At 43.3% G+C, this 281361-nt stretch overlaps 3 protein-coding genes across 4 annotated transcripts; 2 read left to right on the top strand and 1 right to left on the bottom strand.

Annotated features, from left to right (window-relative positions):
* Positions 1 to 1794: 1794 nt before the first annotated feature.
* Positions 1795 to 116530, bottom strand: LOC137098022 (E3 ubiquitin-protein ligase SMURF1). Of its 2 annotated transcripts, none has more exons than XM_067473719.1 (18): positions 116291 to 116530; positions 59906 to 59944; positions 56319 to 56427; positions 54924 to 55057; positions 54733 to 54798; positions 50158 to 50233; positions 47291 to 47535; positions 43882 to 43966; positions 40281 to 40427; positions 34452 to 34653; positions 32588 to 32691; positions 24122 to 24236; positions 14034 to 14212; positions 11329 to 11466; positions 11095 to 11215; positions 10214 to 10415; positions 9825 to 9909; positions 1795 to 6817 (listed from the first exon to the last, which is right to left on the bottom strand). In XM_067473719.1, exons 1-18 carry the CDS (start codon positions 116343 to 116345, stop codon positions 6718 to 6720), a joined length of 2202 nt encoding a protein of 733 aa, XP_067329820.1. In that variant the 5' UTR covers positions 116346 to 116530; the 3' UTR covers positions 1795 to 6717. The 2 variants fall into 2 exon arrangements, with proteins under 2 accessions (XP_067329820.1, XP_067329821.1); XM_067473720.1 differs by having other exon boundaries at positions 9825 to 9900.
* A 23142-nt stretch (positions 116531 to 139672) lies between these two features.
* LOC137097983 (myosin-16-like) lies at positions 139673 to 225554 on the top strand. The gene is made up of 44 exons (XM_067473517.1): positions 139673 to 139779; positions 146961 to 147243; positions 149453 to 149596; positions 153581 to 153737; positions 157123 to 157150; positions 157256 to 157352; positions 159608 to 159700; positions 161116 to 161179; positions 161962 to 162060; positions 163761 to 163864; positions 164320 to 164458; positions 165741 to 166009; positions 168764 to 168934; positions 172151 to 172330; positions 175587 to 175710; positions 177851 to 177912; positions 178427 to 178514; positions 180733 to 180850; positions 181132 to 181252; positions 183998 to 184134; positions 184250 to 184331; positions 184494 to 184667; positions 188516 to 188743; positions 190414 to 190518; positions 192574 to 192660; positions 194754 to 194899; positions 195183 to 195273; positions 197030 to 197086; positions 199122 to 199208; positions 201405 to 201650; positions 202901 to 203018; positions 204842 to 204969; positions 207990 to 208186; positions 210204 to 210336; positions 212172 to 212388; positions 214093 to 214229; positions 214448 to 214551; positions 215692 to 215884; positions 219055 to 219258; positions 219842 to 219967; positions 220051 to 220221; positions 221200 to 221400; positions 223745 to 223974; positions 225199 to 225554. Exons 2-43 carry the CDS (start codon positions 147034 to 147036, stop codon positions 223946 to 223948), a joined length of 5841 nt encoding a protein of 1946 aa, XP_067329618.1. The 5' UTR covers positions 139673 to 139779; positions 146961 to 147033; the 3' UTR covers positions 223949 to 223974; positions 225199 to 225554.
* A 5399-nt stretch (positions 225555 to 230953) lies between these two features.
* LOC137098005 (actin-related protein 2/3 complex subunit 1A) lies at positions 230954 to 268779 on the top strand. Its single transcript, XM_067473648.1, has 10 exons — positions 230954 to 231062; positions 234501 to 234605; positions 236137 to 236241; positions 240920 to 241142; positions 243356 to 243463; positions 255544 to 255756; positions 257112 to 257187; positions 260206 to 260399; positions 265423 to 265513; positions 268388 to 268779. The coding sequence occupies exons 2-10, from the start codon at positions 234542 to 234544 to the stop codon at positions 268424 to 268426; spliced, it is 1113 nt and encodes a 370-aa protein (XP_067329749.1). The 5' UTR covers positions 230954 to 231062; positions 234501 to 234541; the 3' UTR covers positions 268427 to 268779.
* Positions 268780 to 281361: the final 12582 nt, after the last annotated feature.

The raw sequence follows: 281361 nt of genomic DNA, 5'->3' as shown, positions 1-281361 counted from the left end.
GCAACACCAGTTGATGAGCTACTGACGACTGACACTGCTCATTTGCTTCTACTGGCTTCCCGCTACAAGGCAGTGAGAGACCAACTTCCTTTGAGAAACTTCCCCACAAGAGCTTGTTACCTTACTTTCTGGATATCCCTCATACAGCCCGAACTTTGCACTTGGAGGGAAACGGAATGAGGATGCTCATCTCTAACCTTCACCACAACTCCAGTTGATGAGCTACTGACGACTGGCACTGCTCATTCAGTTCCACTAGCTTCCCACTACAAGGCAGTAAGAAACCAACTTCCCCTGAGAAAATTCCCCATAAGAGCTTGTTACCCTACTTTCTGGGTATCCCTCATACAGCGCGAACTTTGCACTTGGAGAGAAACAGAATGAGGATGCTCATCTCTAACCTTCACCACAATGCCAGTTGATGAGCTACTGACGACTGACACTGCTCATTTGCTTCTACTGGCTTCCCGCTACAAGGCGGTAAGAAACCAACTTCCCCTAAGAAAATTCCCCATAAGAGCTTGTTACCTTAGTTTCTGGATATCCCTCATACAGCCTGAACTTTGCACTTGGAGAGAAACGGAATGAGGATGCTCATCTACAACCTTCACCACAACGCCAGTTGATGAGCTACTGACGACTGGCACTGCTCATTTGTTTCTACTGGCTTCCCGCTACAAGGCGGTAAGAAACCAACTTCCCCTAAGAAAATTCCCCATAAGAGCTTGTTACCTTAGTTTCTGCATATCCCTCATACAGCCTGAACTTTGCACTTGGAGGGAAACGGAATGAGGATGCTCATCTCTAACCTTCACCACAACGCCAGTCGATGAACTACCGACGACTGGCACTGCTCATTCGTTTCTGTTGGCTTCCTGCTACATAGCAGTGAAACCAATTTCCCCTGAGATAATTCCCCACGAGAGCAACGGGCTTTGTAACCTTACTTTCCATATTACCCTTGTATGTTAATGAAAATCAAGGTCTTCAGCTTCTGGTGTCTCCATTAAAAGGTTCAGGCCAACAGTGATAGGAAAGTGATGGAGATCCTGGATGGCTATTGCTATTCTGATGGATAGACTTTAAGATCTGGTATGAAGACTTTCCCTTCGCATAACAGTTACCAAAAACACCTCAGTGAGATGTGAATGCATTTTTTTCTGTTTCTTGGCACAGGGTTGGATTGGGTGGCCCACAATAATAATACAACACTTTATTTGTGCCCCGCTACCATCTCCCCAAAGGACTCGGTGCGGCTTACATGAGGCCAAGCCCAAACAATACAGGCAATAATCACAACAATACAAGCAATTAAAATAAAGACATAAACAAATAACATTATCAATAAGACAACATACAATTAAAAACTGTGGGAAGGCTAAATATAAAATTAAAATTGGAAATAGTGCTGAGGCATGGACGAAAAGGTGATAGTGGCGTTTGTGGAAAGACATACAAGCAGATCTAAAAATGTAAAGTGCTTTGGAGGGACAAAGTGCTATGGGATCATTATTCCGGGAAGGCACACTGGAACAACCACGTCTTCAAGTTCCTCCTGAAGACTGCCAGGGTTGGGGCCTGCCTGATGTCCTTAGGGAGTGAGTTTCAGAGTCGAGGGGCCACCACCGAAAAGGCCCTCTCTCTCGTCCCCACCAATCGCGCCTGCGATGCTGGCGGGATCGAGAGCAGGGCCTCTCCAGATGAACGAAGAGTTCGTGTGGGTTCGTATACAGAGATGTGGTCTCTTCCAACTCTATGATTCTATGAACCCAACCCATGAAAGAGGAGGCAAACTTTAAAGTTGTGAGAGTTTATTGCATATGTAACAAAAATGAACATGACCTCCTGGGCCCAGCCTACTATACAATCACTGTTTTTATTCCAGCTGGCTCCATAACCACGTTAAATAGAACTAGTATTTTCTTTAAATACTTTGATTTAGACATAAAATGGAAAACATTAGTGTACAACTGTTTCCCCTCCCCACGAAACAAAATCCGCCATAAAAATGGAGAGAAGAGTAACAAGGGTAGCAGCAATACTTAAAAACAAGACATTACAAAATAATAAGTTAAAAAATACATTATAAAGTGGTTGAGGAACAAAAAAAAATCTTTTTTTTTAAAACAAAGTAAAAACAAATTACATACTGCATTTTTTTTTTCTGGAAAACTGTCTGTGCTCTACAGTGTAGAATACTGGGTACCGGAGCCACGGAGAGGATGGGAAGGGAAAGCCGGCTCTGGAGGATCGCGGCGGTTTTACAGACCGGACTCAATGCTGAGCAAGCGCTGTCCTTCACTGAAAACAAGAAGTTGGTCCACAATGTTCCCGTCTGACGTAGAACGACGCGTCCTTTCCCAATTTTAAACACAAGAGGAGTGGTGATTTCCTACATCCCTGAGTGCATGGATGCTGGATGATGCATTTCAGGGCAAGTAAACAAAGACTCGGGAAGATCTGCATCACTGGACCAGTTGATAAGCTCTGCTCTTACCAGAGGGACCAAAAGCCGCTGGAGGTGGCCTTCAAAACCACCAACGGGCTGAAGCAACAGAACGCACACATACCTTTCCAATTCCTCTGTGTCCCCATTGCAACTAGTTTCCCAAGTAAACAAAGACTTGGGAAGATCTGCATCGCTGGACCAGTTGATAAGCTCTGCTCTTACCAGAGGGACCAAAAGCCATTGGAGGTGGCCTTCAAAACCACCAACAGGCTGAAGCAACAGAACACACACATACCCTTCCAATTCCTCTGTGTCCCCATTGCAACTAGTTTCCCGAGTAAACAAAGACTTGGGAAGATCTGCATCACTGGACCAGTTGATAAGCTCTGCTCTTACCAGAGGGACCAAAAGCCATTGGAGGTGGCCTTCAAAACCACCAACGGGCTGAAGCAACAGAACGCACACATACCCTTCCAATTCCTCTGTGTCCCCATTGCAACTAGTTTCCCGAGTAAACAAAGACTTGGGAAGATCTGCATCGCTGGACCAGTTGATAAGCTCTGCTCTTACCAGAGGGACCAAAAGCCATTGGAGGTGGCCTTCAAAACCACCAACAGGCTGAAGCAACAGAACGCACACATACCCTTCCAATTCCTCTGTGTCCCCATTGCAACTAGTTTCCCATCTAGATGCAAGATACAGCCACAAAGGGCAGGGTGCTTCCGATACCCTTCAGTACATCAATCTGCCTTAACGGGAGGTTTCCACTCGCCTGCTACCAACCTGCTCCAGTTGGTTTTCATCAACCAAGAGGTGAAAGGCAAGACTATATATCAAGCCTTTGAAAGTTTAGCTGCTAAAAAGCCCTCAGCATATGTGCAAGTTAAAGCTTCGCAGACCACAGCCTGCAAGAAAGATCTCATTTTCCCACTCAGTTCTCTAGCTTCCTTGTTGGGGGAAAGGAGAGGTGGAATGCTCTGCCTGAGAGGGAGCAAGACGTCTACGGCACGCTCGTCCTCAAAGATACAAAACAACAGAAAACCAACCCTGTTGTGCCTTGCTTGGTTCCTCTGCCAATCCCAGCCTGAGCCTCCCTCAAAATGCAGTGTCCAGAGTCACCGCGCACTTGGCTCTTGGTCAGTGGGACCAGTGGGACAAAAGATTCAGGACACACAAATGGGAAACCCAAAGCAGATTTTGGAGACACGCTCCTCACATCTTCCTCGTTATGGCCACAGAGGAAGCTATCGACACTATGTGAATATCAACACAGCCAGGATTCTCCTGCTACCTTTGGAGTGGGACTGCCTTTCCTGAAGTGTGTTGCTTTCCTCATTTCGCTTGTCCTCTGCTTCTATTGTTTCCTGGTGCAACGTGCACTTTAGGTGCAGAAATGGGTAAGGCCACAAATAACCTCCCGGCATGTGGCCAACTGCACCCTCTTCGTGGGTAAAGACACAAACAACCTCCCGGCATATGGCCAACTGCATCCTCTCCATATTTGAGGAACATCTTTCTCATGAGCCTGTAAGGAACAGACTCTGCAAATCTTTCTTCCGCTTTAATCTTCGAAATCACTTTGCACATTTAAATTCAAGCGACGGAGTAAACCACAAAGTTCACCACCTCCTATGTATGGACAACCCCTCATCTCCAGAGGATGGCAAAGATGCCTGGCTTAGCCTATTAATTCTAAATCCTCCAAACTCCCTTGACACTTTGCAACCTTCCCAAAGAACTCACAGTGCAGTTAACTGGTCCCTTAAGCGCGACTGCGTTCCCAAGTCAATTCCACGTTATGCCTCGGCTCACCATTTAAATAATCCCCCAACCAGCCCTTTAGCCACATGGTGTAAATATCACAACATCGTAAGATTTCCTTTTTTCCAACGCCGCCCTCCCATTTCCATCGCCAAAACCACAAATGTTACGGTCAGTGGAACAAACAGAAAAGAGAGAGACTTTAGGGTTTCTCACAAGTCACTAACTTGAATTTGTCCTACCACAGTTTGAAGTTATTATCAATTGAAAAATTGACAAGAGAAGCATCTTTGTAGATGAATAGCTTTTCTCGCCCAAAGCATCATCTCTCCAACTGCATCTCTGCATTTAGATCAGGAGGGAGAAGGCTTTTTGGCCCAAGTTTGCCAAGTCAGATTTGATGCTTAGCCAGACTTTCTGCCAAGCAATGATGTATTGTTAAAAATACTACCTTGCTGCTTCTAGTGTAAAGTAAAGGAAAACAAATGTGTTTGATGAAATGTAACCTGAGCGCTCTTACAGGAAGTCATGGGAAGCCGCTCACTTAATAACAACCTTGCACAATAGCTTCAGATATACGCTGGAGGGAAGGAAAAAGAGCAAGAGAGGCTGAATGCAGGACTTTGGATTGCTCACGAGCCAAAAGTTAAAATCACTATGTTAGACTTTTATGCACTATATATCCCAGACATAATAGCATAACCCTCTTTGAACAGAGCCGTTCTCCAGTCCTGATGGAACTGGGATTTCAAATCAAAGTATGCATCTGAGAAAACAGGAAAAAATCTTAGACTGCTCAGACCTTGGGTCACAAATGTCCCCTTGCTGCATTCTCTGACATATCCCAGTCATAATAGCACAGCCAAACATTATACAAAGCATTTGAACAGAGCTGTTCTCCAGTCCTGATGGAAGTAGGACTTCCATATTCCAAGTCAACGAATGCATGTGAGAAAACAAAGTCGGAGGAAAGGACTCTTTCAGACTGCTCAGGGCACGAATGCCCCCTTGCTGCATTCTCTGACGTATCCCAGTCGTAACAGCACAACCAAACATTATACAAAGCATTTGAATAGAGCTGTTCTCCAGTCCTGATGGAAGTAGCACTTCCACTATTCCAAGTCAACGAATGCATCTGAGAAAACCAAGTCAGAGGAAAGGACTCTTTCAGACTGCTCAGGCTACGAATGCTCGCTTGCTTCATTCTCTGACGTATCCCAGTCATAATAACATGACCAAACATTATGAAAAGCCTTTAAACAGAGCCGTTCTCCACTCCTGATGGAAGTAGGACTTCCATATTCCAAGTCAATGAATGCATCTGAGAAAACAAAGTCAGAGGAAAGGACTCTTTCAGACTGCTCAGGCTACGAATGCTCCATTGCTTCATTCTCTGACGTATCCCAGTCATAATAACATAACCAAACGTTATGAAAGACCTTTGAACAGAGCCATTTTCCACTCCAGGACTTCCACTCTTCCAAGTCAATGAATGCATCTGAGAAAACAGCGTTGGGGAAAAGGAATCTTTCAGATTGCTCAGACCCTGGGCCACAAATGCCTCTCTTGCTGCATTCTCCGACGTATCCCAGTCATAATAGCATAACCAAACATTATAAAAAGCCTTTCTCCAGCCCTGATGGAAGTAGGACTTCCACTCTTCCAAGTCAACGAACGCATCTGAGTAAACAGTGTCGAGGGAAAGGAATCCTTCAGACTGCTCAGACCTTGGGCCACGAATGCCCCTCTTGCTGCGTTCTCCGACATATCCCAGTCATAACAGCGTAACCAAACAAGTCTGCCTCATTTTTAAAAAGCCTCCACATCTAAAATGGCTTGGATTTCATCCTTTTCTCCTCTTCTAAAGAGCCAAGCCGCTGCGTTCACACAAGGAAGAATCCTTCGTCGTGCGCGCCTACGGATCCGTTCTCTGCTATCCATTTTCTAAAGTGAATTCTGAAATGTGCAACTGGGAAGATCCCTGGGCCAGTCTTCCTTTTCCCGTCGCGTCTGGAGTCTACAAGGGCTCAGGACCGCCTTAAGACAAAAACACCCATATACACCTACCAGTCAACAGATCCTCAGCAAACCAATCTCAAGATACTCAACTACAATTTTGATACTCCTATAAAAAAAGACCACAGGTCATTGACCTTATCACAATATGTGTTACGAGTCTAGCAGAATATCTTGGGTAACCAAAACCAAATGCTGAACCTGACTGCCTTTACTGTCGTGGGAAATGGAAGGGGAAGGGAAGGGATGGGGGGAAAGGCAGGAATCGCCGTAACAAAAGGGAGAAAAATATATGGTCGGGAACCACCAACAAAAGCCCCCCCTCCCCACAACTCCGCCACAGGAGGGGGAAACGGCCACGGGGCCCCCTCCCCAAGTTGTTGAGCGTGTCTCAATGCTTTGGACAAAAAAGAAGTTCACAGCAAGCTTCTTCTTACAGCTTTTGATTTGGTGGTCCATGAGCTAGAATCTTGTTTCCTTTGGTTGCCCATTCACTCCACTGCAAACCCACAGGTCTCTTCCACAGCCGTCAGGAGCTTCTCGTAAAGCTTCTCATAGGTTTCGTAAGGCGGAATGTCAATTCGGTTAAAGCTGCGGAAAGGAGGAAAGAAACCAGGTGAGTTTGCCACCACCTCGGGTCACAACGCTTAAAACACTTTACCTCCTACAAAATTATATAAGGGAATTTATTTATTTAAAACATTGATTTCCGCCCTTCTCACCTTGAAGGGGATTCAGGGCGGAGCACAGCATATACACGGCAAACACTCAATGCCAGGACACAAATTCTTACAGACAGACATAAACATGAAAAACATTTATCAAAATAGTAAAATACAGCATTTAAAACCGTCCTAGTCATCCTCGTCAAATCTAATTGGCTTGGTAATTTTCCTATTGATGCTTTATTGCCCTGTCCCAAAAGCTTGGTCCCACAGCCACATTTTGACCATCCTTCTAAGACACAGGAGGGAGGGGGCTGGCCTGATCTCACCAGGAAGGGAGTTCCATAGCCGGGGAGCAATCACCGAGAAGGCCCTGTCTCTTCCCCACCAATCGTGCCTGTGACAATGGTGGGACGGAAAGCAGGGCCTCCCCGGAGGATCTTAATCTCCACGATGGTTCATAGGTGGAGATGCGTTCGGACAGGTAATTTGGGCCGGGGCCATTTAGGGCTTTATAGGCCAAAGCCTGCACTTTGAATTGTGCCCGGTAGCAAACTGGCAGCCAGTGGAGCTGGCTTGACATTTGAGAGTTGTATGCTCCCTGTATACCGTCCCAGTTATTAACCTGGCTGCCTCTCGTTGGACTATTTGAAGCTTCCGAGCAGTCTTCAAAGGCAACCCCACGAAGAGTGCATTGCAGTAGTCTATCCTAGATGTAATGAGAGTGTGGACCACCGTGGCCAAGTCTGACTTCCCAAGGTATGGGCGCAGCTAGCGCACAAGTTTTAATTGTGCGAACGCTCCCCTGGCCACCGCTGCAACCTGGGATTCCAGGCTCAGTGATGAGTCCAGGAGAATTCCCAAGCTGCGAACCTGGGCCTTCAAGGGGAGTGTAACCCCATCCAGCACAGGTTGTGACGCTATGCCCTGTTCGGCCTTGCGACTGACCAGGAGGCCCTCTGTCTTGTCTGGATTCAACTTCAATTTGCTCGCCCTCATCCAGACCATCACAGTGGCCAGGAACCGGCCCAGGACTTGGACAGCCTCCAATTTATTCAAAAAGGAAATATCATTATCTAGTCAAAAGCTTTAGAGCAGGCATGGTCAAACTGTGGCCCTCCAGGTGTATTGGACTTCAACTCCCACAATTCCTAACAGCCGATAGGCTGTTAGGAATTGTGGGAGTTGAAGTCCAATACACCTGGAGGGCCACAGTTTGACCATGCCTGCTTTAGGTTTGGGCAGGCCTACTCATACTGAGGCCTACTAACACACTGAGGTCCTTCTCCCACAGAGACCTCTCACAGACTGAGGCTAGTAAGCTACAGGCACACCTGCTTCTATTGAGGAGCATTGTTGAGTGAGTGTGGGCTTATTAATAAAAGACCCTCCTCATAAATGTACAGCAGAGTAACTTATTAGCAGAGGTGTGACCCATCACCAGTAGCCAAAAGTGATACGAGAAAAGAACAAAAAGACACAGATCGATGTAATCTTTTCCATGGAAGGCTTTTCTTTATAGTCAAATAATATGGTTGCACTATTTACAAGAACAGGGTTCCCATAACACAAATAAAGTTTTTTATGCTTCCTTCTTTGCTTCCATGCCGGGCTTCTTTCTCATGAGGGTAAACTACTTCACTGTCACAGAGCCTCCTCTCACAATGACGTTACACAGGAACTTCACACTAGCTTTTTATACACAGCAGCCTTCACACACAATGGCCTTCAATCTGGGACTTCTCTCCGCCCGTCCGTTGGACCATTTGAAGCTTCCAGACAGTCTTCAAAGGCAACCCCATGTAGAGCGCACTGCAGTAGCTTTTGCTGAGTCATTGCATTCATATAACCCTTTCAGTGCTTGACTCACATTTTTGTAGTTAAAAACACCTAGTTATTTTTTTATATATATATTTCTGACAGGTATAACTAGAAACAACATCATACGAAAGCTGACTGGCACAACCTGGGGATCACAACCAGACACAGTGAAGACATCTGCCCTTGCGCTATGCTACTCTGCTGCTGAGTATGCATGCCCAGTGTGGAACACATCTCATCACACTAAAACAGTGGATGTGGCTCTTAATGAAACATGCCGCATTATCACGGGGTGTCTGCGACCCACACCACTGGAGAAATTACACTGCTTAGCTGGGATTCCACCACCTGACATCCGCCGGGAAGTAGCAGCCAATAGTGAAAGGACCAAGGCAGAGACATCTCCAGCTCATCCCCTGTTTGGGTATCAGCCAGCACGTCAACGACTTAAATCAAGACATAGTTTTCTTAGAACTACAGAGACACTCGCTGGAACACCCCAGCAAGCGAGAGTCCAAAAGTGGCAGGCCCAAACCCAGCACCTCAATTCATGGGTGATACCAGATGAGAGACTCCCCCCTGGGCACACAAAAGACTGGGCGACTTGGAAGGCGCTGAACAGATTGCGCTCTGGCACCACGAGATGCAGAGCCAATCTTAAGAAATGGGGCTACAGGGTGGAATCCTCAGCATGCGAGTGCGGAGAAGAACAAACCACTGCCCACCTGCTGCAATGCACCCTGAGCTCTGCCACATGCACGATGGAGGACCTTCTTGCGGCAACCCCAGAGGCACTCCAAGTGGCCAGATACTGGTCAAAGGACATTTAACCAAATACCAAATTTACAAAATCTGTGTGGTTTTTCTTTTTCTTTTTAATCTCTGTGTTTGTTTTGCTCTGTTGGAATTGTAATACAATGGTTGCTGATGACACGATAAATAAATAAATAACAGGTATAACATAAAATATTTAATTCAGAGGTATTATAGGTAACAGATTGGAAATGCAAAGCAGGTGTTTTGCTTAAGCACTTCTTGTTCACCTGGCAGATGCATTCTCCAAGTCACAGGCCCAAACTACCACAAGGCAATATAAAAAAAAGCAGGCTTACCAAGTATGAGCTTTCGGAAGGTTATCCGTGTTTGCATCTATCAAATGGATAGTGAAGAGCCTGGGTCCTGCAGCGCCTGTAGAGCCTTGCAAACAGACATTCTAGTTAAGGCCCTTCGAGAACACAGCCACCCCCACCCCCAGACACTTCTCTGTTGGAGCCAACGTTGTAGATCACCATGGAAAGAGTAAAAGGGGGAAAACAGCAAACGTAATATGCCATCACATCTAAGGCACACCTTGTTTTTGGAGCCTCAAAAGTGGGGGAAAGCGAGCCTTAGATTCTGTGGAATGCAGTAGTCACCAAAGCGAGCTGTTGGGGTGAACCCTGCCCCCCTCTGCCACCCACTTGTAGTACCCAGGCTCTAACTCAGCCTCCCTAGCAGTCACCTTGCAAAGCCTTGAAGCCCTGGAGCGGCACCCGCGTCGAGCCCGTCACAAACTGCAGCAGCCGTGCTCTCCGCTCCTCATCGAAGGCTTCCACCGCTTGCCAGAACCATTTGACGATGTTGCTGTCGGCCATGCAGTGCTTGAGGCGCGTGTTGGACTTCCAGTCGTTCAAGTCAATCTTATCCAGGCCACCGATGATGAGCTGGTGCAGCAAAACACACCCGTTTTTAAGGAGCAAGCACTATGGAACAGGCATGGGCAGACTTCGGCCTTCCCTCCAGGTGTTTGGACTTCAACTCCCACTATTTATTTATTTATTAGCGACATTTATAGGCCACCCTTCTCACCCCAAAGGGGACTCAGAGTGGCTTACTATATATATATATATATATATATATATATATATATATATACACACACACACACACAAATATACACATACACACACAATACATTATATCATAAGCACAGTACAATATCAGCACTATAGATCATTATATTGTACTACACAATTATATTGTAATATTATTAGTAATATTACATGTAATATAAAATATATAATTATAATATAATATTATATTTATTTATATTACTTGTAATATTACTAATAATAGGAGTCCTCGGTGGCTCAGTGGGTTAAACCCCTGTGCTGGTAGGACTGACAGGTTGCAGGTTCGCACCTGAGGAGAGGTGGATGAGCTCCCTCTGTCAGCTCCAGCTCCCCAAGCAGGGACATGAGAGAAGCCTCCCACTGTGTAGCTGAATGCTATGGAGTCATGGGAGTTCTGTGTAGGGAACTGGAGAAGGGGAGTGTGTCCCTCTTGGTTTCACTTTCACTGGTCCCATGAATAAAAAACGAATACAAATGCTGTGCCCAGTACCTCGAGCTCCTTCTGGTCAAAAGGCTTCAATAGATGTTGTGGAATAAGTTCATTAAAGCCTTTCTGAAGAGCCAAGAACTGGGCCTCAATCCCTCTCATGAACCTCCAGTTAACGTACAACCTGAAAAACACATGAAAAGAAATATATATATTTTTTAAAAATACAGAAGATGCAATGTGTTTTCGACCGGACATTACTGTTGAAGGGGAAAATGTCTTCTTTGCCACAGATACCTGACGTATTCTTTCTTGTTCTCCTCCGTGACAGAGACGTTCCTCCCATTTGGTTTGAGCTCATGCTGTAGAATCCTGCCAAACGCATTGTGCTCCACACAGAACGTATGGTCCAAAACTGGAGTAATATCATTCTCTCTGTCAAAAACAAACCCAAAGTATGCAAGTCATTCCTGCTCCTACCAGGACACACCCAGCAATGTTCCTAACTAAATATTTGGACAGCATGAGGCTGAGAAGCTGCCTGAAAGAACTGGGCACCAGGGAGAGAGAGATTTTGAATCACATTTTACATAATGCATGGGTTGTGTATCTGGGCCCTCAGTGACTCAACTGTGTTTTATTAGACGTGTTTGTTGCCAAATGGATTACGCTATTTGTTTTTTTGTTAACACTAGCCATCCCCTGCCACACGTTGCTGTGGCCCAGCCTGTGTATATGTGTATATATGTGGTTTTGCACATGCGTTGTAATGTAATTTTTGTGTTTTGGCTTTTAAATCTCTTTCACTGTGTTTTTCAGTGTTTTATGAGTGATGGTCACTCGTTGGCCTGATAGGTGTATTGTGTCCAAATTTAGTGTCCATTCGTCCAGTTGTATATGAGTTATGTTCATCCCACAAACAAACATTACATTTTTATTGTAACTTTACAATAAAACATTACATTTTTATTGTAACATCACACTTCCTGACTGTGAGAGCCATTCAGCAGTGGAACTCTCTGCCCCGGAGTGTGGTGGAGGCTCGTTCTTTGGAAGCTTTTAAGCAGAGGCTGGATGGCCATCTGTCAGGGGTGCTTTGAATGCAATATTCCTGCTTCTTGGCAGAAAGGGGTTGGACTGGATGGCCCATGAGGTCTCTTCCAACTCTTTGATTCTATGATTCTATTTATATAGATACTAGCCATCCCCTGCCACGCGTTGCTGTGGCCCATATGGGGGTTCTGTGTGGGAGGTTTGGCCCAATTCTATCGTTGCTGGGGTTCAGAATGCTCTGTGATTGTAAGTGAACTATAAATCCCAGCAACTACAACTCCCAAATGTCAAGATTCTATTTTCCCCAAACTCCACCAGTGTTCACATTTGGGCATATTGAGTACTCGTGTAGAGTTTGGTCCAGATCCATCATTGTTTGAGTCCACAGTGCTCTCTATATGTAGGTGAACTACAACTCCAAAACCAAAGGACACTGCCCACCAAACCCTTACAGTATTTTCTGTTGGTCATGGGAGATCTGTTTGCCAAGTCTGGTTTGATTCCATCATTGGTAGTGTTCAGAATGCTCTTTGATTGTAGGTGAACTATAAATCCCAGCAACTACAACTCCCAAATGACAAAAGCAATTTTTTTTTGAGTGAAGGACATACATTGGGTTGTTAGGTGTCTTGTGTCCAAATTTGGTGTCAATTCGTCCAGCGGTTTTTGAGTTCTGTTAATCCCACAAACAAACATTACATTTTAAGGTAAAGGTTGTCCCCTGACATTAAGTCCAGTCATGTCTGACTCTGGGGTGTGGTGGTCATCTCCATTTCTAAGCCGAAGAGCCAGCGTTGTCCATAGACACCTCCAAGGTCATGTGGCCGGCATGACTGCATGGAGCGCCGTTACTTTCCCGCCTCATTACAGGGTGTCTGCGCCCCACACCACTGGAGAAATTACACTGCTTAGCCGGTATTGCACCACCTGACATCCGCCGGGAAGTAGCAGCCAATAGTGAAAGGACCAAGGCAGAGATATCTCCAGCTCATCCCCTGTTTGGGTATCAGCCAGCACGTCAATGACTTAAATCAAGACATAGTTTTCTTAGATCTACAGAGACACTCGCAAGCAAGAACCCCTCAGCAAGCAAGAGTCCAAAAGTGGCAGGCCCAAACCCAGCACCTCAATTCATGGGTGATACCAGATGAGAGACTCCCACTGGACACACAGAAGACTGGGCGACTTGGAAGGCGCTGAACAGACTGCGCTCTGGCACCACGAGATGCAGAGCCAATCTTAAGAAATGGGGCCACAAAGTGGAATCCTCGGCATGCGAGTGGGGAGAGGAGCAAACCACTGACCACCTGCTGCAATGCACCCTGAGCCCTGCCACATGCACAATGGAGGACATTCTTGCGGCAACCCCAGAGGCACTCCAAGTGGCCAGATACTGGTCAAAGGACATTTAACCAAATACCAAATTTGCAAAATCTGTGTGGTTATTTTTCCTTTTCCTTTTTAATTTGTGTGTTTGTTTTGCTCTGTTAGAATTGTAACACAATGGTTGCTGATGACACGATAAATAAAAATACCTTCCCGCCAGAGCGGTCCCTATTGATCTACTCACATTTGCATGTTTTTGAACTGCTAGGTTGGCAGAAGCTAGGGCTGACAGCGGAAGCTCACGCCGCTCCCTGGAATCGAACCTGCGACCTTTTGGTCAACAAGCTCAGCAGCTCAGTGCTTTAACCCACTGCGCCACCGGGGGTTTATAAATAAAACATTACATTTTATTTATATAGATATATAGTAATCACACAGGACAGAGGCCAAAACACAGGACATGAGTTTAAAATCCATGCTTTCAACTGGTTGGGTATTAAAGATTATGTTAATTCTGTAGCATGCTTAAAAAAAAATGGGTTGACAGGATTATTGGATGCATCGGCAACTCAGAATAGGATACCTGACACAGGTTTTGATTTTTTTTCAAGTCAAATACTCACAAAATCCAAACTAAACTCTTGTGCAGTTCTGGGTCGACTGATTCCAGATCAGATAATTGGATGGGTTTTCCCAGAAGCTGCTTGTAGAAAGGAACGGTGAAGCCTCCGTTGATGTAGTGCCCGTGGAACACAGCCAGACCCATTATCCGACCAACGAAGTGGAAGTAAGACAGATGATCCTGCAAGAAATGCCAAAAAGACCAAGAACTCACTATCTAGAAGAGAAGCCCAATGATGACACATCTGGTGGTTAGAGGTATGCCTTTAGATCAGGCATGGGCGAACTTCGGCCCTCCCTCCAGATGTTTTGGACTTCAACTCCCGCAATTCCTAACAGCCGGTAGGTAGGGCCGAAGTTCAACATGCCTGGACTAAATCAGCACTTTGAACAGATGTTGCTTGGAAAAGATTTTTTGAGATGCTCCTCAGGATCATGACTCATTCTCCCAGGACCCTCTTCAAAATATTTTGCACTTCTCCAGAGTTTGGGGTGTTTCTGGAGTCTGCAGTTACCTCCCACTTTATGTATGAAGGGCTCAATTTAGTCAGACATATTAAAAACTAACTAGGTATTTTTAATTACAAAAATGTGAGTCGAGCACTGAAAGGGTTAAATGGGTGCAATGACTAAGCAAAAGCTGTAGTACTACATAAGCAGGTGTGCCTCTAGCTTAGAAGCCCTCTGTCTGTGAGAGGTCTCTGTGGAAGAAAGGCCTCAGTGTGTTACTAGGCCTCAGTATGAGAAGGCCTCAGTGTTAGTTCACCGCAGTGGAAGAGAGGTGTCAGTCTGAGACAGCCCTCAGTATGAGAAGGCCTCAGTGGGAGAAAGGCTTCAGTGTTACTTCGCCTCAGTGGAAGAAAGGTGTCAGTGTTAGTTCACTGTGTGTTAGTTCACTGCAGTGGGAGAGAGGCATCAGTCTGTGACAGCCCTCAGTATGAGAAAGCCTCAGTGAGAGAAAGGCCTCAGTGTTAGTTCGCCTCAGTGGAAGAAAGGTGTCAGTCCAAGATAGCCTTCAGTATGACAAGGTCTCAGTGTTAGTTCAATGCAGTGGGAGAGAGGCATCAATCTGAGACAGACCTCAGTATGAGAAGGCCTCAGTGTTAGTTCACCGCAGTGGAAGAGAGGTATCAGTCTGAGACAGCCCTCAGTATGAGAAGGCCTCAGTGGGAGAAAGGCCTCAGTGTTACTTCGCCTCAGTGGAAGAAAGGTGTCAGTCCAAGAGACCTCGGTGTTAGTTCACCGCAGTGGGAGAGAGGCATCAGTCTGAGACAGCCCTCAGTATGAGAAAGCCTCACTGGGAGAAAGGCCTCAGTGTTAGTTCGCCTCAGTGGAAGAAAGGTGTCAGTCTGAGATAGCCTTCAGTATGAGAAGGCCTCAATGTTAGTTCAACGCAGTGGGAGAGAGGCATCAATCTGAGACAGACCTCAGTATGAGAAGGCCTCAGTGTTAGTTCACCGCAGTGGGAGAGAGGCGTCAGTCTGTGACAGCCCACAGTATGAGAAGGCCTCAGTGGGAGAAAGGTGTCAGTCCAAGAGCCCTCAGTATGAGAGGCCTCAGTGTTAGTTCACTGCAGTTGGAGAGAGTCTGAGACAGCCCTCAGTATGAGAAGGCCTCAGTGGGAGAAAGGCCTTAGTGTTAGTTCGCCTCAGTGGAAGAAAGGTGTCAGTCCGATATAGCCCTCAGTATGAGAGGCCTCAGTGTTAGTTCACTGCAGTTGGAGAGAGAGTCTGAGGCAGCCCTCAGTATGAGAAGGCCTCAGTATGAGAAGGCCTCAGTGGGAGAAAGGCCTCAGTGTTAGTTCGCCTCAATGGAAGAAAGGTGTCAGTCCGAGACAGCCCTCAGTATGAGAAGGCCTCAGTATTAGTTCACCACAGTGGGAGAGAGATGTCAGTCTGAGATAGCCCTCAGTATGAGAAGGCCTCAGTGGGAGGAAGGCCTTAGTGTTAGTTCGCCTCAATGGAAGAAAGGTGTCAGTCCAAGAGCCCTCAGTATGAGAAGGCCTCAGTGGGAGAAAGGCCTTAGTGTTAGTTCATCTTAGTAGAAGACAGGTGTCAGTCCAAGACAGCCCTCAGTATGAGAATGCCTCAGTGTTAGTTTACTGCAATGGGAGAGAGATGTCAGTCTGAGACAGTGTTAGTGGAAGAAAAGTGTCTGTCCGATATAGCCCTCAGTATGAGAAGGCCTCAGTGTTAGTTCACCACAATGGGAAGAGAGACATCAGTCTGAGACAGCCCTCAGTATGAAAAGGTCTCAGTGGGAGAAAGGCCTTAGTGTTACTTTGCCTCAGTGGAAGAAAGGTGTCAGTCCAAGATCCCTCAGTATGAGAGGCCTCAGTGTTAGTTCACTGCAGTTGGAGAGAGAGTCTGAGACAGCCCTCATTATGAGAAGGCCTCAGTGTGAGAAGGGCCTCAGTGTTAGTTCGCCTTAGTAGGTGTCAGTCCAGACAACACTCAGTCTGAGAATGCCTCAGTGTTAGTTCACTGCAGTGGGAGAGAGATGTCAGTCTGAGACAGCCCTCAGTATGAGAAGGCCTCAGTGGGAGAAAGGCCTTAGTGTTAGTTCATCTTAGTAGAAGACAGGTGTCAGTCCAAGACAGCCCTCAGTATGAGAATGCCTTAGTGTTAGTTCACTGCAGTGGGAGAGAGATGTCATTCTGAGACAGCCCTCAGTATGAGAAGGCCTCAGTGGGAGAAAGGCCTTAGTGTTAGTTCATCTTAGTAGAAGACAGGTGTCAGTCCAAGACAGCCCTCAGTATGAGAAGGCCTCAGTGTGTTAGTAGGCCTGATGTGAGAAGCTTCAGTGAGAGAAGCCCCAGGTTGAAGGGCATCATGTATGAATGCTCCAGTGTGACGGCTGCAGTGTGTAAAGCTACTGTGTGAAGCTCCTGTGTAACTATGGTATGAGAAGAGGCTCTGTGAGAGCAAAGCCAGCGTTGAAGCAAAGAAAGAAGTGTAAAGAAATTTGTGTTATGGAAACCTTGTTTTTGTAAACAGTGCAAACGTGTTATTTTGCTATAAAGAAAAGCCTCCTATGGAAGAGATAACATGGGTCTGTGTTTTTTTGTTCTTTTTATCACTGTTGGCTACTGGTGCTGGGTTATGCTACTGATAAGTTACTCTACTGTACATTTATGAGGAGAGTCTTTTGTTAAAAAGCCCACTCGCTCAACAAAGTTTTGTTATATAAGGATCAGCACTCTGAAAATGAAGTTGCTTTTAGTCTATACGATGTCAGAACAGCCCTCTTCCTTAACGTAAACAACAGCCAAACACCCTTAGTTTTGTAAGAAAAATGTGAGCCAATCGGCTGGATGCGTTGCCAGCCATTTCCCAAGGAAACAATGGCTTCCTAGGGCAACCAACCCACACCAAGCACCACCCTGAAGGTTGTTAGTTTGAAAAATAATGTCGCTTTCAAACAAGTCAACGTGTTTTGAGGAAATGCTGCTACAGGAAGTCAGTTCTGTAAAGAATTTTCTTTTGGTTAAGATGAAGTGGCTGGTTCTAAGGTGAGCAATGCAATGAGCGTTTAGTGTGGAACCAAAAAAGGAAATGAACAGGAAGAGTCACAATTACTCCATGACTGAAAAAGCCGAGGCTCTACAAATTAATCCATTACAAGCAGCCGATGCTTTAAGGTCCTCAGACATGTTAGGCCTACTTACCTTCACCACAGTTTTGTTTGGGGTCAACTGGAAAATAGAAATGGACAGATTCGCATAATATATATATATAAAGGCTACTGAGCTAGGGAAAGCTCAGACCTCACACCTGGGCCCCTTCTACACCGTCATATAATCCAGATTATCATTATTTGCTTTGAACTGGATTATTTGAGTCTACACTGCCATATAATACAGTTCAAATTAGATAAATGTGTATTTTGTATGGCAGTGTAGAAGAAGATCTTAGTTAAAGATCTGACCTTGAACAATGGCTTATGCCAGTGGTTCTCAACCTGGGGTCCCCAGATGTTTTTGGCCTTCAACTCCCAGAAATCCTAACAGCTGGTAAACTGGCTTGGGTTTCTGGGACTTGTAGGCCAAAAACATCTGGGGACCCCAGGTTGAGAACCACTGGCTTATGCAATTTGCATGTCTGGGAAAAACTGGAATTATGTCATCCCATTCCGTTGTAATGGACTCAGACCATAGGCACTGTGAAACCCAATGTGCAAATGGCAGATTAGCTGATTGACAGGAAGGTCTTGCTGTATATAGTGTATATATATATCACATATACTCGAGTATAAGCCGAGGCACCCAATTTTGCCACAAATAACTGGGAAAACGTATTGACCCGAGTATAAGCCGAGTGTGGGAAAAGCAGCATCTACTGGTAAATTTCAAAATAAAAATACCAATAAAATTACATTAATTAAATCATCAGTAGGTGAAATGTTTATGAATATTTACATAAATAAAACTGTAATTTAAGAGAAGACGGTCCATCTCTGATTAAACCGTTATTCTAAACTTCTTTAATGTAAATGTGCTTACGTATTCTTCCAGTAAAATAATAAAGGTAATAATAATAATATAGTAAAATAATAGAATAAAATAATAAATGTAGTAACAATAGAGTAAAATTTATTTATTATTTTATTTATTTCTTGCACTTATTGACCGCCACTCTCAGCCCTAGGGCGACTCGTGGCGGTGAACAACAACACAGAAAAGACAGCTTACAGTGAATCAAAAACAATACATGACGATCTACTACTACATAACATATACTTATGCTAAAAATCCGCTTCGTCAAATCCTGGGTCATAATCCATTTCATAGTCATTGTCCATTCCTGTCATCATTTCAATGATCTAACACTCAATTAAAGGCCAGCTCGAAGAGCCATGTTTTCAGGCTCCTACGAAAGGCCATAAGGGAGGGCGCCTGCCTAACTTCAGCAGGGAGGGTGTTCCACAGCCGGGGGGCCACCACCGAGAAGGCCCGCTCTCTCGTCCCCGCCAGGCGTGCCTGTGAGGCGGGCAGGACCGAGAGAAGGGCCTCCCCGGATGATCTCAAGGTCCTCGTGGGCTCGTAGGCCGAGATGCGGTCTGCAAGGTATTTTGGGCCGGAACCGTTTAGGGCTTTGTAGGATAACACCAGCACCTTGAATTGGACCCGGTAGCAAATCGGCAGCCAGTGGAGCTGGGACAGCAGGGGCGTTGTATGCTCCCTGCGCCCTGCTCCTGTTAACAACATGGCTGCCGCGCGCTGGACTAGCTGGAGCTTCCGGGCCGTCTTCAAGGGCAGCCCCACGTAGAGAGCGTTGCAGTAGTCGAGGCGGGATGTGACCAAAGCGTGTACCACCGTGGCCAAGTCAGACTTCCCAAGATACGGGCGCAGCTGGCGCACGAGCCTAAGCTGTGCAAATGCTCCCCTGGTCACCGCTGAAACCTGGGGGTCCAGGCTCAGCGACGAATCCAGGGTCACACCCAAGCTGCGAACCTGCGCCTTCAAGGGGAGTGCGACCCCGTCCAGCACAGGCTGTAACCCTATACCCTGTTCGGCCTTGCGACTGACCAGGAGTACCTCTGTCTTGTCTGGATTTAGTTTCAGTTTGTTCGCCCTCATCCAGACCATTACAGCGGCCAGGCACCGGTTCAGGACTTCGACGGCCTCCTTAGTAGCAGGTGGGAAGGAGTGACAGAGCTGGACGTCATCTGCGTACAGGTGACACCGCACCCCGAAACTCCGGATGATCTCACCCAGCGGCTTCATGTAGATGTTAAACAGCATGGGGGACAGGATGGAGCCCTGAGGAACGCCACAGGTCAATGGCTGTGGTGTTGAACAGGAGTCCCCCAATAACACCTTCTGGGTACGACCCTCCAGAAATGACCGGAGCCACTGCAAAGCAGTGCCCCCAAGACCCATCTCTGCAAGGCGCCCCAGAAGAATACCGTGGTCGACGGTATCGAAGGCCGCTGAGAGGTCCAGGAGCACCAACAGGGACACACTCCCCCTGTCTAGCTCCCGGCGCAGATCATCCACTAAGGCGACCAAGACCGTCTCGGTACCATGTCCCGGTCTGAAACCAGACTGTGCCGGATCCAGATAATCCGTGTCTCTCAAGAATACCTGGAGTTGTGAGGCCACCACGCTTTCCATGACTTTGCCCAAGAAGGGAAGATTGGAAACAGGCCGAAAGTTTTCGAATTTAGTGGGGTCAAGTGATGGTTTCTTCAACAGCGGCTTTATAATAGCCTGTTTTAGGCTCGCTGGAATCTTGCCTTCCCGGAGGGAGGCATTAACCACCACCGTTACCCACTCGGCCAATCCCCCTCTGGCCTCCTTCAGAAGCCAGGATGGGCAGGGGTCTAGGATGGACGTGGTAGGCCTCATTCCTCCAAGTATCTTGTCCACATCCTCGGGTTTCACAAACTGAAAAGAATCCAACAAAATCGGACAAGCAGGTGCTTGTGTCACATCCACGGAGACTGCATTTAATGTGGCGTCCAGCCCAGAGCGGATCAAAGCGACTTTGTCTGCAAAGAACCGAGCAAATGCTTCACAGCGCGTGGCCGAATTGTCAGGGCTCCCACCTGAGATAGGGGGAGTTAAAAGACCTCTGACAATCCGAAACAACTCCGCCGGACGGTTTTTTGCAGACGCAATAGTGGCCGCAAAGAAAGTTTTCTTTGCGGCTTTTATTGCCGCGGCATATGCCCTTAGAAAGGACACAAACCGTGTTCGATTTGGCTCGCTTGGGTCCGAGCGCCACACGCTCTCTAGAACCCTCTTCCTTCGCTTCATCGCTGCCAGCTCCTCAGTGAACCAAGGGGCTGGTTTAGCTCGGTTACTTGAGAGGGGACGTTCCGGAGCGATCCTGTCAATTGCCCTGGTCATCTCCCCATTCCAGAGAGCGACCAAGGCCTCGACATTATCACCTACCGCGGTGGCGGGAAACTCCCCAAGAGCCGTCAGGAATCCATTCGGATCCATAAGCCTCCTGGGGCGGACCATCTTAATGGGTCCTCCACCCTTGCGGAGGTTAGGGGGCGCAGTGAGCCTAAACCTGATCAGGAAGTGGTCGGTCCATGGCAACGGAGCGGTAGATAACTCCTCCACACCGCCACCCTGCTCCCATCCCTGACAGAAGACCAAGTCCAATGTGTGTCCAGCACAGTGGGTGGGGCCAGTTATTCGTTGGGACAGCCCCATGGTTGCCATGGCGGACATGAAGTCCTGAGCCGCTCCTGTGAGGGTTGCCTCGGCATGGATGTTGAAGTCCCCCAGCACAAGAAGCCGTTGGGACTCCACCGCCAGGCTCGAGACCACCCCCGCTAGCTCAGGTAGGGAGACTGTAGTGCAGCGAGGTGGACGGTACACTAACAGAATCCCTATTCTGTCCCGGTCACCCACCCTCAGGTGGACGCATTCAAAATTTGTGGTCTGCGGGATGGGGCTCCTGGTCAGATGGATGGAATCTCTATAGACCACTGCGACCCCGCCTCCCCGTCCTCCGGCTCTTGGTTGGTGTTGCACGGAGAAACCTGGAGTAAAGTAATAATAATGTAATAATAATAGAGTAAAATAATAAATGTAATACTAATAATAGAGTAAAATAATAAATGTAATAACTGAGTAAAATAATAATAATATTCTTCCAAGAATAATAAAGAGTAAAATAGTAAGTGTAATAATAATAATAGAGTAAAATAATAATAACTATAGAGTAAAATAAAAATATAATAATAAATAGAATAAAATAATAATGTAATAATAATAGAGTAAAATAATAAATGTAATAACACAGTAAAATAATAATAAAATTACATTAATTAAAGCATCAGTAGGTGAAATATTTATGAATATTTACATAAATAAAACTGTAATTTAAGAGAAGACAGTCCATCTCTGATGAAACCATTATTCTAAACTTCTTTAATGTAAATGTGCTTACGTATTCTTCCAGTAAAATAATAAAGGTAATAATAATAATAATAATAATAATAATAATAATAATAATAATAGAGTAAAATAATAAATGTAGTAACAATAGAGTCAAATAACTATAGAGTAATAACAATGTAATAATAATAGAGTAAAATAATAAATGTAATAACAGAGTAAAATAATAATATTCTTCCAAGAATAATAGAGTAAAATAATAAATGTAACAATAATAATAATAATATAGTAAAATAATAATAACTATAGAGTAAAATAAAAATATAATAATAAATAGAATAAAATAATAATGTAATAATAATAGAGTAAAATAATAAATGTAATAACATAGAGTAAAATAATAAATGTAATACTAATAATAGAGTAAAATACTAAATGTAATAGAGTAAAATAATAATAAAATTACATTAATTAAAGCATCAGTAGGTGAAATATTTATGAATATTTACATAAATAAAACTGAAATTTAAGAGAAGACGGTCCATCTCTGATTAAACCGTTATTCTAAACTTCTTTAATGTAAATGTGCTTACGTATTCTTCCAAGAATAATAAAGAGTAAAATAATAAATGTAATAATAATATAGTAAAATAATAAACGTGGTAATAATAATAATAAAATAAAATAATAAATGTAGTAACAATGGAGTAAAATAACTACAGAGTAATGACAACAAATAGAGTAAAATAAAATATAATAATAAATGGAGTAAAACAATAATGTAATAATAATAAATAGAGTAAAATAATAAATGTAATAACATAGAGTAAAATAATAAATGTAATAAGAGTAAAATAATAATAAAATTACATTAATTAAAGCATCAGTAGGTGAAATATTTATGAATATTTACATAAATAAAACTATAATTTAAGAGAAGACGGTCCATCTCTGATTAAACCGTTATTCTAAACTTCTTTAATGTAAATGTGCTTACGTATTCTTCCAAGAATAATAAAGAGTAAAATAATAAATGTAAAAATAATATAGTAAAATAATAAACGTGGTAATAATAATAATAAAATAAAATAATAAATGTAGTAACAATGGAGTAAAAAAACTACAGAGTAATAATAACAATAGAGTAAAATAATAAATGTAATAATAATAATAGAGTAAAATAATAATGTAATAATATTAAAGAGTAAAGTAATAATGTAATAATAATAAAGAGTAAAATAATAAATGTAAAAATAATAATAGAGTAAAATAATAAATATAATAATAATAGAGTAAAATAATAATGTAATAATAATAAAGAGTAAAGTAATAATGTAATAATAATAAAGAGTAAAATAATAAATGTAATAATAATAATAGAGTAAAATAATAATGTAATAATAATAAAGAGTAAATAATGTAATAATAATAGAGTAAAATAATAAATGTAATAATAATAATAGAGTAAAATAATAATGTAATAATAATAGAGTAAAATAATAATGTAATAATAATAAAGAGTAAAGTAATAATGTAATAATAATAAAGAGTAAAATAATAGTAATAATAATAGAGTAAAATAATAAATGTAATAATAATAGAGTAAAATAATAAATGTAATAAAATAATAATAGAGTAAAATAAATGTAATAAAATAGAATAAAATAATAAATGTAATACTAATAATAGAGTAAAATAATAAATGTAATAAAATAATAATAGAGTAAAATAAATGTAATAAAATAGAATAAAATAATAAATGTAATACTAATAATAGAGTAAAATAAGAAATGTAATAAAATAATAATAGAGTAAAATAATGTAAATGTAATAGTAATAATAAGAAATACAGTAAAATAATAAATGACTGACTTGATTATAAGCCCAGGGGAACTTTTTCAGCCTTAAAAAAGGGCTGGAAAACTCGGTTTATACTCAAGTAAATACTTAATATTAAGTCTGAATACTTAATATGAGCCTGGGAATTTAAGATGTATCCACTATATTGTACAAATTCATTGAATATTTGGCCCCCGATCTCCTTCCAAATTGGGAGCACTGCTTTTGAGACTTTTCCACTTCAAAGGGGTTGATTTTGTCTGAACAATCCATTTCCGAAGCCACAAAGAAGCATTTGAGCTCCTTTTTGTATCCTGCCAAAATTTCCATATTTTTTTTCCTAATACACATCACAAGCACACTGTACAAATATTTGTGTTTTATGATACTTACGGGATTGATAGAAGAGTCTGGATTTATCTGCAGCATGTAAATGTTATCTGTTGAGTACTGGAAGAGTCCATAATATGGGTTCAACATTTCATGGCACAATAGGTATAACCACTCCCTGTAAAAAAAAAAAAAAACAGAAAGCAACAGGGCTGTTATACATTCTGCAGAGATTTTGTACAAAAGCAAAAGCTTGCCTGCCCATTAAAGCAGGAATCTCTTATTCACGGAGTACAAATATCTCCAAAGGAAAAAAGTCTCCAGAGTTAATGGGATAAATGGTGACAAATTAAGACATTATTATTCCTTTGATTAGCCTCTCCTGGGAAAATAAGTACAAGCACTCGTTGGCTGGCACGGGAACTCTTTGGCTCCCAACCCAGTGCAATGATAGAACACAGAAAGTAGGTCACTTTGCATTATCAAGTGATGATCTGTTAATTAGCTATTACACACAGCAAGGCTCTGTTTAAAAAGGGAGGACTTGATCTAATGCTCTTCCTCTCTTTCTCCATATTTTTTTCTTGTTGCAAATGCTATTATAGTAAATAATACAAGAAGAAATCTACAAGTAGTGCTTAGATCAGGCCTGGGCAAACTTCCTAACTAGCACTCCCTGCTAGGACTAGATGCCCAGTGATGGAAGGAAGGGAAGGAGGAAGGAAAGAGAGATGGAAGGAAGGACAAAAGGAAGGAATTGAAGGATGGAAAGAGAAAAATGAAGAGAGGAAAAGAGGGAGGAAAGAGGGAAGGAAGGGAAGACAAACGAGGAGGAAGGAGGAAGGAAAAAGAGGAAGGATGGAAGGAAGGGAAGGAGGAAGGAAAAAGAGAGAGGAAGGAAGAAATGAAGGCAGGAAGGGAAGGATAAAGGAAAGAGAGAGAAAAGGGAAGGGAGGAGAAAGAGGAAGAGAGGGAAGGAGGGAGGGAAGAGGGAAGAAAAAGACAAAGGGGAAGGATGAAAGGGTAGAAGGGAATGATGGAAGGAAGGGAAGGAAGAAGGAAAAAGAGGAACAATGGAAGGAAAGGAAGGATAAAGGAAAGACAGAAGGAGGGAAAGACAAAAGGGAAGGAAGGAAGGATGAAAGGGTGGAAGGGAATGATGGAAGGGAATGAGGAAGGAAAAAAGAGGATGGAAGGAAGAGAAGGATAAAGGAAAGAGGGAAGGAAGGAAAGACACAATGGAAGGAAGGAGAAAGAGGGAGAGAGGGAGGAAAGAGGGGAGGAAGAAAGGACGAAAGATGGAAGGAGAAAGAGTGAGGTAAGAAGGAAGGAAAGAGAGAAGGAAGGAAAGACAAAAGGGTGGAAGGGAAGGATGGAAAGAAGGGAGAGAGGGAGGAAGAGAGGAAGGAAAGAGAGAAGGAAGACAAAAGGGAAGGAAGGAAGGAGCAAGAGGGGTAGAAGGGTGAAAGGGAAGGAAGGAGGGAGGAAAAGAGGGAAGGAGAAAGGAAAAGAGGGAGGAAAGAGGGAAGAAAAAGACAAGATGGAAGGATGAAAGGGTAGAAGGAAAGGATGGATGGAAGGAAGGAAAACAAGAAGGAAAAAGAGGAAGGATGAAAGGAAGGAAATGAAGGATAAAGGAAAATCAGAAGGAAGAATAGTCAAAAGGGAAGGAAGGATGAAAGGGTACAATGGAAGAAAGGGAAGGAGGAAGGAAAAAGTGGATGGAAGGAAAGAGAGAAGGAAGGAAAGACACAATGGATGGAAGGAAGGAAGGAAGGAAGGAAGGAAGGAAGGAGAGAGGGAGGGAAGAGGGAAGGAAGGATGAAAGGGTGGAAGGGAAGGATGGAAGGAGAAAGAGGGAAGTAAGGAGGAAGGAAAGAGAGAAGGAAGGAAAGACAAAAGGAAGGGAAAGACAAAAGGGTGGAAGGGAAGATGAAAAGAGGGAAGGGAGGGAAAAAGGAAGGAAAGAGAGAAGGAAGGAAGGAGGAAAGAGTGGAAGGGAATGGAGGAAGGGAGAAAGACGAAGGAGGAGGAAAGAGAGAAGGCAGACAAATGGAAAGGAAGGAAAAAGAGGGAGAGAAGGATGAACAGGTAAAAGGGAAGGAAGGAGGATGAGAGGGAGGGAAGGAGAGAAGGAGGAAGGAAAGAGAGAAGAAGAAAAAGAAGTAGTAGTTTATTTTTCTACCCTGCCTCCATCTCCCTGAAGGGACTCGGGACGGCTTACATGGGGCCAAGTCCAAGTCAACGTACAATTAAAAATAGAAGAATAACATATTAAAATAGCATAAAAACAGCATCATCACAAACAATAATAAACAAGCATCATAAGCCACAACAGAAATACCTCAAGTCTCATTTTTTGGGGAGAGGGGGCCAATGTGTGAACGAGTTAAAGAATAGTCTAGTCAATAAGGTGGATAGAGCGTATAGTAGCATAGGAATAGAGCAATTAAACAGGATGACTTCAGCTTAACTTAAAAGTGTAGTAATCAAATATAGGAACTTGAACTCAGGTCATGGTTAGAGACCATCTGTCAAAGGAGTCGTCAGTCGAATGCACAACAAAAGTTCCTTACGGAATGTGGATAGGGAGGGTGCCAGCCTAATCTCCCTGGGGAGGGAGTTCCAGAAACAAGGGGCCACCACCGAGAATGCCCTTTCTGTCGTCCTCACCAACAGCGCCTGAGACGGGGGTGGGAGCGAGTGAAGAGCATCCCCGGAAGATCTTAAGGACTGTGTGGGCTCATAGGGGAGGATGCAGTCATGAAGACAGGCAGGTCCTGAACTGTTTAGATTTATTCGATTAAACTGGATTAATTCTACAGTGTAGATGTGCCGGTGATAGCATGGTAGCTGGGTCCGGAAGCTCTGAGTGTTACAGAGAAGGAAGGAAGGAGAGGGTGGTGAGAGAGAGGAGGGCCTAAGAAGTGAACCCAAGGGTTTCCCCATACCTGGCTTAGATGCAACTGATAAAAAAGGCAAGAGCTAAACGCAAAGGAATGAACACTTTTTATGGGAAGTTAAGTTTCTAAGGGGAAAAAAGGTGACTGACACACTTCCGTGCGACAGTAGTCGTGGTATGTCGAGAGTTATTACCCTGAGATAATAAGGGAGCTTAATTGCCCAATGAGGATCCCCCTGAAGCTCAAGAGGAGACATTTGGCTAAGCCAGCCCCAGCGGATTCAGCAACTGTCTAGACAGCTCTAAAGCGCAGACAAGATAAAGAAACTCTTGCAACATGCCAGTGATGACAAGGGAGAGGTCAAAAAGGAAGCGCTCTCAGACGGGAAGAATTTTGTCTAGAGTGTTTAAGATTAGGGGATATATCAGCGGAGCGAGACAAAAAACAGCCTTACTCAGGGTGATTTTAGCTGCTGACGCCCTGAGCCCTTGAAAGAGCTGCCAAGCCCAGGAAACAATAGCTCAGAGGCAAGGAAGCGAGCAATGTTACAAGAGGATCCCGGGACAAAACACTGGCACATCGCTGGGAGGAATGCAGCAAGTTCTACAACAGGCATGGGCAAACTTGGGCCCTCCCTCCAGGAGTTGTGGACTTCAACTCCCACAATTCCTAACAGCCGGTAGGCTGTTAGGAATTGTGGGAGTTGAAGTCCACAACTCCTGGAGGGAGGGCCCAAGTTCACCCATGCCTGTTCTACATTAATTGAAAGGACAGGGATGTGTTAAACAGGTATGTGTCAAACAGGGATGTGTTATTGCCCCAACTCTATTCTCCATCTTCATCGCTATGATACTTCACCTTGTTGATGGGAAGCTTCCCACCGGAGTGGAAATCATCTATCGGACAGATGGCAAGCTGTTTAACCTCAGCAGACTGAAAGCCAAAACCAAGGTTACAACATCTGTTACAGAACTCCAGTATGCTGATGACAATGTCGTCCGTGCGCATTCAGAAGATCTACAAGCCACTCTAAACACCTTCGCAAAAGCATAAACGAAGCTTGGCCTGTCACTGAACATCGAGAAAACCAAAGTGCTGTTCCAGCAGTCACCAGCCATCCCCTCCCCAATGCTAGAGATACAACTTAATGGTGTAGCATTACAAAATGTTGACCATTTCCGCTACCTTGGCAGCCACCTCTCCACCAAAGTCAACATCGGCGCCCAAATACAACACCGCCTAAGCTCTGCGAGTGCAGCATTTTCCCGAATGAAGCAGAGAGTGTTTGAGGACCGGGACATCCGTAGGGATACCAAGGAGCTTGTCTATAAAGCTATTCCCCTCCCAAACCTGCTATATGCCTGTGAGACGTGGACTGTCTACATACGTCAAATACAACTCCTGGAACGATTCCATCAGCGCTGCCTCCGGAAAATCCTGCAAATATCTTGGGAAGACAAGCGGACAAATGACAGTGTGCTGGAAGAAGCAAAGACCACCAGCACTGAAGCGATGGTCCTCTGCCATCAAGTCCGCTGGACCGGCTACGTCGTCCGGATGCCCGACCACCGTCTCCCAAAGCAGTGGATCTACTCTGAACTTAAGAACGGAAAACGAAATGTTGGTGGACAGGAAAAGAGATTTAAAGATGGCCTCAAAGCCAACCTTAAAAACTCTGGCATAGACACTGAGAACTGGGAAGCCCTGGCCCTTGACCGCTCCAGCTGGAGGTCAGCTGTGACCAGCAGTGCTGCAGAATTCGAGGAGGCACGAGTGGAGGGTGAAAGAGAGAAACGTGCCAGGAGGAAGGCGCGTCAAGCCAACCCCGACCGGGACCACCTTCCACCTGGAAACCAATGCCTTCACTGTGGGAGAAGATGCGGGTCAAGAATAGGGCTCCACAGCCACATACGAATCCACAAAAATAGTCATCAAGGAAGACCATCTTACTCGTCCAACGAGGGATCGCCTAAGTAAGTAAGTAAGCTTTTCAGTTATTTCTAAGGCTGAAAAATAAGTCTGATTATCCGCACAGGGACAAAGAAAATGACTGCATGCGTGCCTGTCTGTTTTAGGCAGATCCTCCCAAAGGATTTAATTTTACGCTGGGATGAAGATGAATGCCAGCTTAAGCATGACTCTGCAATGTTTGGAGGGGGAGAGCCAACTGGCATGGACAGGATGAGCACCAGAGTTTGGAGCGGCCGCGTAGCCCTCCGGATGCTGCTGAACGGCAACTCCCAGCATTTCGAGTCACCAAATATGCTGACTAGGACCGCTGAAGGAGGCACAATTCCCACCACGGATGTATAAGCTTTCAAGGCTACACATCTCCAAAGGGAACACACATATTGGCCCGTTACAAGTGTTGACTGAGTCAATTGAAATGCAAACGTTTTGACTATTTTGATCATTTTTTCTGCTTTTGTTTCAGTAAGAAGTTGTGATTTCTATGTTGGCTGGCAATCCAACACACCAGAAGTTGGGAAGAAGAACAACAACACAATAACAACAATAATTACCCACCTCTCCTTATGGCTATTATTGTTGTTGTTGTTATTTTATACACAACAATATTAGTACACAGCAAACAAGATCACAAGCTTGCTGTTGTATTGGATCACATGTCAAATATTTCCCAAGTGTCTAGGACTATGTGATGTATCGGCAAATAATTAATGCAAATCCAAGTAGGGTGGCCTTTTGCAGCTGACAGATGGTAATTTTGTCAGCGTTGATTGTTTTTAAGTGCAGGCCAAGGTCTTTAGGCACTGCACCCAGTGTGCCGATCACCACTCTGACCACCTTTACTATTATTATTTCATACATAACAAGATTAGTACACAGCAAACAAATATCACTATACTGGCAGTTGTATTGGATCACACGTCAGACACTTTCCAAGTGTCTAGGACTGTGTGATGTATCGGCAAATAATTAATGCAAATCCAAGTAGGGTGGCCTTTTGCAGCTGACAGATGGTAATTTTGTCAGCGTTGATTGTTTTAAGTGCAGGCCAAGGTCTTTAGGCACTGCACCCAGTGTGCCGATCACCACTGGGGCCACCCTTACTATTATTATTTAATACATAACAAGATTAGGACACAGCAAACAAGATTAGTATGCTGGCTGCTGCATTGGATCACACGTTGGACACTTCCCAAGTGTCTAGGACTATGTGATGTATCGGCAAATGATGTGTGCAGATCAAAGTAGTGTGGCCTTTTGCAGCTGACAGGTGGTAATTTTGTCAGCGCCGATTGTGTTCAAGTGCAGGCCAAGGTCTTTAGGCACTGCACCCAGTGTGCCGATCACCACTGGGGCCACCCTTACTATTATTATTTCATACATAACAAGATTAGTACACAGCAAACAAATATCACTATACTGGCAGTTGTATTGGATCACACGTCAGACACTTCCCAAGTGTCTAGGACTGTGTGATGTATCGGCAAATAATTAATGCAAATCCAAGTAGGGTGGCCTTTTGCAGCTGACAGATGGTAATTTTGTCAGCGTTCATTGTTTTTAAGTGCAGGCCAAGGTCTTTAGGCACTACACCCAGTGTGCCGATCAACACTGAGATCACCTTTACTATTATTATTTAATACATAACAAGATTAGTACACAGCAAACAAGATTACTATGCTGGCTGCTGCATTGGATCACACGTTCGACACTTCCCAAGTGTCTAGGACTGTGTGATGTATCGGTGAATAATGCGTGCAGATCCCAGTAAGGAGGCCTTTTGCAGCTGGCAGATGGTAATTTTGTCAGCGTTGATTGTTTTTAAGTGCAGGCCAAGGCCTTTAGGCACTGTACCCAGTGTGCCGATCACCACTGGGACCACCTTTACTATTATTATTTAATACATAACAAGATTAGTACACAACAAACAAGATTACTATGCTGACTGCTGTATTGGATCACATGTAGGACACTTCCCAAGTGTCTAGGACTATGTGATGTATTGGCAAATCATGTGTGCTGATCCAAGTAGGGTGGCCTTTTGCAGCCAACAGATGGTAATTTTTAAGTGCAGGCCAAGGTCTTTAGGCACTGCACCCAGTGTGCTGATCACCACTGGGACCACCTTTACTATTATTATTTAATACAGAATACATGTATTGGCGAATAATGTGTGCAGATCAAAGTAGGGTGGCCTTTGCAGGTGACAGGTGGTAATTCTGTCAGCACCGATTGTGTTTAAGTGCAGGTCAAGGTCTTTAGGCACTACACTCAGTGTGCCGATCACCACTGGGACCACCTTTACTACTATTATTTAATACATAATACATGTATTGGCAAATAATGTGTGCAGATCAAAGTAGGGTGGCCTCTGCAGGTGACAGGTGGTAATTCTGTCAGCACCGATTGTTTTTAAGTGCAGGCCAAGGTCTTTAGGCACTACACTCAGTGTGCCGATCACCTTTACTATTATTATTTAATACATAACAAGATTAGTACACAGCAAACAAGATTACTATGCTGGCTGCTGCATTGGATCACACGCTGGACACTTCCCAAGTCTAGGACTATGTGATGTATCGGCAAATGATGTGTGCTGATCCAAGTAGGGTGGCCTTTTGCAGTCGACAGATGGTAATTTTTAAGTGCAGGCCAAGGTCTTTAGGCACTGCACCCAGTGTGCTGATCACCACTGGGACCACCTTTACTATTATTAATACATAATACATATATGTACATAATACATGTATACATATGTGCAGATCAAAGTAGGGTGGCCTTTGCAGCTGACAGGTGGTAATTTTGTCAGCACCGATTGTGTTTAAGTGCAGGTCAAGGACTTTAGGCACTGTACCCAGTGTGCCTATCACCACTGGGACCACCTTTACTAGCTTGTGCCTGAGTCTTTGCAGTTCGATCTTTAAATCCTCATATCGTGTCAGCTTTTCCAAGTTGCTTCTTGTCAATTCTGCTGTATTCTTATTCTTAGGTTGCTAAGGCTAATTCTATGCCATTTTAATAATATGACAGAAGGTCTCCAAGAAGCTTTAGGTCTGTGAGACCTTTGGTTTCTCTTGCTCCTCAATCCAGTACACCTGAGAAAAAATGGAAGCTTTGGCCATGTATTTTATATTAATAGCAACATGCAGCATTGTTTGAAAGTGAACAAATTGTGGTTAGTCTTACATTAGCTTGTTTCCCAGAAAAGAAGCGAACTTGGAAGTTCTGTTTTCTTTTAATAAGCCACATGACTAATGGGCAGAAATACCTGAAAGGCTCCAGATCCAGTTTGATCTTGGGAATTAAGCAGAGTCAGCCCTGGTTAGTCTTTAAATGGGAGACCGCCAACAAATACCAGGGGGTCATGTTTCAGGAGAAGAACTGGCAAAACTGCCTCTGAATGTTGCTTGCCTAAGAAAATGACTCGAAAGCACATACACACAAATGACGACCAGACACACTTCGGGGTTTGGCTGAGAGGCAAAACCTCAATTCTGGCAGTGGAGTTCCTACCTTTCTACTGGTGCACAAGTCTGGGGCTTTGCAAAGCTAATCTTTGCAGCAATAAATCATTGCCTACCATTAGCTCCTCATGCATTCATTATAAGATGGCAAAGGAAACAATTTCCTGATTTTGTTTCTGCAATATTTGCAATACCTTGCCACTCCGCCGTAATCCAAGCCTTCTTCTCCTCGAAACTTCACCATCAATCTCTTCTTCAAATCTTTGGGCCTCATCTTCATGATCTGGCGGTATGATTCCTAGAGAAATACAAGGAATGTTTAGGACACTAACAACTTTTCACCTTATCTAGAAAAGCTCATTCTTGCACATAGCTCAGCGTTTAAAGATATTAAGTGTTCCAGGAATGAATTAAAGTCTTCCTTAGAGGATAATATTTCTTTCAAATGAGCCTCAAATGTATTGTTGAAAGCTTTCATTGCCAGAATCGCTGGGTTGTTGTGAGTTTTCCAGGCTGTATGACCATATTCCTGAAGCATTCTCTCCTAACGTTTTCCCTGCATCTATGGCAGGCATTCTCAGAGGTTGTGAGGTCTGTTGGAAACTAGGAAAATGGGACTTATATATCTATGGAATGTCCAGGGTGGGAGAAAGAACTCTTGTCTGTTGGAGGTAGGGGTGAATGCACTTGATGAACCCAACCCGGACACAGCATATGATTTGAGAACACAGAAATGCTGGACCACTCCCACAACCACCATGTGAGACTACACGAAGAAGCCACTGAAATCCACAAGCATGTGGACAATTTCAACAGAAAGGAAGAAACCATGAAAATGAACAAAATCTGGCTACCAGTACCAAAAAAACTCTAAAATCATAACAGTAAGTGAAGAACACTCAAAAACAAGGTAATTCCAGACTAGAAAAAATCAGGGACAGCTAATCACCTCCCAATAAAGGATTCCCCCAGACAGTAAGAAACCAACCTTGAAACAGCTAGGGCATAAAATGCTAATCAAGTTGGCCAACTGAAACATTCACACTTGCCTCCAACAGACAAGAGTTCTTTCTCCCACCCTGGACATTCCACAGATATATTAAACCATATTTTCCTAATTTCTAACAGACCTCACAACCATGAAAATGAATAAAATCTGGCTACCAGTATTTAAAAACTCTAAAATTAAAACAGCAAAACAGCAGAGGGAAAACAATCAGGGACATCTAATCACTTCTCAACAAAAGATTCCCCCAGGCACTGCCAGGCTATCAAATGTTAATCAAGGTGGTCAGTTGAAACATTCACACCTAGCTCCAGCAGACAAGAGTCCTTTGTCCCACCCTGGTCTTTCGACAGATATACAAATCAATTTTCCTAGTTCCAACAGACTTCACAACCTCTGAGGATGCCTGCCTTAGATGCAGGCGAAATGTCAGGAGAGAATGCCTCTAGAATATGGCCATATAGCCCGAAAAAACATACAACAACCCAGACCTCACAACCTCTGAGGGTGCCTACCTTAGATGCAGGAGAAATGTCAGGAGAGAATGCTTCGGGAATATGACCATACAGCCCAGAAAATTCACAACAACCTAGAGCCTGAAATGATTTTACATTCAATTCAGGATTCACCCAACTGACTTCAAGCAAGTTTTATACCATACATTTAGGGTTAAGTAGCCTCTACAACCATGAGTTGTAGCAATGCGATCCTCCAGATACCATGCTAATTATGACTACTAGAAATTCAGTTCAAAGACCATGAGGCAATATTTGGATTGGGAAAGGCTGCCAATGTATTATTCCCCGGTACTGTGTGTCTTGAAGAGAAAAAAAAGTAAATAAACAAAACAACAACAAAGTTAAACACACGGAAGCAAGCAGTGCTTTATTTCTATCTTGGGTCTAAACTCCATGTAAATATTATGAAATGTTAGGCCTTATGGAGGGCAGTGTTTGTTTTAAGGCAAGCACCAGCTACAGAAATGTAGAGCAATTCCACATAAGTACTTGAAAGCCTTGACTCTACGTAATCGTCATCGCAAACATATGTACCTCGAATATTTCTTCCCTTGATACTTCAATGCGGCAGTGACCAGCTTGAGGTTGCTGGAGAGAGAGTTCGTGCCTGAGTATCTTCAGCTTCTGAACCAAATCTCGCTCGTATCTCTGGGCTGGCAATTCTTCGCTGTCTTCTAACGACCCCTCATTCGGCACGGGCAAAGGCTGGTTGGGTTCTTTCAGTTGGCATTGGTGACTTACGGGTGGGGAAAAGGAGGGAAATGTTAACTCTCAAAGAGAAGAGCAAGATGGCAAAAGCGATAATAATAATAGTAATAATCGTAGAATCATAGAATCAAAGAGTTGGAAGAGACCTCCTGGGCCATCCATTCCAACCCCATTCTGCCAAGAAGCAGGAATATTGCATTCAAATCATCCCTGACAGATGGCCATCCAGCCCCTGTTTAAAAGCTTCCAAAGAAGGAGCCTCCACCACACTCCGGGGCAGAGAGTTCCACTGCTGAACGGCTCTCACAATCAGGAAGTTCTTCCTCATGTTCAGATGGAATCTCCTCTCTTGTAGTTTGAAGCCATTGTTCCGCGTCCTATAAATAATCTTTATTTATACCCTGCCACCATCTCCCCCAACAGGGACTCAGAGCGGCTTACATGGGGCCAAGCCCAAACAACAAATTACAGTACAAAAATACAAATTGCAGTAAAATAAACAACATAACAATAAACATCAAAACATATAAACAATATAAACAAAACATAGAAACCAAACATAATGACAGAGAGCGGGTCGCATGTACATAAAACTGTGATTATGTGTATTTTTATTCCTATAGTCATGTATTGTTTGGACAGTGGTTGGTCGTAAGTATGTAGAATTGTATTTTATTAGGGATGGTAACTGGCTTGGCTTGCCTTGAGCTGAGTTATAGCAACGGGGGCGGAGCCAACTGCCAACTGCCACTTGGCAGCGCAGCTTTTTGAAAGTTATCAGTCTGTAGTCGGAGAGTTACAGAAGAGGCCTGATCTGTGAATCAGCAGTCTGTAACCAGAGAGTTACAGGGGAGGATTCTCCAGTGAGAGGATCAAGGAACTGATCTGTAGTTGTGAACTACAGAGGTAGTTGATCCTGTGTGGAAGTAGAAATCCAACAGGAATCCTGTAGTGATAGAACCACAGGGAGGACTGATTCTTTGATTAAGAATCAAGATTTGGCTTGGAGCCAATACAGTTGAATAAGCCAAGTGGCTTATTTGTATTACCAGAACGGTTGTTAAAGAAAGAAACATTTGCCTAAAGAAACCTTTTGAAATCTGTTTAGTGCCTAGAGTCATTCAAGAACCTCTATAAATGTAACCAGCTAAGTTTGTGCCTCTAGAGCAGGGGTCCTCAAACTTTTTAAACAGAGGGCCAGATCACAGTCCCTCAAACTGTTGGAGGGCCAGATTATAATTTGAAAAAAATATGAATGAATTCCTATGCTCACTGCACATATCTCATTTGTAGTGCAAAAAACACATAAAAGCAATACAATAATTAAAATGAAGAACAATTTTAATAAATATAAACTTATTAGTATTTCAATGGGAAATGTGGGCCTGCTTTTGGCTGATGAGATAGGGTTGTTGTTGTTGTTGTGTACTTTCAAGTCGTTTCAGACTTAGGTTGACCCTGAGCGAGGGCCAGGTAAATGACGTTGGAGGGCCGTATCCGGCCCCTGGGCCTTAGTTTGAGGACCCCTGCTCTAGAGTGAAGTAACTGTTTTTCTCAAGCCTTGCCTCTGATACAATTTCTTCTAAGTCAAACAGCCCTGCACAAGAAGAAAGAGGGCCAAATTAGGGTTATTAAACGTAAGCTACGGTATCAAATAAGTAACCCCCCCCCTTAAATAGTGGTCCCTTGGCATTCAGCTCCTAAGTTGATATTGATACACTGTTCTACAAATTTTCAGTTTTTCTCAGTTACGAAAACGAAATGTGCCGTTTCTTCATAAATTTAACACGCTGAATTCAAATATAATAATTAAATGTGTTAATTGGCTTTGGTTTTTATGAAACAGCTATTTCAATTTTCTCCACAATAGGTAATTCGTTAATATTATGATAATGCGCCTAACCTTACTGCATGTATATAAACCGTGAATATTTACTAAATTTTAGTCAAATTATATTGCCAATAGTTTATACATGAGAAATATTTATTTAATTAGTTTATTGTTTATGTTTGTGCGGCAAGAAACTCTATGAGTAGGCCGAATGCAGTTGAAAAGTCTGAAAGTTTAAATGTCGCTTTAATCGTGACTTGAGTTTCTATCCTGTTTGCTTCTCTGGACTTTTCTTTTGTATTCAAGGAAAGGATTCCCTCTTCCAATGCTCCACCAGGAGTCTGACAGCATGGACGGAGTCCATTGGCCTTGAGATCTTTTTTCCATAGTGCTTTTTTTACACACGTGCGAGGCATCACTACAGTAAAAAGAACAATGTCAAACGATGTTTAACGAGACTGCCTCAGTCTTCAACTGACTGACCCTCACCATTCAAAAGTCTGGCCTTATAGAGGGCTTTCTGGCTTTTGCACACGGCACTAATACTGCGTCATCAAACTTTCTAGAGTATTCTAGAATCTTCCATAGTGTAAGTCGCAACATGCACTTTTTTTCAACCATACGTGATCACGTGATTGCTTATATCATAAAAACTAGAGCCAATATACATTTTTAAATGTCATTTTCGTTTTCAGCACCCCCAAATCATAAAAGAACAACTATTTTCAGGCCCGCAACTTTTTCTCCGTGGAACAGTGTTACACGGCTTCCTCACAAAAACGATTTAAAAACTCAGGGGAGATAAAGGGGCAGAACTGTTTGTAAGGGAGAACTCATAGAGAGACAGAGAAATAAACAAATCTTCATACAAGGGAGGGGAGGGGAGAGAAATCCTGGGACAAGAACATTGAGGGAGAAGTTTAAGATCATCTGGGAAGGCCCTGCTCTCAGTCTCACCAGCTTCGCAGATGTGTTTAGCGGGGACGAGGGACAGGGCCTTCTCGGTGGTGCCCCCTCACACACCTGTGGAACTCACTCCCCAGTGAAATTAGTTCAGCTCCATCCCTCCTTTCTTTTAGGAACAAGCTTAAATCATGGTTTTGGGACCAGGCTTTTGGACAGCAGGCATGACAGCTCTTGTAATGTGTGAGAATTGACCATGGACATGGTCTGAATTGGGTCTTTGATACTGAATTTGACTGGAAATGGCTATACGGTTGATAATAATAATGATGTGCTTATTACACATCAGGAACAAACCCTGGTCTCTTGACAATCGCATTTAAGGAACAAGTTTAAACAGAGTCTGGCGCATTGCACATTAAAACTGATTATCATCGTCTAGGGTATGGAAATACAGCCACTTAGAGGGTAAGCCATGTCGGCTGCTAGACCAAACACCTACAGAACACCTTGATCAAAGGTGAATTAATTTGTCTCGTCAAAAACGTGACTCATAGTCATAATGACAGGCAAAACTAGGTTTCAAAATGATTTGCACACTCCTTGTCTTTCGATACTGCCGGGTGGCTAATGCTCTTTATCCCTTGACCAGGCAAATACGAGAACTCATCCCACTCAAAAAGCAAGACCCTTTCGAGGTTTGCAAATCTAGCAAAGGCTCATGTAATACTCATGCAACACTCTGAAACCGATTGCCTGAAATCTTACTCCAAGACTCATGTTTTATTGCATTGAGCTTTTGTCTGGATTGTTATATTTAACTATGTTTTTATTTTATTTGTGTTTTTGCTTTGAAGGATTGTTTTGTATTTGTGTCTATGGGCATTTTGTCCCATATGTAAGCCGCTCCGAGTCCCTTCGGGGAGATGGTGGCGAGGTACAAGAATCAACTTATCATTACTACTATATTAAGAAGCCGATTTGGGGTGAAATCACTGGATGAGTAAATGGTCAAAGTCCACCTGAGTGTACACAACTACCTGTCCAGTTTTCTTCCAATCCCATTATAAACTACTATTTCAACAGTAAACTTTTTTGACTTGGGGGGGGGGGATTATATAGAGAACATTTGTTCCATTTCTATTTTACAGAGTCCTGTTAATAATATATATGAAGGTCTATATTTATGACCCCCTTTCTTTATTAGTTTCTCCCCCACAAACAATCTGCTCCATCCCTATCTCATCCTGATTTTAGTATTTTAGTATCTTAATTTTTATCTGATCTACAGAGATACTAGCTGGAACACCTCAGCAAGCAAGAGTCCAAAAGTGGCAGGCTCAAACCCAGAACCTCAACCAATGGCTGATACCAAATGAGAGACTCCTCCCCTGGGCACACAGAAGACTGGGCGACTTGGAAGGCACTGAACAGACTGCGCTCTGGCACCACAAGATGCAGAGCCAACCTCAAGAAATGGGGCTACAAAGTGGAATCCTCGACATGCGAGTGTGGAGAAGAGCAAACCACTGACCACCTGCTGCAATGCAACCTGGGCCCTGCCACATGCACAATGGAGGACCTTCTTGCAGCAACACCGGAAGCACTCCAAGTGGCCAGATGCTGGTCAAAGGACATTTAATCAACTACCAAACTCACACATTTTGTATTTTCTCTGTTTGTTTGCTTTGTTCTGTTAGAAATGTAATACAATTGACTGGTTGCCCTGACACGATAAATAAAAATAAAATAAGTTTTTATCTTGCACATGCGGCCCCCGCTTATGATTTTACTTTATTTTACTGTATATAATTTTGCTTTATCGTTTTTTGTACTCATATGTTGTATGTATTTTACTGTGTTGTTATTGTGTTTTGGTTTTACTTTATTGTAATATGCTGTTGGGCTTGGCCTCATGTAAGCCGCCATCTACCCATTGGGGAGATGGTGGCGGGGTATTAAATAAAGTTTATTATTTTATTTTTTTTATCATATCAGGAGCGACCTGAGAAACTGCAAGTCGCTTCTGGTGTGAGAGAATTGGCTGTCTGCAAGGACGTTGCCCAGGGGACGCCCAGATGATTTGATGTGTTACCATCCTTGTGGGAGGCTTCTCTCATGTCCCCGCATGAGGAGCCGGAGCTGATAGAGGGAGCTCATCTGCCTCTCCCTGGATTCGAACCTGTGACCTGTCGGTCTTCAGTCCTGCTGGCACAGGGGTTTAACCCACTGCGCCACCGGGGGCTCAATAAAGTTTATTATTATTATTATTATTATTATTATTATTATTATTATTACTATTACTATTATTATTATTATATACACACACACATTTTATTTGTACCCCACCACCATAGCCCCATCTCGGGGCAGCTCAAAAGAGCACATCTGAAGTGCCAGACATAGAATAAACAATACATAAGCCTCTAAAACAACTACGTAACTCCATAAACAATAAATACACATAAACTTCAGGTAAAAATGTAAAATTCATAAAACAACAACAACAACAACAACAACTTTGTTTTTATATCTCACCATCATCTCCCCAAAGGGACTCAGGGCGGCTTACAAGCAAGACCAAGCCCAACACAACATAGTTTACCAAATAAAATCACATTTATAAACATAATAAACATATAAAAATCTAATTCAACAAATAAAAACAACAGAGTATAAAAACAACATTAAAATGGATCAGAACAAACCATAATAAACCAGAACCAGGGATAAGATCAGAAATTCAAGGGGGCTGGGATTGGGCAAAAAGCAGATTATATGCCTAGGGTAAAGTGCAGAGTTCACTCTAACAGTCAATTTGGGCTGGGCATTCATGGACAGGGGCTAGAAGAACCTGTGGATAAGAATAGGTGTTATGCCTGTGAACTTCAGACTCTAGTAATAATTCGTTGTTTTCTTACTTCATGATGTGATGAAGTCTTGGGTCTGTGAACTGTGTGGTTCTGTTATTATGATCTACAAAATATATTCTTCCTGACACTGTACTTCTAACTTCCCAACCTGGTGGTAGAGGTCCCAATTCATCACAATTCACACTGTTAAGGTCTCTATGAAAAGCAGAAGAGAAACAATCATGACATGTTTTGACCGTGGAAGCAACACATTTGATTTTAGCAAGCTGACAGAAAAGAGTGAAGGTTATCATTCCGTGATTCCAAAGTCAATAATAGAAGGTGTCCTTCCTTTCCCAAGTGTACAAAAATGTACAAACAAACATAAACAAAGTTAAAAATACTATCTCTAGAATAAAAGAAAACATTACTACTACATTCTATACATCAGAAAACATTAACTACATATTGTCGAAGGCTTTCATGGTCGGAATCACTGGGTTGTTGTAGGTTTTTTCGTGCTATATGGCCATGTTCTAGAGGCATTCTCTCCTGACGTTTCGCCTGCATCTATGGCAAGCATCCTCACCTCACTACCTCTGAGGATGCTTGCCACAGATGCAGGCGAAACGTCAGGAGAGAATGCCTCTAGAACATGACCAGATAGCCCGAAAAAACCTACAACAACCCATTAGCTACATACAATCTACGTGAGCTAATCTAAGAGTTTACATTCTCTGTCTGATAGTTATGTTCTTTCAGTTTTCTACACGTATTAAATGAAAAAGAACCACTGACACATCATTTACCCACATAATAATACTCTTATAGTCCAAAAAAATAGTGATGGAGGTGTGACACCATCTTTGCTGGAGGAACACAATGAATGGACTCCAGTCCTTCTTAAAGCGCGTTAGAAATTTCTCCATAACTAGCTATACCCGCCACACGTTGCTATGGCCAACCTTCCTTCCCTCTTTCTCTTCTTTCTTTCTTTCTCTCCTTCCTTTCCTCCCTCTTTCCTTCCTTCCTTCCCTTTTTTCTCTTTCTCTCCTTCCTTTCCTCCCTCCTTCCTTCATTCACTTTTTCTCTTCTATCTCTCCTTCCTTTCCTCCCTCCCTTCTTCCCTTTTCCTCTTTCTTCCTCTCCTCCTTCGTTCCTTCCTTCCCTTTTTCTTTCTTTCTCTCCTTCCTCTCCTCCTTCATTCCTTCCATTTTTCTCTTTCTTTCTCTCCTTCCTTTCCTCCTTCCTTCCTTCCCTTTTTGTCTTTCCTTCTCTCCTTCCTTCCTTCTCTTCTTCTTCCTTCCTTCTCCCTCAACTTTTCTTTCCTTTCCTCTTTCTCCCCTTTCTTCCTTCTCTACCTATTCTTGGACTGCAACTCCGAGCAGTCCTCCTGACCTATCTATCTATCTATCTATCTATCTATCTCTATATAATCTATTTATCTTATCTATTTGGAGGATTGCTAGGAGTTGCAGTCCAGGAATAGAAAATTGGGAATATGCAGGGATTGCGATGCTCTCAAAGGAATGCAAGGAGAAGAAAGCTTGTATCTTGGAAGAAGTGCATTTGGATCCTCCTCTCCTAAAGGGTCTGGTCTTGGGAATGCTAGGAGCTGTAGACCAGAAGAGAGTGTGGATATGCTATTGTGTGTTTTGTTTGCCGGAGGAGTTGTTTTGCGTATGCACTGTAGCATCTTTTTGCGTTTTTGGCTTCTTACGTCCCTTCTACTGTATTTTCAGTGTTTTTATGAGTGATGGTCACTCGTTGGCCTGAGAGGTGTCTTGTGTTCAAATTTGGTGTCAATTCATCCAGTGGTTTTTGAGTTCTGTTAATCCCACAAACATTACATTTTTATTTATATAGATTAACACAGGGCCCTTCCAGACAAGCCCTATATCCCAGGATCTGACCCCAGGTTTTCTGCCTATCACAGATTATCTGGCAGTAGAGACTCATATAATCCAGTTTAATGCAGAAAACCTGGGATCAAATCGTGGGATATAGGGCCTGTCTGGAAGGGCCCATGGTAAGCTTCTCCATTTCTGCAAGTTCACTTATTTTCACAAGCAAATCAACATGTGTCGGGATCGTTGAGCCTTTCCACTTTTAAACAGAGATAATTCCTGCTGCCATTGTCATGTATTAAAATAACCTTCCACATTTCCTATTGAGTTGATCATCTAACATCCCAAGCAGACAAAGTTCAGGTTTCTTTTCAAATTTAAATTGAACAGTTCTTGTGGGTTTTTTCAGGCTATATGGCCATGTTCTAGAAGCATTTCTCCTGACGTTTCGCCTGCATCTATGGCAAGCTTCCTCAGAGGTGAGGTCTGCTGGAGCTGGGAAAAAAGGGGGTTTATATATCTGTGGAATGACCAGGGTGAGACAAAAGGCTACAGGCCAATGGATATTCCACCTGAGACATCAAAAGAGCTGCAAGACCAAGAACAAGCCACGAGAGTCAAGATGAAGATCCACCCAGAGGAAAAGTGTTCCTGCCATACATCAAGGGAACCACTGACCGCATAGGGAAGCTGATGAGGAAACACAACATACAAACAATCTACAAACCCACCAAGAAAATCCAACAAATGCTACGTTCAGCAAAGGACAAGAGGGATCCTCTCACCTCTGCAGGAGTCTACCGTGTCCCATGCAGCTGTGGACAAGTCTACAGAGGGACCACCAAACGCAGCATTGCCCAAACAAGAATCCAGGAACATGAAAGGCACTGCAGACTACTCCAACCAGAGAAGTCAGCCAGAGCAGAGCACCTGATGAACCAACCTGGACACAGCATTTTATTTGAGAACACAGAAATGCTGGACCACACCAACAACCACCATGTCAGACTACACAGAGAAGCCATTGAAATCCACAAACATGTGGACAATTTCAACAGAAAGGAAGAAACCATGAAAATGAACAAAATCTGGCTACCAGTATTAAAAAAATTCTAAAACTGCAACAGTAAAAACAGCAGAGAGAAAAACAGGCAGGGACATCTAATCACCTTTCAAGAAGAGTTTGCTCCAGGCACAGTCAGCCCATTGTATGCTAATCAAGGTGGTCAGTTGAAAGATCCACACCCAGCCCAACTTACAAAAGCCTTTTGTCTCACCCTGGTCATTCCACAGATATATAAACCCCCTTTTTTCCCAGCTCCAGCAGACCTCACCTCTGAGGAAGCTTGCCATAGATGCAGGCGAAACGTCAGGAGAAATGCCTCCAGAACATGGCCATATAGCCCGAAAAAACCCACAAGAACTGAGTGATTCCAGCCATGAAAGCCTTCGACAATACATTAAATTGAACAATTTCTTCTAAAATCATATGTATTTGTTCTCAGTATTTCTGGGCTTTTTCACACAACCACCACATATGATAAAATGTGCGCACCTTTTCCCCACATTTCCAACAGTCACTAGAACTATTTTTATACATTTCAGCAATCCTTTCTGGTGTCAGGTACCATCTATACATCATCATATAGAAATTTTCTTTCAAGTCATTAGTAAGTGTAAATTTCAAACTCTTTGTCCCAACCCTTTCCTAAGCATGATGGTTAGACAAAGGTTAATTGGAGTGAAAAGCATCTGAAAACAGAAGCACTACAACGCATCTGCCAAAGCCGGGATGACCTCAGACAGACATAACACTTACATACCTTGGTATCCTAGGGTCGTGCCATGTGCTAACACCGGTTTGTGTGTGTAAAAAGTAAACTTGCCCCTGTACTGTTGTCCTTTGTTCTACAAGACAAGAGAAGTTTTTGTGAAAATCCAAAAAGAAGACTTCCGCCACAAACAAAAGGCTCAATTAATGCAATTAAATCTTTATCATCTCCTCCATCACATGTATTTGGGCGTGCATTTTATTCGAGTTACAGAGAGAATAGTAATACCAACATCGAGTTCACCAGATATCCTTCCATGAAAATGGGATTTGTCACAACCTCAAATTACAAGAGTCAGAATCATCACAAATACACTGACTATAACTACTCATTATTCCCAGCTCATTTCACCTATACCAACCCAGACACTTTGTGTTCTGGATGAATTACTTCCAAAGGTATTGGATGTTTAATTAACATCTGATAGGCCAATTTCTTGTATATCATGCACTTTGCAGGGGATGCTCAGATACCGTATCTTCCGGCATATAAGACAACTGGGCATATAAGATGACCTGTCATATGTTCTGGAAGGGTTAATGTGAGTATTAGTTCTAAAGGGTTTAGTAATCTGTAAGTAAGAGTTCATGGGTGAAAACAATTAAGGGTGGAGGTATGCAAGAGATAGGTGGCACCTGGGTGTTTGTGGATATAAGGAGCGAGCCTTGGAAGTAATCTTCGGGAGAAAAGTATTGTCATATTTTGGTGGTGGGTGCTGCTGGTTTTTCCCCCAGGTCTGTTGGATTTTCGGTATTCTGACCTGTGTGATCTTGGAATCCTGGAACCTTGAACCTTTGGACTGGCTTTTGACTACAGTATAGACTCTTGATCCCTGGACTTTATTTATTGAACTCTCGGCATTTGACCACTGGACTGGACCCCTTTGACTACGGAGTTGTTTTTGCTATCAGTTTTTGTTTATTCTGTGGCTGGGTGCTATCTTTATGTTTTATGTTTTGGTCTATTAAAACAGCCAGCTAGTAAGTGCTGTTTTAATTAAACTGTTTGATAAAACTGGGAGTTTGGTTCATCTCTACCTAAATAAGGTAGAGCCCTGGCAACGTGACACGCCCCAACTTTTCCTTTTAAAATATAGAGTTTGGGATATACTCGCCGTATAATTCTACCCCTCTTCCAACACACACCAAATAAAAATTTAAAAAGCATCGGATTTCAATACGGTAGTTTTCCTTTTACTGTACCTCCTTCTCTGCCTCTCAGATCTTGCACATGCGTACCTGCACCACTTTACTGCAGTCTTCAGGAGCTAGATCTGAGAGGCAGAGGAGGAGGCACTGTAATAGGATACAAGGGTGGGCTAGACAGATAAAAGAGGTGTGTTTGTCTGGACCAAGAGCCACTTTATGTCTTTTTTCCATACCCTTAGCACCCCTGATGCCTGCAGCTTCCTCCGCCATTCACTTACACCTTCCTGGGGAGGCGCCCCTTCACCTCAACATCGGGACTGCATTAAGTCCACAAATCCTGATGAATGGATTTTCTTCTACACTGCTTGTACAGCGTGACCCTTAATGCTTTCATACAGTTGCTGCATACCGTAGGGATGAGGCCACTGCCATTTTTGAGCTCCCCCCATCATATGCGGCAACCACAGATTCTCCAATCAAGATTGGAAGTTTCAGCACCCACTCCATAAGATGACTCCCGGCATATAAACTGAAAACTTGGATGTTCGAGCAAGTTTTCAACTAATTCCGATGTGATGATGTTTTGATCATGGACTAGCAATCAAGGATAACGAATTGGATTACGACTTTAACTATGAGATGTTCCGGTCTGTATTGGTGGCCCAATACTATGTATGCATATGTATGTATTTTTATATTTTATTTTATATTTTTAAAGTGAATATTGTATTTTTAAATATGTTGTAAACCGCAATGAGTCGCCGCACAGGCTGAGATATTAGCGGTATACAAGTGTACTAAATAAATAAATAATAAATAAATATAAGACAACCTCAGACTTTTGAGAATATTTTCTTGGGTTAAAAAGTAGTCTTACACACCAGAAAACACGGTAATCACCGTGTCTATTCTGTCATTTAGTTTCACACTGACTTGTTTACAAAAATCCAAGAGTTGGGCAGAAGAAATATGTACACTGTTTAAGCAACCAACAATACTCCAAGGCGCTCTTTTTGGGCTAGTAACAGTATAGAAATGTTTTCATTTTTTTTAGAACATACAAGACACTCCCTTGCTCTGCGTCCATTCCCAGTTAATGAATACCCTGGCACTCCAATACAGAAAACGCTTATCTGCTTACAGGCGGTGACAAAAGATAGCTTAGAGAATATTTATTTAATATCCTGCTTTCCTTACAACATGGGGCCCAAGGCAGTACTGATACCACCCATTATGAACTACAGACTAGGATGCCACTCAGGAAACCCATTCAAATGAAAAAGAAAACAAAGAAATGTAAATATATACAAACAATAAGTCCTTTAAAAAGATTGTAACTAGTAAGAAAAGCTAGTAATTCTTCAACAAGAGAATAAACAAAAAATGCAAGAGAATGGAAACTTTTTAATGGGCGTAGCATATGATTTGAGAACACAGAAATGCTGGACCACTCTCACAACCACCATGTCAGACTACACAGAGAAGACATTGAAATCCACAAGAAGACAATTTCAACAGAAAGGAGGAAACCATGAAAATGAACAAAATCTGGCTACCAGTATTGGAAAAAAACAACTCTAGAATCAGGACAGTAAATAAAGAACAATACTCAAAAAATAGGGGAACTTCAAAAACAACAACAACAACAATCTTTATTTAATACCCTGCCACCATCTCCCCAATGGGGACTCGGGGCGGCTTACATGAGACCAAGCCCAACAGCATATTACAATAAAGTAAAACCAAAACACAATAACAACACAGTAAAATACATACAACATATGAGTACAAAGACGATAAAGCAAAACCATACACAGTAAAATAAAATAACATAATATAACATAATCAATCAGGCCCAGTTAACAAAGTGTTAGGCAGCAATCAGCCAAACTTTGAAGCTGCAAGGCCATTCAAAGCTACTCCAGAAAGAAAGAAAAGGAAAACTAGAAGTGCTTCCAGTGAAAAACTGAAAATAGGGAGAGAATGGTTTGAAATACTAGGCAACAACCATGTGAAGAGGGAAATGCAAAATGAAATACTCCGTAATTTCAATATGTACTACAACAATTGTTCTTTTAGGCCGAGAAACCGTTACTATCAGTCATGCTGGCCAGAATTCCAGGAAGTTACTCCTAACATTTGAAAGGACCCAAAAGTGAGAACCACACTGCGACAGTACACCTGTCGTCCTGATCTGGTTTAGTCTCAGATTTAATACGATCTGAGAACGCATCAGGATAGCAGAGTCTTACCATAGCCTTCAGGCAGGTCAGGGGACGGCGACTGGTGACCATGCGGCCTGTTCTGGGGCGTCTGTACATGGCTTCTCACATCAGGAGTCCGCAATCGCTGCACTTGCAAGGCCTGGTCCTGGCTTGGGGATTCCACAAAGCGACAGTTTCCTCCTCCAGCGGCCCCAGTGCTGTCTGTGTATGGGGCTGGCTCCTCCATGTAACAGCTCAGCGGCCTTCCTGGCCCCGAGTCTTCATAAACCGTTCTGAAAACATAAAGACTCACACAGTTAAAAGAATTATTATGCAAATCTTGCATAATGTTTAGAGTGGGAGTGAGGAAACATAGATCTCCAAGGATTTTGGGCCTACAGCTCCAACTGATCCTAGCCAACAGTGAGGGATTATGGGAACTGCCATGAAAAACACACATGGAGGGTTGCAATTATACACTACTGGTTTTGTAAATTTCCTAGATAGGGAAAATTTGACAAAGTGGACAGAATAAACGTGATAATCTCTTGAAACGTAACATTCAAGGTGTTGTCAAAGGCTTTTATGGCCAGAATCACTGAGTTGCTATAAGTTTTCCAGGTTGTATGGCTATTTCCAGAAGCATTCTCTCCTGACGTTTCACCCACATCTATGGCAGGCATCCTCAGAGGTTGTGAAGTCTGTTGGAAACTAGGAAAATTAGGTTTATATATCTGTGGAATGTCCAGAGTGGGAGAAAGAACTCTTGTCTGTTTGAGGCAAGTATGAATTTTGCAATTGACCAGCTTGATTAGCACTGAATAGCCTGGCAGCTTCAAAGCCTGGTTGCTTCCTGCCTGGGGGAATCCTTTGTTGGGAGGTGTTAGCTGGCCCTGATTGTTTCTTGTCTGGAATTCCCCTGACAAAAGTATTCCTCTTTATTTAATGTCCTGATTTTAAGGTTTTTAAAATACTGGTAGAATCATAGATAATTGAATTGGAAGAGAACAACGTCACCCAGTCCAACCCACTGCTAAGAAGCAGGAAAATCGATTTGTTAGCTAGATATTGTTCATTTTCATTGTTTATTTATTATTTATTTATTTACGGCATTTATATGCCACCCTTCTCATCCCGAAAGGGACTCAGAGCAGTTTACAAGATATATTTTCATACAATATATTATATTATTAGCATAGTACAATATCAGTATTATATATTACTATATTGCACTATACTATTATATTGTTGAAACTGCCCACATGCTTGTGGATTTCAGTGTCTTCTCTGTGTCATCTGACATGGTGGTTGTTAGAGTGCTCCAGCATATCTGTCTTCTTCAATAATATGCTATGACCAGGTTGGTTCATCAAGTGCAAAGTCAGCCATAGTAGAGCACCCGATAAACCAACATGGACGCAGCATATTACTGGAGAAAACAGAAATGCTGGACCACTCTAACAACCTCCATTTCAGACTACACAGAGAAGCCATTGAAATCCATAAGAATATGGACAATTTCAACAAAAAGGAGAAACCATGAAAATGAACAAAGTCTGGCTACCAGAATTTTAAAAAACTCTAAAATCAGGACGGAAAATAAAGAGGAAAATTCAAACAGGGGAATTCCTGACATGAAACAATCAGGGCCTGCTAACACCCCCAACAAAGGATTCCCTCAGGCAGGAAGAGGCCAGGCTTTGAAGTTGCAAGGCCATTCAATGCTAATCAAGGTGGCCAATTGCAACATTCACACTTGCCTCAAGCAGACAAGAGTTCTTTCTCCCACCCTGGATAACATACCACAGATATATACACCTCACTTGCCTAGTTTCCAACAGACCTAATAACCTCGGAGGATGTCTGCCATAGATATGGGTGAATCGTCAGAAGAGAATGCTTCAGGATCATGGCCAGGCAGTCTGGAAAACTCACAGCAACCCAATCACCATCACGTCCCTTTCTCGGGTGCAATTTATTTCACATCAATTGGATGGGGACAGAAGGTATTGGCCATGAAAACTCACTGGGTGATCTTGGGCAAGTCACACACTTTCAGCGTCAGAGGAATCCAAGACATATCCCTTTCTGAACAAATATTCCCCCCCCCCACCCCCACCCCCATTATAGTTTTGCCAGAAACAACTTGAAGGCAAACCCTCTGTGATAGTTTTGCCAGAAACAACTTCAAGGCAAACAACCACAATTTTGCTTAATCATGCCTCACTGTCAAACCTTAAAAACATTTAATTTATAGCATTTAATAGTAATAATAATAAACTTTATTTGTACCCCGCCACCATCTCCCCAAAGGGGACTTGGGGCAACTAACATGAGGCTAAAAAATTTATTGCGGAATATTTTTGTTTATAGTGTATGCCTCAAGGATTGCTCTGGTTCAGAAGAAAAGAAACAGTGATTATTAATTTATTTGTTGTTGTTGTTCATTTGTTCAGTCGTCTCCGACTCTTTGTGACCTCATGGACCAGCCCACGCCAGAGCTCCCTGTCGGCCGTCACCACCCCCAGCTCCTTCAAGGTCAGTCCAGTCACTTCAAGGATGCCATCCATCCATCTTGCCCTTGGTTGGCCCCTCTTCCTTTTGCCTTCCACTTTCCCCAGCATAATTGTCTTCTCTAGGCTTTGCTGTCTCCTCATGATGTGGCCAAAGTACTTCAACTTTGTCTCTAGTCTCCTTCCCTCCAGTGAGCAGTCGGGCTTTCTTTCCTGGAGGATGGACTGGTTGGATCTTCTCGCAGTCCAAGGCACTCTCAGGACTTTCCTCCAACACCACAGTTCAAAAGCATCTCTCTTCCTTCGCTCAGCCTTCCCTAAGGTCCAGCCCTCACATCCATAAATTAATTTATTTACGTAAGGTTAAAGTGAAGAGGTGATACGAGAAGATGGAACACCTACCCTTCATTCTCTAACAGGCCCCTGCAGTCTACCACAGATCCTCCTGTGCCTATCCTGTCCCGTGTCTGTAAGCTGACTGGAATGAGAAAAAAAAAAAAGAAAATCAAAGTTAAAGCTCAAGACATGGTAATCTGCAAGTGTCTTCTACCAAAGCCCACCTGGAACACAAAAGAACCTGATTTGCAATGCTGTGTAACTTGACAAAGGACTGGTACAGCTTTAAAATAAGCAGCAATTAAGAACTGCTAGCAATCATCCACATGTACTGTTGAGATTTTTTTCCTTCTTACAAAAGCAAAGGGTTTCAATGTTTTGACAGGGTTTGCAGTTGCTATTTGCATTTTGTCTTTACGTTCGGGTCAAAGGTTTATTGATAATGACAGGAGACAAAAAGGAACCCAACAGAAAAGGGCATGTCTACAAAACCCTATACGGTTCCGGCCCAGTTTACCTGTCCGAACATATTCTCCCCTATGAACTATCAAGAGTGTTAAGATAGTCTGGAGAGACCCTGCTCTCGGTCCCGCCACCTTCACAGGCGAGTCTGGTAGAAACGAGAGACAGGGCCTTTTCTGTGGTGGCTCCTCAGCTATGGAATTCCCTCGCAAATGAAATTAGATTTGCCCCCTCCCTCCTGACCTTTAGGAAGCTAGTGAAAACTTGGCTGTGGAACGAAGCTTTTGCGGAATGATGTCTGAGACCGGCAACTGACCAAAGTTACCGACCACAATATATGGACTGAATATACGGACTGAGTTGGACATGTTTTTATCTTGGCGAACGGCTGTTATGTCATTTATCCTATATGTATTGGTTAATTTTAATGTTGATGCGTGATATTTTAGATTTTAGCGTTAGCATTGAATTTTTGCTGTCGGCCGGAGGTAGAGGAGACCGGGATATAAAAGTTTTAAATAAATAATGTCAGAATGTGAGGAAACACACCAAACCCGCTATTCAAAATCTGCATTCAATATGTAACGTAAGGTTGCACACACCAAGAATTCTGTGTGGGAAATGCATTTCCAAAGATCTCTCATGCTCCCATTCCTGGAATATTTGCCACTAGATGGCAATACATAACTTTATGCTTTTTTTTCTTTTTTCTTTTTGGCTGCACAGTGTGTGTTTAATTTCAGAGAAACGGAGTTCTCACATGCAATACTTTCCAAACACATTCTCCAGACAGTATGATGGACCAACATGTCACTGAAGGTTGAATATGTTGATCTAAATGCAGCTCAGCAGCTTAATGTTCAATAGAGCGGTATGAAGGCCATATAGCAGTATTTCTCAACCTTCCTAATGCCATGACCCCTTAATACAGTTCCTCGTGTTGTGGTGACCCCCAACCATAAAATTATTTTCATTACTACTTCACAACTGTAATTTTGCTACTGTTATGAATCTGATATCCAAGATGTATTTTCAATCACTGGACCAAGTTTTGCACAAATACCCGATACACCCAAATTTGAATACTGATGGGTTGGGGTTGGTAGTGTTGATTTTGTCATTTGGGAGTTGTAGTTGCTGGGATTCATAGTTCACCCACAATCAAAGAGCATTCTGAACTCCACCAACAATGGAATTGAACCAAACTTGGCACACAGAAATCCCATGAGCAACAGAAAATACTGGAAGGGTTTGGTGAGCAGTGTCTTTTGGTTTTGGAGTTGTAGTTCACCTACATGCAGAGATCACTATGGACTCAAACAATGATGAATCTGGACCAAACTTGGAATGAATACTCAATATGCTCAAATGTGAACACTGGTGGAGTTCGGCGAAAATAGAATCTTGACATTTGGGAGTTGTAGTTGCTGGGATGTATAGTTCACCTACAATCAAAGAGCATTCTGAACCACACCAACAAATTGGGCCAAACTTCCTACACAGAACCCTTATGTCCAACAGAAAATACTGTGATTTCTGATGGACTTTGGTGACCCCTCCAGGGGTCCCGACCCACAGGTTGAGAAACACTGCCATATAGCCACAAAATCAAAACAACTCCATCGAGAGTCCTGAGCAAAGCTGGGTGTCAATCCTCTTTTCACCAAAATGTGTCACAAACTGAAAGGTAGCTGCTAGTCACAAAGTAACTTCAATAACAAACCAGAGAGGCAAGTCACGCTGGAGAAAAAGCAATATTCCTCCCACCCTTTTGTAACTATAGCTGAGACCTAAAACATTCACATTTTAGAGGCCCAAAATTATTGTGAGACAGCTAAAAGCTTCTTAATGTGCTTTCTAATTCTGATGCTATAAATGAGACACTCTTGCTCATTGCCTGGAGACATGAACTAAAGGGTAAAGTCTCTCAGCTCCTATTAGATTATGCTGGATATATGCATCACCAAACAATAATAATAATAATTAACTTTATTTATACCCCGCCACCATCTCCCCGATGGGCACTTGGAGCGGCTTACATGGGGCCAAGCCCGAACAACATATTACATCAAAATAAAACCAAAACATAAACAACAAGCAAACAAGAGAACTCAACAAAGGCAGAGGAAGATACTTCGAGATCCTCTTTAAAGCATCCTGAAGCCTGGTAATGGGAAACTCATGACATATGCTTAGCAGTTTTCCCTATTCACAATTCCAGGGATGAGAATGCAGTTATCCTTTGCTTTATGCATGCCTCTAGGACTGGTTCAACACTGACCATATAATACAATTTGAACTGCACTGAACTGCATTATATGGTCAGTGTAGAACCAGCCCAAATTTGATAGTTTCCCACTCCACCAAATGGATGAAATCCATAGTCTCGGTTGGTAAAATGTGTAGCAATGTTTACATTTTTAAGAAAAACTAGATTTTGAAAAATTGATAAACGGAATGGAAGTGACTTATCAATGAATGCATGCAAGATTCAGAAGAAGATCTACAAGCCACTCTAAACACCTTCGCAGAAGCATACGAGAAGCTCGGCCTGTCACTGAACATCGAGAAAACCAAAGTGCTCACCAGTCAATCCCTCTCCAAGGCCAGAAATACAGCTTAACAGTGTAACATTAGAAAATGTTGACCATTTCCGCTTCCTTGGCAGCCACCTCTCCACAAAAGCCAACATTTGAGACTGAAAAACAACACCGCCTGAGCTCTGCAAGTGCAGCATTCTTCCGAATGAAGCGGAGAGTGTTTGAGGACCGGGACATCCGTAGGGATAATAATAATAATAATAATAATAATAGTAATAATAATAATCTTTATTTATTCCTCGCCACCATCTACCTGATGGGGACTCGGAGCGGCTTACATGAGGCCAAGCCCAAACAACAATTACAATAAAGAAACAACCAAAACACAAACCGAAAACGCAAACAATAAACAATAACAACATATGCATACATAACAATGTAAAAATTACAATAAGCACAGACACAATAATAATGGGCGGGCTACATGTAATGATTAAAAGACAAACTGATTAAAACTAATTAAAAACTCAGGCAAGATAAAGAAGAGAAACAGGTAATTTGCAGAGGAGAGCTCAATTATAAGGGGGGTTGTGGAAGCAGGATTTCCTACGAGGGGGGGGGGGTGCAAATACTCTGATACCCAGGTGTTTGTTTATAAAGCTATGGTCCTCCCAACCCTGCTATATGCCTGCGAGATGTGGACTATCTACAGACGTCACATGCAATTCCTTGAACAATTCCATCAGCGCTGCCTCCGAAAAATTCTGCAAATCTCCTGGAAGACAGGCAGGGAAATGTCAGCATGCTGGAAGAAGCAAAGACCACCAGCATTGAAGTGATGGTCCTCCGCCATCAATTCCGCTGGACCAGCCACGTTGTCTGGATGCCAGACCATCGTCTCCCAAAGCAGTTGCTCTACTCCGAACTCAAGAATGGAAAATGGAAAGTTGGAGGACAGGAAAAAGAGATTTAAAGATGGCCTCAAAGCCAACCTTTAAAATGCTGTCATAGACACAGAGCACTGGGAAGCCCTGTCCCTTGAGCACTCTAGCTAGTGGTCAGCTAGTGGTCAGCTGTGACCAGTGCTGCAGAATTTGAAGAGGCATGAAAGGAGGGCGAAAGAGAAACGTGCCAAGGCAGGCACATCAAGCCAACCCCGACCGGGATCGCCTTCCACCTGGAAACCGATGCCCTCACTGTGGGAGAACATGCATTACTTACTTAGGCGATCCCTCGTAGTCCGAGGATGATCGACCTCCAAGGTCGGTGTTCTGGCGGTGGGTCCGTAGGCGACTGTGGAGCCCTATTCTTGATCTACATCTTCTCATGCAGGTCAAGAATAGCGCTCCACAGTCACCTACAGATCCACCACCAGGACACCATTCTTGGAAGGCAATCCTACTCGGACAACGAGGGATCACCTAAGTAAGTAAGTAAGTAAGTAAGCAAAACAGACTGTTCTATACACTTCCAATGTGCATTGAATGGTCTTAGTCCTGTCAAACAACCTTCAGAGCATCTGACATAAAATCCCTTTAAAATATTTTGGAACTTTGGTGCCCCTCTGAAGCTAAAGGACTGAAGGAAACAACGATTGCTTATGTAGCTATCTATGCAGACAGAAATGGTTTCTTCTTACCCACTATTTGGCCTCGCACTGCATCAGTATCTGTGGGGTTAAGTTTGCATAGATCCAAACGCTGGTCTGCAAATGAAAAAAATAAATTGGGAAAAAAGAAACTTGACTCAAGAATTTTCTCAACTAGCAGTCGACATTCAGTATTTAGATACAAAGCATAGCAAACCTCTAGTAAGTAATGACATGCTTACATCCAGTATCTTTTAGCCTGCTGATGGCATTGGAAAGGAGTCGGACACACCCCAGGAAGCCAGCTCCCTGTTTTTTGTGAATTTTCTTATGGTTCCAGACACTGATGGTGATAGAATCGGACTTCCCAACATATCTGGAACGGGAATATGAGAAAAGATACTTCCATTTCCTATGGCAAAGCATTCTACATTCACAAAGAGAAAGCTCATTTCAATAATACTTTGGTCACGCTGAGGTTTTATCCAATACAACAATGTGTAATTAATCATTAGATCACGGTAATTTTACACAGTGCATTAAACTGATAATGTGCCAGCTCTTGTTAATTACAGGCAACCTTATTATGGAGCACTGTGCTCATTAGGGTATGGAGAGACGGCCTTCCTTCAGGAATTCTGAGTTAGTCTTCCAACGCACAGTGCTTTAGCCTGAGTAGAATCATAGAATAATAGAATCATAGAATCAAAGAGTTGGAAGAGACCTCATGGACCATCCAGTCCAACCCCATTCTGCCAAGAAGCAGGAATATTGCATTCAAATCACCCCTGACAGATGGCCATCCAGCCTCTGCTTAAAAGCTTCCAAAGAAGGAGCCTCCACCACACTCCGGGGCAGAGAGTTCCACTGCTGAACGGCTCTCACAGTCAGGAAGTTCTTCCTAATGTTCAGATGGAATCTCCTCTCTTGTAGTTTGAAGCCATTGTTCCGCGTCCTAGTCTCCAAGGAAGCAGCTAAGTAGCTAAGATACATCATGTTTACAGTCTATAAACAGGTACCAAAACCACACACAAGCAATTACATACCCTTAAAGAGTACTTAAAATGTGTTTAAAGGTCCCAGGATAATAATCATGTCTATGAAGCGGACCGTTAACATTACATGTTAATACTAGCTACGGCTTCAAATCACAACCATGTTTCCCAAGTGGAAGTCTTAATCAGTCAAGAGTCCTTCCCTGTTTACAAATAATCTCCAATTTCATTTTTCCTTTTGTTGTAAACCACCTTGAAGTTGTCAGTCAAACATGCCAGGATACAAAGATTTAAAGCAAACAGATTTTTTGAAAAAAACCCATTGTGGTTGAATTTATTTATTTATTATTTACAGTATTTGTATACTGCTTTTCTCACCCCGAGGGGGACTCCAAGCGGTTTCCGCATAGGTAATGGCAAATTTCAATGCCAGTACAAACAATGACAATTATACATTACAATTAGACGTAAATCAAATTAAAAATACATCCATAAGCAGTAAAACAATCATTAAAACAATAAAACAGTCTCGTCAGTCGAATCACCGTTCCAGTCATTGTCTGAATGCAAGCAAGTCATAGCTTTCTACTATTCTCCCACCTCTTTCCAGATCATGCTTTGCAAAAAAAAAAGGTGACTTACAGATCATAATGCTGGTTCCATTTGGGATCTAACGTGTTCTTCACTGTGTCAGTTGAGTGGCACTGACCCGACCCATCCACCACCACCTTTGCAAACGGGTCAGGGAGCCCTGCGGAGAATAAACCCAGGTAAGATCACTATGAGCACACGCAGGCAACCATTGCTTAAGGAATCATCTACAATTATGAAAGCAAATGTAACCTCTAATAACACTATGTAACGTGCTTTTTGTCCTTGCGTTATAAATGTATTTATTTACAACATTTCTATCCTGCGGTTGTTGTAGGTTTTTTCAGGCCATATGGCCATGGTCTAGAGGCATTCTCTCCTGACGTTTCACCTGCATCTATGGCAAGCATCCTCAGAGGCAGAGAGGTCTGTTGGAACTAGGAAAAAGGGTTAATATATCTGTGGAATGACCAGGGTGGGACAAAGAACTCTTGTCTGTTGGAGCTAGGTGGGAATGTTTCAACTGACCACCTTGATTAGCATTTGATGGCCTGGCAGTGCCTAGGGCAATCTTTTGTTGAGAGGTGATTAGATGTCCCTGATTGTTTCCTCTCTGCTGTTTTGCTGTTGTAATTTTAGAGTTTTTTAATACTGGGAGACAGATTTGGTACATTTTCATGGTTTCCTCCTTTCTGTTGAAATTGCCCGCATGCTTATGGATTTCAATGGCTTCTCTGTGTAGTCTGACATGGTGGTTGTGAGAGTGGTCCAGCATTTCTGTGTTCTCAAATAATATACTGTGTCCAGGTTGGTTCATCAGGTGCTCTGCTATGACTGACTTCTCTAATTGACTTAGTTTGCAGTGCCTTTCATGTTCCTTGATTCGTGTTTGGGCAATGCTGCTGCGTTTGGTAGTCCCTCTGTAGATTTGTCCACAGCTGCATGGTATACAATGGTAGACTCCTGCAAAGGTGAGGGGATCCCTCTTGTCTTTTGCTGAACGTAGCATTTGTTGGCTTTTCCTGGTGGGTCTGTATATAGTTTGTATTTCTATCCTGCCTTTCTCAACCCCAGAGGGGACTCAAGGCAGCTTTACGCGTAGGCAACTTTTTGATGCCTTAAAACAATGTACAATTAAAAAAGACATTTTAAGCCACCTAATTCATGTAGATTTCAATGTCTTTTCAGTGTAGTCTGATGTGGAAGTTGTCAGAGTGGTCCAGCATTTCTATGTTCTGAAATAATCTGCTGTGTCCAAGTTGGTTCATCAAGTGCTCTGCAATGGCTGACTTCTCTGACTGAATCGGTCTGCAGTGCCTTTTGTGTTCCTTGATTCGTGTTTGGCCAATGCTGCATTTGGAGGTCCCTATGGAGACTTTTCCACAGCTGCATGGTATATGGTAGACTCCTGCAGAGGTGAGAGGATCCCTCTTTTCCTTTGCTGAACGGAGCATTTGTTGGATTTTCTGAGTGGATTTGCAGATCATTGGTAGGCTGCATTTTTTTCATCAGCTTCTCTATGCGGAGAGTGGTTCCCTTGATTTCTGGCAAGAACACTTTTCCTTTGGGTGGATCTTTGTCTTTGCTCTCTTGGCTTGTTCTTAGCCTTGCAGCTCTTCTGATGTCTGAGGTGGAGGCTCCATTGGCCTGCAGAGCCCAGTGTAAGTGTTTCGGTTCACCTTGGAAGAGGTGGGCTATTTATTTATCGTGGCATCCACAACCAGAACACTGTATTACATTTCTAACAGAACAAAACAAACAGATTTTTTTAAAAAAAAACAAAACACAAATTTTGCAAACTTGGTAGATGATTAAATGTCCTTTGACCAGTATCTGGCCCCTTGGATTGCCTCTGGTGTTGCCGCAAGAAGGTCCTCCATTATGCATGTGGCAGGGCTCAGGTTGCATTGCAGCAGGTGGTCAGTGGTTTGCTCCTCTCCACGTTCACATATCGAGGATTCCACTTTGTAGCCCCATTTCTGAAGGTTGGCTCTGCATCTCGTGGTGCCAGAGCGCAGTCTGTTCAGTGCCTTCCAAGTCGCCCAGTCCTCTGTTTGCCCAGGGGGGAGTCTCTCATCTGGTATCAGCCATGGATTGAGGTGCTGGGTTTGAGCCTGCCACTTTTGGACTCTCGCTTGCTGAGGTGTTCCAGCGAGTGTCTCTGTAGATCTTAGAAAACTATGTCTAGATTTAAGTCGTTGACGTGCTGGCTGATACCCAAACAGGGGATGAGCTGGAAATGTCTCTGTCTTGGTCCTTTCACTATTGGCTGCTACTTGCCGGCGGATGTCAGGTGGTGCAATACCGGCTAAGCAGTGTAATTTCTCCAGTAGTGTAGGGCGCAGACACACCGTGATAATGCGGCATGTCTCATTAAGAGCCACATCCACTGTTTTAGCGTGGTGAGATGTGTTCCACACTGGGCATGCGTAATCAGCAGCAGAGTAGCATAGCGCAAGGGCAGATGTCTTCACTGTATCTGGTTGTGATCCCCAGGTTGTGCCAGTCAGCTTTCGTATGATATTGTTTCTAGCACCCACTTTTTGTTTGATGTTCAGGCAGTGCTTCTTGTAGGTCAGAGAACAGTCCAGAGTGACTCCCAGGTATGTGGGTGCGCTGCAATGCTCCAGTGGGATTCCTTCCCAGGTAATAATCCTCAGAGCTCGGGATGCTTGTCTGTTCTTAAGGTGAAAGGCACATGTCTGTGTTTTAGATGGATTAGGGATCAGTTGGTTTTCCCTGTAATAGGCAGTTAGAGCACCTAGAGCTTCGGAGAGCTTCTGTTCTACCATCTCAAAGCTCCCTGCTTGAGCGGTAATGGCACGATCATCAGCATAGATGAAACTCTCTGTCCCTTCTGGCAGTGGGCTGCACAGATTCTTTTTGCACCGTCTGCCAGGGCTTTAGTTTTGCTTATTTTTTTACTAGGATGATGGTTGGAGTTTTTATGTAGGTATCTATCCATGTGTGTAGCTTTTCTGTAAACTGTGTTTTCTGTAAACGCTAATTCCAACTACACCAAGGTTGTTAAATGTTGTTTGGAATACCAAGCATCCCACTCTAAGCCCTGCCACAAAAGGTTTTGTCCATTCTGATAAGAGTAGCCAAAAAGAATTTGCTAATAGGTATAATATGTAAGCAATTCCAGGGTATGGCACCATTCATTTTAGCTCAGGCCCGATTTCCAAGACTCTGCGAGATGAGTTTTCAGTCCGTCACTTCAAGCTTTTCCAAGAAAAGAGGCTGCTTGACCTTATGCACTTCAAAACGCAGATTCTCATGTTAATTCACCATGAGCTGATATTACCATCTTACAAGAGACAGATGATTTACTATGGGTTATAATACCGTCCCTGATTTAGCAGGATGAGAAACAAGAAGGGACAAAAATGTACTTGCCCAGGGTTGTCAGGGCTGAGATGAGATTTTAAGCGGTTCATAAGGGGAGAGGACAGCCTGCTGCTACATAATTTGCACAACAAAAATTTCAGACAGTCCTGATTTCTGAGAAAATTATCCTGAAATGCCCCTGAAGGAAACACACAAGGAAAAGGCTAACGTCAGTATAATAGCTTAAATATGCAGAGCGGGGAAAAACAAACATGAAAAAAATGTATAGGCATTTGCCAATTACTTACTGAAGAAATCCTTTTTTGCAAGGTTCTTGGCACAAAGCACTGCAAAAAAATAAAATAAACGGAGGTTAGTGAATTCCACCCATATTTCCCTCAAACTGGCGAGAAGGTTTTTTTTTACACAAGTTCACTATTTGTAGAAGCTAAGAAAAAGATACAATGGAATTAGCAACCAGGACACTAAGGGGGGGGGGGTATAAATAGTTGTGAGGAAAGGGCTGATCAATAAAATGTAAGTATCACTTAACATGATTGGGGATAAAGTGCAGTATGAGGTGGAACACTATATCTCTGGGCAGGGGACAGTAGTAACGTACAGGGACTGTGTTTTGGGTCATAGCTGGAGGCCAAGATTTTTTGGGGAACCGTCCAATCAAAAGCACAGTGGAACATCCACATTTTTAGGTCTTTGTGAAAGAAGGTGGGTACCAGCCTAATTGGAAGGCGCTGAACAGACTGCGCTCTGGCACCACGAGATGCAGAGCCAACCTCAAGAAATGGGGCCACAAAGTGGAATCCACGACATGCGAGTGTGGAAAAGAGCAAACCACTGACCACCTGCTGCGATGCAACCCGAGCCCTGCCGCATGCACAATGGAGGACCTTCTTGCAGCAACACCAGAGGCACTCCAAGTGGCCAGATAATGGTCAAAGGACATTTAATCAATTACCAAGTTTGCAAAATCTGTGTTCTGTCTGTCTGTTTGTTTTGTTCTGTTAGAAATGTAATACAATTGACTGGTTTCACTGACATGACAAATAAATAACCAGCCTAATCTCCCTGGGGAGAGAATTCCAGAGCTGGGGGCCACCACCAAGAAGGCCCTCTCCTTCGTCCCCACCAGCCGTGCTTGTGATGGAGGTGGGAGTGAGAGGAGAGCCTCCTCAGAGGATCTTAGAGATTGCAAAGGTTCGTAGGGGAAGATGCGATTACAAAGATAGACAGGTCCCGAATTGTTTAGGGCTTATAGGTGATAACATGCACCTATAGCCTACCTACATATGCCTACCCATTTCACCTGCTCATTATTAACACATTTCTTCTATAATCAGTCATGTTTAAAAATCAACTTCAACATAACCTGTAGGCATCAGGTGCTCCACAGTCTACCTTTTGCCCAAACTCTGATTTAATGTTATGTGTTACATATGGAGGACCATATGTATTTTGGGAATTGCCGATGGACAAAACGTACCTTATTCATGAGAAGGGGTCCCTTTCTAAGAATATAGGATTTTTTTTTCCTATGACTAACTGAAATTTCACCATTACTCATAAAAGTCTCAGGGCAGACAGAGAACCAATGGTAAAACTATCCTGGGATTAAATCATTTGTGAATGTAAGCTTACGCAGGGGACGACCTGTCCTGTCTACCAATAAGAACTATTATTTCCACAAAAAGGAACATGACATGCTGCCTGTTCAGAGGATACAATAGCAACAACATTTTAGAGACCAGAATGTATGTAAAGATTAGTCACACACAGAGTGGTCTTAAGACCGCATTCGTCAAAAGGCTCTCTGCATATGCAGTATGAAATTTCTCTCTCCATATGTCAAAACAGTTTAATATTCATGCTTCCAAGATTAAATTAGATGTTCAAGCCTTCAACAGTAGTCTCCATATTGCCAAACTGAAGACTTAATACTAATGTATTTTCTGTGAGATATTAAAAACAGAAGCTGCAGCAATACGCTTTGCTAAAAATACTAGCAGTCTATAACTGGGTGACTTATTCGTATCACAGCAATCGTGTAGGATAACCTGAAATTCACGGGATAAAGGGCACGAAAGTAAAACGTACATTTCAGCCACAATTCAGGAAAGTGCATTGCACAGACAGTCAAATAAACCGCACAGCTGTTGCCCTTATTGTAGGTTTCTGAGTTCCAGTTGGCTTTGATCAAAACTGCAATCCATAGTTTGTTTTTTTAAATTCCAGATAATGTTCAAATAACTTGCTAAAAAAGGGTCTGAACATCAACATTAATAACATCCATGCAGCAACTCTACCAAAAAAAAAATTACTCTCAATTCCATTTTCATTTTATGGCAGTCTGGTTTAAAAGCTTAAAGACATTGAATTTGTTTTAAGTGGTTTACAGCAATGTACTTCTGGCCACGTTTCTGTCCTGTTGTGCTTTATCCTGGTGCTAAGATTCCAACATTACCCAAACATATATTCTCCTTTCATGGGATTACATGCTCTGGCAGTTTCCCTGATAAAATAAAATCCAAGTAAATATGCACTACAGCTGGTGTTACGCACAACACCCCATTTAATGCATGTTTTATTTATACACAGAATTCCATTTAAAAGAACAAGGCCATTAGTGTAATAGAAAGGCTGGAACTAGGGTTGCCAGGTGAAAAGCAAGCTATTGTTCCTGCAGCTGTGTAGAAAAGGAAATTTCTGCAGATTTACTTATTTATTTATTTACCTTACTTATATACCGCTGTTCTCAGCCCGAAGGCGACTCACAGCGGTTCACAACAAATACGAACAGCAAAAATTCAGTGCTACAGTATAGAAACAGTTAACAACCTAACACATTACACAATTAATAAACAGTTACTACCATACCCATTCACTGTCGTCTCGTCATCAAAAACATGTTCCAGATTCGTTATTCATTGTTCCATTCCAGTGTTCATTAACCAATCATTGCACTAATTATTCGAACGTCTGCTCAAACAGCCAGGTCTTCACCTTTTTGCGGAATACCATTAGAGATGGTGCTAGTCTAATGTCCATAGGAAGGGCGTTCCACAGCCGAGGAGCCACCACCGAGAAGGCCCTATTTATTTCTTTATTTACTTTATTTATTTACTTTGCTTGTATACCGCAATTTCTCAGCCTTGTAGGCGACTCAACGCGGTTTACAACAAGAGCAAAAGTCAATCCAACAGCATACAAAATTTAAAAACCATTAACAGCATAATATACAAAATGACACATCAATAACAACACATTAACGTCTCGTAACTAGAATCGTGATCCAATTCGTCTTCCATAATTCCGTTTCCTATATTCATCGTGTACATTGCATTGTTTAACCGAACGCCTGTTCGAACAGCCAGGTTTTTAGTTTTCTTCGAAACACCATTAACGAAGGGGCTGATCTAAAGTCCATGGGAAGGGCGTTCCACAGCCGAGGGGCCACCACAGAAAAGGCCCTGTCCCTCATCCCCGCCAGCCGTGCCTGTGATACAGGCGGGATCAAGAGTAGGGCCTCCCCAGAAGATCTTAGAGTCCTGGTGGGTTCATAAGCAGAGATACGTTCGGATAGGTAGCTTGGGCCAGAACCGTTTAGGGCTTTAAAGGCCAACGCCAGCACTTTGAATTGAGCCCGGTAGAAAATCGGCAGCCAGTGGAGCTGGTGCAGCAAAGGAGTTGTATGCTCCCTGCGCTCCGCTCCTGTTAGTATCATGGCTGCCGCACGTTGGACAAGTTGGAGCTTCCGAGCCGTCTTCAAAGGCAACCCCACGTAGAGAGCGTTGCAGTAGTCTAAACGGGATGTAACCAGAGCGTGGACTACCGTGGCCTATCTCTCGTCCCCGCCAGCCGAGCTTGAGAAGCAGGTGGGATCGAGAGCAGGGCCTCCCCGGAAGATCTCAAAGTCCTGGTGGGTTCATAGGCAGAGATGCGGTCGGATAGGTAGCTTGGGCCGGAACCGTTTAGGGCTTTAAAGGCCAACGCCAGCACTTTGAATTCAGCCCGGTAGCAGATTGGTAGCCAGTGGAGTTGGCGCAACAGTGGGGTTGTATGCTCCCTGCGCTCCACTCCTGTTAAAATCATGGCTGCCGAGCATTGGACTAGATGGACAGATGCTGCTTGTGATCCAAGCACTTTGTACTGAAACTCCCTTTTCTGCACAGAGGTTCTGTCCCATTTCTCTCCTGGAGACTCTAAAGGAGAATGGACTGGTAGAACAATATTGCAAAACTGCTGTCTGGAAAATGCAAGGTGTGGAAACATATCAAACTTCTATGTAAATAACTAGCAAGCGTTGTCAGGGATTACACTACTTTCTTGGCTGTTTTGAGTAACATTTAATCAAAGGGCAGCAATTTAGTGACAGAAGTAAAGAAAGCAACAAAAATAGAAGTTATTATTGGGTTGCTGAGAGCTTTCCGGGCTATATGGCCATGTTCCAGAAGCATTCATAACCTCTGAAGATGCCTACCCTAGATGTGGGTGAAACGTCAGGAGAGAATGCTTCTAGAACAGGGATCCTCAAACTAAGGCCTGGGGGCTGGATACGGCCCTCCAAGGTCATTTACCCGGCCCTCGCTCAGGGTCAACCTAAGTCTGAAACGACTTGAAAGCACACAACAACAACAACAACAACAACCCAATCTCATCAGCCAAAAGCAGGCCCACACTTCCCATTGAAATATTAATAAGTTTATATTTGTTAAAATTATTCTTCATTTTAATTACTGTGTTGTTTTTAAGTGTTTTTGCACTACAAATAAGATATGTGCAGTGTGCATAGGAATTCATTCATTTTTTTTCAAATTATAATCCGGCCCTCCAACAGTTTGAGGGACTGTGACCTGGCCCTCTGTTTAAAAGGTTTGAGGACCCCTGTTCTAGAACATGGCCAGGCAGCCTGGAAAACTCACAGCAATCCAGTAATTCCGGCCATGTAAGCCTTCAACAACTTTCATCATTGGGTTATTGTCGGTTTTTCGGGCTATATGGCCATGTTCTAGAAGTATTCTCTCCTGACGTTTCACCTGCATCTACGGCAGGCATCCTCAGAGGTTGTGAGGTCTGTTGGAAACTAGGAAAATGGCGTTTATATATCTGTGGAATGATGTCCAGAGTGGGAGAAAGAACTCTTATCTGTTGGAGCTAGGTGTGAATGTTTCAACTGACCACCTTGATTAGCATTTGATGGTCTGGCAGTTTTTAGGTGTGGATTATGAGTGCCTTCATCATGTTTATTCCAGAGCTTGAAACTCCAGACAAAAAACTGTTGAAAACAATGTATTGTCAAGGGCTTTCATGGCCAGAATCACTGGGTTGTTGTAGGTTTTTTCGGGCTATATGGCCATGTTCTAGAGGCATTCTCTCCTGACGTTTTGTCTGCATCTATGGCAATCATCCTCAGAGGTAGTGAGGTCAGACCTTACTACCTCTGAGGATGCTTGCCATAGATGCAGGTGAAACATCAGGAGAGAATGCCTCTAGAACAGTGTTTTTCAACCTGGGGGTCGGGACCCCTGAGGGTGTCGTGAGGGGGTGTCAGAGGAGTTGCCAAAGACCACCAGAAAACAGTATTTTCTGTTGGTCATGAGGGTTCTGTGTGGGAAGTCTGGCCCAATTCTATCATTGGTGGGATTCAGAATGCTCTTTGATCTTGACCTGACTTGATTGTAGGTGAACTATAAATCCCAGCAACTACAACTCCCAAATGTCAAGGTCTATTTTCCCCAAACTCCACTAGTTTTCACATTTGGGCATATTGAGTTGTAGTTGCTGGGATTTATAGTTCACCTACAATCAAGTCAGGTCAAGATCTATCATTGTTTGAGTCCACAATGCTCTCTGGATGTAGGTGAACTACAACTCCCAAACTCAAGGTCAATGCCCACCAAACCTTTCCAGTATTTTCTGTTAGTCATGGGAGTTCTGTGTGCCAAGTTTGGTTCAATGCCATCATTGGTGGAGTTCAGAATGTTCTATGATTGTAGGTGATCTATAAATCCCAGCAACTACAACTCCCAAATGTCAAGGTTTATTTTCCCCAAACTCCACCTGTATTCAAATTTGGGCCTTTTGGGTATTTGTGCTAAATTTGGTCCAGTGAATGAAAATACATCCTGCAAATAAGATTTATAATAGTAGCAAAATTGCAGTTATGAAGTAGCAACGGAAATAATGTTATGGTTGGGGGTCACCACAACATGAGAAACTGGATTAAGGGGTCACGGCATTAGGAAGTTTGAGAACCACTGCTCTAGAACATGACCATATAGCCCGAAAAAAACGACAACCCAATGTTGAAAACGCATTGTACAGTAGCCAAAGCAGGAAACACAGCAGCCTACTGATTCTGCAACTTACATAGTATGTATTTTACATTTAACTGATTTGTTTACAAGACTAATCACAACTAAAGAGAAAGTAAGACAGTTCAATGCATTGAAGAATTCCCTCTTCACAATCCAAAGAGATGTTTGAGTTAGCAACAGTCCACTATAAAGCACGATCACATTCATTCTCTTGCCTCCCAAGTGTGTTATCACCTTGTTTATTGACATAGCTAGACTTTAGTTAATTTTTGATTTCTCTCTTGCATGCTTATTTTTGTTTCTTTCTTTCTGACCAGGAAACAAATGTGAAATTCCATTGAATTTCATTATTTCTGCCAGAATCTATGTCTATCCTTCCACCTATAGTTCCCCTGTGCACCATAAAATCTAGTTATGAATGGGAAACAGCCACAGTAAGAAGGAAAAGGTTCCCAATGGTCCCATCCCTTGGTATCAAAGTACACCACAGGTATTCAATATCTCTGTAACTACAGATTAAGTGTCCTGTAGGTTAATACTTGGGTAGGAGACTACTCAGTAAATGTCAGAGTGTGCAAAACTGTCTCTGAGGATTGCTTGCCTAAGAAAACCCCATGAAATTAATGACATTGTCGTAAGTCAACAAGCAACTTGAAGGTGCATGAAGGCACACAGAGTTGCAAAATTCCTGTATTGGGAATTAGGCCAGATTACTTCCTATGATTCTGTCACAAGCGTCTAAGATGGTATACTGTAGGGAGCTAACTTATGGTCTGGGGAAGCATTTATCATCCCCACACCAGATTAATACATGATTGGAGCTGACCTTTATATAAATAGGCCTGGTGCCATCATGTCTAGCCCGTCCTTCAACCAGCAAAAACAAAAGCTTTTGCCCTAGATACTAGACAGTATTCAAATAGTACAAAACAACATTTTTTTTCTTAAAAACATGCAATTTGGCGCATGTGTACACACATTATTTTAACAGGAATAGCATATCTTTGGCAGAAATGTCAAGACACAGGAATGTTACTTTGACTAATGAGATCTGACTGCGGTATAGGAACATCAGGAAATTCCTATTCTCAGGTTCAAAAGCAGCTCATCACAGGCAAAACAAGTTGCTTCTTCCAACATGAATAATCAATAAATATGACTTCTCTGGAGAATATGACAAAGCTCGATTCCCTTTGGTGATGGTTTAAAAATGAGGTAGGGAAGGAAAAAGTATTAATCTGTTTATAACAAGTGCCATTTAGAAAACACACAACAGCACAACAACAGAGAGGAAGCAGGCAGAGACATCTAATTACCTCTCAACAAAAGTTTGCTCCAGGCACAGTCAGCCCATTGTATGCTAATCAAGGTGGTCAATTGAAACATTCACACCTAGCTCCAGCAGACAAGAGTCCTTTGTCCCACCCTGGTCATTCCACAGATATATAAACCCTTTTTCCTAGTTCCAACAGACCTCACTACCTCTGAGGATGCTTGCCATAGATGCAGGCGAAGCGTCAGGAGAGAATGCCTCTAGAACATGGCCATATAGCCTGAAAAAACCTACAACAACCCAGTGATTCTGGCCATGAAAGCCTTCGACAATACATCAAAACACACTCTTTCTCCCCAAGATCTGGAGAATTGGATAGCATTGCTGCCAGTATATTTAATGGCCTATGTGCTCCATCTAATGCCAAGTTCTTCTGGATGTTCACATATTCTAGAAAAAGACGTATGATAACAGTTGCATATATCCCAAATCAGACTACCTTATAGCACCAATTAATTTCGTAGGAGGCGATACTGTGCCAGAATGCATGGCTGCCTCACCAGAGTATGAAACTGAATATCTAACCCAGCACTATTAAAGACAAAAGGGAAGGAAGGAAGTCAGGAATCAAGTAGCATTTCAACCCTTGGCCGGACAATTACAGCATGCCTGGAAATAGCCACTCCTACTGGGAAATGAAATGGCAAGCTGTGCTTTCTGCAGTGATGGCAAAAAAAAAAAAAAGTTAAGAGACCATTGCAAGCCTTTGCTGAAGAATTAAAAGGACAACAGAAGAACAGAAAACTACAGGACTATCTGAGATGCAAGAAAAATTAGCGCTGGGCCTTGTCCAACAGAAGGGCTGTGACGTTTCTCCTAGTATCAGTCCACTCCCTGAGAACCTGCTTGACCTAGAACAAGCAACTCAACTTTGTGTTATCAATGAGGAAACAGAGAGATTTCGAAAGGGCCTACGGGACCAGAAGCAGGACTAAGCCAGTAGCACACAGCCCCAGCATGTAATGACCACCTACATAAACTGACTAGACTAGTTCTGGCAGCCAGAGAAATTGGCAGGAAAGTCTTCGTCCTTTCAAAAGGCCACTTTTTAAAAACTGTGTGCCATGAATGGACCCAAGAATCCATTAGAATACAGAATGGTTTCATAGCAGACTCGGCAAAAATTAAGATAGAAATTATGAAAACCACGGATGCAGTTATTACGGATATTAAATTATGAATTTTAAACTATGGACTGATTGTTTTAAGAAATATTGTCTTTTATGCTCTTTTAAACAAATATTATATGTTGTATTCAAATCTGTTGTTGTCTTCCTTCTCAATCCAAATAGGAGAAGTTGTGTAGAGAGAGAAGGGAAGTTCTTCTTCTTCTTCTTCTTATTATTATTATTATTATTAAAAATACATATACAAAGGTTGGTCAAAAAGCGTTGTCTCCTGTGTCATAAAAACATTATTCAATGTCAGACTACACAGAGAAGCCAGAGGTCTTCTGAAAGACCACTTACGTGGTTTCAGATTCAATGACTTGAATGATGTTAAAACATTCAAGGAACATGAAAGGCACTGCAAACTACTCCAACCAGAGAAATCAGCCATAGCAGAGCACCTGATGAACCAACCTGGACACAGCATATTATCTGAGAACACAGAAGTGCTGGACAACTCTCACAACCACCATGTCAGACTACACAGAGAAGCCATTGAAATCCACAAGCATGTGGACAATTTCAACAGAAAGGAAGAAACCATGAAAATGAACAAAATCTGGCTACCAGTATTAAAAAACTCAAAAATTACAACAGCAAAACAACAGAGGGGAAACAAACAGGCACATAAAATTACTCTCAACAAAAGATTCCCCCCAGGCACTTCCAAGCCATTGAATGCTAATCAAGGTGATCAGCTGAAACATTCACACCTAGCCCCAGCAGACAAAAGTCCTTTGTCTCACCCAGGTCATTCCACAGATATATAAACCCATTTTTCCTATTTCCAACAGACCTCACTACCTCTGAGGATGCTTGCCATAGATGCAGGCGAAACGTCAGGAGAAAAAATTGCCTCCAGAACATGGTCGTATAGCCCGGAAACACCTACAACAACCCAGTGATTCCGGCCATGAAAGCCTTCAACAATACAGGGTTAGTCAAAATGAATAGGCCAATAAGAAAATTAATTGTACCCGAATGTATGTTTACTGTAACCAAACCACAGCTACGTAGCGACAGATAAACTATCAAAGTTTTTTTTGAGCAACACACATGTACGTTAATGCCGCTAGGCGTCGCTAGGAGTCGCTGTTTTCAAAATGGCGGAATCAGGCAAAGAGAAGGCGTTTTGTGTGATGACATTTGCTAAAACAATGTCAGTAATTACGGTCCAGCGAGAATTTCGAGCCAAGTATGGCAAGGAACCACCTCATCGACATTCCATTGCGAGGTGGGTAAAGCAATTTGAGGAGACGGGCTGCTTATGCAAGGGTAAAACCACAGGACGACCGCGTGTCTCCGAAGACACAGTGGAATCCATTCGTGCATCCTTTCAACGAAGTCCCCAGAAGTCGACAAATCGTGTTTCCATGGAATTGAACGTTCCGCAAAAAACTGTGTGGCGCGTGTTACGCAAACGTTTGCAGTTCAAGCCGTATAAATTGCAAATGGTGCAAGCTTTGAAAAAAGGTGACTATTCGAAACGACACGATTTTTGCGAATCAATGCAGCGAAGATTAGAGGAGGAAGGCTTTGCCAACAGACTGGTCTTCAGTGACGAGGCAACGTTTCACCTGTGCGGGAAGGTCAATAGGCATAATCTCCGCTTTTGGGGATCTGAAAATCCTCATGCCGTATTGGAACATGTAAGGGATTCGCCGAAGGTAAACGTTTTCTGTGCAATAACCAACCGTCACGTGTTTGGCCCATTCTTTTTCGCGGAGAAAACCGTAACAGGCATAGTGTACGCTGACATGTTGTCTGAATGGTTGATGCCACAGTTAGAAGAGAAAGTGCCCGATTTCGTATTCCAACAGGACGGTGCCCCTCCGCATTGGCACAACAGTGTACGCGAGTACCTCAACGAACACCTTCCCAGACGTTGGATTGGCCGTGCTGGAGTGACTGATCTTCCATTCCTCCTGTGGCCCCCCAGGTCCCCCGACCTCACACCATGCGACTTTTCTCTCTGGGGGTATGTGAAAGACACTGTGTTCCGACCTCCATTACCGCTGACCTTGGACGACTTAAAACAGCGCATATGTGCTGCATTCGATACCATTACGTCGGATGTGCTGCAACGGACGTGGAATGAACTGGACTATCGCTTGGACGTCTGCCGTGTCACACGGGGCGCCCATATCGAACATCTCTGAAGGTGAGACAAAACTTTGATAATTTATCTGTCGATACGTAGCTGTAGTTTGGTTACAATAAACATACATTCATCTAAAATTAATTTTCTTATTGGCCTATTCATTTTGACTAACCCTGTATGATGTTAAAACAGCTTTAAAATCATGGATCACGAAGCAAAACCCTGAATTTTTCCAAAACGGGTTTGATTCCTGGGTTAAATGATAGTGCAAATGTGTACAAATGTATGGTAACTATGTTCAATGGGAGTTTTGGTAGAGGAGAGTTCAGGCTATGATCTGTAGTAACTTCTGCATTATATGTTCATTTACAGTGGTTCTCAACCTGTGGATTCCCAGATGGTTGGCCTTCAACTTCCAGAAGTCCTAACAGCTGGTAAACTGACTGGGATTTCTTTTTTAAAATACTGTTTTTATTGAAAATTTCAAAATACACTTATTTAAACACATCACCTATAAGAAATGCAACATGAAAGTGAAGGGTATGGGAGGAGGGAAGGTGTGAGGAATGTGGGGGTGGCAGGATTCAGAAGAGAGATATACCTAGAGAAAGTGAAAAGAAAAAAAGAAAGAGAAAGGGAAAAAAAGAAAACTGGCTGTGATTTCTAAGTGTTGTAGGCCAAAACACCTGGGGACCCACAGGTTGAGAACCACTGATTTAGAATGTTTTTATGACACAAGAAGCAAAACTTTTTGACCCACCCATATACATAAGAATATAAAAATATAAATATTTGTATCTTGAGAATAAAAGTTAGAATACAATTAAAATATAACAAAATAATTAAAATTACATTCAATTTACAACTTTACTAAATCAATATAGAGGAAGGGATATTCAGAATTCATTTACATCGTGTGCCACATCTGAAACAGAAGGATATTCCAGTATTGTAAAAAAATACAAAATAAAAATGGATAATAAACAACTGATAAAAAGACATAAGCAAAAAGAGCCCTCATCAAGTTTTAACTACAACATTATTTCTTTTTGAAAATGGGTACAGGGGAAGAAATGACATGAAAAAATTAGGGATAATGTTGCAATGCCACCAAAAAAGGAGCAATTAGCATTTTTCAACAAGCATTTATTCAAAAGTTAACACTGTGTGCATGTATGAAATGAAACCACAATTCTTTCCAAGTGCAAGCATTGCTTGTTACAGACATGGTGCTGACACTTGAAGTCTGGTTCTTCTGCCCTCCTTTTTTTTGCCCAATGATGCTGATGCTTAAAAAAAGCCCTACCAGCTACACAACGGAGAAGGAAGAAAAGATGAGCTGGTTGAGAATGAAAAAGAAATTCTCTGTCAGACTTTCTTAACTATGGTATGCCTGCCACTCATTCCTCCCCACTGTAATTTTGAAAGGAAATGTTTGTTTGTTTGTTTATTTACCCTATTTATACCCTGCCTTTCTCAAGGCGGCTTACATATGGCAATTATCCAATACCTTAAACACATACAACATTAAGCTCAAAATCCACTGAATTAAAATTAATACTTATTTTAAAAATTTAGAATTACATTCAATATTAAAATCACGCCATCCAAAAATCATAGCCTGAGGCCATTCCTTAGTCATTGCACATATTCCAATTATATTATATTATTTCACGGCTTCTCCGAAGGCCTGGTCCCAGAGTCAGATTTTCACTCTCCTTCTGTTGTCTAGTAGAGAGTGGGCTGATCTAATGTAGCTAGGGAGGGAGTTTCACAGCCGAGGGGCCACCATTGAGAAGGCCCTGTCTCTTGTCTCCACCAGTCACACTTGTGAAGAATGTGGGCCCAAGAGCAGGGCCTCCCCAGAAGATCTTAATCTCTAATGCAATTCAAAGGGGGAGATACGTTCAGACAGGTGAACTGGGCCAAATCCTTTACAGCTTTATAGGTAAAGCAAACACTGAATTGTGCTCGGTAGCAGACTTGAAGCCAGTGGAGGTGACATAACCGAGGGGTTGTATGCTCCCTGTATGCCGCTCCAGCGAGCAACCTAGATGCTACCCATTGGACGTAGAGTGAGTTGCAGTAATCTATATAGAATGCAACCAGAAGATGGACCACCGTGGCCAAGTCTGACTTTCCAAGGTATAGGCGCAACTGGCACACAAGTTTTAGTGGTGCAAAAACTCTCCTGGCCACCGCCTAACCTGGGATTCCAGGATCAACGATGAATCCAGAAGAACAATTCCGGTCCTGCTACCTACCCGAATGTATCTCTCCTTATGAGATCTAGGACTTTAAGATTGCCTAGGGTGGCCCTGCTCTCGATCCCACCTTCCTCGCAGATGCGTTTGGCAGGGACGAGAGACAGGGTCTTCTTAGTGGTGGCCCCTCGGCTATGAAACACCCTCCCCAGGGATATAAGAACGGCTCCCTCCTTTCTAACATTCCGCAACATGGTTAAGACCTGGCTCTTAATGTGACACTATTTCCTGTGCTGGTCAATGACTGAAATAAATATTTTGAATTTGAATTTGGACCTGGCTCTTCGAGCAAGCTTTTTCTACTGGAGCATAATTAGACATAAACAAATACATGGAATGACTGATGATGCAACTGGACAACGATTTTAGTAAGGAGACACCGAATATCTTGTTTTTACAGATATATTTACTTTTTATATTACATTTTAAATGTTGAATTGTTTTTATAATTGTTGTAACTGAATTTTGATATTTGTTATGGCATCGAATTGCTGCTGACTGTGAACCACCTTGAGTCGCTTCTGGCTGAGAAAGGCGGTATATAAATGCAGCAAATAAATAAATAAACTCCCAAGTTGCACCTTCAAAGGTAGCATGATCCCATCTAGCACAAGCTGTAACCCCATACCCTGTTCAGCCTTGCAACTGACCAAGGGGACTTCTTGTCTGGATTCAGTTTCAATTTGTTCGCTCTCATTCAGACCGTCAAAGCTGCCAAGCACCGGCTGAGGACTGGAAAAGCCTTCTTAGTAGCAGGTGGAAAGGAGTGATAGAGTTGAACATCATCTGCATACCGATGACATTAAACTCCAAAACTCCGGATGAAATAGGAAATATAAATGATATGTCCACTTTTTCTAAGTTATTCCTGCCTTTATGTTGAAGAAGTAATGCCCAGGAACCAATCTATTTCATTAATTGAGGTATAACTGTCCCCTTAAAGTAATTTATTAACTAAGGTCTCAAAGAAACTCTCTCTTCTTACTGTCAATAAGAACAAAGTTCCACAAAAAAAAATTCACAGTACTCTTTGATCTCTTTTTTTTTTCCTCTTCCACCTTAAGATTCCTCTTACTTGCGGTATTTCTGTACTGCATTTCAAGAAATGTTTATTTTTAGTTTGCTGTATGACTCTTCCTGCTTAATCTCAGCTAAAGCTATCTCAGTGCATCAAAACTTCCTTTAATGGCTTTCAGATCTGCACAACATGCAATTCCCCAAACTCAAGGATCATCAGTGACCTATTTAGGAGGGAAAATCTTTTCTGGCACTGCTATGTGCAGCAAAAAAACTATATCCCCAATGCTACTCTGGTATGCCAGCATAAAAATACTATTTTCCAAATAGGTAGTACTGCATCTTTTAAATTACTGGTTACAAATTAGCATGGATGAAACCTTCTGGAAAGCAACTTCTCCAAAACTGTTAGATGCAGAGAAAACAGCCCGACATCTGCTGTATTAAATCCCATGGCACACTGAGATTAAGCTTCAGCAGAAATCTGATAAAGAGTTGCTTCTCATCTAAATGTACTTGTGTGGTGTGTATTCTGAAAACCCTAGAACACTCTCAACAGCAATCTTCTCTAATAGCAACAATAGTCATTTCTGTTTGGTATTCATCTTCTTTAATGGCATTCCACTAGAGGCAAAAATCTCAAGTGCTTACTAGGAAATAATGGAGAAAACTGTTTTGCTTTGTAAAAACAAACAAACAAACAAACAAACAAACAAAAGTTCCCTTCCCTCCAGTAAAATAGACAAGCAAAAGGATGACCTTTATAAAAACATGTTGTCCCAAAATTGTGCTTGTCATCATAATCATCTTACTTAGAAAGTAACAGGAGGAAACGACACAAAATCAATCCAGCAGAGCAGGCCTGTTATCCTTCTATCTCCCTCTCTATTCCATGCTCTGAAAATCCAGTTATTTGCACGCTCTTGCGACACGCAATTAACAGAAATCTTTACAATCGAGGTTCTGTATTTGTGACTAAAGTGTTGTCGTTTTCATTAAAAGATCTCCCTAGCTTTACCAGGAATGCAAGCCCAATTTTGGCTCCAAAACCAACCCCAAACCGTATTGACATCAATGCGCCTGAAATCATACTGACTAACAATCTAGCATTAGCTCTGTCCATAATCAGGAAGGGTGAGAGTTGTAGCTCAAAACATCTGAAACTGAGAAGGGTAGTGTAGAATACTATCAAAGCATGTGGCCTACAAGACTTTACATTACACTTAAATTGATATAATGCAGTCTTAGCAAAATCTAACCATTGCTCCCCAAGCTCAAACTCCTTCAGTTTAAACAATTCAAAAGCCACCATACAAAAATGCAAAAAAATGAATGGCCTCTGGGATGAGAGGGGCGGTATATAAATATGGTAAATAAATAAATATTGTATTAGCATTATTTTACAGTAGGAATGAGCAAAGAATGGTTTGCGATCTTTGTTACTTTAGGAAATTTAAATATATTATGTATACCTTGGCTTGGCAAAAGTTTCGTGTTTGAGATATTAGAACTATGGCTGTGCAGAAAAATACAAGCTGAATGTATTTTCTGTGCATGTTATAAATTGAGTTACAATTTATAGCATGCACAAATAATAAAGAATGCCCAAACTATAAGAAACCTCTTTACATTTTTCCAAATTATGTGCAGCATGGGGGAAATAGTAAAAAGCACAAAATCATACATATTGGCAAAGCAACGACATTTTGCCTCTTTTAGTCATAGGCCCCGGTGGCACAGCGGGTTAAACTGCTGAGCTGCTGAACTTGCTGAGTGAAAGGCTGGTGGTTTGAATCCGGGGAGCAGGGTGAGCTCCTGCTGTTAGCCCCAGCTTCTGCCAACCTAGCAGTTCGAAAGCATGCAAATGTGCGTAGATCAATAGGCACTACTTCTGCATGAAGGTAATGGTGCTCCATGCAGTCATGCTGGCCACGTGACCTTGGAGGTGTCTACGGACAAAACCGGCTCTTCGGCTTAGAAATTGAGATGAGCATCGAAGTCCCAGAGTCAGGCACGACTAGACTTAATGTCAGGGGAAACCTTTAACTTTACTTTAGTCATGGAATCACAGACTAGTCCTCCACTGTTACCCTTTCCCACGAGAAAAGGAAATTAAGACTACAAATTGCAATTATGTAAGATACTGCATAAATTGTCGAAGGCTTTCATGGCCAGAATCACTGGGTTGTTGTAGGTTTTTTGTCTTCTTTTTTTGTTTTGTTTTTTGCTATATGGCCATGTTCTAGAGGCATTCTTTCCTGACGTTTCACCTGCATCTATGGCAATCTACCTCTGAGGATGCTTGCCATAGATGCAGGCGAAATGTCAGGAGAGAATGTTTATAGAACATGGCCATATAACCCGAAAAAACCTACAACAACCTACTGCATAAATGTTTTTTTAAAAAAAATAATATACGGTAGATAAATATCTAAACATCATGCCTTAAAATATATTATTTAGCACTCTGGGGGATGCCTGGCTTGAGAGCAGTATGTGTGAAAAAGATTTTGGAGTCCTCGTGGACAACAAGTTAAACATGACCCAACAATGTGATGTGGCGACAAAAAAAGCCAATGGGATTTTGGCCTGCATCAATAGGAGCATAGTGTCTAGATCTAAGGAAGTAATGCTACCCCTCTATTCTGCTTTAGTTAGACCACACCTGGAATATTGTGTCCAATTCTGGGCACCACAGTTCAAGAGAGATATTGACAAGCTGGAATGTGTCCAGAGGAGGGCGACTCAAATGATCAAGGGTCTGGAGAACAAGCTCTATGAGGAGCGGCTTAAGGAGCTGGGCATGTTTAGCCTGAAGAAGAGAAGGCTGAGAGGAGATATGATAGCCATGTATAAATATGTGAGAGGAAGCCACAGGGAGGAGGGAGCAAGCTTGTTTTCTGCTTCCCTGGAGACTAGGACGCAATGGAACAATGGCTTCAAACTACAAGAGAACATGAGGAAGAACTTCCTGACTGTGAGAGCCGTTCAACAGTGGAACTCTCTGCCCCGGAGTGTGGTGGAGGCTCCTTCTTTGGAAGCTTTTAAACAGGGGCTGGATGGCCATCTGTCAGGGGTGATTTGAATGCAATATTCCTGCTTCTTGGCAGAATGGGGATGGACTGGATGGCCCATGAGGTCTCTTCCAACTCTTTGATTCTATGATTCTATGAACGAAAATTATTTTATAATCTTTTTCTTGCTTACAGAAAAAAATTACCTCCAACTGAAAGTGCACCTGGAGTGTATTTTGCTTGCACTGATCACTTGTTTGCTTTCATTTCTCATCTCTTACGTTTCCATTACCACTGTCTAAATTTAGTTGGTAGACGTCTTAAGGATAGAGGCCTGTCTTCTGCTGATACCAGACTGTGAAATACTATACACACTACCGGCATTACAAAATGTACTTTCAACTCCTTCCAAACACATGGAGAGGACACGATTTCCCATTTCAGATTAGGAACATCAGACATTGCCTTATAGTAACCTTGTGATGTCTACTATGATTCACGTAACTCTCCAGGATCTTAATCAGAAGTCTCAACATCACCTGCTACACAAGTCTTCAGGAAGAGACACCAAGATATTGAACATGAGACTTTCGGAGGTGTCATTTTCACCCTTTTGTAAAACTGTAGAAGTTGACAGGAAACTGCAGACATAATCCATCCAGCCAAGTACTAAGCTTACTGGGATGCTTAGAATTTAGCAAACAGAGTATAAGCCAAAAGCGTACACAGATGTCAATGCAAAAGCCCTTATCACATGATATGACTGACCTACATCAATGGAGAATTACTATTATGAGGTCAAACTATGTAAACTGATATGCCAGCCCAACAAGCTTCACGCAAATTCAAGTTCGGCTCCATTTTCACTACAACAATATACTACCTGCTCCATTCCATACACAGGGAAATCCTACTGAGTTCAATAGACCCTACTCCTTCTTTAACATGTACAAGACTGCAGACAAAGAGAAGTAACACTGATGAGAAAGATATAAGGGACAGGAGAGAATTGTGTATTGCTGTGAGTTTTCCAGGCTGTATGGCCATGTTCCGGAAACATTCTCTCCTGACGTTTCACTCACATCTATGGCAAACATCCTTAGAGGTTGTGAGGTCTGTTGGAAACCAGGCAAGTGGGGTTTATATGTCTATGAATGTCCAGGGTGAGAGAAAGAACTCTTGTCTGTATGAGGCAAGTGTGAATGTTGCAATTGGCCACCTTGAATAGCATTTAACATAAACCTCACTTGCCTAGTTTCCAACTGACCTCACAACCTCTGAGGATGCTTGTCATAGATGTGGGCAAAACGTCAGGAGAGAATGCTTCGGGAACATGACCAGACAGCCTGGAAAACCACAGCAACCCAGTGATTCTGGCCATGAAAGCCTTTGACAACAAAGAGAAGTGGGGGGGGGGGGGGGGGGGGTTGGGGGTGAGAAGATGTGCCCTTGTATCTTCCAAGGAGATACATCTTTGTAGAGGATACAACCCACCTTGGAAACTAACCTCACCTTCAAATGGATTCTGTCTCATAGAAAGAAACAGCATGCACAAGATTTCCTTGAGTGGGACTTGCATAATAATAATAATAGTGGTCATTGGCACACTGGCATTTGGAAACAATAAACATCGACAAAATCACGATCTGTCAATTGCAAAAGGCCAGCTTACTTGGATCTGAACGCATCATTCGAAAATGCATCACACAGTCCTAGACGCTTGAGAAGCGTTCGACTTGTGATTTTGTGTTACAAAATCCAGCATATAGATCTCGTTTGCTGTGACATACTGTGCTTTTGCATCAATATAACAATGATAATAATAGATCACATCCTCAGCTGCTGCAAGAAGATCGCGCAGAAAGACTAAACGCAGAGGCACAACACCGTTGCTCAGATGATTCATTGGAACTTGTGCCGCAAATACCATCTGCCTGCAACAAAGAACTGATGGGATCACAAGCCGGAAAAGTTACAGAGAATGAACATGCCAAACTCCTCTGGGCCTTCCAGATTCAGACAGACAAAGTTTTGGAGCATAATACTCCTGACCTCACAATCGTGTTAAAAAACAAAGTATGGATCGTCGATGTCACAATCCCATGTGACAGCAGGATTGCAGAGAAACATCTGGAAAAGCTGACACGATATGATTTAAAAATCGAACTGCAAAGACTCTGGCACAAACCAGTAAAGGTGGTCCCAGTGGTGATCAGCACACTGGGTGCAGTTCCTAAAGACCTTGGCCTGCACTTAAACACAATCGGCGCTGACAAAATTACCATCTGCCAGCTGCAAATGCTACCTTACTAGGATCTGCACACATTATTTGCCGATACACCACACAGTCCTAGACACTTGGGAAGTGTCCGACGTGTGATCCAATACAACAGCCAGCAGAGTGTCTGCTGTGGACTCATCTTGTTGTGTTTCAAATAATAATCATCATCATCATCTTTATTTGTACCTTGCCACCAACTCCCCAGTGGGGACTCAGGGCGGTTTACATGAGGCCAAACCCAACAACGCAATACAACAGATAAAATCAAAACACAAGCAACAACATGATAAATTACATAAAACATAAAATAGAAGAACACAGTAAACAAAAATAAAATTACAATAAAATCATTAATAATATAAAATAGAAAAGTGAGCGGGCTCCCTGTACAGACTAAAATATTAAGGCTAAAAACACGGGGTGAGACGACAATGGAGCAGATTATTTGTGGGGGATAAACTTTCCGGACCTGAGTCGAAAAAGAACCTTCGTACAGAAGAGGAGGGGCTATGCACTAAAGACAGATGTTGAGGAATAACAGTCATATGGGATAATATGATTAATTTCCAAAAATACTGCATGTTTCTCTTTCAAATTCCTATGATCCAGACTAAAAATAAGTAGGCAATAGGACTTGAGATAGATATAAAAATGAACAGGTAACATTCTTAGGCTCCAAGCACCAAGTTTAAATGTTTGGATGCCTGGGCACCTGAGCTTTTCCCAGCTCCATTCGTTTATGTACTTTGCACTATTCATTTTCATAGAATCATAGAGTTGGAAGAGACCTCATGGGCCATCCAGTCCAACCCCCTGCCAAGAAGCAGGAATACTGCATTCAAATCACCCCTGACAGATGGCCATCCAGCCCCTGTTTAAAAGCTTCCAAAGAAGGAGCCTCCACCACACTCTGGGGCAGAGAGTTCCACTGCTGAACGGCTCTCACAGTCAGGAAGTTCTTCCTCATGTTCAGATGGAATCTCCTTTCTTGTAGTTTGAAGCCATTGTTTTATTGTGTCCTAGTCTCCATGGAAGCAGAAAACAAGCTTGCTTCCTCCTCCTCCCTGTAGCTTCCTCTCACATATTTATAATTGGCTATCATATCTCCTCTCAGCCTTCTCTTCTTCAGGCTAAACATGCCCAGCTCGTTAAGCCGCTCCTCATAGGGCTTGTTCTCCAGACCCTTGATCATTTTAGTCGCCCTCCTCTGGACACATTGTCTGAGTACCCAGCCTATACCCTTTGTTATTTCCCAAGTACCAAAACAAGTATCTTTCGAGTGCAATACATGTAAGCAGTGAAGAAATGCAGCAGATGCCTACAATGAACCCAAATGTCTAAACCAGACAGGCGAACCATGTCCTGCCAGAAATTTCAGTCATCCATCCCATTCTAAAACAGGCTTCTTTTTAGCATTACCAAAAGAGGAAATGTAAGTGATTATTACACCTCTGTTTCAAATGAAACAAAAAAAAAATCCTTGTTAATTATTCACTTTCTTCAACTGCCTGGAAGCAACACCTTTGTTGTTCAATAAACCACGTCAGTCTGAGAAAAAAAATCTATGGAATATTTTTGTTTTCAAATCTAGTTGCTTTAAATACTGCTTGCATAATTTTTAAAAAAATCATCTCCATGTAAGAGACTCATGTTCATCGTCTCACTAGCGCACATAACTCAGATTCCAAATTCAATTTCACCTGCCAAAAATATTTTGCATGTTTAATGCCTCCAGCATAGTGAAAGCTGTAGATCGCAGCAGTGGTATACAATGAACCATATGGGACTGCTTGAATGAAGAATGAAGAATAGGCATGCCTGCTCCAGGCCACTGATGAAGCCGAGGTTAGTCAAAAGCTGACTGCTACTGAAGCCTTACTTCTGCACAATTAAAGCAGCACTAATGTTACTCAGTGCTTTATAATTAAAGCCACTTTCTTATCAACAATTAGCAATGCATTTAACTCTCCCCTTGATGCACAGACCTGGCGTGACGAAGAATCCTTAGATGTAAAGAGAGATATGAACAGCTCACGTCTGCCACCACCAACACTTTAACTTTCCTTTCTTGTATGTTCCAACTATGAATGTACTGGAATAAGATTCTAGGAAATGCAAAGTTTGGGGTTCTTTGATAGAATAATTCAACTTTTGGTGGCCCAGAAAGATCAAAGGGAGGGACGGTATTCTGTTGATCTGGTTATGGTTTTTAGAAATCTTCAACTTTGTTGATATGGCTGATATTTCCAAAACAGCTGATGTATATCTATATAAAATAACTATATATATAGAGAGAGAGAGAGAGAGAAATCTATATAAATAACTAGCTTTCCCTGCCACACTATGCTGTGGCCCACCTTACCTCCCTCTTTCTCTCCTTCTTTCCCTCATTCCCTTTTCTTCTTTCCTTCTCTCCTTCCTTCCTTCTCTTCCTCTTTCCTTCTTCCTTTTTTCTTTTCCTTCCCTTTCTCTTCCTTCCTTCTCTGCCTCTTTCCTTTCTTCCTTCCTGTGGTTTTTGTTTCCATTCTTCCTTTTGTCTGTCCTTCCTTCCCCCTCTTTCTCTTTCTTTCTCTTCTTCCTTCGCTCCTCTTTCCTTCCTTTTCTTTCCTTATCTCCTTCCTTCTTTCTCTACCTATTTCTTTCCATCCCTCTTCATTTCCTCTTTCTCTCTTTTCTTCCTTCTCTACCTTTTTCCTTCTTTCCTTCACTCTTTGCTTCCATGTCCCGCCTTGACTACTGCAACGCTCTCTACGTGGGGCTGCCCTTGAAGACGGCCCGGAAGCTCCAGCTAGTCCAGTGCGTGGCAGCCATGTTACTAACAGGAGCGGGACGCAGGGAGCACACAACGCCCTTGTTGTACCAGCTCCACTGGCTGCCGATCTGCTACCGGGCCCAATTCAAGGTGCTGGTGTTGGCCTTCAAAGCCCTAAACGGTTCCGGCCCAAAATACCTGTCTGACCGCATCTCGGCCTATGAGCCCACGAGGACTTTGAGATCGTCCGGGGAGGCCCTTCTCTCGATCCCGCCTGCCTCACAGGCATGCCTGGCGGGGACGAGGGACAGGGCCTTCTCGGTGGTGGCCCCCCGGCTGTGGAACACCCTTCCTGTGGACATCAGACTGGCGCCCTCCCTTATGACATTCCGTAAGAGACTAAAGACGTGGTTGTTTGAAAAGGTGTTTGAGTAAGTGCTGCAACAATTGGCAATGGCGATTGGAACGGAATATGGATAACGAGATTTGGTTTATGATTCAACGATGAGACATTGCGAATGACTTAGTGTAATTGTATTATTGATAGTGATGTTGTTTTGATATTGCTTATGTTGTAAATTGTACCTGATTTTATATGTTGTACACCGCCGTGAGTCGCCCCAGGGCTGAGAACGGCGGTCTACAAGTGCAGTAAATAAATAAATGAATAAATAAATAAATAAATGTTTCCTTCTCTGTTTCCTTCCTTCCTTCGATGTTTTTCCTCTTCCTTGATTGGGCCCGCCGTGGCGAAGGGAGGGGGCGTGTCTTACCGGAGGGGGGTGGGAGGAGGAAAGAATTGAGTCAGGGAGGGTAGGGCCGGGGCGGCGAAGGGAGGGGGCGTGGTTTGCGGCGAGGGAGCGTTGGCCGGCAATGTGCGCGCGACGGGGGACTCACGCCGGGGCGCTTCTGCGCATGCTCCCTTTGTTTTGGAAATTGTGGGTTTGCTAAAATGTTGTTTGCTATTTTGATGAGATTTGTGCATACCTTGTGGGTTGAGGTATGTGCATGGGAATTTTGCTAAATTTTCGTTGGGGGGGGGGGGTTGAGTTTTGCTGTCCCGTTGGACGCCCCTTACAGATTTATATATATAGAAAATGTAATGTTCGTTTGTGGGATTAACAGAACTCAAAAACCACTGGACGAATTGACGCCAAATTTGGACACAATGCACCTAACAACCCAATGTATGTCCTTCACTCAAAAAAATTATGATTTTGTCATTTGGGAGTTGTAGCTGCTGAGATTTATAGTTAACCTACAATCAAAGAGCATTCTGAACCCCACCAACGATGAAATTGAACCAAACTTGGCACACAGAACTCCCACGACCAACAGAAAATACTGGAAGGGTTTGGTGGGCAGTGTCCTTTGCTTTTGGAGTTGCAGTTTACCTACAGTTGCAGTTTACCTACAGAGATCACTGTGGACTCAAACAATGATGGATCTGGACCAAACTCTACATGAATACTCAATATGCCCAAATGTGAACACTGGTGGAGTTTAGGGAAAATAGAATCTTGACATTTGGAGTTGTAATGGCCGGGATTTATAGTTCACCTAAAATCACAGAGCATTCTGAACCCCACCAACGTTAGAATTGGGCCAAACCTCCCACACAGACCCCCCATGACCATCAGAGTGGGCCACAGCAACGTGTAGCAGGGGACGGCTAGTAATAATAATAAAAAACTTTATGTATACCCCACCACCATCTCCCCAAGTGGGCTCGGGGCGGCTTACGTGAGGCCAAGCCCAATACAATACAGCAATGCAAATACACAACATACAACGACAATAAAATATAAAATACAAGAAACAATATAAATAAACATCAAGCAATGTAAAGTCACAATAATTTAAACAAAGAAAATAAATCATAGTTTAGCCCTTGCTTGACTGTTTTCTTTATGCAACTTGGGGGCCGGTCACAAGATCACCAAATAACAAGGTCACAACCAGTACAAGTAATGCAAGGGAGGGCCCACAGCTCGGCTAAAGCAGGATGGGGCAAATGTGTGGGTCTACTAACATTGCTGGCTGGGAATGGGAGTCCAAGGACATTTGGTAAACATGTTGCCCAAACTCCAATTTAAAGTAATCAGGATGAAAATAATCAGGATCAAACGCTGCTGAACAAAGTCTTTAGGAGTTTCCATGTGCCGGGTTAAGCCAATCTTTCAAAGTGGGCTTCTTCATATACATGTGACATGTTGAAGTTGCTGTTATTCTTGTGGGATATGAGTCTGGCTTCACAACGTTCACTCGGGTCACAATACAGGATAAGAAGCACCTTCTGCCTCAAATTCACAGTGTGCAAGGATATTAGACAGGGAGTTATCAATGCCAAACACATAAGACCACTCAGCAATAATCGTCCAAATTAAATGTTCACTTTTATGTGGGTCTTAGTCACAGATAGAAAACAGAAAATATATCTATATAAGAACAAGGTATAGATGCTCGGATGATTCTATTATCTATGAGAACTTAACGACAGAAGTCAAGACTTCCTGATCACCAGGGTTTATAGTGATAGGGAGTTTCTGATGTGGGTTCACTAACGTGCCTGGAAATGTTAAGATTTGACAGTGGCTTGAAAACACTCTGCAAGAGCTGCAGTCTTTTCTCTCTCGTAAGGTCTAGCTCAGACATAACATTGCATACCATAACCATGGTTAGGAGAGTAAAATAGATGCTGGAAATACCAATTTCTTTTATTAGTCAAGATAAGGACAAATGACACTGACCAAGAAGAACAACAAATTGCAATACTTCTACTCCAAGATATCATCTGGTGAGAAGGCAGCGCATTTCAGATTTGGACACAGAAATCATTGTTCCTGCCTTGATACCCTCTGTAGAAAAAGGGCTTCGTTTTTGTTCGGGGACCATAGCTGGTACAGATTGTTATTTACTGCTTCTCATAAAAAAGCTAGAAACACAGAGTAGTGCTCTGAATTCTTCCTGGGTGATCTAGGTACAGATTAAGAAGTTGGATCTAATCTATAAAGTTCTGCATTGTGGGAGCCCGGAAACAATCTGTTAGTTCTGATAATACACACATTTGACAGTGAGAACCTAGAAAAATCTAACTCTGAGCCTGCCATGCAAAGAGAGAGGCAAAAACCAAGTTCGCAATTCAAAAATGTTTAGGAACACTAAAATTATTGAATCTAAGTTTATAAAGTCAACCCACTATAGAAGTAAACTTATTGGGTGAGATAAATCTGTCATTTGTGAACATAAGTTTAAGTTTTAAAAAAACTTTTGAAATAAAAAAGCATCAGCTGAAAAGACAATAAGTTTTTATGTACTATAAGAACTCTCATTTACATGTACCTGAATATGTGTCTAGTTATTCGGCTAATCTAATTGATTGCAGTATGTAACACGATTTTTGTTCCTGGGTTATAAATATCATTTCCTAATTGGTTCTATCATAAAACATGGAAAATGTTTATTAAATTACAAAATTGTTTTTGCAGTTTACCTCCTGCAGAACATTTTGCTATAGTTTTTCAATGAATGTCTCAGAGTTTCAACCAATTCAGCATGGTTTGTGGCAGGCACAAAAACGAAGTTTCTGGGGTATTATTTATTTACGACCTTTCTACCCCACCTTTCTCCACCCCAGAGGGGACTCAAGGCGGTTTGCTCATAGGCAACTATTTGATGCCATAAGACAATGTAAAATTCAAATAAACATTTAAATAGAATTATAGTCATATAATTATAGAATTGTACTCATAAAATACATTAAAACAATTAAAAAGACAATATCTTTACAATTAATCACATAATCCTCAAGCATAATCCAGGCTGTTCCAATAGTCATTGCACACCAATCCATATCTATCTATTGCATAAGTTCTCCAAAGGCTTGGTCACAGAGCCACATTTTCAATCTCTTATGGAAGGTCAGGAGGGAGGTACTTTCAAACTGGTGCTCTTTTCCACCAGATTCCAAGGAAGCCCCAAGGATACTGGACCAGTGCCTGGCCGCTGTGACGATCTGGATGAGGAGGAACAAGCTGAGGATCAATCCTGACAAGACAGAGGTCCTCCAGGTCAGTCGCTCGCCTGACCGGGGTATTGGGTGGCAACCTGTGCTGGATGAGGTTGACTCCCCCTGAAGTCACAGGTCCGCAGCTTGGGGGTCCCTCCTGGGCTCAGCGCTGACGCTTGATGCGCAAGTGTCAGCGGTGGCCAGGAGGGCCTTCGCACAGTTAAAACTTGTGTGCAAACCCGTCTTGAGGGCACAAGGGAGAGAGCCTTCTTCTCTGTGGCACCCCAACTCTGGAACTCATTACCTGGAGAGATCAAGAAACCCCCTACACTAGAAACCTTTAAAAAGAACCTTAAAACCTGGCTCTTCTGCTGTGCCTTTGGCGAGTAGGTGCACAATATTGCACTACTGTTCCCCTCAACAGTTTAGTTTCACAACCCTGCGTTTCTTTATGAGCTTCCTCCAAATAACTTGCTCCTATTCTTATCTCATTTAAGTTTGTTAAACATTTGTCCTGTACATGTGGCCCGCCCATTGTCTCTGCGATTGTGTTTATTGTAGTTATTTTGTTACTGTATTCATATGTTTTTATGTAATTTTGATGCTGTTGCTTGTTGCTTATGTTTTGGTTTTATTTTTGCTGTAATATGTTGTCCGGGCTTGGCCCCATGTAAGCCGCTCTGAGTCCCCATTGGGGAGATGGTGGTGGGGTATAAATAAAGATTATTATTATTATTATTATTATTATTATTATTATTATTAGGTTCTTGTGGGGTTTTTTCGGGCTATAGGGCCATGTTCTAGAGGCATTTCTCCTGACGTTTCACCTGCATCTATGGCAAGCATCCTCAGAGGTAGTAAGGTCTGTTGGAACTAGGACAATGGGTTTATATATCTGTGGAATGGCTGGGGTGGGGCAAGGAGCTCTTCCCTGCTAGAGCTAGGTGTGAATGTTTCAGCTGATCACCTTCATTAGCATTTGAAGGCCTGCCTGAGCCTGGGAAAACCTTTTGCTGAGAGGTGTTAAGATGTGCCTAGTTGTTTCCTCTCTGCTGTTTTGCTGTTGTAATTTTAGAGTTTTTTAATACTGGTAGCCAGATTTGGTATATTTTCATGGTCTCTTCCTTTCTGTTGAAATTGTCCACATGCTTGTGGATTTCAATGGCTTCTCTGTGTAGTCTGACATGGTGGTTGTTGGTGCGATCCAGCATTTCTGTGTTCTCAAATAATATGCTGTGTCCAGGCTGGTTCATCAGGTGCTCTGCTATGGCTGACTTCTCTGGTTGAAGGAGTCTGCAGTGCCTTTCATGTTCCTTGATGCGTGTCTGGGCAATGCTGCGTTTGGTGGTCCCTCTGTAGACTTGTCCACAGCTGCATGGGATACAATGGTAGACTCCTGCAGAGGTGAGAGGATCCCTCTTGTCCTTTGCTGAACGTAGCATTTGTTGGATTTTCTTGGTGGGTTTGTAGATTGTTTGTATGTTGTGTTTCCTCATCAGCTTCCCTATGTGGTCAGTGGTTCCCTTGATGTATGGCAGGAACACTTTTCCTCTGGGTGGCTCTTCATCTTTAATCCAACAAATGCTACCTCTGCAGGAGTCTACCGTGCTGCACAATTAAATAGGAAATAGAATTTACAAACCAGGAACAGATTTTTTTTCAAATTACATTATGTTATCTTTAAAAGATGTGTACCTTTGCTTTATATCGTGGCAGGTTGATGTTACCCATTCTACTGAAATACACTACTTATAATAATCAAGATGCAGAAATTTAAATATTTGTGCTGACATGGCAAACTTGGGGGAGACCAACAATGATGTGACTGAGGAACAGTCTGTTGTTTGCAGGGCACATAACAGAGCACAGAGCACTCTCTGAATTAACAGTTTGGGACATTTATAGTCTATCATGGTTCATACTTGTATATGATTCAGAAATGGAAATATGTTCGTAGGAACTTGCACAGGAAAGAAAATTTTTCCAAAGTATTTTACTAATGTTTTTAAAATTTAAAACAAAGCCTACCCTAAGAAGATGTTCCTACACAAATATAGCAAACCTCAGTGGTTTTCTGTAACCAACAGAGAATACGAAAGCTGATGTCCCCAGAGTCCTATTCCAACTTTTCAACAACACACTGGCTCTCTCAGTTTAACAGTGCAATCACACAAAAATAAAATTACCCTAACCACCCATAAATTGTTCTGGTAAACAAGAAAAATTAGGCAATTGTGAAACTGTATTTCACCAAGTCAGCATTTTCAGTATATTTTGCCCATTTTTACTGAGAATTCTGAGTCTTAGATAAAACCAAACATAAGGTAGCTGAGTTAACAATACATACAATTATGAAAGAGAGTTTTTACCCTCAGCTATAGCGGTATCAGCCTACATGGTGCACTTTTGTTCCTCAGATATGACAGAATCATTTCAACAGCCAAGATAATGAAATACTCTGTTTACACAAGCCTGCATTGACACAAAGGCTGACTAAGAAAAACTTTATTAAAAATTGCCATTTGAACTATTGTAGAAGAATCACTATATGTCAGAAACCGAATTCATTTAGAACATCCAATGCTACAAAAAATAGGGGGCCGTTATAACACATTCAATTATCTACCAGTGCGGTTTAATTGTCTGCTTTTACTCACTGAAATGGTTTGACCTGTATTCTCTGCAGATTTTTTTTATTAATTATTCCTGCAAACAATCAAATTTTGAGTTTAAGGTACTCAGGTAGACCTAAACACGGATGCGGGTCAAAGCCTTATTTTTTAATCACCCCAAAATGCTAAAATACGTCAGCAGCAGCAATTACTTGTGTCTGAGTAGGATGGCCTTCCAAGTGTGGGTCCGTAGGTGACTGTGGAGACCTATTTTTGACCCACGTGTTCTCCCACAGTGAGGACATTGGTTTCCAGATAGAAGGCAGTCCCGGTCTGGATTGGCTTGATGTGCCTGCTTCTTGACACATGTTTCCCCTTCGCCCTCCAATAATGCCTCTTTGAATTCCACAGCACTGTTGGTAACAGCTGACCTCCAGTTATATTGCTCAAGGACCAGGGCTTCCCAGTTCTCAGTGTCTATGCCACAGTTTTTAAGATTAACTTTAAGTCCATCTTTAAATCTCTTTTCCTGTCCACCAGGCCCATAGCCAGGATTTTGATTTGGGGGGAGGGGGGGCTGAGGACCTACCCTAGCAAACCTTTTGTATCGTTATCCCAGTACCCCCAGGCATATGGGATGTATTGAGTATGGTGATCAGATCATGGTATGAATAAACATAACAGATTAAATAATGTACCAGTAAGGCCTTCTCGCAGACCACCCTGAAAATTTGGGGGGTGGGGCTGAAGCCCCTCAACCCCCCTCCCCCCGCTACATGCCTGCTGTCCACCAACTTTCTGTTTTCTGTTCTTCAGCTGGGAGCAAAGTAACTGCTTTGGGAGATGGTGATCAGGCATTTGGTCCAGCAAAGTGGATGGTGGAGGATCATCGCTTCAGTGCTGGTGGTCTTTGCTGACCATGACCAGCCAGCATGCTGACTTTTGTCTGCCTATCTTCCTAAGAGATTTCATAGAATCATAGAATCAAAGAGTTAGAAGAGACCTCATGGGCCATCCAGTCCAACCCCCTGCCAAGAAGCAGGAATATTGCATTCAAATCACCCCTGACAAATGGCCATCCAGCCTCTGCTTAAAAGCTTCCAAAGAAGGAGCCTCCACCACACTCCGGGGCAGAGAGTTCCACTGCTGAACGGCTCTCACAGTCGGGAAGTTCTTCCTAATGTTCAGATGGAATCTCCTCTCTTGTAGTTTGAAGCCATTGTTCCGTGTCCTAGTCTCCAAGGAAGCAGAAAACAAGCTTGCTCCCTCCTCCCTGTGGCTTCCTCTCACATATTTATACATGGCTATCATATCTCCTCTCAGCCTTCTCTTCTTAAGAGAAGGATTTTTGCAGGATTTTTCAGAGGCAACGCTGATGGAATCGTTCCAGGAGTTGAGTGTGACATCTGCAGATGGTCCATGTTTTGCAGGCATATGAAACATGTATTGCTTACTTTTATCTCATACATGATGTGACATAACAATTCCCTCGTCTGGAACACAAACATAGGCTGCCAGTTGACATTCTACTCCGGAGATAATTTAAGACAATTAGGCTACATGCTAGAATGAGACCTGGAAAGGTTATACCAGAATCCTCTTAGGGAGGAAGACAAAGAGGGAAAGAAAGCGGTGGGAAGAAGGGAGATTGTCTAATTTTTCTTAACAGATATTATAAGTCATATATGTTGCCTACAATAAACAGAGATGTCCAAAATATAGTTCACATTTTTGAAAGCAAAACTTATGAAGGTAGGGTGTTTTCTCCACATTTTAATGATGAAAACATTAGAGGAAGCTTAAAATAATTTTGGTAAAAGCTACATGTATATATAGAAAGGGCTGAGACACTTCTGCTTACTTAGTACAAAGGCAACATTTAAAAGGTGCAAATCTGCTGTAATAACCAAAATTATGCAACTGAGTGTTTAAAACATTTGACGTTTATGACTTGAGGAGAGAAACTAGAATTCCCATCAGAAGTTTTACAGTGCCAGTGCATTAATCTAGTTTTGACATGTATACATCTCCTAACAATTTGAAGCACTGAACAGATATTAAAAGATAAGACAGCTCCTGTTTCAGGCACACAATCAAACAGTAATGACAGAAGAGGAAAATCAAGGACTGAAGCAGCTATAACAATTTGACCTATTCACTAGTCAGCAAAGGTCTCTCCTTTGCTACATAGAAATAGGTCATATAGCCTCCCAAAAGCCTTCGATTTCTCCAATGGAGACAGACACCAGAATGCTTCCAACTCACAAGCCCACCACAGTTTGCACGTGAAGCATAGGTTTATTGATGAATATAGGACTGCTTCAATATGATGCCTGAGTAAATCTGGTCTATATGGCAGAGTAAAAACATTAATGCTTTTGATTTGCTAATGCTCTGCATCTTTTCTTTTACCCATCATTCAAGCAAGAAATTATGCTACAGAAACAAATCTCCATCAATATACTGTAGCAAATGTGATTGCACAAAGGGATAACATAAACTTGTAAATTTAGTTTAGAATAAAGTGAGCTTTAAATAATAACAGCAAATATGTTGCAACACAAAGCATAACACACAACTTCACCAAAAACCAAACAGCAGTATCTAACAGTAAAGACTAAGAATTTTATGATAACACAAACGTTTTTTGACCAGATACCACTTTTGACACATTATATTTTATCCTAAGAGCTGCACACAAGCTGGTGGAGATTGTAACCTGCAAAATCAGACAAAAATGTGCAAAATGTACAATGATAATAACCTAATTGATAGTGACTATTCACAAACTGTTGGGTAGTAACACACTTTCCTCTATTGATGCACTGATTAACACACGCTTTAAAAAGTTATGTGCCTATTTATCAAGTACTTGAAATACAAGCCTATTACTCTTAATCAGAGTGGTAATAAAAAAATTGACTAAGATCCAAAGCTTCCATCACAAACAAGGAACTTGCTGACAACACACTTCTAATAACTGATCGCCACCAAAGAAGCCTATTTTTTCCTTGCTAAGCTAGATCCCGAGAGTGGCCAGGATTCATTGATGTATTTTCATACCCAGTGTCAAAACTGGGCTTTACTCCCCACCGCTGCAATTCTTCATAGCACAAAGAAATAGCTCCCAAAAATTCTTTCAGGCCTTTCAGAATAGGTTTCCAAGGTGCCTGGGGCAACAGGAACCAATGTTATCAATTCCAGTGGAAATAGTGAGATCCAACACTAGTATACCTTCGAATTTTGGGCATTACTTCCATATAACTTACTTCCATGTGAATTCAAGATGACTCATTATTTTTAATTTTTATAAGATTCAAATGGACCTTATCCATCTAATCTAGTCATAGATTCTAGAAACGACTTAAATCAAGAAATAGTTTTCTAAGATCTTCAGAGACGCTCGCTGAAACACCTCAGCAAGCGAGAGTCCAAAAGTGGCAGGTTCAAACCCAGAGCCTCAATCAATGGCTGATACCCAATGAGAGACTCCCCCTTGGGCACACAGAAAACTGGGCGACTTGGAAGGCGCTGAACAGACTACGCTCTGGCACCACGAGATGCAGAGCCAACCTTAAGAAATTGAGCTACAAACAGGCACATTCTACCATATGTGGTGGACCTGTAAGGATACAACTAAGTTTTGGGCTTCTGTCCATGAGGAAACACAAAAGATGTTGAAGAAGAGGTTCAAAAAGAAACCTGAGTATTATTTATTGGGATTTACAGATTCGGATTTTAAACTGGATGAGAATGAAGACAAATTATTTACATACTACACTACAGCGGCAAGGATTGTTTTTGCCAAATATTGGAAGAATGACCAAATACCGACCATTGAAGAATGGTTGGAGAAAGTTAAAGAAACAAGAGACATGGATGAACTAACTTTTTTGATGAGAAGAAATACTGGAAAATCGCTAAAGAGAACAGACTGGACCTTTTTCTATGACTACGAAAAGAAACTTAAAGATAAAAGTTTTAGAGGACAAGAATAGATAAATAAGTTGGAGAAGTAGAGTGAGAAGATCCTGAGGTTGGAGTGGAGGTCATTTTAGATTAGTTTAGGTGTTTTTTTTGTTGTGTTTTTGTGCTACCCTTCCTTCTTTTCTATCCTCTTGTTATTGTTCCCCCTCTTTCCCTGTGTTGATTTATAAAATGTTTAATAAAAATTATTTGGGAAAAAAAAAAAGAAATTGAGCTACAAAGTGGAATCCACAACATGCGAGTGTGGAGAAGAGCAAACTACAGACCACCTGCTGCAATGCAACCTGAGTCCTGCCACATGCACAATGGAGGACCTCCTTGTGGCAACACCAGAGGCACTCCAAGTGGCCAGATACTGGTCAAAGGACATTTAATCAGCTACCAAGCCTGCAAACTCTGTGCCTTTTGTATGTTTGTTTGTTTTGTCAAAAATGTAATACAACTGTTCTGTTGCCTGACACAATAAATAAAATATATTCTAGAGTTGGAAGATTTCCAAGGGTCATCCAATCCAACCTCCTTCTGCCATTTTAGGTTTTTTGGTCTACATTTTAATTCTTAGCACTGGAAAGATAGTAAACACTGGACTCGTAATCCATTCATTCCTTCTCCTGTCAACTACTCCAACCATCTGGGAATATTTTTCAAATCTGCTCTGGTTCAGTTAAGTGCTTCAACTTGATCAGAATTCCTCACAGGAAATGCTCTGAATTTCAGACCATTTAGCACATTTCAGTGTCCCTCGTGAGCATTTATAAATTGGGTTAAGGGGGAATTGTGCAGATTTATTTTCACTGAAGTAAAGTAATCTTGACAAGACAAACTAGAAAAGGAATATTTCAATCTGATATCAAGTATGACAACATATAGACAATGTATTGTAGTCTATCTAAATAGACTAAACTAAATAGACTAAAATCAAACAAACCTTCTAAGGTTAAGCTGTGGGAGCACAAGAATAGCTAATTGTTATAGAAAATGACACTAAATGAAGAGTAAGGTAAAAATTGTTTGTTACCATTTACATAGCTCAGGTATCACTTATATCATGGAGGTGTAAGTAAATACTACTGCTACTTCAAGAAAAATCATGAAACATCTGATTAGTCATAGTTTTCTGGATCATCTGAACCAGAAAATTATAACCAGCAGCTTTGGAACTTTACAAGATCCTAAATCAACTTCCAAGTCATCATTCTAAAGCCTTAATTATTTGAGTCAAAGACTTCCAGTTTCAACTGTGGCTCACACAAACTGAGGGGAAAAGGTGATGTATGTGTAGGCAAATTCTCCCAAATGAAGCCATTGTATTAGTTCATGGAAGAAACTGTCCCCTTGTATTGGTTTCTGATAAGACCACACAGAAGACTTCATTTTAAGTTCTACTGCCATGGATGAGCATCCAATATGTGAAAGACATTCAAGATGAATGTGTCAGAAATCAGAAGATATATCTTTCTGCTTAGACTAAATTACATCTTTATGAAGAAACATGTTAAAGATTCAATTTTAATGAAAATTCTAGATAAGCATGTATTTACCTAATATGCTACCCAAACATAATTCTGAGTCAGGAATATGATTATAGTTGACTGACTGGGTGGCAGTCAGAATTATTATTATAGTTCTCCGAATAGATGACTGTCAGGAATATTATACTGTTCTGAGTGCTGATTATCACAAAATAGCTATTTGGCACTCAAGACTATGACTTCTCTTACAGCCTGTTCCCATTCACAAAATTGCCAGAACAAGTTTAATTCTCAGTGCAAAACCTTAGTTTAATACCCAGTAACATGGAGCAGATCAGAGTTGTATTTGTATAGTTACAGCTATAAAGCCACTGATATCAAGATGTTCTGTCCTCTCCAAAGCAAAATGCAGTTAAACAAAATTATTTTAATAAAAAAGTCTTTAAAACAATTAAATAAATGATCGTGTTAAGACAGAACTGCACACATTTGTCTTTATGTGGTACCTGGAGACTATTGGCTACCATTCGTGCTTAAATACATGGCTGAATAACTCCCAGGTTTCCTATTTTTGAAGATGAAAGGGCCATTGCTTCTTTGCTGGTGCGCTTTGGGACATCCCAGAATAACTTGTCTGCAACAGGTCACTTAATCACTGCGTCTACTCTAAATACAGCTTACTGTGTGTCTTATATAACTAGTTTCTCCCTTTCCCCCTTTCTATTCTGTGAACAAGAAATGTCCCATTGCTTCAGAATTGTATATTAATTTAATAAAGCTTTTTACTGCTCCCCTGTGGACTTCAATGAACATAGGTGCCCATGATTCTCAACGTGTTCTTCACCAAACACTGGACAACTCTTGACACACACAAACCCTAAATCAAAATACAAACCCACTTATTTTAGATGCATCACTACCCCTCTATGCAGTTTTTCACAGCCTCAGAGCCATCTATACAGTCATTCAGTACCTTAAAGGCTAAAACATTTGTCATAGCCTTAGTGCTTGCAGATTACAATCAATGAAGTGTTAACTGGAATTTCAGGTGAAAACCTGTATGCACAGATTCATACAATAGATTACTTGAGGAAGTAATGGCAGAAGGAAATTAAATACAGACAGAAAGTACTAAGTGACAATTACACTGTTAACAGTGACCATTCACAAAACGGTTGTTGTTGCCAACACAAACATAATGTCACTTGGTATGCAAATTAACATATGTTGTGGGATAAAAAAAACTTAACTCAATAGGACTAGAGGCAGATTTTAGATTGCAAAGATTAAGCCATAATAAATGTGTTTGCCTTTCAGGTGACGAGGGAACATTTGTGGCAATAATATAACAAGGCAATCCATTCAGAAAAGCTTAATCTTAACTATATGGGCGCTGAACAGGATCACTAAATAATACTTCAATATAAATTACAGATTAGCAGCAAAAGGTGCCCTGAAAATCCATATATCAGTTTCGGTGATAAAGTAGTTTTAAGAAAAATGGCACCCGTCTGATTTTCTTTATCTAGCACACTTGACACCAAAAACAGTAAAACATCACATCGACTTCAAGTTTAGCACTATAAGATCCCCATGTGAAATACTAGACAGCCAAAACCAATTTTTATTTCTAGTTCATGACACAAGATGCTACAGGACTGCCTGATCCAGACACAATTCCTTTCAGTTTCAAGAGAGGTGCACACAGCTGGAAATATCCACTACTCACAGCCTTTGTGCCTCTTGAACAATAATGGATTGTTTTGCCCATAAACAGATGCACATGTGCTAAATAAATGATTAAATTGTGTCTAGCTATATTAGCAAGCTTAGTGGCCAAGGTCCAAAAGTTGTACTTTGAACACTCAATACAATCTTGCCCCTTTCTGCCTTTGAGCAGTCAACTTTTGATGCCATATCATAACCTGCTTCTGAGCAGACAAGCATCCCGAGCTCTGAGGATGACCTGGGAAGGAATCCCACTGGAGCATTGCAGCGCACCCAAATACCTGGGAGTCACTCTGGATCGTGCTCTGGCCTACAAGAAGCACTGCCTGAACATCAAGCAAAAAGTGGGTGCTAGAAACAATATCATACGAAAGCTGACTGGCACAACTTGGGGATCACAACCAGATACAGTGAAGACATCTGCCCTTGCGCTATGCTACTCTGCTGCTGAGTATGCATGCCCAGTGTGGAACACATCTCACCACGTTAAAACAGTGGATGTGGCTTTTAATGAGACATGCCGCATTATCACGGGACGTCTGCGCCCTACACCACTGGAGAAATTACACTGCTTAGCCGGTATTGCACCACCTGATATCCGCCGGGAAGTAGCAGCCAAAAGTGAAAGGACCAAGGCAGAGACATCTCCAGCTCATCCCTTGTTAGGGTATCAGCCAGTACATCAACCACTTAAATCAAGAAATAGTTTTCTAAGATCTACAGATACACTCACTGGAACACCCCAGCAAGCGAGAGTCCAAAAGTGGCAGGCTCAAACCAAGAACCTCAATCAATGGCTGATACCCAATGAGAGACTCCCCCCTGGGCACACAGAAAACTGGGCAACTTGGAAGGCGCTGAACAGACTGCGCTCTGGCACCACGAGATGCAGAGCCAACCTTAGGAAATGGGGCTACAAAGTTGAATCCACGACATGCGAGTGTGGAGAAGAGCAAACCACTGACCACCTGCTGCGATGCACCCTGAGCCCTGCCACATGCACAATGGAGGACCTCCTTGCGGCAACACCAGAGGCACTCCAAGTGGCCAGCTACTGGTCAAAGGACATTTAATCAACTACCAAGCTTGCAAATTCTGTGTTTTGTCTGTTTGTTTTTGTTAAAAATCTAATACAAATGAATGGCTGCTGATGACACGATAAATAAATAACCTGCTTCTGAACACCTCCTTGCTTTCAAAAGCAGCTTGCTATAGGAGTTGAAATAAGGGACTATCTTTTGAGAAATACATGCCACAAGTACATTAAGAGGTTCATGAGTTAGCTCTACAGTTCTTTATATTCCTATCAATATCTTTAACTCAGCCGTGAATCCAATGGCCTAAGGGATTTATGTCTGGTATATTTGCTTTGCCCTTGACACAAGCCAACTCGAGTTCTGGCCTTTAACATGATTAAGTGTTGCTTAAGAATGCTAACACATCACGCTCTTTCCCTCCAGACATTTAAGACATCCCCAGAAGAAGAAGAATCAGTCCATTTATCAGAAATCGTATCAGCCAACAATCTTCTGTATTGGCAAAGGCTTTCCTGGCCAGAATCACTGGGTTGTTGTAGGTCTTTTGGGGCTATATGGTCATGTTCCAGAAGTATTCTCTCCTGATGTTTTACCTTCTGTATTGTCAAAGGCTTTCATGGCCAGAATCACTGGGTTGTTGTAAGTTTTTTTGGGCTGTATGGCCATGTTCCAGAAGCATTCTCTCCTGATGTTTTGCCTGCATCTATGGCAGGCATCCTCAGAGGTTGAGAGGTCTTCTGTTGCTTAATGTTAGTATGAAATGTTTGTTTTCAATTGTTAAACTGCTACATTTTTGAAACAAAGCTATTTATCAATCAACTGTCTAAAGTTATGTACATCTCCAAAAAAGTAAGCACAATAAGTAGGATTTACTCCCCCAAAAGATATGCCTTTATCACAACCAATACTGAGAAATGCTGGGAGACCCAGTTCAAAATCTGAATGCCAGCATCATTCTCCCCTCTGGTATAAAGACTTTCCCCACATTTTCCTACTCCAGAAGCAAAACAAAGGGAAATTGTTTAAAACATACTTGATTCAAAACAAATAATAATAATAAGAACTTTATTTTTGCCTCCATCTCCCCAAGGGGACTCGGGACGGCTTACGTGGGGCCAAGCCCAAGCAACATACAATTAAAAGCAAAACAACAGCAAGTTACACATTAAAAAGACACAAAACAGCATAACAGTAATAAAGAAGCATCAAGCAACAGCAACCCAGTTTTGGAAAGGGGAAGAAGGCCAACATACAAATTGATTAAAAGATAAGTAGTTCAATAAGGTGGATAGGAACATAAATGGCACAGTATAGATCATGGAAACACAGCAATTACAAATATTATCTGTGAATTATGGGAATTTAAGGTGAAAAAACAGTAAGTAGCCAGGATTGCAAAATAAAAGTGGAGAAAACCCTCAACAAACCAGCTAGTGAGTTGCCTAAAGTAAATACTTCTGCAAGGTTATGCAGAAGTATTATTGCCACTGTACACAGATGGAGCACAGGCAAAGGAATAATTTTCTAAATAAGCTGAAGTACTGTTTTTCCTTCTAGACTATTTCCATTTCTAGTTCTAGTAAAACAGTATGAGCATAGACCCACCAAAATGCAGCCATTGACAAACATGCCACACAAACCACATTTCTGCCAAGATAAAAGTCTATTGTTGCTATTCAGGACTTGAAAATGGCACATAAAATTGTCTGGGTCAATCAATATCAGTGCCATTGATCAGGCAGTTAACTCTGCAGCATCAGTCAAAGCTGATCATGCATCACAAAAATGAAGCAGGAGGCAACAGGGTACTGGTCAGAACCCTTTAAATCCCTCTTTTGTTAAGTTGTCTATGAATGTCCACTTTTCAAGAACATACTGTAGTTGTTCTTTGACATAATAAGTAAGATAATTCCTGGAATGTTTAGATGTATGGCTTTAAAAAAGCATTGCTTCTTTCGATAGTAATTGTATTGATTAGCCCTTAAGCCATATCACAATAAGAAACAGAACAAGAAGGCCTCACAAGACCTGATCACACTCCACATAGTAAGTTAAAATAAGACACTTATAATAATACAGTAAATACATATGATAAGACATGATAAAACTGATAAACTGATCAAGCTGAGTATATACATCATATTTCATTATCGCCCCTACAATATACCCCAATCAGCCCTACATATGTGGTACTCAGACGTATTGTTTTGCTTAAGTACAGAGATGTTTTATATGTTATTTTTGGGTCTTGGCCACACATAAAATATGTTGTTCCGATGTGAGATTTCCAATACATTGTCCATTTGATATATGGACCAAGGTGGAAGTCTCTCACCTTTTGATACAATTTGCAATCAAATAATATGTGTGCTATATCCTCGCTTCATTCGATAGTTTAGCTTAGTTTAAAAACTAAATTATCCTAGCGAGATTTATAGTAATACCAGGTAACAATGCATCATCACACTTGTGTTTGCTAACTATGCCAAAATAAGCTCTCTTTAAGAGGTTTTAAAAAAAGACATGGCACATGTCAGTTTAACAGTCTGCTCAGGGAGAGATGTTCCAAAATGCTTCTGTTACTGTTAGGTCAACTCTCAAAATGTTTTCATCCCAAATTCCCATGCTGTAGTCCATAAATATCAGCAAATATTCTGTGATAAGGAGCTAATGGAACTATTACACTGCTTTGGAGTTGCTTTAATACCTACCCTTTTCCCATTCGGATATCTTGCCAGAACTATCAAGCAATTATCAGAACCTTTCTGAGGACTTATGTAATATCCTGCCTTTCTCCTTTTACAAGATACAAGGCAGCTTACAACCATTTTAAAAAACAAAATACCATTTTAAAAAATGATCCATACAAAATTTGAAAAGCAATTACATTAAATTTCAGTTAAAAAGGCACAAAGGTTAAATCAAGATACCATATAATTGAAACAGTAATAAAACCCCCAACACCATTAAACGTTCTTTCTGCCATAAAGATGTTAAGAGTCTGCTGTCTGCTGGAACAGAAAACTATTTCCACAGGAATTTTTTTATTTTTTTATTTTTGTCGTGTCAGGAGCGACTTGAGAAACTGCAAGTCGCTTCTGGTGTGAGAGAATTGGCTGTCTGCCATGACGTTGCCCAGGGGACGCCCAGATGAACTGATGTTTTTATCATCTTTGTGGGAGGCTTCTCTCATGTCCCTGCATGAGGAGCTGGAGCTAATAGAGGGAGCTCATCAGCCTCTCCCCGGATTCGACCTGCGACCTGTCGGTCTTCAGTCCTGCCGGCACAGGGGTTTAACCCACTGCCCCACCGGGGTTTCCACAGGAATGAAAGAAGCAAGTGGACAACCAAACATCATATGGGAGGGAGTTCCACAATCTGGAAGCTTGTGATAGTGATGGTACCAAGTAAAAACCATTACCAAAAAATCTTAATAAATTAGACAAATCCACAAAGGAAGATATCGTCTTTCAAACAGCAGTTTTTCAAAACGTAATTGCTGAAACTTGTGGAGAATCTCTTCATCCAAGGCCCTCTTTCTTTCACTGATATAAATGAAAGCACACTCACTGAATAACTGCAGCACAGCAAGGGGGTCCAAGAAGGTAGAGAATGATTAGGAAACACTACTTCCCATATTCAGTGGGGGGGGGGGGGGGGAAGCCACATGAGGCCTTAAACTGAATTATTTATATTCTCTTTTTCTAACTGCTTACTTAAGATAGGTATTCACATCTTACCCTCCATTGTGTTATTCTCTCACCAACACGGCGTACATTATTTATATGTGTATTAGGACATTTATTACACCTGAACCTTATCCACTGAACAAGAAAGTCATGCAGAAAAATTGAGATTTGAACCAACTTTTCATGGCTGCATAAGAACAAAAATCATTTGGGAGAAAGATAATTGTGAAATTTCTTTTTTTTAAAGAATTTTATTATATTTTCTATAATACAATGAAAGAGTGAGAACAATAAAGGTAAAAGAAAAGAAGAGAGAAAAGAGAAGAGACATGTGAAAACATATAAAGAAAATACCGTAGATCAAAAAAGATAAAAAAGAACAAAACAAAAATTGTGAATTTTCAAGATTCTATCTATCTACATATATATAAACTATCTATCTATATATAAATGCTCTGTGCATAATGAGTACCTTAAAAACAAAAGAACCAATGAACGAAATCACACCAAATTTGGCAACAAAACGTCTCACAACACAAGGAGTGACCATCACTCAAAAAATTATGATTTTGTCATTTGGGAGTTGTAGTTGCTGGGATTTATAGTTCACCTATAATCAAAGAGCATTCTGAACTCCACCAACGATGGAATTGAACCAAACTTGGCATACAGGACTCCCCTGACCAACAGAAAAAACTGGAAGGGTTTGGTGGGCATTGACCTTGGAGTTTTGGAGTTGCAGTGCTCTACATCTAGAGAGCACTGTGGACTCAAACAATGATGGATCTGGACCAAACTTGGCACAAGCATTCAACACACCCAAATATGAACACAGATGGAGTTTGGGGAAAATAGACCTTGACATTTGGGAGTTGTACTCACTGGGATTCACAGTTCACCTACAATCAAAGAGCATTCTGAACCCCACAAACAACAGAATTGGGGCAAACTTCCCACACAGAACCCCCATGACCAACAGAAAATACTTAAGGACACCCAATCCACCTCCCTTCATCAGGGCAAGAAAATGTAATCAAAGTCCTCCTGACAAAGAGCCATCCAGCCATAGATAGATAGAGAGAGAGAGAGAGAGAGAGATAGGATTCACGCACACATATAGTATCATAGATTTGAAAGGGAGCCTTAAAGAAGGACAATGATATGTTGCATGTTCCAGGGTGAGCAAACCAGACACTCTCCACATCAACACTGACAAAGAAACAGCAAGAAATACTGTTTACCCACAAGCATAAAGAAATTACATATATTAAAAACCAACACTTTCTCATTACTTTATTTTCCAGATCAAGAAACTGGGCCTCAGCAACGTGTGGCAGGGGACAGCTAGTCTTTAATATAAAAACAAATTTGCACACTGGTTTATAGTTTGATGCTCATCCAGATGGTTCATCACTACAGTGTTACAAATTATGAAATTAATCATGGGGTAATACTGTATGCAACAGTATGCTTTCAGAAGTAGATTTCTGAATTCTGCACAGCACTGCATTTAAAAATTCCTAAATTGAGTGTTGGAAATTTACAAAAAAAAGAAGAAGAAAAGAATTCCACAAAAAGGAAAGGCACGCTGGACCCATTCTTTAAGCACCTATGCCATGCATTAGAAAATAAATAAAGCATTAGTTGCTGAGACGCCTTTCCACGGCTGACTGACAAGACTGAAGATCTTAATAACCCGATGCCACCCTGCTTAAACAAGCCACAAAATTCCATTAACTTGCAGCCTCTTCAGTTATGTGTACATAATTATAAAGCGAGAGAAAGGAAAGATATAAATATCTGCATACGACTGGATGCATAGAATAAAATATGGAACCAACAGCTTTGTCTGAAGACATGGATTTATAAGTTAAAACTACCAGAAGGATTATACTCTATATCTCAATTACATAAAGACAGTTTGCCTACATTCCTGAGTCAGAAATGCAGTTTTGAAATATCAAGATTTGTTAGATTTCTCCAGAAGTAAAATGCTAGACTTAAACCACCAAGCCACAATTATTACATGTAGTTAGCTGGACCACCATGTAAAATGAGCTCACAGAAAGTATTTATTTGTGTGTCGAGGATCCCTGGCACCAGGAATCATGTTGGGAGCTCAGCTGTCAGCACACCTCACTACTAGTTGTTTTCCAGGACTGCTGGGAGTTGCAGTTGTATACTCCACTTTGGCAGGAAAAACAAAATGCAAAGATACAGAATGGGGGACGATGCCTGGCTCGAGAGCAGTACGTGTGAAAAAGATCTTGGAGTTCTCGTGGACAACAAGTTAAACATGAGCCAACAATGTGATGTGGCGGCAAAAAAAGCCAATGGGATTTTGGCTTGCATCAATAGGAGCAGAGTGTCTAGATCTAGAGAAGTAATGCTACCCCTCTATTCTGCTTTGGTTAGACCACACCTGGAATATTGTGTCCAATTCTGGGCACCACAATTCAAGAGAGATATTGACTCTAAGCTGGAATGTGTCCAGAGGAGAGCGACTAAAATGATAAAAGGTCTGGAGAACAAGCCCTATGAGGAGCGGCTTAAGGAGCTGGGCATGTTTAGCCTGAAGAAGAGAAGGCTGAGAGGGGATATAATAGCCATGTATAAATATGTGAGAGGAAGCCACAGGGAGGAGGGAGCAAGCTTGTTTTCTGCTTCCTTGGAGACTAGGACGCGGAACAATGGCTTCAAACTACAAGAGAGGAGATTCCATCTTAACATTAGGAAGAACTTCCTGACTGTGAGAGCCGTTCAGCAGTGGAACTCTCTGCCCCAGAGTGTGGTGGAGGCTCCTTCTTTGGAAGCTTTTAAGCAGAGGCTGGATGGCCAACTGTCAGGGGTGACTTGAATGCAATATTCCTGCTTCTTGGCAGGGGGTTGGACTGGATGGCCCATGAGGTCTCTTCCAACTCTTTGATTCTATGATTCTATGATCTGAAGTGCTGTGTGAGTCAACCTCTAAGTATTTCAGATAATAGGACTTAAGAAAAGATCCTCTGGTGAGACACCAGTTAGGTTTTTCAACTGAATAGGCCAATGATCTGAGTCACTCTAGAAACCACATTTGTTCATAAGAGTGAGTTCACCAACCAAAACAAGGCCTAAGTCCGCGCAAACACTCACAATTCTCTGTGATTCTTGAATCTCACTTCCTCCTCTCTTAAATGGTACATTCACTTTGTTTATGTGACTATATGGTGCCTGTTATCCATTTTACATAAATTACAGTTTTACATAAATTACAGTTTCTTCTTTTTAAAAAAACTCCTATTTTTGTTCATTTCATGCAAGAATCAGTTACTAGGGAGTACCACATTTAAGACTTCACAATCTCTAAGAATGCCTGCCATAGATGTGGTGGGCGAAATATCAGGAGAGAATGCTTTTGGCACATACAGCCCGGAAAACTCACAGCAACCCAACACATTTGAGATTTGCATTAGTGAAAAACAGGCATGTAGGACCATGTCAGTAAGACTATTTCTGCATTCTTTCCATTCAAATCAGTTTTGAAACCAGAAATAACAGATGCTTAAGATGACTAAATTATAACCGGGAACAAGATCAATTTCTTAAACATATCTGTACACCTGTTGCTTTTCATAAACTATTGTGAGATCTAAATCAATAATTCATACTGCTGTCAACACTAGAAAGAGAAAAGTGACAGAAAATCTTCTCAGATATGTGATATGAAAAATAATTAAGGTTATAAAAAGAACAGTACTTTAAAATAGGTTTCAAAGAAATAAATGTGATTACCTTCAAAATATGTTTGTTATTATTATAAAAGCACCAGTATGTACACTGAATGATAAAGATAATGGTAATTTCTAGACAAAAACACATTACTGCACACTAATTCAATGGTGCAGTATACTAGTTAAACTGATACGTTTTCTGCCCAAAAATAAACTCAGAAGCCCATTTTATGATAAATGGCTGCTTTTGTCATAGGCCCTCCATCTACAGCAGGATACTTGTACAGTTAACGTTAAGACTTCTAAAATAATTGTAAAACTTTAAAGTAATAATAATAATATAACTTTATTTTGGTACCCCTCCTCCATCTCCTCGAAGAGACTCGGGGTGGCTTACATGGGGACAAGCCTGAGCAAACATTGTTGTTGTTCATTCGTTCAGTCGTCTCCGACTCTTCGTGACCTCATGGACCAGCCTGCGCCAGAGCTCCCTGTCGGCCGTTACCACCCCCAGCTCCTTCAAGGTCAGTCCAGTCACTTCAAGGATGCCATCCATCCATCTTGCCCTTGGTCGGCCCCTCTTCCTTTTGCCTTCCACTTTCCCCAGCATAATTGTCTTCTCTAGGCTTTCCTGTCTCCTCATGATGTGGCCAAAGTACTTCAACTTTGTCTCTAGTATCTTTCCCTCCAGTGAGCAGTCGGGCTTTATTTCCTGGAGGATGGACTGGTTGGATCTTCTCGCAGTCCAAGGCACTCTCAGCACTTTCCTCCAGCACCACAGCTCAAAAGCATCGATCTTCCTTCGCTCAGCCTTCCCTAAGGTCCAGCTCTCACATCCGTAGGTTACTACAGGGAATACCATGGCTTTGACTAGGCGGATCTTTGTTGCCAGTCTGATGTCTCTACTCTTCACTATTTTATCGAGACTGGACATTGCTCTCCTCCCAAGAAGTAAGCGTCTTCTGATTTCCTGGCTACAGTCTGCATCTGCAGTAATCTTTGCACCTAGAAATACAAAGTCTGTCACGGCCTCCACGGTTTCTCCCTCTATTTTCCAGTTGTCAATCGTTCTTGTTGCCATAATCTTGGTTTTTTTGACGTTTAGCTGCAACCCAGCTTTTGCGCTTTCTTCTTTCACCTTGATTAGAAGGCTCCTCAGCTCCTCCTCGCTTTCGGCCATCAGAGTGGTGTCATCTGCATATCTGAGGTTGTTAATGTTTCTTCCAGCAATTTTCACCCCAGCTTTGCATTCATCCAGCCCCGCACATCGCATGATGTGTTCTGCATACAAGTTAAAAAGGTTGGGTGAGAGGATGCAGCCTTGCCGTACGCCTTTCCCAATCTTGAACCAGTCTGTTGTTCCGTGGTCAGTTCTGACTGTTGCTACTTGGTCCTTGTACAGATTCCTCAGGAGAGAGACAAGGTGGCTTGGTATGCCCATCCCACCAAGAACTTGCCACAATTTATTATGATCCACACAGTCAAAGGCTTTAGAATAGTCAATGAAGCAGAAGTAGATGTTTTTCTGAAACTCCCTGCCTTTCTCCATTATCCAGCGGATATTGGCAATCTGGTCTCTCGTTCCTCTGCCTTTTCTAAACCCAGCTTGAACATCTGGCAACTCTCGCTCCATGTATTGCTGGAGTCTTCCTTGAAGGATCTTGAGCATTACCTTACTGGCATGAGAAATAAGGGCCACTGTACGGAAGTTTGAGCAGTCTTTCGCATTTCCCTTTTTTGGTATGGGAATATAAGTTGATTTTTTCCAGTCTGATGGCCATTCTTGTGTTTTCCATATTTGCTGGCAAATGGCATGCATCACCTTGACAGCATCATCTTTTAAGATTTTAAACAGTTCAGCTGGGATCCCATCATCTCCTGCTGCCTTGTTGTTAGCAATGCTTCTTAAGGCCCATTCAACCTCACTCCTCAGGATGTCTGGTTCTAATTCATTCACCACACCATCAAAGCTATCCTCGATATTGTTATCCTTCCTATACAGATCTTCTGTATAGTCTCGCCACCTTCTCTTGATCTCTTCAGCTTCTGTTAGGTCCCTGCCATCTTTGTTTCTTATCATACCAATTTTTGTCTGAAATTTACCTCCAATGTTTCTAATTTTCTGGAAGAGGTCTCTTGTCCTTCCTATTCTGTTGTCTTCTTCCACTTCTATGCATTGCTTATTTAAAAATAGTTCCTTATCTCTTCTGGCTAACCTCTGGAATTGCGCATTTAACTGGGCATATCTCCCCGTTTCAGTGTTTCCTTTTGCTTTCCTCCTTTCTTGGGCTACTTCCAGTGTCTCAGCAGACAACCATTTTGCCTTCTTGGTTTTCTTTTTCTTTGGAACGTACTTTGTTGCCGCCTCCTGAACAATGTCGCGGACCTCTGTCCATAGTTCTTCTGGGACTCTGTTTACTAAATCTAGTCCTTCAAATCTGTTCTTCACTTCCACTGTATATTCGCTAGGAATGTTAGTGAGATCATATCTAACTGGTCTGTGTATTTTCCCTGATCTCTTTAGTTTTATTCTAAATTGGGCAATAAGAAGTTCGTGATCTGAGCTACAGTCAGCCCCAGGTCTTGTTTTCACCGACTGGATGGATGTCCGCCACCTTTGGCTGCAAAGGATGTAGTCAATCTGATTTCGGTGTTGACCATCTGGTGAGATCCATGTATAAAGCCGTCTTTTAGGTTGTTGGAAGAGAGTATTCGTTATACACAGCGAGTTTTCCTGGCAGAATTCTATCAGCCTGCGTCCTGCTTCATTTTGTTCTCCCAGACCATGCTTGCCTGTGATCCCAGTTGTCATTTGACTTCCCACCTTGGCATTCCAGTCTCCTGTAATGAAAACAATGTCTTTTTTTGGTGTATTATCCAGTAGGTCCTGCAGATCCTCATAGAACTGATCTACTTCTGCAAACATTAGAATTCATAAAACAGCAACAAAACAAAACAAAAGAAAACAAAGGCATAACACAGTATAAAAACAACCATCAGACAGAGAACCAGTACCTGAAATAGTGAAACAGTTCAGGGTTTGTGGGGGGGGGGGGGGGGAATAAGTTGAGGGCAGGGCTGATAAAGTGCATGTACCAGATGACAAAACTGGAAATAAGGGAAATATGAGGTGGAACACTATAACTCTAGGCAGGGGACTGTAGTAAGGGACTGAATTTTGGGTCATAACTGGGAGCTGGAATTTCTGGGAAATCTAGTCAAAAGCACAGTGAAACATCCATTTTTTAACTCTTTGCGAAAGATGGACAGGGTAGGTGCCAGCCTAATCTCTCTGAGGAGGGAATTCCAGATCCGGGGGGCCACCACTGAGAAGGTCCTCTCCCTCATCCCTACCAGCTGCACTTGTGATGAGGTAGGAGCAAGAGGAGAGCCTCCCCAGAATATCTTAGGGATCGTGTGGGTTTGTAGGGATCATGTGGGGACGAGGGACAGGGCCTTCTCGGTGGTGGCCCCTCGACTCTGGAACTCTCTCCCGCTGGAGATCAGAACCGCCTCTTCTATCCTGACATTTAGGAAACAGGTGAAGACTTGGTTATGGAGACAGGCATTCGACGAGTGAGCCAACACCCTGAGATATGGATGGAGGATGATAAGCAATGATTTTAATGTGACGACTATTATAGTTATTGATTTTAATTGCTGTTTTAATGTTTTACTGTAATATGTATTATGATGTTTTATTGATTGTCTGTGATATTACGGTTGGAAACCGGTCTGAGTCCCTCAAGAGAGATGAGAAAGTCGGTATACAAAACTTTTAAATAAATAATAAATAAATTGTAGAGGAAGATGCAATTGCAAAGATAGGTTGGTCGTGAACCGTTTGTGCATTAATTTTTGTAGGATTGATTTAGTAGAAACATTTTTGGGCCGATGACAGAGGGCAAGTATGTTTGCCCTGAACACACTAAGGATAACTTACAACAGAAAAATATAATCACACAACAGAAGTGCAGTGAAAGAAAGCAGAAGGTTTGTAAGAACACAAAGACTTCAAAGTGTTTGCCAGCTTTTGACATTCCTCTTTCCCTTTGGGGTTGACACTTGTGTCTGGAATATACTTCCACTTTTAAAAAACGGATGTCTTAGAAGATTATTAAATTAATAAAGGCAAAGTCAGAAGAGAGCCACCAGAAGAAAGCACATCAAATGAATATCCACAGTGAAGACTTTCATCATAAAAGGAATGCAACAGTTAACTTGCACCTCACTGAAAACAAAACATGAGGGGAAGAAAACACAATCAATCACTGCCAGTTGCTGAACAATTTTTTTCATCATGTATAGTGGTAAATGGGCACATTAATTTTCTGATAGAGGGAAATCCACAACTAAGCAAAAATGCACAGAGAGACCATAAAGGGAGAAGATGATTCCTGCATTGCATTTGGCAGGAGTCACTAGGACGTTGGGCCTAAAGGCAAGCTATTTCCTGGAGGAACGATCTATCAAGGCCTTGGCCAGGCATCTTTTATGGAATCAGTAGACACTCCCTTGGGGAATCTAGGTTTCATTTAGAAGAGGGGGGGGGGGAGTGACAGACAGGAAGTGAAGTGTTGTCTAGATTCCACTGGACAGTTCACACACTGCACTTATGAAGAGAATGCACTGCATCAATCTGCATGTTTTCTGCAAAATACATAGCCATTACACACTTTCTGTCTACACACACAGCACAATATCCTATTACAAGCATGTACATAATCCTTGCAACAATTCTCTACAAGCATATTGCAAAAAAAAAGCGGGGGGATTGAGAAACAATCCACTTAGCAAATTCGTTAATAAATACTTGAGCCACTGATTTCCTGACTTCCCGTGCTTAGTATCACACTGGCTCTTCAACTAGTCTTGCATGATAAAGCTCCAATTAGCTGGAGGCTTCTACAGTACACAAATATGTATCAGACAGATTGTTATACAGACATGAGAGCCCAAGACCTTAATGTGCCAAGGACACTTCCATTGTCATAGGTTCCTATCCCCCCCCCCCTTTTAAAAAAAAATCCAATGCTTGCCTCCCATAATATGTGAAACAGTCCGTAGGAATGTATTGTCAAAGGCTTTCATTTTCCTAGTTCCAACAGACCTCACTACCTGAGGATGCTTGCCATAGATGCAGGCGAAACGTCAGGAGAGAATGCCTCTAGAACATGGCTATATAGCCCGAAAAAAACCTACAACAATCCAGTCCTTAGGAATGCTAAGGCTATCTCCTAGGAAATAGGGTAGAATACAAATAAATTATTATTATTATTATTATCATCATCATCATCATCATCATCATCATCATCAGAGAAACCAAAGTTGCAATCCATTGAATCCCACACTAAAAAGTATCTAAAAGATTCCAAACAGGGCTTTGAAAAAACATATCCCAACGAGTTGTTAATAAAGCCCAACCTTCCCTTCGGGCCTCATAAAGTCTGGTCGGCCAAATCCAATTTTCAAGGAGACACACACTTCGCTGTCTGCCTACAATGACTGGGTGCAGATTTATTCTGTCAGTCTTTGATGGGGAAGGATTCCAAAATACAGAACTCAAATTATATTTAAGACTATTTCAATGTTCCCAAATACAAGCTGCCTCATAAATACAGGAGGGACATACAGAAAGTCACAATTCCAATTGATTCCAAGTTCAGGAGGGATTCTTAACAATCCTAATGGAATCAGGAAAAACAGGAATTAGTATACTTTCTAGTAAAGGGGAGATTCCTGCCTTCCTATTTGGATCCATACTATAATTTCCAAGGATGAGGAAAAGGAGGAAAGGAACCACAAGCATCACGACTGGGGCAGCAATCAGAACTCTGCTACTGGATGGGGGAAGAATTCATACCCCAACCACACAATTGGGCTTTCTGACAACAAGGAAAAAGGAATGAAACACTTGTTGCTACCAATTCTAAAAAAGAAAGTGGAGATGACCATGGGATGGATCAATCCAAGCCCAAATGGACAGAAAACATGCTGGACCAAGCAGTACCCTGAACCTTTTTCCTTGACACATTGAAGACTGCTGGCTCACAACTTTATGTTCTTGTTATGTCACATTTAGATTTTAATACTTCAAATCGAAAGGGTGACGTGCAGTTTGAAAAGACAGAATACATGCACCTCTTCATTCTTCTCCTAAATCCTTCAAAAAGAGGTGATAGCCTGGGGAGTATAGAACTATTTACATTGTGCAGTGGGGGAGGGGGGGGATACACCACATTTTCCCCATCAGCTTTAATAAGGAAGGTCCGATAGTGGAGAGAGAGAGAATCTTAATCTAATGGCCTATCACTTTTTCACATCCCACAGAAAGGAGGAAGCAACCTGTCCAGCTGGGGATTAAAAGCAGGAGGTTATTTACACATTGAGTCTCCCTTATACAAGAAATGCTTGAGATCAGAAGAGTTTAGGATTTTGTCATTACGGCATGTACCTGCCACATCTCCCTGATCATAAAATGCTAAGATCTGAAGTGTTTTGGATTTCCGATCTTGGAATGACAACGTATAATTTGATGTTTCCGTGTCCCCTTCCCCCCATTTTAGCATACCTGTATTTACATCTACACATATGCATATACAAAGATCTTGAAGATGTGATCAAAGTCTAAAGCATGCATCGTACTTCTCTCTCACACACACACACACACACACACACACACACACACTTCTGAGGAGGCCCAACTTGATACTATATAGCTAGATATATATAGCTAGATAGATATCATCTGGAGAGGCCCTGCTCACGCTCCCACCTCCTTCGCAGGCGCGATTAGTGGGGACAAGGGAGAGGGCCTTCTCGGTGGTGGCCCCTCAACTCTGGAATTAACTCCCTAAGGACATCGGACATGCCCCAACGCTGGCAGTCTTTAGGAGGAGCCTGAAAACGTGGTTGTTCCAGTGTGCCTTCCCAGAATAAGGAAAACTCTTAGCTATATGTGCCCAAATGCACTTTAATATTGATTTAGGATTGTCTGTGTGCCCTCATCTTTCTTTAAAAACCGTATCCTAGTTTACTCTACCTTGTTCATGCCCAGCATTTTTAATTATTACATTTGGCCCGGTCATAGGTTTTTAAATACTATATGTTATTGTTTATTGCTTATTGTGTATTTTTTTGTTTTTGAGTTTTATTTTAACTGTTTTGTATTGATTATTGTTTATTGATGTGCTGTGGGCTTGGCCTCATGTAAGCCGCATCGAGTCCCTTGGGGAGATGGTAGCGAGGTACAAATAAAGTTTTATTAATTATTATTATTATTATATATACACACACAAACACACTTCTGAGGAGGCCCAACTCGATAATATATGTAGTGGTATAATAATATAGTACAATATAATTATATATAATAATTACATATTATCTATTACATGCAATATCAATAATAATATTACAGTATAGTGGTATAGTACAATATAGTAATATATAATAATATTGTGCTATGCTTATAATAAACTATAATGTATATACATATAACATTGGTAATAATAATGTAATACAAGGTAATACAGATAATACAATATCATCATAATGTATTAAGTATAATAATAATGACGATATACTATTTTGTTGTTGTATATTTGTTGTAATGTTTTTTATTGGGAGCCGCTTTGAGTCTCCATATGGAGAGATAAAGCAGGATATAAATAAATACACATACACTTTTCTGAGGAGGTCCAACACATTAAATAGATATAGATATACACACACACTTCTCAGGAGAGCCAACTCAATATTATATAGATAATATATATAAGCACAGCTAGTGGGAACAAGAGAAAGGGCCTTCTCAGTGGTGGCCCCCCGGCTTTGGAATGCTCTCCCTAAAGAAACCAGACAGGTACCGTCTCTAACTAACTTTAAGTAAGGACCAAAAACCTGGATGAAGAAGCTGGCTTTTGTAAATGGCTGATTACTTTTTATTATGATGGTGGTCGTTTAGCCTTATTCAATACCTATTGGTTTTTAACTGGTTTTGTCTCTGCGGTGCAATATGTTTTTAAACCCAGTACAATTTTTAACCTGTGTATTTATTTACCTTGGCACTGTTTTTTAAATTTTCTGTTTATGAATTATTGGTTATATATTATGTCTTGTCTTTTTGGTTTTTGCTTATGTGTCACCTCTGGGTTGAGAGGGGCGGTATATAAATATAGTAAATGAATAAATAAATAAATAAATAAATATGCTACGTATCGTGATTTGATTCTGTTGTGAGCCACCCCAAGTCCTTGTGAAGAGAAGGTGGGATATAAATAAAAATTTTATTTATATCCCACCTTCAGCTCCATATTATATATAGATAGATATAGTCACACACACACTTCCTAGGAGGCCCAACTCCATATTAGATAGAGATATATATACACAATTCTAAGGAAGCCCAACTCAGTATTATATAGATATAAATATATATACACACACACACTTCTGAGGAGGCCCAGCTCCATATTATATAGGTATTACATAGATATATATACACACTTCTTAGGAGGCCTAACTCAATATTATATAGATATTACACACCGTATTTAGGTAGATGGATATAGACATACACACACACACACTTTTGAGCAGACCCAACTTGATATTATATAGATACTAGCTTGGGAACTCGACGGTGCCCAGGTTATTTGAGAAATATATTATATTGATAGAGAGATAGATATACTTCTGAGGAGGCCATATTATAAAGAGATATTATAAAGAGGCTCAACTTCATATTATATTGATAGAGAGATAGAGAATACTTCTGAGGAGGCCCAACACCGTATTATATAGATAAGGGAGATAGATATACTCCTGAGGAGGCCCAACTCCACATCAGATATAGAGATAATACTTCTAAGGAGGCCCAACTCCATATTAGATAGAGGTAAGAGACAGATAGAATCATACTTCTGAGGAGGCTCAACTCCATATTAGATAGATATACTTCTGAGGAGGCCATATTATAAAGAGATAATATTATTAAGAGGTCCAACTCCATATTATATAGATAAGGGAGATAGATATACTCCTGAGGAGGCCCAACTCCACATCAGATATAGATAATACTTCTGAGGAGGCCCAATTCCATATTAGATAGAATACTACTTCTAAGGAGGAGGCCCAACTCCATATTTTAGAGAGAGAGAGAAAATATTTCTGAGGCCCAACTCCATATTAGATAAGAGATAGAAAACACTTCTGAGGAGGTCTAACTCCATATTATATTGATAGAGAGATAGATATACTTCTGAGGAGGCCATATTATAAAGAGATAATATTATAAAGAGTCTCAACTCCATATTATATTGATAGATATACTTCTGAGGAGGCCCAACTCCATATTATATAGATAAGGGAGATAGATATACTCCTGAGGAGGCCCAACTCCGCATCAGATATAGAGATAATACTTCTGAGGAGGCCCAATTCCATATTAGAGATAGATATATAGATAGAATACTACTTCTGAGGAGGAGGCCCAACTCCATATTATATTGATAGAGAGATAGATATACTTCTGAGGAGGCCATATTATAAAGAGATAATATTATAAAGAGGCTCAACTCCATATTATATTGATAGATATACTTCTGAGGAGGCTCAACTCCATATTATATAGATAAGGGAGATAGATATACTCCTGAGGAGGCCCAACTCCATATTATATAGATAAGGGAGATAGATATACTCCTGAGGAGGCCCAACTCCATATTATATAGAGTGATAGATATACTTCTGAGGAGGCCCAACTCCATATTAGATAGGTAGGTAGGTAGGTAGATAGATAGACAGACAATACTTCTGAGGAGGCCCAACTCCATATTAGATAGATAGATAGATAGACAGACAATACTTCTGAGGAGGCCCAACTCCATATTAGATAGGTAGGTAGGTGGGTAGGTAGGTAGACAGATAGAGATATTATATTGACAGAGAGATAAATAGATAGATAGACAGACAATACTTCTGAGGAGGCCCAACTCCATATTATATTGATAGATAGATAGATAGACAATACTTCTGAGGAGACCTAACTCCATATTATATTAATAGATAAGATAAACAATTCTTCTGAGGAAGCCCAACTCCATATTATATATATATATATATAGAGAGAGAGAGAGAGAGAGAGAGAGAATACTTCTGAGGAAGCCTAACTCTATTATTAGAGATAAATATTGATATAGATAGATAGATAGAGAGATAGAGACAATACTTCTGAGGAGGCCCAACTCCACATTAGATAGAGATAGATAATACTTCTGAGGAGGCCCAACTCCATATTATATTGATAGAGAGAGAGAGAGAGAGAGAGAGATAGACAGACTGACTCCTGAGGACGCCCAACTCCATATTATATTGATAGATATAGATAGAATACTACTTGTGAGGAGGCCCAACTCCATATTATATAGGGACAGAGATAGATATAGATAGAATACTTGTGAGGAGGCCCAACTCCATATTATATTGATAGAGATAGATAGATAGATAGATAGACAGACTGACTCCTGAGGACGCCCAACTCCATATTATATTGATAGAGAGATAGATAGATAGATAGATAGACAGACAATACTTCTGAGGAGGCCCAACTCCATATTATATAGATATAGACAATACTTCTGAGGAGGCCCAACTCCATATTAGATAGGTAGAGAGAGAGAGAGAGATGGTTAATACTCCTGAGGAAGCCCAACTCCATATTAGATAGACAGATGGATAGATAGACAGACTGACTTCTGAGGAGGCCCAACTCCATATATGGATAGAGATAGATAGGTAGACAATACTTCTGAGGAAGCCCAACTCCATATTTGAGATAAATATTGATATAGCTAGATAGTTAGATAGAGACAATACTTCTGAGGAGGCCCGACTCCATATTATAGAGATAGATAGATAATACTTCTGAGGAGGCCTATCTCCACATTAGATAGATATACTCTTGAGGAGGTCCAGCTCCATATTAGATAGATAGATATACTCTTGAGGAGGCCCAACTCCATATTATATAGAGACAGAGATATAGATAGAATAATACTTCTGAGGAGGCCCAACTCCATAATATAAACTTCTGAGGAGGCCATATTATAAAGAGATAAAATTATAAAGAGGCCCAACTCCATATTATATTGATAGAGAGATAGAGAATACTTCTGAGGAGGCCCAACATATTATATAGATAAGGGAGATAGATATACTCCTAAGGAGATCCAACTCCACATCAGATATAGAGATAATACCTCTGAGGAGGCCGAACTCCATATTATATAGATAAGGGAGATAGATATACTCCTGAGGAGGCCCAACTCCACATTAGATAGGTAGATAGATAGATAGATAGATATAGATAGATAGACAATACTTCTGATGAGGCCCAACTCCATATTAGATAGGTAGATAGATAGAGAGATAGATAGAGAGATAGATAGATAGATAGACAATACTTCTGAGGAGGCCCAACTCCATATTAGATAGGTAGATAGATAGATAGATAGATATAGATAGACAATACTTCTGATGAGGCCCAACTCCATATTAGATAGGTAGATAGATAGAGAGATAGAGAGATAGATAGATAGACAATACTTCTGAGGAGGCCCAACTCCATATTAGATAGTTAGGTAGGTAGATAGATATATAGAGATAGAGATATTATATTGATAGAGAGATAAATAGATAGATAATACTTCTGAGGAGACCTAACTCCATATTATATTGATAGAGATAAATAATACTTCTGAGGAAGCCCAACTCCATATTAGAGATAAATATTGATATAGATAGATAGAGACAATACTCCTGAGGAGGCCCAACTCCACATTAGACAGACAGATATATATATATAGCTAGATAATACTTCTGAGGAGGCCCAACTCCATATTAGATAGATAGATATACTTCTGAGGAGGCCATATTATAAAGAGATAATATTATAAAGAGGCCCAACTCCATATTATATTGATAGATATACTCCTGAGGAGGCCCAACTCCACATTAGATAGAGATAAGAGATAGATAATACTCCTGAGGAGGCCCAACTCTATATTATATATAGATAGATAAGATAATACTTGTGAGGAGGCCCAACTCCATGTTAGATAGACCCACACACACCCACAGCCCGAGTGTTGGTGGTGGTGTTGAGGAGGCGCAGGGCCTACCTACCTGTGAGGCGGATTTTGATGCTGGACCCGCTCCGCCGGCTTCCCGCGTTCGACATGGTTGTCCCTTCAGGCGGAGGGCCGATCGGAGGAAGGGAAGGAGGCGCAGGCCGGGGCGCCCTCCATCCGGGCCCCTTCTTCTCCTCCTTTCGCTTCTTTTTCCCTCTCCTCACGAACAAGAGAAGCAGCGGCGGCGGAGGCGGCGCCGCCTCACCGAGCTCGACGCCCGCCCCGCCGGACGCCCACTGCGCCTGCGCGGGAAACGCCTCGCGCCGCCCCTCGCTTTCCCCTCCCCTCTGACGCAACCAACGCGTGGCGTCACCACCCCGTGCGTGCGTCACAGCTCGCCTCCCGCCGCCATCTTGGGGAGGTCGCCGCCATAGGACGCAGGCCTGGGCCAACTTGGGCCCTCCCTCCCTCCCTCCAGGTGTTTTGGACTACAACAGCCTACCGGCTGTTAGGAATTGTGGGAGTTGGAGTCCAAAACACCTGGAGGGAGGGAGGGAGGGCCCAAGTTGGCCCAGGCCTGCAATTTTATTTATGATTTTTATTAATTTCCATCCTTATTTCCTGATCTTTACTTACTTATTTATTTAATAATTTATTTTTATTTATACTTTTAATTAATTTCCATCCTTATTTCCTGATTTTTATTTTATTATGTATTTAATAATTTATTTTTATTTATTTCCATCCTTATTTCCTGATCTTTCTTTACTTATTTATTTAATAATTTATTTTTATTTATTTCTATCCTTATTTCCTCATCTTTATTTACTTATTTATTTACTTATTTATTTACTTATTTATTTTTATTAATTTCCATCCTTATTTCCTAATCTCTATTTACTTATGTATTTAACAATTTATTTTTATTAATTTCCATCCTTATTTCTTCATCTTTATTTACTTATTTATTTAATGATTTATTTTTATTTATAATTTGATTAATTTCCATCCTTATTTCCTGATCTTTATTTGCTTATTTATTTAATAATTTATTTCTATTTATTTCCATCCTTATTTCATGATCTTTATTTGCTTATTTATTTAATAATTTATTTCTATTTCTTTCTATCCTTATTTCCTGATCTTTATTTGCTTATTTATTTTATAATTTATTTCTATTTATTTCCATCTTTATTTCCTGATCTTTATTTGCTTATTTATTTTATAATTTATTTCTATTTATTTCCATCTTTATTTCCTGATCTTTATTTGCTTATTTATTTTATAATTTATTTCTATTTATTTCTATCCTTATTTCTTGATCTTTATTTGCTTATTTATTTTATAATTTATTTTTATTTATAATTTGATTAATTTCCATCCTTATTTCCTGATCTTTGTTTACTTATTTATTTTATAATTTATTTCTATTTATTTCCATCCTTATTTCCTGATCTTTACTTACTTATTTATTTAATAATTTATTTTTTATTTATAATTTTTATTAATTTCCATCCTTATTTCCTGATCTTTGTTTACTTATTTATTTTATAATTTATTTCTATTTATTTCTATCCTTATTTCCTGATCTTTACTTACTTATTTATTTAACAATTTATTTTTATTTGTAATTTTTATTAATTTCCATCCTTATTTCCTGATCTTTATTTGCTTATTTATTTAATAATTTATTTTTATTTATTTCTATCCTTATTTCCTGATCTTTATTTACTTATTTATTTAATAATTTATTTTATTTATGATTTTTATTAATTTCCATCCTTATTTCCTGATCTTTATTTACTTATTGATTTAATAATTAATTTTTATTTATAATTTTTATTAGTTCCCATCCTTATTTCCTGATCTTTATTTACTTATGTATTTAATAATTTATTTTTATTTATAATTTGTATTAATTTCCATCCTTATTTCCTGATCTTTATTTACTTATTTCACAGCGTTGAAATCTTGGACAGAGGAGGCGAAAGAACTTGTAAAACTACAGCTCTCCCCTGATTTCACAGCACTGAAATATTGGACAAAGATGCACAAAGACCTTGTAAAACTACAGTTCTCCTCTGATTTCAGAGCACTTAAATCTTGGACAAAGAAAACGAAAGACCTTGTAAAACTACAGCTCTGTCCTGATTTCACAGCACTGAAATCTTGGACAAAGAAGGTGAAAGAAAGACCTTGTAAAACTACAGCTCTCCCCTGATTTCACAGCACTGAAATATTGGACAAAGGAGGCGAAAGACCTTGTAAAACTACAGCTCTCTCCCGATTTCACAGCACTGAAATATTGGACAAAGGAGGCGAAAGACCTTGTAAAACTACAACTCTCTCCCGATTTCACAGCACTGAAATTTTGGACAAAGATAGAGAAAGACCTTGTAAAACTACAGCTCTCTTTTGATTTCACAGCAATGAAGCAAAAGTGGTGTCAAACAACATTGTTTCTACAATGCGGATGCACCCTAACCCTCATAATATTAAATATTGAGTAACACATGGGATCAGGCAAGAACATATATGTGATGTTTGTGTTTACACTAATTGTAGCAAGTGAGGAACTGGTTCTGCTGGACTTTCTCGAAGAGAAGACCAGTCTTTCGCTATGGAAATTGTTTTGGGTTTTCCCCCTACTGTAAGTCATCAACTCCACTGGACTGGTCACATTCTCCGAATGCTCAAGGATCACCGTTACTCTACTCTGAACTCTTTTCATGTCAGTGGACATGAAAAGAGATTTAAAGATTGGCTTAAAACCAACCTTAAAAACTCTGACAGAGACAACGAGAGAGAACTGGGAAGTCCTGGCCCTTGAGTGCTCTAACTGGAAGTCAGCTGTGACCAGCAGTGCTGCAGAATTCGAATAGGCATGAACGGAGGGCAAAAGGGAGAAACGTGACAAGGGGAAGAAGGCGTATCATGCCAACCCTGACCGGGACCGCTTTCCATCTGGAAACCGATGCCCTCATTGCGGGAGAACATGCAGATCAAGAGTAGGGCTCCACAGCCACCTACGGACCCACCACCAAAGACACCACATCTGGAAGACTATCATCCTTGAGCTACAAGGGATTGCCTAAGTAAGTAAGTAACCAGCCAATCCCTCTCCAATGCCAGAAATACAGCTTAATGGTGTAACATTAGAAAATGTTGACCATTCCCGCTCCCTTGGCCGCCACCTCTCCACCAAAGTCAACATTGACACTGAAAGACAACATCGCCTGAGCTCTGCGAGTGCAGCTTTTTTCCAAATGAAGCAGAGAGTGTTTGAGGACCGGGACATCCGTAGGGATACCAAGGTGCTTGTTTACAAAGCCACTGTCCTCCCAACCCTGCTATACACCTGCGAAACGTGGACTGTCTATAGATGTCACATGCAACTCCTGGAACTATTCCATCAGCGCTGCCTCCGGAAAATCCTAAAAATCTCTTGGGTAGACAAGCAGACAAACGTCAACGTGCTAGAAGAAGCAAAGACCACCAGCACTGAAGCGATGGTCCTCTGCCATCAACTCCGCTGGACCGGCCACGTCCGGATGCCCGACCACCGTCTCCCAAAGCAGTTGCTCTACTCCGAACTCAAGAATGGAAAATGAAATGTTGGTGGGCAGAAAAAGAGATTGAAAGATAGGCTCAGAGCCAACCTTAAAAACTCTGGCATAGGCACTGAGAACTGGGAAGCCCTGGCCCTTGAGCATTCCAGTTGGAGGTCCGCTGTGACCAACAGTGCTGTGGAATTTAAGAGGCACGAATGGAGGGTGAAAGAGAGAAATGTGCCAAAAGGAAGGCATGTCAAGCCAACCCCGACAGGGACCACCTTCCACCTGGAAACCGATGTCCTCACTGCGGGAGAACATGCAGGTCAAGAATAGGGAAGCATGGCATGCAGTCCAGTGAAGTTGATGACTGAGGATCATGGTTTCTATGCTGGTGGTCTTTGTGTCTTCCAGAATGTTGATGTTTGTTGACCTTTCTTCCCAAGAGATTTGCAGGATTTTTCGGAGGCAACGCTGATCAGGCCCGTAGCCAGGATTTCGTTTCGGGGGGGGGGGGCTGAATTTTTTTTCAGGGGAGTTTCGGGGGGGGGGGGGGCTGTGTCTGAGTGAAAGAGGGTCTAGCCTATCAAACCTTTTGTATCATTACCCCAATACCCCCATGCATGATATGAATAAACATAACAGTTTAAATAATGCCCCAATAAGGCCTTTTCGCAAACCACCATGAAAATTTCGGGGGGGGGGGGCCGAAGCCCCCCGAGCCCCCCCCCCCCCCCGCTAAATGCCTGACGCTGATGGAATCGTTCCAGGAGTTGAGTGTGACGTCTGTAGACAGTCCACGTTTCGCAGGCATATAGCAGGGTTGGGAGGACAATAGCTTTATAAACAAGCACCTTGGTCTCCTTACGGATATCTTCCAACACACTGATATTTGTCCGCCTGTCTTCCCAAGAGATTTGCAGGATTTTTGGAGGCAGCGCTGATGGAATTGTTCCAGGAGTTGCATGTGACGTCTGTAGACAGTCCATGTTTTGCAGGCATATAGCAGGGTTGGGAGGACAATAGCTTTATAAACAAGCCCCTTGGTCTCCCTACAGATGTCCCAATCCTCAAACACTCTCTGTTGGGAGTGCTTTGATGGTGTATTAATGTATGGCTTGGATGGCCCTTGGAGGGCTTCTCCAACTGTATGAGAATCTAACCCTTCCAGGAGTTGAGTGTGACATCTGTAGAGAGTCCACGTTTTGCAGACGTAGAACAGGGTTGGGAGGACAATAGCTCTATAAACAAGCCCCTTGGTCTCCCTACGGATGTCCCGGTCCTCAAACACTCTCTGTTGGGAGTGCTTTGATGGTGTATTGATGTATGGCTTGGATGGCCTTTGGAGGGCTTCTCCAACTGTATGAGAATCTAACCCTTCCAGGAGTTGAGTGTGACATCTGTAGAGAGTCCACGTTTTGCAGACGTAGAACAGGGTTGGGAGGACAATAGCTCTATAAACAAGCCCCTTGGTCTCCCTACGGATGTCCCGGTCCTCAAACACTCTCTGTTGGGAGTGCTTTGATGGTGTATTGATGTATGGCTTGGATGGCCCTTGGAGGGCTTCTCCAACTGTATGAGAATCTAACCCTTCCAGGAGTTGAGTGTGACATCTGTAGAGAGTCCACGTTTTGCAGACGTAGAACAGGGTTGGGAGGACAATAGCTTTATAAACAAGCCCCTTGGTCTCCCTACGGATGTCCCGGTCCTCAAACACTCTCTGTTGGGAGTGCTTTGATGGTGTATTGATGTATGGCTTGGATGGCCCTTGGAGGGCTTCTCCAACTGTATGAGAATCTAACCCTTCCAGGAGTTGAGTGTGACATCTGTAGAGAGTCCACGTTTTGCAGACGTAGAACAGGGTTGGGAGGACAATAGCTTTATAAACAAGCCCCTTGGTCTCCCTACGGATGTCCCGGTCCTCAAACACTCTCTGTTGGGAGTGCTTTGATGGTGTATTGATGTATGGCTTGGATGGCCCTTGGAGGGCTTCTCCAACTATATGAGAATCTAACCCTTCCAGGAGTTGAGTGTGACATCTGTAGACAGTCCACGTTTCGCAGGCATATAGCAGGGTTGGGAGGACAACAGCTTTATAAACAAGCCCCTTGGTCTCCCTACAGATGTCCCAATCCTCAAACACTCTCTGTTGGGAGTGCTTTGATGGTGTATTAATGTATGGCTTGGATGGCCCTTGGAGGGCTTCTCCAACTGTATGAGAATCTAACCCTTCCAGGAGTTGAGTGTGACATCTGTAGAGAGTCCACGTTTTGCAGACGTAGAACAGGGTTGGGAGGACAATAGCTCTATAAACAAGCCCCTTGGTCTCCCTACGGATGTCCCGGTCCTCAAACACTCTCTGTTGGGAGTGCTTTGATGGTGTATTGATGTATGGCTTGGATGGCCCTTGGAGGGCTTCTCCAACTGTATGAGAATCTAACCCTTCCAGGAGTTGAGTGTGACATCTGTAGAGAGTCCACGTTTTGCAGACGTAGAACAGGGTTGGGAGGACAATAGCTCTATAAACAAGCCCCTTGGTCTCCCTACGGATGTCCCGGTCCTCAAACACTCTCTGTTGGGAGTGCTTTGATGGTGTATTGATGTATGGCTTGGATGGCCTTTGGAGGGCTTCTCCAACTGTATGAGAATCTAACCCTTCCAGGAGTTGAGTGTGACATCTGTAGAGAGTCCACGTTTTGCAGACGTAGAACAGGGTTGGGAGGACAATAGCTTTATAAACAAGCCCCTTGGTCTCCCTACGGATGTCCCGGTCCTCAAACACTCTCTGTTGGGAGTGCTTTGATGGTGTATTGATGTATGGCTTGGATGGCCTTTGGAGGGCTTCTCCAACTGTATGAGAATCTAACCCTTCCAGGAGTTGAGTGTGACATCTGTAGAGAGTCCACGTTTTGCAGACGTAGAACAGGGTTGGGAGGACAATAGCTTTATAAACAAGCCCCTTGGTCTCCCTACAGATGTCCCAATCCTCAAACACTCTCTGTTGGGAGTGCTTTGATGGTGTATTAATGTATGGCTTGGATGGCCCTTGGAGGGCTTCTCCAACTGTATGAGAATCTAACCCTTCCAGGAGTTGAGTGTGACATCTGTAGAGAGTCCACGTTTTGCAGACGTAGAACAGGGTTGGGAGGACAATAGCTCTATAAACAAGCCCCTTGGTCTCCCTACGGATGTCCCGGTCCTCAAACACTCTCTGTTGGGAGTGCTTTGATGGTGTATTAATGTATGGCTTGGATGGCCCTTGGAGGGCTTCTCCAACTGTATGAGAATCTAACCCTTCCAGGAGTTGAGTGTGACATCTGTAGAGAGTCCACGTTTTGCAGACGTAGAACAGGGTTGGGAGGACAATAGCTTTATAAACAAGCCCCTTGGTCTCCCTACGGATGTCCCGGTCCTCAAACACTCTCTGTTGGGAGTGCTTTGATGGTGTATTGATGTATGGCTTGGATGGCCCTTGGAGGGCTTCTCCAACTGTATGAGAATCTAACCCTTCCAGGAGTTGAGTGTGACATCTGTAGAGAGTCCACGTTTTGCAGACGTAGAACAGGGTTGGGAGGACAATAGCTTTATAAACAAGCCCCTTGGTCTCCCTACGGATGTCCCGGTCCTCAAACACTCTCTGTTGGGAGTGCTTTGATGGTGTATTGATGTATGGCTTGGATGGCCCTTGGAGGGCTTCTCCAACTGTATGAGAATCTAACCCTTCCAGGAGTTGAGTGTGACATCTGTAGAGAGTCCACGTTTTGCAGACGTAGAACAGGGTTGGGAGGACAATAGCTTTATAAACAAGCCCCTTGGTCTCCCTACGGATGTCCCGGTCCTCAAACACTCTCTGTTGGGAGTGCTTTGATGGTGTATTGATGTATGGCTTGGATGGCCCTTGGAGGGCTTCTCCAACTATATGAGAATCTAACCCTTCCAGGAGTTGAGTGTGACATCTGTAGACAGTCCACGTTTCGCAGGCATATAGCAGGGTTGGGAGGACAACAGCTTTATAAACAAGCCCCTTGGTCTCCCTACGGATGTCCCGGTCCTCAAACACTCTCTGTTGGGAGTGCTTTGATGGTGTATTGATGTATGGCTTGGATGGCCCTTGGAGGGCTTCTCCAACTGTATGAGAATCTAACCCTTCCAGGAGTTGAGTGTGACATCTGTAGAGAGTCCACGTTTTGCAGACGTAGAACAGGGTTGGGAGGACAATAGCTTTATAAACAAGCCCCTTGGTCTCCCTACGGATGTCCCGGTCCTCAAACACTCTCTGTTGGGAGTGCTTTGATGGTGTATTGATGTATGGCTTGGATGGCCCTTGGAGGGCTTCTCCAACTGTATGAGAATCTAACCCTTCCAGGAGTTGAGTGTGACATCTGTAGAGAGTCCACGTTTTGCAGACGTAGAACAGGGTTGGGAGGACAATAGCTTTATAAACAAGCCCCTTGGTCTCCCTACGGATGTCCCGGTCCTCAAACACTCTCTGTTGGGAGTGCTTTGATGGTGTATTGATGTATGGCTTGGATGGCCCTTGGAGGGCTTCTCCAACTATATGAGAATCTAACCCTTCCAGGAGTTGAGTGTGACATCTGTAGACAGTCCACGTTTCGCAGGCATATAGCAGGGTTGGGAGGACAACAGCTTTATAAACAAGCACCTTGGTCTCCCTACGGATGTCCCGGTCCTCAAACACTCTCTGTTGGGAGTGCTTTGATGGTGTATTGATGTATGGCTTGGATGGCCCTTGGAGGGCTTCTTCAACTGTATGACAATCTAACCCTTCTAATCTGGGTATGATGACACTTTCTTTCTGGTGTTGAATTGCAATTCCGAGTTACTTACTTAAGGGATCCCTCGTTGGCCGAGTAGGATAGTCTTCCAGGATCAGTGTTCTGGTTGGTCCGTAGGTGACTGTGGAGCCCTATTCGTGATCTACATCTTCTCCCACCGTGAGGGCATTGGTTTCCAGGCGGAAGGCGGTCTCGGTTGGGGTTGGCTTGATGTGCTTTCCTCTTGGCACGTTTCTCTCTTTCACCCTCCATTTGTGCCTCTTCAAATTGTGCAGCACTGCTGGTCACAGCTCACCTCCAAATGGAGCGCTCAAGGGTCAAGGCTTCCCAGTAGCCCTAGGTAAAGGATGATGGGTGTCACAGCCCTGTTGCTACTAGGGGTTTACAACAGGCTTTTTCTAAGTAAGAGGAGGGATCAGAACCTTTTCTGTTACAGCTCCCACAAGTTAATTGGGCGTGTTATCGGCTCCTGCATATAACACTAGGCTTGCAAGTTTTGAGCTTTGCATTTTGGCTTAGCTTGATGGCTCGTTTTGAGCTGAAGACAACTTTTGGCTGGGCTGGGAGTGGTTATGCAGCGACCTGAAGCTGAAGCAGTTTGGAGTGCCAGAGAAACTGCTTGTTTATGGCACGATAAGGACATTCTAGTGATAACTAAGTAGAGAGACTGTATTACTTTGTTATATATTTGCATATCATCGTGTAAAGAAGATTCATTGGAGATATTATTTGTTGTATATTAGTGAGAACAATTCTTCTGTTTTGCTTTGTGTTTTTGATCTACAGTGAATGGAACTGTTGGGGTTCAGCCTGATCCTGATCTGTGTGAACCGGATTCTCTGACAGTTTTTCCAACTGAGCAAGCTCTCCCTGACCCTGACAGTGTGGAATCTGTTGTTGATGCAGAGGTCAGCAGCGATGAAAACGAAACTCAACAGCTGGAGGAAAATGTTTTGGAAGTTAGCCGTGATATCACTAGCCGTGATATCTCTCCACCTGGGGTTTTTAATGAGGACCGAAGAGAACATATAGTTAGAGACAGAAATGTTTCCCAATTTCTACGAAGGTCACATCGGTTACAGGAGAGACAGGCCCAGACGTCAAAGTCAAGGGGCGTTTCAAATAATAGCTTCTTTGGTTTAAGAAGCCTCCTGCCGGGTGCCTCTTTAGATCAAGCAACGTTTGGGACTGTGGCTGTGCCTTGGCAGAATTCCTGTGTTTCATGGCCAGTAATCCCAGAGGCTTAGCTATCAAGTTCATGGTTAGTAAAAGGCTAACAGATTCCTGGTTGGTGTATTGTGGCTTTTGAAATTTTGCTCAAGTTCAGAGATTCTACTGACTGCTGTGTTTCCATTGTGGCTTTTTGACTTTGCATTTACCTTTCTTTTCTAACCAATTTTTCATCAATAAACAAGGATTGCTTTTCCTACAGTCCAGTGTGGTGGATTTAATCTTATGGTCTCGTTTCTTGAACTTGAACTGGGATGCAACAGGAACTATATTTTTGCATCTACTTAAAGCAACAGACTCATGTGTATTTTTTAAAAGTTTTTATCACACTGAGAGTAAAAGGGGCTGAGACATTCTGCAGGCTACTAACGCTACTCTGACAAGTCCAACAACAGTTGGCAAAGCCCCATGTTCTCCATCCTACAATCACTGCTGACTCGGGAGAGAAAAGGCCAGCTGAGGTTGTGACTATCCGTAGCGAAGCGGGTACACATAGCAGTGTGTAGCACACGATGTTACGATTTCTCTAAAGGCAAAGAAGTGACCTAGTTCCCCGAACCGGCTGATTTATTGAACTGGAAGCTGGAATCAAGATGATGTGCCGCTGGATTATGCATCATCGCCCCGGAGAACGCTTCGGTTCAAATCATCGGCTGCTGAATCCAGGCGGAATTGACAGCGCTGGCTCCTCACGCTGCTTTCGAAAGAGCACTTCTACAAACCTTATAGTATGGAAAATACTATATCAAACACTATATATACTGTATATACTAGAGTATAAGCCTAGTTTTTCAGCCCCTTTTTTAGACTGAAAAAGCCCCCCTCGACTTATACTCGAGTCAAGATTATTTATTATTTTACTCTGTTATTAGTATTTTTTTATTATTTAATATTTTACTCTTTTTTATTATTATTACATTTACATTATCTTACTGTATTATTATCATTAATACATTTATTATTTTACTCCATTTATTATTATTATTACATTTATTTTCTCTATTTATTGTTTTATTCCATTTTATTGTACTCTATTATTACATGTATCATTTTATTCTATTATTTTATATTTACATTATATTACTCCATTATTATTTTATTACATTTATTATTTTACTCTATTATTATTACTATTATTGTTGTTATTACATTTGTTATTTTACTCTATTATTACTGTTATTAGAATCATAGAATCAAAGAGTTGGAAGAGACCTCCTGGGTCATCCAGTCCAACCCCATTCTGCCAAGAAGCAGGAATATTGCATTCAAATCACCCCTGACAGATGGCCATCCAGCCTCTGCTTAAAAGCTTCCAAAGAAGGAGCCTCCACCACACTCCGGGGCAGAGAGTTCCACTGCTGAACGGCTCTCACAGTCAGGAAGTTCTTCCTCATGTTCAGATGGAATCTCCTCTCTTGTAGTTTGAAGCCATTGTTCCGCATCCTAGTCTCCAAGGAAGCAGAAAACAAGCTTGCTCCCTCCTCCTCCCTGTGGCTTCCTCTCACATATTTATACATGGCTATCATATCTCCTCTCAGCCTTCTCTTCTTCAGGCTAAACATGCCCAGTTCCCTAAGCCGCTCCTCATAGGGCTTGTTCTCCAGACCCTTGATCATTTGAGTCGCCCTCCTCTGGACACATTCCAGGTGGTCAATATCTCTCTTGAATTGTGGCGCCCAGAATTGGACACAATATTCCAAGTGTGGTCTAACCAAAGCGGAATAGAGCATGGGGAGCATGACTTCTCTAGATCTAGACACTATGCTCCTCTTGATGCAGGACAAAATCCCATTGGCTTTTTTTGCCGCCACATCACATTGTTGGCTCATGTTTAACTTGTTGTCCACGAGGACTCCAAGATCTTTTTCACACGTACTGCTCTCGAGCCAGGCGTCACCCATTCTGTATCTTTGCATTTCATTTTTTCTGCCAAAGTGGAGTATCTTGCATTTGTCACTGTTGAACTTCATTTTGTTAGTTTTGGCCCATCTCTCTAATCTGTCAAGATCGTTTTGAATTCTGCTCCTGTCCTCTGGACTATTGGCTCTCCCTCCCAATTTGGTGTCGTCTGCAAACTTGATGATCCTGCCTTCTAGCCCTTCATCTAAGTCATTAATAAAGATGTTGAACAGGACAGGGCCCAGGACGGAACCCTGCGGCACTCCGCTCGTCACTTCTTTCCAAGATGAAGAGGAAGCATTAGTGAGCACCCTCTGTGTTCGTCCACTTAACCAATTACAGATCCACCTCACCGTAGTTTTGCCTCGCCCACATTGGACTAGTTTCCTTGCCAGAAGGTCATGGGGGACCTTGTCGAAGGCCTTACTGAAATCCAGACACGCTACATCCACGGCATTCCCCGCATCTACCCAGCTTGTAACTCTATCGAAGAAAGAGATCAGATTAGTCTGGCATGACTTGTTTTTGATAAATCCATGTTGACTATTAGCGATGACTATTCTTACATTTCCATTATTTTACTCTATTTTTATTTTATGACATTTATTATTTTACTCTATTATTATTACTATTAATGTAATATTACTATTAATGTAATAATGCCTCCCAACTGTTTGCCCATCACCCAATCATGGCAGGGAACAACAGGGAAGCCGGGGCAGGGAGTTTGAACTCTGCAACTTTGAATTTGCTATAAATATGCCTCTGATCAATGTACTGGTATGCTTGTGGGTGAGCTATCCCTGCATTTGCATCCGACTCAGCTGAATCGCACAATAAACCTCGATGCCACTTCTTCGCCTTGGCAAGAGTCTCATTTCAATTATTAATATTAATAAAATTGCTGGAATCAGGCTTCTCTGACGGCTCGCCAAGGTAGCGTTCCCTCTTTGGTGGGAACTAAGGGTCATCTCCCCTTGGAGTTTACCCCCGTAAAGTCTAGTCTGACTTCAGCGCCAAACTGCATTAATTCTACATTGTTGTTGTTGTTGTTGTTCATTCGTTCAGTCGTCTCCGACTCTTCGTGACCTCATGGACCAGCCCACGCCAGAGCTCCCTGTCGGCCGTTACCACCCCCAGCTCCCTCAAGGTCAGTCCAGTCACTTCAAGGATGCCATCCATCCATCTTGTCCTTGGTCGGCCCCTCTTCCTTTTGCCTTCCACTTTCCCCAGCATAATTGTCTTCTCTAGGCTTTCCTGTCTCCTCATGATGTGACCAAAGTACTTCAACTTTGTCTCTAGTATCTTTCCCTCCAGTGAGCAGTCGGGCTTTATTTCCTGGAGGATGGACTGGTTGGATCTTCTCGCAGTCCAAGGCACTCTCAGCACTTTCCTCCAACACCATCCTTTGCCTGAGAAAGTCCTTGTAAAACTGCAACTTACACAACTGAGCCATGGCACTTCAAGTTGTGCCAAACTGCATTAATTCTACAGTGTAGAAGCACAATTTGCCTGACAAAAGTCCTTGTAAAGCTACAACTCCCAGAACTGAGCCATGGCACTTCAAGTTACGCCAAACTGCATTAATTCTACAGTGCAGATGCACCCTTGCTTCGCATGCAGCCTGCCATGTTGATCTCCCTCGATGTCTCGTTTCCCTGCACCATATGATTTTCCCATCCCGCTTTGTTTTCACCTTCGATATTGTCAGCCTGAGCAGCGAGCGACTCCGACATCTGTTTCGCTGAGCGGTGGCTTTACTCAACATAGCAGAAGATCCGCTGAGACGGTGCTGGAGCCGATTGCATCCATGGGAAGATGGGGAGAAGGGTTGTAATAAGCCAGAGGGAAGCTGTGGCTTGCATACAGGGCAGGCTTCGATCAGCACACGCTTGGCTGGCAGGCGGCAAATAGAAGCCCGCAGGTGCATTCGGAGACCAAGAAGGGCTGGGCTATACATCTGAAAGGCATCCGTGCCAATAAAGCCAGTTTTAAATGATTTTGGTTCAAAATCATTTTCAAATCAATAATGTGAATGGAGAACCAAAGTGTCCATTGACAAATGGACACTGAAACACAACACCGCCTGAGCTCTGCGAGTGCAGCATTTTTCTGAATGAAGCAGAGAGTGTTTGGGAGTTGTAGTTGCTGGGATTTATAGTTCACCTGCCCACCAAGGGTTTGGTGGGCATTGACCTTGAGTTTGGGAGTTGTAGTTCACCTACATCCAGAGAGCACTGTGGACTCAAACAACGATGGAGCTGGACCAAACTTGGCACGAATAGTCAATATGCCCAAATTTGAACACTGGTGGAGTTTGGGGGGAAATAGACCGTGACATTTGGGAGTTGTAGTTGCTGGGATTTGTAGCTCACTCACAATCAAAGAGCATTCTGAACTCCACCAATGATAGAATTGGGCCAAGCATCCCACAGAGAACCCCCATGACCAACAGATAATACTCTGTTTTCTTGACCCCTCTGAAATCCCCTCGTGACCCCCCTCAGGGGTCCCGACTTCAAGGTTGAGAAACACCATTTTAGCAGTACCTAGCTCAAGCAGACAAGAGTCCTTTGTCCCACCCTGGTCATTCTACAGATATATAAACCCATTTTCCTACTTCCAACAGACCTCACTACCTCTGAGGATGCTTGCCATAGATGCAGGCGAAACATCAGGAGAAAATGCCTCTAGTCCATGGCCATATGGCCCGGAAAAACCTACAACAACCCAGTACCTAATTTCTTTATTTACAGCTCAATATGTTGTCAAACTGCTTAGGTCAACAGTAAGCTGGGCTGACAGTCAGGAGCTCAGGCAGACCTGAGGCTTCAAACTGGCAACTTTTCGGTTGGTAGATCTTATCATTGCTGGTGATTTACCAGCTGCGCTAAAGCCCGTAATCCTGGGGTTTGTGGTTTGGTGAGGCAGAGAAGACTAAATACCTTATAAAACTGCAACTCCCAGGATCCCATAGCATTGAAAGTGGTGTCAATCTGCATTCATCTTACAGTGTAGATGCACCCTAAGTTGGAAAGGACTTAAAGACAAATAGCTGAAACACAACTAATCTTATTTTCTGCATGGCAATCCCCAAACACAGTTGCCGGTACCTGTTTTCCAAGCTCAGAATCAAATGCCAAAACTTTCCAAGGGTTGAACGAAACATGTCATACCTGACAGTTCCACCTCAAATGCACAAACATCCCACGCAAAACCTGTTTCCCTTTTTCCTCGTTCGCTCCATGTGCGCCTAATCTCACTTCACGGCCAGCTCCATCCTTCGACAGAGTGGACCATCCACCTCCGGAGATGTATCCGCAGCACCATGAAAGAGCATGAAGTTCATCCCGTATTGATTGACGTGTTTCGACTGCCACGTTTTGGCTCCTGGGTTTCACGCTCCACGTCCTGAAATAACCGGGCCAGCTTTGGCTGCAATGCAACTGAACTTTACAAAGGCAAGGCTTTCATTGACTCTTTAGCCTCAGGCAGCCTGATCTGTTCGGTCAGCCAGGATCATCAGAGCACTCGTTCGACTCCTCATCATTGCTCTTATTCCCCTTGGAAGGAAACCTTGAAGGTTCAGGCCTTGTGTGATGTTCATTGAATGCTCAGGTTGCTCTATGGATAATGTTCATTCTGAGTCATTCTTGTTGACACATTGGAAGAAGAGAAATCCAAGCCTTTCCACCCAGCAGGATCTTTTCTAGCAGCAGAAGTTCTGGAATATAGCTCCCATAATACCATTCCCATTTGTTATGGACAGTGGAGACAGGGAGAAGATATACAGTTGGTCCTCCATATCTATTGATTCTGCACATGTGGGTTCCATCATACACACCTTGAAAAATCATTCAGTTATCCATCCATCCATCCATCCATCCATCCATCTATCCTTCACTATCTGCCAGTCTGTCTATCTATCTATCTATCTATCCATCCATCCATCCATCCATCCATCCATAATCAATCTTTCATCCATCCTTCATCCATCCATCTATCTATCTTCTATCTATCCATCCATCCATCATCCATAATCAATCTTTCGTCCATCCTTCATCCATCCATTCATCCCTCATCCATCCACCCATCATCCATCTATCCTTCACCATCTGTCAGTCTGTCTGTCTGTCTATCTATCTATCTATCTATCTATCCATCCATCATCCATCATCAATCTTTCATCCATCCGTCCATCCATCCCTCATCCATCCACCCATCACCCATCTATCCTTCACCATCTATCAGTCTATCTATCCATCCATCATCCATCAATCCATCCATCCATCAATCATCCATCATCAATCCTTCGTTCATCCTCCATCCATCATCCATCCATCCATCCATCCATCCATCCATCCTTCACCATCTATCAGTCCATCTATCTATTTTTCTATCTATATATCTATGTATCCATCCATCATCCATCAATCCATCCATCCATCCTCCATCATGTATCAATCTGTCTCTCTCTATCTATCTATCTATCTATCTATCTATCTATCTAACTATCTATCATCTATCTATATATCTACGTATCATCTATCTATCTATCTATCTATCTATCATCATCATCTATCTATTTTTCCATCATCCATCTGTTGTCCATCCTCTATAGAGTGGTCTATTATCTATCTGTCTGTCTGTCTATCTATCTATCTATCTATCTATCTATCTATCTATCTATCTATGTATCATCTATCTATATATCTACGTATCATCTCTCTATCTATCTATCTATCTATCTATCTAACTATCTAACTATCTATCATCTATCTATATATCTACGTATCATCTATCTATCTATCTATCTATCTATCTATCTATCATCATCTATCTATTTTTCCATCATCCATCTGTCGTCCATCCTCTATAGAGTGGTCTATTATCTATCTATCTGTCTGTCTGTCTATCTATCTATCTATCTATCTATCTATCTATCTATGTATCATCTATCTATATATCTACGTATCATCTCTCTATCTATCTATCTATCTATCTATCATCATCTATCTATTTTTCCATCATCCATCTGTCGTCCATCCTCTATAGAGTGGTCTATTATCTATCTATCTGTCTGTCTGTCTATCTATCTATCTATCTATCTATGTATCATCTATCTATATATCTACGTATCATCTATCTATCTATCTATCTATCTATCTATCTATCTAATCATCCATCTATTTATCCATCATCCATCCGTCGTCCATCACCTATATATCTGTATATAATCTATCTATCTACTCATAGAACAGCTCTATTGTCATTGCACACCACACAACAAAATTAAATGCCACCCCCAATCACATTATGTATGTACAAATTACAAACAAAGCGCCCATATTGACCAATGTTTCACACTTGTCCTCACAAACCCCAACGCAACGACTGCTCCTTTCTTTCTTGCGTTGTGGCTTCACTTCTAGCCCTCCTGAAGGCACTGGGAGAGGCTTTCCGGCAGAATTCACATCACTCTCTTTTAGCCTCGCCACCAGAACGCACTTGTTCCATGAGCTGCAAAAACAATGATATGTGGCAACCTCAGAAGGATAGGGTTGATGTGAGGACAGGTTTGGGAACTCTAGGTAAAACTGGGTCACAGCGGCTTCTGAAGTTTAGACCAGGGGTCTTCAAACTTTTTAAGCCAGCGTTTCTCAACCTGGGAGTCACGACCTCTGAGGGGGTCATGAGGGGGTGTCAGAGGGGTCGCCAAAGACCATCAGAAAACACAGTATTTTCTGTTGGTCCTGGGGGTTCTGTGTGGGAAGTTTGGCCCAATTCTATCATTGGTGGGGTTCAGAAGGCGTTTTAATTGTAGGTGAACTATACATCCCAGCAACTACAACTCCCAAACATAAAGGTCTATTTTCCCCAAACTCCACCAGTGTTCATGTTTGGTTATATTGAGCATTCGTGCCAAGTTTGGTCCAGATCCATCATTGTTTGAGTCCACCATGCTCTCTGGGTGGAGGTGAACTACAACTCCAAAACTCAAGGTCAAACCCTTCCAGTATTTTCTGTTGGCCATGAAGATCTGTAGGCCAAGTCTGGTTCAATTCTATCATTGGTGGAGTTCAGATGCTCTTTGATTGCAGGTGAACTATAAATCCCAGCAACTACAACTCCCAAATGTAAAGGTCTATTTTCCTCAAACTCCACCAGTGTTCACGTTTGGATATATTGAGCATTCGTGCCAAGTTTGGTCCAGATCCATAATTGTTTGAGTCCACCGTGCTTTCTGGATGGAGGTGAATTATAACTCCAAAACTTAAGGTCAATGTCCACCAAACCCTTCCAGTATTTTCTGTTGGTCATGAGAGTTCTGTGGCCAAGTTTGATTCAGTTCCACTGTTGGTGGAGTTCAGAATGCTATCTGACTGTAGGTGAACTATAAATCCCAGCAATTACAACTCCCAAATGTAAAGGTCTATTTTCCCCCAAACTCCACCAGTGTTCACATTTGGGCATATTGAGCATTCATGCCAAGTTTGGTCCAGATCCATCATTCTTTGAGTCCACAGTGCTCTCTGGATGGAGGTGAACTATAACTCCGAAACTCAAGGTCAATGCCCACCAGACCCTTCCAGTATTTTCTGTTGGTCATGAAACTTTTGAGTGCCAAGTTTGGTTCAGTTCCATTGTTGGTAGAGCTCAACAGAAAATACTGGAAGGGTTTAGTGGGCATTGACCTTGAGTTTCGGAGTTGTAGTTCACCTCCATCCAGAGAGCACTGTGGACTCAAACAATGATGGATCTGGACCAAACTTATAGTTCACCTACAATCAAAGAGCATTCTGAACTCCCCCAACGATGGAATTGAACCAAACTCTGCACACAGAACTCTCATGACCAACAGAAAATACTGGAAGGGTTTGGTGGGCATTGACCTTGAGTTTGTGAGTTGTAGTTCACCTCCATCCAGAGAGCACTGTGGACTCAAACAATGATGGATTAGGACCAAACTTGGCATGAATCCTCAATGTGCCCAAATGTGAACACTGGTGGAGTTTGGGGAAAATAGACCTTGACATTTGGGAGTTGTAGTTGCTGGGATTTATAGTTCACCTACAATCAAAGAGTATTCTGAACCCCACCAACGATGGAATTGAACCAAACTCTGCAGACAGAACTCCCTTGACCAACAGAAAATACTGTATTTTCTGGTGGTCTTTGGTGACTCCCCTGACACCCCCCTCGGCGCCCTCCCTCCAGGGGTTCTAACCCCAAGGTTGAGATACGCTGGCCTAGAGAATCCCAGACCTTTTATTTACTTCTAGACTTTGGGGACCTTGCATTTCTCCCTCTCTGGAAATAGACACGAATGCCATGCCCTTCTTTGGGTCAGGCAGCCCATCCTGTGCCGAGTGGGAATACAGCAATTCTGTTTTGCAACAGCTGGGAATGGAGCAGAGCCCCGAAAAGGAGGCGTCAGCGTTTTGGGGCATCGCTTTAGTGAATGACTAATAAAAAACACACGTCCAGCAAAACTCCCGGCCTTCCCCTTCTTGCAATCGGGAGATCACTTAGCATAATAACTGCAAGAGGCTCTTCTGTTCCTTGTCCTCCCCGTCAAGTCCAGAAGGCCATTTTTTTTCTGTCAATTTGGGCTGCTAATTGCGAGCCTAATTTGTCTTGACAGGAAGGAAGCTCTTCTTCCAGGCAAGGAACGCCTGTTTGCTGCCCAGCGGTGGAAAGCTCCGAGTGCAAAGAATCAAAGGCTTAAGCGTGTATCTACAATGTAGAACGAATGCAGTTTGACCCCACTTTCACTGCCATGGCTCAATGCTATGGAATCCCAGGAGCTGTACAAGGCTAAAGGCTTAATAAAACTATAACTCTCATCATTCCAATGGGGATCACAACTAGACACAGTGAAGACATCTGCCCTTGCGCTAGGCTACTCTGCTGCTGAGTATGCATGCCTGGTGTGGAACGCATCTCACCACGTTAAAACAGTAGATGTGGCTCTTAATGAGACATGCTGCATTATCACGGGGTGTCTGAGCCCTACACCACTGGAGAAATTACACTGCTTAGCCGGTATCGCACCACCTGACATCTGCCGGGAAGTAGCAGCCAATAGTGAAAGGACCAAGGCAGAGACATCTCCAGCCCATCCCCTGTTTGGGTATCAGCCAGCCTGTCAACAACTTAAATCAAGAAATAGCTTCCTAAGATCTACAGAGACACTCGCTGGAACACCCAGCAAGCGAGAGTCCAAAAGTGGCAGGCTCAAACCTAGCACCTCAATCAATGGCTGATACCAAATGAGAGACACACAGAAGACTGGGCGACTTGGAAGGCGCTGAACAGACTGCGATCTGGCACCACGAGATGCAGAGCCAATCTTAAGAAATGGGGCCACCAAGTGGAGTCCACGACATGCGAGTGTGGAGAAGAGCAAACCACTGACCACCTGCTGCAATGCAACCTGAGCCCTGCTACATGCACAATGGAGGACCTCCTTGCGGCAACACCAGAGGCACTCCAAGGGGCCAGATACTGGTCAAAGGACATTTAATCCACTACCAAGCTTGCAAATTCTGTCTGTTTGTTTGTTTTTGTTAAAAATGTAATACAAATGTCTGGTTGCTGATGACATGATAAATAAATAAATAAATAAATCATTCCAAAGCATGGATCCATGTAGTTCAAGTGGTGTCAAACTGGATTGATTCGACTGTATAGATCGGGCATGGGCAAACTGTAACCCTCCAGGTGTTTTGGAGTCCAACTCCCACCATTCTTAACAGACATATTCCAGAAGCATTCTCTCCTGACGTTTTGGGTGACGTTTTAGTTGATGATCTTCGCCGGGAGCTTGACAGGGGGAGTGTGTCCCTGTTAGTTCTGCTGGATCTTTCAGCAGCCTTCGATACCGTCGGCCACGGTATCCTTCTGGGACGCCTTGCTGGAATGGGCCTGGGTGGCACTGTTCTACGGTGGCTCCAGTCCTGTTTTTAAGTTGGTTGTTTACAAACTAATTCACAAGTAAACAAAGGAAGCAAAACATCTCTGCACTAAATCGACACTATGATACATGACTGAAGAGCCAACCAATGACAATACTAAGCTCAGCCGGCGATGCATTACAAAGCAAAAACGCAAAATAAGTCTGCTTCCATTGTAAACTGTAACGTGTGTGTGTGTGTGTGTGTGTATGACTTCACAACCTCTGAGGATGCCTGCCATAGATGCAGGCAAAACGTCAGGAGAAAATGCTTCTGGCACATAGCCAGGCACCCCGGAAAACGTAAAACAACCCAGTGATTCTGGCCATGAAAGTATTTGACAATATATACACGATTCATTTATTTATTTACAGTGTCAGACGTGAATTGAGAATACAGTTATAATGTATAGAAGAACCACAAACAAAGTTGAAAACTTGGTATAATATTCAGTGTCCTTTGACCCGAAGCTGGCCACTTGGAGTGACTCTGGTGTCGCTGTGAGAAGGTCCTTCATTGTGCATGTGCCAGGGCTCAGGCTGTATTGTAGTCATTGGTCTGTAGTTTTCTCTCCTCCGCACTCGCATGTCGAGGATTCCACTTTGTGGCCCCATTTCTGAAGGTTGGCTCTGCATCTGGTGGTGCCAGAGCGCAGTCTGTTCAGCGCCTTCCAAGTCGCCCAGTCCTCTGTGTGCCCAGGGGGGAGTCTCTCATCTGGTATCACCCACAGATTGAGGTGCTGGGTTTGAGCCTGCCACTTTTGGACTCTTGCTTGCAGGGGTGTTCCAGCGAGTGTCTATGTAGATCTTAAAAAACTATGTCTGGATTTAAGTCGTTGATGTGCTGGCTGATACCCAAACAGGGGATGAGCTGGAGATGTCTCTGCCTTGGTCCTTTCACTATTGGTAGCTACTTCCCAGCGGATGTCAGGTGGTGCAATACCGGCTAAGCAGTGTAATTTCTCCCGTGGTGTAGGGCGCAGACACCCCTTGATAATGCGGCATGTCTCATTAAGAACCACATCTTCTGTTTGAGCATGGTGAGATGTGTTCTATACTGGGCATGCATACTCAGCAGCAGAGTAGCACAGCGCAAGGGCAGATGTCTTCACTGTGTCTGGTTGTGATCCCCAGGTTGTGCCAGTCAGCTTTCGTATGATATTATTTCTAGCACTCACTTTTTTGCTTGATATTCAGGCAGTGCTTCTTGTAGGTCAGAGCACGGTCCAGAGTGACTCCCAGGTATTTGGGTGCGCTGCAATGCTCCAGTGGGATCCCTTCCCAGGTGATCCTAAGAGCTCAAGATACTTGTCTGTTCTGAAGGTGAAAAGAACACACCTGCATTTTAGATGGATTGGGAATCTACTGGTTTTCCCTGTAATAGGCAGGAAGAGCTCCTCAAGCTTCGGAGAGCTTCTGCTCAACCATTTCAAAGCTCCCTGCTTGAGCGGTGATGGCACGATCGTCAACGTAGATGAAACTCTCTGTCCCTTCTGGCAGTGGCTGGTCATTTGTGTAAATGTTAGATTAGTAAAAAGCAGGCTATTCCAACGTTACAGATTTAACTAGAAGAAAGGGGAGGAGAGGGAGGAAGGAAAAGAGGAGAGAAGGAGAAGGAGAAGGAGAAGCACAAGCACGGCTGGTGGGGACGAGGGACAGGGCCTTCTCGATGGTGGCCCCTCGACTTTGGAACTCTCTGCCATTAGAGATCAGAACTGCCCCCTCCCTCATGACGTTCAGGAAACTAACAAAGACCTGGTTGTAGAACGTGACATTTGACAACTGATTTAATTCTTTGCCCACATGAAAGGAGGATGATGAATGGGACTGTGATGGTGTTGGACGATTTGGCTCTTTTAACTGGGATGATAATGTTTTAATGTGTATGGTGCTGATATTTTAATCGTGTAATGAAGTGGCATTGTGTTGTTATTGTATATTTTTTGTATGTTAACACATGTTGTGAACCGGTCCGAATCCCTCTTTGAAGGTGAGAGGGTCGGTCGGTATATAAAACCTCGAAATAAATAATAAATAAGAAGAAAGGGAGAAGGAGAAAAGGAGGAGGAGGAGGAGAGAAGAAGATGGAGGAAAGAAGAAGAAGAAAGGGAGAAGGAGAAAAGGAGGAGGAGGAGGAGAGAAGAAGATGGAGGAGAGGGAGAAAGAAGAAGAAGAAGAAAGGGAGAAGGAGAAAAGGAAGAGGAGGAGAAGAGAAGAAAATTGAGGAGAGGGAGAAAGAAGAAGAAGAAGAAGAAGAAGAAGAAGAAGAAGAAGAAGAAGGGGAGAAGGAGAAAAGGAGGAGGAGAAGGAGAAGAGAGAGAAAGAAGAAGAAGAAGAAGAAGGAGAAGGAGAAGAAGGAGAAGAAGAAGAAGAAGAAGAAAGGGAGAAGGCGAAAAGGAGGAAGAGAAAAAGAAGAAGATGGAGGAGAGGGAGAAAGAAGAAGAAGAAAGGGAGGAGAAAAGGAGGAGGAGGAGAGAAGAAGATGGAGGAGAAGGAGAAAGAAGAAGAAGATGAAAGGGAGAAGGAGAAAAGGAGGAGGAGGAGAGAAGATGGAGGAGAGGAAGAAAGAAGAGGAAGAAAGGGAGAAGGAGAAAAGAATGAGGAGGAGGAGAGAAGAAGATGGAGGAGAGTGAGAAAAAAGAAGAAGAAGAAAGGGAGAAGGAGAAAAGGAGGAGGAGGAGAGAAGAAGATGGAGGAGAGGGAGAAAGAAGAAGAAGAAAGGGAGAAGGAGAAAAGGAGGAGAAGGAGAAGTCATCTTTCTTTTCACCTGGTGTAATTGAGCTTGGGCTGAAGCCATGCCTTGAGAAGAGAAATGTGCAAGGCGGAGGCTTCTATTTCGGCCCCTTCTTCTCCTTCTCCCTGGAGTACTAAGGCCGGGTTCTTCAGATGCCCTACAAGGAGAAGAAAAGGAGGAAGAAATCCCCAAGAAAGTGGCGCATCACTCGATCTGGCCTGAGGGACCTGACCCGGGGCCAGTTGGCTTTTCTTAGACCAACCTGTGCGCTCTTCCCAAACCAAAGTGACCGCCCCAGACGTCTATGGCACGGGTATAAAAGGCAGGGGCCAGTCTCTTGCAAACAAGGGGTGTCTCTCGGACGTTCTTGTCTCTCTGGTAGGTACTCATCTTTTGGCTTGTTCTAGGTTTTCCGGGCTGTCTGGACATGCTCCAGAAGCATTCTCTCCTGATGTTTCACCTGCATCTGTGGCAGGCATCCTCAGAGGTTGGGAAGTCTGTTGGAAACTAGGAAAATGGGGTTTATGTATCTGTAGAATAATGTCTAGGGTGGGAGAAAGAACTCTTGTCTGTTGGAAGCAAGTGTGAATGTTTCAATTGGCCACCTTGATTACCTTTTGATGGCCTAGCAGTTTTTAAGTGTGGTTTCTTCCTGCCTGAGAAATTCCCTTGTTGAGAGGTGATTAGTTGTCCCTGATTATTTCTTGTCTGGAGTTCCCCTGTGTTTGAGTTTTGTTTGTTTTTTATTTACTGTTATAATTTTAGAGTTTTTTTTTAAATACTGGTAGCCAGATTGTGTTCATTTTCATGGTTTCCTCCCTTCTGTTGAGATTGTCCACATGCTTCTTGTGGATTTGAGTAACTTCTCTGTGTAGTTTGACATGGGCACCACAATTGAAGAGAGAGATTGACAAGCTGGAATGTGTCCAGAGGAGGGCGAGTAAAATGATCAAGGGTCTGGAGAACAAGCCCTATGAGGAGCGGCTTAAAGAGCTGGGCATGTTTAGCCTGAAGAAGAGAAGGCTGAGAGGAGACATGATAGCCATGTATAAATATGTGAGAGGAAGTTACAGGGAGGAGGAGGGAGCAAGCCGTTGTGTCCCTGGATACTAGGACACAATGGCTTCAAACTACAAGAAACGAGATTCCATCTGAACATGAGGAAGAACTTCCTGACTGTGAGAGCTGTTCAACAGTGGAACTCTCTGCCCTGGAGTGTGGTGGAGGCTCCTTCTTTGGAAGCTTTTAAACAGAGGCTGGATGGCCATCTGTCAGGGGTGATTTGAATGCAATATTCCTGCTTCTTGGCAGAATGGGGTTGGACTGGATGGCCCAGGAGGTCTCTTCCAACTCTGATTCTATGATTCTATGGTGGTTGTGAGAGTGGTCCAGCATTTCTGTATTCTCCAATAATATTTTGTGTCCAGGTTGGTTCATCAGGTGCTCTGCTATGCCTGACTTCTCTGGTTGACTTAGTCGGCAGTGCCTTTCGTGTCTTGGTCGCCTTAGTGGATGATCTCCGCCGGGAGCTAGACAGGGGGAGTGTGTCCCTGTTGGTGCTCCTGGACCTCTCAGCGGCCTTCGATACCGTCGACCACGGTATCCTTCTGGGGCGTCTTGCGGAAATGGGTCTTGGGGGCACCGCTTTGCAGTGGCTCCAGTCATTTCTGGAGGGCCGTACCCAGAAGGTGTTATTGGGGGACTCCTGTTCAACACCACAGCCTTTGACCTGTGGGGTTCCTCAGGGCTCTATATTGTCCCCCATGCTGTTTAATATCTACATGAAGCCGCTGGGTGAGATCATCCGGAGTTTCGGGGTGCGGTGTTGATATCGAGCTCTTTTTGGGGGTTCTCCCAGCGAGGGGAGTCCCTAGGGACCTCTAATGGGGTCCTGACCTTGGTGAGCGGCCAGCGGATGCCAATTCAAAAAGACGCAAAAATACTGAAAATCAATCTCACCAGAGGCTGAAGAGGAGATCTGCGACCGAGGCGTTTATTTAGCGATTCAGCTGAAAAGGATGCGTTACAGGGATGAATCCTCCATAAGCATGCAGTACAGTGAATTTCAGGCATATTTATACAGGCGAAACAAAGAAAACCCAGTTTGAATCCCCCGCCCGCCTTCTGTCAGTTTCCTCTGTCCTGATTGGCCGGCTCCGGAACAGCTGGGAGGAGGCTTGGCCGCTGGTCCCGCCTTCCCTCCAATCGCCGGCCGCTGTCGCCTCCAGGGGGCCAATCAGAGCCCTTGGAGCGCCTCCGGAGATTGTCCAATCAGCGGCCAGGAGGCGGGATGTATTTTGACAACGCAGAGGGGCGGAATGCCTGGGAGGCGTCCGCCAGCTGATTGATCACCTTTTGTTCTTCTCACGGCAGGGAGGCAGACGGGGCAACAAGGGATTTCCTGGGTTCCGATAACAGATGTGTATAGGCACAAAGGGTGGGCTATGGGTGGCATTTGGATCTCAACCTTGAGGACAAAGGGGTCCTTAGTCACAAGGGAGCGTACACAAACACCATGATTGATTTAATCAGTCTGTTTTTCCGGGTTTTTTGGCTGACAAATCTCTGGCTTTGTTTGTCTGACTCTGAAAACAAAGCCACAAGATATTGCCAGTATTTATCCATGCAATGTCAATATGAATGGAGTTCCTTCCAAGGAAATTGGATTCCCTAACTGTAATCCCCAGGTCACATACTTTTATAGGGTAAAGTTCAGGAGGGGAAAAGTAAGGAAAGAGGGTGAGGGTACATCTCATTTCATTTCATATCATATCCCATATATATATATTCTTCATAGACTTTCATAACTCATAGATTTTATAAAAAGGGGGTCCCCATCCCATCCCATCCCAGTAAAGTTTATTAGAAAACCACAGCAATTGACAAAGGCAAGCAGCAGAGTTCTTGAGGTATGATCCCCTTTTTACAAGGGCACGTTCACACAGGTGGGGGCCATTCTCCCCAAGCGGCTTGGTTTTGAGTTCGTGGAGGAAGTCCATGATGATAGGGCATCAAGTCAATCAGAGAGGGCAGAAAGGTCCGCAAAGAGTCCGCAAATGGTGGAGAGTGGAGCAATGTCCTTCAGAGAACCGCATCTCCCAGCCAAGACCTGGGAGCCATCTGGCCTCCTCCTCGGGGCTGCTGCAGCCGGCTGCCGCGGGGAAGCGGGAAAGAACCCAGCCACTGACAATCAGCTGTTTCTCTGCAAGACAGAAGCTCTCAAAACAAAACTAATTTTTCTCCCGGGAGGAGTAGTCCAAAACAGAGAAACGGAGATGGTAGATAGGCTTAGAATTAGTCATAGAACAAAGCAAAATTGGAACGGCGGCGATCCGCCATGTTATGTGTTTTTAGTGGATAGCGGGGTTCGTGATGGAGGTTTCCGTATCCACGATTTGATTTAACGCAGATTCGGGGTCCGGGGGGCACCTGGAGGCGCCCCCCGCGGGCTCACGGCCCTCCGGAGCCCAGAAAGGGGTTTGTGGAAACGTTCATGGAGTGCTGAGCCAGGAAAGGATACAAAAGTAGCATGCGGAAGGATAAAAAGTTTCAAGTTTCAAGTGTTTTATTGGGGAAAGATACAAAGTAAAAGGGAGAGGGAAAGTTAGCCGAGGTTGCAGGCATTCCTGGTCTTGGAGCTGGCGGCTGAGGCACATTTCATCTGCTGGCCTCAAAGCTTGACCCAGGAACTGCGGAACTCCTTGCCGCAGTTCATACCAATGTAAAGGCTGGGCTACCGGCAGCGCCCGCTGTCAGTGTCATCTGTACGCGGATGATGTCCAACTCTGTCACTCCTTCCCACCTGCTACTAAGGAAGCTGTCGAGGTCCTGAACCGCTGTAATGGTCTGGATGAGGGCGAACAAACTGAAACTAAATCCAGACAAGACAGAGGTACTCCTGGTCAGTCGCAAGGCCAAGCAGGGTATAGGGTTACAGCCTGTGCTGGATGGGGTCGCACTCCCCTTGAAGGCGCAGGTTCGCAGCCTGGGAGTGACCCTGGACTCATCGTTGAGCCTGGATCCCCAGGTTTCAGCGGTGACCAGGGGAGCATTTGCACAGCTTAGGCTCGTGCACCAGCTGCGCCCGTACCTTGGGAAGTCTGACTTGGCCATGGTGGTACACGCTCTGGTCACATCCCGCCTTGACTACTGCAACGCTCTCTACGTGGGGCTGCCCTTGAAGACGGCCCGGAAGCTTCAGCTAGTCCAGCGCGCGGCAGCCATGTTGTTAACAGGAGCAGGACGCAGGGAGCATACAACGCCCTTGTTGTTCCAGCTCCACTGGCTGCCGATTTGCTACCGGGCCCAATTTAAGGTGCTGGTGTTATCCTACAAAGCCCTAAACGGTTCCGGCCCAAAGTACCTTTCGGACCGCATCTCGGCCTATGAGCCCACGAGGACCTTGAGATCATCTGGGGAGGCCCTTCTCTCGATCCCGCCTGCCTCACAGGCACGCCTGGCGGGGACGAGAGAGAGGGCCTTCTCGGTGGCGGCCCCCCGGCTGTGGAACTCCCTCCCTGCTGACATCAGACAGGCGCCCTCCCTTATGGCCTTCCGTAAGGGCCTGAAGACATGGCTATTCGAGAAGGCATTTAACTGAGTGCTATGTTACTGGAAATGACAACTGGAATGGATTACGACTACGAGATTGATTATGATTCCACGATAAGACGGAGCGGATTTTTTAGTATAATTAGATGTTTGTGTATTAGTGATGTTAGTTTTGTTGTCTTGACTCATTGTAAAGTGTCTTTTATGTGCTGTACACCGCCGCGAGTTGCCCTAGGGCTGAGAGCGGCGGTTAATAAATGCAAGAAATAAATAATAAATAATAATAAATAATTTCGTGTTCCTTGATTTGTGTCTGGGCAAGGCTGCTGTGTTTGGTGGTTCCTCTGTAGACTTGTCCACGGTTGCATGGTATCCGGGAGTCTTCTGCAGAGGTGAGAAGGTCCCTCTTGTCCTTTGCTGAACAGAGCATTGGTTGGATTTTCTTAGTGAGTCTGTAGATAAGGAGTCCCTGCTCTCAATCCTGCCCTCATCACAAGCATGACTGGCGGGAACCAGAGACAGGGCCTTCTCAGTGGTGGCCCCTCAGCTATGGAACGCCTTCTCATCACATCAACATTCCGGAGGAAAGTCAAGTCTTGGCTTTTTGAGCAAGCGTTTGCAAGTACAATGTAACTGATATAGGAAAATGGAACAATCAGACAATGTGATTGGCTAATGCTTTCAGCAAGGAGAAGCTAATGATATATGTTTGTTATTGATTTTGTTATGGTTTTATACTATTTTAATGTTTCTAATTTTATTTTATGGTCTTGATACCAACTGTCAACCGCCCCAAGTTGCCTGTGGGCTGAGGGGGATGGTATATAAATATAGTAAACAAACAGATAGATAAATAGATAGATAGATAGATAGATAGATAGATAGATAGATAGATAGATAGATGGGTGGATAGATAGATAGATAGATAGATAGATAGATAGATAGATAGTTTGCAGGTTGTCGAAGGGTTTCATGGCCGGAATCACTGGGTTGTTGTAGGTTTTTTCAGGCTACATGGCCATGGTCCAAAGGCATTCTCTCCTGACGTTTCGCCTGCATCTATGGCAAGCATCCTCAGAGATAGTGAGTAACCCTCACTACCTCTGAGGATGCTTGCCATAGATGCAGGCGAAACGTCAGGAGAGAATGCCTCTAGAACATGGCCATATAGCCCGAGAAAACCTACAACAACCCAGTTTTTGTAGGTTGTTTTCCTCAAGGTGGCCAATGGCAACATCCACACCTAGCTCCAATAGACAAGAGTTCTTTCTCCCACCCTGGACCTTCCACAGATATATCATCCCAATTTTCCTAGTTTCCAACAAACCTCACAACCACTGAGGATGCCTGCCATAGATGCTTCTGGAACATGGCCATATAGCTCGGAAAACCTCCAACAACCCAGTGATTCTGGCCATGAAAGCCTTTGACTATAGATTACTCCTCAGACCTCAGAACCTCTGAGGATGCCTGCCGTAGATGCAGGCGAAACATCAGGAGAGAATGCTTCTTGAACATGGCCATACAGCCCAGAAAACCTATAACAACACAGTGATTCTGGCCATGAAAGCCTTTGACTATAGATGACTCCTCAGACCTCAAAACCTCTGAGGATGCCTGCCGTAGATGCAGGCGAAATGTCAGGAGAGAATGCTTCTAGACCATGGCCATATAGCTCGGAAAACCTCCAACAACCCAGTGATTCCAGCCATGAAAGCCTTTGACAATAGATTACTCCTCAGACCTCACAACCTCTGAGGATGCCTGCCATAGATGCAGGCGAAACGTCAGGAGAGAATGCTTCTGGAACATGGCCATATAGCTCGGAAAACCTACAACATATAGCTCAGAAAATCTACAACAACCCAGTTATTCTGGCCATGAAAGCCTTTGACAATAGATTACTCCTCAGACATCAGAATCTCTGAGGATGCCTGCCATAGATGCAGGCGAAACGTCAGGAGAGAATGCTTCTAGAACATGGACACATAGCCTAAAAAACCCAACAACAATTTATTCATCTTTTGTTGGCAACTTTGGGAAGGAGATGGTACCAAAACCCTGTTGTGTGGTTCATCCAAAGAGGAGTGGGAAGGGTTGGTTGTACGGATGGCTTTGGGTATTCAAGTGGTGCAACACCACTATGACTGAGGCTCTTTGTTATGAATTTGTAGTTTGGTGAAGTACCAGCACTCTTTGGCGGAGAAGGTTAGACATCTTGCAAAATGAGCCACAGCAGTTAAAGTGTGTGTTGAAGTTCAGCCTCCGTGTGAACCTGAACCTGATTCTTTGATTGTATTTCCTGATGCAACTGAACAGGCTACTGAACATGTATTTTTCCCTGATGGTTTGGAAACTGTTGATTCTGAGGGCAGTGGCTGGGAAAGTGAAACTACACATCCTGATGAGGATGCTTCAGAGTCAAGCGGTGATAACTCACCAGGGGAATTAACACCTGCCTTTTTTTAATGAGGATAGAAGAAGGCAGATTTGGGAAAACAGGAGTGAATCACAGAGTCTCGAAGGTCAAGTAGATTAAAGCAGAAGGAGGCTTCCAAGCCTGGAGGCGTGTCCCGAAACAGTTTCTTTAGTTTAAAGTGTCTCCCCCCGGGCTGTCTTGTCAGATCAAGCATCGTTTAGACTGAGGCATTACCTTGGCTGAGTTCCCGTTTCCCATGGCCTGCATTCCCAGAGGCTTCTAGTTTCCAAGTACGGTTAGTGAGATACTAACAGGTTCCAGGTTTTTATAGTGTTGCTTTTGGAATGTTGATCTAGTTCAGAGATATTCCTGACTGCTGAGTTTTACTGTGGCTTTTTGACTTTGCATTTTCCTCTATTTTGTAACCATTTTTCATCAATAAAAAAAGGATTGTTTTTCCTACAGTCAAGTGTGGTGGATTGTTATCTAATGGTCTTATTTCCTGATCTGGGTTGCAACAGTGTGGTTCTACAGTGGGGATGCATCTCTCACCATCTTAGGACAACTCTCCACATCTCTATCCTTCCAGGAACCTTTGTGGGTTGTGTTGACCTCGCCGCCTTTGTGTGTCCCTTCTGCCGGCTGCCCGAACCCAAGCCAAGATGCCCGGGGGCTACAAAGGAGAATGCGGGGACGACGTGGATCCCATGCCGTTCCTGGCTCCCAGCGAGAAGGAAAGGATCGAGGCCATCAGCAAGCCTTACGACATCAAGAAGTCATGTTGGGTCAAAGACGACAAGGAAGGGTTCGTCGCTGGAGAGATCCAGTCGGAGACCGATACCCACAGCACTGTGTTGACCGTGACCAAGCAGGTGACTGGATGGGATGGGAGATTGCATGTCGGTGGGCGCATCTACACCATAGAATTGATGCTATTGAACTTTTTTATTTTTCATGCCAGGAGCGACTTGAGAAACTGCAAGTCACTTCTGGTGTGAGAGAATCAGCCGTCTGCAAGAGGGGCGATTCTCAATCTTCCTAATGCCTAGACCTCCTAATACCATTCCTCATGTTTTGGTGACCCCCAATCATAACATTATTTTGGTTGCTACTTCATAACTGTAACTTCGCTACTGTTACAAGTCATAATGTAGATATCTGATATGCAGGATGTATTTTCATCCACTGGACCAAATTTGGCATTTGGGAGTTGTAGTTGATTTTTGTTTGATTCTTTAAAAGATTTCCACTGCCACCATATTAATAATAAACAGGCTGAGGTATTATTGAGAGGTTGTTTAGTAACACACTCTGGGTCACTATAGTTTTCTTAGAGGCTGCTGAAAGCTGACTTGAATAATGCTTTGACCACAAAGGTATTCACACTGAGGCTGGTATAAGCTGATAAAAATAACAAGAACGTTTATTGAACAGGCTTGAAATATTCAGGTACAAATGTTTAATGGTTTCAGTAAAGTCTGGCATAAAAAACTTGTGGTTGCGTAAAGATCTTAAAAACGTCTGGGTTACAAGTCTTAAAAATTCCAACCAATACGCCCACATTTTAATACTGGTGGGGTTGGTGAGAGGGATTAATGTTGTCATTTGGGAGTTGTGGTTGCTGGGATTTATAGTTCACCTACAATCAAAGAGCATTATGAACCCCACCAACAATAGAATTGGGCCAAACTTCCCACACACAACCCCGATGACCAACAAAAAACACTAGAAGGGTTTGGTGGGCATTGAGTTTGGGAGTTGTAGTTCACCTCCATCCAGAGAGCACTGTGGACTCAATGATGGATCAAGACCAAACTTGGCACGAATACTCAATATGCCCAAATGTGAACTCTGGTGGAGTTTGGGGAAAATAGACCTTGACATTTGGGAGTTGTAGTTACTGGGATTTATAGTTCACCTACAATCAAAGAGCATTATGAACCCCACCAACAATAGAATTGGGCCAAACTTCCCACACACAACCCCCATGACCAACAAAAAACACTAGAAGGGTTTGGTGGGCATTGAGTTTGGGAGTTGTAGTTCACCTACATCCAGAGAGCACTGTGGACTCAATGATGGATCTAGACCAAACTTGGCACGAATACTCAATATGCCCAAATGTGAACTCTGGTGGATTTGGGGGAAAATAGACCTTGACATTTGGGCTTTGTAGTTGCTGGGATTTATAGTTCACCTACAATCAAAGAGCTTTCGGAAACCCACCAACTATAGAATTTGACCAAACTTCCCACACAAAACCCCCATAACCAACACTAGAAGGGTTTGGTGGGTATCGAGTTTGGGAGTTGTAGTTCACCTCCATCCAGAGAGCAGTGTGGACTCAATAATGGATCTAGACCAGGATGTATTTTCATTCACTGGATTAAATTGAGCACAAATACCCAAAATGCCCAAATGTGAATGCTAGTGAGGTTGGGGGGAGGGTTGATTTTGTAATTTGGGAGTTGTAGTTGATGGGATTTATAGTTCACTTATAATCAAAGAGCATTCTGAACTCCACCTGCGATGGAATTGAACCAGACTTGGCACACAGAACTCCCCTGACCATCAGAAAACACTGGAAGGGTTTGGTGGGCATTGACCTTGAGTTTAGGAGTTGTAGTTCACCTATATCCAGAGGAGTGCTGTGAATTCATGCAATGATGGATCTGGACCAAACTCGGCACGAATACTCAATATGCCCAAATATAAACACTGGTGGAGTTTGTGGAAAATAGACCTTGACATTTGGGAGTTGTAGTTGCTGGGATTTATAGTTCACCTACAATCAATGAGCTTTCGGAAACCCACCAACAATAGAATTTGACCAAACTTCCCACACAGAACTCCCATAACCAACAGAAAACCCTGGAAGGGTTTGGTGGGCATTGACCTTGAGTTTAGGAGTTGTAGTTCACCTATATCCAGAGGAGTGCTGTGAATTCATGCAATGATGGATCTGGACCAAACTTGGCACGAATACTCAATATGCCCAAATGTGAACTCTGGTGGAGTTTGGGGGAAAATAGACAATGTCCAGTGTTATCAAGTATTGACTGATGGTTTGTTCCTTCACAGACGGTCACGGTGAAGAAGGATGACGTCCAGCAGATGAACCCACCCAAGTTCTACCAGGTCAACGACATGGCCAACATGACCTTCCTCAACGAAGCCAGCGTCTTAGACAATCTCAGGCAGCGCTACATATTGATGAGGATCTATGTAAGTCCAACAGTGTCTTCTGGATCATAGGTGGCCTTTAGATGCTCTCATTTTGCAGTGCGGATGGGAGGAGAGCGTTGAGGGCCCTTCTATAGAACCATATAACATAGAATATCAAGGCAGATAATCTGTCAGAACATGGGTTTAAATGTAGTATTTATTTGTCGTGTCAGGGCAACCAGTCAATTGTATTACATTTCTAACATAACAAAACAAACAAACAGACAAAATTCAAAATTTGCAAGCTTGGTAGTTGATTAAATGTCCTTTGACCAGTATCTGGCCCCTTGGAGTGCCTCTGGTGTTGCTGCAAGAAGGTCCTCCATTGTGCATGTGGCAGGGCTCAGGGTGCATTGCAGCAGGTGGTCAGTGGTTTGCTCTTCTCTACACTCGCATGTCGTGGATTCCACTTTGTGGCCCCATTTTGTAAGGTTGGCTCTGCATCTCGTGTTGCCAGAGCACAGTCTGTTCAGCGCCTTCCAAGTCGCCCAGTCTTCTGTGTGCCCAGGGGGGAGTCTCTTATCTGGTATCACCCATGGATTGAGGTTTGAGCCTGCCACTTTTGGACTCTTGCTTGCTGAGGCATTCCAACGAGTGTCTCTGTAGATCTTAGAAAACTATTTCTAGATTTAAGTCATTGATGTGCTGGTTGATACCCAAACAAGGGATGAGCTGGAGATGTCTCTGCCTTGGTCCTTTCACTATTGGCTGCTACTTTCCGGCGGATGTCAGGTGGTGCAATACCGGCTAAGCAGTGTAGTTTCTCCAGTGGTGTAGGACGCAGACACCCCGTGATAATGCGGCATGTCTCATGAAGAGCCACATCCACTGTTTTAGTGTGGTGAGACGTGTTCCACACTGGGCATGCATACTCAGCAGCAGAGTAGCATAGCGCAAAGGCAGGTGCCTTCACTGTGTCTGGTTGTGATCCCCAGGTTGTGCCAGTCAGCTTTCCTATGATATTGTTTCTAGCACCCACTTTTTGCTTGATGTTCAGGCAGTGCTTCTTGTAGGTCAGAGCATGGTCCAGAGTGACTCCCAGGTATTTGGGTGCGCTGCAATGCTCCAGTAGGATTCCTTCCCAGGTGATCTTCAGAGCTCGGGATGCTTGTCTGTTCTTAAGGTGAAAAGCACGTCTGTGTTTTAGATGGATTTTAAATGTAGTGAAATATTGTTTGTAGTTTAAACTGTGTGGTGTAGCAATGCAATGTAAGAGTGAAATGCATAGAGCTGTGCTTGATTCCCAGAGCGTAACTTTGGAGTGTTCTGGTAACGTGTTTACATTCCACAGAAATCAGATTGTCATGTGGTTCCAGCTTCCAATGATGTACAGCTAAGAGAATGGACGTAATTTTTTCTGCTCCTGTAAATAGTGTAAATTGCAATAAAAGATAAGAGCCGCTCTGGGCTTTGGAGCTGACTGAGGTAGCACGCTTCATGTGCTTGATTCCTAGAGCATAACTTTGGAGTGTTCCGGTAATGTGTTTACATTCCACAGAAATCAGATTGTCATGTGGTTCCAGTTTCCAACAATGTACAGCTAAGAGAATGGATGTATTTTATTCTGCTCCTGTAAATAGTGTAAATTGCAATATTTCGCACTTTACCCAGATTGCACAAGCCTAGCCCAGACATCCCATGGTTCAATGAAATCTATGAAATCAAGTCCAGTCAAACTGCTATAATCCTAGATGGATGGATGGATAGATTTTCCAATGACACCTGAATATTACCTTTTTGGAATATATGACTCGGAGTTATTTAAAGATCTAAATGTTGATAAATTGTTCACTTTTTTTGTGTGACTATGGCGAAAATGACTTTTGCTAAGTTTTGGAAAATTGAGTTAATTGTTGCAACTCAGAGTAAGCTTTGCCTTGCTTCCAAACGACACCACACAAGAGCTTTGGTTTTATAGTTTATTGAGGAAAAAGTCCAAGTCAAAATAAAGAATAAGCATTGCAAAGTTCCAAAGATTTAGGTTAAATGCAGAATATAATTCCAAAGATCTTCAAGAGGCACAATCCTATAGGCAAAGTTCAAAACAGAGTCCATGGTACAAGCAGTGAAACAATTACCCCAAGAACCACAATGCAAGAAATCCCAAACGTGCTGCTTTCCAGCTAAGGTTATTCCATGAAGTTTTCAGGCTAACAAGCTACGTTGAACTGACACTTTCTCTTCGTTTGCAAGCAGCCTAAATGCCTTTCTGACATGAAAACATTTTTTTTGGGAGCCCCCGGTGGCGCAGTGGGTTAAAGCACTGTGCCGGCAGGACTGAAGACCGACAGGTGGCAGGTTTGAATCCGGGGAGAGGCGGATGAGCTCCCTCTATTAGCTCCAGCTCCTCATGAGGGGACATGAGAGAAGCCTCCCACAAGGATGATAAAAACATCAAAAATCATCCAGGCGTCCCCTGGGCAACGTCCTTGCAGACGGCCAATTCTCTCACAACAGGAGCGGTTGCTCCTGACACGACAAAAAAAAAATTGAAAACATTATGCTCTCACCAACATGAAAGCATTGCGATGACCTTTCCCCGAGCTGGCTTCTCATCTGCTGGCTAGGCGAGAACTCCTCCTGACCCGTGGCTGGACAAAACAATGGAAATTAAGGACATGGATAAACTGACATTTCTACTAAAATCAAGCAACAGAAAAGGAATAAAAATGATGGATTTGAAGGTTTTTGAGGACTATATTAACAAGGATGGTAAATAAGAGGATTTTTGCCAAAGACTGAGGAAAAACTATATTTTTTATTGGACTATGTAAGAAACCTTTTCTTTATTAGTGGGGTGAAAGGAGGAAGAATGAAAGTCAACCTTTTTTAGTGTATTTTTGTATTTCCCCCCACTTTTTTTCTATTTCTATCTTCCCTTTTCTTTCTTTCTGGCACTGAGTCTATTCAGTATGTGTATTGTGTTGCATTGTGGTTTTATGCTATTTTTTTTGGTAAAATGAATAAAAATTACTTTTTAAAAACTGCTATAATCCTTGTATTGTCGAAGGCTTTCATGGTCAGAATCACTGGGTTGTTGTAGGTGTTTTTGGGCTATATGGCCATGGTCTAGAAGCATTCTCTCCTGACGTTTCGCCTGCATTAGATGGAGGCAAAACATCAGGAGAGAATGCCTCTAGACCAGTGGTTCTCAAACTTGCGAATACCTTAATGCAGTTCCATATGTTGTGGTGACCCCCAACCATAATATGGTTTTCGTTGCTACTTGATACCTGTCATTTTACTAGTTATAAATCATAATGTAAATATCTGATATGCAGGATGTATTTTCATTCACTGGATTTAATTGAGCACAAATACCCAAAATGCCCAAATGTGAATGCTAGTGAGGTTGGGGGGAGGATTGATATTGTAATTTGGGAGTTGTAGTTGCTGGGATTTATAGTTCACTTATAATCAAAGAGCATTCTGAACTCCACCTGCGATGGAATTGGACCAAACTTGGCAGACAGAACTCCCATGACCATCAGAAAACACTGGAAGGGTCTGGTGGGCATTGACCTTGAGTTTGGGAGTTGTAGTTCACCTATATCCAGAGGAGTGCTGTGAATTCATGCAACGATGGATCTGGACCAAACTTGGCACGAATACTCAATATGCCCAAATGTGAACACTGGTGTAGTCTGGGGAAAAATAGACCTTGACATTTGGGAGTTGTAGTTGTTGGGATGTATAGTTCACCTACAATCAAAGAGCATTCTGAACTCGACCAGCAATAGGATTGGGTCAAATTTCCCACACAGAATCCCCATGACCAACAGAAAATACTATGTTTTCTGATGGTCTTTGGCGACCCCTTTGACACCCCCTCACGACCCCCTCAGGGGTCCCGACCCCCAGGTTGAGAAACACTGCTCTAGACCATGGCCATATAGCCCAAAAGAACCTACAACAACCCTGCTACAATCCTGCCATGGCAATGGCTTCTGACCCACCATCAATGGCTTTCTGTGTTCCTTGCAGACTTACTCCGGCTTGTTCTGTGTCACTATCAACCCTTACAAGTGGCTTCCCATCTACGGTGCCCGCGTGGCCAACATGTACAAGGGCAGGAAACGCACAGAGGTGCCCCCTCACCTGTTCTCCATCTCTGACAACGCCTACCATGACATGCTCATGGGTGAGTAGACCTACGCCTCCTCTATTGTCATTGGGAAATGCATATCTATTTGCATCCATGTTTGTTTGTGTATGTCTGGGGTATCATACTCTTTTTATTTTTCACTCTCAGGTGCACTTTATTTACTTATTTAACTAAAATAAATTAAGACCCTTAATTAAAAAAATAATGTCTAATATCACAAAGGACGACCACCTCACCCGCCTCATAGGAAACCTGCTACAAAACAGGAGCTTTTTTGTTGAGTTCCAGGGCCAGAGAAGCAGATGGCGGAAACAGAAGAACGGCCTGCCTCAGGGGAGCGTGCTTGCTCCATCCATGTTCAACATCTACACAAATGACCAGCCACTGCCAGAAGGGACAGAGAGCTTCATCTATGCAGATGATCGTGCCATCACCACTCAAGGAAACCTGCTACCAAACAGGAGCTTTTTTGTTGAGTTCCAGGGCCAGAGAAGCAGATGGCGGAAACAGAAGAACGGCCTGCCTCAGGGGAGCGTGCTTGCTCCATCCATGTTCAACATCTACACAAATGACCAGCCACTGCCAGAAGGGACAGAGAGCTTCATCTATGCAGATGATCGTGCCATCACCACTCAAGGAAACCTGCTACCAAACAGGAGCTTCTTTGTGGAGTTCCAGGGCCAGAGAAGCAGATGGCAGAAACAGAAGAACGGCCTGCCTCGGGGGAGCGTGCTTGCTCCATCCATGTTCAACATCTACACAAATGACCAGCCACTGCCAGAAGGGACAGAGAGTTTCATCTATGCAGATGATCGTGCCATCACCACTCAAGGAAACCTGCTACCAAACAGGAGCTTTTTTGTTGAGTTCCAGGGCCAGAGAAGCAGATGGCGGAAACAGAAGAACGGCCTGCCTCAGGGGAGCGTGCTTGCTCCATCCATGTTCAACATCTACACAAATGACCAGCCACTGCCAGAAGGGACAGAGAGTTTCATCTATGCTGATGATCGTGCCATCACCACTCAAGGAAACCTGCTACCAAACAGGAGCTTTTTTGTTGAGTTCCAGGGCCAGAGAAGCAGATGGCGGAAACAGAAGAACGGCCTGCCTCAGGGGAGCGTGCTTGATCCATCCATGTTCAACATCTACACAAATGACCAGCCACTGCCAGAAGGGACAGAGAGCTTCATCTATGCTGACGATCTTGCCATTACTGCTCAAGCAGGGAGCTTTGAGATGGTAGAACAGAAGCTCTCCAAAGCTTTAGGTGCTCTAACTGCCTATTACAGGGAAAACCACCTGATCCATAATCCATCTAAAACACAGACATGTCATAGAATCATAGAATCAAAGAGTTGGAAGAGACCTCCTGGGCCATCCAGTCCAACCCCATTCTGCCAAGAAGCAGGAATATTGCATTCAAATCACCCCTGACAGATGGCCATCCAGCCTCTGTTTAAAAGCTTCCAAAGAAGGAGCCTCCACCACACTCCGGGGCAGAGAGTTCCACTGCTGAACAGCTCTCACAGTCAGGAAGTTCTTCCTCATGTTCAGATGGAATCTCCTCTCTTGTAGTTTGAAGCCATTGCTCCACATCCTAGTCTCCAGGGCAGCCAAAAACAAGCTTGCTCCCTCCTCCCTGTGGCTTCCTCTCACATATTTATACATGGCTATCATATCTCCTCTCAGCCTTCTCTTCTTCAGGCTAAACATGTGCTTTTCACCTTAAGAACAGACAAGCATCCTGAGCTCTGAGGATCACCTGGGAAGGAATCCCACTGGAGCATTGCAGCGCACCCAAATACCTGGGAGTCACTCTGGACCGTGCTCTGACCTACAAGAAGCACAGTATTCCAGGTGTGGTCGAACCAAGGCAGAATAGAGCGTGGGGAGCATGACTTCCCTGGAACATTTACTGAATATCAAGCAAAAAGTGGGCGCTAGGAACAATATCATACGAAAGCTGACTGGCATAACCTGGGGATCACAACCAGACACAGTGAAGACATCTGCCCTTGCGCAATGCTACTCTGCTGCTGAGTACGCATGCCCAGTGTGGAACACATCTCACCACACTAAAACTTAATGAGACATGCCGCATTATTATGGGGTGCCTGCGCCCTACACCACTGGAGAAATTACACTTCTTAGCCGGTATTGCACCACCTGACATCCGCCGGGAAGGAGTAGCCAATAGTGAAAGGACCAAGGCAGAGACATCTCCAGTTCATACCCTTGTTTGGGTATCAGCCAGCACGTCAACGACTTAAATCAAGAAATAGTTTTCTTAGATCTACAGAGACACTCGCTGGAACACCTCAGCAAGCGAGAGTCCAAAAGTGGCAGGCTCAAACCAGCACCTCAATCAATGAGAGACTCTCTCCTGCGCACACAGAAGAGACTGGGCGACTTGGAAGGCGCTGAACAGACTGCGCTCTGGCACCACGAGATGCAGAGCCAAATTTAAGACATGTGAGTGTGGAGAAGAGCCAACCACTGACCACCTGCTGCAATGCAACCTGAGCCCTGCCACATGCACAATGGAGAACCTTCTTGCGGCAACACCAGAGACACTCCAAGTGGCCAGATACTGGTCAAAGGACATTTAGTCAACTACCAAGTTTGCAAACTTTGTGTTTTTTAAATCTGTTTGTTTGTTTTGTTCTGTTAGAAATGTAATACAATGGTCTGGTTGCCCCTGACATGATACATAGATTAAATATGGAGTTAAATTACAAGATGGAAGCAGAGGGAGTCATAGAATCATAGAATCAAAGAGTTGGAAGAGACCTCATGGGCCATACAGTCCTACCCCATTCTGCCAAGAAGCAGGAATATTGCCTTCAAATCACCCCTGACAAATGGCCATCCAGCCCCTGCTTAAAAGCTTCCAAAGAAGGAGCCTCCACCACACTCTGGGGCAGAGAGTTCCACTGCTGAACGGCTCTCACAGTCAGGAAGTTCTTCCTAATGTTCAGATGGAATCTCCTCTCTTGTAGTTTGAAGCCATTGCTCCGCGTCCTAGTCTCCAGGGAAGCAGAAAACAAACTTGCTCCCTCCTCCTCCCTGTGGCTTCCTCTCACATATATTTATCCATGGCCCTCATCATGTCTCCTCTCAGCCTTCTCTTCTTCAGGCTAAACATGCCCAGCTCCTTAAGGCGCTCCTCATAGGGCTTGTTCTCCAGACCCTTGATCATTTGAGTCGCTCTCCTCTGGACACATTCCAGCTTGTCAAGATATCTCTTGAATTGTGGTGCCCAGAATTGGACACAATATTCCAGATGTAGTCTAACCAAAGCAGAATAGAGCATGGGGAGCATTACTTCCTTAGATCTAGACACTAGGCTCCTCTTGATGCAGGCCAAGTTGAGAGATCTTGTATTGACCTCCTACCTTTTCTCTTCTTCTTCCCATCACAGAGCGTGAAAACCAGTCTATGCTGATTACGTAAGTGCTTTCGTTGGTTCTCTTACTCATTGCCCCTCCTGTGAGACGTTTCGGCCAATGTTAGGGTTGTGATGCCTCTCTCCGTCTCCCCTTCCTCTTGTCTAGCGGAGAATCCGGAGCCGGCAAGACTGAAAACACCAAAAAGGTCATCCAGTACTTTGCGAACATCGGCAGCACGGGCAAAGCCTCTACCGATGGGAAGGTAAGGCGGATCGTGGACTGGGTGGAATGGGAATCAACTCAAACTGGGATCCCCAGAAGAGATCAGACTCATGTGTCGTCAAAGGCTTTCATGGCCAGAATCACTGGGTTGAGGTGAGTTTTCTGGGATGTCTGGCCATGCTCCAGCAGCATTCTCTCCTGACGTTTCACCTGCATCTGTAGCTGGCATCTTCAGAGGTCTGTTGAAGGTGAGGCAAGTGGGGCGTGTGTATATAGATCTGTGGACATATATCTCTGGGAGGAAGAACCCTTTTCTGTTTGAAGCACGTGTGAGTGCTGCAATTAGCAAGCTTGAATAGCACTGAGTAGCCATGAAGCTGCAAAGTCAATCAGTGAGGGTATCTACATAGAGGTAGCAAGTGGAGAGCATATATACCTGTGAAGAAAGAACCCTTGTCTGATTGAAGTGAGTGTGAATGTTGCAATTTGCAATCTTGAGTAGCATTGAGTGGCCATGAAGCTTCAATGTCAATCAGTGAGGGTTTCTGCATAGAGGTAGCAAGTGGAGTGCCTATATACCTGTGGAATAAAGTCCAGAGTGGGAGAAAGAACCCTTGTCTGTTTGAAACGAGTGTGAGTGTTGCAATTAGCAAGCTTGAATAGCACTGAGTAGTCGTGAAGCTGCAAAGTCAATCAGTGAGGATATCTACACAGAGGTAGCCTGGCTTCTGTTGCCTGGAGGCATCCTCTGTGGAATGATGTCCAGGGTGGGAGAAAGAACCGTTGTCTGATTGAAGCAAGTGTGGATGTTGCAGTTAGCAAATTTGAATAGCATTTAGTAGCCGTGAAGCTGCAAAGTCAATCAGTGAGGATATCTACACAGAGGTAGCCTGGCTTCTGTTGCCTGGAGGCATCCTCTGTGGAATGATGTCCAGGGTGGGAGAAAGAACCGTTGTCTGATTGAAGCAAGTGTGAATGTTGCAATTTGCAAGCTTGAGTAGCATTAAGTGGCCATGAAGCTGCAATGTCAATCAGTGAGGGTCTCTGCATAGAGGTAGCAAGTGGAGAGCATATATACCTGTGGAATAATGTGCAGAGTGGGAGAAAGTACCCTTGTCTGTTTGAAGCAAGTGTGGATGTTGCAGTTAGCAAATTTGAATAGCATTTAGTAGCCGTGAAGCTGCAAAGTCAATCAGTGAGGGTATCTACAAAGAGGTAGCCTGGCCTCTGTTGCCTGGAGGCACCCTCTGTGGAATGATGTCCAGGGTGGGAGAAAGAACCATTGTCTGATTGAAGCTGCAAGGCTACTCAGTGCTATTCAAGCTTGCTAATTGCAACTTTCACACTTGTTTCAAACACACAAGAGTTCTTTCTCTCACTCTGGACATCATTCCACAAGGGGAGATAGTCACATACACACACAGATACACACAGATACACACATACCCTCACTGATTGGCTTTGCAGCTGCAAGGTTACTCAATACTATTCAAGCTTGCTAATTGCAACCTTCACACTTGCTTCAAACAGACAAGAATTCTTTCTCTCACTCTGGACATCATTCCACAAGGGGAGATAGTCACACACATACAGAGAGAGATACATACATACCATCACTGATTGACTTTGCAACTGCAAGGCTACTCAATGCTATTCAAGCTTGCTAATTGCAACATTCACACTTGCTTCAAATAGACAAGAGTTCTTTCTCTCACTCTGGACATCATTCCACAAGGGGAGATAGTCACACACATACAGAGAGAGATACATACATACCATCACTGATTGACTTTGCAGCTACAAGGCTACTCAATGCTATTCAAGCTTGCTAATTGCAACATTCACACTTGCTTCAAATAGACAAGGGTTCTTTCTCTCACTCTGGACATCATTCCACAAGGGGAGATAGTCACACAGAGAGAGAGAGAGAGAGACACACATACCCTCACTGATTGGCTTTGCAGCTGCAAGGCTACTCAATGCTAATTCAAGCTTGCTGATTGCAACCTTCACACTTGCTATCTCCCACCTTGGATATCATTCCACAGGTATATACACACCCCACTTGGCCTCACTAGCAACAGAACCTCTTAGGATGCCATAAGCCACAGATTCAGGTGAAACGTCAGGAGAGAATGCTACTGGAACATGGCCATCCAGCCCGGAAAACTCACAGCAACCCAGATAAGACTCTTGTTGTTGGGATGAGAGAATTTATAAATGACTGTTTGTTTACTAATGGGTCTATGGACCGTAATAAATATTGTTGTTGTTTTGTTGTTGTTTGTTGATTAGGGCTCCCTGGAGGATCAAATCATCCAGGCCAACCCTGTGCTGGAAGCATTTGGGAATGCCAAAACAACCAGGAACAACAATTCCTCTCGTTTTGTAAGTACCCGGTGCTGAAATTGTAGTCGGGGATCTGTGGTTTGCTCTTCTCCACACTCGCATGTCGTGGACTCCACTTGGTGGCCCCATTTCTTATGGTTGGTTCTGCATCTTGTGGTGCCAGAGCGCAGTCTGTTCAGCACCTTCCACGTCGCCCAGTCTTCTGTGTGCCCAAGAGGGAGTCTCTCATCCGGTATCAGTCATAGAATGAGTTTCTGGGTTTTAGCCTGCCACTTTTGGACTCTCGCTAGCTGAGGTGTGAATATCTCTGTAGGTCTTAGGAAGCTGTTTCTTCATTTAAGGCATTGGCATGCTGGCTGATATCCGAAAAGAGGATGGGACGGAGATGTCACCGCTTTGGTCCTTTCATTACTGGTTGCTACTTCCTGGAGGATGTCAGGTGGTTGCAATACCAGCTAAACAGTATAATTTCTCCAATAGCGAGGGACGTAGGCATCCTGTGATAATGCGGCTTGTCTCATTAAGAGTCACATCCACTGTTTTAGCGTGGTGAGATGTGTTCCACGCTGGGCATGCATACTCAGCAGCAGAGTAGCAAAGCACAAGGGCACATGTCTTAATTGTGCCTGGTTGTGATCCCCAGGTTGTGTCAGTCAGCTTTCGTATGATATTGTTTCTAGCACCCACGTTTTGCTTGATATTCAGTAAATATTCCAGGGAAGTAATGCTCCCCATGCTTTATTCTGCCTTGGTTCAACCACACCTGGAATACTGTGTCCAATTCTGGGCCCCACAATTGAAGGGAGATATTGACTCTAAGCTGGAATGTGTCCAGAGGAAGGCGACTCAAAGGATCAAGGGTCTGGAGAACAAGCCTTATGAGGAGCAGCTTAAACAGCTGCACATGTTTAGCCCGAAGAAGAGAAGGCTGAGAGGAGACATGATGATAGCCATGTATAAATATGTGAGGGGAAGTCATAGGGAGGAGGGAGCAAGCTTGTTTTCTGTTGCTCTCGAGCAGTGGTTCTCAACCTGGAGTCCCCAGATGTTTTTGGCCTACAACTCCCAGAAATCCCAGCCAGTTTACCAGCTGTTAGGATTTCTGGGAGTTGAAGGCCAAAAACATCTGGTGACCCCAGGTTGAGAACCACTGCTCTGGAGACTAGGATGTGGAACAATGGCTTCAAACTATTCTTCTTTGGTGATTTCTCCCTTTTTCCACTTCTTGTGCATGTCTCCTTTTTAGTCTTAGCACAGTTAGATTTCTAAGGGATCTACGTCTTCAGTAAAGTAGTATAATATCTGTGTGAATTTCCCACTGACATGCCCATCTCATCCAAAGGGATCATTCAGTTCTTATTTTGTCTGCTTTCAAAATATTGCAACCATGAGACTGGTGTGAACATCTTGCGGTCTTGATCCAAGGGGATTATTTCTCTTCCTTTTGCTTCCAGGGTAAATTCATCAGAATTCATTTCGGCAGCACAGGAAAACTGGCTGGAGCTGACATTGAGAGCTGTAAGTATCCCAGTTGAGTCAACTTCCCCATCGACCGGATGCGACCACACTGCGCAATTATAGCTGGTTGATATCGCTTTAATTGCTATACATCCATCCTGTGGCATCTTAGAACTTGTAGTTTGGGGAGGCACTAAGGACCATATACTCTGAATAATCCACATGATCTGCTTTGAACTGGATTATATGAGTCTACAGTGTAGGATTTTGTACAGCTGTGTGGAAGGGCCCTCGGACTCTTTCCATGTCAGAGTGAAAATTGGGGGGCTATGCGCAGCGGATGAGGTTACTAGATCACACAGACACAAATCAGGACACTGCAGTCTTCCAGTTTAAAAAATAACATAAAGTTTACTAAGTACATCTCAATACACGTCTACTTTTAAGCGGGGAAAATCAGGAACTAGAAAGCACAGCATCAGTACAGTTTCAGAACATCTGCTTATCTCGCTCTCTGGCTGTAAGCCGGATACTCCCTATTTCTTCCCGGCCAGAGAAACTCGTTATCTAACTTCTGTCAAGGTCTCTCCTCTCTTCCTCTCTGTCTCTTACAACAACAATTCCAATACATAATTGAACATAACAGAATCCATCTTGAATACATATGAACACCATTCTTAATCATATAGAAACACATTGCAAAAACATACATGCATACCTTCAATAATCCTGACACTCATGGGATTTGAAATTGTGTTCAGAGGAAAGCATTGCAAAGCCCAAATGCTCTCCCCGACTTTGGGGCGTTGTCTTGTGTTTTATGGAAATCTTTTGCGTTGCAGATCTCTTAGAGAAGTCTCGGGTCATTTCCCAGCAACCGGCCGAAAGAGGCTATCACATCTTCTACCAGCTCCTCTCCAACAAGAAGCCCGAACTTGTCGGTACGATCTGTTTATCTTAAGCGGCTGAGGGGGGAAAGGAAAGGGCCTGAGATTGTTAGGAATGGTGAGAGTTGAAGTCCAAAATACATGAAGGGCCCAAGTTGGCCCATGCTTGGTGTAGACGTATTATGAGTGAGGAAGGTTCAAGGCCAATTAAAGCATCCCGGACAGATGTGAGCTCTCATTTTCTAGGGCTTAAGCGGCTGAGTGGGAAAAGGAAGGGGCCTGAGGCTGTTAGGAATGGTGGGAGTTGAAGTCCAAAACACCCAGAGGGTTCAAGTTTGTCCATGCTTGGTGTGCACATACCATGAGTGAGGATTCAAGCCCAATTAAAGCATCCCGGACAGATGTTAGCTCTCACTTTCTAGGGCTTAAGTGGCTGAGAGGGGAAAGGCCCAGCCAGCATAATGTATGCTTAGGGCACTTGGGGAACAAGAAACATATGAGCAGGAAGGCAGCTCACAGAAGGCAAACAGTCTCTGTTTGATGGATTTAAGTGCCATGTTTGATAGAGTTAAGAGGCATCGCTCACCCCCAATTTAGCTTTGACATAAGAACGGCGCTTTGAGTTAAGAACTAGCGCCAGAGGAAGCGTGAGAGCCAAAATATTATGGAGCGTTACGGCTTCAAGGGAGCAGCCTCCGTGCCTCTTGCTTTTGTCCACTTTGGGAGATTGCTGTCCGCTTCGCTCTTCTCCACTTTGAGGAACTTTGGGTTAGTTGGTTTTGTGCGGGTTTTATTCCCGGTATGTTTAGCTTTTTGAAGGGAAAGAGAGAGAGAGGGAGCAAGAGAGGGAGGGAGGCTGGAATGAGGACAGGATGAGGAAGAAAAGGATGCTTCCTTGCCACAACTTTGTGCCTCTTCCATTTTAAAGTTGATCTTTCTTTCTGTATTGTCCCCTGTGAATGTTTACTTATACATTATTTCTTATATATAAAGTACATTTTCTTATTCAAAAACTCATAACAAAAAAAGGGGGGGAGTTTGGGGCCCCAAAATGGATTAATTTAATTTCTGTGGGAAAATTTGTATAAGAGTGATTTGAGTTAAGAGCTCGGTCACGAAACGAATTAAACTCTTAACTCGAGGTATTAGTGTATTTAATTTTAGCCTATAGGTGTAACAAAAGGGGTGGGAGTTTGGGGCCCCAAAATGGATTAATTTAATTTCAGTGGGAAATTTTGTTTAAGAGCAATTTGAGTTACGAGCTCGGTCACAAAACGAATTAAACTCTTAACTCGAGGTATTAGTGTATTTAATTTTAGCCTATAGGTGTAACAAAAGGGGGGGGGGAGTCTGGGCCCCCAAAATGGATTAATTTAATTTCTGTGGGAAATTTTGTATAAGAGTGATTTGAGTTAAGAGCTCAGTCACGAAACGAATTAAACTTTTAACTCGAGGTATTAGTGTATTTAATTTTAGCCTATAGGTGTAACAAAAAGGGGGGGAGCTTGGGCCCCCAAAATGGATTAATTTAATTTCTGTGGGAAATTTTGTTTAAGAGCGATTTGAATTAAGAGCTCAGTCACGAAACGAATTAAACTCTTAACTCGAGGTATTAGTGTATTTAATTTTAGCCTATAGGTGTAACCCATTCTAGTAGTGAGGTCCGTCTTCCACCCCCTTCATCTGTGGCTCAAGTGGGAACCCATTTGCTCCTGTAAACACTTCAACAACTTACACATTTGTTACTCCAACAGAGAACTTGCTTTGTGTGCCGGATCCAAAGGAATACCACTGGACAAGCCAAGGGGTGGTTGTGGTTGACAACATGGATGACGGAGAAGAATTGCTCCTCACCGATGTAAGTCTGCAAGGACAGAAGAGTGTGTGTGTCTGCGTATCCAGTGTGTTTGGTATAGACCAGTGGTTCTCAACCTGTGGGTCCCCAGGTGTTTTGGCCTACAACTCCCAGAAATCCCAGCCAGTTGACCAGCTGTTAGGATTTCTGGGAGTTGAAGGCCAAAAACACCTGGGGACCCCAGGTTGAGAACCACTGGTATAGACATATATTCACTGTTTTGACCGTGCTAGGGACCTCCACCCAAAGGCTGAATTCAGTTTGAGAGTTCTTCTTGGGAAGCAGTACTCTGAAAGCAGTACTCCAGAAAAAGTAACTTCTCCATGTTCTGATTATGCTGTGTACTGTTGGGCAACCATCATTCCATGAGGGTTCTGGTGACACCGCAGATATGGAGACCTGGGTCTGTTTGGGAAGGTCAGACCAAAAATGATTCCCTTCCATCCATCTCCTTCCAGGTTGCCTTTGACGTCCTGGGCTTCACTCAAGAAGAGAAGGTCAGCGTCTACAAGCTCACTGGTGGCATCATGCATTTCGGCAATATGAAATTCAAGCAGAAGCCAAGAGAGGAACAGGCAGAAGTCGACACCACCGAAGGTAACGACCAAGACGGAGAGGGTGGAGACCTGGGACTTTATACCATGAAGTGGAGAAAGTTGAATCATGGCAAACAACTTTGGGTCTTGGCTTGTTTGACCCATCAATGCACTCGTTGCACTCAGATTGTGCTTGGATTCTGACTTTTCATTGATGGGGAATAATACGTCAAGAATCCAATATTGTTATTTTTCTGCCCTTATTTCTTGTGTGATGGTTTTCTTATTATTTTACTCTATTTATTGTTATTATTACATTTAGTATTTTATGATATTATTACTGTTATTATTATATTTCTGTTATTGTACTGCGACATAAAAAATCTATTATTACTATTATTATTACATTTATTATTTTACTCTATTTATTATTGTTATTATTATTATTTTATCATATCATTACTATTATTACATTTCCATTATTGTACTGCGACATGAACAAAACATCTTTCTCAATGGCTGTGAATATCGGAATAATCACAACCCCAATTCCAATGGCCTATATTTTGAAGGCACAAAGCCTTCCTCTGGTGCCAAAGAACTGGTTTGAAGGCGCTTGAGACTTCTCAACGTCGTCCAGGTTGATCTGAACATGAAGCATAAGTCTCAAGGGTAAGAACCTCAGAATTGGTGCTGAGAGGTAACTTAATCAAGGGCTTCAGAGCCAAGTCTCTCTCTCACGTCCATCTGATAGAAAGTTTGATGGTGGAATGGAAAAGGAAACACTGTCCTGCTCTCTAGGAAGAGGTGGGGTCAAACAATTGAGCAGGAGGAGCAATTCAACTGGTGCAAGCAACATTGATTGACAGCTATAAATAACCAATCAATCCAACTATACATTTACAGGGTAAAAAGGCAAAATCAGGCATGATACAACAGTTCAAATTCTGCAACTTACAGTTCTACATATAGGCTATACCGCCATTCTCAGTCCGGGGGCGACTCATGGCGGTTTACAGAACGGCACAATTCGATGCCTCTAACAATATAAAAATAGCTAAAACATTTAAACATAGATAAAAATTCACTACATTATATCAATAAAAACGTTTTCCCAGGTTTTTGTGGTAAAATTAGGTACCTCAGCTTATATTTGGTTTGGCTTATACTCGAGTATATACGGTACTTCTTTCTCTGAAAATGCCTGGTGTATTCTGTCCCACTGAAAACAGATTAAGGAACACAAGATTTGCAATTTTTGTGAATTTTGTGAATGGGAAGAGCCGACTGCATTTGGGTTTTTGTCTCTTTGACCTTCTCCTTCTGGTTCTTCTGGTTGGCAGTGGCTGACAAAGTCGCCCACCTCATGAGCCTCAACTCCGGGGAACTCCAGAAGGGCATCACCAGGCCCCGGGTGAAAGTGGGCAACGAGTTCGTCCAGAAAGGGCAGAACATGGACCAGTGCCACAACTCAGTGGGCGCCCTGGGCAAAGCCATCTACGACAAAATGTTCAAGTGGCTGGTGGTCCGCATCAACAAGACCCTGGACACCAAGATGCAGAGGCAGTTCTTCATCGGGGTGCTGGATATCGCTGGCTTTGAGATCTTTGAGGTATGGATGGGCTGGTGGGCCTCCACTTGGAGCCAGTTCCCCCTTCTGGGAGCCACCACCAGGAAGGCTCTCTCTTGGTGATGGCACTACGTCCAAGAGAAAGCCTCGACTGAATTCCCTGAACTTCCTTCTACCCAATCAATAGTTTTCATTGTCGATGGACTTCATCTCACGGGATAAGAAAAACGTTTGGAACTCTTGGATTTCCCTTAATCTTCACAATGCCTTGTTTGGCTTAGGAATTGTTGAGAAAACTATTTTATTTATTTACTAGCTGTACCCGCCACACGTTGCTGTAGCCAACCTTCTCTCCTTCTTTCCCTCCTTCCTTCATTCCCTCCTTCCTTCCTTTCCTTTTTTCTTTCCTTCTCTCCTTCCTTCTCTACCTCTTTCTTTCCTTCTCCCCTTTTTTCTTTCCCTTCCTTCTTTCTTTCCATTCTTCCTTCTCTAGCTTTCTTTCCTTCCTTCGCTTTTTGCTTCCACCCTTCTGTCTTTCCTTCTTTCCTTCTCTCTCTCTCTTTCTCTCCATTCTTCCTTCTCTATCTTTCTTTCCTTCCTTCGCTTTTTGCTTCCATCCTTCCGTCTTTCCTTCCCTCTGTCTTTCTCTCCTTTCTTCCTTCTCTACCTCTTTCCTTCCTTCCTTCGCTTTTTGCTTCCATCCTTCCTTCTCTCTTTCCTTCTTTCCTTCCCTCCCTCTTTTTCTCCTTTTTTCCCTCCTTCCTTCACTCCCTCTTTTCTTTCCTTCTCTCCTTCCTTCCTTCTCTACCTCTTTCTTCCCTTTCCCCTTTTTCTTTTCCTTCCTCTTTCTCTCCTTCCTTCCTTCTCTACCTCTTTCTTTCCTTCTCCCATGTTTTCTTTTCCTTCCCTCTTTCTTTCCATTCTTCCTTCTCTAGCTTTCTTTCCTTCCTTTGCTTTTTGCTTCCATCCTTCTCTCTTTCCTTCTTTCCTTCCCTCCTCTTTTTCTCCTTCTTTCCCTCCTTCCTTCGCTCCCTCTTTCCTTCCTTCCATTTTGTTCTTTCCTTCCTTCCTTCTCTACCTCTTTCTTCCCTTCCCCCTTTTTCTTTTCCTTCCCCTTTCTCTCCTTTCTTCCTTCTTTACCTCTTTGCTTCCATGCTTCCTTCTCTCTTTCCTTCTTTCTTTCCCACCCTCTTTCTCTCCTTCCTTCCTTCCTTTTTTTATTTCTTTCTCCCCTTCCTTCCCTCTCTCTTCCATTTTTTCTGTATTGTCATTTAGCTTTTTTGAGTTTTTAAGACCTTTCTACTGTTTTGTTTTTGGGGTGGTGGTGGTTATGAGTGATGGTCACTCGTTGGTCTGTTAGGGGTGTAGTGTCCAAATCTCATGCCAATTCGTCCAGTAGTTTTTGAGTTATGTTAATCCCACAAACAAACATTACATTTTTATTTATATAGATTTACAGTATTTATATTCTGCTCTTCTCACCCCTCGGGGGACTCAGGGCAGATTACAATGTATGTACATATACATGGCAAACATTCAATGCCACAGACACACAACATATATAGACAGACAGCACAGAGGCTATTTAACATTCCAGCTTCATGGGGGTATTCTGGCCACCAGGGGAGCTGTTGCTTCACTGTAAATTTGTGATAGTCATGGAGTACTTCCTCATTATGCTGTCGCACCTGGGGGCTATAACTCTTAGTGAAAGAGACATAGATGTGATATCTTTCCCTCAGGGGATTGCTTCTTGCCTTCCTTTAAAGAACTGGAACTCCCAAGGACCAAAACACTGTAGATAACTCAAAATAGGTTTTATTGCCCACAAAGAGTTGTCCCTTTAAGGCAATAAGCTGGAAGTTTCAAAGGGGTAAAGGAAAATATAAATTACAGTCTCTGGTTGTCTTGGGTCCACGGAGATTTCACAGCTGAGAAGCTTTTCAAGGCTCCCTCTTTCTCAATGGCTGCAAATGCCTGAACATTCACAGCCCCAATCCAAATGGCCTATATTTGAAGACACGAAGCCTTCCTCTGGTGCCACAGGACCAGTTTGAAGGTGCTTGGGTCTTCTCAACGTTGTCCAGGGCGATCTGGGCATGAAGTATGAGTCCCAAGGGTAAAAACCTTAGAATTGGTGATGAGAGGTAACTTAATTAAGGGCTTTAGAGCCAAGTCTCTTTCTCATGTCTATCTGATAGAAAGTTTGCTGGTAGAGCAGAAAAGGAAAAGCTCTGCCCTCCTCCAGGAAGAGGTGGAGCCAAGCAATTGAGCTGAGGAAGCAATATAACTGGTGCAAACAACATTGATGGACAGCTATAAATAACCAATCAATCCAACTATACATTTACAAACTAGGCAAGTTTGGGCATGTTATACAGTTTAAACCTTTGCACTTTGAAGTTCTACACACAGGTGGTGCCACTCACACCGTCGCACTCATTCTTTTGCACGCTTGCTGGAGATTTTATGGCACCGTAATTAGTTAAATTAGCCTCCCTGCATAAGTGGTACCTAAATTTCCTACTTGACAGATGCAACTGTCTTTCGGGCTGCAAAGGTCGACAGCAAGCTACACAATGGTCGAAAACTCACTCTGACCTGAGCTGGCTTCAAACTCATGACCTTTAGAAATGGCAAAACACCTCAACCCCATGGTTGAAGCTTTCATTGTGTGAAGGGCACCGTGGGTCGCTGTTTCTTAAATGTGTAGAAACACTGGTTTTACTGGGTGGGATGAAGTCCTAAATGTCTTTATCACGGCTCAAAGTAGCGTCTCTTCTGTTCCTTCTGCAGTTCAACAGCTTTGAGCAGCTGTGCATCAACTTCACCAACGAGAAGCTGCAGCAGTTCTTCAACCACCACATGTTTGTGCTGGAGCAAGAGGAGTATAAGAGAGAAGGGATCGATTGGGTGTTCATTGACTTTGGCCTGGATCTGCAGGCTTGCATTGAGCTCCTGGAAAAGGTGACCACCACCATCATCCTCAATCACTACCACCACCATTTTGTTTGATTTATAGCCCGTCCCTCCAATTTGCTCCAACTCATATTGGTCCTCCTCTTTGTTTACATCCTCGCCACATCATGTCAGAGAGACACAGATTAGACCAAGTACATCTAGTGAGCTTCAAGGTTGAGTAGTGGTATGAACTCAAGACACAGGTCCATGTTGTCTCTCTACGTGACCTATAGATAGAACGATGCAGTAGTTTATTTATGTATTTATTGGTCCTCCTCTTTGTTTAAATCCTCACCACATCTCTGTCAGAGAGACACAGATTAGCCCAAGTACATCTAATTGGCTTCAAGGATGAGTAGTGGTATGAACTCAAGATACAGGTCCATGTTGTCTCTCTACGTGACCTATAGATTGAACGATGTAGTAGTTGGTTTGTTTGTTTGTTTATTTACTGTATTTGTATACCGCCTTTCTCAGCCTATCAGCGACTCAAGGTGGTTTCCATAATGGGTTGTTGTAGGTTTTTCTGGGCTATATGGCCATGGTCTAGAGGCATTCTCTCCTGACCTTTCGCCTGCATCTATGGCACTACCTCTGAGGATGCTTGCCATAGATGCAGGCGAAACGTCAGGAGAGAATGCCTCTAGACCAATGATGGGCAACCTTTTGAGCTTAGTGTGTCAATACTCGCCAAAAAAACCGATCATAACTCGAGTGGGGTGTCACTTCGAGAAAAAACCCATAATTTCATGATATTTATAGTTTAATAACAAAAATATATTATTGTATTATATAACTGTATTTAATGAACCAAAAACTAATTATTTAACTTTCCTGCCTTTTCTATAATGCCATATTACTCGGCATTATAGAAAAATGCTGGTGTAGGAGCTGAGGATGAAATGTCCTTGGGATGCGGCCCCATCTTCCTTGTATGCAGCCACATGTGGCTGTGTGTCATCGAAAATGGCTACGCGTGTCACTGCTGACACGCGTGTCATAGGTTCGCCATCATGGCTCTAGACCATGGCCATATAGCCCAAAAAAACCTACAACAACCCAGTGATTCCAGCCACGAAAGCCTTCAACAATACAGTATACATATTATCATAATACAGATTAAAACATTAAAACAGTATAAAACACAACAAAGGCAACAAAAAACAACATCATTAGCGTCTCCTTGTTATCGAGCATTGTCCAGTTCCATCGTCAAGTCGTTAGATGTCCTATATCAATTACTCTGCATTTGTAAACGCTTGCTCAAATAGCCATGTTTTAACTTGCCTCCGAAAAGTTACGAGGGAGGGAGCAGATCTAATCTCCCTAGGGAGGGCATTCCATAGCCAAGGGGCCACCACTGAGAAGGCTCTGTCTCTTGTCCCCACCAGATGTACTTGTGACGAAAGTGGGACCGAGAGCAGGACCTCCCCGGACGATCTTTGAGTTTTGGAGGCCCGCTCTAGAGATTCAGTGTCTGATTTTGAGCAAGTCACACACTCGTAGCCCCAGAAACCCTGCTGATAGCTTCACCACAAATTCACCATCAGTTGGAAATGATTCAAAGGCACACAACGACAATAAAAGGCTCAAACTCAGCCCTCCTGAATCAAACTCAGCCCCCCCGGAATCAAACTCAGCCCCCCTGAATCAAACTCAGTCCCTCCCCCAATCAAACTCAGACCCCCCCAGAATCAAACTCAACCCCCCGAGTCAAACTCAGCCCCCTCCAAAGCAAACTCAGCCTCCCCGAATTAAACTCACCCCTCCCGAATCAAACTCAGCTCCCCCGAATCAGACTCAGCCCCCCGAATCAAATTCAGCCCCCCCTGAGTCAAACTCAGCCCCCCTGAATCAAACTCAGCCCCCCGAATCAAACTCAGCCCCTCCCTGAATCAAACTCAGCCCCCCAGAATCAAACTCAGCTCCCCCTGGAATCAAACTCAGCCCCTTCCTGAATTAAACTCAGCCCCCCCCCCACCGAATCAAACTCAGCCCCCCCCCCCCCCCCCCGAATCAAAATCCTGGCTACGGGCCTGTGTGGCAGGCATAACTGCTTGGAGCTTCGTTTGGTCTTTTCACACCAAAGCGGTACCTATTGATCTACTCCCACCAAAGCAGTACCTATTGATCTACTCACATTTTTGAACTGCTAGATTGGCAGAAGCTAGGGCTAACAGCGGGAGCTCACTCTGTCCCGCAGATTCGAACTGCCAACCTTCAGGTCAGCAGTTTAGCAGCACAAGGGTTTAACCCATTGCGCCTCTACTCCCACCAAAGTGGTACCTATTGATCTACTCACATTTTTGAACTGCTAGATTGGCAGAAGCTAGGGCTAACAGCGGGAGCTCACTCTGTCCCATGGATTTGAACTGCCAACCTTCAGGTCAGCAGTTTAGCAGCACAAGGGTTTAACCCATTGCACCTCTACTCCCACCAAAGCGGTACCTATTGATCTAGTCACATTTTTGAACTGCTAGATTGGCAGAAGCTAGGGCTAACAGCGGGAGCTCACTCTGTCCCGTGGATTTGAACTGCTGACCTTCAGGACAGCAGTTTAGCAGCACAAGGGTTTAACCCATTGCACCTCTACTCCCACCAAAGCGGTACCTATTGATCTACTCACATTTTTGAACTGCTAGATTGGCAGAAGCTAGGGCTAACAGCAGGAGCTCACTCTGTCCCGCAGATTCGAACTGCCGACCTTCAGGTCAGCGGTTTAGCGGCACAAGGGTTTAACCCATTGCACCTCTACTCCCACCAAAGTGGTACCTATTGATCTAGTCACATTTTTGAACTGCTAGATTGGCAGAAGCTAGGGCTAACAGCGGGAGCTCACTCTGTCCCGCGGATTTGAACTGCCAACCTTCAGGTCAGCAGTTTAGCAGCACAAGGGTTTAACCCATTGCATCACTATAAAAATAGCCAAAAATGGGTACTGAGTACTTTCAGATTGGAAGGACAACAGAGAAGAAGCAAACTCTGGCCCTTTCTAGACTGCAATATAAAATCCAGATTATCTGCTTTGAACTGAATTATATGGCAGCGTAGAGTCATCTAATCCTGCTCCCCCAGTCACACAAACACAGATAAAGGCCAAGGCTTCCCCTTTCATTTCCGGCTCATTGGGTAGAAACCGCCTGGCGCTCCTTCCTTCAAATCGTGTGCTGTTGAGTTTGTGTCTTCCTCTCACTGGTCCTTCTCGCCCTTTCCTTTCCTCAGCCCATGGGCATCTTCTCCATCCTGGAAGAGCAGTGCGTGTTCCCCAAGGCCACCGACGCTACTTTCAAGGCTGCCCTGTACGACAACCATCTGGGCAAGTCCCCCAACTTCCTGAAGCCCAAAGGCGGCAAGGGCAAAGGGGCGGAAGCTCACTTCGAGCTGGTGCATTATGCAGGGACGGTGAGTACGAAGCATGCAGGGATGCGCTCACCAGCCATTCATCATCCATCCATCAATTTCCCATGTGACAGTAGTCTGCTGATACACACACACATGTTGCAGTCCTACCATCCTGGTTTCATCATTCCCATGCCTGGTCACTGTGATTTAGCACTCAGAAGCGTCCCTAGGTAATTTTCAACGGCAAGCAAACAGTATTTTGGCGCCCCCCCACCCCAACCAATCGTTGATATATATTTTCTGTTCGTCGTGGGAGTTCTGTGTGCCATATTTGGTTCAATTCCATCATTGGTGGAGTTCAGAATGCTCTTTGATTGTAGGTGAACTATACATCCCAGTAACTACACTTGCCGCACTTGCTCCCTTGCCTGGCCCGTTTTGGGTCCAGAGGCGTGTCTGAGGACCCCGGCGTGTGCACCAAAAGTCACCTCTTCTCCTGACTTTCTCCTCAGCCATTGGGACCAAGAGAGAGAGAGTGTGTGTGTGTGTGTGTGAGAGAGAGAGAGAGAGAGAGAGAGAGGTGGAGATGCCCACCTTTCCTGAAGGTAGGCGCAAAAAACAAAGGAGGGAGCGGAGGTGGGAGATACCTCCAGCCGGAGGGGCTCTCTCTCTCTCTCTCTCTTGGTCCCAATGGCTGAAGAGAAAGTCAGGAGAAGAGGTGACTTTTGGTTCACACGCTGGGGTCTTCAGACACGCCACCGGACCCAGGAGAGGAGAGGAGGAGGAGAGGAGGCAGGTGGAGCGCCGGGGATTGGGAAAGGGAGCGGGTCATGGGGAAGGGATCGAACGTGGAGAACAATTGAGCACCGGCTCTGCTCGCATACCCAGTGGCCAGGTGGAGCAGGAACGAGAGGGGCTAGGCGAGGGTCAAGGGCCCGGCCCCTTTGGGAAGAGGATCGCCCGGCAGCGAGGCAAGAAAGCCGAGGCTCCCCCCGGACTGCTAGGGCTGTTGTGAGCTGAGGGGCGCTCCTCAAGTGGCAGTCGAGGGGCATTTACAGAGGCGCCTCTGCACCCCTGACAAAAAAAAAGTGTTCTGCGACCGCTTACTTCGCATAATGGACGAGCCGCCCCTGTTAGCACTCTACCCAGCATTATACCTTCCAAATATCACAATGTATTTTAAATTTCCAACATTATATATGTTTGCATGCACCTGTTTGGTTTTTTTTTTTTGGTGGAATCTGTAGAACAGAGGTTATTATTATATTATTATAACTTTATTTGTACCCCGCTAGAATCTCCCGAAGGATTCGATGCGGCTTACAACAGGCCGAAGCCCACACAATACAACAATACAATACCTAGCAAATAAAAAACAATTAAGCAGAGAAACAGAATACAATAGCAATACAACAAGACATTATTAAAAACTGAGCCGGCCGGCGTAGGGGTACAGGATTAAAAGTGCTGATGTGTCGGAGGGATATGGGATTATAGTATAAGTGCGGTGTGCAGTGTGAGGTGGTCTTGGTTCTGACTAAAGTGCTTCTGGGATTTGGAACTGGGGTTTCTAGTCTGAGAAGGCACATTTGAACAGCCAGGTTTTCAAATTCTTTCTGAAGACTGCCAGTGTAGGGACTTGTCTGAGGTCTTTCGGGAGGGCGTTCCAGAGGCGGGGGGCCACCACGGAGAAGGCCCTGTCCCGTGTCCCAACCAAACGCGCTTGTGACGTGGGCGGGATCACGAGCAGGGCCTCTCCAGATGACCGGAGTGAGTGTGTGGGTTCGTAGACAGCGATGCGGTCGCGCAGGTAGGGTGGTCCCAAAACGTTCAGGGCTTTGTAGGTAAGCACCTGCACCTTAAGGTTCTCAAAGTGTGTTCCATGGAGCCCTTGCGGTTCCTTGTTTCCAGAATTTCCTGGAATGGAAACTTGGCAACTTCGTCTTCCCTATTTCCCTCTCCCTGCTCACAGGGTGCCTTGATTGTGCTTTAACTGCATGGAAGAATAAAGGGGGTTGGACTGGATGACCCCTGGTCATCGTCTTCTTCTTCTTCTTCTTCTTCTTCTTCTTATTATTATTATTATTATTATATCATTTACTACTACAACAAAGGCTGAATGGCCATCCATTGGTGTGCTTTGATTGTGCCTTTTCTGCCTGACAGAAAGGGGTTGGATTGGATGGTCTCTGGAGTTCTTTCTCCTTCTTCTCCTCCTCCTCCTTCTCCTCATTCTCCTCCTTCTCTTTCTCCTTCTCCTTTTCTTTCTCCTCCTCCTCCTCTTTCTCTTCCTCCTTCTCCTCCTCCTCCTTCTTCTCCTCCTCCTTCTTTTCTTCCTCCTCCTCCTCCTTCTCTTCCTCCTTTTCTTTCTCCTCCTCTTCCTTCTCCTCCTCCTCCTCTTTCTCCTCCTCCTCCTCCTCCTTTTCTTTCTCCTCCTCCTCCTCCACCTTCTTCTCCTCTACCACCACCTTCTCCTGCTCCTCCTCCTCCTCCTCCTCCTCCTCCTCCTCCTTTTCTTCTTCTTCCTCCTCCTCCTCCTCCTCTTTCTCCTTCTCTTTCTCCTCCTCCTCCTCCTCCTCCTCCTCCTCCTCCTCCAGGCTGAGTGGTCATCTGTTGGGTGTGCTTTGATTGTGCTTTTTTTCTGCCTGGCAAAATAAAGGGAGTTGGACTGGATGGCCCCAAGGATCTTCCACTGCAATATTGTTACATTTATGTTGGTTAATTAAGGGCTCTGTAACTGAAAAAAGTGGTTTGGCTTGGGCTCAAATTATGTTTCTTGATGTCTCTCAGAGCAGCAACGATGCCAAAAGATCCAAATCCCTGTTTCAGCTCTTGAGGTCGTGATTCAAGTTTCCTGTGTTTGACTATGTTCCTGAAAGATTTTTTGCATAGGGAAAAGTTTTCTGCTTTCATGCTTATGGATTTATGCCTGTGATCTTGACTTCCCGAATTTCATGTATTTTGTCATTCTTGGTCTACTGTTCTTTTGTATTTTATAGCTCCTTTCCTACTACTTTTTTGGAAAATACCCTTCCCCTCCCTTGTACCTGCTCTTCTTAATAAACTGTTGTAGTTAGTACTACTGGACACTGGTATGGTGCGGGGTGAAAATGTGTCCCCATCAGCAGCCTTCCGCTGATGGGGAGTTTTCCCATGATATCAGATTAGGTCTCTGCACAGAGGGAGTGAAGGATAGCTTAATTAGGCGGCTAGAGTGCAACACATACCCAGCTTCTACTCCTCATAGATGCCCACAAACCATTGAGTGGAGTGACTCTTAGTTGTAACACCATTGTCTCCCTGTCTCTCCTTCCAGGTGGGCTACAACATCACTGGGTGGCTGGAGAAGAACAAGGACCCCCTGAACGAAACGGTGGTGGGCTTGTTCCAGAAGTCAGGGATGCCCCTGCTTTGCACTCTCTTTAAAGAAGAAGAGCCCAGTATGTAGATCACGTTGGATGTTGTTGTTTTTATTATTTTTAATTACTGTTTCATCTTTGCAACATCTTATTTAATATTTCCATTGGTGCATATACCTATCAGCATCTTGTTTTCGGGGACCGCCATCGTGCAGCAAGTTAAACCGTTAAGCGATGGTGCAATGGGTTAAACCCTTGTGCTGCTGAACTGCTGACCTGAATCACCAAGAGTCCTCATGGGCCATCCAGTCCAACCCTATTCTGCCAAGATGCAGGAAGGTTGGCTGAACTGTTGACTAGAAGGTTGGTGGTTCAAATCCCCAGACAGGGTGAGCTCCCATTGCTAGACTGGGCCACAGCAACGCGTGGCAGGGGACAGCTAGTAATCTATATAAATAAAAATGTAATATCCGTTTGTGGGATTAAAATAACTCAAAAACCACTGGACAAATTGACACCAAATTTGGACGCAACATACCTACCAGGCCAACAAGTGACCATCACTCATAAAAACACTGAAAAACACAGCAGAAGGGACTTAAAAAGCAATATATATATATATATATATATATATATATATATATTACAGCACATGCACAAAACAACATATATACACAAACACACATATATACACATATACACAAATATATATACACACATATATGCATCTATACACACACAAACACATATACACAGACTGGGCCACAGCAATGCATGGCAGCCGACAGCTAGTAATAATAATAATGATAACATTTATTTATTTATTGGGATGGCTAGTAATAATAATAATAATGATAACATTTATTTATTTATTTATTTACTTACTTACAGGATTTATATTCTGCCCTTCTCAACCCGCAGGGGACTCAGGGTGGATCACAATGCACATATATGTGGCCAACATTCAATGGCATAAACATGCAACATATATAGACAGACACACAGAGGCTATTTAACTTTCCAGCTTCATGAGGGTATGTTCGAATTCCGGCCACCGGGGGAGCTGTTGGTTCACCATCCACTTGTGACACCAATGGAGTACTTCCTCATTCTTTTTCACACTGCTGGAGAGTTTTATGGCGTCGTAAATTAGTTCAATTAACCTCCCCGTATAAGCGGTATCTAAATTTCCTACTTGACAGATGCAACTGTCTTTTGGACATCAAGCTAGGCAAATGGTCGGGAGCTTACTCTGACCCAGGCTGGCTTCGAACTCATGACCTTTCGGTCAGTGGTGATTTTAATGCAGGTGACTCCCAACCAGCTGCGCCACAACCCAATTTATTTATATTCCACCCTATCTTCCCAAGGGGACTTAGGGTGGATCACAGTACACATACATGGCAAACATTCAGTGAAGTTTTGGACATACAGGATAGAAGCAGATAGAAAGGAGATATGTTGAATCGGCGTCCAGCATTTTGGCATCTTGGAGGTTGTGCTCGAATCCAGCCACAGGAGGGTGCTGTTGCGCCATCCTCTATGACGAAGAGTCATCCGGACTTCCTCATTCCGTTTGGTTGCCGGGCATTTTCGGATCTTTTTCTTTATGGTGTCGCAAAATACCTCCCCCACTTTTCAGCAGTACCTAATTTATTTATTTAGAGCTCTGTTTTTTAATGATGATGATGATGATGATGATGATGATAATGATTTATTTATATTCCGCTCTCTCTCCTCAAAGGAACTCAGGCTGGATTCCAAACATAAAAGGCAAACATTCAATGCATGAATACAACAATACATCCATACTAACAAATTTATACAACCCAACCTATAAATACCAATTATAACTTAACAAACTAAAATTAAATAAAAAGCACAGCCTGTTATAACAGATATAAGACAAAACATCAAATGGAAACAATAATGCCCCATTTCTTTGGGGAGAATCAATTAACTGCTTAGGTAAACAGTAAGCTGGGCTGACAGTCGGGAGCTCACACCAACCCGGGGCTTCAAACTGGCAACCTTTCAGTTGGTAGATCTTATCGCTGCTGGTGAGTTACCTGCTGTGCTAAAGCCCGACTGAGTCAATATCAACATACCTTTCAAATAGCCAACTATCTAAAACTTCCAGCCTTTTGAGAAGGTGTATGTTTAATTGTCTTGATGTCAACCAAAAACTTGAACCATTTGTATTTTGTTGTTTTGTCCTCAGCGGCAGGAACCAAGAAGCAGAAGAGAGGCTCCTCATTTATGACCGTCTCCAACTTCTACAGGGTAAGAGGGCTTTTGGGGGTTTTTTAATACTGGTAGCCAGATTTTATTCATTTTCATGGTTTCCTCCTTTCTGTTGAAATTGTCCACGTGCTTGTTGTGAATTTCAACGGCCTCTCTGTGTAGCCTGGCATGGTGGTTGTGAGAGTGGACCAGCATTTCTGTAGAAAGGAGGAAACCATGAAAATTCCAGAAAGGAAACAATCAGTGCCAGTGAACACCTCCCAACAAAGGATTCCCCCAGGCAGGGAGCAGCCAGGCTTTGGAGCTGCAAACCTATTCGATGCTAATCAAGATGGCCAACAGCAACATGCACACTTGCCACAAACCTTGAATTGAAGTGGACTCTATGGTAGTTGACATCAAACCAGACCATCCACACACCTTGCCATGCCCAAATCCAACCCTTGTTGTCTTCTACACTTTCCTTTCTATCACGAGTATAGTCCAAGATACCCAGAAAGTGTCCTCTTTTTTGCTCAACGTCCTTCTGATGTTTGCCTTCCTACTTTTTCAGGAGCAGCTGAACAAACTGATGGCCACATTGCACAGCACTGCCCCGCATTTCGTGCGCTGCATCGTCCCCAACGAATTCAAGCAGTCCGGTAGGTATTTTTGCTATTGCATCCCAGATCAAGAAACGAGACCATAAGATTAAATCCACCACACTGGACTGTAGGAAAAACAATCCTTGTTTATTGATGAAAAATTGGTTACAAAAGAAAGGTAAATGCAAAGTCAAAAAGCCACAATAGAAACACAGCAGTCAGTAGAATCTCTGAACTTGAGCAAAATTCCAAAAGCCACAATACAAGAACCAGGAACCTGTTAGCCTCTCGCTAACCATGAACTTGAAAACTAGAAGCCTCTGGGATTACTGGCCATGGAACACAGGAATTCTGCCAAGGCACAGCCACAGTCCCAAACGTTGCTTGATCTCAAGAGACACCCGGCAGGAGGCCCCTTAAACCAAAGAAGATATTCTTTGAAATGCCCCTTGACTTTGAAGCCTGGGCCTGTCTCTCCTGTAAACGATTTGACCTTTGTAGAAACTGTGAAACATTTCTGTCTCTAACTATCGGTTCTCTTCGGTCCTCATTAAAAAACCCAGGTGGAGAGATATCACGGCTAGCTTCGAAAACATTTTCCTCCAGCTGTTCAGTTTCACTTTCCTCGCCGCTGACCTCAGCATCAACAACAGATTCCACACTGTCAGGGTCAGAGAGAGCTTGCTCAGTTGGAAAAACTATCAGAGAATCCGGTTCACACAGATCAGGATCAGGCTGAACCCCAACACTTGCTTTGAATTGCAGAGAGCCAAATGTATTCTAGATCTGGGTTGGTGTAGGTTTTTCGGGCCATATGGCCATGTTCTAGTACAGTGCTTCTCAACCTTTCTAAAGCCGTGACAGTTCCTAAATACAGTTCCTCATGTTATGGTGACCTCCAACCATAAAATTATTTTCATTATTTTCATTGCTTCTTTAGAACTGTAATTTCACAACTGTTATGAATCATAATGTAAATATCTGATATGCAGGATGTATTTTAATTGTTACAAATTGAACCTAATTAAAGCATAGTGATTAATCACAAAAACAAAAAGTTTGGGGGAGTATGGATAATAGGTGATGGGATTTGCAGTCCCTTCAACCGATTCAGCTCTTACTTCACAATTGATTCAAACAGACTTGGGTTCTTATTCCACAGATATATATGTCCAGCTAAGGTGCAACTTGACAGAAGCAAAATGCTAGCTCCACCAGACACAGCTCTGTAAATCAAGAACTCTGGAGACTTTGGTTACAAAAGAAAACTCAGTTTACTAAGCACAGAAAAACACATCCATCTACAGCGAGCGACACACAGGAAGAGACAGGAAAACCGAAAGTCAAAACAGAACTTTGCTACTGTGAATCTTTCTTGCTCCAAGCGGCAACTCCCTAGAAGTTCTCCGTAGAAGAGAGCTTATCTTAAGGTCACTTAATCACAGCCTCAACATAAACATTTCAGTACAGCATTTCCATTCTCAGTGGCATCCATATTTGCTACACAAGAATTGCATTTAAAACTCATACACATAATACATATAATACCTCAATAAATCCTGACAATATATGCACCCCACTTGCCTCACTGCCAACACAACCTCTGAAGATGCCATTAGCCACAGATGCAGGTGAAACGTCAGAAGAGAATCATAGAATCATAGAATCAAAGAGTTGGAAGAGACCTCATGGGCCATCCAGTCCAACCCCATTCTGCCAAGAAGCAGGAATATTGCATTCAAATCACCCCTGACAGATGGCCATCCAGCCTCTATTTAAAAGATTCCAAAGAAGGAGCCTCCACCACACTGAGTTCCACTGCTGAACGGCTCTCACAGTCAGGAAGTTCTTCCTCATGTTCAGGTGGAATCTCCTCTCTTGTAGTTTGAAGCCATTGTTCCCTTGCGTCCTAGTCTCCAGGGAAGCAGAAAACAAGCTTGCTCCCTCCTCCCTGTGACTTCCTCTCACATGTTTATACATGGCTATCATATCTCTTCTCAGCCTTCTCTTCTTCAGGCTCAACATGCCCAGCTCCTTAAGCCGCTCCTCATAGGGCTTGTTCTCCAGACCCTTGATCATTTGAGTCGCCCTCCTCTGGACACATTCCAGCTTGTCAATATCTCTCTTGAATTGTGGTGCCCAGAACTGGACACAATATTCCAGGTGTGGTCTAACCAAAGCAGAATAGAGGGGTAGCATTACTTCCTTAGATCTAGACACTATGCTCCTATTGATGCAGGCCAAATGGTTGTTCTGTTTTGTTGTTGTTTTTCAGGGGTGGTGGACGCCCACTTGATCCTGCACCAGCTGGCCTGCAACGGTGTACTCGAAGGCATCCGTATTTGCAGGAAGGGCTTCCCCAACAGACTGCAATACCCAGAATTCAAACAGAGGTGCATTTCTCCCCTTATTTCTCAAAATAACATGTGTTGAAGAGTCCCGAGGAAGCCCAGTGGCTCGTTGTTGCTCTGATGAGGATGCTCACATTCCGCTTTTGTCTCCATTGAGATGCAAAGCGGCTATGGCTTGATTTGATATTAGTATTGAAAGCAAATGAAGGCAGACGTTACCCAGTGTTGCACAGTTTTACTGTATTATAAAATCAGTTTTCTGAAGGTGGTTATTGCTTGTTGAAAGCCTTCCAACGCTGTTGTTTGCCTCTCATCCGCGCCAGGTACCAGGTGCTGAACCCCAATGTCATCCCGTCGGGCTTTGTGGACAACAAGAAGGCCTCCGAACTACTGCTGGGAACCCTTGATTTGGGAGAGAATGAATACAAAATTGGACACACCAAGGTACCCTTGTGGGATTCCTATTCGATTTCCGTCAGTTGTGTATCCACACGGCAGAACTATAGCAGGTTGATACCGCTTCAACTGTCAAAGTTCCATACTATGGAATCCGTGGGTTTGTTGTTTAGAAAGATACTTCAGATTTGCTCTTAGCCTGAAGCACTAGAGTATTCTTAATTATTAATTAATAGTAATAATTAATAATAATCAATAGTTAATAACTAATGATTAATGCAGTCATGCTGGCCACATGACCTTGGAGGTGTCTATGGACAACGCTGGCTCTTCGGCTTAGAAATGGAGATGAGCACCACACCCCAGAGTCAGACATGACTGGACTTAATGTCAGGGGACTACCTTTACCTTTTAATGATTAATTATTAATCATTATAAATTATTAATTATTATCAATTATAGTTATCAATTAGTAATGATTATGTATTAATGATCAATGATCAATGCTCGATCCTTCTCCAGAATACCAGAATTACTAATTACTAATTGTTAGATATTAATTACTAATTCTCAAGTATTATCAGTTATCAATGATTAATGATAAATGATCAATTCTTCTCCAGAATCCCATAATTACTAATTACTAATTTTTAGATATTAATTACTAATTCTCAATTATTCTCAATTCTCAATTATTCTTAATTATCAATGATTAATGATCAATGGTCAATCCTTCTCCAGAATCTGAGAATTACTAATTACTAAGTTTAGTTATTAATTACTACTTATCAATTATCAATTATTATCAATTATTAATTATTATCTATTGTCCGTGATTAATCATCAATTAACAATCCTTCTCCAGAATCCAAGAATTTCTATTTACTAATTTTACTTATTAATTACTAATTATCAATAGTTATACATTATCAATTATTGATTATTAATGATCAATTATTAATCCTTTTCTAGAATCCCAGAATTACTAATTACTAATTTTTAGATATTAATTATTAATTCTCAATTATTTTCAATTATCAATTATTATCCATTTTTAATTATTAATGATCAATGATCAATCCTTCTCCAGAATCCGAGAATTACTCATTACTAAGTTTAGTTATTAATTACTAATTATCAATTATTATCAATTATTAATTATTATCAATTATCAATGATTAATGATCAATTAGCAATCCTTTTCCAGAATCCGAGAATTACTATTTACTAATTTTAGTTATTAATTACTAATGATCAATTATTATCAATTATCAATGATTAATGGTCAATATTTCTCCAGATTCCCAGAATTATGTAGCATGGCAGTCATCAAAAGTGCCATCAAATTGCTATTCTTGTGCAGTGTAGATAGCAGACACTCCCTGAAGTGTGCTGGAAGACATGGGTGTTATAGTTTGGTGAGCCATCATCGCTGTGTAGCAGAGAAGGCCCTCAAGACCTGATGAAACTGGAACTCCTAGGATTCCATTGCATTAGGTCATGCCAGCTGAAGTGGTCTCAAACTGTGTTAATTCTACAGTCTAGACCAGGCATGGACAAACTTGGGTCTTCCCTCCAGGTGTTTTGGACTTCCACCATTCCTCACAACCTCAGCCCCCTTCCTTTTCCTTTTCCCTTTCCTCTGGCTGAGGGGTAAAACAAAGGGACCTGAGGCTGTGAGGAATTGTGGGAGTTGAAGTCCAAAACACTTGGAGGGAAGGCCCAAGTTTGCCCATGCCTGGTGTAAACACTTATGGAGCTATCCAAGGTGCTGGACCTTATCTCCAATGCTGGTTCAGCACTTTGGATAGCTCCAGGAAACAAATACATCTATCTATATAAATAAAAATGTAACGTTCGTTTGTGGGATTAACATAACTCAAAAACCACTGGACGAAATGTTGCCAAATTTGGCCACAAGACACCTACTAACCCAAGGAGTGACCATCACTCAAAAAATGATTTTTTTTCATTAGGGAGTTGTAGTTGCTTGGATTTATAGTTCACCACAATCAAAGAGCATTCTGAACTCTACTAATGATGGAATTGAACCAAATGTGGCATGCAGGAGTCCAATGACCAACAGAAAATACTAGAAGGGTTTGGTGGGCATTGACCTTGACTTTTGGAGTTGTAGTTCACCTACATCCAGAGAGCACTGTGGACTCAAACAATGATGGATCTGGACGAAACTTGGGACGGACATTCCACATGCTCAAATATGAACACAGATGGAGTTTGGGGAAAATAGACCTTGATATTTGGGATTTGTAGTTGGTGGGATTTATAGTTCACCTACAAGCAAAAAAGGAGCCCTAACCAAAGCGGAATAGAGCATGGGGAGCATGACTTCCCTAGATCTAGACACTATGCTCCTATTGATGCAGGCCAAAATCCCATATGTTTCCTGTGTTCTCTTCTGTCTGGGATCACCAACAGCAGATATTCCATGCACTTCTTGTTCGATTCTAACCCATGCCTTGTTGTCTTCTATTTTCATCCTGTCCCAATAAATAATATTCCATGTTGTAGGTGCAGTAAGGATAATGGGACTTCTCAATCCTAGTGAAGCATATATATCAGGCATGGGCCAACTTGGACCCTCCAGGTGCTTTGGACTGCAACTCCCACAATTCCTAACAGCCTACCGGCTGTTAGGAATTGTGGGAGTTGCAGTCCAAAGCACCTGGAGGGTCCAAGTTGGCCCATGCCTGATATATATGATAACACTGAGTGGTTTTGCTGTCTCTAAGTCCATCAAACACCCAATTGGATCCCTTTTTTCCCCCTCAGGTCTTCTTCCGCGCAGGAGTCTTAGCCAAGCTGGAAGACATGCGAGACGAACGGTTGGCCAAAATCATGACGATGCTGCAGTGCCGCGGCCGGGGCTTCCTGATGAGAATCGAGTATAAAAAGATGCTCGACAGGAAGTACGTCCCATTGCCCTTCCATCCTTTGAGAAAGCAAACAACAACAATAACAGCTTACCATTGTGGTTGTTTTGCTGGGTGGGAGCTTCACCACTGGTTTTCCTTTTCATTCCAGGCTGGGTTTGATACTTATCCAGAGGAACGTCCGCAAATTCTTGCAGATGCGTTTCTGGGGCTGGTGGAAGCTGTACAACAAGGTGAGGGAATGGGCCATCCGTTCCACGTGGATTTCCGCGTGGACGGAGGATAATTAGATTTTGTTATTGTTGTGGATGCTGTGCCTTGAAAGGCTGACTCCATCCTGCATGGTGACGGAGATGATGCCTCTTGTTACTCACCTGTTTACCTGCCTCCCACAGGTGAAGCCTTTGCTGAATGTCGCCCGCCAAGAGGACGAGATGAAAGCCAAAGAGGAAGAGCTCAGGAGCGCCATGTCCAAGACACAGGAGCTGGTGGACCGCGTCAAAGAGCTGGAAGAAAAGCTGGCCACCCTGAGCCAGGAGAAGAATGACCTGACCATCCAGTTGCAGGCTGTGAGTGGCCAAAAATGTGTTGCGCCTGGTCATTGCAATGCTCATGTATTGGAGCTCTGAGGACATAGGAAAACTATGAGTGTGTCACATCTCCAAGGAGTAGGCTACAATGCTCCAGTCTGACCATGATCTTGGGGATATAGTTGGGCAGCCATTTTCAGGTGAACATCTGTCTCTGATGCATGAAAGTAAGGACATGGTGTCATCTTGGATGGGAGTCCCTTTGCAAGTTGATAAATGGATGACAGCTGTGGTTGTGTTGCAGTACCACCAATGGTGGTGGAGAACATCTAGACTAGGCATGGTCAAACTTCATCCATCCAAGTCTAAAACACCTGGAGGACTCAAGTTTGACCACACCTGGTCTAGACAGAGAAGGTACAGTAATGTAGGAAAATCCACTATGTCCCTCCGATTCCATGACTTACAAGCTACAGTCTCTTCTCAATAACTCCATCTCATAGAGGACATCTTGCTATGTCTTCTAGCACAGGCATGGGCCAACTTCGGCCCTCACTACAGGTGTTTTGGACTTCAAATCCCACATCTTGCTATGAGGACATCTTGCTATGTTTTCTAGCACAGGCATGGGCCAGCTTTGGCCCTCCCTCCAGGTGTTTTGGACTTCAATTCCCATAACTTGCTATGAGGACATCTTGCTATGTTTTCTAGCATGGGCATGGGCCAACTTTGGCCCTCCTTCCAGGTGTTTTGGACTTCAACATCCACAACTTGCTATGAGGACATCTTGCAATTTCTTCTAGCATGGGCATGGGCCAACTTGCAATGTCTTCTACCATAGGCAAAGGCATGGGCCAACTTCGGCCCACCTTCCAGGTGTTTTGGACTTCAACTCCCACAACTTGTAATGAGGACATATTGCTATGTCTTCTAGCATAGGCATGGGCATGGGCCAACTTGCTATGTCTTCTAGCATGGGCATGGGCATGGGCCAACTTGCTATGTCTTCTAGCATAGGCATGGGCATGGGCCAACTTGCTATGTCTTCTAGCATAGGCATGGGCATGGGCCAACTTGCTATGTCTTCTAGCATAGGCATGGGCATGGGCCAACTTGCTATGTCTTCTAGCATGGGCATGGGCCAACTTTGGGCCTCCCTCTAGGTATTTTGGACTTCAATTCCCACATCTTGCTATGAGGACATCTTGCTATGTCTTCTAGCATAGGCATGGGCCAACTTCAGCTCTCCCTCCAGGTGTTTTGGACTTCAACCCCCACAGCTTGCTATGAGAACATCTTGCTATGTCTTCTAGCATAGGCATGGGTCAACTTGCTATGTCTTCTAGCATAGGCATGAGCCAACCAGCCCTCCCTCCAGGTGTTTTGGACTTCAACTCCCACATCTTGCTATGTTTTCTAGCATAGGCATGGGCATGGGCCAACATGCTATGTCTTCTAGCATGGCCATGGGCCAACTTTGGCCCTCCCTCCAGGTGTTTTGGACTTCAACTCCCACATCTTGCTATGAGGACATCTTGCTATGTTGCTAGCATAGGCATGGGCATGGGCTAACATCTTACTATGTCTTCTAGCATGGGCATGGGCCAACTTCGGCCCTCACTCCAGGTATTTTGGACTTCAACTCCCACATCTTGCTATGAGGACATCTTGCTATGTCTTCTAGCATAGACATGGGCATAGGCCAACATCTTACTATATCTTCTAGCATGGGCATGGGCCCACTTCATCCCTCCCTCCAGATATTTTGGACTTAAACTCCCACATCTTGCTATGAGGGCATCTTGCTATGTCTTCTAGCATAGGCATGGGTGGCCCTCTGTCCAGGTGTTTTGGACTTCAACTCCCACAATTCCTAACAGCCTACCACCTATTAGGAATTGTGGGAGTTGAAGTTCAAAACACCTGGAGGGAGGGCCGAAGTTGGCCCATGCCTATACTAGAAGACATAGCATGGCTCCATGATCAATTTATGGTGGAAGCATTCCATAGAATTCCCTGGAGGGCCTAGAAACACTCCAAAAGAGGACATATTTTGTCATATAGGTAAAAGAGTGGTGTAGTTGCATTCTGGATACTTAATGACTTGGATGAAGGTTTAAGAAGGCATGCTTATCAAGTTTGCAGATGACACCAAATTGGGAGGGAGAGCTAATACTCCAGGAGAGAGGATCAGGATCCAAGGTGACCTCAACAGGTTAGAGAGCTGAATGGCCAAAACTAACAAAATGCATGTCAACAAGGAGAAATGTAAGATACTCCACTTAAGCTGAGGATATGATATTCAGAAATACAGAATGGGTGATGCCTGACTCAACAACAGTCCATGTGAGAAAGATCTTGGAGTCTTCATGGAGAACAAGAGAAATATGCTCAAAAAGCTAATGGGATTTTGGGCTGCATCCAAAGGAGAATGGTGTCTAGATCAAGGGAAGTCATGGTCCCCTCTCTATTCTGTTTTGGTCAATTCCTCTTTACCTGGAATACGGTTTCCAATTCTGGGCAAAGAAGTTCAAAAGATATATTGACTCTAAGCTGGAAGGTGTCCATAGGAAGAGGGAGACTCAAAGGATGAGAGGTCTGAAGACCATGAATCCCTCTGAGGAGCGTCTTAAAGAACTGGGGCTATTCATCTTGCAGGAGAGAAGGTTGAGAAGAGACATGAGAGCCATGTGTAAATATGTGAAAGGATGCCATAAAGAAGAGGAAGCAGGCGACACCAAATGGGGAGGGATAACCAATACTCCAGAGGACAGGAGCAGAATTCAAAACAATCTTGACAGATTAGAGAGATGATGGGGCAAAACTAATACAATGAAGTTTAACGGGGACAAATGCAAGATACTCCACTTAGGCAGAAAAAACGAAATGCAAAGAGACAGAATGGGGGATGCCTGGCTCGAGAGCAGTACGTGTGAAAAGGATCTTGGAGTCCTCGTGGACAACAAGTTAAACATGAGCCAGGAATGTGATGTGGCGGCAAAAAAAGCCAATGGGATTTTGGCCTGCATCAAGAGGAGCATAGCGTCTCGATCTAGGGGAGTTATGCTCCCCATGCTCTATTCCGCTTTGGTTAGACCACACTTGGAATATTGTGTCCAATTCTGGGCACCACAATTCAAGAGAGATATTGACAAGCTGGAATGTGTCCAGAGGAGGGCGACTAAAATGATCAAGGGTCTGGAGAACAAGCCCTATGAGGAGCGGCTTAAGGAGCTGGGCATGTTTAGCCTGAAGAAGAGGATGAGAGGAGATATGATAGTCATGGATAAATATGTGAGAGGAAGCAACAGAGAGGAGGGAGCAAGCTTGTTTTCTGCTTCCTTGGAGACTAGGACAAGGAACAATGGCTTCAAACTACAAGAGAGGAGATTCCATCTGAACACGAGGAAGACCTTCCTGAGTGTGAGAGCCGTTCAGCAGTGGAATTCTCTGCCCCGGAGTGTGGTGGAGGCTCCTTCTTTGGAAGCTTTTAAACAGAGGCTGGATGGCCATCTGTCAGGGGTGATTTGAATGCAATATTCCTGCTTCTTGGCAGAATGGGGTTGAACTGGATGGCCCAGGAGGTCTCTTCCAACTCTTTGATTCTATGATTCTATGATTCTATCCTGTCCTGGAACTAGGACAGGAAAGGAGATTCCACCTGAAAATTAGGAAGAACTTCTTGGCTGTAAGAAGAACTGTTCATCAGTGGAACTCTCTGCCTCGGAGACTTGTGGAAGCTCCTTCCTTGGAGGCTTTGAAACAGGCTGGATGGCCATCTGTCAGGGGTGCTTTGATTGTGTTTTTCTTGCATGGCGAGTCTAGATGGCCCATGTGGTGTCTTCCAACTCTATGATTCTGCTGACCCTTTCCCCTTCCATTTCCAGGAGCAAGAGAACTTGTCGGATGCTGAGGAGCGCTTGACCCAGATGATGAAGTCCAAGATGGACCTGGAGAGCCAGATCTCGGATATGAAGGAGCGCTTGGAGGAGGAGGAGGGCTCGGCAGCAACGCTGGGGGCCCAGAAGCGCAAGCTGGAAGGGGAGCTGAGCGACCTCAAGAGGGACCTCGAAGGCCTGGAGACCACCCTTGCCAAGACAGAGAAGGAGAAGCAGGTACGTCGCGCCAGTCTGATCTTTAGGTTGGTCCTCTAGGTTGGGACAATGTTTGGTTGGCCAAACTAACCAATAGTATTCGGGGAGGAAACAATGAGGAACTCAATGTGTTGTCGAAGACTTTCGTGGCCAGAATCACTGGGTTGCTGTGAGTTTTCCAGGCTGTCTGGCCATGTCCCAGAAGCATTATCTCCTGACATTTCACCCACATTTATGGCAGGCATTCTCAGAGGTTGTGAGATCTGTTGGAAAACTAGGCAAGTGGGGTTTATATATCTGTGGAGTGTCCACACAGTGGGAGAAAGAACTCATTTGTTTTAGGCAGGTGTGAATGTGACAATTGGGCAGCTTGATTAGCATTGAATAGCCTTGCAGCTTTAAAGCCTGGCTGCTTCCTGCCTGGGGGAATTTTTCACCCACATCTATGGCAGGCTTTCTCAGGGGTTGTGAGGTCTGTTGGAAACTTAGTTACTTACTTACTTACTTACTTACTTACTTACTTACTTACTTAGGCGATCCCTCTTTGGACGAGTAAGATGGTCTTCCATGTTGAGTATTCTTGTGGGTTCGCAGGTGGCTGTGGAGCCCTATTCTTGACCCGCATCTTCTCCCACAGTGAAGGCATTGGTTTCCAGGTGGAAGGCAGTCCCGGTCGGGGTTAGCTTGACGTGCCTTCCTCCTGGCACGTTTCTCTCTTTCACCCTCCACTCGTGCCTCCTCGAATTCTGCAGCACTGCTGGTCACAGCTCACCTCCAGCTGGAGCACTCAAGGGCCAGGGCTTCCCCGTTCTCAGTGTCTATGCCAGAGATTTTAAGGTTGGCTTTGAGCCCATCTTTAAATCTCTTTTCCTGTCCACCAACGTTCCGCTTTCCGTTCTTAAGTTCAGAGTACAGCAACTGCTTTGGGAGACGGTGGTCAGGCATCCGGAGAATGTGGCCGGCCCAGCAGAGTTGATGTTGGAGGACCATCGCTTCAATGCTGGTGGTCTTTGCTTCTTCCAGCATGCTGACGTTTGTCCGCTTGTCTTCCCAAGAGATTTGCAGGATTTTCTGGAGGCAGCGCTGATGGAATCGTTCCAGGAGTTGCATGTGACGTCTGTAGACAGTCCACGTCTCACATGCATATAGCAGGGTTGGGAGGGCAATAGCTCTATAAACAAGCACCTTGGTATACCTACGGATGTCCCGGTCCTCAAACACTCTCTGCTTCATTTGGGAAAATGCTGCACTCGCAGAGCTCAGGCGGTGTTGTATTTCGGTGTCGATGTTGACTTTGGTGGAGAGGTGGCTGCCAAGGTAGCGGAAAATGTCAACATTTTCTGATGTGGCTTGTAGAGCTTCTTCTGAGTGTGCACAGACAACATTGTCATCAGCATACTGGAGTTAGGCAAGTGGGGTTTATATATCTGTGGAATGTCCATAGAGTGGGAGAAGTACTCATCTGTTGGAGGCAGGTGTGAATGCGGCAATTGGTCAGCTTGATTTGCATTGAATGCCCTTGCAGCTTCAAAGCCTGTCTGCTTCCAGGTTGAGAAATGCTAGTTATGGATCACCCATTTTGCCCTTTGAGAGTCCCGAGGCAGGAGAATGGACACCTTTGTTTGTCCTCCCAAGGAATTAGGAGAAAATAGGCCTATTGATTGGACTCTATGCGCTTTCCTTTCCTCCAGGCTTTGGACCATAGGGTCCGCACCCTGACCGGTGACCTCCAAGCCCGGGATGACACGGTCGCCAAACTCCAGAAGGAGAAGAGGGCGCTGGAAGAGTTGCACCAGGTGAGAAAGACCCAGCTAGACTGGACTCTGTTTGGCCATGGGAACCCATTGAGTGGCCTTGGACATGGTAGAGTTTGGTAAAGTACATATACATGGGTGCGTGTGTGTGAATTAGTTCACACAAACACTCTCCATCCATCTGCCACGGGCCTGGCCCATGCCTGATATATAATATAATATAATATAATATAATATAATATAATATATATTTATATTATATTATATTATATATAAATGTACTGTTCCTTTGTAGGAGAAACATAACTTGGAAAGCACTGGGTGAATTGACACGAAATTTTGACACAATACACCTAACAGTCCAATGTGTCCATCACTCCTAAACACACACACACACACACACAATAACCAGCAGAACTGACTTTAAACCCCCCCAAAATAAACTATATATACATACACACACATACATATATATAAGCAAGCACACATAACTATACACATATACACACACATATATATACACCTGCACACATATACACATACCTACGTACATATATACACACATATATGCATGTACACAAGCACACACATATACACAATATACATATACATATATACATATACATATGCAGCAATATAAACACACATATACACAATATACATGTACACATATAAACACAGAAATACACAAGTATATACACATGTATACACACATATATACACACAGGCACATATATACACATATATACAAATATATACATACATATATACACATATATATGCATATACTCAAGCACAAACATACACACAATATACATATACACATATAAACACAGAAATACACAAGTATATACACCCGTATACACACACATATATACACACAGGCACATATATACACACAAACACACATATATATACATATGCAGAAATATATACACACATATATACACACATATATGCATATACACAAGCACACACATATACACAATATACATGTACACATATAAACACAGAAATACACAAGTATATACACACATATACACACATATATACACAGATATATGCATATACACAAGAACACACATATACTCAATATACATATACACATATAAACACAGAAATACACAAGTATATACACACGTATACACACATATATACACGCAGGCACATATATACACACAAACACACATATATACACACATATATACACACATATATGCATATACACAAGAACACACATATACACAATATACATGTACACCTATAAACACAGATATACACAAGTACATGCACACGTATACACACATATATACACACAGGCACATATATACACACATATATACACACGTATATGCATATACACAAGAACACACATATAAACAATATACATATACACATATAAACACAGAAATATACAAGTATATACACACATATACACAGACGTACATATATACACACAAACACACATATATACACATATACACAAATATATACACACATATATACATATACACATATAAACATGGAAATACACAAGTATATACACATATATACACACGCACATATATGCACACAAACACACATATATACACATATGCAGAAATATATACACACACACATAAACACATATACACACACACACAAAACACATATACACAGACCGGGCCACAGCGACATGTGGCAGGGGACGGCTAGTACGATATAATAACATTTCTTGGGGCTGCATGAGAAATATTTGCTTCAAAAAGGGCTCGGCGGCTGAAAACGTTGGAGAACCCCTGCTCTAGAGGAATGTTCTAGGTCCTCTAGGTGATTCTATGGTGTGCTTCCACCAGGATGCACCATTGAATCGTGTCGGAGGACAGAACAAATTTTGCACATTCCAAAACTGAGGAGATTAATCTTCAATCCCAGCTATCAAACTATATATTTGGGAAAGGAAGTTCCCCAATCTATGTTTATAATCTGGGGAGAAGCACAAGTTGTTCTTCCCTTTTTCTCTCTGAATCTCAAGGATTTGAGGAACTCCAGTGTTGGGTATTTTTCCAACTCTCTTGCTTCCATGACACATTTCTCTCGTTGTGTATCTCTTCTTAGAAAACACTGGATGACCTTCAAGCAGAAGAAGACAAAGTGAATCACCTCACCAAAACCAACAGTAAACTGAGTACCCAGATTCATGAGGTCAGTACTAATTGGTCGTTGAGTGGGTTCCATGTAGGGTTCCGTGTAGGGTGAAAGGTGGGATATACATTACATTCATATACTCTTTGACTTGTTGAATATTCCATTGATGGGTTGTCCAGTATCAAGAGTGGGGTGCAAAGTTTGCCCTACCATAATAACTACCAACTGGAAATTGGGAAACCCATTCCCATTCTGGCTGTCGAAGGATGGGTCTAGATGACCCAACTAGAGTCACATCATCTTGGAGATGGGTTAGAACTTCCATTGCCAAGATTATGTGACTCTGGTTGGGATTAACCAGGACAACCAAGCTATTGTTTTATTGACTTTCTGGGCTAGATGACCCAACTAGAGTCACATCATCTTGGAGATGGGTTAGAACTTCCATTGCCAAGATTATGTGACTCTGGTTGGGATTATCCAGCACAGCCAAGCTATTGTTTTATTGACTTCCTGGGCTAGATGACCCAACTAGAGTCACATCATCTTGGAGATGGGTTCGAACTTCCATTGCCAAGATTATGTGACTCTGGTTGGGATTAACCAGGACAGCCAAGCTATTGTTTTATTGACTTCCTGGGCTAGATGAACCCACTAGAGTCACATCATCTTGGAGATGGATTAGAACTTTCATTGCCAAGATTATGTGACTCTGGTTGGGATTAACCAGGACAGCCAAGCTATAGTTATATTGACTTCCTGGGCTAGATGAACCCACTAGAGTCACATCATCTTGGAGATGGGTTAGAACTTCAATTGCCAAGATGATGTGACTCTGGTTGGGATTAACCGGGACAGCCAAGCTATTGTTTTATTGACATCCTGGGCTAGATGACCCGACTAGAGTCACATCATCTTGGAGATAGGTTAGAACTTCCATTCCCAAGATGATGTGACTCTAGTTGGGATTAACTAGGATACCCAAGCTATTGTTTTATTGACTTCCTGGGCTAGATGACCCAACTAGAGTCACATCATTTTATAGATAGGTTAGAACTCCCATTGTCAAGATTATGTGACTCTGGTTGGAATTAACTAGGATTGCCAAGCTATTGTTTTATTGACTTCCAGGGCTAGATGACCCAACTAGAGTCACATCATCTTGGAGATAGGTTAGAACTTCCATTGCTAAGATTATGTGACTTTGGTTGGGATTAACCAGGACGGCCAAGCTATTGTTTCATTGACTTCCTGGGATAGATAACCCAACTAGAGTCACATCATCATGGAGATGGGTTAGAACTTCCATTCCCAAGATTATGTGACTCTGGTTGGGATTAACCAGGACAGCCAAGCTATTGTTTTATTGACTTCCTGGGCTAGATGACCCAACTAGAGTCACATCATCTTGGAGATAGGTTAGAACTTCCCTTGCCAAGATTATGTGACTCTGGTCGGGATTAACCAGGACAGCCAAGCTATTGTTTTATTGACTTCCTGGGCTAGATGACCCAACTAGAGTCACATCATCTTGGAGATGGGTTAGAACTTCCATTGCTAAGATTATGTGACTCTGGTTGGGATTAACCAGGACAGCCAAGCTATTGTTTTATTGACTTCCTGGGCTAGGTGACCCAACTAGAGTCACATCATCTTGGAGATGGGTTACAACTTCCATTCCCAAGATTATGTGACTCTGGTTGGGATTAACCAGGACAGCCAAGCTATTGTTTTATTGACTTCCTGGGCTAGGTGACCCAACTAGAGTCACATCATCTTGGAGATGGGTTAGAACTTCCATTGCCAAGATTATGTGACTCTGGTTGGGATTAACCAAGATAGTCAAACTATCGTTTTATTGACTTCCTGGGCTAGATGACCCAACTAGAGTCACATCATCTTGGAGATAGGTTAGAACTTCCATTGCTAAGATTATGTGACTCTGATTGGGATTAACCAAGACGGCCAAGCTATTGTTTTATTGACTTCCTGGTCTAGATGACCCAACTAGAGTCACATCATCTTGGAGCTGGGTTAGAACTTCCATTGTCAAGATTATGTGACTCTGGTTAGGATTGACTAGGACAGCCTAACCATTGTTTCATTGACTTCCATCTGATAATGTCCATTCTGTGGATTCTCTGAACCAGTTGGAAGACAACTGGGAGCAAGAGAAGAAAATCCGTGCCGAGGTGGAGAAGGCCCGACGCAAAGCTGAGGGCGACTTGAAAATGACCATCGACAATCTCAACGAAATGGAAAGAGCAAAGCTCGACTTGGAAGAAGTGGTGAAGAAGTAAGTGTGTGTGTGTGTGTGTGTATGGAAACCCATCCTCCATGGAGAAGTAGGGATATGTGTGTTAAGATGTCCACCATCATCAACATCATTGGTGATCCCTCATGGCAGAGTATGATTGCCTTCCAGAAGTAGAGTCTTGGTGATGGGTCCATAAGTTACTGTAGGGACCTACTCTGGATCTGTGTGGTCTATCACAAGCATGGACAAACTTCGGCTCTCCTCCAGGTGTTTTGGACTTCAACTCCCACAATTCCTGAATCGTGGCTCCTTTGTTTTGCAGGCGCGACATGGAGATCAATTCCGTCAACTCCAAAGTGGAGGATGAGCAAGCCCTGAACTCCACGCTGCAGAGGAAACTCAAGGAGCATCAGGTAGGAAGGAAGGGAGGGGAGGACAGCTGGAAAGGCCGCCCCATTGCATTGACCCCCTTTCCCCTCTAAGTCTCTTTGGCTAGCCATTCAAGGGCAGCTGATCCCTCTCAGGACATCGGGCTAGAAGATGACACTCTGGTTAATTCTCAGAATTAGATAAAGTGGATTTCTACGGCTAAGGCTAAGGATGTATGACACTGGGAGGCCATCTGGCCAGCTCTAGAAGCAGACATTGATCCATGGCAATATATTCCCAGACTTTGCATGGATATGGCTAACGGGAACCCCTATTGAAATGAAATACTTCTGGCCCAAGAATGCCGTAGAGTTACACCGGAAGACCTAGAAGCCACGGGCACCGGTTGCATGGATATAGGGTCATACTGTATTGTTGCTGGAACAATCTTGCAGGGATTCGATAGAGTTACAAGCTGGGTAGATGCGGGGAATGCCGTGGATGTAGCGTACCTGGATTTCAGGAAGGCCTTCTTTGACAAGGTCCCCCACGACCTTCTGGCAAGGAAACTAGTCCAATGTGGGCTTGGCAAAACTACGGTGGGGTGGATCTGAAATTGATTAAATGGACAAACCCAGAAGGTGATTTTCCCCAAGGCTTCCTCTTCATCCTGGAAAGAAGTGACGAGTGGAGTGCCGCAGGGTTCCGTCCTGGGCCCGGTCCTGTTCAACATCTTTATTAATGACTTAGAATAGATGAAGGGCTAGAAGGCAGCATCATCAAGTTTGCAGACGACACCAAATTGGGAGGGATAGTCAATACTCCAGAGGACAGGAGCAGGATTCAAAACGGCCTTGACAGACTAGAGAGATGATGGGCCAAAACTAACAAAATGAAGTTCAACGGGGACAAATGCAAGATACTCCACTTTGGCAGAAAAAACGAAATGCAAAGAGACAGAATGGGGGACAATGCCTGGCTCGAGAGCAGTACGTGTGAAAAAGATCTTGGAGTCCTCGTGGACAACAAGTTAAACATGAGCCAGGAATGTGATGTGGCGGCAAAAAAAGCCAGTGGGATTTTGGCCTGCATCAAGAGGAGCCTAGGGAAGTCATGCTACTCCTCTATTCTGCTTTGGTTAGACCACACCTGGAATATTGTGTCCAATTCTGGGCACCACAATTCAAGAGAGATATTGACAAGCTGGAATGTGTCCAGAGGAGGACAACTAAAATGATCAAGGGTCTGGAGAACAAGCCCTATGAGGAGCGGCTTAAGGAGCTGGGCATGCTTAGCCTGAAGAAGAGAAGGCTGAGAGGAGATATGATAGCCATGTATAAATATGTGAGAGGAAGCCACAGGGAGGAGGAGGAGGGAGCAAGCTTGTTTTCTGCTTCCCTGGAGATTAGAACAAGGAACAATGGCTTCAAACTACAAGAGAGGAGATTCCATCTGAACATGAGGAAGAACTTCCTGACTGTGAGAGATGTTCAGCAGTGGAACTCTCTGCCCCGGAGTGTAGTGGAGGCTCCTTCTTTGGAAGCTTTGAAACAGAGGCTGGATAGTCATCTGTCAGGGGTGATTTGAATGCAATATTCCTGCTTCTTGGCAGAATGGGGTTGGACTGGATGGCCCACGAGGTCTCTTCCAACTCTGTCATTCTATGATTCTATGGTTCTATGATTTTGCTGAATGATGTAGGAAAGGGTGCATCCTGAGGAAACCTTTATCAATCATTAACTGATAGATGCAGCTACCATGTGCAGAAATATTGCTCACATGCATGTGTATTTTTGACAGGCCCGAATTGAAGAACTGGAGGAAGAGCTTGAATCCGAACGTTCTATAAGGGCGAAGGTAAGTCAAGGAAGCGACTCACCACATTGTTGTTTTGAAGCTCTTTAACTTCTTTCAATGCCTTGTGTTTACAAAACGTCTACAAGGTCTCTTAGTGGTAGACCTATCAATGCAATTTGCTGACCAACATGCTTCTTATCATTCAATTGACTGACTTCAGACTGTGCCGTCACACCTGGGGGCTATAATTCTTAATGAAGGAGGCATGGACGTGGCATCTTTCCCCCAAGGGATTGCTTCTTGCCCTCCTTTAGGAAACTAGAATTCTCAAAAACCCAAAACGCTGTATATAACTCAAAATACGTTTTATTGATCACAAAGAGTTATTTCTTTAAAGCAATGAGTTGGAAACTTCAGAGGGGTGAAGGAAAATATACGTTACAGTCTCAGTTAGTCCTGGGTCCAAGGGGTTTGAAGCTGAGAAGCCTTTCCAAGTTTCCTCTTTCCTCAATGGCTGTGAATGCCAGAGCAAACCACAACCCCAGTTCAGATGGCCTATGTTTGAAGACTTGGGATCTTCCTTTGGTGCCAAAAGAACCGATTTGAAGGCGCTTGAGACTTCCAACGTCGTTCAGGTTGGTCTGAACATGACGCACAAGTCTCAAGGGTAAAAAACCTAAAAACTGGTGCTGAGAGGTAATTTAAATCAGGGTCTTTTAGAGTCAAGTCTCTTACTCATGTCCATCTGGTAGAAACTCTGATGGCAGAATGAAAAGAAAGGAAGCACTCCCCTCCTGCAGGAAGAGGTGGAGCCAAACAGTACTGATTGACAGCTATAACTAACCAATCCATACGACTATACATAAGCAGGGTAAAAGGCAGAATTAAGCATGATACAACAGTTTAAATCTTGCAACTAACAGTTCTACACATAGGTGGTGCCCCTCGCGCCGTCACACAGACAGTTGTTTCTGCTTTGACAAGCGGCTCTTATCTGTATTTACATTTCATTCATTGCAATATAAGAGCCCCCAGTGGCACAATGGGTTAAACCCTTGTGCTGGAAGGACTGAAGGCCAACAGGTCGGAAGTTAGAATCTGGGGAGAGTGCAGGTGAGCTCCTTCTGTCAGCTCCAGCTCCTCATGTGGGGGCGTGGAAGTCGCCTCCCGCAAGGATGGTAAAACATCAAAACATTTGGGTGTCCTCTTAGCAACGTCCTTGCAGACGGCCAATTCTCTCACACCAGAAGCGACTTGCAGTTTCTCAACATGGGAAAATAAATTAATTGCAATGACACTTACTCGTTAGCACGGTCACGATTGAGGAGACAGAGACAGAACAAATGGCATCTGCTATATTTATACCCCACTATTATCAGCTCATTAATTCAGTGCCCAGCCTCCTAGTCTACTGCAACATCTTCCTTGTCCACGCATGCTTCATAATGTTCCACAAATTAACTATTTCATGGACATTTGGACCACTAACGCTGAAGTATCTTCAGTACAGGTTCAAATTATGGCATTGGATAGACGCATCAACTTTAGTTTCTTAGATATTGTGATTGTAGTTTTCTATGGGTAGATTCCAAATAGATTCCAAATATCCTGGATCTCGAAAACTAGTGCCGATAGGGGAAAAACCGCTGCCATTTTTGGAATCAACAGGCCAAAGATACCCAGAAACAGAGCTAAACCAAATGTGTGTTGGCCAGGGTTAACATGCTCCAAATTATGCTTTATTACAGAGACAAAAGGAAGCTGTGTAGGAAGCTTGAATGGGCAATTACACCATGTAATGAGGTTTTTGTTCCTAAGTTATAAATGTCATTTCCTAATTGGCTCTATCATTAAAACATGGGGAAAATTGCATAGTATTATAGCAGTATGAGCCAACTTCAGCCTTCCAGGTGTTTTGGGCTCCTCCAGTAGGCTGTTAGGAATTGTGGAAGTCCAAAACACCTGGAGGGCCAAAGTTGGCCCATGCCTGATCTAGAAGAACACTACAATTCCCATCATCCTTAACCAGTGCAACCATACAAAGTAGGGTTTGGGCATGGCGGTGTTCATATTTTACTTTCTCATTCTCCTTCAGGTGGAGAAACAACGCAGTGACATCTCCCGGGAACTGGAAGAGCTTTCTGACCGACTGGAAGAGGCTGGCGGGGCCACCACTGCTCAGGTACGTCTTCATCCATCCATTTGGTAGGTTGTTATCTCCATTGTGAAGATTGCCGAGGTGGGATAGGTGCGTGATTTATAGTTTTTCCCAATCACGCTCTCCCTGGAAAGGCTGCGCACTGGAGTGAATGCCTCAGGGCAAGTCAAAATAAGCCTATACATAGCAGAGTGCTTATCAGTTGTCAGCAGAGTGTAACTTCACCATCTGACCTTGTGCTGCTCACTGTTTAGAAAAACTCTGATTAACTGGGTTATTGTAGGTTTTTTGGGCTATTTGGCCATGTTCTAGAAGCATTCTCTCCTGTCATTTCACCTGCATCTATGGCAGGCATCCTAGAACATGGCGATGTAGCCCAAAAAACCTACAACAACCCAGTGATTCCAGCCATGGAAGCCTTCAGTAACTCTAATTCAGTTTTCATCCGAACTGTTACACCTTAGCACTGAAACACCATTTTCACCAAGATAAGACCTTGAGGTCCAGGTGTGTTAGTCATGATGTCATGGGTGTGTTACTACTCCATCGCACTAGAGAATGAATCCACTTTAAATTGGGTTTCTGCTTCTTGCAGAATTCTGGGGTTTGTAGTTTAGTGAGTCTGTTAAAGGCTCCTCCCTAAACTACAAATCCCAGGATTCTGCAGGAGGCAGCAACTGGATTTAAAGTGGATTCATTCTCTAGTGTGATGAGGTCTCTTGGAAGGCTTAAATTAAGTGTTTTGTTTCAGGCCTTTCAGAGGAGACAATGTTGCTAAAGGAGATCGGTCTCCTGTTTATGATTCCCAGTTCTTTTCTCCATCCATCCATCCATCAATCCATCCAGTAGGATGTTATCTCCATTGTGAAGACTGTTGAGGTGGGATAGGTGCGTGATTTATAGTTTTTTCCCAATCACGCTCTTCCTGGATAGGCTGCGTACTGGAGTGAATGCCTCAGGGAAAGTCAAAATAAACCTATGCATAGCAGAGTGCTTATCAGTTGTCAGCAGAGTGTAACTGTACCATCTGCTCACTGTTTAGAAAAACTCTGATTCAGTTTTCATCCGAACTGTTACACCTTAGCACTGAAACACCCTTTTCACCAAGATAAGACCTTGAGGTCCAGGTGTGTTAGTCATGATGTCACGAGTGTCATGCTACTCCATCGCACTAGAGAATGAATCCACTTTAAATCTGGTTTCTGCCTCTTGCAAAATTCTGGGGTTTGTAGTTTAGTGAGTCTCTTAAAGGCTCCTCCCTAAACTACAAATCCCAGGATTCTGCAGGAGGCAGCAACCTGATTTAAAGTGGATTCATTCTCTAGTGTGATGAGGTCTCTTGGAAGGCTTAAATTAAGTGTTTTGTTTCAGGCCTTTCAGAGGAGACAATGTTGCTAAAGGAGATCGGTCTCCTGTTTATGATTCCCAGTTCTTTTCTCCATCCATCCATCCATCCATCCATCCATCCATCCATCCAGTAGGTTGTTATCTCCATTTTGAAGACTGTTGAGGTGGGATAGGTGCATGATTTATAGTTTTTCCCAATCACGCTCTCCCTGGATAGGCTGCGTACTGGAGTGAATGCCTCAGGGAAAGTCAAAATAAACCTATACAAAGCAGAGTGCTTATCAGTTGTCAGCAGAGTGTAACTGTACCATCTGCTCACTGTTTAGAAAAACTCTGATTCAGTTTTCATCTGAACTGTTACACCTTAGCACTGAAATACACTTTTCACCAAGATAAGACCTTGAGGTCCAGGTGTGTTAGTCATGATGTCACGAGTGTCATGCTACTCCATCGCACTAGAGAATGAATCCACTTTAAATCTGGTTTCTGCTTCTTGCAGAATTCTGGGGTTTGTAGTTTAGTGAGTCTGTTAAAGGCTCCTCCCTAAACTACAAATCCCAGGATTCTGCAGGAGGCAGCAACTGGATTTAAAGTGGATTCATTCTCTAGTGTGATGAGGTCTCTTGGAAGGCTTAAATTAAGTGTTTTGCTTCAGGCCTTTCAGAGGAGACAATGTTGCTGAAGGAGATCAGTCTCCTGTTCATGATTCCCAGTTCTTGTCTTTCGTATTGTCACGGTTCCTGTTTCATGTTCCTACGTATTTATGCTTATGTATCTTTGGAGAATTTACCCTGGAAATGTTCCTGTCTTCATGTTAATGGACATGCCTTTGGATTAATGTTATGCTTTTGGATTTTGTGTTCCGCCTTTCAGATCGAGCAGAACCGCAAGCGCGAGGCTGAACTCCTGAAGCTGCGGAGGGAATTGGAAGAAGCTGCCTTGCAGAGCGAGGCCACCGCCTCCACCCTGCGCAAGAAGCACACGGACGCCATGGCCGAGATGACGGAGCACCTGGAGAACCTGCAGAGGGTGAAGTCCAAGCTGGAGAAGGACAAGCAAGTCCTCAAGGCGGAGATCGAGGACCTCAGCGCTAGTGTGGAGACCATCCAGAAATCCAAGGTACCAAGTAAAAGAGGAAGAGGAGCTTCTAGAACAGGCACAGGCCAACTTCGGTCCTCCAGATGTTTTGGACTTCAACTCCCACCATTCCTAACAGCCGGTAGGAAGGGATAGCCAATACTCCAGAGGACAGGAGCAGGATTCGAAACAATCTTGACAGATTAGAGAGATGGGCCAAAACTAACAAAATGAAGTTCAACAGTGACAAATGCAAGAGACTCCACTTTGGCAGGAAAAACGAAATGCAAAGATACAGAATGGGGGATGCCTGGCTCGAGAGCAGTACGTGTGAAAAAACTCTTGGAGTCCTCATGGACAACAAGTTAAACATGAGCCAACAATGTGATGTGGCGGCAAAAAAAAGCCAATGAGATTTTGGCCTGCATCAAGAGGACCCTAGTGTCTAGGTCCAGGGAAGTAATGCTCCCCATGCTGTATTCCGCTTTGGTTAGACCACACCTGGAATATTGTGTCCAATTCTGGGCACCACAATTCAAGAGAGAGATTGACAAGCTGGAATGTGTCCAGAGGAGGGTGATTAAAATGATCAAGGGTCTGGAGAACAAGCCCTATGAGGAGCGGCTTAAGGAGCTGGGCATGTTTAGCCTGAAGAAGAGAAGGCTGAGAGGAGATATGATAGCCATGTATAAATATGTGAGAGGAAGCCACAGGGAGGAGGAGGGAGCAAGCTTGTTTTCTGCTTCCTTGGAGACTAGGACGCAATGGAGGAATGGCTTCAAACTACAAGAAAAGAGATTCCATCTGAACATGAGGAAGAACTTCCTGACTGTGAGAGCTGTTCACCAGTGGAACTCTCTGCCCCGGAGTGTGGTGGAGGCTCCTTCTTTGGAAGCTTTTAAACAGAGGCTGGATGGCCATCTGTCAGGGGTGATTTGAATGCAAAATTCCTGCTTCTTGGCAGAATGGGGTTGGATGGATGGCCCAGGAGGTCTCTTCCAACTCTTTGATTCTAGGATTCTATGAAAACATCTGGAGGGCCAAAGTTGACCTGTGTCTGTTCTACAAGGAGCTTGGAGACCTCACCCCTCAATACAGCTTGCTCATATTTAACAGCAATATGTTTCTTATATAGAAATGTGTATATTAATAGAATGTTTAAAATATTTATGTGTCTTAATTATGCCATAACCCACCTCAAGCCACAAGGAGAGGCGGGTAGGAAATAAACACATGACACAACCACCAGGTACATTATCTCGGTCACAATCTCTGCTCTGTGCCTTTTGCAGCTAAACGCTGAGGCTCACGTCCGCAAACTGGAAGACAACCTGTCCGAAGCCAATGCCCGACTGTCTGAGCTGGAGAAGAACCAAGCCGAGATCAATGCTATCCGCTCCCGGCTCCAAGGTCAGTTCATTCTCCGTTGATTCAGACATTTCTTTGACCCAATCCATTGGACTACAACTGCCATCATCTCCAGCCAACATGGACTTTGTTCTGCTGGGTTGGGGATGTTGAACCAACGATATTGCTTAGATAGATACATGTTTGTAACTAAGGAGCCAATACAGAATATCATCAGTCATCTATTACAGATAGAAAATTTGAATAGTAGACTTGATTGATCCAGAAAAAAAGGTTCAAAACTTGTTTTGGATGTAGGCGGTGCGATTCTAAAGTCAATTTCGATTTTCACAGAAAAAAAATTCAAAACATTTTGAAACTTCCGAGTCTTCTGAAGCCTTTTGTTAATGGTTTGAAAGTGTTATTTCCTATTTCATTGGGTGGTCTTTACTTTGAAAGTAGTTGTTTGACTTCAGAAGTGGGGAAAAGCAAGCAGAGGAAATTCCGTCCTTCTCTGGTTTAAATCTGGCTTCTCTGGTTTGAGCCAAGGCTGGGGCCAAAAGAGGGGAAAAGCAAGCGGAGGAAATTCCTTCCTTCTCTGGTTTAAGACTGGCTTCTCTGGCTCAAAAACTGGCTTCTCTGGCTTGAGCCGAGGCCAGGAAATTCCTTCTCTGGTTTAAAACTGGCTTCTCTGGCTTGAGCCAAGGCCAGGAAATTCCTTCCTGCTCAGGCTTTAAAACTGGCTTATCTGGCATGATCTGAGGCCAGGAAATTCCTTCCTTCTCAGGCTTTAAAACTGGCTTATCTGGCATGAGCTGATGCCAGGAAATTCCTTCCTTCTCAGGCTTTAAAACTGGCTTCTCTGGCTTGATCCAAGGCCAGGAAATTCCTTCCTTCTCTGGTTTAAAACTGGTTTCTCTGGCTTGATCCAAGGCCAGGAAATTCCTTCCTTCTCTGGTTTGAAACTGGCTTCTCTGGCTTGAGCTGAGGCCAGGGACCAGAAGTGCAACCGGAGGAAATTCCTTACTTCTCTGGTTTAAAACTGGCTTCTCTGGCTTGAGCCGAGGCCAGGAAATTCCTTCCTTCTCTGGTTTAAAACTGGCTTCTCTGGCTTGAGCTGAGGCCAGGGACCAGAAGCTGGGAAAAGCAAGCGGAGGAAATTCCTTCCTTCTCTGGCTTTAAAACTAGCTTCTCTGGCTTAAGTTGAGGCCAGGAAATTCCTTCCTTCTCTGGTTTAAAACTGGCTTTTGAATCATTTCCGACTCACTTCCTGAGTCACAACAAAAATGGCAGAAAAAGCTTCGGAAGAACAAAGGAACTTCCGTTTTTAAAAAAAGCTTTGATATCACTTCAAAAAGGTAGTTTTAACGAAATTATTACAAGCTACGAGTTATTCGAGTGACTCTATCCATGCCTATTGAATAGTTAGGAAGCAGATCAGTTTCTAAGTGTAGACGGGACTGCACTGAAGCTTGATGCGGTTTTGATTAAGTTAGGATGGCTTCTTTGTCTTCCTTTTGGAGACAACTTAAAACATAGTCAACATCAAGTACAGTATTATGCGAACCCAAGGAGTTCAACATAGGCACAGCTCTAGGATAAACACATTGCACTGATGTCAACCTCAACCAGACAATCGATCACCAGGGAGGATGGGACTTGTAGTGAAATTTCTCAAGAAACACCACTCCCTGCCTTTCTTCCAAGGATCTTGTGCTTTGTTTTCCTTCAAGGAAATATTAAGACGGAGAAGTGAGTTCTTTGGACTACAATTTCCAGACTCGTCCAGCCAATCTGGTTACTGGGAGTTAACGTCCTCAAGGTAGCCATGCCATGAATCCGTCTTCTCTCAAGTATTTCTTTAATTCTCCTCTTTCTTGCCGTAGCTGAGAATAGCGAACTGAGCCGAGAGCACGAGGAGAGCCAGGGGCGGCTGAACCAAATTTTCCGCATCAAGACATCCCTCACCTCCCAGGTGGATGACTTCAAGCGGCAGCTGGATGAAGAGTCAAAGGTAAGGGTGCCAAAGTGAAGCCCATGTAACACACACACACACACACACACACACACACACACCCTTAAACTGAGCCTAGAGTGCATTCGCTTTGTAGAAATGGGGCTGATGTTTTCAAACAGAGGAAGTGAAATATAGTGGAACCTCTACTTAAGAGTGTCCCAAGTCACTCATTGCTCATTGCCGTTGCTCATTGCGCTTTGACATACGAGCAGCATTTTGAGTTATGAGTGAGTGCCAGATAACAGGTCTTTAGGGATTCAAGGAGCAGCCTCTGGGCCTTGTGTGTGCCTCATACTGTTCTCCGCTTTGAGGAACTTTGGGTTAGTTGATTTTGTGTGGTTTTATTCCTGGTATGTTTAGCTTTTTGAAGGGAAAGAGAGAGAAAGAGATTTTGTGTGGTTTTATTCCCGGTATGTTTAGCTTTTTGAAGGGAAAGAGAGAGGGAGGGAGGGAGAGAAGGAGGCTGGAATTAGGACAGGATGGAAAAGAAAAAGATGTTTCTGCCTCTTTACTTTGTGTTGCTTTGTGCTTCTACCATGTTTAAGTTGATCTTTCTTTCTTTTTTTAATTGAATGAATTTTATTGTGATGGTCACAGACCAGGAGTACAAAGCATTAAAACCAGAGTTCATTTAACAAAGTTTATTTATAAAAAATAAATACATTAGCATTAAGATCAATTATTCAAAGCATTAAAAGCAAAATTAGAATAGAATAGCTTTATTTGTCATTGTGCTGCTGCACAACAAAATTACATGCCTTCTCCTGAACACACCACAAAACAACACACCCATCCGTCCACACATACGCACCTCACGCCACCACACAGTCCCCAATACCACATCAATGCAAAGTTATGGAATTCAACGTAGCTACAGCTCTCGGATAAAAGCTATTCTTCAGGCTGTTTGTCCTTGCCTTTGTCACCCTGTAACGTCTGCCAGATGAGATGGAACCTTAAGGATGTTCTGAGCTTTCTTAAGGTTGTGGGACCTATAAAGCTCTTCCAAAGAGGGGAGAAAGAGGGTAACCAATGCTTCTCTGTGCAGAAGTGGTGACCCTTTGGAGCGCCGTCCTATCTGCCACTGTGCAGGTACAAAACCATGCACAGATGTAGTAGGTGAGGACACTGTCTATAGCACAGTCACCAGCAGTTTTCCATTCAGTTGTTGGTTCCTTAAGAATCTCAGATAATCCTGTCTCTGCTGGGCCCTCTTCACCAACACTGTCGTATGAATGATGAACCATTGGGGTTTTATTGGGGAGCGGAACAGAGTAATAGCATTTCAGTGGGGATTTGCTTTGAGTTAATAGCTCTGTCACAAGGCGGGTTGAACTACAGGTGTTACTGTAGATGAGAAGTGGGTAGGATCTGCTACATTATAAGTTATATATTTTCTTATTTAAGAGCACTTTAAAAAGTTGGGTTTTATTGGTGGGCGGAACAGAGTAATAGCATTTCAATGGGGATTTGCTTTAAGATCTCGGTCACAAGGCGACTTAAACTCTTAAGTCAAGGTGTTACTGTAGATGAGAAGTGGGTAGGATCTGCTACATTATGTTATATATTTTCTAGGGCTGTCCAAACACGGAAAAATTTGTTTCTAAACTCGATTCATTTTTAGGGGTTTTTTGCGTTTCGTTATTTAAAAGAATTTCGAAATTTTCCTTTAAAAAAGTTTGATATTTACGAAATTTCGGAAATCATAAAACAATTACAAAACAATTACGAATCGATTATGAATCGATTCGTTAATGGCGGCCGCGATTGCGCAATATGCTAAAAAAACTTCAGAAGCTTCCCTCTCCCTCTGTTGTTGACTGTTGGTGTGATAATTATATTTTTTTTCACTGAGAAAACAAACAGCAACCTTAAAACTTGCACCAGACATGCGGAAATAATAACGAAACATTTACGAATCAATAACGAATCAATAATGAATCAATAACGAAACAATAACGAAACAATTACGAAATGAATTGGAAAAATTCGTTTCATTTTTTAGTTGCTCCTGAATGGTTCAATATCGCTTCGTTATAAAAAAACCCGAATTTTTAACAAATTACGAAATTACGAAACGAAACCGCCCAGCCCTAATATTTTCTTATTTAAGAGCACTTTAAAAAGTTGGGTTTTATTGGCGGGCGGAACAGAGTAATAGCATTTCAATGAGATTTGCTTTGAGTTAAGAGCTCGGTTTACAAGGCGGATTGAACTCTTAAGTCAAGGTGTTACTGTAAATGAGAAGTGGGTAGGATCTGTTACATTATTAGTTATATATTTTCTTATTTAAGAGCATTTAACAAAAAAAGTTGGGTTTTATTGGGGAGTGGAGCAGAGTAATAGCATTTCAATGAGATTTGCTTTGAGTTAAGAGCTCAATCACAAGGTAATTAAACTCTTAAGTCAAGGTGTTACTGTAGATGAGAAGTGGGTAGGATCTGCTACATTATTAGTTATATATATTCTTATTTAAGAGCACTTAATAAAGAAAGTTGGGTTTTATTGGGGAGTGGAACAGAGTAATAGCATTTCAATGAGATTTGCTTTGAGTTAAGAGCTCAATCACAAGGTGAATTAAACTCTTAAGTCAAGGTGTTACTGTAAATGAGAAGTGGGTAGGATCTGTTACATTATTAGTTATATATTTTCTTATTTAAGAGCATTTAACAAAAAAAGTTGGGTTTTATTGGGGAGTGGAACAGAGTAATAGCATTTCAATGAGATTTGCTTTGAGTTAAGAGCTCAATCACAAGGTGAATTAAACTCTTAAGTCAAGGTGTTACTGTAGATGAGAAGTGGGTAGGATCTGCTACATTATTAGTTATATATATTCTTATTTAAGAGCACTTAATAAAGAAAGTTGGGTTTTATTGGGGAGTGGAACAGAGTAATAGCATTTCAATGCGGATTTGCTTTGAGTTAAAAGCTCGGTCACAAGGCAAATTAAACTCTTAAGTCAAGGTGTTGCTGTAGATGAGAAGTGGGCTGACTGACCATGCCTTGGATATCCACAGGCTCGAAGTGCTGCAGTGGTCAGCCTGGCCAACACCAAGCACGACCTGGACTTGATCAAAGAGCAACTGGAGGAAGAGCAATCCGGCAAAGCCGAGCTGCAGCGCCTGGTCTCCAAGCTCAACACCGAAGTCACCACATGGCGCACCAAATACGAAACGGACGCCATCCAGAGGACAGAAGAGCTGGAAGAGACAAAGTGAGCAAGGCTTCGGGCAGGCGGGAGGAACATCTTTCAGTCCAGAGGATAGGATAATGCTTAGCTAGTTCCATAGGAGTGGATGGAGAACCTCTATGACCCCCCAGCTGTTGATAGGTCCCTCCTTTCATCCCTGGCTGGTGCTAATGAGAACTGGGGTCTACTAATATCTGGAGGGCCATAGGGGTTCCTCAAGTTATTTTTACAGACCAGGCATGGCCAAACTTGAGTCCTCCTTCCAGGTGTTTTGGACCCCTATATATTATAATGTATATGTATGAATATATAAATATATATTTATATGTGTGTGTGTGTATGTGTGTGTGTATATATATATATATATATATATTGGACTGGGTTGTGACACAGTTGGCTTGGAGTTAGCTTCATTAAAAATCACTACTGACCAAAAGGTAATGAGTTCGAAGTCAGCCTGGTCAGCAGAGGCGGCCCTAGGTAATTTTTAACGGTAAGCAAACAGTATTTTGGCACACACACCCCTCCAACCAATCATTGATATATATATTCTGTTCATCGTGGGAATTCTGTGTGCCATATTTGGTTCAATTCCATCATTGGTGGAGTTCAGAATGCTCTTTGATTGTAGGTGAACTATACATCCCAGAGGTGAAGATGCCCACCTTTCCTGAAGGTAGGCGCAAAAACAGAGGAGCGAGTGGAGGTGGGAGATACCTCCAGCTGGAGGGGCTCTCTCTTTCTCTCTCTCTCTTGGTCTCAATGGCTGAAGAGAAAGTCAGGAGAAGAGGCGACTTTTGGTGCGCACGTTGGGGTCTTCAGCCTCCGGACCCAAAGCGGGCCAGGCGCGGCGGCTCCGCCCCTTGGCCCACCCGCGGATTGGGGAGAGGAGAGCACCGGTGGATCAGGAAAGGGAGCCTGTCATGGGGAAGGGATCAAACGCGGAGAACGATTGAGCGCCGGCTCTGCTCGCGCACCCGGTGGCCGGATGGAGCAGGAACGAGAGGGGCTAGGCGAGGCTCAAGGGCCCGGCCCCTTTGGGAAGAGGATCGCCCGGCAGTGAGGCAAGAAAGCCGAGGCTCCCCCTGGACTGCTAGGGCTGTTGTGAGCTGAGGGGGACCTCCTCAAGTGACGGTCGAGGGGCATTTACAGAGGTGTCTCTGCACCCCTGGCAAAAAAAAGTGTTCTGCGACCGCTTACTTCGCGTAATGGATGAGCCACCCCTGCTGGTCGGAGTAAACTCCCGACCATTTGTCTAGCTGGCTGTTGACTTTTGCAGCCCAAAAGACAGTTGCATCTGTCAAGTAGGAAATTTAGGTACCGCTTATGCGCAGAGGCTAATTTAACTAATTTACGGCACCATAAGTGACTGGATTGACCTTGAAGGAGCTGGGGGTGGTGACGGTCGACAGGGAGCTCTGGCGTGGGCTGGTCCATGAAGTCAGGAAGAGTCAGAAACGACTGAATGAATTAACAATGGTGCCATAAAACTTTCCAGCAGCAAGCAAAAGAATGAGAAAGTACTCCATCAGTGTCACAAGTGAACAGTGAAGCGACAGCTCCCCCGGTGGCCGGAATTTGAAACATACCTTCATGAAGCTGGAAAGTTTAATAGCCTCTGTGTGTCTCTCTATATATGTTGTGTGTCTATGGCATTGAATGTTTGCCGTGTGTATGTACATTGTGATGCGCCCTGAGTCCCCTGCGGGGTGAGAAGGGCGGAAAATCAATACTGTAAACAAACAAATAAATATTAACATGAGATGAAATATGTCTTGAGCTTCTGGATGAAGCACACCATACAATGGCTTTGGAGGATCTAACAATGACTAGAGAGGCATCATTCGATTCTTCAGAGCGATTCCATGGAATACAAAACTCTTAGTGTATACATTAAAATATGTTCAGCGAGCATGCATAACACGCGTGCCCGTCGTATGGCGTTCCCATACATCCGTGAAGGAGGGTTATGATGGTCAGCGCAGTGCCTTCTTCTGCCTCATTGACTTGTTCTTCCCTTTCTTGCCTTCTTTCTTCGCAGGAGGAAACTGACCGCCCGGCTCCAGGAGGCAGAGGAAACGGCCGAATCGGCTCAAGCCCGGGTGGCCAGCATGGAGAAGAACAAGCAGAGGCTCCAGATGGAAGTGGAGGATCTCACGCTGGACCTTGAGAAGGTGAGATTGCTCAGAGGACAGTGCTTCTGGACCTCTGCGATTGGTAGTTGCAAGGTGTTTACTTGTGTTTTGCCCAATGCGTAAGCAACCCTGAGTACCTTTGGGAAGATGGAGGTGGGTCAAATAAAGTTATTATTGGGTTGTTGTAGGTTTTTGGGGGTGTATAGCCATGTTCTAGAAGCATCTATTTATTTATTTACAGTATTTATATTCCACCCTTCTCACTCCGGAGAGGACTCAGGGCAGATCGCAAGGCACATATACACGCCAAACATTCAATGCCATAGACACACAACATATATAGACGAACACACAGAGTCTATTTAACTTTCCAGCTTCATGAGGGTGTGCTTCAAATTCTGGCCACCGGAGGAGCTGTCACTTCACCGTTCACTTGTGATATCAATAGAGTACTTCCTCATTCTTTTGGATGCTACTGGAGAGTTTTATGGCGTCGTAAATTAGTTAAATTAGCCTCCTCGCATAAGCGGTACCACAGAGGCTATTTAACTTTCCAGCTTGAATTCTGGCCACCGGGGGAGCTGTTGCTTCACCACCCACTTGTGACATCAATGGAGTACTTCCTCATACTTTTTCATGCTGCTGGAGAGTTTTATGGCATCATAAATTAGTTAAATTAGCCTCCCCGCATAAGCGGTACCACAGAGGCTATTTAACTTTCCAGCTTGAATTCTGGCCACCGGGGGAGCTGTTGCTTCACCACCCACTTGTGACATCAATGGAGTACTTCCTCATACTTTTTCATGCTGCTGGAGAGTTTTATGGCATCATAAATTAGTTAAATTAGCCTCCCCGCATAAGCGGTACCACAGAGGCTATTTAACTTTCCAGCTTGAATTCCGGGCACTGGGGGAGCTGTTGCTTCACCATCCACTTGTGACATCAATGGAGTGCTTCCTCATTCTTTTGCACACTGCTGGAGAGTTTTATGGCGTCGTAAATTAGTTAATTAAGCCTCCCCGCATAAGTGGTACTACAGAGGCTATGTAAGTTTCCAGCTCCATGAGGGTATGCTTTGAATCCCAGCCATTGGGGGAGCTGTTGCTTCACTGTCCATTTATGACATCGAAGGAGATACTTCCTCATTCTTTTGCACACTGCTGGAGAGTTTTATAGCATCGTAAATTAGTTAAATTAGCCTCCTCGCATAAGCGGTACCACATAGGCTATTTAACATTCCAGCTTCATGAGGGTATGCTTTGAATTCCGGCCATCAGGGGAGCTGTTGCTTCACCATCCACTTGTGACATCAATGGAGTACTTCTTCATTCTTTTGCATGCTGCTGGAGAGTTTTATGGCATTGTAAATTAGTTAAATTAGCCTCCTCGCAAAAGCGGTACCACAGAGGCTATTTAACTTTCCAGCTCCATGAGGGTATGCTTCCAATTCCAGCCATCAGGGGAGCTGTTGCTTCACCATTCACTTGTGTCATCAATGGAGTATTTCCTCATTCTTTTGCACACTGATGGAGCATTTTATGGTGTCATAAATGAGTTAAATTAGCCTCCCTACCTAAGCAGTACCTAAATTTCCTACTTGACAGATGCAACTGCTTTTCGGGCTACAAAGATTGACAGCAAGCTAGACAAATGGTCGGGAGCTTACTCCGACCCGGGCTGGCTTCAAACTCATGACATTTTGATCAACAAACACATCTGGAGGGTGTTGTGTTAGGAAGGCTGGCTTAGGCAGTAGACTTTAAGTCAAGGAGGAAGGAACAAAGTCAATCCTCTGCATCTACTGGGCTTAGGGATTTGGGACCCAAACCAGGCCTGGTGTGAATGAATGGCTTCCTTGGTTTCCTCCTTTCCAGGCCAATGCAGCTTGTGCCGCTTTGGACAAGAAGCAGAGAGCCTTCGACAAGATGCTGGCGGAGTGGCAGCAGAAGTGCGAGGAGCTGCAGCTGGAGGTGGACAGCTCCCAGAAGGAATGCCGCATGTACATGACGGAGAACTTCAAGCTCAAGACTGCCTACGAGGAGTCCCTGGAGCACCTGGAGTCCGTCAAGAAGGAGAACAAGACCCTCCAGGGCAAGTACATCCAGGCTCGTAGTTGGGACCAATCATTGGATTTAGGCTTGGCCTCTTAAACTAAAACCTTAAGCTATGGGGATGCTTTCAGTAGATCCTATAGACATAGCTGGAGTTCTTCCTTGCTGCTCTCCCCTTCTTTAACAATGGCTTTCTGGAGATTGGTATGGAACCCAAGAGTTTGTAGACAGTGGAAACAGACCGTTACATAGATAGATAGATAGATAGATAGATAGATAGATAGATAGATAGATGGGTAGATGGGTAGGTGGATGGATGGATGGATGGATAGATAGATGGACAAATGGACAGATAGATAGATAGATAGATAGATAGATAGATAGATAGATAGATAGATAGATAGATAATTTCATTTCTTACCCGCCTCTCCTCATGGTTTGAGCTCTAGCTCCCCATGTGGGGACATGAGAGAAGCCTCCCACAAGGATGGTAAAACATCAAAAAACATCCTGGCATGCCCTGGGCAATGTCTTTGCAGATGGCCATTTCTCTCACACCAGAAAAAACTTGCAGTTTCTTAGGTCGCTCCTGTCACGTTGCCAGTGCTCTGGAAATATTTAGGCAGAGATGAACCAAACTCCCAGTTTGTGTTAAACATTTTCATTAAACCAGGACTTACTTTCTGGCTGTTTTAATAGTCCAAAACATAAAACATAAAGATAGCACTCAGCCACAGAATATAAAACAAAACTTTTGACTACGGTGTTATCTTGAACCTGCAACAGCAAACACTGTTGCAGGTTCAAGATAACACCGTAGTCAAAAGGTCCAGTCCAGTGGTCAAATGCCGAAAGTTTAATGAGCAAGTCCAGGGATCAAGAGTCTATACCATAATCAGAAGCCAGTCCAGAGATTCAAGGTTCCAGGATCCCAAAGGTTCAGAAGACAGGTCAGGACACTGAAAATCCACAAACCTGGGGGGGGGGGGGGAACCAGCAGCATCTACCACCAATATAAGACAAATACTTTTCTCCCAAAGATCAGTCCCAAGGCTAGCTCATCTCTTGCGTAGCTCCACTCTTAATTGCTTTCACCCATGAACTCTTACAGATTACTCAACCCTTTAGAACTAAGACTTACATTAACCCTTCCATCACCAGCTGGTAGACCTACCACCACCAACCACTATCAACTGCAGAACATAATACATGACAGCTCCTGACATGAAAAAACCAGTGCATAGTGAACACAAGATATGAGTTTCAAATTCATGATCCAAACATGTGTGAGAGAGAGTTAGTTAGTTCTTGGCTGCATCTTGGAAGGAGAAAGTGATGTCCTGTAGGGATAGAATCATAGAATCATAGAGTTGGAAGAGACCTCATGGGCCATCCAGTCCAACCCCATTCTGCCAAGAAGCAGGAATATTGCATTCAGATCACCCCTGACAGATGGCCATCCAGCCTCTGTTGAAAAGCTTCCAAAGAAGGAACCTCCACCACACTCCGGGGCAGAGAGTTCCACTGCTGAATGGCTCATGAAGGAACATGAGTGAGGGAGGCTGTTCCTTCAAGCATAACAGTCCTTTCTCCCTTTCTTCCACTTCTCTCTATTCGCATGGTGGCTGAGGTCCATTGGATAATGCCACCAAGATCAAATGATGCCAATCAATTGAAGCTTTCTCATTTGGCCGCAGGGCTGGACATTCCCTTCCAATAACTCTGTGCGTTTCCCCTTCCTCAGAGGAGATCAAGGATCTCGTTGACCAGTTGGGTGAAGGTGGTCGGAGTGTGCACGAACTGCAGAAGATGAAGAAGAAGCTGGAGCTCGAGAAGGATGAACTCCAAGTGGCCCTGGAAGAAGCCGAGTCTTCCCTCGAGGTAACCTTCATTTGAGATGAAGACTGGGGAAACTGGGAACATTGCCTTGTTTGGACCACAGTTTCCAAAAGTCTCCAGCCACGGGACTCGGGTGATGTGAGGAATAATTTCTGTCCAAAGATCACCATGTTTCCAAACTTCCCCTGCTGTTTGCATTGCCTTTTGAGAAGCTTGCATTCTGCTTACTTCCATATGGGGTTTATTTTTCACCCCAACAGGTGGAAGAGAGCAAACTCATCCGCATTCAGCTGGAACTGGCTCAGGTGAAAGCGGACATTGACAGGAGAATCCATGAGAAGGAGGAGGAATTTGAAGCCACCAGGTACAGTGCAAATGAATGTGTCCAGGAGGCAAACCAGAGAGTATCGTCCTTGCAGAAAGAAAACCAAGAGATTGCAAGAACGCAGGGAGAGAGAAAAGGGGAATGAGAGGAGTCAGGAAAATCCAAATCAAAACATTTCTCTAGCAATCTCTAAGGCCCCTTCTCCACAGCTGTATAAAATCCACATTATCTGCTTCGTACTGGATTGTATGGCAGTGTAGATCCAGCCATAATTGAAGACCTATCTTTTCCAGCAGGTTTTAGTCAATATTTAACCATGAATTTGGAACTTGTGGGTTCTCTTTATGGTAGTTTAATCTTGGTTCTGTGTTTATTATTATTATTATTATTATTATTATTATTATTATTGGGTTGTTGTAGGTTTTTTCGGGCTATATGGCCATGGTCTAGAGGCATTTTCTCCTGACGTTTCGCCCGCATCTATGGCAAGCATCCTCAGAGGTAGTGAGGTCTGTTGGAAGTAGGAAAATGGGTTTATATATCTGTGGAATGACCAGGGTGGGACAAAGAACTCTTATCTGCTGGAGCTAGGTGTGAATGTTTCAACTGACCACCTTGATTAGCATTGGATGGCTTGGAAGTGCCTGGGGGAATCTTTTGTTGAGAGGTGATTTGATGTGCCTGATTGTTTACAGCAAAACAACAGAGAAGAAACAATCAGGCACATCAAATCACCTTCCAACAAAAGATTCCCCCAGGCACTGCTAGGCCATCAAATGCTAATCAAGGTGGTCAGTTGAAACAGGAGCCTCCACCACACTCCGGGGCAGAGAGTTCCACTGCTGAACGGCTCTCACAGTCAGGAAGTTCTTCCTCATGTTCACATGGCATCTCCTCTCTTGTAGTTTGAAGCCATTGTTCCCTTGCGTCCTAGTCTCCAGGGAAGCAGAAAGGAAGCTTGCTCCCTCCTCCCTGTGTCTTCCTCTCACATATTTATACATGGCTCTCATATCTCCTCTCATCCTTCTCTTCTTCAGGCTAAACATGCCCAGTTCCTTAAGCCGCTCCTCATACAGCTTGTTCTCCAGACCCTTGATCATTTGAGTCGCCCTCTTCCTCTGGACACATTCCAGCTTGTCAATATCTCTCTGATCAATGCTTTTTCTTTCCCTTTGGTAGGAAGAACCACCAGCGCGCCATCGAGTCTTTGCAGTCCAGCCTGGAGCTGGAGGCCAAAGGCCGGGCTGAGGCGCTCCGCCTGAAGAAGAAGATGGAGACGGACCTCAACGAAATGGAGATCCAGCTGGACCATGCCAACAAGAACAACAGTGAGCTTGTCAAGACGCTGAAGAAGCTCCAGCAGCAGATCAAGGTGTGGGTTGACTTGAGGGAGGGAAAGAGTGGGGCATAAAGCAAAGCAACACCTGGGGGATGAGGCTCGCCTGGGATAAGCCTTCGGTGCAAGAAGGCTTGGGTTGGTTGAGCTTTCAACAAGGAAGACGAAATATGGTTTAGCACCAGCAACGAGCTGTGGCACCATTATTCAGAGCTTGGACAAGGAATTGCCCTATTTACTCACATATAATGCTCACTTCCTTGTGTGTGTGGAGTTATTTACCTGTCCGAACACGTTTTGAACATGGAGGTGCGCATTAGATTTGATCGCGTGAGACTTGCATCAATACAGGTATTTTGGACCATGGGTTACAACTCTCAGTACCTAGAGGCATTCTAGGGGATAGGTAGGTAGGTAGGTAGGTAGGTAGAGAATATTCCCAGGTTTTGCCTCCAAATAGGGTCTCACTTTCGAACAGAGATGGCAAAAGGCTGATAAATGGGAGACCATTGCACTCTCTTGCATGTCTTGCTTCCACTCCCTCTTCTTTCCAGAGTCCACATTCGGAAGAAGGAGTCCTGCCCAATTTGGCTTCATTTCACCAGGAATTACTTTGTACGAGAGGATGGCAAAGCGCTGTTGACAGGTGTCACATCTGGTTCTGTTTCAATGAACTGGTGGGATGAGATCAGATGAGGACAAGAGAGGATCTACCTGAAACAGGCTCTCCCAGCTGCTCAGATTAGAAAGGACACCTGGCCTACCTTTTATATAGCAGCCAGGGAGCATTGCATGACTGAGAAGTCAACCTGAGAAGTCGTCATCTCCCACCAAAATGCCTCCTTTAATACAAGAACACATTTAGGGAATGGCTTCGTATTTACTTTTACCATTTATAACAAGTATGGACACATTTCAGCCCTCCCTCCAGGTGTTTTGGACTTCAACTCTCCCAATCCCTAACAGCTTCAGGCCTTTTCCTTTTGATTAAGCAGAAAAGGAAAAGGAAAACAAAGGGGCCTGAGGCTGTTAGGAATTGGGAGAGCCCAAGTTTGCCCATGCCTGATTTGTAATCTCAGACCATGAGCTTTGGTTTATCCAATGCTTAGACCATAGATCTTACACATATAGGACAAACAAACAAACAAACAAATATATAAAAACCGGATTATAAAATACAGCAAAAAAAAAAACACACCCTTAAAATAGTATGTAAATCATTAAAATGCTATATAAACCAATAGAGAGATGCACTCTTAAAATCTATATAAATAAACATATAATGTTTATTTATTTATTTACAGCTTTTATATTCTGCCCTTCTCACCCCGCGGGAGACTCAGGGCAAATTACAGTGTACACATATATGGCAAACATTCAATGCCAATTAGATTAGAACGTATACAGACATACACAGAGGCTATTTAACTTTTTTTCTGGCCGCCAGGGGTGCTGTCGCTTTCATTGTTCATCTGCGACACTGATGAAGTACTTCCGCATTCCCCGCATGCTTCCCCGCTGGAGTGCTTTTTGCTGGAGTCTTTTTATGGCCTCATAAATTAGTTAAATTAGCCTCCCCACACATAGGTGGTACCTAATTTTCCCACTTGACAGATGCAACTGTCTTTCAGATTGCAAAGGTCAACAACAAGCTACATAATTGGTCGGAAGCTCACTCCAACCCGGGCTCACTCTGACACTCAGCCAGCTGGCTTCGAACTCAAGACCTTTTGGTCAGAGTGATCTTAATGCATCTGACACTCAGCTAGCTGCACCACAATCCCGGTGTTTGTTTGTGGGATTAACATAACTCAGAAACCACTGGGTGAATTGACACGAAATTTGGATGCAATACACCTATCAGGCCAACGAGTGACCATCACTTATAAAAACACAGAAAAACACAGCAGAAGGGACTTCAAAAGCCAAAAAAGCCAAAAAACGCTACAGCACATGTGCAAAAACACACACACACACACACACACACACCCCGGCAAACAAAACACACAAAAGAGTATCCACACTCTCTTCCAGACTACAGCTCCCTGCATCCCCTAAACCAGGCCCTTTAGGAGAGGAGGATGCTCCCAGTGCACTGCTTCCAAGATGCAAACTTTCTTCTCCTTGGATCTCTTTGAGAGCATCCCAATCCCTCCATATTTCTAATTTCCTATTCCTGGACTGCAACTCCCAGCAATCCTCCAGAGAGATAGATTAGACAGAGGTAGATAGAGATAGGTAGATAGATTTATCAGGAGGACCGCTGGGAGTTACAGTCCAAGAAAAGGTAGAGAAGGAAGGAAGGGGAGAAAGAAAAAGGGGAAGGAAGGAAGGAGGAAGAGAAGGAAGGAAGGAGAGAAGGAAAGAAAAAAGGAAGTGAAGAGGAAGAGAAGGAAGTAGAGAAGGAAAGAAAAAAGGGAAGGAAGGGAAGGGAAGGGAAGGGAAGGGAAGGGAAGGGAAGGAAGGAAGGAAGGAAGGAAGGAGAGAAGGAAAGAAAAAGGGAAGGAAGAGGAAGAGAAGGAAGGAAGGAGAGAAGGAAATAAAAAAGGAAAGGAAGGAAAGGGAAAGAGAAGGAAGGAGAGAAGGAAAGAAAAAAGGGAAGGAAGGGAAGAGGAAGAGAAGGAAGTAGAGAAGGAAAGAAAAAAGGGAAGGAAGGGGAAGGGAAGGGAAGGAAGGAATGAAGGAGAGAAGGAAAGAAAAAGGGAAGGAAGGGAAGAGGAAGAGAAGGAAGGAAGGAGAGAAGGAAATAAAAAAAGGAAAGGAAGGAAAGGGAAAGAGAAGGAAGGAGAGAAGGAAAGAAAAAAAGGAAGGAAGGAAGGAAGGAAGGAAGGAAGGAAGGAAGGAGAGGATGAAAGAAAAAAAGGAAAGAAAGAAGGAAGAGGATGAGAAGGCAGGAAAGAAGGAAAGAAAAAAGGGAAGGAAGGAGAGAAAGAAAAAAGGAGAGAAAGAGGGAGGGAAGGTTGGCCACATCAACGCGTGGCGGGTACAAGTACAACTACATAAAATACTATATGAACTAGTTTTTACATAGTTAAAAACCAAGTAAAATTCGGTATTATAAAAACTTGAGCAAGAAATACTTTGGATATTGAGAACCACACTATGATTAGGTAAAAGCATCCCCAGAACAATCAACTGCAGTATCGGAAATTAATCTTGCCCGGATTTTCAGTGCTATCAGTGTATTTCTGCCTTTTTGTCTTCAGGACCTCCAGATCCAGATGGATGAGGATGCCCGGCAACACGAGGAGCTGCGGGAACAGTACAACCTGCAGGAGCGGCGCCTCAGCCTTCTGCAGACAGAGCTGGAGGAAGTGCGGACCGGACTGGAGGGCAGCGAGCGCTCGCGTAAACTCATTGAGCAAGAGCTGGTGGAGGTCTCCGAGAGGCACAACGAGCTCAGCGTCCAGGTGAGATTATTATTGAAAGAAAAGAGGCAGTCCCAGGAAGAAGATCAAAAGCAAAGTTTTATTCTTCCATGATCATGAAAGAGTTGGACTGTCATGTAGGGCACGCACAGGTGCCCATACTTTATAAGGACTGCCGCACCTCCTTGACAAAAGTAAAGCTTTTTATACAGTCAGGTAAACAAGAGTATTTTTGTCATGGAAAGTTACCAGTTGTCTTCACTTCTGCTCCTCTTAGTCCCCCTCCTATCAGTAGTTCAATAGATCAGAACATAGTTTTGTGCACTTTGTATGGCTTCCTGTTGTTCTCAAGGTGTTAGGCTGTCAAAACCACAATTTGTTCTCTACTTGCAGACTTTGCTGTTGCACCTAACCGCAAACCAATTTCCTATGTAAGCTGAGCAGTTTAGCAACTTAACATTCTTCTTATACTTATGCCTCCTTCATTCTTGCAGTCAGGAAGTTCTTCCTAATGTTCAGGTGGCATGTTCTCCTTTCCTGTCATGGCTCCATTGCATCCTTTGGATCCTTTCTATCCCACCTTTCATTAAAGTCAAGGCAGTAAATATAACCCTTTCCCTTCCAGAACCAAAGCCTGCTGGTGATCAAGCGCAAACTGGAATCGGACCTCGTGCGCATCACGAACGATCACGAGGAGTTGATCAGTGAGTTCCGGACCGCAGATGAGCGCGCCAAGAAAGCCGTGGCTGATGTGAGTTGTGAATGTGCGTAAAGTGAGACAAAGCTTCAACGCCTGTTGCTTTTGGTTAAAAAAAACATTGTGCTTCTTCCTAGGCAACCCGCATGGCTGAAGAGCTGCGCCAAGAGCAAGACCACTCCATGCACCTGGAGAAGATTAAGAAGAACCAAGAGGTCACCATCAAAGACCTGCAGGTCAAGATGGAAGAAGCCGAGCAACTGGCTCTTAAAGGAGGGAAGCGCACCATCATGAAGCTGGAGACCAGGGTAAGGAAGAAAACACTACTGCCCAATTGTCTACTCAGCTGGGTCCCATGCAAAGTGCAGGTTGAGACCTATATAGCCTTGTATGGCTCAAGTCCAAGCTTATTTGGCACATTGTATCTCCTGGTATGAGCCGTATGGGTTCCGAGATCCTCAAGAAAGACCATTTTCTCCGTCCCATCATGTCTACGATTGGTGGGATTGTGAGAGTGGACTCTAGACCAGACACAGGTCAACTTTTGGCCCTCCAACCAGGTGTTTTGGACTTCAACTCCCACAATTCCTAACAGCCTACCGAGATATCATAGGACAATGATTCTCAACCTGTGGGTCCCCAGATGTTTTGGCCTTCAACTCCCAGAAATCCTAAGAGCTGGTAAACTCAGGGCCGTCCCTAGGTAATTTTCAAGTGTAAGCAAACAGTATTTTGGTACCCCCTTCCAAACCATTCACTGAAAAATAAAACATAGAAGGTAGAGGTTACCTTACAAACCAGAAGTTTACTTACATTATTATATTCATATAGTTACATTACATAGAATTCACACAAATTAACTTTTTTTAGAACCAACATGGCCAACTATGAATCCTGGGGGAATTTTGGGAGGGTTGGCCCAAGATTTTTGCGAATTGTAGTTCACCCATATCCTTATACATTTTCTCATAGGAGCATTCATAAAAAACAAAAGACTGAGGTTTTTCCCTAAGTCATTGTGTAACATATATTACCTATCCTAACTTCCAAAAAACAAACAATCCCTCTTTCAAATAATAACCCAGGAATTGCCAGTTTTTGAACCACTGTGATAGGATATGATGAAATTGGGATATAATGTTGGTGATGATGGGATCGCTCACATTCTCCCCCATATGATTACTAACAAATGGAGGAACGCCTTGTCCGTCCCCATCATCACCATTATCACCATCATCCTTCCTTGAGCATTAATCCATCTTATCCTGTTTCCCCGTCAACATCAGATTAAGGAGCTGGAGACGGAGCTGGATACGGAGCAGAAGCGTCACGTGGAGACGGTGAAGGTCCTGCACAAGAACGAGCGCCGGCTGAAGGAACTGGTCTTCCAAACAGAAGAAGACCACAAGACCAACCAGCGCATGCAGGAGCTGGTGGAGAAGCTCCAGAACAAGCTGAAGACTTACAAGAGGCAAATCGAGGAGGCTGTACGTAACCATTAGGCTTGGGCGGTTTCGTTCGTTAATTTCGTAATTCGTCATTAATTCGTATTTAAATTAGCATACGATCCAATATTGAGCCATGCAGGACTACTGTGAGGAGTAATCAAAAATCGAAACAATTTTTCCAATTTATTTCGTATTGTTTTGTAATTGTTTCAAAAGTGTTTCGTAATTGTTTCGTAATTATTTCCGTATGTCTGGTGCAAGTTTTATAGTTGTTGTTTATTTATCAGTGATAAAAAATAAATTATCACACCAACAGTCAACAACAGAGGGAGAGGGAAGCTTCAGAAGTTCCCCCTGTCCCATTTGGAGGGTTTTTTAGCATATTGCGCAATTGCGTCCGCCATTAATGAATCGATTCGTAATTTTACGAAATTTCGTATATTTTGAACTTTTTAAAAGGAAAATTTCGGAATTCTTTAAAAAAACGAACCGCAAGGGCCCCCTAAAAACGAAACGAGTTTAGAACCAAATTTTTCCGTGCTTACCCAAGCCTAGTAACCATCCTTTGAAATCCTTCGTAGAATCATAGAAAAACAGAGTTGGAAGAAGTTAGACTAGTGGGAGATAAATAAACATACAGTAGAGTCTTGCTTATCTGACATAAACAGGTCGGTAGAACGTCAGATAAATGAAAATGTCGGATAATATGGATTTTTCTACTGTTACCCGTCCAACGTGGTGCTAGACACCGAGAATACTAACACAAGGAACTCAAGGAGTTAAGGCAAGGCAATGCCCCGGGGCTAGATGGGCCCAGCAGGAAGTGTCCAGATGCGGAATAGGAGCATGGAAATCTGGGTTGTTGTAGGCTTTTCGGGCTATATGGCCATGGTCTAGAGGCATTCTCTCTTGACGTTTCGCCTGCATCTATGGCAGGCATCCTCGGTGGTAGTGAGGTCTGTTGGAACTAGGAAAAAGGGTTTATATATCTGTGGAATTATGTCCAGGGTGGGACAAAGGACTCTTGTCTGCTGGAGCTAGGTGTGAATGTTTCAACTGACCACCTTGATTAGCATATAATGGCCTGACAGTGCCTAGAGCAAACTTTTGTTTAGAGGTGATTAGATGTCCTTGTTTGTTTCCTCTCTGTTGTTGTGCTGTTGTAATTTTAGAGTTTAGCATGGAAATCACTGAGGGAAGGAGGGAGGACGCTTCCGCTTCCGGTCCTGCCTCTTTTCCCCCTTTCCTATCCCCTTCTCCTACTCCTTATCTTGCCTTTTTCACTGATTGGGAATGGAGAGAGAGTTGGGGAGCGCTCTTATTGAAGGGGAAAAGGGAGGCATTGGATAAGAGCGCTGGATAAAGCAGAATGTCGGATAGGCAAAGGTCGGATAAGCGAGACTCTACTGTAACAGTAATAATAATAGGAGAGGTGGGAGGAGCAGAGGGCATAACTAAATATGAATATTGTATAGAAGTAGCATGGTATTGGTTCATGTGTATATGTATGTGTGTGTATACACACACACACACACACACACACACACATGTAGATTGGTGTTTCTCAGCCTTCTGAATGTCGCGACCCCTTAATCCAGTTCCTCCTGTTGTGGTGACCCACAACCATAAGATTATTTTCGTTGCTACTTCATAACTGTCATTTTACTACTGTTATGAATCATAATGGAAATATCTGATACACAGGATGTATTTTCATTCATTCGACCAAATTGGGCACAAATAACCGATGCAACAAAATTTGAATACTAGTGGGGTTGGGGAGGGGATTGATTTTGTCACTTGGGAGTTGTATTTGCTGGGATTTATAGTTCATCTACAATCAAAGAGCATTCTGAAGTCCACCAATGATGGAGTTGAACCAAACTTGGCACACAGAACTCCCATGACTAACGGAAAATACTGGAAGGGTTTGGTGGGCATTGACCTTGAGTTTTGGAGTTGTAGTTCACCTATATCCAGAGAGCACTGTGGACTTAAACAATGATGGATCTGGACCAAACTTGACACTAGTACTCAATATGCACAAATGTGAATGCTGGTGGAGTTTGAGGGAAATAGACCTTGACACTTGGAAGTTGGAGTTGCTGGGATTTATAGTTCACCTACAATCAAAGAGCATTCTAATGATAGAATTGGTCCAAACTTTCCACACAGAACCCCCATGACTAACAGTAAATACTGTACTTTCTGATGGTCTTTGGCAACCCCTCTGACACCCCCTTGTGACCCCCTAGGGGTCCCGACCCCCAGGTTGAGATACCTTGATGTAGATAGATCAGTTTCATTGTTTTTTTTAATATATAAATTTAAATTAAAAAAAAACAGAGAATGTGAATGGTGTTCATTGGTTCACTTTCTCCAGGAGGAACAGGCCAATCAAAGCATAGCAAGGTACCGGAAGACTGTGCACGAGCTGGACGATGCCGAGGAGAGAGCCGGGATGGCCGAGTCGGCCCTGAACAAGTTGCGCACCCGCCACCGGGTCTCGGCTGGCAAAGCCTTTACTTCGGTGGAGATCATCCAGGTCTCCAAATCTGCCAGCTCTAAATCATCCGCCGAGGAATAGATCTCACCCCTCCGAACTGGCAGCTGGTAGGTGCCTGAGTTTCTGTCCTTGCTTTTAGCAATACATTTATGAGTTTATGTGCCGTCGCGCCTGGGGGCTATTATTCTCAACAAAGGAGGGATGGACGTGGCATCTTTCCCCCAGGGGATTGCTTCTTGCCCTCCTTTAGGAAACTGGAACTCCCAAAAACTCAAAACACTGTAGATAGCTCAAGATGAGTTTTATTGATCACAAAGTCATTTCTTCAAAGCAATGAGCTGGAAAACTTTAGAGGGGTGAAGAAAAACATACTTTACAGTCTCAATTAGTCCTGGGTCCAAGGGGTTTGAAGCTGAGAAGCCTCACCAGGTTTACTCTTCCTCAATGGCTGTGAATGCCGGAGCAAACCACAACCCCAGTTCAGATGGCCTATTTTTTGAAGATTCGGAATCTTCCTCTGTTGTCAAAAGAACTGATATGAAGGCGCTGGGGTCTCCTCAATGTTATCCAGGATGATCTGAACATAAAGCATGAGTCCCCAGGGTAAAAAACCTCAGAACTGATGCTAAGAGGTAACTTAAATCAGGGTCTTTAAGAATGAAGTCTCTTACTCACATCCATGTGGTATGATCTCTGAAGGCAGAATGAAAAGAAAGGAAGTTCTCCCCTCTTGCAGGAAGAGGTGGAGCCAAACAGTACTGATTGATAGCTACAAGCAACCAATCCATACAACTGTACATAAACATGGTAAAAGGGGCAGGATTAAACATGATACAACAGTTTAAGTCTAACAACAACTAATAGTTCTATACATAGGTGGCGCCACTCGCGCCGTCACAGTTTATCTTAATTGATATGGAGCCCTCGGTGGCGCAATGGGTTAAACCGGCATGTCGGAAGTTCGAATCTGGGGAGAGCATGGATGAGCTCCCTCTGTCAGCTCCAGCTCCCCATGTGGGGACATGAGAAAAGCCTCCCACAAGGATGGCAAAACATCAAAACATCTGTACAATGTTCCCTGGGCAACATCCTTGCAGAAGGCCAATTCTCTCACACCAGAAGCGACTTGCAGTTTCTCCAGTCGCTCCTGACATGAGAAAAAAATTAACTGACACTAAGAGATAGAATATGAATCATGAAACCAGTTAAATACAAAGGAATGTATTCCTTTTATTAAAAGTAATTTCCAAACTCCTTTGTCCATTGCACACTCACCCCGTATCTAGTTCCACCATTTACCTCCTAAATAAGTTACTTTCTTCTCTTTTCAGGCTGAAGGACAAAGTCTCTCCAGGCAGCGGCCTTTTGCAAAGATTGCTAGCATAGTGATGACCGGAGCAGCTTAAAGCTATCTATTTTCATAGACAACTTGCACAGAAAGAGAAAGAAGGAAGGCGGAAGTTGCAAGCATCTCTTGGAATATGAAGAGAGACAAGTGGAGGATTTCGGAAATATCTTTTATGTGTTTTCTGAAATGGAAGCAGTTTGGGTTTTTTAAGAAAAGGCATTTTCATGTCAAGGACGGAAAATGTTAGGAAGGCATGGCTTGAGCTGTCTCTTGTAAATAACTTTCTCCCACTTAGTCTAAAGCATAGTCTCAATAAAGCTTCATCCTGTGAAAAACGGAGTTGTGTCGGTGTTTATTCTTGCTTTTGTGGGTTAAGAATGTGGACTCATTGGGTGCATCTACACCAGTGGTTCCCAACCTGTCGCCGTGGATCACCGGCGGTCCAGAAGAACCTAAATATGGTCGGGGGGGGGGGGTGTCACCTCCAATTATAATATGGAATTTAGAATGCAATAAAATGAGAGGGGAAATGCCTGGCGAGCGTGACTAACCATAATTAGGAGAGGTCATTCGGAGTTTTGGAGTTGGGTGCCATCTCTACGCAGATGACACACAACTCTACTACTCTTTTCCATCTAATTCCAAGGAGGCCTCTCGGGTGCTAGACGAGTGCCTGGCTGCTGTGTCTATCTGGATGAGGAGGAACAAGCTGAAGATCAATCCCGACAAGACAGAGGTCCTTCTGGTCGATCGCAAACCTGACCGGGGTATAGGGTGGCAACCTGTGCTGGACGGGGTTACACTCCCCCTGAAGTCACAGGTCCGCAGTTTGGGAGTCCTCCTGGACTCATCGCTCACGCTTGAGGCTCAGGCGTCGGCGGTGGCCGGGAGGGCTTTTGCACAACTGAGACTTGTGCGCCAGCTGCGACCGTACCTCGCTAAGGCTGATCTGGCCGGGGTGGTCTGTGCCTTAGTCACCTCTAGACTGGACTACTGCAATGCGCTCTACGTGGGGTTACCCTTGAAAACGGCCCGGAAACTCCAATTGGTCCAACGGGCAGCAGCCAGAATGTTAACTGGGGCCCATTACAGAGAGAGGTCAACCCTCCTGTTCAAGGAGCTCCACTGGCTGCCGTTTATCTTCCGAGCCCAATTTAAGGTGCAGGTGCTTACCTACAAAGCCCTGAACGGTTTGGGACCACCCTACCTGCGTGACTGCATCGCTGTCTACGAACCCACACGCTCACTCCGGTCATCTGGAGAGGCCCTACTCATGATCCCGCCCGCGTCACAAGTGCGCTTGGTGGGGACACGGGACAGGGCCTTCTCTGTGGTGGCCCCCCGCCTCTGGAACGCCCTCCCGAAAGACCTCAGACAAGCCCCTACACTGGCAGTCTTCAGAAAGAATTTGAAAACCTGGCTGTTCAAATGTGCCTTCCCAGACTAGGAACCCCATGTGCCTTCTCAGACTAGGAATCCCAGGACCAAATCCCAGAAGCACTTTAGTCAGAACCAAGACCACCTCACACTGCACATCGCACTTATATTATAATCCCATATCCCTCCGACACATCAGCACTTTTAATCCTGTACCCCTACGCCGGCCGGCTCCGTTTTTAACAATGTCTTGTTGTATTGCTATTGTATTGTTTTTCTGCTCAATCTGTTTTTATTTGCTAGGTATTGTATTGTTGTATTGTGTGGGTTTCAGCCTGTTGTAAGCCGCATCGAATCCTTCGGGAGATGCTAGCGGGGTACAAATAAAGTTTAATAATAATAATAATAATAATAATAATTAATAACCAAAGTTCCAGATTAAAAACTTACTAGGATGCGAAGACAAAAAGACAGAGGTGTTTTATTGCATTCTTAGTCAAGAAGCAATGCCTGTGGGCTCCTGCCCCAAAATTACCACCATAAGAGAACATGTGCTGGGCAGAATAGTTTTATACAATCGTTCCTTCCTTGTCTCTGGTTGGTCAGAAAAGACACTAACTAGGATCCATGCTGGGATTGGTGTACAACGGAGGCTGCAAAGCCACCCCCATGGGAGGGCACAGTCTGGAAATATAACTTTGTGCTGTCATGCGCTGGGCCTATAGCAATTGGCTTTTGAACAGGACGTGCTCTTTGTGCCCAGCGGGAAGCCAGGGTGCCTCGAGTGAGAGGCTCTAAGGATTTTCCTATACAGAGTCTTTAGAACAAGTGTTTCTCAACCTGGGGGTCGGGACCCCTGGAGGGGTCACAAGGGGGTGTCAGAGGGGTCGCCAAAGACCATCAGAAAACACAGAATTTTCTGTTGGTCATGGGGTTTCTGTGTGGGAAGTTTGGCCCAATTATGTCATTGGTGGGGTTGAGTGCTCTTCGATTGTAGGTGAACTACACATCCCAGTAACTACAACTCACAAGTGTCAATGTTTATCTTCCCCAAACTCCACCAGTGTTGACATGAGAGCATATTAAGTATCTGTGCCAAGTTTGGTCCAGATCCATCATTGTCTGCATCCACAGAGCTCTCTGGATGAAGGTGAACTATAACTCCCAAACTCAAGGTCAATGTCCACCAAACCCTTCTAGTGTTTTCTGTTGGTCATGGGAGTTCTGTGTGCCAAGTTTGGTTCAATGCCATCATCGGTGGAGTTCAGAATGCTCTTCGATTGTATGTGAACTATAAATCCCAGCAACTACAACTCCCAAATGACAAAATCAATCCCCCCCCCCCCCAACCCTACCAGTATTCAAACTTGGGTGTCTTGAGTATTTGTGCCAAATTTGGTCCAGTAAACGAAAATAAATCAGATATTTACATTACAATTGATATCAGTAGCAAAATGACAGTTATGAAGTAGCAATGAAAATGATTTTATGGTTGGGGGTCACCATAACATGAGGAACTGTATTAGGGGGTCGTGGCAATAGGAAGGTTGAGAACCACTGCTTTAGAAGCTTGAGAAGTTTAACAAAGTCCTTTATTATTGCTTAGGTCTTCAACAAAACAATCAAATACTTCTCAGATCTTCAACAGGTCAAACAAATACTTCAAGGGTTTGAGTTAACTGGTGGCTTTCTTAATCTTGTCCACAAGGGACAGGCAACTGGCTTTGTGAACTGTTTCTTTAAGAGGAAAACCCTTTTTAACCCCTCCTTGGGCGATCTACTTTCTAAACTTTGCTGGTGTGGGCTCTACTCCCGGCTTCAAACTGCTTCTTGGGTCCTGAGTAGACCTACCAGTCAAGGCTTTGTAGCTTCTCCAGCTGGAGTCCTTTGGAAGTGTTTCCTCCTGGAATTTCATAAGAAACGAAGCTTCTCTACAGGTGGAGCTGATTCACGTCCTGTAGCTAAGCTTTTAACTGTAAGACTGAGCTAAAATGGCTCCCTTTCCTTCCTGAACCCTGGGGAACAACCAATGATGATAGGCAGGTGGCTGCAAACCAAGGGAAGCCACCTTATTGCAAAACGCATGGAACTTTGGAATACATGCAAATACTCAAAGAAAGAAAAGGAAGTTGGAGCTCCTGGTGCAGCCGATCCAGCACAAACTTAATCCAGCTTTATATTAAACAAAGGCAGGGTTTTCGAAAACAACAAAAGAAGTACATTCCAGGCCTTCTGCTTCTGGAAGCAAACAAACAGGTTTTTCCAGGCGAACAAAGGAGGGTCTTCAGGAAGTCTAAGTCTGAGGCTGAGAATGCATTCCTGAGTATTGGCTCTCTGGCTTGAGTCACGCAGTTTAGACAGTTTCTTATATTTGGTACATTTAAGAATAAGGTAGAATAAAAGTACAGTCTATAACATAGACTCGTTATATAAAAGGATGAAAGTTATACAGAAAGGAATAGATACAAATATGACAGCTTCTTAATCCCAGTTTTGTAGTATTGTCCTTGAATGCCTGAGCATGAGGATGGGTATAGGGAAATGTCTTTTCTCAGGCCAGCCAAATCAAGGAGGTTGAAATGGCCCAAGTTTCCTTTGTTTCTGAGCCATTTCCCAGCCTGGCATAATATCTGTGTGTGTGTGTGTGTGTGTGTGTGTTTGTGTGTGTATGAGTGCATATGTGTGTATATATTTATGTGTTTGTGTGTATGTGTATATATGTGTATATGTGTATATGTGTGTATATATACATATATACACATGTGTACATGCGTGTATAAGTATTTATTATATTGTGTGTATTTATGTGTTTGTGTATGTGTACATGTGTATATGTACATACACACATATATACATATGTGCATGTGTGCATGTGTATGTATATACACACATATGTACACATGTGTATATATGTGTGTACAAACATATACACATATATACACATGTGTACATATGTGTGTATATGTATTTATTATATTGTATGTATTTATGTGTTTGTGTATGTGTACATGTGTATATGTACATACACACATATGTACATATGTACATGTGTGCATGTGTGTATGTATATATACACACATATGTACACATGTATATATGTGTATATAAACATACACATATATACACGTGTACATATGTGCATATATGTATTTATTATATTGTATGTATTTATTTATGTTTGTGTATGTGTACATGTACATGTGTATATGTAAATACACACATATATACATATGTGCATGCATGTATGTCTTTTTGTGTATGTATATACATACACACATATGTATATGCATATGTGTGCATGTGTATATATGTATTTGTGTTTGTGTGTATATGTGTGTATATATTTATGTGTTTGTGTGTATGTGCATATATACGCACATATGTATATGTGTATATATGTGCATATGTGTGTATTTATTTATTTATTTATTTATTTGGAAGATTTCTATACCGGCCTTCTCACCTCAACCGAGGGACTCAGGTCGGTTTACAGCATATATGCAATTACAAAATATACAAATACAACGGAGTGCAACATCATTAAGGATTAAAACCACACAATAAAACATCATCATTACAATTACCCAGGCCAAAACGTCAATACAATCGCAGTCGTAGTCGTAGTCACAGTCCATTAAAGATTCAGTCCCCAAAAGCCACATTCCAGAGCCAGGTCTTTAGTAATTTCCTGAAAGTCAGGAGGGAGGGGGCAGATCGGATCTCTAGTGGAAGGGAGTTCCAGAGCCAGGGAGCCACCTCCGAGAAGTCCCTGTCTCCCGTCCCCACCAAGCGTGACTGTGTGTATATACACACATATGTATATGCGTATGTGTGCATGTGTGTATATATGTATTTATGTATGTATTTATGTGTTTGTGTGTATATGTGTATATATACAAACATATGTAATATGTATGTGTGTATGTGTGTGTATATATATACACACACACACATACACACAAAGTGTGTCCACAGCTGAGATTCCTTTCCACATACATGCATATGACAGCTCTCAGGGGTTTGTTCTGCACACAGCCCATCTTTTTCACCAAATACCCCCCCCCCCCCTTTCTTTAAGGCTTCCAAGAAAAACTTTCCTCTCATCTGCGCACGCGCGGTGCGATAAACTTAGCTTGGCTTGCAAAGCCGCTTCCCCCACGCCTATCGCTTTGCGCACGCGCAGTAAAGAGAGAACACTCCCTAGCCTTTTTTTAAATAACCAGAACCCAGCAAGAGGCGCATGCGCAGTGAATGTGGGGATGTGGGAACTCCCACTAAACCGGTCGCTTGAGGGAAGGCTGTCTGCGGCTACGCGCAGGCGCAGTGCGATGCTTGGAGACTCCGCGCAGGCGCAGTGCGATACTTGGAGACTCCGCGCAGGCGCAGTACAAGAACCGGGCCTACTTTGCCGGCTGCAGTAGAATCCCCGGCGTCGCGTTGACTGACCAGAGTCCGCGAGCCCCGGAAAAGGTGAGTGGAAGGAAGGCTTCTCCTCGCAATAACTGACTAGGAAACATATATAGTTTAATCCTTTTTTTATCCTAAAACCATGTTTTAACGAAATAATGGGGCTGAGGAGCAGAATGGGCCTACTTTCCCCCCCAAAGCCTGTTCTGTCTCCATTCCTCTTGTCAGAAATGACATTCTTTTCAAGGAGGTGGAATATAATCCGAAATTCTTGATTCCAGAAGTGCATTTTTATTATTATTTTGGCATATTTTCACACACACACACACACATATATAACATTTATAATATAATATAATTTATTATAATATATATTATATTATAATATATTATATATTTAAATATAATATATATTATTATGTTAAAAGTGTGTATATTATATTATAAATATATAATATAACACACACATATAACATTTATAATATGATATAATTTATTATAATATATAATATATTATAATATATCATATATTTAAATATTATATATATTATGTTAAAAGAGTGTATATTGTATTATAAATATATAATGTAATATATAATATATTATAAATATATTTATTATATTATAGATTATGTATATAATAATATATATTATACTTAAATATATTTATTTTATTTATAAATAAAATAAATATATTTAATTATAATATATTATTATGTTAAAAGTGTGTATATTATATTATAAAAATATAATATATATTATATTATATTATAAATATATTTATTATATTATATTATATATTTCAGTTCGCTGACCCCCAGAATATCTATCTTTAGCCTTGACATCTCACCAATAACAACATCCAATTTGCCCTGGCTCATAGATCTTACATTCCAGGTTCCTATGGTGTGTTGATCTTTAGAGCATCGGATTCGTCGTTCACCTCCAGTACCGTCGGCCGCTAGCCTTCCTTTCGGCTTTGAGCTAGCTGCGTCATCACATCTGGGGCTAGTTGACCTTATCCTCTGCTCCTCCCCAGTAACATTTTGGCCATCTTCCGACCTGGGAGTCCCATCTTCCAATGGCATACCGACATATCTCTGGTTGTACTGGCCCATTTAGTTTTCTTGGCAAGGATACTGCGGTGGTTTGCCATTGCCTTCCCCAGGGATCACGCTTGGTCTGACCTCTCTGCCACGACCGTCCCATCTTGGGTGGCCCTTCACGGTTTCGCTCCTGACATCATTCCTCAAGCTCCAGCGCCACAACAAGGCGGTGATCCTTTGCTGGAGCATGCCAGTAAGGTAATGCTCAAGATCCTGCAAGGAAGACTCCAGCAAGACATGGAGCGACAATTGCCAGATGTTCAAGCTGGGTTTAGAAAAGGGAGAGGGACGAGAGACCAGATTGCCAACATCCGGATGCTGGAGAATGGAGAAAGGCAGGGAGTTTCAGAAAAACATCTATTTCTGCTTCATTGACTACTCTAAAGCATTTGACTGTGTGGATCATAATAAATTGTGGCAAGTTCTTGGTGGGATGGGCATCCCAAGCCCCCTTCCCTCTCTCCTGAGGAATCTGTCCAAGGACCAAGGAGCAACAGTCAGAACTGACCACGGAACAGGAGACGGGTTCAAGATTGGGAAAGGCGTACAACAAGGCTGCATCCTCTCACCCAAACTTTCTAACCTGTATGCAGAACACATCATGCGAGGATGTGTGGGGCTTGAGGAATGCAAAGCTGGGGTGAAAATTGCTGGAAGAAACATTAACAACTTCAGATATGCAGATGACACCACTCTGATGGCCGAAAGCGAGGAGGAGCTGAGGAGCCTTCTAATCAAGGTGAAAGAAGAAAGCGCAAAAGCCGGGTTGCAGCTAAACATCAAAAAAACCAAGATTATGGCAGCAAGAATGATTGACAACTGGGAAATAGACGGAGAAAATGTGGAGGCCGTGACAGGGTTTGTATTTCTAGGCGCAAAGATGAGTGCAGACGCAGACTGTGGCCAGGAAATCAGAAGACGCTTCCTTCTTGGGAGGAGAGCGAGGTCCAGTCTCGATAAAATAGTCAAGAGTAGAGACATCAGACTGGCAACCAAGATCCATTGCCTAGTCAAAGCCATGGTATTCCCTGTAGACCCCTACGGATGTGAGAGCTGGACCTTAGGGAAGGCTGAGCGAAGGAAGAGAGATGCTTTTGAGCTGTGGTGCTGGAGGAAAGTTCTGAGAGTGCCTTGGACTGCGAGAACATCCAACCAGTCCATCCTCCAGGAAATAAAGCCCGACTGCTCATTGGAGGGAAGGAGACTAGAGACAAAGTTGAAGTCCTTTGGCCACATCATGAGGAGACAGCAAAGCCTAGAGAAGGGAATGATGCTGGGGAAAGTTGAAGGCAAAAGGAAGAGGGGCCGACCAAGGGCAAGGTGGATGGATGGCATCCTTGAAGTGACTGGACTGACTTTGAAGGAGCTGGGGGTGGTGACGGCCGACAGGGAGCTCTGGCGTGGGCTGGTCCATGAGGTCACGAAGAGTCAGAGACGACTGAACGAATGAACAACAAATAAATATATTTATTTATTTGGAGGCAACACTGATGGAATCGTTCCAGGAGTTGAGTGTGACATCTGTAGACAGTCCATGTTTCACAGGCATATAACAGGATTGGGAGGACAATGGCTTTATAAACAAGCCCCTATGGATGTCCCAATCCACAAACACTCTCTGCTTCATTCAGAAGAATGCTTCACTCGCAGAGATCAGGTGGTGTTGTATTTCATTGTCAATGTTGACTTTTGTGGAGAGGTGGCTGCCAAGGGAAATTGTCAACATTTTTTAAAGTTACACCATTAAGCTGTATCACTGGCATTGGAGAGGGGTTGGCTGGTGACTACTGGAAGAGCACTTTGAGGGTTGTTGTAGGTTTTTTTGCGCTATATGGCCGTGTTCTAAAGGCATTTTCTCCTGACGTTTCGCCTGCATCTATGGCAATTACCCTCAGAGGTTGTGAGGTCTGTTGGAATTAGGAAAAAGGGTTTATATATCTGTGGAATGACCAGGGTGGGACAATTCTTGTCGTCTGGAGCTAGGTGTAACTATTTCAACTGATCACCTTGATTAGCATTTGATTGCCTGGCAGTGCCTGGAGCTATCTTTTGTTGAGAGGTAATTAGATGTCCTTGTTTGTTTCCTCTCTGCTGTTGTGCTGTTCTAATTTTAGAGTTTTTTAATAGCCAGATTTTGTTCATTTTCATGGTTTCCTCCTTTCTGTTGAAATTGTCCACATGCTTGTGGATTTCAATGGCTTCTCTGTGTAGTCTGACATGGTGGTTGTTGGAGTGGTCCAGCATTTCTGTGTTCTCAAATAATAGCACTTTGATTTTCTCAATGTTCAAAATTTAAACAATCCTCTTGAGCATCTGTTACTTAATTTGTTCCGATTTTATCAGATTGACTTAGAATGTAAGAAAAATGTAAATCATTGCTCCTTATTAATTTCAGCTTTGCCCTGCTTGGAATCTTCAATTCATTCATCACTCAGAATGTCTCTACATCAGTTCTTACTAGAGCCCATCACTTGTCATGCCTGGAACAGAGACCGAACCCGTGAGTGTTGTCTTAATTGTTACCCTTTTTAAGTCATGGAAGTATAGATCCTACATAAGATCTTATAAAATGAACATGGCTGCAGAATTGACATAATTAAGTAGGTATTTCCTTGAAATATTCTGAAAAAGTAGTATAAGGAAGGACTAAAAAGTCAATTACTAAGATTAGCCCCCTCCCTCCTGAACTTTAGGGAAAACAATGAAAACTTGGATATGGAACCAAGCATTTGGATGAAGTGAAATATGTGAACATGGAATGGTGCATTAACTGGAACGGCCAGGACTATGATATTGGATTATACGATTTTAATAATTGTAATGTTGATACGTTTTAGTGCCGTGGTTCTCAACCTGGGGTCCCCAGATGTTTTTGGCCTTCGACTCCCAGAAATCCTAACAGCTGGTAAACTGGCTGGGATTTCTGGGAGTTGTAGGCCAAAAACATCTGGGGACCCCAGGTTGAGAACCACTGTTTTAGTGGGTGTTTTAATGTATATGTTTTATATGTATTGTTTGTAATGTATGGCATTGAATTGTGCCTTTGTGCGCCACTCTGAATCCCGTTCAAGGTCAAGAAGGATGGGTTATAAATAAGTTGAATTTGTATGTAAATCAGAAGAGGAAATTTTTGCAGTGTAACTCCGGCCAAATATATACCATATATCATTTTAGTTTTGGATAGCATAGGGAACGGTTAACACTGCTTTGGCATTTGTTTTGCTGCCTGTGTTCCTGTTCAGAAGATTTCACCTCACTTTCTGCCAATTGGATTTTGAAAAACTGGCTTGTTGTGGAATCAATAATTAGTCATAAAGTTTCAGTGGAGATACCTTTTCCCCATGATAACTCTTTCAGGAATGAATTTCTCTTCTAAGGGGCAGATTCCTCTCACTTTCTGTTGTCTCAGCCCTGTTCTTTGCTATGAATCAGATGTAAGTCAGATGTTTGTAACTCGGGGACTGCCCGTATCACTTTTTATTACTGAAGGCATCTTTTAGTTACCAAAATCTCTGACAAAGAATTTTTTTTTGCATCCTCTATTAGGTCATTCTTTTAGTTGGATACAATGAATAAAGTATGTTAATGTAGTACGGTTGGCAAGGACGAGAGACAGGGCCTTCTCAGTGGTGGCCCCTCGGCTGTGGAACGCCCTTCCCACAGAAATTAGATCGGCCCCCTCCCTGTTCACATTTTGGAGGAAAGTGAAGACCTGGTTGTTTGAGCAGGCATTTGAATAGGCAGTGTAACTAATATAGAAATATGGAACATTTGGATGATGAGACTGAATCTTGATTTTAACTATGACACGAGATGAGATGTTATGATGTTTATTGATTGTTATAATGTTATTCTTTTAACTTGTTTTTAACTGTTTTTATCATGTTTAAGTATTGTATTTGCTTTGTTAACCGCTCTGAGTCGCCCTGAGGGCTGAGAAGAGCGGGATACAAATACAGTAAATAAATAAATATATTGGTTGTGTCTTTTTTAAAGCGTTATTTATGCTAATCTGTTTGTGCTCTTGACAGAGATTGCCATTAGCCCTAATAACCATGAAGTCCATATCTATAAGAAGAATAGTAACCAGTGGGTGAAAGCTCATGAACTGAAAGAACACAATGGACACATCACAGGTAAGGGAGACATCAGTGACTGCTGATTCCTTCTTGTGCATTAATAAAAAAGACACATTTTGCTTATAGTAGCAAAGGCATTCACATCTCCAAGTATAAAATGTAATATATTGTTTGTTCGGGTTCTGAATGAAATAATAGAGTTGATCTGTTCCTTTTCAGGAATATCTGTTAAAATCATTCCTCGGTTAGAAGCCTTTGGTGGCGGAGTGGGTTAAACCCTTGTGCCAGCAGGTTCGAATCCAAGGAGAGCATAGATGAGCTCCCTCTGTCAGCTCTAGCTCCCCATGCAGGGACCTGAGAGAAGGCTTCCACAAGGATGGGAAAACATTAAATATCTGAGCATCCCCTGGACAACATCCTTGCAGACGGCCAATTCTCTCACCCCAGAAGCGACTTGCAGTTTCTCAAGTCGCTCCTGACACACACACACAAATCCTCAGTACCATACTGTTGAATTTTTGATTCGTTTGATTGGTGCCTCACACTCGATATAATTTTTTGTAATAGCTGTATTCATATTTTATTTATTTATTTATCAACAGTATTTATATTCCGTCCTTCTCACCCCACAGGGGACTCAGGGCAGATTACAATGTACACATATATGGCAGACATTCAATGCCAAAGACATACAACAGATATAGACAAACAGTCAGAGGCTATTTAACTTTTTCTGGCCGCCAGGGGAGCTGTCACTTTAATCGATCATCTGCGACACTAATGAAGTACTTCCGCATTCCCCGCATGCTTTTTGCTGGAGTGCTTTTGCTGGAGTCTTTTTTATAGATTCGTAAAATTTGTTATATTAGCCTCCCCACACATAGGTGGTACCTAATTTTCCTACTTGACAGATGCAACTGTCTTTCAGGTTGCAAAGGTCGACAACAAGCTACACAATTGGTCGGAAGCTCACTCCGACCCAGGCTGGCTTCGAACTCATGATCTTGTGGTCATGATCTTAATGCAGCTGACACTCAGACAGCTGCGCCAAAGTCCCGGTGCATATGAATTTGTTATCTTTTAGAACAGTGGTATTTCAATACTGTTTTATATTGTAAATCAGGGGTCCTCAAACTTTTTAAACCGGGGGCCAGTTCACTGTCCCTCAGACCGTTGAAGGGCCGGACTATAGTTTTTTTTAAAAAAAAAAATAATTAAAAAAATTCCTATGCCCATTGCACATATCTTATTTTGCTGTGTGGAAGGGCCCTGAGAGGGAGTTCTTTCTAGCCCTCTTTAGGCAGTAATTCCTGGAGCAGAGAATGGGAATTCTTCCTATTTCTAGTCTGAACAAAATCTGGCTACCAGTATTAAAAAAACTCTAAAATTATAACTGTAAATAAAGAACAACACTCAAACACAGGGGAACTCCAGACAAGAAACAATCAGGGCCAGCTAATCACCTCTCAACAAAGGATTCTCCCTAAAAACTGTCAGGCTATGAAATGGTAATCAAGGTGGCCAATTGAAACATTCATACCTGCCTCCAACAGACAAGAGTTCTTTCTCCCACCCTGGATCTTCCACAATTTTCCTAGTTAAAGGTTTTCCTCTGACATGAAGTCCAGTCATGTCTGACTCTGGGGTGTGGTGCTCATCTGCATTTCTAAGTCGAAGAGCCGGCGTTGTCCGTAGACACCTCCAAGGTCATGTGGCCGGCATGACTGCATGAAGCACCGGGGCAGTCTCACTTGGCTGGCTCACGCTGCCCATCGGGCCTGACGGATAGCGTGAGCCTGCCAAGGGAGGAGCAGCCCCGCGTGGCCTACTCGCGTGTAAAGCACCTCGTGAGGTGTTTTACGCGTGAGTAGGCCACGTGGAGCAGCTGTCCTTGGCTGGCTCATGCTATCTGTCAGGCCCGATGGACAGCATGAGCCAGCCAAGGGAGGGGCACTGTGTGTGTGTGGGGGGGGGGGGGGCTCCTCCTCCGTGGGCCGGAAGTGTAGTTTGGGGACTCCTGTTGTAAATGAAGAGTTGATCTGAGGAGATGTAGTCTGTCCTATGCAACTTGAATGATGAATTCTGCATAAAAGCAGAGAAATTGATATCAGTGTAGTATTGGTGAGAAAACTGCATTTCAGAAATGCATTAGGAGGGACGGGTTGGAGCTTAAGTATCAAGTAAAGGCTACATTGCATTAAAATCCCAGAAAGATGCTTTACCATATCCCATTTAAATTGCCATCTTGAGGTCAGAAGTAGCATCTTTCAGAAACAGGCGGATTTGTATCCAGAGCACCTGTGCACTCGCTATATTTAACTTCTTTTCTGGGGATTTCTTTCTAATCAAGAACTAGATTTTTTTTCAAATAGAAAGCTTAGCCTGTAAAGCACAGGAGGAAGGGAGAAATCCCACATATGTGGACTTATCAAAATCCTTGTCATCTTGCTTGTCACAGAAGCTTAAGGGAACATAATCTGTGGGGTGCCAATTAAAATCTAAGAAAAGTAACAGTACATCGCTTGGGTGGCGTGATGCTCTACTTTGGAGTGAATCCTTAATTTTAGGTTATCATTCTAAAGTCGTGTCAATGAGAGCTTGCAATTAAAATAAGCTGGTTTTTACTGGCCATAATTACTGAGTGGATTGCAGCTTAAGTAATATGTTTGAAATAAATAAATAAGGTGCAATATGCTGCTTCTTCATATTGCAGAAACATTTATGGAAATAAATGACGAGTGCCATAAGGAGGGTTCCGTCCTGGGCCCGGTTCTGCTCAACATCTTTATTAATGATTTAGACTTATGCGCCAGCTGCGCCCATACCTTGGGTAGCATGACTTGGCCATGGTGGTCCACGCTCTTGTTACATCCTGAATAGACTACTGCAATGCACTCTACGTGGAGTTGCCTCTGAAGACTGCCCGGAAGCTTCAACTAGTCCAACGTTCAGTAGCCAGGCTGCTCGCTGGGGCTGGGTACAGGGAGCGCACAATGCCCTTGTTACGCCAGCTCCACTGGCTGCCTATCAGCTTCCGAGCACAATTCAAAGTGCTGACCTTGGTCTATAAAGCCCTTAATGGTTCTGGCCCAGTTTACTTGTCCGAACGTATCTCCCACTACGATCCACCTAGGGCCCTAAGATCATTTGAGGAGACCCTGCTCATTGTCCCCCCATTGTCACAATCGCGTCTGCCGTGGACAAGGGACAGGACCTTTTCTGTGGTGCCCCCCCCCCCCCCCAGCTGTGGAACTCCCTCCCGAGTGAAATTAGATCTGCTGCATCCCTCTTGACCTTCCAGAAACAAGTAAAATCCTGGCTATGGGATCAGGCCTTTGGAGAATAGGCTGACCTACTGACGTGTTGACTTATTTAGAACTGATTACTTTCCTTGGATAATGATTTAAATCGGTGACCACTGACTATTTGTTGTCTGATTTTATACTGTTTATACTGTTATATATTGTTATTATTACATTACTGTTAATTGTATATTTATGTTTTGATGTGGGCGACATGGGGTGCCACTTTGTTAGCCGTCCTGAGTCCCTTTGCGGAGGTTGAGAAAGGACAGGATATGTTGTTGTTCATTCGTTCAGTCGTCTCCGACTCTTCGTGACTTCATGGACCAGCCCACGCCAGAGCTCCCTGTCAGCCGTCACCACCCCTAGCTCCTTCAAGGTCAGTCCAGTCACTTCAAGGATGCCATCCATCCATCTTGCCCTTGGTCGGCCCCTCTTCCTTTTACCTTCCACTTTCCCCAGCATATAAAAGCCCTCAATAAATAGTAGATAAATAAATAATAAGATTAGAAGGCAGGATCATCAAGTTTGTAGATGGGACCAAATTGGGAGGGAGAGCTCATACTCCAAAAGACAAGAGCAGAATTCAAAACAATCTTCACATGTATAAATATGTGAGAGGAAGCCACAGGGAGGAGGAGGGAGCAAGCTTGTTTTCTGCTTCCCTGGAGACTAGGACGCAATGGAGCAATGGCTTCAAACTACAAGCGAGGAGATTCCATCTGAACATGAGAAAAAACTTCCTGACTGTGAAAGCCGTTCAGCAGTGGAACTCTCTGCCCCGGAGTGTGGTGGAGGCTCCTTCTTTGGAAGCTTTTAAACAGAGGCTGGATGGACACCTCATGACCTCCACAGGGGTCCCGACCCCCAGGTTGAGAAACACTGGTCTAAGCCAAGAAGCAGATGAAAGACCCTTCCTCCATCCCAGCTGCCACTGCCTTGGCGTTGAGGGTGTGCGGTGGGGTAGAAGAAGAGGCAATATCTGCTGAGTATCTCCCCACACTGTCATTCCCTATTCCTTTTGTGCCCTGTCTTAATGGGGACAGAGAACTGTTTGTTGTTCTTTGCTTGGGAAGTGCCATATACAGTGAATACACGATGATGGAGGGAGCAAGCTTGTTTTCTGCTTCCTTGGAGACTAGGACGCGGAACAATGGCTTCAAATGACAAGAGAGGAGATTCCATCTGAACATGAGGAAGAACTTCCTGACTGTGAGAGCCGTTCAGCAGTGGAACTCTCTGCCCCAGAGTGTGATGGAGACTCCATCTTTGGAAGCTTTTAAACAGAGGCTGGATGGCCATCTGTCAGGGGTGATTTGAATGCAACATTCCTGCTTCTTGGCAGAAAGGGGTTGGACTGGATGGCCCAGGAGGTCTCTTCCAACTCTTTGATTCTATGATTCTATGATGATAATATTTTGTCAAATTTGCAGGCATTGATTGGGCCCCCAAGAGTGACCGCATTGTCACCTGCGGCGCTGATCGTAACGCTTATGTCTGGAGTCAGAAGGATGGTGTGTGGAAGCCAACTCTGGTCATTCTGAGGATCAACCGTGCCGCCACCTTTGTGAAGTGGTCCCCCTTGGAGAACAAATTTGCTGTTGGAAGCGGAGCCCGACTCATATCTGTGTGCTACTTTGAGTCTGAAAATGACTGGTGAGAAGACAAATGCTGGTTGCTTCCCTAAGAATATTTCTCAACTTCTGTAACACTAATAATAATAATAATAATACCCTGCCACCATCTCCTTGTGCTGGCTTACAAAGCACTCAAGGTGCCTCACATAAAACAGAATTGCATATCATCAAAACAACACACAGTTTGACTTAATACAAACAATGGACAACTGGAAATTTGAAATGTATGTTGCTGGTTATCAGTGAGCTCTAAATTGATCAGGGTTTAGTATTTAATTTTTTTATTTACATTGTTTAAATTAAATATGTGGGGTCTGAATTATCATGACTTCTCTTAAATCTGTTTATTATCCCCTCAAAATCATAGAATATCTCCATCTGATTCAAAAATCCTTCAGTCTTCCTTTATGTGCTTGAGAAGTTAGGTTGCCTCTGTATCCAAACAGGGTTTCAAGTTGCATATGTACAGGCCCGTAGCCAGGATTTCGTTTGGGGGGGGGGGCTGAATTTTTTTCAGGGGGGGTTTCGGGGGGGGCTGAGTTTCGGGGGGGGGCTGAGTCTGAGTGAAAGAGGGTCTACCCTAGCAAACCTTTTGTATCATTACCCCAATACCCCCATGCATATGGGATATATTGAGCATGGTGATCAGATCATGATATGAATAAACATAACAGTTTAAATAATGCACCAATAAGGCCTTTTTGCAAACCACCATTAGAATTTCGGGGGGGGGGCAAAGCCCCCCGAGGCCCGCCCCCCCCCCCCCCCCCCCCCCCCCCCCGGCTACATGCCTGCATATGTAGAACAACTTGAGTATCTCTTTTTTTTAAAAAAGAAATTTTATTAAATTTTTATATAGAATACTACAACAAAAGAGTGAGAACAATAAGGTATAGAAAAGTGAAGAAAAAAAGAGAAAGGGAAAGGCCAGTAAAGTAAAAAGTAAAAAGGACATCCTAAATAAACCCTAAAAAAAAAGATTTTTAAAAATATATAAACTACAAAAATACATCCACACACACACACACAAAAGGTGACTTCCATTCCATCTTCTTGGATAAAATATTCTTGTTATTCAACTTGAGTATCTCTTATTTGAAATGCTTGGGAACAAAAGTGTTCTGGGTATTGGATTTTTTGGAGAATATTTCTTATACTTAATGAGATTTCATTGAGATGGATCCCTGATCTAAGCACAAAATTCATTTATATTGCATATAAAGTTTATACAAACAGCCTGATGGTAATTTGATGCTCAGTAGCTTTTAATAAATTTGTGCATGAAACAAAGGTGGTGTACACACAATAAATGTACAAAAAGCAAAAAATTGAGGTTTTGAAGTTTCAGATACTCAAGCCTATAAATACTTTTACAAGTAAACCAGTCTTTTATGGATTTAACCAGTTTGCTTGTTCCCCTGAGGTTTACTATGTGGCAGAAACAGAATATTGTTTCTAGATTGGCTTTTAATTGCTTAATTGTTATTGTTTTAATTGATTGTTTTAACTACTGTGGTTCGTGGTGTTATGTAATTTATTTGTTGAATTATTGGCATCGAATTGTGCCGATGTAAGCCGCCCTGAGTCCCCCCTGGGGGGTTGAGAAAGGCGGGGTAGAAGTGCCCGAAATAAATAAATAATAAATAAATATTTGTGTGACTCTTGTGGTGTAGTGCCAACCCCATTTTTTAAATTTTATTTATTTATTTTTAGCCTGTTTTTCTCCCACAGTAGGATTCAAAGCGCCGTACAGCATATAAAATCAAGAAAATTACAAACAAAAATAGGAACATGAACCCCGGCAAATGAGAAATTAACAATTTTTACTATGTATTAATGCATAAATGTGTGTCGTAGTAGTAGTAGTAATCTACTTCTTACCCTCCTCTCCTAGTTTAAAACATACACATACTGAATACATGACACTAAAGTTAAAACACATTAGGTAATAGATATATATGTATATATTATATGAATATATATGTGTGTGTATTCCATATGTTTGTATATTCAGGCAAGAGCAAACTTTGGCACCCCCAAGTGCCCAGGACCTCAACTCCCACAATTCCCAACAGCCTTTGTGTGAGCCAAAGTCCAAAACACCTGGAAGGCCAAAGTTTGCCCATGTCTAATACCATAATATATTTATAGGTAATATATACGTGGGTCCTCCATATGTCTTACTTAAATGGCAACAATAGAAAGTCTCTTACTGCTTTTTCTGGTCTCTAGGTGGGTAAGCAAGCACATTAAGAAACCCATTCGCTCCACTGTCCTTAGTCTGGATTGGCACCCCAATAATGTCTTGCTGGCAGCTGGATCCTGTGATTTCAAATGCAGGTAAGAGAAATCAAAATATTCCAGAAAGCAGGGAAAAAATCCTTAATAGTTTATATAATAAAAAACATTGATTCATTGCAAATACAACTATCAGTCAGCAATGTTTGGTATTCAAGTAATGTTTTAAGAATATGCCAGCGTGATAGCTGCCAGAATAATTTCCTTTAGCAAATACTGCTCTGATGATGTGGAGAGTGGCCCTGTTTTGTTTAAAATGGGGTGCATCTTGAGGAACATGCAGCACTTTGGGGTCATTCAGAAGTTAATACACAAATGGCTCTCTCTTCTGCTGCTGTTCTTCAACTGACATCCCTTCTTTTCCTTTGATATCAACAGTTTTCATTAGTCTTCCTAAACCTTGACACCCATAAATCTCAGCTGGGCATGGTGGGAATTGTAGTTCCCAACACATTTGGAAAGTTCTATGTTGTGGAAAGTGGTCTGAATTGATTACACTATGTAACACGTTTTTTGCTCCTGGGTTATAAATGCAGTTTCTATCATAAAAACATAGAAAAAGTTTATGAAACTGCAAAAACATTGTCTTTGCGCGACATCCTGCAGCACATTTTGCACTAGTTTTTCAGTGAATATCTCGTAGGGTCTCAACCAATTCAACATAGTTTGTGACAGCCAGAAAAGTTTCTGTAGTAGAACAACTACTTTCAAAGTAAGGACCACACAATTAAACAGGAAATAACACTTTCAAACAAGGAACAGAAATTTTTTCAAATTTTGTTACATAATGTTATTTTCTCCTGCTTAAAAGAAACATCTTTTCTTTAGTTTATTCTGCAAAATGCCATGTGTTGTCTACAATTTAATTAAGTCAATTTGGGTTATTGAGATAGATCATTTTATTTATTGATTTATTTTGTATCAAAAGCATTGCATAAATGAATATAAAACTCATAAAAATAGAAGGAGCACAAGCTGCTAAATATCTTTTGACCAGCGACTGCATTGTCTGTAGCGTCCAACAATTCTTCCTCTGGAGAGCCCAAGTAGGCCCAGGCCTGGAGTATGAGATTTGTTACTGAACCCTGTGTCTCTTTGAAGGCCTTTGCAGCCTGCTCCTCCCTCCCTTCCCTTTCCCTCTCGCCTTCCTTGCCTGACCGACGGAAAAGCCTTGCTTGCTTCTTGGTTTCTTCTGTCCCTCCATCTGTCCTTCTCCCTCCCTCCCTTCTCACTACCTCTGAGGATGCTTGCCATAGATGCAGGCGAAACGTCAGGAGAGAATGCCTCTAGACCATGGCCATATAGCCCGAAAAAACCTACAACAACCCAGTGATTCCGGCCATGAAAGCCTTCGACAATACAATTCTTCCTCTGTACATGAGGCAGGACATTGCAGACAAGCATACAGATGCGGAGTTGTCTGTTCTGCAACACAGTCGCACAGGGTGGAGGATTCTTCTTGGGAGTGCCATTTTGCCAGGTTGTCTTTTGATCTGCCCGGTCCGCTTCTGAGTCTGTTCAGGGACTTCCAAGTGTGTCATTTTTAGTAACTGGAGAATGGATACTCACTCTAGCTTCTGTATAATTATTTTACCTTTTGTTTCTGAGGGTAGTTCTAGATAGCCCTTGATTCCGGGAGCAGTCGTGTTTTATACATATTTCTGCCCGGGTTGAAGTCCACACATGCCCCAAAAAGTGTGTGCTTTCTGGTGCGAGTGTCCCGATGCCCTCCCAGAACCTTTCGAGAGGACAGGGAGGCAGCCCCCACCTCCTCCCAAACCCCCTTATAAACAGGGGGAAAAGTAAAATAAGTTACCCAGCCACCATGAAACTGCTGCCAGAGTTCTCCTGTCGCATAGGAATGATGCGCCAGGAGAGGGGGGGGGCAGGGGGAAATCACTCCTGCTCCCCCCTTTTCCTGGTGCGTCATTGCTACATGACAGGAGAAGCCTGGCAGGAGGAAAATGCCAATAACTTATTATTTTTTTAAAGGCTTTTTGGTGGGGGTGGGGAGGGAGTTGGGACCCTCACGGTTTTCCAGAGTGAATCTGGACTTCTGAGGGGGCAGTCCAGGCAGAGGCTATAGTGGGTTCTAACTCACTATCAAATTACCTTGGGACAAAGCAGGGTTTTCCTGCTTTGTGCCGAATGCACTCACATTTACGTGAGGCGTCGTCTGGGTGCCCCACCGGAAGACACGTGAGGGTGCCGGGTTATATGGCCATGTTCTAGAAGCATTATTTACTTATTTATTTGCATTATTTCTATCCCGCCCATATTAGCCCGAAGGCGACTCAGGGCAGCATACACAGTCGGCACAATTCGATGCCATAAAAATACATACATTGATAAACAAAAAGAATATTATAGTGCATTTAAACATACAGACAGTGCATAACAACAATTTCAAAAAACAAAGAACTATGTCTGACCTCACAACCTCTGAGGATGCCTGCCATAGATGCAGGCGAAACATCAGGAGAGAATGCCTCTAGAACAGTGGTTCTCAACCTGTGGGTCCCTAGGTGTTTCGGCCTACAACTCCCAGAAATCCCAGCCAGAGTACCAGCTGTTAAAAGTTCTAGAAGTTGAAGGCCGAAACATCTGGGGACCCATAGGTTGAGAACCACTGCTTTAGAACATGGCCATATAGCCCGAAAAACCTACAACAACCCAATGATTCCAGCCATGGAAGCCTTAGGCAATATGGTGCATGTTTTGTGCCCTGTCTGGATGGGCCCTGCAGTGTCTGTCTCAAAGGAGAAAATCTTTGGATAACTTTAGGTTTGGCTGTTGTCTTTGTCAACCCTTGAGATAGACCAGCGTATTGCTGGTTTGATAACCCCAAAATCTCACTGGTGATTTCAAACGTAAAATAAATGCTCTTCAAATGCACGGGTGCATTTTGATTTTGTACTAGTTTTACATTTCTCTCATGTTTCATTACACTTTTTATCTGAAGCATGAGTTGCCGCTTAGTATTCTGGACAAATTCCAGCTTGTTTAAATCCCCACTGGATTCTGTCATCTTTAATTGGATGTGGGACACGGCTTGTCCTGCAGCTTATTGCACGCCATCTTGGTATATCATTACTGTCAGTTATCCTGGCTTTTTTGTTGTTGTTGTAACTGCCCTCCTTGCTCAGTTGCTCTTTTGATGAAGTTCTGACTTGACTTTCCTCATTCCTGTCCTTATACCCTTGAGACTTTGGGACGGAATAGCTTGTTTTGTATAATTAGCCCTGATCAGACAATCCAAGTGACTGGATGTCTTTGCTGTGGTCTTCTTTTCTGCAGTTGGATTTTTGTGGAGTGGTTTGTCAAAAAAAATCCCCAGGCTGCAGTAGCACCAGCATTTTCTCTGCCTCTGCTGTTTTAATTGGTCTTGGCTGAGCTTGAAGGAGACAGTGCTGCTGGCCGGGAATCTCTTTGCACTTGCAGAACCAACCAGGAGTAGTTGTCAGGGTTCTAGGCAATCATCTAGGTAGGAATCTATATAAATAAAAATGTAATGCTTGTTTGTGGTATTAACATGACTCAATAACCACTGGACGAATTGCTGCTAAATTTGGCCACAAGACACCTACTAACCCAAGGAGTGACCATCACTCAAAAAAAATTGAATTTGGCCTTTGAGAGTTGTAGTTCCTGGGATTTATAGTACACCTACAATCAATGAGCATTTTGAACACCACCAATTATGGAATTGAACCAAATGTGGTACACAGGACTCCCAATAGAAAACACTAGAAGGGTTTGGTGGGCATTGACCTTGAGTTTGGGAGTTGTAGTTCACCTACATCCAGAGAGCAATGTGGACTCAAACAATGATGGATCTGGACCAAACTTGGCAAGGATACTCAATATGCCCAAATGTGAACACTGGTGGAGTTTGGGGAAAATAGACCTTGACATTTGGGAGTTGTAGTTGCTGGGATTTATAGTACACCTACAATCAATGAGCATTCTGAACACCACCAATTATGGAATTGAACCAAATGTGGTACACAGGACTCCCATGTCCAATAGAAAACACTAGAAGGGTTTGGTGGGCATTGACCTTGAGTTTGGGAGTTGTAGTTAACCTACATCCAGAGAGCAATGTGGACTCAAACAATGATGGATCTGGACCAAACTTGGCAAGGATACTCAATATGCCCAAATGTGAACACTGGTGGAGTTTGGGGAAAATAGACCTTGACATTTGGGAGTTGTAGTTGCTGGGATTTATAGTACACCTACAATCAATGAGCATTTTGAACACCACCAATTATGGAATTGAACCAAATGTAGTATACAGGACTCCCATGGCCAATAGAAAACACTAGAAGGGTTTGGTGGGCATTGACCTTGAGTTTGGGAGTTGTAGTTCACCTACATCCAGAGAGCACTGTGGACCCAAACAATTATGGATCTGGACCATATGCCCAAATATGAACACAGATGGAGTTTGGGGGGAATACTCCTTGACACTTGGGAGTTGAAGTTGCTGAGATTTATAGTTCACCTACATCCAGAGAGCACTGTGGACTCAAACAATGATGGATCTGGACAAACTTGGCATGAATATTCCATATGCCCAAATATGAAGACAGATGAAGTTTGGGTGGAATACTCCTTGATACTTAGGAGTTGGAGTTGCTGAGATTTATAATTCACCTACAATCAAAGAGCATTCTGAACTCCACCAATGATAGAATTGAACCAAACTGCCTGACTGTTTACTCTCTGTTGTTATGCTGTTGTAATTTTTGAGTTTTTTAATACTGTGGACAAGTCTACATAGGGACCACCAAACGCAGCGTTGCCCAAACACGAATCCAGGAACATGAAAGGCACTTCAGACTACTTCAACCAGAGAAGTCAGCCATAGCAGAGCACCTGATGAACCAGCCTGGACACAGCATATTATTTGAGAACACAGAAATGCTGGACCACTCTCACAACCACCACGTCAGACTACACAGAGAAGCCATTGAAATCCACAAGCATGTGGACAATTTCAACAGAAAGGAAGAAACATGAAAATGAACAAAATCTGGCTACCAGTATTAAAGGACTCAAAAATCACAACAGCAAAACAACAGAGGGGAAACAAACAGGCACATAAAATCACTCTCAACAAGGGATTCCCCCCGGGCACTTCCAAGCCATTAAATGCTAATCAAGGTGGTCAGTTGAAACATTCACACCTAGCTCCAGCAGACAAGAGTCCTTTATCCCAACCCGGTAATTCCACAGATATATAAACCCATTTTCCTACTTCCAACAGACCTCACTACCTCTGAGGATGCTTGCCATAGATGCAGGCGAAACGTCAGGAGAAAATGCCTCTAGAACATGGCCATATAGCCCGGAAAAACCTACAACAACCCAGTGATTCCAGCCATGAAAGCCTTCGACAACACAATCCAAAATACATCGATAATAAGTATAAAACATCATAAAATAACAATTTAAAACAACAATACCATTGAGTTGCTCTCAATGAAGTGAAGAAACAGCTTTTTGAAAGCAAGAAGAAATAGATAATAAATGCACAGGCCAGCAATGATTCTGTGTCCCAGATAACTCTGGAATAAGCCTCCAAACCTAGCTAATACTGATGCAACCAGGTGAGACGATGCCTTGGACTGAATCATCTATTCTGTTCCCTGCTGTAAGAGCTCTGCTCTGAAATCAGTCTATAAATGGAAATCAGGCTTGGCCAAGGTTAGCCACACTGACTGGGGATGACAAGAATCTGAAAGACCTGGAGGGCACCAAACTGAGAGAGGCGGGTATAAATAAAGCAGGGCCGCACTTGACAGAAGCTTTTGCTGGCTCTGCAGCGGCATCCTTTCTGTGAAGTCGACGACTTGCTTTCTTCCTGAGGAGATGCTGAAATTCTTGACTTAATTAGAGGTGTGCAACCTGGGATTTCCTGGGATTTTCAAGAGGCTGCTCTTGACGGTGCCTTGTAGCTTTCTTCGGTGTATCTTTCATCCTTTCTCTCTCAGCGTGGGTTAGGAGTGTTTGATACTGCCTTCGAATCTCTGCCACTGAGAGAGAGGTTCAAGCTGCTCTCCCGCTCCTTTTGAGCTTGGAAGCCCTAAGCAGAGAAGAGAAGGCTAGGTAGGAAAAAAGAAGCCTACCCTTGAATCCTATAAAAAGCAACATTATTAAATCAAAGGGTTCTTCTTTCATAGTCATGGTTACCTGCTGTTTCTCTTCTAGTCCGTAATGAGATATTCGTGTCTGGTATAAAAGCATTTTCTGCCTCTAACCACCATGCCCTATTTCCATATATTAATAGAATTTGTCTGCCTAGGCTTTTACAAATGGACCTCTATAAAGTTTATCAGGAGAGGAAGGCCGAATACTAAAGAAGTAGAGAAGATTTTACAATAATTTTTTAATTTATCAGACAGGGAAAGATATAACTGTGTATAGACGTCTGAATTAAGAGGTTTTCTAATGGTTTCTTCAATTGGGATACGCTGCCACCTTATTACTTAGTATTCAGGCTGAGTTATATGTGTGGAGAGGATACTTAGTAACACCCTTTTGTGTTACAATAGTGTTTGTCATCAGAGGGTTTTATTTATTTATTTATTTAGAGCTTTTATAACCTGGTCTTCTCAACTTTCGAAGAGGAACTCAGACCTGCTAACAGCAGAAAATTCATACACAAATAGAATAAACATAATAGCATCATAATACATTAATACAAAAATACATTAAAATACAGATCATACAATTACAAAAGCCAGGTCGTCAAAGTAAAATCACAAATTCATCATTTAAATACCAATGACGTTCACACACAGGCTGTTGTAATGTGTTAACTATAATAAAATGTTTATTTAACAGGCTTAAACTCTTCTGGTACAAATGCTTAATGGTTTCTGTAAGTGAATGGCACAAAAGCTTTTGGTTACGTTCGATGTACAATTCTTAGATGGGTACTGGGTTCAAATCAAGAGTTAACAAATAGGAGATTATCTCAGGAAACTAATCTCTGATGATAATTCTAAACCAAATTCCCACTTACAGAATCATAGAATCAAAGAGTTGGAAGAGACCTCATGGGCCATCCAGTCCAATCCCCTGCCAAGAAGCAGGAATATTGCATTCAAATCACCCCTGACAGATGGCCATCCAGCCTCTGTTTAAAAGCTTCCAAAGAAGGAGCCTCCACCACACTCCGGGGCAGAGAGTTCCACTGCTGAACGGCTCTCACAGTCAGGAAGTTCTTCCTAATGTTCAGATGGAATCTCCTCTCTTGTAGTTTGAAGCCATTGTTCCGCGTCCTAGTCTCCAAGGAAGCAGAAAACAAGCTTTCTGGAATCTAGCCAAACAACCTTGGCCTAGCTTTCCTCAGGAATAAAAGAAACAGACCATAAGCAAGGTCCTGTTCCCACTGTCAGCATTCCTAGCTAATTCCTCTAGCCCTTGAATACTACAAAAGATTAACCCAGTTCTCCTATCTAGTACTATCCAACTGTGAATACCAACCGTCTACCTATCTCCCAACTGCCAAATCCCAACTACCAAATCCCAACTGCCAAAACAATGAGGTTAGATCTTAGAAAACTATTTCTTGATTTAAAGCATTGGCTTGCTGGCTGATATCCGAACAGAGGATGGGCCGGAGATGTCACTGCCTTGATTTTTTCATTACTGATTGCTACTTCCCTGTGGATATCAGGTGGTGCGATACCGACTAAACAGTATAGTTTTGCCAGTGGAGTAGAGTGTAGGCATCCTGTATTTATTTGTCGTGTCAGAACAACCAGTCAAATTATATTACATTTCTAACAGAAACAAAGCAAACAAGCAGATTACAGAATTTGTGAGTATGAGAGTTGATTAATTGTCCTTTGACCAGTATCTGGCCACTTGGAGTGCCTCTGGTGTTGCTGCAAGAAGGTCCTCCCTTGTGCATGTGGCAGGGCTCAGGGTGCATTGCAGCAGGTGGTCAGTGGTTTGCTCCTCTCCACACTCGCATGTCGAGGATTCCACTTTGTAGCCCCATTTCTGAAGGTTGGCTCTGCATCTCGTGGTGCCAGAGCGCAGTCTGTTCAGTGCCTTCCAGGTCGCCCAGTCCTCTGTGTGCCCAGGGGGGAGTCTCTCATTGGGTATCAGCCATTGGTTGAGGTTCTGGGTTTGGGCCTGCCACTTTTGGACTCTCGCTTGCTGAGGTGTTCCAGTGAGTGTCTCTGTAGATCTTAGAAAACTATTTCTAGATTTAAGTCGTTGACGTGCTGGCTGATACCCAAACAGGGGATGGGCTGGAGATGTCTCTGCCTTGGTCCTTTCACTATTGGCTGCTACTTCCCGGCGAATGTCAGGTGGTGCAATACCGGCTAGACAGTGTAATTTTTCCAGTGGTGTAGGGCGCAGGCACCCTGTGATAATGCGGCATGTCTCATTAAGAGCCACATCCACTGCTTTAGTGTGGTGAGATGTGTTCCACACTGGGCATGCATACTCAGCAGCAGAGTAGCATAGTGCAAGGGCAGATGTCTTCACTGTATCTGGTTGTGATCCCCAGATTGTGCCAGCCAGCTTTCGTATGATATTGTTTCTAGCACCCACTTTTTGCTTGATGTTCAGGCAGTGCTTCTTGTAGGTAAGAGCACGGTCCAGAGTGACTCCCAGATATTTGGGTGCGCTGCAATGCTCCAGTGGGATTCCTTCCCAGGTGATCTTCAGAGCTCGGGATGCTTGTCTGTTCTTGAGATGAAAGGCACATGTCTGTGTTTTAGATGGGTTGGGGATCAGTTGGTTTTCCCTGTAATAGGCAGTAAGAGCACCTAGAGCTTCAGAGAGCTTCTGTTCAACCTGTAATATCCTGTAATAATGCAGCATGTCTCATTAGGAGCCACATCCTCTGTTTTTGCATGGTGAGATGTGTTCCACACTGACAGGGAAAATAACAGACATATAAATGAGACAAACAGTAGCCAAATAAAATATAATTAATATTACTGAAATATGTTGTCTTCTTTTGACTGGCTACAGGTTTCATTGAATGGAATTTGCTTTCCCACCTCAAGTTAAACCACCCTGCTGGCCTTCTTAACTTCTGACTGAGTAAAAATAAGTAATCCCTTTCTACTCAACCATTTAATAACCATGCAGATGGGCTAACAGCTGTCCTTCACTGGATTTCTTCTCCTGGCCGGTGTATTAACCAGTTGGTCTAATTGAGCATTTGTGACACAGGGTCTGCCTTCCGCGGGCACAGTCACGTACAATGCAGGACGCTGGTTTTTCAGAGTGTGTTCCAGGATTCATTGGCAGCTTATCCAGAGTTTGTGAGAGGAGATTGAAATCCCCCCCCCCCCCAACACTATAATGTTTGACTGCAGGGGGGATATATTGGGTATATTCAAGGTCTTTCTCAGTTCATTTGAGGTAGTACAGCTGGCCGGTTTCCTGGATGAACACTCTGAAAATTGACTTCTTAGTGTGTTGATTCCCATGAGTGATGTACAGGAGTCCCAGGAGGGACAGATCTTTGTGGCAAGTCTTCCTTGAAGTCTGCTAGTGTTATTTTTTGTTGAACCTGATGGGTCTCCTTTCTGTGAGTTAGAAAAGATCTAAACTTTGAGAAAAGGCAAGAGGCAAAATGATACTAAGCCATTTCCAAACAAGTTTGGAACGGTTCTGGCCCAACTTACCCGTCCGAACAAATCTCCCCTTATGAACCTGGATCATCTGGAGAGGCCCTGCTCTCGGTCCTGCCATCATCACAAGTACGTTTGGCGGAAACGAGAGACAGGGCCTTCTCAGTGGTGGCCCCTCGGCTATGGAACGCCCTTCCTAGGGATATTAGATCGGCTTCCTCACTCCTATCATTCCAGAAGAATCTTAAGACATGGCTATTTGAGCGGGCATTTGAAATTATGGAGTAACGGATATAACAATGGAATAACTATATAGTGGAACTGAACATTGTTTTCATGATTATTGATTAAAGTATGTTCCATTATAATGTTTTGTTTTATTGTTGCTGATGTTTTTATATTGTATATTGTAATTGTGTCTTTGGTGGCAAATCAGGCAATCCCAACTGGATGGTCCCCATTAGGGTCTACTTCCAGGGGCAAACCAAGAATTAGCAACTTGGAAGTCCCTGAACAGACTCAGAAGCGGAGCTGGGAGATCAAAAGACAACCTGGCTAAATGGCACAACCTCAAAGAATCCTCCACCTTTCGCGACTGTGAACCAGAAGAAACAACTCTGTATCTGTATGCTTGCCCACAATGCCCTGCCTCATGCACAGAGGAAGAACTGTTAAAACTTACTTACTTAGGCAATCCCTCGTTGTCCGAGTAGGATTATCTTCCAAGATGGGTGTCCTGGTGGTGGGTCCGTAGGTGACTGTGGAGCCCCATTCTTGATCTGCATCTTCTCCCGCAGTGAGGGCATCGGTTTCCAGGTGGAAGGCGGTTCTGGTCAGGGTTGGCTTGACGCACCTTGCTTTTGGCACGTTTCTCTCTTTCGTCCTCCATTCGTGCCTCTTCAAATTCTACAGCACTGCTGGTCACAGCTGACCTCCAGCTGGAGCGCTCAAGGGCCAGCTCTTCCCAGTTCTCAGTGTCTATGCCAGAGTTTTTAAGGTTGGCTTTGAGCCCATCTTTCAATCTCTTTCCTGCCCACCAACATTCCATTTTCCGTACTTGAGTTCGGAATAGAGCAACTGCTTTGGGAGACGGTGGTCGGGCATCCGGACAATGTGGCCGGTCCAGTAGAGTTGATGGCGGAGGAGAATCGCTTCAATGCTGGTGGTCTTTGCTTCTTCTTCCAGCACGCTGACATTTGTCCGCCTGTCTTCCCAAGAGATTTGCAGGATTTTTCGGATGCAATGCTGTTGGAATCATTCCAGGAGTTGTATGTGACGTCTGTAGATAGTCCACGTCTCTCAGGCGTATAGCAGGGTTGGGAGGACAATGGCTTTATAAACAAGTACCTTGGTATCCCTACGGATATCCCAGTCCTGAAACACTCTCTGCTTCATTTGGAAAAATGCTGCACTTGCAGAGCTCAGGCGATGTTGTATTTCAGTGTCAATGTTGACTTTTGTGGAGAGGTGGCTGCCAAGGGAGCGGAAATGGTCAACATTTTCTAATGTTATACCATTAAGCTGTGTCTCTGGCATTGGAGAGGGATTGGCTGGTGACTGCTGATATTACCTGTCCGAACGCAACTCCTCCTATGAACCAGCTAGGACATTAAGATCATCTGGGGAGGCCCTGTTCACAGGCCGTCTGCAACACAGGCACGCCTGGCAGGGATGAGAGACAGGGCCTTCTCAGTGGGGGCCCCTCGGCTGTGGAACGCCTTTCCTACAGATATTAGATCGGCCCCCTCCCTCTTGGCATTTCGGAGGAAAGTGAAGACCTGGTTGTTCGAGCAGGCATTTGAATAGGCAGTGTAATGAATATAGGAATACGGAATAATGGATAATGAGATTGGATCTTGATTCTACTGATGAGACGCTAATGAGATGTTATATTGATGGTTAATTGTTTACTATGTTATTGTTTTAATTGTCCCTTAACTGTTTTTATGATGTTTAGCATTGAGTTTTTGCTATTCTTAACTGCTTTGAGTCGTTTAAGGGCTGAGAAAAGCGGTATACAAATGAAGTAAATAAATAAATAAATAGCTACAGACAATGCAGTCGCTGTTGCCCGTTTTTGGTCTAAAGCTATTTAGCTGCTTGTCCACCCTTTATTTCATCTGTTTTAAACTTATTTATGTATGCAATGCTTTTGACATGAAATAAATAAAAATCAGACATACTTGTTGTTTTCAAGGATGAATTACTGAACCATGAGCATACTATTTTTAAACTGTCTTATCCAATTTTGAAACTTTTCTAACACTGACATGAAACTAGGTTCTTGTGGGTTTTTTCTGGCTATAGAGCCATGTTCTAGACGCATTTCTCCTCTAGAACATGGCTCTATAGCCTGAAAAAAACCGCAAGAACCTAGTGATTCCAGCCATGAAAGCCTTCGACAATACACTGACATGAAAGTTTGTGCAGTTTCAATATTTGTGGGTGGGGGAAATGGCTGCAATTTTTCCCGGGGTTCTCTTTCATTGTCCCTCTTCTTTGTCACAGGGTGTTTTCTGCCTACATTAAGGAAGTGGATGAGAAACCGGCAAGTACGCCTTGGGGCTCCAAAATGCCTTTTGGGCAGCTGATGGCTGAATTTGGCGGAGCAGGGAGTGGAGGCTGGGTCCACAGCGTCAGTTTTTCCGCCAGTGGCAACCGCCTTGCCTGGGTCAGCCACGACAGCACTGTGTCAGTTGCAGATGCCTCCAAAAACATGATGTAAGTAACGGAGCATACATATTCATAACAGTCAGGGTGCCCAGCTGCCTCAAGATAGGAACCCTTAGCCCTGTACTGACCTTTGTGTGGCATGCTTATTTAATGTTCTGTGTTGGAAGTCTGCATCCAAGTTACAATGCAAGGCATACTGGGATTAGGATGAAATTATATAGCCTACTTATGATTTGCCTTCAGTGCCTTACATTAAAGCCTTTACTCATAATTATGCAAGTGAAACATTATGCTTACTTTCACTATGATGTCCTCATAGAGCAGTAATTCTCAACCTGGGGTCCCCAGATGTTTTGGGGAACCCCTGGCTGGGATTTCTGGGAGTTGTAGGTTAAAACATCTGGTGACCCACAGGTTGAGAACCATGTCGTAGAACAGGGATCCTCAAACTAAGGATCCCAGATACAGCTCTCCAAGGTCATTTACCCAGCCCTCGCTCAGGGTCAACCTAAGTCTGAAACAACTTGAAAGGACACAACAACAACAACAATCCCATCTCATCAGCCAAAAGCAAGTCCACACTTCTCATTGAAATACTAATAAGTTTATATTTGTTAAAATTGATCTTCATTTCAATTATTGCATTGTTTTAAAATGTTTTTTGTACTACAAATAAGATATGTGCAGTGTGCATAAGAATACCTTCATAGTTTTTTTTTTCAAATAATAATCTGGCCCTCCCAACAGTTTGAGGACTGCGACCTGGCCCTCTGTTTAAAAAGTTTGAGGACCCCTGTTATAGTACAATGTAATATATAATGTTAATATTGTACTATGATAATAATATAATATATTGTATTTACTTTTTACTTGTAAGCCGCTCTGAGTCCCCTTCGGGGTGAGAAGGGCGGCATATAAATGTCGTAAATAAATGTCGTAAATAAATAATACATGAACACCCCTCTTCCCTCCCTTCAGATTACCTTCCCCTTAATTCCATAAATTGTGATGGGTTTTAATTTAATCCTGCATATGGCTTTTAGATTAGATTCTTAAGTTAATTATCTAATGTCTTAACAATGATGCGCTTATTTTAAAGTTTTAAATCTCCCAACTCTTGGCTTTGATGTGCTTGTGTGCAACTCTGTCCCTCTTCTCTCGAACTGGTCATTGGTCGTAATAAAGTGAACTTGGAACACTGGAACAAGTGAGCCAAGGCACATCTGAACATGCAATTATCTATGTGTAAACCGCTTTGAGTCCTCCTCAGGGTGAGAAAAGTGGTATATAAATGCTGTAAATAAATAAATAAAATAAACATGCCAGCTTTTGTCCCAACAAGCTCTCTGTGACATAGGATTTTAATGCAACGCATCACTGACACTTTTTTGTGTGGGGCGTAGGGTCTCGCAGCTGAAAACGGAGTTTCTCCCTCTGCTGAGCGTGTCGTTCGTCTCAGAGAACAGCGTGGTGGCTGCGGTAAGTGTCTTCCCTTCTTTGACTTGTGGCAGATTTAGGAGGCACCGCGCAGAGAGACAGTAGGGCAGCCCACAGCTTTCTCCTCATTAGACCACAATTGTTGTACTCACAAGACTTCCCAAAACTAGATTCACTTGAGATTTCCCACTGTATGGCATACAGGGGAAAATATATAGAACTTGTGTAAACATGGGTCTCCTCAACAATGATGTGTTTCTGATATATTCCCATGTAGTTGTGATCAGTTGCAGATTCCCAGTCTGTTCGTATCTGTAAGAGGGCAATTTTGTTGATCATTATTCCAGTTCTGCTCCATGGCCCTTCCAAGGCCCAAGATATGGTTTTCCCTACCTTCTTTACCCTCAAGCATTCTGAAATGAGAGAGGAGAAACTACAAGAGAGGGGATTCCATCTGAACACGAGGAAGAACTTCCTGACTGTGAGAGCCGTTCAGCAGTGGAACTCTCTGTCCCGGAGTGTGGTGGAGGCTCCTTCTTTGGAAGCTTTTAAGCAGAGGCTGGATGGCCATCTGTCAGGGGTGCTTTGAATGCAATATTCCTGCTTCTTGGCAGAATGGCATTGGACTGGATGGCCCATGAGGTCTCTTCCAACTCTTTGATTCTAGGATTCTATGTGAGGATTTGGAAAAGAACGCCATTATCTATATGTATTTTAATCTTGTATTGTTGTATGATGTTTTAACTTGTATTAGTAGCATTGAATCCTTGCTGTAAGCCGGTCTGAGTCCCTCTACGGAGGTGAGAAGATCGGGATATAAAAGTTTTAAATAAATAATAAATAAAATATGGTGGGTTAACTGGAGAGGCACATGTCCGCGGCTGATTGGCTGCTGCCTCTGGCTAGCCGCTGAGACCAACGATTCTAACTGCCATTTCTCTCTGGACAGTGAAGAGATAGTGCTGGCTGCTAATTATCTTGTAGCTTGATCATTTTAAGGCGTGAGGCTTATTTTAAAGACCATTTTCTCACTTTTCGCGGGTGTTACATTCCAGGATCACCCGCGAAAAGTGAAAATCCATGAAGTAGGAACCTCTTTCTCTCTCTCTCTCTCTCTCTCTCTCTATATATATATATATATATGTTGTTCATTCGTTCAGTCGTCTCCGACTCTTCGTGACCTCATGGACCAGCCCACGCCAGAGCTCCCTGTTGGCTGTCACCACCCCCAGCTCCTTCAAGGTCAGTCCAGTCACTTCAAGGATGCCATCCATCCATCTTGCCCTTGGTCGGCCCCTCTTCCTTTTGCCTTCCACTTTCCCCAGCATCATTGTCTTCTCTAGGCTTTGCTGTCTCCTCATGATGTGGCCAAAGGACTTCAACTTTGTCTCTAGTCTCCTTCCCTCCAATGAGCAGTCGGGCTTTATTTCCTGGAGGATGGACTGGTTGGACCTTCTCGCAGTCCAAGGCACTCTCAGAACTTTCCTCCAACACCACAGTTCAAAGGCATCTCTCTTCCTTCGCTCAGCCTTCCCTAAGGTCCAGCTCTCCCATCAGTAGGTGACTGCAGGGAAGACCATGGCTTTGACTAGGCAATGGATCTTGGTTGCCAGTCTGATGTCTCTACTCTTTACTATTTTATCGAGATTGGACATTGCTCTCCTCCCAAGAAGGAAGCGTCTTCTGATTTCCTGGCCACAGTCTGCGTCTGCACTCATCTTTGCACCTAGAAATACAAAGTCTGTCACGGCCTCCACATTTTCTCCCTCTATTTCCCAGTTGTCAGTCATTCTTGTTGCCATAATCTTGGTTTTTTTGATGTTTAGCTTCAACCCGGCTTTTGCGCTTTCTTCTTTCACGTTGATTAGAAGGCTCCTCAGCTCCTCCTCGCTTTCGGCCATCAGAGTGGTGTCATCTGCATATCTTAGGTTGTTGATGTTTCTTCCAGCAATTTTCACCCCAGCTTTGCATTCCTCAAGCCCCGCACATCCTCGCATGATGTGTTCTGCATACAAGTTAGAAAGGGTGGGTGAGAGGATGCAGCCTTGCCGGACGCCTTTCCCAATCTGGAACCAGTCTGTTGTTCCGTGGTCAGTTCTGACTGTTGCTCCTTGGTCCTTGTACAGATTCCTCAGGAGAGAGGGAAGGGGGCTTCGGATGCCCATCCCACTAAGAACTTGCCACCATTTATTATGATCCACACAGTCAAAGGCTTTAGAATAGTCAATGAAGCAGAAGTAGATGTTTTTCTGAAACTCCCTGCCTTTCTCCATTCTCCAGCATCCGGATATTGGCAATCTGGTCTCTCGTTCCTCTTCCCTTTCTAAACCCAGCTTGAACAACTGGCAACTCTCGCTCCATGTATTGCTGGAGTCTTCCTTGCAGGATCTTGAGCATATATATATATGTTTACAATCTCACGCTGACAAGTAGTGTCTCAAGTGGCCACCGCACAAGGGAGCTCGATGCCTCTCCCACCTTTCTTTCCCTGCACTGGGTTGCTCTTGTGATGACACGCAGGTCTCCCCTCCTCCCTCCCGAGCCACCTGCCATTCGCCCCTCTAGACCTGTCCATCATCCTTTTCTTCCTTCCTTCTCCTGCTTTCAACCTGGAAGGGCTCCCATCTGCAGGGGAGAGTGAGGAGGAGGAGGAAGCAGGCGAGGAGGAGGAGCTGGGCATCTCTCACGATGCTTGTGGCAAAGAGAGGCGCAGCTCCAGTGTAAATATATACGTTACTGTATTTATTGAAAGACCGTGAAACAGCGAGTCCGTGAAAAGTGAATCACGAAGTAGCAAGGGAACACTGTACCTATTTTATATACCTTGGGTCACGTAAAAAATTGTCAAGTCAAAATGGGTCCCAAGTGGAAATGTTTAAGAAGCCCTGGTCAAGCATGTCGGCCACAAGGATTTTTTTTAGGACATGGGAGAGTGGTGACAACATAGAAAAACAATCACTGCTTAGTTTCACAACTTGCAGGAGAGACAATGACTGAGCTAAAGACTCAAGCAGATAAGAACTCAGTGTGAAACATTTACTGTGTTTCTTCCACCCCCAGGGCCATGATTGCTGCCCGATGCTCTTCAACTTTGACGACCGCGGCGCCCTCACCTTCGTCTCGAAGCTGGACATCCCCAAGCAGAGCATCCAGCGCAATATTTCGGCCATGGAACGCTTCCGTAACATGGACAAAAGAGCCACTATCGAGGATCGCAACACTGCTCTGGACACCCTGCACCAGAACAGCATCACGTATGTATCACTAGGGCTGAGCCATGTGAAAGCAGAGAGGCACCACAGGAATGGCATTGCCACGCTGGCTTGTGCCACAAAGTGCCAGAAGGGTCGATGCAGCAATTTCTCCTGTTTGGGTTGGCACAATTCCTTGAGGAAATGGTACTCAGCCAAAGCTGCACATCTGAGCCCACTCTGTCATATAGTAACCCCTGGCTTCGAAAATATGTGTAATTTAGGAAAGTTCACTGTGGTTGTTGTAGGTTTTTTCGGGCTATATGGCCATGTTCTCGAGGCATTCTCTCCTGACGTTTTGCCTGCATCCTCAGAGGTAGTGAGGTCTGTTGCATGCCATAGATGCAAGCAAAATGTCAGGAAAGAATGCCTCTAGAACAGTGTTTCTCAACCTGGGGGTCGGGACCCCTGAGGTGGTTGTGAAGGGGGTGTCAAAGGGGTCACCAAAGACTATCAGAAAACATAGTATTTTCTCTTGGTCATTGGGATTCTGTGTGGGAAGTTTGACCCAATTCTATTGTTGGTCGAGTTCAGAATGCTCTTTGATTGTAGGTGAACTATAAATCTCAATAACTACAACTCCCAAATGTCAAGGTCTATTTTCCCCAGACTCCACCAGTGTTCACATTTGGGCATATTGAGTATTCATGCCAAGTTTGGTCCAGATCTATCATTGCATGAATCCACAGCACTCCTCTGGATATAGGTGAACTACAACTCCCAATCTCAAGGTCAATGCCCACCAAACCCCTCTAGTGTTTTCTGGTGGTCATGGGAGTTCTGTGCGCCAAGTTTGGTTCAATTCCATCTCAGGTGGAGTTCAGAATGCTCTTTGATTATAAGTGAACTATAAATCCCAGCAACCACAACTCCCAAATTACAAAATCAATCCTCCCCCAACCCCACTAGCATTCACATTTGGGCATATTTGTTATTTGTGCTCAAGGGCTGAGAACAGCGGTATACAAATAAAGTAAATAAATAAATTTAGTCCAGTGAATGAAAATACATCCTGCAGATCAGATATTTACATTATGATTTATAAAATAGTAAAATGACAGCTATCAAGTAGCAACGAAAACAATATTATAGTTGGGGGTCACCACAACATATGGAACTGCATTAAGGGGTCACAGCATTAGCAAGGTTGAGAACCACTGCTCTAGAACATGGCCATATAGCCCGGACAAACCTACAATAACCCAGTGATTCCGGCCATGAAAGCCTTCGACAATACAAAGTTCACTGTATTCGTCATCAGTCGAAATATGTTTTTCTGGGAGGTGACTTTTATTTATCATGTCAGAAGCAAATTGAGAATACAGTTATAAAATATAGAAAAACCACAAAGTTTAAAACTTGGCATGATGCTAAATGTTGTAATATGTTGTCCTGGGAAGTAACTTTTATTTATCGTGTCAGAAGCGAATTGAGAATATAGTTATAATGTATAGAAAAACCACAAAGTTTAAAAGTTGGCATGATGCTAAATGTCGTTTGACCAGAAGCTGGCCACTTGGAGTACCTCTGTTGTTACTGTGAGAAGGTCCTCCATTGTGTATGTGGCAGGACTCAGCTTGCATTGTAGTCACTGTTCTGTGGTTTGATCTCCTCCACACTCGCATGTCGTGGACTCAACGTCGTGGCCCCATTCCTGAAGGTTGGCTCTGCATCTCGTGGTGGCACAGTGCAGTCTCTTCATCGCCTTCCAGGTCGCCCAGTCTTCTATGCGCCCAGGAGGAAGTTTCTCATCTGGTATAAGCCATGGACTTGAGGTTCTGGGTTTTAGCCTGCCACTTTTGGACTCTGGTTTGCTGAGGTGTTCCTACAAGTATCTCTGTAGATCTTAGGAAGATATTTTTGGATTTAAGGCGTTGGTGTGCTGGCTGATATTTGAACAGAGGATGGCCCGGAGATGTCACTGCCTTGGTCCTTTCATCATTGGCTGCCACTTCCTAATGGGTATCAGATGGTGCAAAACTGGCTAAACAGTCTAATTTCTGCAGTGGTGTAGGGCGTAGGCATCCTATGATAATGCTGCATGTCTCATTAAGAGCCACGTCCAGTGTTTTACTGTGTTGATATGTATTCCACACTGGGCATGCGTACTCAGCAGCGGAGTAACAAAGCACACAGGCAGATGTCTTCACTGACTCTGGTTGTAATCCCCAGGTTATGCCAGTCGGTTTTCGTAGGATATTATTTTTAGTGCCCACTTTTTGATTGATATCCAATCAGTGCTTCTTGTATGTCAGAGCATGGTCCAGAGTGACTCCCAGATATTTGGGTGCACTGCAATGCTCGAGTGGGGATCCTTCCCAGGTCATTACATTTTCATTATTATTATTATTATTATTATTATTATTATTATTTTACTTACTTACTTACTTAGGCGATCCCTCGCTTTCCGAGGATGATTGTCTTCCAATATTCTTGTGGGTCCGTATGTGGCTGTGGAGCCCTACTCTTGCTCTGCATCTTCTTCCGCAGTGAGGGCATCGGTTTCCAGGTGGAAGGCGGTCTCAGTCGGGGTTGGCTTGACGCGCCTTCCTCTTGGCGCGCTTCTCCCTTTCGCCCTCCATTCGTGCCTCCTCAAATTCTGCAGCACTGCTGGTCACAGCTGACCTCCAGCTGGAGCAGTCAAGGGCCAGGGCTTCCCAGTTCTCAGTGTCTATGCCAGAGATTTTAAGGTTGGCTTTGAGCCCATCTTTAAATCTCTTTTCCTGCCCACCAACATTCCGTTTTCCGTTCTTGAGTTCGGAGTAGAGCAACTGCTTTGGGAGACGGTGTTCGGGCATCCGGACAATGTGGCCGGTCCAGCCGAGTTGGTGGCGGAGGACCATCGCTTCAATCCTGGTGGTCTTTGCTTCTTCTTCCAGCATGCTGACGTTTGTCCGCTTGTCTTCCCATTATTTTACTCTCTTTATTATTATTGGAAGGATACGTAAGCACATTGACATTGAAGAAGGTTAGAATAATGGTTTAATCTTAAATTACAGTTTTATGTAAATATTTAATCTACTGTTGCCTCAATTAATGTAATTTTATTGGTATCTATTTTTATTTTGAAATTTACCAGTAGATGCTGCATTTCCCATCCTCGGCTTATACTCAAGTCAATACGTTTTCCCAGTTTTTTGGTGATAAAATTAGGTGCCTCGGCTTATATTCAGGTCGGCTTATATTCGAGTATATACGGTATTTGAAGCTCTTTTCCAGCAGAGGGCAATATTTGCACAAGTGACTCATAGTCACCCTTGTGTATTCAACTAACTCATGGGGCAACATATATTTTGCTATCTCTTCCTGCTGAATTGTTCACTGACTCAAAAGGGTTTGTATGCTGTCAGGCTAAAGCAGGGTGGAGATCAGGCTTAGAACTGCAGCCCAACATTGGCAACACAGAGATGCCTTGCTGGCTCAGATGGGAAACCTATTTAGCCCAGCAACCTTCCTCCAAGTGCAGCCAGTTGTAATATTTTTGGGTATTTTTAACATTGTCTTCATCATCAGATCCTCTGAGATATACTGCCTATTGACACTGAGGTTCCATTTAGTGACTAATGAAGGAAATTCCCTTTCATTCTCTTCATGCCCAGCATATTTTTAAATTTTAATTATTACATTTGGCCCTGCCATAGATTTAATGTGTCGTGGTATGTTGTTAATGTTTTTTGCTTTGTTTTGAGTTCATTGTTGTTGTATTGTTGTTGTTGTTTTTACTGATGTATGTGGGCTCGGCCTCTTGTAAGCTGCACCGAGTCCTCCGGGAGATGGTAGCGGGGTATAAATAAAGGTTATTATTATTATTATTATTATTATTATTATTATTATTATTCTGTGCCTACTGCATTGCATGGCTTAGAATAGAGAGTGAAATAGGTTGTCTAGAAGCCATAAATAGCAAACAAGACCCCCAACCTGGCATCATCCGGCATCCATTGCTCCTGACCACTTTGGCAATTGGGAATTATGATCCCCCCACACCTTGGAGCAGCAAGTTGGAGAAGAGTAATCTAAGGTCCCATCTACAGTGCCATATAAAATCCAGATTATCTGCATTGAACTGGGTTACATGTAGTGTAGACTCTTATAAGGAGCCCCCGGTGGCGCAGTGGGTTAAAGTGCTGAGCTGTTGAGCTTGTTGACCGAAAGGTCACAGGTTCGATTCCGGGGAGCGGCGTGGGCTTCCGCTGTCAGCCCTAGCTTCTGCCAACCTAGCAGTTCAAAAACATGCAAATGTGAGTAGATCAATAGGTACCGCTCTGGCAGGAAGGTAACAGCGCTCCATGCTGTTATGCCGGCCACATGACCTTGGAGGTGTCTATGGACAACACTGGCTCTTCAGCTTAGAAATGGAGATGAGCACCAACTCCCAAAGTCAGACATGACTGGACTTAATGTCAGGGGACAACCTTTACCTTTACCTTTAGACTCTTATAAAGCAGGTAATGTGGATAATCTGGATTATATGGCAGTTAACTGATGCTGTTCCTGATTCTCTTTTGTTTTTGTAGATATTTTTCAAAACTAGGATGTTTGTGGATTCTGTCAGCAGTTTGTATTGTCTAGAATAGTAAGATACAATAACTTAAAATGAATAATTCCAAATTTCACATGTGGAGAAGGGAAATGACCACCTGCATGGGTTTCAAACAGACTGCATGAGCAATGTATTGTTGAAGTCTTTCACGGCCAGAATCACTGGGTTGTTGTAGGTTTTTTTGGGCTGTATGGCCATTTTCAAGCAGCATTCTCTCCTGATGAAACGTCAGGAAAGAATGCTTCTAGAACATGATCCTACAGGCCAAAAAAACCTACAACAACCTGGACTGCATGAGCACTACCATGGTACAGAAATGACCAGGTTGGTTGCGTAATATAGTAGTCAAGTCAAGAAGATTGTTCTCTTTGTGCTTGAGGTATAGCTATAGAGAGAGAGAGAGAGAGAACGCTATTGATATACACACACATTCTGTTCATTATGTGGCTAAATCTGTGCTATATGATTTTTTTTAAAATGCAGCCAAGTGTCTATTTATGAGGTGGACAAACGAGATTGTCGCAAGTTTTGCACCACTGGCATTGATGGAGCAATGACCATCTGGGACTTCAAGGTAGGATGTGTGGGCTTTGCTTGTATATTTAATGAATCTTGCACGCTGCTTGGCTGTTCTCAGAAGCACCAGCATCCTAAAGGCCTTAAAGACTTAATTTAAATTTCCAAGCTCTAACATAGCTTACCGGCTGTTAGGAATTGTAGACATGGAAGCCCCAAATACCTGGAGTTTACCCATGCCTGTATTAAGCTCATGCTTCCGAGCCTTTTTTTGTTATTAACGAGGAGGAGATTGGTTGCCCTCTTAACAAAGGTTTGGTTCCCATTCGGATGTTGTGGCCAGTATAATATTCCATGCTTACCTAGATCAGCAGATCAGTTAGGATGGTTAATGGTTAGTTAGGATGGTATCCTTCTGGGATGCCATTCAAGGATGGGTCTGTTCTGCAGTGGCTCCAATCCTTCCTAGAGGGTCGTACCCTGAAGGTGTTGCTGGGGGACTCCTGTTTGGCCCCACAGCCATTATCCTGTGGGGTCCTGCAGAGCTCAGTATTGTCCCCCATGTTGTTTAACATCTACATGAAGCTTCTGGGAAAGATCATCCAGAGTTTTGGGGTTCGATGCCATCTGTATGCAGATGACATCCAACTCTATCAGTCATTTCCATCAGATGCTAAAGAGGCTGTCCAGGTCGTGAACCGATGCCTGGCTGCTGTGACAGTCTGGATGAGGGCGAATAAACTAAAGTTGAATTGTGACAAGACAGAGGTCCTCCTGGTCAGTGGCAAGGCCAAACAGGGTATGGGGTCACAGCCTGTGCTGGATGAGGTTACACTCCCCTTGAAGGCACAGGTTCACACCTTGGGAGTTCTCTTGGACTCATTGCTGAGCCTAGATCCTCAGGTTGCAGGGGTGGCCAGGGGGGCTTTTGCACAATTAAAACTTGTGCGCCAGTTGCACCCATACCTTGGGAAGTCAGACTTCTCCCAGGCATGCTACACATTCCATGTGTGCGTCGTTATCCAATATTTTATTAGGAGATAAGATACATTTCTTGAATGAAGTAGTCATGTTTAAATATTATTATTATTATTAAGCTTTGCGTTGTCGTTGCTGCCTTTTGAGGCGGATTATAAGAACTGGCCGGTAGCCCCGCAGCAGGACTATTTACATGAGTGGAGAGAAAGGGGCGGGGCTACTCTAACGGTCAGTAAGTTAGCTCGTGAGTGTCCGTTGCTGCCTGCACAAGCGCAGGAATATACCAAATGTGTGAATTCACAGGCAACCACTCGGGAAACTATGTTTACAGGTAAGCAACCTATATTTAGCCATGGTAGTCCACACTCTCGTTACATTCAGGATAGACTACTGCAACACACTCTATGTGGAGTTGCCTTTGAAGACTGCTCGGTAGCTTCAAATAGTCCAACGAGAGGCAGCCAGGTTAATAACTAGGGCAGCATACAAGGTGAACACAACTCCCATGTTATGCCAACTCCACTGGCCGCCAGTTTTCTACCGGGCAGAATTCAAAGTGCTGGCTTTGGCCTATCAAGCCCTAAATGGCTCCGGCCCAGTTTACCTCTCCGAACGCATCTCCCTTTGTAAACCACCGCGGAAACTAAGATCTTCTGGGGAGGCCTTGCTCTTCGTCCCGCTACGATCACAGGCGCATTCGGCGGGACGAGGGAAAGACAGGACCTTCTCAGTGATTGCCCCTTGGCTATGGAACTCCCTTCCTGGCAATATGAGATCAGCCCCTCCCTCCTGTCCTTCAGAAGGATGAAGACCTGGCTGTGGGACCAAGCGTTTGGGGTAGTGCATTGAGGCAAAATGGTGTCATGAGATCGAATATAAGTGATCTTAATGTTTGTATATATTTATGGTTTTATGTCCCGGCATTGAATGTTTGACGTATATTTATTTATTTATTTACTATATTTGTATACTGCTCTTCTCAGCCCTCGGTTGACTCAGAGCGGTTAACAATAGCAAAATTAAATGCTAAAAAAAATCATAAAACAGTTAAAAACAATTAAAACAGTAGCATTCGGTCAATATAAATCGATAAAACATCTCATTAGCGTCTCATAATTAAATAAGGTATATATCAGTGGTTCTCACCCTTCCTAATGCCGTGACCCCTTAATGCAGTCCCTTATGTGGTGGTGACCCCCAACCATAATATTCTTTTCGTTGCTACTTCATAGCAGTCATTTTACTACTGTTATAAATCATAATGTAAATATCTGATATGCAAGATGTATTTTCATTCACTGGACCAAACTGGGCACAAATACCCAATGCAACCACATGTAAATGCTAGTGGGGTTGGGGGAGGATTGATTTTGTCATTTGGGAGTTGTAGTTGCTGGGATTTATAGTTCACCTATAATCAAAGAGCATTCTGAACTCCACCAGCGTTGGATTTGAACCTAATTTGCCACACAGAACTCCCATGACCAATGGAAAACACTGGAAGGGTTTGGTGGGTATTGACCTTGAGTTTGGGAGTTGTAGTTCACCTATATCCAGAGAGCACTGTGATGAATCTGGACCAAACTTGGCACAAATACTCAATATGCGCAAATGTGAACACTGGTGGAGCCTGGGGAAAATAGACCTTGACTTTTGGGAGTTGTCGTTGCTGGGATTTATAGTTCATTACAGTCAAAGAACATTCTGAATTCCACCAACGATAGAATTGGCTCAAACTTCCCACATGGAATCCCTATGACCATCAGAAAATACTGTGTTTTCTGGTGGTCTTTGGCGACCCGCTCAGGGGTCCCGACCCCCAGGTTGAGAAACACTGGTATATATGTTGTGCTCTGCCCTGAGTCCCCTGTGGGGTGAAAAGAGCAGAATAATCATGTTTTACATTAATTAATTAATGTTTCTGTGTGCTTCCTCCCTTGGCTCTTCCCCATAGACCCTGGAGTCCTCCATCCAGGGCCTGCAGATCATGTGAAGCCTGTCCTCTACTAGAAATCCCGCACAGACTTGAACAGAGATGGTGAAGAGGGCCACTCACTCCCCGAAGCACTGAGAACACGAGGCCTTGGTGGATTTTCTCTTTCCTTCCTATCCCCATAGTTTTGGTGAAATGTGCAAATCAGCTGTGATTGTGGTATATATTTGGGGTTATTTTTATTGTTGTTATTATTATTATTACTACTACTATCCTGTGGGTTGTTTCATTCCATTCCTTTGCCAAAGCTGCTCTTTAAAATACTAGTTTGTGGCAGGAAGTGGGAATCGCTAACTTAAAAGGGGGATTTTATGTAAAACGTGTCTGCTAGAAAATAAAAGCGACAGACGAAAGCGGTGTTCTTGGCATGCTTCCTCAGCAGAATTTCCTTTTTTTTTGACCTGGAGGAGAAGTGGGCAGAGATTGTTGTTGTTGTTCATTCGTTCAGTCATCTCCGACTCTTCGTGACCTCATGGACCAGCCCATGCCAGAGCTCCCTGTCGGCCGTCACCACCCCCAGCTCCTTCAAGGTCAGTCCAGTCACTTCATCCATCTTGCCCTTGGTCGGCCCCTCTTCCTTTTGCCTTCCACTTTCCCCAGCATCATTCCCTTCTCTAGGCTTTGCTGTCTCCTCATGCAAAGGATTTCCGCTTTCCCTCTACTCTCCTTCCCTCCAGTGAGCAGCCGGGCTTTCTTTCCTGGAGGATGGACTGGTTGGATCTTCTCGCAGTCCAAGGCACTCTCAGAACTTTCCTCCAACACCACAGTTCAAAAGCATCGATCTTCCTTCGGTCCAGCTCTCACATCCGTAGGTTACTACAGGGAATACCATGGCTGTTGCATCCCAGTTCAAGAAATGAGACTATAAGATTAAATCCACCACACTGGACTGTAGGAAAAGCAATCCCTGTTTATTGATGAAAAATTGGGTACAACAGAAAGGTAAATGCAAAGTCAAAAAGCCACAGAAAAACACAGCAGTCAGTAGAATCTCTGAACTTGAGCAAAGTTTCAAAAGCCACAATACAAGAACCAGGAACCTGTTAGCCTTTTACTAACCATGAACTTGATTACTAGAAGCCTCTGGGATTACCGGCCATGGAACACAGGAATTCTGCCAAGGCACAGCCACAGTCCCAAACGTTGCTTGATCTCAAGAGACACCCGGCAGGAGGCCCCTTAAACCAAAGAAGCTATTCTTTGAAACGCCCCTTGTCTTTGAAGCCTGGGCCTGTCTCTCCTGTAAACGATGTGACCTTCGTAGAAACTGGGAAACATTTCTGTGTCTAACTGTGTTCTCTTCGGTCCTCATTAAAAATCCCAGGTGGAGAGCTTCCCATGGCTAGCTTCCAAAACATTTTCCTCCAGCTGTTGAGTTTCATTTTCATCGCTGCTGACCTCAGCATCAACAACAGATTCCACACTGTCAGGGAGAGCTTGCTCAGTTGGAAAAACTATCAGAGAATCCGGTTCACACAGATCAGGATCAGGCTGAACCCCAACAATGGCTTTGACTAGGCAATGGATCTTGGTTGCCAGTGTGATGTCTCTACTCTTTACTATTTCATCGAGATTGGACATTGCTCTCCTCCCAAGAAGGAAGCGTCTTCTGATTTCCTGGCTACAGTCTGCATCTGCAGTCATCTTTGCACCTAGAAATGCAAATCCTGTCTCTGCCTCCACATTTTCTCCTTCTATTTTCCAGTCTTGTTGCCATAATCTTGGTTTTTTTGACGTTTAGCTGCAACCCGGCTTTTGCGCTTTCTTCTTTCACCTTGATTAGAAGGCTCCTCAGCTCCTCCTCGCTTTCGGCCGTCAGAGTGGTGTCATCTGCATATCTGAGGTTGTTAATGTTTCTTCCAGCCATTTTCACCCCAGCTTTGCATTCATCCAGCCCCGCACATCCTCGCATGATGTGTTCTGCATACAAGTTCAAAAGGTTGGGTGAGAGGATGCAGCCTTGCTGGACGCCTTTCCCAATCTTGACCCAGTCTCCTGTTCCGTGGTCAGTTCTGACTGTGGCTCCTTGGTCCTTGCACAGATTCCTCAGGAGAGAGGGAAGGGGGCTTGGGATGCCCATCCCACCAAGAACCTGCCACAATTTATGATGATCCACACAGTCAAAGGCTTTAGAAGAGTCAATGAAGCAGAAATAGATGTTTTTCTGAAACTCCCTGCCTTTCTCCATTCTCCAGCCTCCGGATATTGGCAATCTGGGGGCAGAGATTAGAAATGTCCCTTTGTTTGAACGGCAACTCCCACAACCCCCCAGTTCCCTCCAACATGGCCAAATGGATACTGGGACTTCTGGAAGAGAAGAAGAGTTCTACGTGATATTCTGCTTGGTTGGCAAAGGCATGACAGGAATAAGCAGCATTTGGTCCTTCAGATATTTTGGATTCCTAACTCATAGAAAGGAGAGAGATTTGGGGAAAGTAAGCCCTTGACATCTGGAGAACAACCAATCTATATAAATAAAAATGTAATGTTCATTTGTGGGATTAACAAAACTCAAAAACCACTGGATGAATTGACACCAAATTTGGACACAAGACACCTAACAGTCCAATGTATGTCCTTCACTCAAAAAATTGATTTTGTCATTTGGGAGTTGTAGTTACTGGGATTTATAGTTCATCTAAAATCAAAGAGCATTCTGAACTCCACCAATGATGGAACTGAGCCAATCTTGGGACACAGTTCTCCCATTACCAACAGAAAATACTGGAAGGGTTTGGAGGAGAATGTCCTCTGGTTTAGGAGTTGTAGTTCACTTACATCCAGAGAGCACTGTGGACTCAAACAATGATGGATCTGGACCAAACTCTACACGAATACTAAATATGCCCAAATGTGAACACTGCTGGAGTTTGGGAAAAATAGAATTTTGACATTTGGGAGTTGTAGTTGCTGGGATTTATAGTTCACCTACAATCACAGAGCATTCTGAACCCCACCAATGATAGAACAGGGCCAAACCTCCCACACAGAACCCCCACAACTAACCGAAAATACTGTATTTTCTTGTGGTCTTTGGCAACCCCTCTGACACCCCCTCATGACCTCCCCCAGGGGTCCCGACCCCCAGGTTGAGAAATGCTGCCTAAAAGCCATCCAGTACACCACCACGGCAAGAAAACATAATCAAAGCCCTCCTGACAGAGAGCCATCCAACAATAGATATAGATAGATATATATGATTCACACACATGTATATGATAGATATAATATCATAGATTTGAAAGGGACCCCTAATGAAGGACAATGATATGTTCCATGATCCAAAGTAGACAAACCAGACAATCTCTACATCAACACTGACAAAGAAGTACTGTTTCCCCACAAGCATAAAGAAATTACATATATGAGAAATCAACACTTTCTCGTTACTTTCTTTTCAAGATCACCAGACTGGGCCACAGCAATGCATGGCAGGGGACAGCTAGTCTATATAAAGAAAAATGTAATGTTCATTTGTGGGATTTAAATAACTCAAAAACCACTGGATGAATTGACACCAAATTTGGACACTATAGCCCTAGACCAACAAGTGACCATCACACATAAACTCTCCCTAAAAACAGTGGAAATGACTTAAAAACCCAAAAAAAGCTAAATGATGAAAAGCAAAATGATGATACAGAAAAAAGGGAAGAAACAGGGAGGGAAAGAAGGGAAGAGGAAAAGGAAGAAATAGAAAGAAAGGAAAGAGGGAGGGAAAGAACGAAGGAAAGAGAAGGAAGGAAAGAGGTGGAGAAGGAAGAAAGGAGAGAAAGAGAGAGGGGAAGAAAATGGTGGAAGGAAAGAGGTAGAGAAAGAAGGAAGGAGAGAAGGAAAGAAAAAAAAGGAAAGGATGGAAAGACGGAGCAAAGGAAGGAGAGAAAGAAGAGAAAGCAGGAGGGAAGGAAAGAGAAGGAAGAATAGAAGCAAAAAGCAAAGGAAGGAAAGAGGTAGAGAAGGAAGAAAGAGAAAGGGGGAGGGAAAGAAAATAGAAGGAAAGAAAGAGGTAGAGAAGGAAGGAAGGAGAGAAGGAAAGAAAAAAAGGAAAGGATGGAAAGACGGAGCAAAGGAAGGAGGGAAAGAAGGAGAGAAAGCGGGAGGGAAGGAAAGAGAAGGAAGGATGGAAGCAAAAAGCAAAGGAAGGAAGGAAAAAGGTAGAGAAGGAAGAAAGGAGAGGGAGGGAGGGAAAGAGTGGGAAGGAAAGAAAGGTAGAGAAGGAAGAAGGAAAAAAAGGAAAGAGGGAAAAAGAAAGGGGAGGGAAAGAAGGAGAGAAGGAAGGATGGAAGCAAAAAAGCAATGGAAGGAAGGAAGGAAAGAGGTAGAGAAGGAAGAAAGGAGAGAAAGAAGGAAAAGAAAAAGGGGGAAGGAAAGGTAGAGAAAGAAGGAAGGAGAAGGAAATAAAAGGAAAGAGGGAGCAAAGGAAGGAGAAGGAAAGAAGAAAAGGGAAAGAAGGAAGGAAGGAAGGATGGAAGCAAAAAGCAAAGGAAGGAAAGAAAGGTAGAGAAGGAAGAAAGGAGAGAGAAGGAAAAGAAAAAGGGAAAGGAAAAAGAGAAGGAAGGAAGGAGAAGGAAAGAAGAAAAGGGAAGGAAGGAAAAAGAGAGCAAAGGGAGGGAGAGAAGGGGGGGGAGGTTAGCCACAGCAACGCGTGGCAGGTACAGCTAGTCTATATAAATAAAAATAATGTTTGTTTGTGGGATTAACATAACTCAAAAACCTCTGGACAAATTGACACGGCATTTGGACACTACACCCCTAACATATCAACGAGTGACCATCACTCACAAACCTGTCCCAAAAAAGATAAATGACGATGCAGCGCATGTGCGAATACGACAGTACCCAGCATTCCCTAGATCAGGCCCATTAGGGGAGGAGGATGCAGTCTCAAACATGTAACCATCTGGACCTGGAGATCTATCTATTTTTAAATTCTGAATAGCCTTATCAATGTCCTGCGTTGTACTTGCTCCGTTCAATCATTCTCGGTTGGCTTGTTGGAGTCCAAAACAACTGGACTCCAACAAGCCTGTATTAACCCTTCCCTGCTTTTGCTTTGCTCCCGGAGACAAGAGCAAAAGCAGTGCTGCCAAAAAGCAAGGCTCTTGGATCCAGCCATGTTTTCATCTCAGTCCCTCCCCGGGCAAGACTTCTTTTCCCCATTGCCTAGAGCTGTTTCGAATTAATCTTCCAGTTGCTCAGATGCCTCGCTGGAGAGGAAGTTGCACCAAGCCCTGCCTTTCTTGCCAGACTGAAGCAGGAAATGAGGCAAACCGCAGCAGCTCAAAGCAAAAGAGCTCTTGTTTGTTGAGCTCTCTTTGGAGCAGATCTGGAGAGAAATCCCTTCGGCCCCAAATGCAGCTGCCTCTGTGTTTACCTCTGGGGCAAATGTAATAAGTTCTGCATGGTGGTCCTATGGTTGTTGATTTGGAAGCAAACCCCAGGGAGCGGAATTGGAATTTCTGGATTCAATATGGTTAGGGCAGAAGACAATTATGCTGGGGAAGGTGGGAGGCAAAAGGAAGAGGGGCCGACCAAGGGCAAGATGGGTGGATGGCATCCTTGAAGTGACTGGACTGACCTTGAAGGAGCTGGGGGTGGTGACGGCCGACAGGGAGCTCTGGCGTGGGCTCGTCCATGAGGTCACGAAGAGTCGGAGACGACTGAACGAATAAACAACAACAGGGCAAAGCTGGGGATGGCATGGGTTTCCTTCCAGATGTTGTTGGACTGCAACTCCCAGCAGACTAGGAATCTGATCCCCGTCCCTTCCTTTCTATTCCTTAAAGCAGATGCAGTGGACCAATTCCCAGCAGACCAAGCCAGTTCAACCATTGACCAAGAATTCTGGGAAATGAAGTCCAAAACATCTAGAGAACCATAGAAGGCAAGGGGAAATTTTCTAACTTGGGGGCTGCATGATGGCACTCCCTGCAAGGAGGACTGGTTGCCCAGTGATGGAAGGAAGGAAGGGAAGAGGGAAGGAAAGAGAGAAGGATGAAAGGGAGGAAGAGAAGGATGGAAGGAGAAAGAGCGAGAGAGGGAAGGAGGGAGGGAAGAGGGAAGGAAGGAAACAGAAAAGGGAAGGGTGGAAAGGAAGGATGGATGGAAAAGGAGAAGAAAAGGAAGAAAGGGATGAAGAGAAGGATGAAAGGAAGAAAAGACTAAAGGAAAAAAGAAGGAGAAAGAGGGAGGGAGAGAGTGAGGAAGGAAGGATGAGGAGTGGAAGGGAAAGATGGGAGAAAGAGGGAGGGAAGGGAGGGAGGGAAGGAGGGAGGAAAGGGAGAAGGAAGGAAAGTCAAAAGGGAAGGAAGGAAGGATGAAAGGGTGGAAGGGGAGGAAGGAAGGGAAGGAGAGAAAAAGAAGGAAGGAAGGGATGAATTGAAGGATGTCAGGAAGAAAGGGAAGGATAAAGAAAAGAGAAGGAAAGAAAGAAAAAGGGAAGGAAGGAAGGAGAGAGATGGAAGAAAAGGGAAGGAAGGAAGGACAAAAGTGCGGAAGTGAAGGATGGAAGGAGAAAAGGGGAGGAAGGGAGGTCAGGAGGAAGGAAAGAGTGAAGGAAGGAAAGACAAAAGGGAAGGACGAAAGAGTGGGAAGGATGGAAGGAAGGAAGGAAAGAGAGAAGGAAGGAAAGGCAAAAGGAAGGAAAGACAAAAGGGTGGAAGGGAAGGAGAAAGAGGGAAGGAAGGAGGAAAGAGAAGGAAGGAAAGACAAAAGGGAAGGATGAAAGGGTGGAAGGGAAGGATGGAAGGAAGAAACGAAAGAGAGAAGGAAGGAAAGGCAAAAGGGTGGAAGGGAAGGAGAAAGAGGGAAGAAAGGAGGAAGGAAAGAGAGAAGGAAGGAAAGACAAAAGGGAAGGACGAAAGGGTGGAAGGGAAGGGTGGAAGGAAGAAACGAAAGAGAGAAGGAAGGAAAGGCAAAAAGGTGGAAGAGAAGGAGAAAGGGAAGAAAGGAGGAAGGAAAGAGAGAAGGAAGGAAAGACAAAAGGGAAGGATGAAAGGGTGGAAGGGAAGGATGGATGGATGGATGGATGGAAGGAAGGAAGGAGAGAAGGAAGGAAGGAGAGAAGGAAGGAAAGAGAGAAGGAAGGAAAGACATAAGGGTGGAAGGGAAGGAGAAAGAGGGAAGAAAGGAGGAAGGAAAGACATAAGGAAGGATAGGATGGTGAGAGAGGAGGGCCTGAGAAAAGAGCCCAAGGGGCCACATTTGGCCCCCAGGCCTGGTTTTGTCTATAACTGGTTTAGAACCACTGACATGAAAGAGAAATGTTTCGTCGGTTCGTCAGTATGCTCTTCCCTATAACCGAACAGTCAGAGTTTGGGGGTGCGCAGCAGAAGGATTGCTAGATCAGCAGACACTGTGTTGTAAAATAAGGACTCTGCAAGCTTTCAGTTACAAAAGAAACTAAGTTTACTAAGCACATTCAAACTACACGTCTTACTACAGTGAGCTACAATCAGGAACTAGTCAAAACGAAAGTCTCTGCACATCTGCTTATCTCCCTTCTCTCTGGCTGGGGTGGATCACTCCCTTCTGTTCCCAGCAAGAGCAAACATTATCTCACTTCTCTCAAGGTTACATTTATTTATTTATCGTGTCATCAGCAACCATACCATTGTGTTACAATTCTAACAGAACAAAACAAACACACAGATTAAAAAGAAAACAAAAAAAACACAGATTTTGCAAACTTGGTAGTTGGTTAAATGTCCTTTGACCAGTATCTGGCCCCTTGGAGTGCCTCTGGTGTTGCTGCAAGAAGGTCCTCCATGGTGCATGTGGCAGGGCTCAGGTTGCATTGCCGCAGGTGGTCAGTGGTTTGCTCTTCTCCACACTCGCATGTCAAGGATTCCACTTTGTGGCCCCATTTCCTAAGGCTGGCTCTGCATCTCGTGGTGCCAGAGCGCGGTCTGTTCAGCGCCTTCCAAGTCGCCCAGTCTTCTGTGTGCCCAGGGGGGAGTCTCTCATCTGGTATCACCCATGGATTGAGGTGCTGGGTTTGGGCCTGCCACTTTTGGACTCTCGCTTGCTGGGGTGTTCCAGCGAGTGTCTCTGTAAATCTAAGAAAACTATTTCTTGATTTAAGTCGTTGACGTGCTGGCTGATACCCAAACAGGGGATGAGCTGGAGATGTCTCTGCCTTGGTCCTTTCACTATTGGCTGCTACTTCCCGGCGGATGTCAGGTGGTGCAATACCGGCTAAGCAGTGTAATTTCTCCAGTGGTGTAGGGCACAGACACCCCATGATAATGCGGCATGTCTCATTAAGAGCCACATCCACTGTTTTAGCGTGGTGAGATGTGTTCCACACTGGGCATGCATACTCAGCAGCAGAGTAGCATAGCGCAAGGGCAGATGTCTTCACTGTGTCTGATTGTGATCCCCAGGTTGTGCCAGTCAGCTTTTGTATGATGTTGTTTCTGGCACCCACTTTTTGTTTGATGTTCAGGCAGTGGTTCTTGTAGGTCAGAGCACGGTCCAATGTGACTCCCAGGTATTTGGGTGTGTTGCAATGCTCCAGTGGGATCCCTTCCCAGGTAATCCTCAGAGCTCGGGATGCTTGTCTGTTCTTAAGGTGAAAGGCACATGTCTGTGTTTTAGATGGATTAGGGATCGGTTGGTTTTCCCTGTAATAGGCAGTTAGAGCACCTAGAGCTTCGGAGAGCTTCTGTTCTGCTATCTCAAAGCTCCCTGCTTGAGCGGTAATGGTGAGAGATGGCCACTTTCCTTTCAATTGAGGCTAGTTGAAGTTTCTGAACAGTCTCCAAAGGCCACCCCATGGAGAGTGTGTTGCAGTAATCTATCCAGGATGTAGCCAGAGCCTGGACCACCGTCTTTCCCTGCATGGACTGGGTGGCCCTTGCAGGCTCTTCCGGCTCCCGATTGCTATGAAATGTCAAACTGGGCAGCTCCAAGGAAGGGGAACCGGTTGTTCTTGTGTGTTGTACGTATCCATTGTGGAGAGGGGAAATCCATTTCACTCTCGGAGAAACCTTCAAAGGATTCTTCATCAGTGGGTGACATAAGTATCTCCTGGATCCTCTTCCTTTGCTATTCCTCATCTAACATCTGGGTGCCTCGTTTCCTTCCTGGGGGTCGGGACCCCTGAGGTGTTTCTCAACCTGGGGGTGGGGACCCCTGAGGGGGTCGCGAAGGGGTGTCAGAGGGGTCACCAAAGACCATCTGAAAACACAGTATTTTCTGATGGTCATGGGGATTCCATGTGGGAAGTTTGAGCCAATTGTATCATTGGTGGAGTTCAGAATGTTCTTTGATTGTAGTGAACTATAAATCCCAGCAACTACAACTCCCAAAAGTCAAGGTCTATTTTCCCCTGGCTCCACCAGTGTTCACATTTGCACATATTGAGTATTTGTGCCAAGTTTGGTCCAGATCCACCATTGCGTGAGTCCACAGTGCTCTCTGGATATAGGTGAACTACAACTCCCAAACTCAAGGTCAATGCCCACCAAACCCTTCCAGTGTTTTCTGTTGGTCATGGGAGTTCTGTGTGGCAAATTAGGTTCAAATCCATCGCTGGTGGAGTTCAGCATGCTCTTTGATTATAGGTGAACTATAAATCCCAGCAACTACAACTCCCAAATGACAAAATCAATCCTCCCCCAACCCCACTAGCATTTACATGTTGGTGCATTGGGTATTTGTGCCCAGTTTGGTCCAGTGAATGAAAATACATCTTGCATATCTGATATTTACATTATGATTTATAACAGTAGTAAAATGACTGTTATGAAGGAGCAACGAAAACAATATTATGGTTGGGGGTCACCACCACATGCGGGACTGGATTAAGGGGTCACGGCATTAGGAAGGTTGAGAACCACTGCTCTACCACTCCTACTACCAGTTGCAGCGTTGCCAACAGACTCTACTACAACAGGAAACAGCTACATGACCGCATAATTAATGTTATTGTTTTTAATCTATTTCATATTAATGGTTTTATATTGTTTATATTGTGATATTGCAGCATCGAATGGTTGCCAGTGTTAGATGCTCTGAGTCCCCTCTTGGTGGGTTGAGAAGGGCCGGGTAGAAATGTTGTACATAAATCAATAAAGCCCTCTCGACAGATGGCCATCCGGCCCCTGCTCAGAAAACCCTTAGAGGAGACCCCACCATATTGCGAGGCAGCATATTCTTTCGTCACTCAGTTCCTAATGTCAGGAAGTTCCTCCTGATTAGGTGCAATCGCTTTTCCTGCCTTTGCCAACATTGTGATCTGGAGCCACCAAGAAGCAGGCGGATTCAGGGAGGAAATGTAAACAACCAGGGCGCTCCTCTCCTCAACACTTCCTCTTATCCAAAAGTTCACCAGATGTCTTGCCTAACGACACCCTATGAAATGCACGGGGTTGCCCAAAGTCAACACAGGTCGCTCGAAAGTGCCTGCCTGCCTGTTTCAGCGTGGTGAGATGTGTTCCACACCGGGCATGCATACTCAGCAGCAGAGTAGCATAGCGCAAGGGCAGATGTCTTCACTGTGTCTGGTTGTGATCCCCAGGTTGTGCCAGTCAGCTTTCGTATGATGTTGTTTCTAGCGCCCACTTTTTGTTTGATGTTCAGGCAGTGCTTCTTGTAGGTCAGAGCATGGTCCAATGTGACTCCCAGGTATTTGGGTGTGTTGCAATGCTCCAGTGGGATCCCTTCCCAGGTAATCCTCAGAGCTCGGGATGCTGGTCTGTTCTTAAGGTGAAAGGCACATGTCTGTGTTTTAGATGGATTAGGGATCGGTTGGTTTTCCCTGTCATAGGCAGTAAGAGCACCTAGAGCTTCTTCTCAACCATCTCAAAGCTCCCTGCTTGAGCGGTGATGGCACGATCATCAGCATAGATGAAGCTCTCCATCCCTTCTGGCAGTGGCTGGTCATTTGTGTAGATGTTGAACATGGATGGAGCAAGCACGCTCCCCTGAGGCAGGCCGTTCTTCTGTTTCCGCCATCTGCTTCTCTGGCCCTGGAACTCAACAAAGAAGCTCCTGTTCTGTAGCTGATTTCCTTGAGTGGTGATGGCATGATCATCAGCATAGATGAAACTCTCTGTCCCTTCTGGCAGTGGCTGGTCATTTGTGTCGATGTTGAACATGGATGGAGCAAGCACGCTCCCCTGAGGCAGGCCGTTCTTCTGTTTCCGCCATCTGCTTCTCTGGCTCTGGAACTCAACAAAGAAGCTCCTGTTCTGTAGCTGATTTCCTTGAGTGGTGATGGCACGATCATCAGCATAGATGAAACTCTCTGTCCCTTCTGGCAGTGGCTGGTCATTTGTGTAGATGTTGAACATGGATGGAGCAAGCACGCTCCCCTGAGGCAGGCCGTTCTTCTGTTTCCGCCATCTGCTTCTCTGGCTCTGGAACTCAACAAAGAAGCTCCTGTTCTGTAGCTGATTTCCTTGAGTGGTGATGGCACGATCATCAGCATAGATGAAACTCTCTGTCCCTTCTGGCAGTGGCTGGTCATTTGTGTAGATGTTGAACATGGATGGAGCAAGCACGCTCCCCTGAGGTTACATTATCACAGCCTCAATAAACATTCTGCACAGCATTTCTAATACACAGTAGAATCCATCTTGGAAATACCTAGAAGCACATTTAAAAACACACATATAACTAAATTAATCCTGGCAAGGACAACTGGGTCCCCTTCCTTGGAGCTGCTCAGTTTGACATTTCATAGCAATCTAGAGCCGGAAGAGCCTGCAAGGACCACTCAGTCCATGCAAGGAATGACAAACAAAGCCCTCCTGACAGATGGCCATCCAGATGGCTCAGAAAACTCTTAGAGGAGACCCCACCATATTGCGAGGCAGCATATTCTTTCGTCACTCAGTTCTTAATGTCAGGAAGTTCCTCCTGATTAGGTGCAATCGCTTTTCCTGCCTTTGCCAACATTGTGATCTGGAGCCACCAAGAAGCACGCTGATTCAGGGAGGAAATGTAAACAGCCAGGGCGCTCCTCTCCTCAACACTTCCTCTTATCCAAAAGTTCACTCAATGTCTTGCCTAACGACACCCTATGAAATGCACGGGGTTGCCCGAAGTCAACACAGGTCACTTTAAGGTGCATGCCTGCCTGTGTTGCAGCTTGCTGGAGAAGTACATACGGTCACAGGAATGTCTCCGGAATGCTTTACATTGGCCAGCTCTCAAATCCATGCATATATGTATGTTCCTTTCCGTGTTGGGCGTTGTTTCGTGACCCATTTCATGCCTCTTTCCTTCCCACGCCATTGACAGGAACACGTTGCCAGTTCCGTGCCAGTTCTCCTATTTTTTTGCCCCTTTCGGTATGCTTTTGGAGAGAACCCGGGAAGTCCAATGCTCTAACGAAGAGGCCGAGAGAGAGTAAACTCGGTCCCATAGCCTTCTGTATTATTGCCCTTGTCTCTGATTGCAAATATTGATGTTCCACACCCTTTGGTGCAAAGGGCAGCATAAATAAACATTATGCAAGCCTGCAATGAATTGTGAATATAGTAGCTGGGTTGCTGTGAGTTTTTCGGACTATATGGCCCTATTCCAGTAGCATTCTCTCCTGACATTTTGCCTGTATCTATGCCTAATGGCATCTTCAGAGGTCTGTTGGAAGTGAGGCAAGTGGAGTGTGTGTGTGTATGTGTATATAGATACCTACACCTGTGGAATGATGTCCTGGGTGGGAGAAAGAACCCTCATCTGTTGGAAGCAAGTGTGAAGGTTGCAACTAGCAAGCTGAAACAGCATTGAGTAGCCTTGCAGCTGCAGATAGTCAATAAAGAACACCACTCAGAAATAGGGGAACTCCAGACAGCAAACAACCAGATGCCAGTTAACACCGCCCAAATAGAGGATGCCTCCAGGCAACAAAGGCCAGGCTACCTCTATGCAGATTCCCACACTGATTGACTTTGCAGCTTCATAGCTACTCAGCAATTAGCTACTCA

Source organism: Anolis sagrei, chromosome X (genome assembly GCF_037176765.1).
Source record: "Anolis sagrei isolate rAnoSag1 chromosome X, rAnoSag1.mat, whole genome shotgun sequence".
NCBI lineage: Eukaryota > Metazoa > Chordata > Lepidosauria > Squamata > Dactyloidae > Anolis > Anolis sagrei.
The sequence above is the reverse complement of the archived record's forward strand: the minus strand, read 5'-3'. Positions and strand labels throughout refer to the sequence as shown.

Coding starts and splice junctions, on each gene's coding strand:
- LOC137098005 (XM_067473648.1), top strand. CDS start 234,542: ATGTCTCTACATCAGTTCTTACTAGAGCCCATCACTTGTCATGCCTGG. Junction 234,606..236,136: donor CTGGAACAGAGACCGAACCC/GTGAGTGTTGTC, acceptor TGCTCTTGACAG/AGATTGCCATTAGCCCTAAT. Junction 255,757..257,111: donor GATGCCTCCAAAAACATGAT/GTAAGTAACGGA, acceptor TGTGGGGCGTAG/GGTCTCGCAGCTGAAAACGG.
- LOC137098022 (XM_067473719.1), bottom strand. CDS start 116,345: ATGTCGAACGCGGGAAGCCGGCGGAGCGGGTCCAGCATCAAAATCCGC. Junction 47,536..50,157: donor GGCCTGTTAGAGAATGAAGG/GTAGGTGTTCCA, acceptor TTATGTTTTCAG/AACGGTTTATGAAGACTCGG. Junction 43,967..47,290: donor TGACCTGCCTGAAGGCTATG/GTAAGACTCTGC, acceptor CTTGTCTTGTAG/AACAAAGGACAACAGTACAG.
- LOC137097983 (XM_067473517.1), top strand. CDS start 147,034: ATGCCCGGGGGCTACAAAGGAGAATGCGGGGACGACGTGGATCCCATG. Junction 153,738..157,122: donor CTACCATGACATGCTCATGG/GTGAGTAGACCT, acceptor TTCCCATCACAG/AGCGTGAAAACCAGTCTATG. Junction 204,970..207,989: donor AGCTGGATGAAGAGTCAAAG/GTAAGGGTGCCA, acceptor GGATATCCACAG/GCTCGAAGTGCTGCAGTGGT.